Genomic DNA, 257,741 nt, shown 5'->3' on the forward strand with positions numbered 1-257,741 from the left:
ATGGTTGGAAAGCCCCTCTGGAATTCATCCACACTCCTGCTCTCAAAGTAGTGTCATCTAGACCAGGTCACTCAGGTCCATTCCAGGTTGGATTTTGAATATCTCCAACTTCTCTAGTGCAATCTGTTCCAGTGTTTGATCACCCTTAAAGTGAAAAAGCTTTTTCTTTTTTAAGGTGGAAAGTTTGGGCCCATTGCCTCTTGTCCTGTCACTGGGCACTACAGGGAAAAGCCTGCCTCTGTTTTCCTTATATCCTTTTGTCAGATATTTATACACATTGATAAAATCCACTGAGCCTCCTCAGCCCAGCTCAGTCTCTCCTTTTATGACAGGTGTTCTAATTCTTTAATCATCCATCATCCTAGTGGCTTTTTGCTGTACTCACTGTGCTATTTCCATGTGTTGTCTATGCTGAGGATTCCAGTACCTGACCCAGCACTCCAGATGTGTCTCAACAGTGCTGAACAAAAAGGATGGATCAATTTTACCTTCATCCTGCTGGTAATACTCTTCCTAATGCAGTCATGGAGGTTCTTTCCTTCTTTATTTCAAGGATATATTGCAGGCAGATAGTCAGCTTTACTTGCCTAGTTGATAGTCAGTAAAGCTGCAGGTCCTTTTTTTGCAAAGCTACTTTCCAGCTGGTTGGCCCCCAACCTGCAGTGGTGCATAGGGTCATTCCTCCCCAGTTAAAATAGCTTTCATGACACATGGGAGATGCAAGATGATATCTTCTGTTCCTTGAAAAACCAAAACAAACACATCCTAGGATAAGCAGAAGCATACACTCTTTGTTACCTTCCTCTGCAACTGTGCCCTATCTCCCTGGAAGAATGCTGCTTCTTGAAATGTTGTTTTATGCTAGCAAATGTATATACCCAGTAGCAAATGTGTATACCCAAAATACACAGGAAAAACAAAACACCTGTAATGTTCCCTGACTGTCATCAAAATACTACTGCTATCACTGGATTTATCGGGAATAGAATGTGATTCATGCTAACTGTCAAACAAACACATGTCTTACTCAATTCTACCACAATCATAAAATTCTTTCCACAGCTCCGGGCTTCTAGCATTGTTCTGACTATCATGATTAATGCCAGCCACCAGAAAACACTTTTACATGGACTCCTGAATAATGAGATATAAGCAGACCTATGTGGATCACTGGAGATAAGTTGGAGAGCTCTTGGATATCCTGCAGAATGGTTTTGAGCTGTTGGGCACAGTGACAGTATTTTAGTGTCCTGATTTTAAGACTGCCGCTCATGTAAGTAAGGAATATGTTGATGTTAGACCGTTACCTTGCAATTGTCATTAACATAGCAAGGTAAAAGCAAGTAAGAGCATTTATGTAAACCATACAAAATGTGTTGTAAAGGTTTATAAAGGTAGAAGTGTCAAAAGAAGACAGAAAGAGAACCATTTATCCCGAGATCAAATCCTTAAATCTTCCTTCCCCTACCCCCATAAACTGATAAACTGCAGATCCACTCTTAACCCACATGGTTAGGACTCCATCCCTCTGTGCACACCAGCTCTTTAGCTTTGCCTTTGTTTAGGGTTTGTCTGGGGCCAGCTCAGGTTAATGTTTTGCGTTTCTCCCCGTCTTGGTCCTGTTTACAGTCATTACTGATCTCATCTTAACGAACTGGTCTCAAACTTCACCTCCTCAGACTGTAAAGTTTTTGGAAATGCTAATACACGTGCTTGGCCTGTTGTGTCACAAATGTCCCTGAAAAGGTGTAAAATGCCTTTTCGCACCTGACAGGACCAAGTGCAACATTCAGTGAGAAACATTTCCCTACACTTAAATAGACTCGGACTGAGCTGTCATACAACACTAATGACTTACTTCAGGCAATAATACACAGTGGAAAGCTGAGCCACCAAATCTGTGTTTGGTGGGGTATTATTTTCAGGTGTACATCATAAATTTACTGGGGTAAATCAGAGCTAGCTTTATGTACATACATTTAAAGCTTGGTACCTCCTTGTTGACAATTGTAAAGTGATGCCTTGATTCTCCTCCCCTCCACATACCTGCGGTTGTATGGCTCGAAAACATGCAGAACATTTTGCTCACTTGAGTATTTTTTTCCCTTGAGAATAATAGCAATATCAAACACTTAAGTAGCACTTTTCATCCACAAGGTGCCTCACTAGTGTTAATACTAATAGCTAACTTAATTCTCCCTCCTCCTTCCCCTGAAAGTGCATAAAACAGGCAAAAAGATGCCAAAGGAAGTGCTAGAATCACTGGCACCCAGTCTGAATGCCGCTCCCTCTATGAAGCAAGTGATACGAGACACCCCCCACTAAGTTCCATTATTGCAGCTGCAATTTTGTAAGCACCTTTTTATAACAGCTTTTGTTCTTTATCATCCAACGCACTGAGCAAATAGCTTCTGGGAAGGAACACACTCATGTTTACCTTTGCTCTAGGTGCCACCATCAGCGCTATCCGAAACCCAGACAGACATGAAACAGGTGCCAGAGTTGCATATTTGAGTCACCATCAGTAAAGACTGACTCATAATTACAGTGAACACATAGTCTGTTTTCAGGTCTTTGGGTAGAGATGTAAAAACCAAATGTCACATTAAAGAGAGGCTGTCAGCCGTTCAGGTCCCTAAGGAAGCAAGGTTTGGCAGTAAAATGGGTAATGATATTATTTCTGGAACATTCTTGTATTTATTTATTTATTTATTTATTTTGGGGGGGGGGGGTTAAGACTCCTAGACTTTACACAAATCAATTAAGCTTCTCTCTGCACCCCCTACATCTGGAAAAAGCAGATTTACGGAGGTGGTCTCACAGTTGTCTCCAGAAAAATAAATAAATAAATAAAATCCATTTATGCAAGAGGAAGTTAAAGTGGAACAAAGACCAACCATGTCAGACTAGACTGAAGAAAGAGATGATCCAAGGCTATATCAGGCATAGGTGGGTCTTCAGTCCAGGAAAGTTGGTTCACATTCAGGCACTTCAGTGCAGTTCAGTTCATTACAGAGGGTGGTCTCTCTCTTTTCCAGGATACCTGCATGTTTAGAAAGGGCTCTTCCTTCCCTTGGGAACAAGGAGGAAAATGAAGTACAGTGGGCTTCTCGGGAGGCAAATGAGCACAGAGCCCTTTAATTTCTCCAGTGCAGATTCTTCCCCACCTTTGGACTAGCACCACTTCTCCCCACCCCCTTCCCTTCTTCATGCAGCTGGCAGCTGGGACCAGCAGCTGGGCTCCAGCTGCAAAGGTCATTCCCACATGACCCCTGCAGGTCTGCCTTCCTACTCTGCACACCATGAGGATCCCGGACTGGGGAGATCTGACTGCACCCCTGTGAATGACTTGGCCAAAAATGCAGTGGAGTTTATGTCCTGTCACAAGGGAGCACACAAAGTACTTCAAACAGTAATAGCACATTGCCCGAGGACTACTGCTCATTATTTTTGAATAAAGGAAATGCTATTATCCCCATTGTATAGAAATGTAAGGCACAGGAAGCTGTATGTCAATTTCTTAAATGGACATAGAAATCAGTAGCTGAGCTGGAAACAAAATCCAGGTCACCTGCTCTGACCTGCTGTTGCCTCTACAGTCCCTGCTTATCTCTGCTGGGTGTATTACATCAGACATTTCAAAGGTTAGATTTTGTAGAAGTTGCAGGAGAAAGCCCTGATTACTCAAAAGACAGGAGCAAAAATATAGACATGGATGCCATCTTCATTTGTTCATTCCCTCATCAGAAACATAGTTGAAGTGTAATACCTACTCAACACCCAGTTACCTACAAGCTAACTTCCATTCACTTAACCCTTGAATGCTGATCAAAAAGTCCCGCCACTGAGCAGAGCTTCAGCAGAACAATATTGTTTCAGTGAAGCAAGAACCACTTCCATTCACTACAATTATTATACAATCTTATCAAGTGATCGGCTTGATCAAAGAGGTTTCCATTAATGTTCTATATGGTCCTGTCCAGCAAGAATAGGATATTGCCAGCCAACTTCTGGCATGTTTGAAACATTGAGAAATAACAGATTCCAAGAGTAGCAATTCAGAAGAATTTTTGGCAGCTAAGGCACAGATCTTGCAGTCAAAAAGTAAGCAAGTAAACTCCTACACCTACAAGCCATCAGCGACTGAAGATTTGTAGTGACCATAGTTCTAGCCCATGTGTTCTTAGTTGTATGGTGGAGCTGAAGACTGCTCCTCCTAGCCAGGTGCAGGCTAGGAGGAAGCAGAAAGGCTACAGAGGCAGTGCTCACACCATGTACAGGCACTCCAGCTGCATTGCAGTCCCACCTAAGTCTTGTCTGGAAACAGGCCAGCTCTTGGCAGAACAGAAGGCAGATTTCTCATACTTCCTGATAATATCTTCCTCAAGAATGACTCTTCCCTCTTCCTTTTCTTTACTTTCCAAAGTTTTGTGCATTTATCTAATTGTCTCACTGAAACCCCTTGTTGCTAGCTTTCATACAGTCTCCTGCTGCATCTACTGCTTCCAATTCAGAGACTATCCAAAGACCAAATCAGTCTCCTGCTGTATATCAACATCCTCACCTTCATTAGTACTGCACCAAATAACACCATTAGTACTACACCAAATAACAGTATTTCTCCTGTCATGGAATATCACACAGACACAGAATCCAGTATTTCATCACCTAGGTTTAAACTTATTGTCCTGTTTTGTTCTCTATTTTTTGCCATTGATGGTGATGGGCCGACACCATTGATTGCATTAATGCACATTAATCTGAACTCAAAAAAAATGGGGAAGTTTAAATCTAGAACTCCAGCTGAGCTTCTCGCTAACAGGCAACAACAACAGCAAGATCTAGAAAGCAACTAGACTTAATAGACATATCCAACAATGTCAACATCCAAAGAACTGGCAGGAGTTTGTCTCAAAGTCAAGGCTACAAAGCTTACCTATTTCACCATTAGTGTTGTCCAAATCTCTGCAGCTTTAGCAGCTACTTTCTAGGACAGGAGAGTCAATGCAGTACAGAGCATCCACTGCAGCTGCACCAGGCTATCTTGCAAACATCAGCAGCTTCAGGTGCTAACCTCTGAGGACTCGGGCACATCCTGTTGAAGTCTCAGTGAAGAGGCTCAGACTCTCATTCCAAAAGAGGAGGAGGGAGAAAATTTACCTTCTGGCATGTCTTTTAAAAAGCATATGCTTATTTACTTTCTTATCCTATACGTGCAATTACACAGGCAATTACCTATGTAAATTGGGCATCAAATAGAACTTTATGGGAGTAAAAGTCATTCTGCACATCATGTCTATTTACACTGCTAATTGTGAAAGTGCTAAGTCTTTGCTCTGGTCTGCAATTAAAAATGAAGCCAGTATAGTTACAAGAGAGCAGGAGTTCCACTGTATCCACAGTTCCCATGTGGATACATGGGAATAAATCTCCCATTTCTTTCCAGCACAGCTCTCCCAGAAAAGGCACTTTCAGCTACATCGCCAAAAGGAGAGTCTATCAGTTGTTACAAATGACATAATATATGCTCTCAAAAATATTTCTGTGACCACAAATTGGTTCTGCATTAACTGGGAAACCTAGCTGTACAATACATCTATCCTGACAAGCCTCTTTGGACGGGCAAGTGTCTTTATGTTCTGTGTGGCAGTGGAAACACACACGGTACTCAGTTCTAATGACCCTATGATCATTTTGGTGGAGTAATGTGGTGTAAGTCAAGTTCAGTACTCCCTGAATCAATTTTCCATGGTCTACAATATTTGCTGCAAACAGCCTGCTCTGTAACTAAGAAAGCAGAAAGGGTTTTAATGCCATCAGTTTCACCCTTAATACCTTCATGTTAAGCTCAAAGAGGTGAAAGGATTTCATATGATTTGTTCCAGGCTCGTATCAGACTTCATCAAGGCACCTCCCTTTTTGTAGACCAGAACGGTGCCCTCTAATGTTTGTCTCTTCACTGGGCTGGCCCAGTGTTCAGCATAAATTAAAAGAGCAGGAGGATTAAATCCAAAAGAGTAGGCAAACACTCTCCACGTAACCTTTGCCCTGTTCATCTGCTCCATGTTTGGCAGGTTCCCATGTTGGGAGGAAGGCAGAAGGTCTGCAGGCAGCTGGTGACTGCTTTGCTTCTCTCTTGCAACATGGGCCTCCAAAGAAAACCATTTCTACCGTGTGATGTCCCCTTTGAACAGCATTGCAGACATAAAGGGGGTCACAGTGCTGGGGACGGGTGAACTGGTTTCTTTGTTCCTCATTTTTACCCTGGAGTCAAACATTCATTACCTTTTTAGTGATCAAAACTGTAAAAGTCTCCAAAGGCATTTTCCCAATGTTCTCCCCCAAATAAACCACACTCAGGAATGCCACAGGGTGCTAGAAAGACTTTGAAGTCCCTGTGAGAGAACTTTTCTGTGATGCTCTTTCCCTTATCATGTCTAAATTATTCTTTTAAAATTACAACAAAAGTAAGATAGGCCATTACCCTCTATTTATTACTGTCTCCATTTAAAACTGGAACACATGAAAAGCTGCAGATAAGATCTGCAATAAATAAAAGCATAGACTACGCTATCTATATAATGACAAGATAATATGATAAGTAAAAGTATTTAATAAAAGAAAACCATCCCTGCAATAGTCCAAAACCTCAGTGATTCAGTAGGTTTCACCCAACTGAGTTAAAACAGTGGTGTTTTCAGTATCCTAGTAGAACACTCTGAAACAATGACTGCATAAATAACAATAATTAATCAAAAGCTCCTTCTACTGGTATTTCCCAAAGCCAGGGTGGTAATGTGTCCTGGTGCAGGCCATGTCAAAGCATGTTGTATGACCTCCAGTACATCCACACCAAGCAGACACTGACCACTAACAGCCCAGCAGAAGACAGTTGTGCTGAGTGTCAGAGGAGATTTTGTGACAGAATGGGTCCACCATTTTTTCATTTCTGTAGAAATTTGGTTTGGAAGGACGTTTGGAAGAAAGAGACTAAGTAAATGGACACTAAAACTACTGAAAAAGAGTTAGACAACAAAAGATGAAAGGCTGAAGAACAGAGAGAGAAACATTCAAAAACAATCTCACTTTTTGACATTTCATATGGTTTTGCTTTATTTTTTAAGACTGCAGTACCAATGTTTGGATTTCAGAAGTCCTCAAAAGCATTCAGTGTTTGGATCTCAGGTTCTGGTTTGAATTAACTCTTATTTTCAGACTCTGTTTAGGCATAAGTACATTTTTACTTTATAATGTCTCACAACGATTAGTATGCCTTTTTTGATATTTGTATTTATTGTCTGTATGGATATGAAAAAAAAAATCTTTTTCAATTTAGATAAAACAAACTCAAAAAGAAACCTCAGATGGACAGCCTTTTGCTTCCAGAGTCCTAAATCTTGCTATTATGTTATTTCAGTAGTTCCCAAAACAAATAAACAAAAAACAAGTTATTCTTTTTATTGTTTATTATTCATTTAACTTCACAGTTAACTGAAATGGAAAAGAAGGGAAGGGAAGGGAAGGGAAGGGAAGGGAAGGGAAGGGAAGGGAAGGGAAGGGAAGGGAAGGGAAGGGAAGGGAAGGGAAGGGAAGGGAAGGGAAGGGAAGGGAAGGGAAGGGAAGGGAAGGGAAGGGAAGGGAAGGGAAGGGAAGGGAAGGGAAGGGAAGGGAAGGGAAGGGAAGGGAAGGGAAGGGAAGGGAAGGGAAGGGAAGGGAAGGGAAGGGAAGGGAAGGGAAGGGAAAATCTCCACTTATCCTGTGACACAAAGTGAATCAAGAAGACACAACAGAAGTACACAGTGTGCTTTATGCTACAGATGTGCGAGCCTGTGTGCTAATGAACTAGCTGTTAACAGGCATGACTGTACTGATAATGTGGTAGCAGACACATTTTTGGCAACAACTCGCATGCAGCATTCTGTGTTTCACAGAGAATGCCCGGGACCTCGAGCTCACGTCCTGGTACTAAGAAACAAGACTTCTTGTTCATTACAATCTTTTATGTGCAACCTGAAAATAACATTTTGCAATCTTCTAGATGGGCTATTTCAACCAAAACCCTCAATTTGCTTTTGCAAGCTTCTTTCCAAGGCCAAATCACCCTTGTGTGGTAGGCGTTGCCTCCATTTTGCAGCAGGGGAAACTGAGGCACCACAGGTTCAAATCACTTGCCCAAGATGACACAGTAAATCTGCAACAGCGCAGCAATAAAGCCCAAGAGAGTTACGAGATAATGATAGGAACTGTCAGCATATCATTTTCTCATTACTTCATAGTTTGATGAGGGATAACACATTACAGAACAGCAGCTGTCCATGTGAAATTGCTAGCCTTAACTTCTTGTATGTGTGAACTGTTTACTGAAGCAGACAGTAACTGACTTTGCTCAGTCTTGTGCTTTTGTTTCTGTATTTCTTGTCTGCTCATTTGTCATCCAAGTGCCAGCTACAAGGTATTGTTATAGTAGGGGTTGAGTGGAAAATACAAATACTGTAATATATTCAGTCTTTATGGCTTTTTTTTTTTTTTTTTTCAGATTTCTGCAAGCACTTGAGATGCCTGGGTAAAAATATTCAGGCAGTGCACTTCCTCTGCTGTACATTGGCAGAAAATGAATTTCAGATTTGACCGTGCAATAATTCATGCTCAAAGGGTGCACACACAGCCCAGACAGTCAAGTAAAGAGTACCCTATGTATTCAGTCTTGCAAATTAGACACTATTTTAGAAATAACACTTCCTTGCTCTCTAAAAGGTGTTCTTTTTTCTCAGTGTGCCATTCCATGCAGGTAGCTTAATGTGGCTTTTGTCTGCTCTGCAAAAGTACCTTTCCCCTGCCTATTGACAGAAGCTCTCCATACTAATCTAAGGGTTTTTACTGGTGGCATTTTGCTGTCGGTTGTGAGGTTTACTGAGAATACTTGGCCAAATTAATTCCTGGCAAAACTCTGACTTGCTTTGCAATTGAGCAATTACTAAAATAAATAAATAAATAAATAAATAAATAAAAATTAACATTAGTAGCAGTTGTGATACCAGTTTAAGGAATCATGTGTTTGATCATTAATATCCAAAATCAACCCTGTGGCTCCATTTTGGGGTTCTCTGGGAACCACAGGCCACTAATATATTCAGGGCTGTACCAAGGGTGGGGCAGAAAGTCAGCCAGCCCTGGATGTTCCTCCAACAGAGGCACAAAATGGGGAAATGAACAAAACACAGCAGTGCCTTGTGAGTTTGGAGACCAGTAGGAGCCCCAGCAGGCAGCCCCCATGGAGCTGGAGGGAGATGGGGCAGCCGCATTACTTTCCTGCTCCAGAAAGGAGCGTGCCTTGCTGCAGTAGCCTGAAAACAGCAGACTGAAATTTCTTGCTTACCTGATCAATAGGAAAATGACGTTAACCTTATCTGATGAAGCAGGAACCTGACTGCATAACACCACAAGCAAGCTATCAGGCTCAAGCTTCAGAGTTGCTGGTTTCCTCTGAGCAACAGTGATTCACCTTTAAGACATCAAATGAAAACGTGCAGAGGTGGGTCCAATGAAAGCCTCAGATACCTCGTCTTCAGGGGCCTGTTTCCTAGAATGGGCTAACAACTGCAAGCCGGACAGCTGAGCTACCTACCTGGCTGCAAAAAGGGAACACTGGAAAACCTTTGGAGTAGAAACAAACAAGCCATCAAACTCACCAAAACATTTGAGGGCCTTCAAAATAGGAGGAAATGAGGGCTCTTACTCAGAATACCTGGTATGGTGGTGGCATTCCTGGGAAGAGGAGATGTATGGTTTTGAGCCTCCTTTGCTGAGGGGACTTCAGACCTCCTCACGTCTCCTCTCTGCGCAGCACCCTAAACACTGGGTATGACCTCTGTCCTGCAGAGCTGAAGGAGGTGACTGAGCCACGACCCTCTCACCACATGCTGGCTGGGAGCTGAGGTTGCCTCCCAGTGCAGCCCAGGTGCACTCCAGGTGACAGACATTCTTGTGCCATCACCATGCTCAGCTCTGCCCCCCAAGGGGTCACCCCAGGAATCTATCCTCTGGTTCTCACTCTCAGCCCTTAGCGTAACTCCAAGCCTCCAGCACAAAAGCCCATCAGGGTAACTCAGCACCACCCTCTTCATGCAGGGGGTACAAGCAGGGCGTACCTTGACGCCGGAGAAAAAGAATAGCTTTGACCCAGACATCTGATAATGCAGTTTTGTACTAATCTATGAGATTCATCAAGCTGGAGAAATTAAAAACTTCTGCCCTCTTGCAGATAACATGCTTGCAGGTAAATGCTGATGCCACTGGCAAAGGAGTGTAAATTACTGCAGTTTGAAGTGTGGTAACCTACACCCTAACTTACCTAACAGGTTTTATTTAACTGTAAAATAAATGAGTCCTAGCTTTAAAAACATATTAAACAACAACACTGCTGTTCATTTACTTGAGAAAGCTTTTGTTTACTGATGGTGAAAGCACGCACAGAAAACTTATTACAACTGCTGAGTAAATGCCACACCACAATCACAGCAAAAAGCTCTCTCTAAATACCATGACTAGTGCTTGCTGCCTATGCTGATCCATATTCTGCTGCTCCAGTGCATGCTTAGAGGTCCTTCAGCCTTTGAAGTAAAAAAAAAAACTCACCAAAATGTTCACGGGCCTTGAACAGAATCTGTGAGCTTTCCCCAGAGTCACGTTAACATCAGATCCCCAATAAGCTACTTAGTCTTAGAAGGAACAAAGAAGAAAGGACAAACAAAGCTGTTTGTAAATAGCACACGTCAATGGGCCGGAATATGTTTACAAATTTCTCACCAGATTTCATGCAAATTTCATCCCAATAAGTATGATCAACTTTATCAATGTGGGATCTCTCACTAAGGGTGTATAAACCCAGCCGTACCACTAATGCAGGAGAGGGCAGAGAATGAGTGCCTTTGAACCATATGCTTGGTTCTGCTGCAGGTTAACTGGGTAATTTTGGGACAGCTCTCAAAAGTGATCTGTAACTCCAAGGGCTGCAATTTTGGGGAAACCTGTGTGTTATAACAGCTGCTTTCCTTGCTTAGTGCTGAAAAATGTGAACCACTAGCTTGAGGCCACTTTCAGCCAAACTTCTCAGCTTTCCCATCTATAAAACAGGCACAGAACTACCCTGCATTGGGTTTTATCCTGCAGTCCTTTTTTTAGGGGAAGAAATTAAAATATGCCAGGAGAACTATTTTGAGTCTATGCGAAGGAGAAACGGTTTGCAGAACATGGTTGTGAGATTACTGCATAGCACATGCTATAGACAGAGACGCAATGTTGGAGAAAACTAAATATGAGCTCTTTAATCCCAGGACATTATTTACACAAATGTGTTCTATTTCAAAACTGCCTCTAAATTATTTCAAGAAAGCAGAGAATGCTCATTCCCCAAAGTGTTAAATTATGCACAGGAATTGCAATTCAGTTCCAGTAAAATACTTGTTCTGATGCTAGATTTATTTGTCCCCTCTGATTAATTGCATGTGCTGAAAAGACCACAAAGTCCACAGTAACCTGAGGCCATTTTACTGAATGCTGCAGGGGTCATTTAGGAATGCACCATAATGGATAAGCAAGGCATTTCTTGCATTATAACGTGCCACAAGGCCTGGATGACACACCTTCTGTACATTCTGCTGCCTGGGTTTCTTTCCAGAGCAGAGTGTTTTATGAAGGAGCAATTTCAGTCCACAGACTAATAATGCAAGACAAGTTGCCCAGGTTGGAAACATGGGAGGAGTCACTCAGAAGAATGTTGCTCTCAACACACTGGATTAATAATTAACAACACAGAAAGAAGAAAAGTCTGTACAGAGATACACATTTAGGGCTACCTCCAGAAGACCAATATCCATGTTTTCAATGCTCCTTTGGAGTATACTTTATTCAGATTAAAACAAACAAACAACTGTTTGACTTTCCATTGTAAGTGAAAAATACAACCACCTTCCTCAACCACGCCACTGAGTTTATCTTTCCTCTGGGTCCTTTCTCCTTCACTTCCTTTAGCCTGTTGGGCAGATGGCAAGCCAAACTCACAATTCAAAGTCCTTTTTCTGCACTCTGACTCCTTTTCACAAGCTCAAATGCCCTGACCCATGACTGATAGACATGACTCAAGTCGGTGTAAGGACTGAAACACTGGTGCAACTTAAAGGCTGAAAAAAGTACATTAAAGTAGTCCAAGTGCTACCCGAAAGAAGGCTTAAATACTCCTTTTTGTAAGGGTATGATGTATTTTGGATCTAGAGATGATTTTTTTTGGCTGTGAACACACGTCATCTTCTGAGTCTGGCTGTGCTGGTAAAATCTGTTACCACCCCGAGCCCCTCTGCTGGTTGTTGGCCTCATCTAACTGCCTGTGGAGCAGTTCCAGCGAGCGCTCCTCCTTTCACTTCAGACAAGCTCAGGCCAGTTATTGCTACCATGCAGACCAGCCTGCCTGATTTCTGCCTGGCAAGGAATTAGGACGTGCTCCCACAGACTAAGCAGCTCGATGGGAACAGCAGTCTTCCTCCAGGAGACAATTACAAATGTCCAACAAGCTGCATGTGGAATGTGACATCTTTCTACAGCCTTACTGAAATAACTACACTGAGACAGCAAATGCAGCAATTCCAGTAGCAAAAATGTCTTAGCTGCACCATCCCACCTCATCCTGCACCCACCTAGCAGCTCGTGGCCTCCAAAAGAGGCACTGCTTCCACTTCTCCCTCCCTGGGCTGCCCTGCATGGCCCCTTGAGCTCTGTATTGCTCATCGAAACACAAAGGAAATAATTCAGCCCATTCATCTAGCAGAGAACTTGCCACTTTTCTCAATCATTATCACTGGTACTAGTCTTCTGCTGTGTCAGTGAATTGGGCCAGCTTCAAGCAGGAGACAGCAAGAGTCAGGGCCGGAGCAAGGTCCCCCACCATCATGACTGGTAGCAAAGGGCAGCAATGGGTCGGATCCCTCCTGGCGCCAAAAAGCCATTGCAGCCACAGTCCCTGCCACATAGCCACCAACTGCAAAGAGTTGGGTTTATTTTGTGTTGATCTATGAAAGTAACTATGAATAGGAAACACCGGCGTAACAGTAACTGTGCCACAGGCTCCGCACTGCTTTAATCCTGCCAACGAAGCCCAAGACAGACCATTTCCATACTGAGAGAATCCCTAACTCAGGCCTTTGAGAAACATTTGCAAGGAAACAAAACACAAGTAGTTACAAATGCTGTAATTACTTCATTCATGTTCAGTATCTCCATCAAAGAGGTTCATTGGCACAAGTGCCAGTGTGGACACAATTATGGTAACCGGCTGTATTCTGTTCGCAAAGCTCGGGGGCGATTTTGTACCCATGGGGCTGTTGCACGCCTGGTGACAGGACGCTGATAGCCCGAGGCTACATTGATGATACTCAGCTTTCAGGGGTAGTGATAAAAAAAAATTAAAAAAAATCCCCAAAATTGAATCAGAGCTGATAACTAGATTGAGTCTTCAGTATAACAACAGGCAGACAAATAAACACAGGTAAGTAGGCGTAAGAGAGAGGGATTTCAGCACTGCACCCCAGCTCAGGCTGCTCAGTGACAAGCGTGAGCCCCTGACAGCACACGCTGGGGGTTGCTGGATTGAAATGTACGAACCTTCCAGCAAGGCAGGAACTCTTCGCAGGCTACACGGTACAGATGGGGCTTGTTTTCCTCTCCTCTGCCAGCTCACGCCCTGCCTCTCCACCTGATCCTGCCCCTCAGGATGAGCCTTCTGCTCAGTAGCCACAGGGGACTGCTAAGCGCGGCTGTCCCTGCTCCCCAGCCCCATCATGTGAAAGCTTCTGTGCTCACAAAAGCCTCCATCCTCCCACCCACCTCCGGTATCTGATCATTTTAAATCTGGAAGTGGTTTGTTTCTTTGTACGTACAGAGTCGAGGGGTGGGGGCTGAGAATCCTTTGTATTAGTGACCAAGACGTTGACTGCTAGGCAGATGGTGCTTGCCAGTGACACTCCACAAGTTTAACTTTTTGGATCTGGCTGGTTTGCGCTTTCATTTATTGTGAAATGCAATTCAGAGCAGGAAGAAGCCACAGCACTACTGGCTGAGGCAATGTCATACACTGAAACGGTCAAGAAGTTCACTACATAAATTTCTGTAAATTCACTTAAACTGCAGAGTGTATTAAAACCCACAGCTTTAAAACTGAATGTAGACATCACAGTCATTTTCAAGTGGATGCCAACAACAGTGCAAGTAGCAGGGTTAGAATAAACAGAAAAAAGCCACAACCCAAGTGAAACTGCTCTCTTGAAGCACATTCCATCTATGAAATATGTTTCGTCTTCTCTCCCACTGTGGCAGTGATGAGATCCTTAACAAAAAAGGAAATTGGCAGCCTGAGCATTTCAAAAAGCCTTGTAAGACGTACTTACCCACCACAGCATTTTAGCATACAGGTTCTGCAAGGGCCTGATCCAAAGACTGCTAAAATCAGCAAGTCTTTGCGCTGATTGAATGGATTGAATGATTTACTTTTAAGAGCACAAGAATGAGAAATCTGTTGCTCTTTTTACTGATTTACTCACAGCGTCTTTCCCTTTCCCAGATCCACTTATGCTTTATCCTGGAAACTACTGCCATGCGCTGATAAACAGGGGTCAAGTCAATCTGCACACTCACAGTACCATTGAGGTAAATTGTTTGTTGGGAACTAGCAGCACAAATTTCAGGCTATTGGGAGTCCTGCAGTCAGTCAGCTCTACACAGAGGTAGGTTCGGTGTGTGTGTGTGTGCTATTTACTTATTTGTTTTAATGCTTTTTTGTTTGTTTGTTTGTTTTGTTTCCTTCTTCCTTTCCTGGTTGCTAATAAAAGCCAGAGGGAAACCTATCCGCCTGCCTCTGGTGGGAAGTGTGCCTAACCTTAAGAGCTAAAGCATCTCCTCTCAAACCCACTAGCAGTGAGCGTGCTGCCTTGCCAAAAGGCATGTTGCTGAGGCTTTTTTTAAGGCACGAATAGAGACATTTGCAATTCTTATTACAGTCAGTGCTCAACGGCATCGTGAGGCAAGCAGCCATGTGCGGTGGGTCTGCATGAAGACACGCACAGCTACAGAGGGCTGGGTCTCTGAGCAAAGGGGTAAACGCTACTGATTTCAACAGCGCTGGATGCTGTGAATCCAACACTGCACAAGGGGGAAATTGTACTGGAAAGAGCAGCAGCTCGGTGACTCTCAGCAAGCCTGTGCATTCTGACAGGGGACTCCTCGGGTCCCATTTCCTCAGAGAGGACTCGTGTAAGGGCAGGCTTGCGAGACGGGCTCGGAGTCACCGCCGCCTTACCTCACCGCTTATGTCAGCGCGAGGCGGTTACAAAACCCTGCCGCTTCGTTACCGCCTGGAGCAGACGCACGCACCAGCCCCGGGACCTCAGGCACTCCTAAGGCGCCACACCTGGGCGCAAAGTCCCAATAAAACAACAACGAAAAATAGAACGGAAAAGCAACCCGGACCCACAAGCCAGCCCTGAGAGAAGAGACTTTATTTTTTGAACTGAGAGCGCCCGGACTGTTTCAGCCTCGGCACCTCGCGCTGCGGGGCGGCCGGGCGCACCTCAACGGCTGTAACGGCCGTAACGGCTCCAACGGCTCGCGGGCAGCCCCCCCGCCCCCTCCCGATCGCACGTGCCCCGCCGCCACCGCCGCCGCCGCCGCCCAGCGCTGTGCGGCACCTCCCAGGGGCTCTTTAAATAGCGTCTATAAATACAACGGCACCAGCCGCCTCCCCATTGGCCGTCGCCGCCCGGCTGATTTGCATATGCCGGAGGCGGGGCCTCCGGGTCACGTGGGGGCGGGGCGCGAGTTGTGCAAGCGCGCCGTGACCCATTTCCCGCCGGGGCGGCGGCGCCTGGCGCTTGGCTCGCTGCACGGCGCGGCACGGCACGGCACTGCACTGCACTGCACTGCACTGCACTGCACTGCACTGCACTGCACGGCATCACATTGCATTCTATTGTGCTGCACTGCACTGCACTGCACTGCACTGCACTGCCTTGCCGTGCCTTGCTTTGCCCAGCACTGCTCTGTGCAGCTTCATGTTGCATTGTGCTGCCCTGCATGGCTCATTGCATTTTATCACTTTTGCACGTTACCAGCAAATGCTCAAGCTGTGTCAGTGTGTCTGAGGCTGCTTGAGTCCCTGGCTCTGCGTGGGGTGTGCAGCTGGCCGCGAGAGGAGGCCAGAAAGCACCACCCTGCCTCCTCCAGCAAACAGCGTGCAGAGGGTTCAGAGCCGGGCTGAAAGGAGCACGTTTCGCGCTCCCGCTGGCGTATTTCTGGAATTAGGTGGGGTGGGAAAGACAAACAAGGTCCTTGAAACTGTGGACGTCAGTAGTGTGTCATGCTAGGGTCAGTGGCTGACAACAAGGGGAGGGAGCATGGAGCTGGAAGTGCCGGAGGCAGCGGGGCGAGAGGGGGAAGCCCAGGACATCCGTGCAGGATGCTGCCAGCACCCGCTTCCCGCAGCACAGAGCTGCTTCATGTAGCACTGGGTGCTGGGCCTTCACCGGGGCAGCCCCATCACCCCTGACAAAGCAGCCCCACTCTGGAAGCAGTAGCTGTGTGAAAGATCATGAGGGTGCTTTGCAGGAGCAAAATGCGGCCCCTGTGTGAGGAGTGCTGCTCCTGTGAGAAATAATGTAAGAAAACGCTGAGATTCCTTTGCGCAAAGGTCTGGAATCTCGACAACTCCCAGAATTTCCACCGCTGCCCCTGTTTCTCTGCTGGGCACAGGCCCTCCCTCCGTCACCCACTGAAGGAGCACTCCCTGTGCTGCTGAATTCCTCAGGCCAAAGTAGGCGGGGGTGCAGGTGCTTGCCTTTTATTTTCATCTTCTTAGCACTTAGCAAAGTGACTGGGAATTGTCAGAATGTGGGAATTCATCTCAGGGCTCAGATATCCAGTGTTTTCCTCAGACTTATGGCACCTACCTTGTGTGCTTGTAAGAGCATCTTGGCTTTCCCTGAAGGTAAGGGGGACACTTCTGGATCTTGTGTCCAGGCAGGAAGACAAACGAGGGCAGCTAAAAGGGAAGAGGGGCAGGGAGAAAACAATAAAATTCTGGTGCAAAACATGCCAGAACGTTGCTGCACAAACAGTGGAGCTCAGGATTTCTGCACTCTCGGTGTCGACAGCATTGCCGCACCAAAGGAGTCAGCACGCTCCCCACCTGCGTGCTGCACTTCCTGGCAATTTCACTCCAGCTGTGCTGACCCAGATCTGCCTGAGGAGCTGATGTGGTTTTGAGCATGATCTTAAATTCACTTTTAATTTTTGAGCAGCTGTAATTAAACACAGCTTTATTTAAACACATCCAGACGTGCGCAGCACCGTGCAGCAGCTGAGCGGCTGCTGCTGCCACAACCTGGACACACCGCAGCCAAGCTGGATGGGCCATCGGAGGGCTTGTTCAGTGAGAGAAGGAAGGAAGCAGAGTGAAAAGAAAAAGGAAAGAAAAAGAGAATTGACAACTGCAGGCCACAAGTCGGAGTTGTACTGCTGACTGACATGGTATGGCTCTGAAAAAAGGCAGAAAATGGGTGCACCACTGTGTATGTGCAACTTCTGGCAGCAGCTAGCGTCTTCTGCCTGCACTTTTTTCCCTGCCCTGGCTTTGCCATTTCGGCTGGCAGGGAGAGAAGCCCATACACTGTAGTTCTTGTCTGCCAAAGCAAGCCATTGCTGCATCCTAAAGAAGCAGTTTTGATTCGCAAGAGGCCATCAATGACGGAGGTGACGGTGCATGCAGCACTCAGGGAAGGGCTGTAGCTCCCACCTTGCCCTGCTCTGCCAATGTGCGACAGCCCCAGCAAGGCTGCAGTGTGCCACCGGGGCTGTTTGCAGCACTGCAGCATCGGCTTGGTGGTGTGGCGAGGTGTGTTTGCACAAGTAGTGCAGTCATCACATCTCCAGTTTTCCTCCAGAAGGCAAATATAGCTGGAGCCCGACGTTGAGAAAACACAGAACACTAAGGCAAGAAGATTTTGTTGTGATAGTAGATTTAAAGGAATGACAGATAGCATGGCTCTACAGTAATTTATTCTGGTGTAAATTTGCTGCAAATTACTTCTAAATCTGCCTGCTAACACTTAGACCCGTTTTATACTATAATAAATAACTGCACAAGATGCAGATCCATAAAGGTCCAGGCTTGTGATCTGGGAGCAGTCACACCATGAAGCCAGCCAAGTCCTATCAAACCCTATATTACTTCTGGCATTTCTGTACTGCTCTGTGCTCTTGCGGGTGCCAGGTTATCCCGAACTTTATTAAACACCACTTTGCACATTACTTTGAAACAAATCCTGCTGAGACAATAAATAACCAGTCCTACCCAGGTGCACCTCTGGCAAATGAAAACTGCACCAATGCAGAAAACGAGCTGGAGCAGCGGGACGGGCAGACAGGCCAGCCAAACACCGAAGCTGGCAGTGGGAAGGACGGGGCTGCCTAAGCAGGGATGCCTGATGCTATTTTGGGCAGGCGTGTGGATCCCTCTCAGCCCTTCCCTGCCAGTCCAGAAGGGCGTGGGTCTCTCATGGGTTGCGTGTCAGACATGCCTGTCTCGTATGGATGTTTTGGGTATTCTAGGATGGGTAAAGCAGCCATTCAGGGGCTGGGCAGGGTAAACTAAGGTGCTTAAAATAGCACTGCATGACTGCATTTAGGCAAATGAGCATGGCCGTGGCATGTCTGAAACCATGCCCAGTTGTGTCATTTTGATACCTGGCTCACTGCAGAAGGTAGACTTGGATGGCAGAACTACAGATTACTTAAGATGCAGTGCTTAGAAAAAAAATAAGGTCAAAAATTAGTGTTGCTGCCTCTGGAGGTAGGTGGAAACAGAAAGTGTCTTTTCTGGGGGGCCGAGGGTCACAATCTTCAGAGTTCTGGTTCCCTCTCGGTCAAGCCTCAGACAGCTCACACATGAGCAGACCTTGTCCTCAGCCTGACTCCTGCAGCCAAGACTCTGCCTTGTACACTTGGTGCAGACTGAGAGCGCAAACAAGTGCATCAGGCATGCGTGGCTCACTGCTTACTCCGTGGATTGCAAATTGTCTGACTGCATCCTGCAAAGAAAAGGAGAAGTGAGGCTCTTCAGAGGAAGAGCTTGCTGGAGGAACTCGTTGTGAGGCTTCTCCCTGCTCAGAGTGTCCGCAGCAGCCAGGGAGGGGAAAAGAATTGTCTTTGTATACGGTCTTTATGGACACACAGGATACAACAAGCTTGCATCTGACTCACACCTTTCTTTGTCACCCAAGTGAGGCAGCTCTGTGTGGCCTGCATGCCGTCTGGCTGCGCAGCCGGTAGGATGGCACTGGGACGCAGCTCCACAGGAGGAGCCAGATCCAGACACGCCACGCAGCAAAAACCCTTGTGTCAGTGCAAGCTCATCCCTAAACAGCACTGAACTGTAAGGTTGCCACATTTCATGGGCTTGGAGAGCAGAGCCATGGCCTGTTTGCCACTGTGTGGGTGGTGCACAAAGAAACAGCGAGGTTGGCCCCGGGGGACGTGAGCTGGGCTGTGGGTGCTTGGCCTCAGGGCCAGAGAATGGGCCCAGGGCAATGTGTTTGCTCATACATGTGTTAATCACCATCAGTGACCTCTTGGACTGTTTTGCTGGGAAGGACATAAGCGCAAGAATTAATTGTCTGGTGCCACTGTTTTGGCTGCTGATGTGATCTTAGGGGCTGTCACTCAGTTTGGAGGCTTTCTACAGAAAAAAAAAAAAAAAAAGAAAAAAAAAAGAGAAACCTCGACCCCTGCCTTGGCAGATGATGTTTGGTGCGGAAACTTCAGTGGAGTACCACCCTGTCCTTCTGAGGTCCTCCTTGCACTATGCTCGCACATCGGGTTGCTTCTGAGGGCGAGTTACACAGCCAGAAATACCCAGATGATGGAGACAGCTGGTATCCATTGTTTGGCACTGCATGGTCCAGTCCTCTCCTATATCTCACACAACATTTGGGCTCCACTTTTGTCCTCCTCAAGTCCTATTTTAAGGCCCAGGCATGAGTTTCTGTGGGCTGGGAACTTTCCTGCCCCAAACAGTCACCTTTGGAGGTGGGACATGCGGCTCTGACTCCATCTGAGAGGTGTTTACTGCCCCCAGCTGCTCACTGCCAGCGAGCGTCCGTCTGCAGCCCGAGAGCAGGATTCCGCGGCCGCCTGCAACCCGAGCGATCTTGTGTCTCATCCCATTGCAAGCTTGCTTTTTCGCTGGCACTACGGACCTGTGCTTCAGGCCATTTTAAGGCTTTTGGAAGACGCAGACACACAACTACCACGGCTGTGAAAGATCACAGGATACGTTTGCAAAGAGTTACGCTTGCAGCCGTGAAACAAAAGCAGCAGCCTAAACAGCTATTCAGGGCTCAAGAAGCTACTTGGTATTCAGAAGTCTGCTTCTATCAATGTCACCACCTCCTGTGGAGCCTCATGTCGGTGCTCATGTTCTATGTTGTCATTTTTTCTCCAGCGCAACCCCTGCTTATCAGTGGGGATGTCACAAAATGCTTTCTGGAGGCTGGCAAGAAAGCGAAGAAGGGTGGGGAGCCGGGGAAAGTCACCTGTGACATGTCAACAGCCACCTCCCAGAGCCTTATCATGAGCCTCCCGTGCCCTCAAAGGGTTCTCAAAGCGTCCAGGTGAAAATGAACCCAGCCACACACCTGAGGAGCCAGCATGAGATACAGGGCAAGTGGGAGGAGGGTGTCTGGAGGTCTCTGGGACACTGCACAAGTCTCATCTGTTTTCACCAGAATTCAGATCATTTGTAATGTGCTAGCAATTGTTTTGTGCCTCACCTAACAGGTGGTCTATTACAGTCTCTCAGCTGCAGTTGCAGGATTAACAGGCTTTACAAGCACCATTCGTCTTGGCTGGCAAGGTAATTTGTGTGTGTCTTAAATACTTAAAAATTAGAATGTTCCTCACTGGAACAAAACAGACTTCAGTAACACATGAATAATTCAAAGTGTGTTGAGAGGAGAGGAGAGGAGAGGAGAGGAGAGGAGAGGAGAGGAGAGGAGAGGAGAGGAGAGGAGAGGAGAGGAGAGGAGAGGAGAGGAGAGGAGAGGAGAGGAGAGGAGAGGAGAGGAGAGGAGAGGAGAGGAGAGGAGAGGAGAGGAGAGGAGAGGAGAGGAGAGGAGAGGAGAGGAGAGGACAAAAAAGGAGAAGAGAAGAGAAGAGAAGAGAAGAGAAGAGAAGAGAAGAGAAGAGAAGAGAAGAGAAGAGAAGAGAAGAGAAGAGAAGAGAAGAGAAGAGAAGAGAAGAGAAGAGAAGAGAAGAGAAGAGAAGAGAAGAGAAGAGAAGAGAAGAGAAGAGAAGAGAAGAGAAGAGAAGAGAAGAGAAGAGAAGAGAAGAGAAGAGAAGAGAAGAGAAGAGAAGAGAGAAAAAGGAAAAATTGTTTTTCTGCCTCTCCTCACTGTTACTCCGTGTTCCCAGACTGGGAAGTGGGGCCCTGGTCTGCATGCAGGTCGCAGAGCTGCCCCTCCCGGGGAACTGGGAAGTTCAGAGAAAACCAAAGCATTCAGCAGGGAAAGGAGTTCTGTAACATTGGTTTCCCTAATCTGGATGCACTCGCTCGTGCTGCTGCCTCTCCAATAGGTACTCCACCCAGCCCTCAGATAATAATCACAAGCTATTTCGCCGTCTCTGTTTCCTTCCACATTTTTGTTGTTAACTCCATTAGCTGAACCGATAGCATTTGGCTTGGGAGCGTGCGCCTCAGAACAGCTTGGTATTTCACAAAGCAAAAAGCAAACAACAACAACCCTGTGATTTGGGCTCCAGGCTATGAAAATATTGACCCTTGCCTTGCAAAATACACAAGCACATGCTCAACTTTTTTTTCAAGGAGGCTGTGTGTAAGCGTGAAGTTGAGTGCGAGTCTTGAGGAATGAGGGACAAAAATGCACACGGTGCATCGCCAGGGTGAGCCCATCTGACAAATGGATGTGGACATTCGTGGCGTCACATTCTTAGCAAAATCACTGCCGTACCCTACCGTAGTCCAGCCACTCCCTGGGGGAGGAACAGCTTTGCTGTCAGAAGGCCCAGTACTCCTGTTTTCACTCAGACAAAAATTCCACTGAGAGCACGAGCTGATATGGCCGAGTGGAAATTACAAAACTGGATTCAGATTGGCACACAGAAGACAGTCAGAAATACTCAGTGATAAAGCTTTTTTTTTTTTTTTTTTTTAAAGCATATATCAGTTTCTGAAACAGATTTTATTTTTTAGACGTGTTATTTCCTCCCTCAGTTGCTCATAGTTTCCTTCTTACACAGAATTATTTTAGCAGCCCAAAATACATATCTCCCTATGTAAACTTCAGCAGCACATTAAAGAGACGCTGCCCAAAACATTTAAGTCCTCATGAAGTGAAATGCATAGTGCCTGATATGGAAAGTTTGTCTTAGTTTAAGCCTGAATAATTCAATCCTTCTGTCGTGGAGACCTTATAACGTTCCTTTTGCTGGACTGGTTTTCTCTAAGGCTTCCCTTCCTCTGAGTGGGTCCCCAGGATGCCTCTTTGTGGCTTCCCTGCCACATTTGCAGTGTACAAGCAGCATTTGTAGGCAGGACATGGCACTTCCTAGCAAAGCAACCTTCGTAAAACCCATGATGCTTTTCTTCCCCCACCTAGTCATACGATGTGGCTTCAGAACATCATTTCTGGGAGCACCCTGGCACACAACCCTCCTTTTCAGGGACATGTGGAGCTGAAATGAAGAGATGCACTCATTTTTCTAAGGGATAAAAAATTATTCAGCCAGAAAGAAAACAGCTCCAAGAGAATAATAGTGCAGATATACTTGCACAGGCATCTTCCCGCTGTGATGAGGGCTTCTCTCAAAGTCCAGGAATGAGCTTGGTGCCCACCATCACTTGCAATATTTTCTTTGGGGTTGCAGTTGCCCAGGCAGGGCAAAAATGTGCCATGCCCTGGTATAAGTATCCTGCCCAGCTGGCCAACCTGGCTCTGCAGTAGAGACTCTTCCTTTTAAAAGCACCAGTGGCCTTCACTGGCTGGTCCAAATTCTCCATTCATTGATGGCTTTGTCCCTTCCCCAGTGCTCAGTGCTGAGGAAAATAATTCAGCCTGGGCAGCAGACATCTCCTCATCCGAGGGCCCTCCAGCTGGATGGAAAGTCATCCACACTTGAGAGCTTTCCATCGGTGTCCCTGTGCCAAGTGCAGGAATTTTCCCCCTCTTCTCTGGAGAGCTGCAGCTCAATGCGGCAGGGAAGGAGGGATGAGGAGGTGAACCAGCCCTCGAGATGAAGCTGTTGTTCTGCCAGAAGCGTGCTGAGAGAGGCCCCAAGACCAAACTGGCTTCAAGGGGGCAAGCTTGCCTATGCAGCCGAAATCTTCACATCAATACCCAGCAAATTAATGCTCATTATGGGCACGATTCAACTCTTCAAAAGCATGTGCTTAATTCGGCATAATTGGAGCAGCATTTCAATACAGCCTTTATATAGACTCTTTAAACCTACAAACTATATTTTAGTGGCGTAAATGTATTCCAGGTGCAAAGAGGAGGAGGAGGCAGACCCTCAGCAGAGTGCAATCGGGGGTGGCAGAACATCTGCCTGCTTGCATTGCTTGGTTAGTCCAGTGCTTTCCAAAAGCTACCCTCAAGACCAGGGTTTCCCAATGGAAAAACCCTGGTTACAATAAAATCAGCAGCATTTTTGCCATTAGTTTCATGGCAGTAGGATTTGACTAGAGTAAATCTATAGAAGTCAGTGAGCATTGTGATTCCGTGAAGAGCACGCAACTGGAAAAACAAAATAAAACAAAACAACAACAAAAAACTTTACTCAAGAAAAATGTATATAAACAAAGGAAGCTTAAAATGTGAAGCCTGAACTAACAGAGAACAGCCCACGTCTGCCACTCTGATTTGTAGGCATGGAGCTCCAAGACAACTGTTGTCTGGACAAGAACCAGAAGTTTGGTCTTCATTTATGAGCTAGATAATCAATATGGGCTGAGGCCAAAACCCGCAATTTTTATAAGGCTGGGCTATTTCTTGCTTCATATTATTAGGCACAAGAGACAGAGCTGACTTAGATTTACAAAATCTTGGCTTGGATGCAAAAAGCTTCAGCATGACTACTGAGGATGAGTGCATTCTCAGTTTAGGGCCCCTCCAAGAATTGGGACATTTTACTGAGCTTTTAAAGCTCAGCTCCAGTGCAGATGCAGGATTAATTTCTAAGACAGCATCACTTGTGTGTTATGTGAAGCAGTATAATATTACAGACAGGGCATTTCTGGGTTTTAGCCTTTTCCTTTTATTCAAACCTAGAGAACAGTGCAATGCAGACAAATCCTGGAACCACTGGCATGCTTTTTCTCAAGTCAGACTTTCAGTCATTGGGAGTTATGTACACAAGCCATAGCGGCTTTCGTCAGGCACCCAAGTTTCTTTGAAAAGTCTCATTCAAAGTGTTTTTCTCTGTGATACACCACTGAAAAGCAGTTGACTGAAGTGGGACAGCACTGTTGGATGCTGTACAGACACGCTGCAGGGCAATTCTGAGTTTGAAGGAAAGAATAATTTTCCTGGCAAAAACTTCAAGGGTAATTGAGACAGAGATTTTGGTGAGAGCAAGAAGAAACATCCTTTTTAATCTGTGAGGTTTGCCCTGTGAGTTTTTCGATGGCATCAGGAAGTCAGCACAGTTTTCCACCTTATCCAAAAGATGGCACTATTAACATTGCAGACGCGCTGCATCCTGCTGCGACACTCCCGCAGCTCTGAAGGCCTTGCGCTGGAACATCCAGCAAGCTCAGCCCTGCTCAGCTCCTGATGCCTCATCTCCCAGCCCACCCAGGTACGGCAGCAGTCATCAAAGGCAAAAGTGAAGCATCTCAGAAGCTCCACTGAAGTCCAGTTTCAAATGTTCTGGAAGAGTTTTGTGTGTTTGAGAGACAGATAGAGATGCAGGGGTGAGGGGAAGAGGGGATGAGAAGTTGTGATAAGACAAGGAGCAGATGAGGGGGCTGGGGTAGGAAGCAGGACATGCAGCAGTGGGAAAGGAAAGGAAAAAGGAGCGAGAGAAGAGCAAAGAGATTCACGACCCAAGAAGAAGGAGCAGGGCTAAGATGCTAGGATGGAAAATGCTAAACTTGCTTTGCTCACTTTGCTCATATTTCTCCTCACCCATCCTGCCCAGAACATGCAACTACTCTGCAGTCCTGAGGAAATGAGAGAAATTTCTAGCAGTACTTTCGAGCAGTGAGAGTCGTGGCCCAGCTGTAGACACTCATTGTAAATAACAAAATGCCTTATCCTGGGCCTTGTGACCACTCTGTGCTGAGTCCCAGGATGCTTTGTGGACCAGAGCCTGTTGTGGAGGGGTGTCACAGAGTAGCGAGGCTTTGCACAGCTGCGGCATGATGGTGGCTAGCAGGGCCCCCCAGCAGCTTGGTGCAGTCCCATTTGGGAAGCAGGGACAGGACATGGAGTACCCTGGTGTGCTCCATGGGACATTTCCATGAGACAGCTCTGAAACAGAGAGGTCTACCTGCAACCTAGAGCAGGAGAGGGACTCTCACTTGGTGAGTCCAGCCTTGTACTCATTATGTTGAAGCCCAGCTAGAGAATACCTTTGTGGATAGAGATGGAAAATATATCAGTTTTTCAGGGGAGCACGGGAACTTTACACAGGAGTGTAGTATAGGCAGTGAGAAATTCCATGTTAGCTTTAAGTTTAATTATACTTCCATCCCTTTCAATCCAATTTTTACTTTAAAGAAGACCCAGGAGGTTGGCAGTTGAGGTTTAATTGACCTATTTGCAATTGAGCCAGCTCATTCCTATGTCTGGGGACTTATTTTCCTAGATTTCAATTCATTGATTCAAGATTTTAAGGCCAAAAGGGACCATTAGATCATTTAGCCTAGTCTCTTGTGTGAAAGACACTTTTCACCTGGACACTTTTCTCCTGAGCTCCACAACATGTACCTGGAGAAAGGCTGTGTCCCACCAAGGTGCTCAGCTTGAAGCTGGTGCTTCCCAGAGGTGGGCAATGAATGTCCTGTTTCCCTTGATTGCTGGCTGCAGCAGATCATCAGTCATCCAGAGATTAAAATGTAAGCATAATCACGATGGTGGTGATCCTGAATACTGCCTGATCCAAAAACATTTAATGAACAGTGCCTGACAGATAGACTGTTAATTTTTTAGATAAAATGCTTAAAATATAAATTGGATTATAAAGTACTTATGAAATGTTAATTTTGCCAAGGGGGCTGATGAGCTCCAGATACAGATAGAGCAGACAAAACAGTGAGAGTCATCATTTGTTCTCTCAACTTTAACTTACATTTTTGTTAAAACTCAAGCCATTTTGGGCGATGGCTTACGTTTGACAGAACTCAGTTTTTAGTTACCCTTTGGAAGCTATGACCGGGAAATGCCCCCATAAGACATTGCAGATGGCTCTTTCCATGTACTGCTTGGCAGATGTGCAGGAAAATTACACTGGAAAGTTGGCTCTCATGTGGGCTTTGTACTGAGGCGCTAATGCATGTGTTGTAATGCTTTGTAACTACATGATTTTTTGGTGCTTCTTTTTTTTTTTTTTTTTCTTTTTTGAGTTTCTGTGCCAAATTAGAAATCCAGTTGCAAGTGGAAGCGTGAAATCTCACATCTTCACAAGAAGGTAAGCAATGACCTGAATATCTGCAGCCCATCCTGGAGCACCGTACTGCCTGCTGGTGAGGGCCTGGGTGCCAGAGCAATGCTGGAGGCCTCTAGGGACAGGGATGGGGCAGGAACTGGGCACCAGGCTGTCACCTCCCCGCTAGCAGCGCTGCCCAGAGGCCCTCAGCATCACAGGCTCCCTTGCCTTTTCTTTATCAGGTTCTTCCTGTCCATTTAGTTCCTCTCCTGCTTTCTGCCCACTTTGCCCTGCCTCACTCTTTTTCCCACTCCTTTCCTCCTTATTTTGTCACCAGAGCTTTAGTGTTGAACAGGGTCGCCTTGCTGGCTCCTGGCTCTTTCTTTCCTTCTCCCATTGTCCTCTTCCCCAGTCCCTTCATGCTCCCTTTATCCTCATGTCTCTTGGTTGCCTTCCCCTGGCCTCCATTCCCCTCCACCTGTCTCCAGACACCTTTGCCTCTCCTGCATTGCCTTTCTCTGTAGCTCAGTGGGACAGCCCCTTCCCTCCTGTAATACACAATAAATGTTTGTTCATTGTCTTTTGTATTATAAAAACAAGGAGTTCTGTTTGAGGAGCGGGAGTTGCAAAAGCTCCCTGCTGAAGTAAGGAGCTGTATAAAACTTGGCTAGACACTATGAAAATTCTTTTGCTTAATGTAACAAAAAAGAGAACCCCCTCCCCTTCTCTCCTTCTGCATCTCAGTTGCCTCTTTTGTTCAAAGACCCTGCTACAAAGCTCGTGTAACCATCTCCTGATAAGTTGCTAAACTAGTGTATCAACATCCTGCCTTCCTGTCTCACGCTGGGCCAACATGACCAAATAAAAAAAGAAGTTGAACCACAACACTGAGGAAGACTACGGCCTTCATCTTCACGACCACCAGAGGGACAGAGATGACCTCCTAGCAACAGTGCGCGCAGTCGTAGAATATACCAGGATGTGCTGCGTAATCCTGGAATTACCAAGATATAAAAAGGGACCCTGGCAGGGGTGAGGTGCGCGCCGTTGGCGGAGCCGAGACTCCCCGGCCGCCCAGCGCTGTTTTGTTTGCTGTTGCTTACTCAATAAATTCCTTTCTATTATTAATGCAATGCTCTCTGAAAATTAATTAAGGGGGCAATTTATAACACCTCCCACCCACTGGCTGAGGAGATGAGTCTTTTTTTCCTCACTAACGCCAGTCCTGGTACCCAACTGTCTGGGGACTAAATAATGTGAAATAACTTTTGATAAGGAAAAGCACCCACCTGTTGATCAGAGTGATGGTGATAGCTGCAGAGGCTCACCAGGGCCAGACATTGGGCTTCCTTCTTCCCTTTGTGGTCCAATTCCCTGCAACAGTATTGCCACCTTCATGTAAAATGTTCTGAGGGCCCAAAGGTTGCCCTGAGAACTGAGGAACTCTCCCTTTCCCAAAACTGAAGCCTGGAGTGAGGTGCTGCCTGCTTCTGGGTTATAGGTCCTGCAGAACCTGCTGCCATGGATGACACCAAGCTAAAACAGCTCTGCAGGAGTCTGAGGCAACTCTGAAGCCTGTCCTGTCCTGCTTTTGTGCTTGAGGAGGATTATTTCCACCCCAGTCCCATTGCTCAGCCCTATGCACAGTAGTTGGCCAGGAAGCCAGGCATGGGGATGTCAGGACAATGCCTGTGCTTAAGGCCTTCACCTGCAGCCAGCTCAATAAGTTTTGTGTGGTCCCCGCCTCCTCACACCGCATGGGCAGGGTGTAGTGAAGGCCACAGCTGGCCAGGCAAGCCTCTGCTTCGCAGCATATCCTTGGCTCCAGGAGACAAATTTTGAGTTTCTACCTCCCTTGTGTGTCTCACCTGCTCCAGGAGCAGCGCTCCTTGCCCCTGCATCTCCTCGCCCCAGCACCCAGCGGGAATGTCCTGTTCCTGGGGTGGAGATGTGGTACCTGCTCTGTTACCCCCAGAAACATGCTCAAGGGGTACTTGGCAGAGCATTGCAAGGACACGTTGGTGAGAAGCAAGCTTTGTTTTCACTGCAGTTTGTCTGAGCCTCGAAGCCACCATCAACACTTCTCCACAGGCAAGAGGATTCATTTTCATCCTGCTTCTACTCCCCTCCCAGCACTGCAGTGTGCTGCTGCTTTCCAGGGATTTGGGCAATGTGGTGAGCGTTACCTAATGTTTAATGTTATTGATTCTTACTACAGTCGTTTAAAGTACAGGAGTGAGAAACTGGGATCAGAGAAAAATCCGAGGCAAGGCATATCATGCCTGCTGGCAAGAAGACACCAAAATCCTATGAACCCTGATGTGCTGGTCTCAGGGAAATGTAAGGGCTCAACTCTTTGGAGCAGGAATAAGGAACTCCATGACAAAAGCAACTGCAAAGGGAATTTTAAATTAAGTAGGGATTTTAAATTTTAATAGCATTTAAATTTTAAATAGTCTATCTCTCTGTAAAATGAAAGCAATATTTCTGTTCCAATACAAAATGGACCAGATCCTATGCAGCTGTAAGTTGGTGGCCCTCTGTACTGGAATTGAGGGAACTTAATTGATTTGTAGCAGCTGACAATCTGCCAGTTTATGCTCTCTCCTGGAAATACACTCCTCCAATCATCTGTCTGGTAGTGCAGCCTTGATGTTTCATTAATTTGCAAGAAAGCTGCTGCCAGGATTGACACACGCTCTGGCAATGCGGCTGAACAGAAAAAAAAAATTGCTCTAAAACTTGTTATCGTCTGTCATGTTATTGAAGCTAATTTAAAAAGCATTTCCCAGGCTCCCAATCTCAAAGGATCACTTAGGGATGTTGTTTTTCTTTCTGTGTGTATGTTAGGAAACCACTGCTAGCATTGTGTTTTCCAGGCTCTGTTTCTTTTAGAAGAGTGAGGGCAAGGAGTCATCGTGGAGGAATGGGAAAGACCCTTCATGCCCTGCCAACACATGACTATCCTCTACACTCAGAGCTTTGTCTTTCACAGTGTGAAATGACTCATTGATAAAGGTTTTCACTACTTCCTTTGGGAGATCATTAAACAGCCTTTCAGGCTTCAATGTTAGGATGTTTTTCTTGATAGTCAGCCTAGACATTGCTCTGCTGTTTCCTCCCATTGCCCCTAGTTACACTTCGTCCCACCCTAAACAACTCCCTTTCCCTCCTTGTGCTGATATGCATATTCTCAGCATATCAGAAAAGGCTGGGGAACCAACACGGAAATAACACATGAGCTGTCTTGTCTGCAGAAAAAACTTGCACTAGAGGTCCTGCCATGATGCTGTAACCAGGAGAGTGAGGAGAAAGGAAGGTATTTGCTGCTATGTTGGCTGTGCCTAACCCAGTGTGATGCCTATGAAAATTAATGGGTTCAAGGGTCCTTGGGAACTTCACAAAGCTCTCTGTTAGGCAACTGGACCTTACAAAGGTGTGCGCTCATGTCCAGCTCCCTTTCACCAAACAGTGCCCTCAACACAGCCAGTGTTTGAGGTAAGGGGATGCAGCAGGTTTAAACGACAAGGCTACTGTGGAATCCACCATCCTTCGGAAAAAGAATGAGCACAGGATTGTAAAATGGCATCAGGGGCTGTCTTGAGGGAGTTAACTGGATCATCTTCCACCACTAGCTTTCCCACTGGAACCTCACAGATCTTGTTTGTCATAGTGATAATGTGGGTTACTGCAAAAATACCAAGTCCAACAGAAGCAAAAAGATCCCTCTGGATGAATCGCTAATATGAAAAAAACAAACAAACAAACAAACAAATAAACCATAATAATTAATGGCAACATTTTGTCATGATCACAAAATGAAAAGTACTTGAAATTTGTGTTTATTGACTTCTACGCAGCAGTAAACAGCCTAGCAAAACAAAAGGGAAGAAAAGCTGACAAATGTGAGGCTACAAATGCAGTGTAAAGGAGAGCACAGAGCAAACAGGCATGGCTTTAGTGGTCAGAGATGCTCTTTGTCTCCCTGTCTTAGTGGGAATTTTGCAGCTCCCTCTACGCTATTAAGTGCAACAGAAGTCTTTTTGGCTTTGACTGTCTTCCAAATCTGTGCTTTAAATATCTACCTCAGTTTTGGGAAAAAGTTCACTGCTGCCAGATCTTTTCTTTTTCTCAGCTACGCACATATATTAGACGTATGATTTAAAGGCACTTCTCAACATCCAGACAAAAATGTTGACTTTTGTTTTTGTAAATAAACAGCAATGAGATGTTTAGCTCAAAACTGCTGCACTACAATATTAACTGTAGGAAGCCTTGTCTCTGCAGAGCTGGAATTAATAGATGTTTGGCAATGAAGAGGGAGCTCATGTAGTGCCTTGGTGTGATCCACACAAGCAGATTCTGGAGGAAAAACTCCAGTATTTTGTACTCACACTTATTTCTCCACATTATGCCTTAAAGAATCAGAGCAGGACACCTGAACAGCACTGCAGGGGTTAATGTTGCAGAAAGATTCAAATGCAAGTGGCCAACAAAACCCCTTAACTTCAGAGACAGGAAATGGGAATTATTTTGCCTCCTCCTATATGACTTCAGCTGACTTTTTCCTCACCTTTTTGGGGTCATCAGTTGAAAGCTTTGAGCTTCTTTGGCTTTGTTGCTGCTATAAGGGTCATTAACTCGAATGTAAAAATCAGTGAGGTCAACAATATGTCTCTAGGGATGCAGACTGGAAGCCCACAAAAACTGTCTTTGTCCTTCACCAGAAGCACAAGCATTTCTGCGGCTGGCAGGAGAAACACACCTCTGTAGTCTCCTGTGGAGTGTTTGCTCGCTGTCATTCAGGTAAGGGGACAATTTCAAAATCCAGAAAAGATGCTCAAAGCTTAGAGACTAGTTTAATAAAGCCTGTGAAAAAACTTCTGTGAAGATCTGCAGAAAGAACAGGAGGGCACTGTTTTTCTTGCTGACAGCAGGACTGAGGCTGAACTGCAGCTTTCCATGTCTGGAAGACGATTAGGAAATTGAGGCTCAGATTTCATAACCTTCTCATAATGAGGAAAATCAAAAGGGCCTTTGGGATATCAACACTCACAGGTTTAAAGGGAAAATGGGACCTAAAAAAATTGCTTCGAAAGCCAAGCTCTAGACAGGACAAACACATTCCTGGGGACCAATCTGATTAGGAGAGTTCCTTTGAAGGGCAGCCATGATATATAGAGCTTTGTTTGGCTGTTATGACTCAACTAATCTGATCATTGCCTCCTCCTGGCCTCCAGGACACCCCGTCTGACCAGCTCTCTGCCTACCCGTTTGAATATATGAGCAGCTTCCACTCCAGCTGATGGTTTGCCAGTAGCTCATAAGGCTGGAGCAGAAAGCAAACAATGACTGCATAAGAAATAGCACACTGCAAACTCTTTTCAACATCCATTTCTTCTTCAGGCAAGAGAAAGTAAAAACATTTATCTATATAGCATGTTTTCTATGTATATGTTTTCTCTTAAACATTATGTACATGCATGTATACATACGAAGTTTATAAACTATACACAGCATACTATGCATCAGTAAGAACATGGAATTACTGTGAAATGCTAATGATAACGATCTTTAAAGTGAATTTTATGGGACATGCCAGGCTGTACAGATAAAGCTGATGATCTCTGGTGTCACCACAAAGCCAGATCTCATTTCTTGAAGCAACAAGAAGCACAATTTTAAATCCTGCAAAGGATTTAAAAATAAATAAATAAACGATAAAATAAAAGATAAAATAAAAAGCTCGGACAATCTCTTCCTGTTGTTGATGGAATTAGTGATGGATGCTAGAGCAAGTGACGTGTTCGTAGCATATAGCTGTAAGATGGAGTGACAAAGTACTTCTGGAGAGCAGTGCCAGCCAGGGGGAGAGACTCTACATACATCACTCCACCAAAATTAGGCTGCAAGAAAGAAACAAGATTTCTCATAAATACTGGCAGTGCAAATAGCATTATATCAATACTTTTAACGATAACCGTGCTGATTTAGTTTAGCTTTTCTTTTCTCCTAGTAATCTTAATGCTCACGAGTGTTTCTGATTATTCATTCAGCAGGTCGTGTGACAACAGAAATATTTCTCGTGCCAGTACTGCTGCCTCAGCCCTGGCACCAAGGGTCCAACAAATATACACTCTGTGTTGGGATCCAGCTCCTGAGACTCCTATGGGGAGGCTATTTGGTGTCAAGGAAGACCATGGTGTTTTTTCCATTTGCATTCTTTCATTACAAGTTGGACTGCAAATGATTTTATATTTAACCCTTCTCTCAGCTGTACATTGATGGTTATTAGTACATCACATTGAAAAAAAGTCCTGTTGAGACCCCAGTAGTACAAAATCCAAGTCTTTCTCACCTCTCTAGCCTATGTTTGCTGTACCTGGCTCCTTTCTTTTGGAGTAGCAGTAAGGAAAAAAAAAAAAAGAAAAAAAAAAAAGAGGAATTTCATCCAAGAATATCAAGCAAAAGAAAAATTGAGATTTTCAATTTACTGACCATGGACCATGCAGATGGCATTATACTATTTTAACATGGCCTGGTTCTCAGTAAGTGATAAACTTTCACTTTTGGAAAAATCAATGGTTACTCATGGTGATCACCTAAATACCAAAGTATTGCAGATCGCTGATCTCTTTCCAAACAGAAAGGATCTGAATTGTTGAAAACAATGACACTCAGACAATTTTCTGAACCTCATTAGTCTACGTTTCCACTTTGCAGCAGGAAAAAGGTGTGTCCGAAGTTTAGCCACTGCACCAAGAACTTGCTGCTAATCTTTTGCCAATGTGAAAATGTATCATTTATTTCAAATTTTACTTTCTCCATCCCATCGAATCTAATGCTGAGCAGCAATTTAACTGTTGCTTAAGATATTTACAGGTATTGTCAATGTGAGATTAAATAAAAGACACTTTGAATAAGAACTGCCATGTGAAAAGTTGTCCCTGTTTGATGACTCTCATCTTATGTTAATTTTGTCTATTCCCCTTACACTCCTAATGTTAAATTACATTCGTCCTTAAAATGACAATATCAGGGGAAATATAAAGTCAGACTGCTGGTATTTTAGGATTGCTCTGTGGCAATGCCATGTGGTCATCAGAACTGTTCAGATCTTTTCTCTTGTTAAAATATCAGCCTTAAATACATATCCAGGAAGAATAAATGTTCTTTGATGGAAAACAAATTCCATTATGTGCAACAGGGTAAAGCATGATTACCTTTACCTGTTAAGTCAGGAGATCTATTCTAGGAATTAGTCTGCTGGGACCAAAATTTGCAACAGATCAGTCTTATACATACATGAAACCATAATTAAAAAGTGTCTGAAAAAGAAATAAATCTGCTATAGGCTGAGTAAGAGTAAGAGTATAGATTCAAGAGGTTTTGACTATATTGAATCTTTTCCAAATGATCTGAGTAATCATTTCCAAGTGTTGACTTTCCTGGATGAAAGCAGAACTAAACTGATACACACAAGAGGTATGCTCACAAGCTGAAGAAAGAGGGCAGCAAAAGGATACCTCATTCTCATCCACAGCACCAAGTGAATTTCATCTCAGCGTTATCTGTAATCAGCATAGACTTTTATGACGCAAAACCTTTCTGTATGGGATACTGACCAAAATAAATCTGTGCTGACATTGCATTCTGGATAAGAGACTGCTTTTGCCCTGTAGTAAGGGATGCATTTCTAAAGTCCAGGTGCTTCCTTTGGGATAAAGTTACCATTTTCAGAGAATTGCATTTTCTTGGGGAAGAAGTCTGATATGGCTAGTAATTAAAACAAAAATGTAGAAATTCTGACCCAACCTTGCATCCCATCTGTGGGTCCCTATCTCTGAGGGGAAAATGGATCCTAGCCCAGGAGCTGGCAGGCTCATTGAGAGGGCATTAAACTAGGTAAGAAGGGGGATGGGGCTGAAACAAGGCTTGTTGGAGGTGTGCCAGGGGGAACAATGGCAAGGCCGGGGGATAAGGCAATGGCCCAGCTGAAGTGCATCTACACCAATGCACGCAGCATGGGTAACAAACAGGAGGAGCTGGAAGCCATCGTGCAGCAGGCAGGCTACGACTTGGTTGCCATCACGGAGACGTGGTGGGACCAGTCTCACGACTGGAGTGCTGCAATGACTGGCTATAGGCTCTTCATAAAGGACAGGCAGCACAGAAGGGGTGGTGGTATGGCTCTCTATATTAGAGAATCTTTTGATGTGGAACTCGAGGCTGGGAATGATAAGGTTGAGTCCCTGTGGGTTAGGATTGGCGGGAAGGTCAACAAGGCTAGCATCCTGGTCAGAGTCTGTTATAGACCGCTGAACCAGAATGAGGAGACGGATGAGGAGTTCTACACGCAGCTGACAGAAGTTGCAAAATCGTCGGCGCTTGTTCTCGTGGGGGACTTCAACTTCCCAGACATATCCTGGAAGCACAACACAGCCCAGAGAAAGCAATCTAAGAGGTTTCTGGAGAGCGTGGAAGATAGCTTCCTGACACAGCTGGTTAGTGAGCCTACCAGGGGTAGTGCCCCACTAGACCTTCTCTTCACAAACAGAGAAGGACTGGTGGGAGATGTGGTGGTCGGAAGCTGTCTTGGGCAGAGTGACCACGAAATGGTAGAGTTCTCTATTCTTGGCAAGGCCAGGAAGGGGACCAGTAAAACTGCTATATTGGACTTCCGGAGGGCTGACATTGAGCTGCTCAGGACACTGGTCGGCTGAGTCCCTTGGGAGGTGGTTCTGAAGGGCAGAGGAGTCCTGGAAGGCTGGGCACTCTTCAAGAAGGAAATCTTAATGGCACAGGAGCAGTCCGTCCCCACGTGCCCAAAGACAAGCCAGCGTGGAAGAAGACTGGCCTGGCTCAACAGAGAACTGTGGCTTGAGCTTAGGAGAAAAAAGAGGGTTTATAATCTTTGGAAAAAAGGGTGGGCCACTGAGGAGGACTATAAGGATGTTGTGAGGCTGTGCAGGGACAAAATTAAAAAGGCCAAAGCTCATCTGGAGCTCAGTCTGGCTACTGCTGTTAAAGACAACAAAAAATCTTTTTACAAATACATCAACGCAAAACGGAGGACTAAGGAGAATCTCCATCCTTTACTGGATGTGGGGGGAAACCTAGTTACAAAAGATGAGGAAAAGGCCGAGGTGGTTAATGCCTTCTTTGCCTCAGCCTTTAGCGGCAATACCGGTTGTTCTCTGGATACCCAGTACCCTGAGCTGGTGGAAGGGGATGGGAAGCAGAATGTGGCCCTCAGTATCCATGAGGAAATGGTTGGTGACCTGCTACAGCATTTGGATGTGCGTAAGCCGATGGGGCTGGGTGGGATCCGCCCAAGGATACTGAGAGAACTGGCAGAGGAGCTGGCCAAGCCGCTTACCATCATTTATCAGCAGTCCTGACTATTGGGGGAGGTCCCAGTTGACTGGTGGCTAGCAAACGTGACGCCCATCTACAAGAAGGGCTGGAGGGCAGACCCGGGGAACTATAGGCCTGTCAGTTTGACCTCAGTGCCAGGGAAGCTCACAGAGCAGATTATCTTGAGTGTCATCACGTGGCACTTGCAGGGCAAGCAGGCAATCAGGCCCAGTCAGAATGGGTTTATGAAAGGCAGGTCCTGCTTGACGAACCTGATCTCCTTCTATGACAAAGTGACATGCTGGGTGCATGAGGGAAAGGCTGTGGATGTGGTCTACCTTGACTTCTGTAAGGCTTTTGACACTGTTTCCCACAACATTCTCCTCAAGAAACTGGCTGCTTGTGGCTTGGACTGGTGTACGCTTCACTGGGTTAGAAACTGGCTGGATAGCCGGGCACAAAGAGTTGTGGTGAATGGAGTCAAATCCAGTTGGAGGCTGATCACTAGTGGTGTCCCCCAGGGCTCGGTACTGGGGCCAGTCCTCTTTAATATCTTTATCGATGGTCTGGATGAGGGCATCGAGTGCACCCTCAGTAAGTTTGCAGATGACACCAAGTTAGGTGTGTGTGTCGATCTGCTCGAGGGTAGGAAGGCTCTGCAGGAGGATCTGGATAGGCTGCACCGATGGGCTGAGGTCAACTGCATGAAGTTCAACAAGGCCAAGTGCCGGGTCCTGCACCTGGGGCGCAACAACCCCAAGCAGAGCTACAGGCTGGGAGATGAGTGGTTGGAGAGCTGCCCGGCAGAGAAGGACCTGGGAGTGATGGTGGATAGTCGGCTGAATATGAGCCAGCAGTGTGCTCAGGTGGCCAAGAAGGCCAACAGCATCCTGGCTTGTATAAGAAGCAGGGTGGCCAGCAGGGCTAGGGAAGTGATTGTCCCCCTGTACTCAGCTCTGGTGAGGCCACACCTCAAGTACTGTGTTCAGTTTTGGGCTCCTCGCTACCAGAAGGACATGGAGGTGCTCGAGCAAGTCCAGAGAAGGGTGACAACAAAGCTGGTGAGGGGTCTGGAGAACAAGTCTTATGAGGAGTGGCTGACAGAGCTGGGCTTGTTCAGCCTGGAGGAGAGGAGGCTCAGGGGTGACCTTATCGCTCTCTACAGGTACCTTAAAGGAAGCTGTAGTGAGGTGAGGATTGGTCTGTTCTCCCATGTGCCTGGTGACAGGACAAGGGGGAATGGGCTTAAGTTGCTCCAGGGGAGTTTTAGGTTGGGTATTAGGAAGAACTTCTTTACCGAAAGGGTTGTTTAGGCATTGGAACGGGCCACCCAGGGAAGTGGTTGAGTCACCAACCCTTGAGGTCTTTTTAAGACATTTAGATGTAGAGCTTAGTGATATGGTTTAGTGGAGGACTTGTTAGTGTTAGGTCAGAGGTTGGACTCAATGATCTTGAGGTCTCTTCCAACCTAGATGATTCTGTGGTTCTGTGAAAATGCATCAGACTGTCAATACACTGAGCTCTGCCACTGTTACCTACTGACTGTGGGGATGAGTATCTCCTGCACAGTGCTTCACTCCAGCAGCAGCAGCTGCAGCTGACTGTGCTGTTGCAGGCAGGCTCACAGAGCTGCTGAAAAGGAGCTCTGTGAGCAAAACTTTATAAAAAAAAGTATATTTACAACTGAATGTGGAAGACAAAACTTTACAGTTATAATTTGCTTCTTATCTCAGAAGATCCAGTGGGAAACCACATCTTCCAGAGACAAGATCCAAAGTCATGCTACATGGCAGCTCAGATCTCACGAGTACCTTGTGACCAGCACCTTGGGAGCAGAGATGTCCATCCAAGCTAAGGCACTCTTGCTCCCTTCATCCACACATGCATCATCACTCAGCACATGCTTCGTTGTAAGGCCACACCTTTTAGATGGGGTCTTTTATAAGAGAAAGTTGCATGCCACATTGTGGAAAGAAGTGAATACATATAGGTACATTACACAAACTGCATCTAACTGCCCTGAAGAACAGGCTATGAACACTGCACAACTAGATTTTATGCTTGCCTTTCCCATTGCTTATTTTGACCACTCACAATGTAGCTGGTCCCAGGTAGTCTCAGTTCTGCAATTTATAATAGGTGTTTTTTTTTGTTTGTTTGTTTTTTGACACATCACAGAAATCATATAGTTCAGTTTCATTTTTTGTGAAACACACTCATATTTGTCAAAGGAGAGAGAAATTATACTGTAGTTCATACAGATATCTGTCTTTTCAATTATGCTATAACCTCTTTATAGCTCTAGGTGGGTCCGAAGCCATGAGTGTAATACAGAAGCAGCAAAGAAGGACAGTAAGCAAGTGTTTTTCACTTCATTTCCTTTCTCACAGATCCATCGTAAAGGCAGGTATCCTGTCCAAGCTAGTTATGTAGGTTTCCTCTCTAGTCTGTGGATATAGGAAGATACCTCCAGTGGGAAAGTGATCCTGTCAGTCTTAGACACCTATTTTTGGATAGAGTGAATCATCTTCTAGAAGCACGTCTCTAATTGCTGACTACCAATGGAGCCCAGACTGAGACTAGACATCTAATTTTTTGATGTCAAACGTTAAATGAAGGAAGTCCTACTCTAAATCACAGCATCATTATGTTTCAATCCAAACAATTTGTTGCAGTATCTTCATGGTGTAAAGCCGACACTCTGTCACACAAAGACAATTAGAGATAATGATAACGATTCTGAGAATAAAATGTAAAGCACTATTTATTCTAGAAATGCCAATTTTAAAATAGGACTGATCAAGCTTAGGGAGATCTCAGGAAAACTAGGTGGCAATCTTAAACCTTGGCAAAGAAAACCAGATGCTACCAAGTCATGCTGTGCTTTCGCTCTATCCTTGAAAATACAGTAAAAGCTCTGGGTATACTTCATACATTTCTTTGCTATTCCTCGTGCTTGGTGCCCAACACAGTAAATAAAAATTATCTATATATATAAGATTTAAAGCTCTTAACATGCTGCATTTATATAATTTTTTTAGTGCCCCTTCAGTATATTGAGAAGACAAATCAGCCTTAAGAACTGTGTCCCCTCTGAATTGCTTTCTTACGCAAAAAAATATGGTTAACATTGAATTTGAGTGCATCCCAAACGTGTGTACACAGTGAAGTTGACACATGCTGCTTTTATAACAGACCACATCACCAGACAGGAAGCTCTCTGCTTCATGGAAATTAAAGCCAGGAGGACAGATATCATCTGTGTGTATGGGCACAGAGGGTGAGAAAAAAGAAACAGTCTATGAAGATCTAACAGTCTAAGAGTCTAAGAAACTTCCAAAACTGCTACACGCCTCTTGGCAGGAGCCTGCCTTCACATAGCCACTATGCACCTTTTGCCTTGTGGGTGGAGGCTGGTTTTCTGTCTGCAGCATCTGCTGACTCTCCCCACCTCCGCTCCAAAGTGGCTGCTTGAGCTGCCTTAATCTTTGCATCACTTCACAATAATAGTGGTGCCAATGATTAGAAAAACAAAAAACAAAAGCACATTAATGAAACAAAACATTCGTTTTACAGCCTCCTTCCCCTTCTGTCAGCCAGCTAAAGGCAACTTCAGCGCAGAAGTGTTTTCCTTTCCTCTCAGTAAGGTCTTTTCCTGCTGGAGTTCCAGCCAACTCCACCGTTTTTTTCCCCGTCTACCTGAGCTCAAGCTAATTAGAAAACAGTCTTTGCAAATGATCTCTGGGGGATCACCAAACTTGAAGTGAGTTTTCAAGAGAAGGAATACAGTCCCAAAATGTATGACTTATATTCCAGTAGCAAATTCTCATGACTTTGGGTCAGATCCTTTGATGGAGTAGTCTGGCAAGGTTCACTTCTGACAGCAGAGGTACGCTGGTTTATACCAGCTCAAAGTTTCATCTTGCCTTTGTTTACCAAATGAATGCTGAACCTCCAAAAAGCAGTGAGGTTAACAAGTCATGCAGCTGCAGTCTTCCGTTACTGATAGAGAGGCATAAGGGATGTCAATCTCACTTTCTTCCCTTCCCAGCAGTCCCCTGTCCCACTGGCTGTACATAGATGGGGTTCTTTGGAGAGCCTTCTGCTCTCATTAGCTTCTCCACTGCTGGGGAGTCATTAGATTTAAAGCAAAAATGGGTAGATCTTGTTCACTCAGCAATAATTACAGAAAAATAGAGACCGATAAATTCCTGGAAGATAATTGCTATTGCTGGTGGTAACAATTGAAACACGAAGTCTGCTGCTCTGAAAAACCACTGTGTGCAAGCTTGTTTCTAGCTAAGAATTTCTTTTTACCAGGATATTCTTGGAATAGGAAGATTTATGTGCTTCACATCTCTTTGTGCAGCCCTACATAGAGGGAGAGAACCTCAGTGTGTGCACACGTGCCTGTGTGTACATGCAATATCTCAGAGGATGCCTTTTCAGAACAACCAAATATATGCTGCAGTATTAGTATAGAGCATATCTTGTTATTCTCGTCACAAATTACGATGGGGACACAGAGCTACTCCAGCTGGGTGTAGCCATTAGTTTACTACCTACTTGGCAGGAGATATATACAGGACTATCTATATGGCACAAGTGGACTATGCACCACGGTGCTCAATTCAGCCATAAAAGTGCTCTAATTTATTGAAATAGTGCGGTTGGATGACACAAAAACTAATCAGGCTAGTGATTCCACTACTATCTGGAACAAATCACCCCCCTGCTTCACCATATCTCTATCTAGCACATTCCTCCATCATTTAGAAACAATCTCAGTGCTATTGAAATGTGCTAGATAAATGGCATTTGAAACTGAAGTTCTCTGTGCTTCCATGGAAAAGACCTAACTAAAAAGTGTCAATGTATTTTCAACCTTGCAATAAGACTTTGTGTTATTCCTGCCAACAGAAACAACATTACAGTTGACTTTCCCTTTCCTCCATACAGCCTATCTGGCACAGACAGGTCATGCCATCAATCTGGAGAAATCCAAGTGGTTTCTGGTTCATTGCAGAGCACAACCTTCATGAATAAAGCTATGCTGAATGAAGTTATACTGCTTCCTCTAGCAGAAACATATGTGTGCCAAGACCTAGCTGATCTGCTAAATCCCAACAAACCTAAGCTGGCTTCACTCGGTCTCGGTGCTGGTGTGGGTGGCTCTATACCATGCACCTGGCTGAAGAGGACAGGGTGCAGATATTGGCATGACTCAGGAAAAAGTGCACCTGAGACCAGCAGAGCTCATGTGCCAATGCCCAGCATCACTCTGGACAGCCTGAGCTAGCTCCCTGCTGCACCACTCAGACATCTTTCCACAATGCTGCCCACCATAACCTACCGTCTGTGTATAACCTTGATTATTTGATCACTTAGATTTTCCTAGACCTTCACTACCACAGATAATGAAGAACCAACTGTCTTTACAAAGTACTGCAATCTAAAAGATTGTCAGTGTTATTTTATAAGGGTGTTCAAGTGCTAGGAAATTCTGGCCATACCCACTGAAAACATGACTTGAAAGTTCTTTTTCCAGCTGCTTGAGCATATGCAACACCCAAAAGGGATGGAAAAACTGGTCAACGGAAGGCTGTTAGCTCTTGGTGGAGGTGGAGAGGAGTGGAGCAGTGAAGTATCAGCCAGTCTTGCTGTGATCCAATGGCATTCTTCCTCTTGTCTTCCAGAAGAGCCTATAAGAGGGACAGGGTATTTTGATCCCTGGAGCTCTTCAGTCCTATTCCATCCAAATGGTGCCAGCTGTGAGGATGTTTCCTGGCCTTTGCCTCTCCCTGACAACTCATTTCACAGGGTGTTATCTTTATTGCATGCTTCAGCTGTACCAATAAAGGTGGAATAATAGGTAAGGCAACTACTAGGCCTCATTCATTATTAACCACAAGCACATCTAAATCAACTAGCTGGAAGTGCTAGCTGGTTCATGACCTCCACCAAAGCATGTGGCATTTTGGTTTTGGGTACCCAGGAATCCAATGCTACCACTTTGGAGGGCAGGACAGAGTTGCTTAAGTTGCATTTGCAAGGAGGTTTACATTAGACAGAAGCTTTATAGGCATGTGTGTTTAAATGAGTTTGAAAACGAGAGTTTGTAGAAATGTTCTATGGTGTATCCTGTTTAGCATTTCCTTTTGGAGAAACTGGCAGAAAAGCCAAAGGATATGGTTTCGACAAAACCAATGAAATCATGGAAACAATGTCAATTCACTGTGGTTTGTGGTTGTAGTGAGCGATGCCATCATACAATCACAGCAAACCATGGAGCATGTAATTTAGTGAAATGTGGCGTAGTTATATGGCAAAAATATTTGTCACGCAATAGAAATGGTTGAAACAATCAGATGCCTTTTTGTGTGCTGAGGCTTCTTTGCAGCACAGTGCTCTGCTCGCTGAATTAATTAACTCTGTGTCTGCAGGTTCCTGCGGTAAAACCTCGCTTTACAGGATGAACATGACTAGGTGCACCTCAGCCCTGCACATTACTTTTCCATTTGCAGGGTGTTTTTACGGGCCCAGACTTTGCCGAAGACACAGTGTTCTGGCCCCAAAGGACATGTCTTCAAAATACATTTCAAGTGAGACTGCATCTGCTCTTTTGGAGAGACACAAGTCTAATAGGCAATCTGCTTGATTTATGTACCATGAAGTATGATTAGAGTATGGATAAGATCCTCGTTCATTACCTAATTTCTTTGAAATGATGAACCTGGTGTGTTTGTTATGAGATACTAAACCAAGAGTAAAAGGACGTTTTCAAGGCTGGCTCTAAGCCTGTACTTAGCAAATCCTTTCTTGTTTTTGTTCATCGGATCTCTGAGAATGCTGCAGAATGATTTTTCCCCCTTTCTAAACAAATAATATATATATATATATGTTAACATTACATAATCACTTTTGCTTCAGGTACTTTAAAATCATGCATCATTTAAACTTCACAAAGGCATTACATCCTGAATTCAAATGAATTCAAATGAATTCAAACTGAGGTAAATGGGAAGCTAAGCAATTTCCTTGAGAGGCTGAGCTGAATGTACAAGTCCAGAACTTCCATTGTGTTAACTAGGACACTGCAGATCCTTAAGCATTCTCAGTTTTTCTGGAGTGAAAAATCAATGCCATCATCAAAATGCACTATAAGGGAATACAGTATGTTATTGACAAAGATACATTGTCCAGAGACTTCAGTTTTATGAAGTTGCACTGAAGAAAGGAAAAGCAATATTTTAAGAGCACAGAGACATAGCTCTCTGACTGGGGAGAACCTTTATGGAAGAGATCTTTAGGAGCTGATCCAAAATCTACTAAAATTTCACACTGGCTTAAATAAAGCTTGAATCAGGACCCAAACTGCTGTATTATGCAGATATTTCTCAAGTTTAGGAAGTGACAGATCATTCTGTGCATATCTTAAATGAAAGAATAGGAGCAGCAAAGGGAAATAATATCTGTAAAAACAGAGCAAGGAAATGGTGGAAGATCATTCATTTGTCACTTTCTCTTTTAAAAGAAGACAGAGGGGAATGAGAAAACAGTAACTGGGAAATGAGGTGCACTCCAGATCTGAAAAGGCAGTGTCCATAAAAGAAGAGAAGTCTAACAGAATATTCATGGAGAATTAATCTCTCTCCCTCTCTCCCCTTCCAGTTCCTCTCTAGGTATATGTAAATCTTTATCTAACGTTAAATATATGTACCTTTAAGCTATTAGAAATCTTAAAGAAAAGTTTGACGGTTTCCATGTGATTTCTATTTGTGTTACTTAAGCTATTTATTAAAAATCTTTTGAATACACTCTACTAGTCTTTATGCCTACTCCTCCACTAAGGCAAAACAGCATTTATCCCCTGAAATCATACCAACATCACAGATTTACAAGAGGGCAAGACCTCAGGATGTTGGGTGTATAATGACTGCCATTTTGCAGTATTCAGAGGTGCTGTAGAGCACAGCACCAGTGCACCACTGTCTGAAATGGGGAGGGACTGCAGCAACTGGAAAACATCACACAGCAAAGGAAAACAGCGTGCTGTAAATCTGTGTTGCCATTGTGGTAATTGCTTGGGACTAGGAGAAGGTGGTAGCAGACTTTCTTAGCTGCATGAAAATTTTGAGCCTCTGCTGCTAAGTTTTACCTAAACTTTTCCCAAAGTTTCAGTAATAAAGCCTAAGATTTTTTTCTTAGAGGCGGTGTGGTCGATAGAAGCATGCCTCAATAAATGATATTGCACACCATGGGGAGTTCTTGTCTCTCCTTTAGCTGATGCTGTGGTCAAGGTCACTGTTTGGTTAGTTGGAGGTTGTTTTTTATATATATTGAATATAACGTAAAATTCACAGAGGACAGAAGCAGCAGCTTTTTACAGATCTGGGCTGGAGCTGCCAAATTCAGAGCCAGACTCTCAGCTGGCATACAACATACACTGAAGTCAGTCAATTTTCAGCCAAGAAACACAGACTTGGGTTTTTGCATCCTTCAGGAAAGAAGAGGGGAGATGATCCAGGTCTTGTTTTTTTGCTACTACAAACTATTAGTTGTTGAGACTGAATTTAAACTATCCATAGGCTGCATGGTTTTATATGAATTATTAGTGTTAGTTACTCTCTGCTGAGCACTGATACTTACTCAGGGAGACATGGAGGACTATGCTGCCCTAGAAAACAGAATTCCACTCTTTCCCTAGGCTTTGCAGAAAAATCACAGAATTGGTATCAACAGACCTGAGCTCTAGCAAAGGTGATGCCGCACACCTTGTCGGAAGTGTTGCTCCTGCTGTGTTTAACAGAGCATTGCCCATTCACCTCAGAGAGTGTGTGAAGAAATTGTTCGTGAATGTAGAACACGCCTGGGTTTTTGTATATGATGTGATATATCTGCTGCTGGCTGATTAGCTGGCCTGCTGCAGCCAACTTCAAATATGAGAAGCCAGACCTTGACTGAACGAGATTTAAGTTAGATGATTTCTGTTGCCTTGTATTATGGCTTTGCTCTGGGTTTCTCTTTATCCTGTTTTGGCAACTCTATCCTCACACTGCAGATGTGGAGAGGGACTCACCACACGTGAATACCCTCAGAAGTGAGGACTTGGAGGAGGTGTGCTGGAGGTACCCCCTTGAGCTCCTCACCACCCTTCAGACCAGAGCTCAGATCGTACCCACCTCACCACCTCTTTTTCCCCAGTCCCCTGCATCAGTCTACAACTTCCTCGTAAGGGGGTGTCGAGAGGCAGGAGACCTTTTCTCCGTTAACACCAGCAACAGGACCCGCGGGAACGGGGTTAAGCTGAGGCAGGGGAAATTTAGGCTTGACATCAGGAGGGGGTTCTTCACAGAGAGGGTGGTTGCACACTGGAACAGGCTCCCCAGGGAAGTGGTCACTGCACCGAGCCTGTCTGAATTTAAGAAGAGATTGGACTGTGCACTTAGTCACATGGTCTGAACTTTTGGGTAGACCTGTGCGGTGTCAAGAGTTGGACTTGATGATCCTTAAGGGTCCCTTCCAACTCAGGATATTCTATGATTCTATGATTCTATGATTTTATACGGTCACTCCTAGACCGCTGTAACACCTCAATTCAGCACTTCTCAGGGGACTGGAGAGGCCCCAGCCATTATTTACATGGGACTGGGACAAGATGGGGTCAGGGAGCCTGTTTAAATTACCCCAACCTCAAATGGCTGCCCTACAGACTGCAGTATTGTCTAGGCTCCCCAAAGCATAGCGAGCTTCATTGCTGCTCACCACTTTTTATTAAAGGTTCAATCACACCTTGAAACTCATATGAACCATCCGACTCCCTGTAGGATAAAAAATAAAAGGGGAAAGCTCACAGACAATCTATAAATCGTAGCTGGTAATGTACCGGTACATTTGTACCACATGCATTTGTAATATCCTCTTGATAGCATACATTGCAAATTCATCTGTGTAACTGACATATTGGTGAAAATGAGGACTTGTTCTGAAATCACTCAAGGCCAAAGTTTATTGGATAATTCACTCACAACAAATAACTCACTCAGTGTTATGAACATGTGATGTAATGTGCTTATTTGGTGACCTCTGTGAATGATTAGTTGCCCTTAACCCCACTCTTACTGCAGTGTTGTTTACCCTCAATAAAATTACCACACAGCTGGCATTATTTGTTATTGCTTTTGACACTCTCAGTGGAGGCATTTACAAATGAAGTGGTACAGAGACTACAGTATCATGAAGGCTTTTCAGCACTCTAACAAGACAATGAGAGGAAACTTGTCCTGCCATTTCTTGTGCTCCATCTGTTTTGTGGATAAAAGTTATCCACGGCTTGGACCAGCTTGGAAACTCCAAGGAGCCCTGGGTTTTGCACGTACTGAAGCTTAATGAATTTTGCAAACTAGAAAGGAAAATACCACAATTAAAATATTTGATGATGCACCACCAAAATGATGTAGTTCACTCATTTTGAATTGGAAGTTTAGGCTTGTGTATTTGTAATAACACTTCACAGATAGATGGCTATTACATGTTCTGTAGTTGTGCATTGTGAAAACAATGAAGTAAGAGAAGATCTGATGCCTTTCTGGATAGAAATTATTGGGTTTGCAGAATAGCTAGCTGAGAATGATCAAGATTTATTGGGTTTGCAGAATAGCTAACTGAGAACGATCAAGATTTTGCCATGGCCTTTAGCTTTGTTTAGATTGCAAGACTCAGTGTGTGTAAACAATAAAAATAAATAAACAGAGGTTAGAAAATCAAAGAGTATGGAAGAGAAGTGATGACAATAAAAACAAACAAACAACAAAAAAACAAACAAACAAAAAACACATTCTCTTCAAACACAGGTCTCAGGCATGTGCACAGAGCACAATGTATGTCTTTAATGCCTCATGTCGTGAGAGGCTCTCTCCAGTTTGCTGCCTGCACCTCTACCTTTTGTTCCTGCAATTTCACAGACTGAAGAAACAGCTGCTCCCAATTTATTTAATCATCATTAGCCAGCATAATCACCTACCCATGTTCACTGGGCCAGCAATGCAATGTTACGGGCTTATAAAGCACCTTCTGCACCACGTGTCATTTTGAATGTGCACACATGTACTGTTTCCGTACAACTCTGCAAGAACTGGTTCCAAAGCTGAGATAGATGGGACTGACCTTTCCAAAATGTAATTCATAATTAAAGAAAAGAGAGAAGCTACCCTCTGTCTAGTTTCTAGCTTGCAGCTATTTGTTATGCTTATGTTCGACCTACCCTGTGAAATGGTCCAGCACATGGTACAACAGCTGCAAGGAAGGTAAATGACAATAGAGACCCCCTAAAACTAATGTCAGCTAATGAAATAAAGCTATTTACAGAATTTAGTTACCTCCCAGCTGTTTAACAGGCTGCAGTTCAGGTTACTTTGGGATAAATGGAAACCAAAAATAAGGTTATGTTACAATGGAAGAAGACACCAGTGTCATTCTATTGTAAATGACGTCTGCTTGAGTGAGAGAAAAGGCTGTATAAAAAAAACAGGAAAGCACAAGTCCTATGCTTTGAAAGTCAAAAGAGGCATGTAAAATAATACACCTCCTGTTGCTTAAGTCATACTGATCCCTTTGAAGAAAGTATGGAAAATAAACTCACAAAGCTTTCAGTAATTAACTTATCAAATCATTGTATGTATGGAGTGGATCTATGATTTTGGTGGATTTCCATGTCATTATCGCTAGCCAGCAGTGATCTTGCAGCAGCTGCCAGGCTGGCAATTCAATTTGCATCCTCGCTTCTGTGGGACCACAAAGGATTTGCAACATGCACATGGGCAGTGGCCCTGCACAGCTCTGCAAAAACTGTTGTCAAAGCCAATACCAAAGAGAAACGGGATGTAAAGCAAAACATTTTGAAGGTAGAAAACTACAACAAATAGTTGGAAGAGACTGAAATCCACACACTTAAGGAAGAGACAGTAACTGCCTACAGGAGGGTAGATGGATGAAGTAGCTAGATAATGAAGTGGGAAGAAACAAGGAAGGGGAGCTAACGAGGGAATCTAGGACAGGAGCCAGTCAGTAAAGATAGGAAGTGTCTGGTCAGAAATATCTGAAAACATACCTGGAGGACACCGAGCCTTGCTAGCAGAATTGCCATGCAATGCATTGAGAGAACAAGATGGGATGAAGGTAAAGCTGTAATTCCTCAGGGACGTAAACTGAGGTTGCACAGGAGAGTCTAATTCTGGCATTTCCAGACCTCTGTGCACACAGTTCCTTATTTCTCGTCTTAGTTACATTCCACTTAGCACTGACAGAGACACTTCAAAATGGGCCCTCAGCAGATCAGATAAAGTTGGTACAGCAAAGTGATGATATACTGAGTAACAGAATATATGTACAGACTACTATATAGTCATCCTTTAAGTGTTTATGGCTTGAGATTTGAAACCGTAAAGATGTATCCAATGACAAATTTATTTTGGCTTTAAGTTTTGCTATGAAAGTTTTTCTCAGCATGGTGGGGAAGGAAAGATCTGTCAAAAGTATAGTCCTTCTGTAAGGTTCTGGGAATGCTTTTTCTTTTGGCAAGGTTACAAAGTGGGCTTCTGCAGTGTGCCGAGATTCACCAGAACCCTTCCTGTCTTTCTAAGCTCTGTTATATCTACTACATTGCCAATAACTGTGACATAAATAGCATGGGATTTTACTTTGCTTTTAGAGCTCTATCTAAAGGAAATGCGCAGTGATACATGGACTTGTACCAACTCTCTGGGTTTATGCTCAGTAATATCAACCTACAGATTGGGCAATACGTTTTTAAAGTGCTCTCAAGTCTGTGAGGGAGTTCACTGTGTGTTTTAGAGTCTCCTGAATGGAACATGCAGCAAAACTGAGATTCACCAAGTATTTTGTTTAACAGAAAAAGAATCAGACTAAAAGAAAACAGGGCACTCTATCCACAGTGTATTTCCTGTACAGTCCTGTGATTGTGCAGTTATTGCTGAATCGAGTCAGATTTCCACTTCTATTGTTTGGCACTTGCACCTGAATACTCCCACTGTCAGTCATCACTGTGAAGTGTTTAGGGCCTAAACCCATGAGTGAACAGGGTTGGTGCATGTGATGTGAGATTAGATATAAGAACTGGTACCTGGATGCTGGCAAGGCTCCACATGTGTCTTCTGTTCACACACGTTTCCATGCAAGAATACAATATCACTTAATAAGCGTATTTGCTAGAGATTTTTTAATACGCTCATATTTCAAGCTGTGAGGAATGTTTTAACAATTCGTGTCCATAAAGATCAGTCCTGTCTGCCTCTGGGCCCTGCACTGGCAATTTAATTCTTGAACCACAGATGCAGTGTATCCCAGTCTACCCCTCATTCTAGTCAATTTATCAAGTCCTCAGAAAATACTCCTCAAATTTATGAACCTGTTTGCTTTTGTTATTCCGGACTTCTATTTCTAACAGTTACAGCCTTTTTTTTGTCTTCTTCGAGATTAATTTAACACGGCTATAGGTGTGACTGTCCCTGTGAATGGCTGGTGAAGAATGTTTTAATTACTGGTGAAATGTCAATAAGAAAGCTATTTGTGTTTGTATGAAGTCTTTGATGTCTGGGGGTTTCAGAACAACTGATAACAACTAGTGACTGTTATGGGATACTATGCAAGCCTCTGATATCTGGCCAGGTGGCCAAGAGATTAAGAAGAAGAAAAAAAGAAGCTGAAGGACGGCTGGGAGACAAGACCTGCAGGGGATGTTCTATAAACTTGATACGGTGCCAAAGGAGTACAAAGGGGAAGGACGAGAAAAAAACTTGGAGAGGAAGACTACAAGCCTTCAGCATGAAAGACCCCTAGAGACCCCCAGAGGGACCACCAGAGATTGATACGCATGCTCCAGTAGGAGGGACTGGACCCCAAAAGCTAATTATAATAACCTGTTTTTTTTTAGAAGTAGTAATGAATATGTATTAGTCTAGGAGCATAAAAATCAGCTACTTGATGTAACTGGTGTGCGTCCTGGTGGAGCGGAGACTCCTGGTGCACCCAGCGCTGTTTGCTTACCTCTATTCTTTTAATAAATCCTATTTTTTTATTTAATCCTATTCTGAAGAATGAGCCATTTCTAACAATTTGGGGGCTTGTCCGGAATGGCTATGGTTCCTGAATTCTGATTTGATCTAGGAGAGGCGCCCCACCATTTGGTGGCTCCTGTTTGAGTCGGATCGGGACTAATGCCATCCTGAACCTGAATAAAGGTAAGCAAAGAATTTGATTTTTTTTTGAGCTCCCTTGCCGGCTGTTTTTTTTTTTTCCCGTAATTCTGTGCGCAAAGATCCGGACGAAGACGACAGGGTCGTTTGGATACCGTTCGGTTGGATTCCGGTGTCCGGGATCGAACCGGACGAAGACAACAGTTGTTTGTGGATACCGTCCAGTTTGATCCCAGACAAAGACAGCAGAGACGCTTGTGGATACTGTCCGGTTGGATCCTGGACGAAGACGACTGAATCGTAAGTGGATACAGTCCGGTTGGGTAAAGGTGCGGTTGCCAGTGTTTGTGTGTGTGAGAGTGTAACTGAGACTTCTAAAGTCAGCGTGGAGGTCTTTTTGTTTTCTCACCGGTTCTAATCTCCTGTGGGGGGGTTTGGCCGGTGAAGGGAGTGATTCTATAGAAGTGGTTCCTATAGAATTTGGGGATACGTGGGTGGGTGACAGGTCCTAAACCCCCTGCAAGACACTCTCACTGGGGGCAACCAAGGGCTGTGGGAATTGCCACAAGTAAAATTCCCAGATGGATCAGATAAAATTGAAGACCAAGGACCAGGAAGAAGGGAGCAAAAAGTCCATTATGAATAATGATTAGAAATTGGAACAATAGGGGCCCCAGAAAATTAAAGAGTAAATTAAAAATGATCCAGTATTATATGATAGAATGACCAAAAGAACCCTTAAGACCCCATGTATTTTGATCCACGGAGGACGGGGTCTGTCAGGCTTTGAACATTAATAGTGGAATACCTGTGGATCCGGAAAAGAGCAAGCTGAAACATTGGAATTAGAAATTAGAGAGCAATTGATTAAGAATGAATATGTGCTACATTTGTGCCTGTGCTGCACTTATACCTCCAGATAACAGGAGCCTCTCGGACCCCGAGAACCAGATCAAAAACAACCTCATGGTTTGGACTTTAATCAAGGGGTCTGAGATAAGGAGGACTGTTCACAAAGGGACAGGTTATGCATATGTATAGGAATGTTCATGTATATGTAACTCTTTACTAAAGCAAGTTGCCATGTTAGGCGTGCACAACTTTGGTAGGACTACCCGCCCCATGCTGCATGGCGTGCACAACTTTGGTGGGACTACCCGCCCCGTGCTGCATGGAACTGAGTAAACATACCTACTTTACAATCTTACTGATTGTGGAGTTAGCTTTCTGTGAGGCATTTTGGTGAGCCAGGCAGGAGACACTCTGTTAGGCTGCAGGATCGGCTGCAGCGCCGACGCCCCTAGGTGTACCCTGAGTGTTTTGCTCGGAGGGGACTCCACTCTCAGCTGCTCACCGCAGGAGCAAAGATCTCCTGAAACTGCAGACAAATGGTATGTTTTCAGCTGCTGGAGGGATACTAACTGGAGTGTTAATAATTGTATGTGTTTTTATGTATGTATTTTGTGTTGACAGCATTTGTGTAAATGTAAAGGTTTGAAACAAAGTGTTCCAAGTCACTTCACGAAGAACACAGTCAGAGACAATACTTATTTGGTTGGTTATCATTGTAAATTATATTCCTGTAGTATGAATGAAATGTGGTAGAGGCCTCTGTGTGCGATTGTGCTGTGTGAGTGAGATGCAAAGCGAGTGCAGAGTTCCGATCCGTGGGTCTGTACTCTCTGCAAGGGGAGTGGGCAGAGATGAACGAAGTGCGTGACAGACTGAAAAGAAGTGCTGTTTTATCCAAGTTTTGAGTGGTGGTGCCTAATATATGGGCCTGGCGATGTATCTTGTGATTCTATTTTTGCTCTTATATGCTTTGAGTGTGACAAGAAAAAGGCAGGAGCATGAGCTGACTCTACTGGCGCTTTCGGCCGTGCTTCCTGCAACATATGAGACCCGAACAGGCTGAGGCCCGCACAGGCTGAGACCCGGACTCGCTGAGACCTGAATAGGCTGGGAGCCCGGAGCGGCGCCGAGAGATCGAGTAGCTACGGGAGACCAGAGGCGTCAGTGGACACCGGTAGCTGATCCTCACCGTGAGGCGAGTTGGCACAGAACAGAGGGGCGGACATCAGGACCCTGCAGCCTGTCTGATGTGACCATGGAGGCAGCGGCAGCTGTGCTGAGCTGTGCTGCTTCACTCTAGCATTCTTTTTAGAAGAGGTTTATCTTGCAATGCAAAAAAGACTATTAGTCCCCAGATCGGTGTTATAACTATTACTAATGACGACTTAGCTCTATTGCGGGGCAGGAGTGTAGAGACACAGATTACACTGCCAAATGACCACCGGCAGGCTCTTTCACAAACCTCTTCTAAGGTTGCAGCTGGCAATGCCTGCAGCCGTATAGCAGACGTTACACTCTCTTTCCTAACTAGTAATCATGTGTCTCATCCATTTGTGGTGAATGGTCAGTGACAAAAAGAAAAGGGGGAGAGTAAGGGGCGACAAAGACAGAAACGGTACCAGGAGGATGCCACTGACACTAACAGCATGGGTAATAGGAGTAGTATAAGTGACACAAGTGACGGTGTGGGGCGGCGGCGGGCACTGCTGCGCTGCAGGGTGCTCTGCCTGCTGCTCGCCCTCACCTGACTGTGCACTGCTGCCGACGGTGCTAGAGCAAAATGATGAAGACTGCTCAGATGGCAGTGATGAGAGTGCTTGTGTGAAGAAGATGTGTACTGAATCTGACTTTGTGTGCAACAGTGGTCAGTGTGTGCCAAACAGATAGCAGTGTGATGGGGATCCAGACTGTGAAGATGGGTCTGACAAGAGTGCTGAGCTGTGTTATATGAGAACATGTCAGGTAAATGAAATCAGCTGTGGTCCTCAGTCAACCCAGTGTATCCCAGTGTCCTGGAAATGTGATGGTAAAAAAGACTGTGACAGTAGAGAAGATATTGTGGCAATGTGACTTATAGTGCAGCAGAGTTCACATGCAGTAGTGGGCAATGTATTTCCAAAAGCTTTGTCTGCAGTGGTCAAGGTGACTGCTCCGACCACTCAGATGAATCTTTGGAGCAGTGTGGCCGCCAGCCTGCACCTCCGGTGAAGTGTTCTGTGAGTGAGGTGCAGTGCGGCTCAGGTGAATGTATCTACAAGAAGTGGCGATGTGACAGAGATCCTTATTGTAAGGATGGAAGTGATGAAATTAACTGCCCTTCTTGGACCTGCAGGCCAGACCAATTCAGATGTGAAGATGGGAACTGTGTCCATAGGAGTAGGCAGTGCAGTGGTGTGAGAGTCTGTCCGGATGGCACTGATGAAGCAAACTGTAACAATGTTATTCAGTGCTCTGGACCTGGCAAATTTAAGTGCAGAAGTGGAGAATGCATAGATATCAATTAAGTGTGTAACCAGCAGAGAGACTGCAAGGACTGGGGTGATGAGCCCCTGAAGGAATGCAACATAAATGAATGTGACTGTCGAGAAGAGAAACTGTGGAGATATTGATGAATGCCAAAACCCTGTAGTCAAATCTGTATCAACCTGAAAGGTGGCTACAAATGTGAATGTAGCCATGGCTATCAGATGAATCCTGCTACAGGAACCTGGAAAGGGCCATACGGCAAAGCAAATTACATAACCCTTGCTTAACTTGTCAGAAGATAAAAAAGAAAGTGTTTCAACAAGCAGCTACGGGAGGGAAGAATCACTGAACCCCCGATGTGAGGGACTGTACCTTGTTTTACTGACTACTTTTACTGACAGCTGTGAGAACCGCAGAAAGGGACATTTCTAACAAAGCTACTAAAATCCTATAATGAACAACAGCTTTCTCCTGTCCTACGTCTAAACACTCTAATTAGAGCCTGGAATTCACCTTCAGAGGGAATAACTGTATTCTCTTAGCAACTCTTACAAACCATTGAAGAACCACTAGGCTAACCTTCTCCTTATTTCTGTGAAGTCCTGTACACAAGCCAAGGGACCTGTTTACAACTTCTCTGACCTCTCCTGAAGCCAGAGTGCAGTTAGTGCACAAATATCACCTGGGACACCATCAGTTCTGTGCTGCTGTTTCTAACCATCATGTAAGTAGGCTGATGAGTAGCTATGTCATAACTGGTTTGGCTGCACTGCCTATAGATGCAGCTTATACCTAAACATAAGCCTAAGACCAAAATCCAGCCATCCCCGTGCCATCAGCTTGTTTTTCAGAACTACCTTTCTTCTTCTATAACAGTTAAGCTTTTTCTGGAACAGTCTCTTTCATTAAAGAGTACGACAAAATACAGAGTGGTCTTTCCCAACATTACTTAAATAGGATAAAACTGGATAGAGAATTTCCATGCCATGTAAAACAAAGTAAATACGTAGGATCAGAAATAAGGTGCAGACTTAATATCCTGGTTTTGGAACACCTTTATTTATCCTACAGTTGGGATTTATCCTATCCCATCCTGTCCTGTCCTGTCCTATCCTGACCTTTAAAACAAGCCTGAGGAGGGGTGTGAAGAACTGAATTGGATAGCATTACACTAAGCCTGTCCTCAGAGGTCTTTAGAAATGCCTGGTTTTATTTCGGGGTGCTTGACACTCAGTTCATACAAGAAGCATTACTGCTAGCCTTGGAGACAAAAGTTCTTAAATTCATAAATCTACAATGCAAGGTATGTAGTTGAAAAGAGTACTTTTATGCTACCCATCTAAATTTTCTTAACAGTGTCCCATCTGTGTCCCTTCAAGTGCCCATACAATCAATTCTTTGCTCTTGGGATTGCTACTAACACCCCACAAAGTGGTGTGTTCTCTGCTAGGGACTAAACTGAGACCTATGAACAAGTCCCACATGGGTTGCAGTCTGCTCATGATAACTTGATCGTAACAATCCATGCTGCTGACACACAAGTGAGAGAGCCTTGACAATTAAATCCCAGTCATTAGCATCACCATGGCGGTAGCCACTTAGTCTCAGCACTGGGCATGACTGCAAAGGTATTTGCAGTGTAGTGGAAGTAAATAAATAATAAAAAAAAGGTACTGTCTGCTCCATCATCTCTCTAACAGTAATCTGGAGTGTCACTTGTTCCCGAGCTATTCCAGACAACCTGAAATGCACTGAGGAGGATAACAAGAGTAATTCTGCATGAGTGTTGTGATAATGGACTGTGTGCCTGTGCCCAGCTTATTTGGATTGTTTCCATTACATTGCCTCAGAACATAACAATAGGTACTGCAGAAGAACCAAACAGAAAACAGGAGGATTGCTTATGAACCACCTTGCTGACTTGAACTCTAGATTTAAAATATATATGCACCAGTTCACTAGGACTCCTCATGAGAAAGAATTGTGGGGACTGCAACGGTGGAGAAAGGGCTCCTTCTCCCCCACTCCTGCAAGCACACAGGCTTGCAGATAAGCTAGTCCCTTCTCCCGTCCTCTGGTTTCTGGTAGCTGTCATCTCTACTCTGCTTTTTTTTACCCACAAAGCAGACAGCTGCAAAGGGATGGACAGCTACACTTCTCATCTGGCCCCATCAAGTAATCAAAGGTCACTTCTCAAATATGCTAAGTTTTCGCCATACTTATTGAAATGGAAATAATTACTTGTCTGTTCAGAAAAAAGGCACGTCTTGCCTATTTAGTTCCAAGGGTAAATCCTCTTGATTACTGGAATTGGGATTTCCTTACATGCACTACTGTGAAAAGTCCAATTCAAGAGCAGCAGAAATTACTCAGGAAGTGCTTAGCAGCAAAGGTAAAGGAGAAAGGAACAAGTGTTTTTAAGGATTGTAATGAGTACCAAGCAGCAGACTGATTTCATTTCTCTCTCTCTCTCTTTTTTTTTTTTTTTTCTTTTTCTGCTTAGGAAACACCTGAACCAGATTGATGCCTCTGCTCCTGTTTCAAGAAGCTGAATGTTTGAGGTCCAGCAAGGTATTCTTTTTTTGAGCCAACAAAATGCCTTACAAGTTGCTGTATCTCCTTCTCTCTCCTAACAGCTGGTGGCTGGATACCACACCTCAGGAATTCTACTGTTCATTAGGCATGCATTTCCTCCTCCTAGAGAAAAGTAAAAATGTAGCACATATTAAGATGTGAACATCTCTCTGAGATGGGCTGAACTGGGGAGGCAGATGGCATCCTTACAAGTGCAATGTTTTAAGTGAAGTTTTAAAGAGTAGGGTCATTGCAAGCTTCCTCACTCTATCCCAATACAGTACTGCCATCTTGCCTCAAGTGCCTCCTCCTGCAGCCAGAGGGACCAGATAGTAGCCCTTTCCCACTTTGATTCCTTTTTTTTTTTTTTTTTTTCAGGTTGTCTACTATGGTAACAAACCAAGAAAACTCCTTTACTAAGCTGGCAACTATTGTCTATTGAGAACTGGGAGGAGGCTCACAGTTCCCCTCAATATCAGATTTCAGGGGGGAAAACAGGAGTTTCATGTCATTCTTAAGTCTGAGTTCGGTTCACACTCACAGGCATTCCCATATGTTGACTAGATGTCTAAAGACATGTTGTCAATAGGATAGTTTATGAAGGTCTTTATTAAGGTGGTCTGTGTGGAAGAACTTCCTAGTATAGCTGTATGACTGAAGTTATAGTGATTTAGCTACTTCTATAGATATTCACTTCAAAATAAAGATGATTATTTTCTTGTTTAGGTTATGCCATATTGAAAGTGACACAGACAAAAAAAGGACACTCTTGTTGTGAATAAGACTACTCATATAGTAGGCATCCAGTGATTTAATTTTACCTGTTCCCATTTCCAATGTAAAAACTACCTTTTCATGGGATCAAACCTTCTATGTTTCTGAGTCAGTGGTCTCTGGGGTCTTGGAATTTCCTGTCTACTGTATGATTTCATGATTGAGAAGTTAGGACTATATGGGCATTATGATTGTTTCCATAAGAACATAAGACCACAGTAAGTCAAAAGACTTTCCACTCGTATGTCTTAATAATAATTTTTTACAGCACCACAATACATAGTAACATTTGGAAAAAAAAAAAAAGAACAACTGTCTATAACAATCACTAGCAGTACAATATATAAAGTCACTGTTATTCTTTGAGGTAATTAGAACATGGATTTGCATGTGCATGTGAAGCCACACTGCAAAGCTACACTTGAGTCACTGTGTCTTCACAGGTGCTGTATGCACCTCACTTTCAGAAGCACATCCCACAGTCCTGTATGCTGTAGCAAACTTAACTCTTCTGCTATTCTTTCTCCCATGCAAGAGCTTATAGATATGGAGCTTACAGACCTACTTATCTCTATCTCTACTGGTTCAGATAACTCATCCACGCAAAATGGTAAGTGACCAGCCCAAATGAGAGCTTCCCTTGGGGTTTAAGCTAGTGCTTTTGACAGTCTGGCCTGATTGAAAGCATAACTCTATCATGTAAAAAGATTTTGCATGTGGGTGAATAAGTTTTGATAGGGATACCTGAAGGAAAGCTTGACTCAGCCATGAAGCAAGGGCTTCTAACCAGGGTTTGATGAGCTGCTACAAGTCAGCTAAGCTAGTGACAAGCCAAAATTTTAACATACTGTAATCTGAAGTATTCTCTTCAATCTGTTCAGTTTTGTTTGCTGAAACTAAAGCAAGTGTGTCCTTCATCTTATTTTCATTTGCTCTGACAGAACTGTGTGTGCACAGTCAGTCACTGCTGATAATATTACACGTCCCAAGATGTTTTCTGAGCTGTGAAGCTCTTACAGTGCAAATCAACATCAAGCCCATAGTACTAAAGGCTTCCTCCTCATAAAGCTCTAAAATGCCACTTAGTTGTCTTTGGCAATTCTAATATTTCCACTAAACCCTGACTATCATGTAGCAAATGTAGAGATCAGAAAGCAAGTTACTTGGTCATAGTTTTCTTGGGTGGCCAACTCACTTTACTTTAGAGAGTTTCTCAGGAACTGTGTTAGTCTTAATCAAAAAGCATTTAATCTAGTGTCACTGAGAAAAACATTAATTCACTGTACTTCTAAAGTACCTCTCATATCAAGATAGAAAAGCCTTTTCACAAGCACTGCTGACTCACAGTGCCCCTAGGAGATATGTGTTATTGCAGTCATTTTACACTTTATGTATACAGTGAGCAGAGAGGCACAAGCAGTAATCATACAGTTTCTTTTCTTCTTTCTACCCGATGTATATAGGCTGGCTATTCTTACTATTATTAATTATACACCATTCTAAATGTAAATAGCACTTTGGAGAACATTAACCATTTAGAGTAATATCAATACATAAAGTATAAATCAGTTATTATGGCCATAATAATAAGTGCATAGCTTAATGGGGAAAAAAATGCACCAATTATTGCAGCTTAAGTAACAGAACCTGAGAAGTAGAGATAGGTAATGTGAATACTTAACATTTCACGAGACATTTCCAACATCTGCATATTTATGGATATTTTGTACAAATAAAAATCCAGAGATAAAAGCAAAACAGCTGACTTCAGGAGATGAGTCTAGAAATCAAGAAGTTTGAGAGAGAAATTCACAACAACTCAAACTAGAGGGTCTACACATTTACAGGTGAGGGCTTCAGAACAGACACTCCAGGCCTTTAGGTAGGGTAGTGCCTTCTGTTTTCTAGATAGAATAGCGTAACTAAATTACAACTTTAAGCAAAAGTAAGATGCAAACATAAACTTCTCTAGACTTCCATGTGTGTAGCTGTGATCAAGTTATATTACCCAAACCCAGATACTTTGTATTTGTAGTTCTGGTATAGGTCTTACTCACCAAAAGAAAATTAAAATTATTTCCAACAAAATAGATCAACTCTTCTATTCGGAATTATAGTTTGTTTGTTGGTTTAAAAACTCTACAGTTCTTTTCTTGTTGCTGTTTGTTTCTGTTGAAAACTGAGTCGTAGAAACTTTACTCACCCCTGCTGACCAAGTAGGCCTTGTTCTGCATTCCCCCCTCTCACAGCTGGGAACTGAAGGATCTTTCCTCCAGCTACTTCCTGCATACAGAGTGCCTGTAGATGACAACAGTCATTATTTCCACACATTTACTTTAAAAAGAAAGTCAGTTCAGGAAACAAGCATGCTAATAACAAAAACCCTGTTTCCTCTGACTTTATGGAACTTTTTAAATAAAAGCCACTCTGGGAAAAATACACAATAACATGCAAGGTCACTAGCTGTCTCTAAGATACCTTTACTTTAAAGGATCAATCTCTCTCTTGCAGGATTTTCAGTTGAACTGGATTTCAGTAAGCATTGGTTAGCCAAAATCACAGTTGGATTGGCTGTCCATGAACAAAAAGTACTTCGCAAAAGCTTTAACAGCCTCTGAACAGAGATCACGTCATTTTTTCTCCTCACTGTCATTTTCCCTCCAGTTGATGCTCTCAGACTATCTGTCTTATACCATCTCTGCAAGTCTCACTGGAAAAATCGTCATGTCTTTGGCTCCCTGCTGTCGCTGTCTGCAGTTCTCCATAAATTCCTGGCAGGCAGGGAATAAGAATTTTTACTCCTTGACCCTGAGTTTCTGTCAGTTCCTTGAGCTGTGTTCAAACCTAATCTCAGCCCTGGACATACTTTTACCATAGAATCAGCTTTTAAATGGATCCATGTTTCCCCTGTCATGAACACTACCTTTAAGCAAGTTCACTTGGAGATTTCATAAACACTGGGTATTGTTATTATATCAGAGCAATTTCCAGAAGTGGATCTCTGGACTCTATCACTCCCTTGTATGACTTGGTCACAGACCGAATGCTGTAATGGGTGACAAGAAGATAAAGGGCCATCCTTAGTCATGACTTCTTGAAGGTCAGGTTGTTCTGCCAAAATTATCCGGGAGAGAATTGCTTTTTCACAAGCCAACTTGCAAACACAGTTTTCCCATAGTGATCAGCTTGCAATAGAAGCAAAGGACAATAAATGTACCTTTCATTCAGACAGATCTGCTGATATTTCCAGGGGACATGTGTGCTTAGAAGTGCTCACATCTCAAAAGCATTGAAGCTCTCCAGATTTTTCTCTCAGTGGCAGCCAGAGTTTGCAAGTGCCAAATGTGTTAGCACTTCTCAGTGCAGTGACGACATTTGGGCTGCAAAGTGATGCTAATATACATGAAGCAGGTCAGTGTTGCTGACTTTCTGAGGCTGTAGACAGTATACCTGCTACACAACCTATCACCTCTGGACACCTACATCAACAGTGGCAGGGGTATTTTGGTTTCTCACAGTCTTAAGAAAGTCTCTCACCAACCTTTATCTCTCCTCCTTCTCAACAAAACCATGTATAAATCCTTGATTTTCTTTCAGTGTCACTGGAGTACTCATAATGTAGCTCATACTGAAACAGTGAGTTGAAAGAACATTGCTTGCTTATGTTATTCAAAGACATTGTACATAATGTAATTTATTTCATGTTTTCTATATTTGATAACAAAGAATTATTAGTCTCTTTGATTTGCCCAAGTTTTTCCCTCCCACAAAATTTTAAGTCAGAATAACTTTTTTTTTTTTTTTTTTTACCCTGGAGCATCAGAGATACACAAATGCACATTACATCAGTGGTTTTTAAGCAGTAAACAACAAATAGATAAGGAAATAATTCAGACAGACTGGCATTCTGCCTGTCGGGTAGGGAAGCATACTGTCAAGTCATAAGATATCATGGCTGAGAAAGCAGCAAAAAAGAAACCAGAATTCCTACGGTCATGACAAAATGATGGTAGAGCATTTGGTACCTAATAAATGATGTCAGGATACTTTCATAGCTTTCTGCTAACAGAATTGTTTTCTTTACTGGATCATCCTCTTCCATAGCTATACTGACCCTTTGAATTCTAGATTAAGTTTCTAACCCAGTGAGAAATTGAAAAGTTTTTTTAAGGTTTTGAAGGCTACAGAAGAACTTAAGCTGGCAGAGGGCACATAAACACACAGGTGCAGACTAGTGGAGCACATGGCTGTCAGCCAGGGTGAATGACATTGTACTGAGCAAGCTGAGATGCTTTCCTTTATGTCTTAGCAATGATAAGCACAATTCATAAATCCGCACTGGTTAGCTGATCTACTGGAGAAAGTAGCTGACTTAATTTCGTAACATAGGATATTGCTGTAATATTGTTTGACCTCTTGGTACTCAAAAAGTGCATCTGCATGTTTGTACATCATTTACACTGGCCAATGTTATTGCTCGGCCTTGTCTGTAATATGTCAGAATCCTGAGAGAAAACAGAGAAATCTGTAAACGTTTCTCATTGTTTACTGGAAATTACATGGGTGGTCCCACAATGTACAAAAGTCCTTGGGCAAGTAAAGAGAATGAATGCTTCATGATATGAGTGCATCTTGTCTCATTTGACTCTTCTTTTCTGAGCAAAAAGCATGAGAACTGCTGAGGAAAAAAAGAATACTAACAGGCTAGCTCCATTTGCTAGAGAAGAAAGTTGTAGGAATTGGCTCATTTTCACTGAAAAATGTATGCTAAATACTTTTCTTGTCTGCAGGTTCAATTTGCCACTGAAAGCTTAATTAACGTTCCCCAGCAACAGGGAAACATTCAGATTCACAAAATATGTTGGTCTTGGCTGAGGCTTCAAAGTGTTCTCTTTACAATATGCTCCATGGCTATTTTTAAACTCCTTGCAAAGTTCACAGCTGAGCATTTTGATTCAGAGTGAAATTCATCAACAACAACAACAAAAATATCATCACAACAATGTGTTTCTGAGGAAAATGGGATGAACCTGAAATGATGAGCCTGAAATGCAAGAAGCTTGGCTTAAACACTGTGACTTATGGCAGGAGCAACTTTTCCCTTCCTATCAGTCTAAGAAAAAGAGGATAATTGGAAACCAAAGAGATTGTTCAAAGAGTTCGGGAGTGTTTTTTTTTGTTGTTGTCAGCACCAAAGAAAACTGTGCACAGCCTCAGGAGGGACTCAGAAGCCAAAGTGGAGGAACCATAATGTGCCAGCTGAAATTTCATATTGGTGGATAGATGCTGAGAGGAACAGCCACTATATACCCTACCATCGTCTTATCAACTGCAAGGACTCAAAGTAAAGCTACAAGCGTAACTGGGACAGGATAATGCAACTCCTGTTCTGTAGCAGTTAGAAGGACAAATGCTGAGTTGCAAACGGAGAGGCAAGGCAAACTTCTTTAAACACCATCATGTCACCGAATGTACTTTGTTCTGTACAGATTGCAGATTGATGCAATTAACATACAAAAAAGAGGCCAAAAAGATAATGTTTGGGATATGATCGTATACTTCTGGGATATGATCATATACTAAACTGATTTTGAAAAGCATAATTCAGTATCTGAGAGGAAAACGTAAAAATACTTTGAATCACTATTTTGATTCAATAGCATTGACCTAACATTGCTATATTATGGCATTAGGAAAATAAATATCCATACTTAATATTGATTAAAAGTATGTTTGCAGCAGAAAATAAATGTGAAGTTAGCAATACTGATTTCTCTAAGTCTCTGATATTAGAAAGCATTTATGAACAAGTCTGAACAGGGAAGCTTTTGTGAATCAAGAACTAAGCAAGACTGTACTTATGCATACTACTGTGGATTGCAGTTGCTCATAGCATTTATAAGCCTGCTAGTTAAAAGTTTTGAAGCAATGAAAGAAAAATCAAAAGAAAAAATAATAAAAAGTAGTCATATATTCAAAAACATCATTCCATCATATATTTGAAAATCATCATTCTGCCACCATCACTAATAATGTCTAAGTACTCATATAAATCTGCCTGAAGATCTTGTAATTTTTGCTTTGTAATAAAATAAGAATGATGCCTACATCTCTCTATATATTCATTTATGGAAAAATCCTGCAGTAATATGTACTACGCATGAATATTTATCAGAGGAAAATAATGGTTGTACCCATATTTAATTTTTAATCTGATATCTTGGATATTATTAACTTTCCTGACAGTATTAAGAGGAATAATTTCATACTTCAGTAGTGAAAAGAACTGCAAATGAACCATAAGTAAATAGAACTGAATTATCTTTTGCAAAGATCTGGGAAAGAGAGACTAAGGGTATGCAAGTTGCATGAGATTACCTACAGAAAATCAGACACATTTAATGCATGGCAGACCACCATGCCTTGAGTTCTGCCTCCAGAGTTCCCACACTTTGGAGATAGGTCTGTGGGCAGGCCCTGTCTCTATGCCTGCAGACTGGGGACATGATTGCATTACACTCTCAAAGGTGTTTTGCTTTGGTTTCATGTTGCTTGCTTTACTGAGAAAAGTTTTAGCCTTAATGATTGCAAGGAAAAAAATAATCTTGAAAACTGAAACCAAATGTAGCCTGTGGCAAGAGTGCTGGCCTCCATCTGCAGGGATGTGAGAAGAGACAGGAATGCAGCAAAGAAGACTGTGTGCAGTTCACCCCAGCTGTGTCATCAAATTCCCTTTGGCTCCCAGGAGAAGCACTGGGGGACATCCTGTGTGTGCATGTTGTGCTCTGGGTCTGAAGAGGACTGTTCCTTTGCAGTGGAGTTGCCACTCTCCCTGCCCATGGCACTCAGGTTTACATCATGGAGCAGTATTGAGTGCATGAGCTGGATTCCTCTTGAATGAAACCAAGCCACAAGATGTTCTCCAAAGCAGCTGCACCTCAAGCACTCTGGCTGCAAATGGGTGTTCAGATGGAAACTACTTTGAGCAGTCTAGTGGTGAGCATGAGTGGGTGTCGCAGCAGCCTGGGAAATTCCATGCCCAAAAAGGACCTGCACTGTGCAGATGTAGGTGCCCCCTCATGGTCTGTTGGACCAGCCTAGAGCTGGGACAAACTAAATCACCCTTAAAATATGTATAGGGTGAAGGCCAGATCCTCAACACCAGGGGTTTTGCTCTACAGACTGTCTCCTCTTTGTCCACAGCATTTGTGTATTGGAACACAACCTGTGATGCTACCAGCAGCCCCAGTTTACAAGTGCTAACTTCTTCCCAGCTTTTCCCTGTCTGAGAAACAAGCAGAGGAGATATGGGAGACCCAGCTCTGCAGAAGATCAGAGCATCACAGAAAGAGCCAAATCAAGTTTTAAGAAATGGGAAAAATCTTTCAAACAGATGATCCTACCATTACGACAGAGCAGGAAACAAACCATGAACTCACTCCATCAGGTCTTAATCTGCCTTGCCTGGATTTGGCATTTGAGAAGGATGTTCCTGCATGGTTATTATTCAGATAAAGCTAAGCATAAACACTTTCCTAGCTCAAGCTGAAAGGCTTTTCATAGGCTGGCACTCCTAGAAAAGGGGAAAAATTCCTGAGAACTACATGGTCACTTATCCACACCAGTCACAGACTGACCTCGTTAGTACATTCAAAGAATTTGACTGGCCTAGTTCTAAACACTCACTAAATAAAGAACTGTTGCAAAGCTGTCCTCAGGAGCTGGATACCCAGTTCCTTTAAAATTAATTGGAACTGAGCACTTGAAATTTGTAAGTGGTTTAAAATACTAAATGGAGCAATGAGCACAACAGGAAAACCACACTACAGATCATTAAATCTATGTTTTACATACATATGCAACCTAAGCCTCCCTGCTTTTCACTTGTTTCTATTCCCTTCAGCTCTATATCTTGGATTGAAGAGTTTTCCTTCTTGCAGAGGAGATTGGGGTCCCTCTGTATGATGATCACCTTGCTTGTCAAACACACATCTAGGTCTTTTTAATCTTAATGAATCAATCTCCTCAGACACTAATTCACTTTGTCATCCTCCCCTGAACTATTTCCAGTATGTCAACAGCTTTCTGGGTTTGAAGCACCCAAATTAAACACTAGCTTTCTCACCACTGCCTAATTAGCAATTCACTGCCAATGTAAGAGTGTCTTTCTTTTGTTGATTCCTAATATTCTGTCTCACTTTATAAAAGCATTAATATTAGTAGCAATTTCCTCCCTCCATCTTCCCAACATATGCAGTTCTACAGAGCAGTGGTCTTCCAGGGGGTGTGCAAGACAATGCATTGGGGTATGGAAAGAAAATGTTTTTGTACTATTAATAAGTAAAAGAAAATATGTAAAGTATTTAAAATTTTGTTCATCTTTATCTCATCCTTTTTTAATTTCTATTTTTATGTAGTTTTTACAATGTACATATTATTACAGTAGTAAATGTATATAATTTATAAATAAATAAAAATGAATATACTGGGGATGTGTGTTGTATGTTTTTTTACAGGTAGGAGTGTTCAATCAAAACAGTTTGGAGAGCACTGCAGTAGAGTGTGGAGGTACATCCAGGTAGTAAGATATATGCATTTTAAGTACTCAACAGTTCGTGTCAGAAACTCCACCGTATCACCACTGTTCCATCTGCAGCCCATACTGTGTCAGCTCCTGAACTCACCTGGCACAGGGTCAGGCCTTGACGACTGACACCGAGACTGCCTGCACAAGCTGCTGCCGTCATTCCCCAGGGTTAGTGGTCTAACCAGAGAAAAGTGAGGATGGGTGGGAGAGTCTGGACTTTGGCACCAGGCACTCTGATTAGGAAACAGGCATGCAAAGGTCTTTTTTTCCCTGTAAAGAGAAATTCAATTAACTTTACTGTGTATATTTCTCACATTTTGCACATGCATGTATGTGTACAGGATATAAAAAATGCATCCATATTGTATTTATTACTGCATTATTTATTGTATTGCATTATCATATTTATGATTGCATTTTGCATAGATTTACTGTGTTTACTGCACATGTACATCAAATTTATGCTATCTATTTAACAAACAGCACAAATATTTGACATGTTCTGCTTTTACTTGTAGGTGGAATAACTGCAACTTCTATATTGTTTGACATATCACATTATAATTTACCATTTGCCATTGCTTATAATTCTGCCAGACTTGAACTCTTTGCACTGAATTTTTACATAATTTCTCCCTGCCTCTGAGTTAGTTTCTTTGGAGAGATTGAGCAAAAGTGATTTAGCCATTTTTAAGAACACAGCTTGTAAAGAACAGCCAGTCCAATTGATGGTGAAAACTGTTCATCTTTCTGAACATCTACAGAAAGAATCTAAAGAAATGTAGAGAAAAGCAATTACTTCAAACATGAGAAGAGGCACCAACCTTCTTTTTTTTTTTTTTTTTTTTTTTTTTTTTAAATATATCCAGATCGGCTAATCCTTTATTTTTAGACTACATGTATATCAACTCCTTTGCACATGCTTTTCTGTTGTGAACCTGGCTTTAAAGTCCCTGGTACAAACATTTTGGAGGGGACTTATAAAGAAAATAAAATCTAATATTGTGTTCCTTATTTAAAATAGTCAATGACTCTGCTCAGGGGTGCGTGACCTCTGCTCAGGGGTGCGTGACTGAGACTCGGATGCTCAACTACATTGTTAAAAATTTAAGCAGAATTTTACTTGAATTTTACTTTTCACTTAGTCTTGACTGACTCCTATCAGGAATTTGGGGCTGGCTGGATACCTGTTTGGAGATTAAGGTTAATTCTTATTTTCAAAATTCCAAACCTTTTAAAAATTGCTTACCAAGATGCTCTCTTAAAAGCATCCACTTACAACACTAGTCTGGCACAATACTGTAGTTACAAAGTACACTCAATGAATGTCAGACACCTTTTAATGAAGCTTTGTCCTTTTTTTCTTGTTTGTTCTGAGTCAGCCTTCTTCCACTTTCTATCAGTTAATGTAAATGCCTGTTTCTCTTCCCATTCTTCTTTTTGCTTTGCTGTTGAGAAAGTTGGTACAACAATGTTCTCAAAGTCTTCACTTTCCTCTTTCGCCAGCCATCCTTGTTTTCCATTCCAGTAGAGAGGAGAGTACCAAGACACAGCCTGAAAAAACATATCACTTCTTATTTGTATTCTGCATTTTTTCATCAAGTTAAGTGTTTATTGTAGATAAATCAGGAAGGGATAGGCACTCCAATATATTTCTAAAATGTCTATAAATAGTAATGGCAAGCATCAAATTCCAGATTTTTTTCTTTGGTCTTTGAAATCAATTTCTAGTCTTTAAATATATCTAGGGTAGATCCATCATGTAAGAGGCTTGAAATTCCACTGCTCCAATTAAGTGAATCAGACAAAGAAGAAGACAGAAGACATGACACCTTGGCAAGTTTGTCAAAGGCTGATAAGAAATCTCTTCTCCATGGCCACAGTGGATAGGACAGGAATGGACTAAAACCAAGACAGAAGATGTTCGGTTTGGGCTCTAAGAAAGGTTTTCTAACCATATGGAGAGCAAGGCACTAAAACAGATTGTCTATTTACGGAAGGTCTTCCAGAATTACTTCAGCAAACCCCAGCTAGGAACAATCCTGGCAGAGGTGATCATGTTTCCCTTTCAGCCTCTGATTTCCTGGCTGTATGGACAATGTAATAGCAAGTATGGACAAACTGAGCTTAAAGAGAAGTAAATATGAAATGGTGATACTAGAAGTCAACATACACTTCCTAGTTTGTAAGATGTAATTTATGCTGCCTTGGGGAAGCCGTACAACTTACACTGTTTATGAAAACCACAGGTCTTTTCCTTCTGGTCACCTCTTCAAGTTTGTATAGATAAAAATTACCAAAATCATAGTTGCTACTGGATAGCTATCAGGTAAAAAAATGGTCTTGGGCTCTTTCTCATTCCCAAGTAAATAGAAGTTTGGCTAAAAAAATTCAACCTAGTTGACAAGCCAATGACATGGGCAGCCATTGGATGAATAGCCATCGGCACAACTGGATCTTTCATGGCTGAAGTACAGTGGCAGAGGATAGGCTGGCAAATTGCATATTTGTAGCCTTGCCTTTAACTGTTGTAAGGATTTTAGCCCTTCATTCAACAAGTGTGTCATCAATCTACTGCTTTCTTCAGTCCTTCAGATCCTATTATCATCCATACTGAAGAGAAGTTAACAGAAATCACAGCTTTTCTATACTTGGATTGCTTGGACTTGATTCTACCAGGAGTTAAACAAAATCACCCTAAACTTCTGGAAGGAAGTCCAGCAAGAGAGTTGTCTGGATATGGGAACATGGTGGCTTTGCTCGGGGCACTCACTTGACCATTGGGGTCACAGAGAATGGTAGTACAGTTGAGGCTTGTCCCAGATGTCTCCAGGCCATTCCAAAGAAAATCTGAGGGAGGTCTGTGAAGCACTTTAGCATCTGCTGCCCAAACCTGCAAAGATCAAGCAGTCAGCACTTTAAAGTCAAAATGGCTCCTGGATATTTATATAATGCTGGGACTCAGTAAAAACATCAGGTTTTCCTTTTCCTTTTTGATTTCTGTAATGCTGGTCACCATTTGATCTGTGAAATCAAAGCTGAAAGAACTGTATTGCAAGACTTGCAGCTTAGTTATAGCGATTATTTTAAAGTACCTCTCCTGTGGATTAACAGAGATTAGCAAAGGCAGTTTTCAAGGTGTGATAGTAAATCCAGGACTTTCTGGTCTGGCTTGCTGAGGGTAAGATTAAAAATAGGCAGTTTCTTTTATTTGCTAAATTACCAGGGGCATTTGAAGAGATCTGTGATATCAGCTTTAAAATTCCAGTCTCTGCTTGATTCTGGATTCCCTCTGTTCAGGGAGAAGCAGCCTCAGCTGGGGACTAGTTTTTTGTACTTTTATCCTCATACAAAAGGTTTAATAATGCTGTGCTTTATAAATTGAACACAATTATCTGTGACCTTTATCACAAGCACAGCAGCAAAAGGACCTGTTACGAAAATACTTCTCTTATATAAGACAACCACAACATGCTTTTGCAAGTGTTATTCCTAAAGGATTTGTCATTTGCCATCTGTGAGAAAATGGCTCCAATCTCTTCCTGGGAGCCAAAACAATTCTCGTTCAATTTTAAAGGAAAAATACCTTGGGAAAAAAAAAAAAAAAATCTCTTCCAAAAGTGCTCATCATACAGCACTCTGCCAAAGTATATTTGTGGCTTTTTCAGACATACACCAGAAGACAGCAGTGACTGTGGCTCTTCTGAGCTCCTGCCAGCTTGCATTTCCAGCTTTCTTATAGGAGGGCTCATGCAGGGCTGTCCTGAACTTGGTGGTGAACATGGACTTCTCATTGTATTCTGCGAGGCCTTGATTTTCATGTCAAAAAAAGAAAATAAGCACTTGTGGTAAAAGAGGCTTTGGGCTATACTTCAACCATCTACTCTGGCATCTAATTTGAACATTTTGCCTTGGTTCATCTGTTGCTCTCACAGAGAGCTGGGGCCTGGAAGTCCTGCATAGCTGGCTCTCTGACACAGATGCTATTGTAAATGAATTTTAGATGCAAGAGTTGGCAACTTGAATAGAACCCTTTGAAATTAATAAACCAGCAGAAAACTTCTGCTTCCATTTGCTGAAACAACAACTGTGGTGAACCTTCTACCTCAGGCAGTTGTCCACCCAAAAGCCATTTAGTGATGAAGGGAACAGTAACCATGTAAATGACCTTAGTACTGATCACAGCATTTCAGAAAGGACCACTTCTTTTTTGATGGTTGGTGCTTCAAAGCCAGTTAGCTGAAATTTCTGGAGAGCTCTTCAAAGTGTCTGGCAGCCAGACAGGCAGTCAGTTCTAGAAAGACTATGTCTGCTCTGAGTGTGGGTACAGTACTTGGTATTTTCATCCCTGAGGTTACAGGAGGCTGGCTGCAGATACTGGCAGATACTCCTTAGCTACAGCTACAACTGAGTTTTGGTCAGTTCCAAAACCACCTTTGTTTTTATTCATGTCTGACCCTTTTTCATTACCATGGATCACAGAATTATAGAACTGTAGAATCATCTGAATATTTACTGATTTTTTTAACACATCGTTCTGGCTTGACATCAAAGGAAAGTCACACCATTAGCTTCCTTTTAAAGACCATCTGGTTCCAGCCCCCCTGCCATGGGCAGGGACAGCTCCCAACAGACCAGTTTGCCCAAAGCCCCATCCAGCCTGGCCTTGTACACCTCCAGGGATGGGGCATCCACAGCTTCTCTGGGCAGCCTGCTCCAGTGACCCACCACACTCATTGTGAAATATTTCTTCCTTGTATCTAATCTAAATCTACCCTCTTTTAGTTTAAAACAATAACCCCTATCACTAAAGACCCTAGTAAAAAGCCTCTCCCCATCTGTCTTATAGATAATCCCCTTTAAGTATTGAAAGGCTGCAAAACAGTCTCAACAGAGCCTTCTCTCCTCCTGGTTGAACAACCCCAACTATTTGACTCTTGGCATCTTAGGTCCTACCTACCTCTCTATCTCTTATTCAGGCTGACAAAAAGCTACATCTAACTCTCGGAGGAGAAGTCTATTTTGAAAAGCAGCAGCCCATGCACTGAATTTTTAACATATAGCTCTGGCATGACATCAAAGGAAAGAACATCATTTTATAGAGTGGCAAACTAAGGCACAGAGTTTCATTGTTTTGCCTGAAGTCACACAAGGCATAGTCAGGAACAAATGCTTTATGGTTTTCTCTGCTGGAAAACAGCTGTCCTCAGATGGTGGGCACAGACTAAAAAGTAATATCACTTCTTTAAAAATTCTCAGTTGAAATCCTACTACAGCAACATCTCAGAGTATGCACAAAACCATAGTAATAGAAACATTACTGTGTTCCTGGAAACAGGAACTTATCAAACAAGAACTTTTCAGGATAGCTTTCCATTGCTTGGCAATATAAAATGATGGATACATGATGAAAACGCCAGGCTTGTATTGGTGGTGAACACTAACTGTTCCTTCTGAATTCATCATTATTTATGAGTGTTAGCCCTTCTGAAAATACAAATTTTGTATTTGATTGATTTGATTAAAAGTTTGATTCTGTACTGCTAGACTAAGAGTGAACCCTAGTCTGCAAGGCAGAGACTGAAGAATGACACGCAGGTTCCCCCCACTCACTGTCACAGTGGAGTTGGCTTCCATCCTGGTCTCAGGGGGAAAGCAAAACTCAGCCACTGGTTGACCTTGGATGTCCTGCTTTAAGACATAATTCCCAATGTTTTCCTCTTTTTCAGGGGAAGAGTTCAGGATCTTTATAAAATGACCATCTGGATCAACTTCAGAAATTTTCACATTTCCAATAGCACTGAAAGAACAGAAATAGATTTGAAAGTGTAAAAGCCATTGCTTAGTTGAAAAAATACATGTTTCCAACAACTAGGCTAGATGTCAGTAATTAATGGTAAGTAAACATACCACAGGCAGAATACTTACAGTACTGCTATCTTATCTTTTATGTCATGCTTTTCAACTGATTAAAAAAAAAAAAAAAAAGCACTGAAATTAGCAGCATATTCTATTTATCTTTCACTCTTAGGTAGCATCTGTTACCAACACAAACTAAAAGATTCTTTGGGGGGCAAAAAAGTTATCAGTGTACCATTTGGTTTTTTTTTTTTTTTTTTTTTTTTTTTTTTTGGTCTAAATCTATGTAGACTACAAGCTCTAAGGCTGTCTTGTGTACTTAGACTATTACGATTACAGGGAGTTGTGTAGCCCTTTGTAAGTTTAGAAAATTCCTCCTGTTCATCAGTATACCTTACTCCTCCTGCCTCTCATTGTTTTTACCTTCCTGGAGAAAGACAGACCTCCATTATTAACTTGTTATTGTAAACTCAGGGAGGCTCTGTGCTACAAGACTGAGATTCCGTCCACCCGTTGTTTCAGAACTGCGGGATCTGTTTTGCATCTCCAGTAAGACTGGGGACTTCTTGCATGAGCAGGGGAACACTCAATCTCCCTTAAGCACTGGAAAACATATTTATTACTTGACTGTTCCTTTTAGTAGTGCACATGTCAAGAAAGTACATTTAAACACTCAGTCCCAGTCTGTAATACTCATCATAGGTCTCATTAGACAGGTTGTGAATGAAGTCTAAGAATTGTTCAGCTTTTCATGCAGCATCCACTGCAATTAATTTGATTACTTAGCATTGGTGCAGTGTCTTTTCTCTGTCTTCTATGTGTGTAATGCTTTTTCCCTTGCCGTATTTGTCTTCTTCCAGTAAGTTTAAGTCACAGATGTCTGTGTGTAGAGTAAAGGTTGACCCAACACCCCAGACAGCTTATGTGCTTGCTTAACATAGCAAAATCCTCACTGACAGTGTGACAAATTCTGCCCACCCACCCCAAATAATTCAGCTGTGCACTGCAGCATTGAGTCACACTTGCTCATGACAGCCAGGCTGCCTCCAGGTTGCTGCTGGCATTGATAGATTTGATAGTGGAGTCTGATGGGTACCTGCCCCGTCTATGGCTAGAGAGGACACACACAGAGAGCAAAACACTTTGCTGCCTCTTCTCTCCCTGCGAACTTGGGGAACTCCAGAGTGCTCCTCTTCCCACTCAGTCCTCGACTATTAGTGTTTCATGTCAGCAAGGAAAGGCTTGAAGACAGCTTCCCAGAGACACAGAGCCTCAGAGGGGTTTTGGAAGCAAAACCAGGCAGAGGAACTGCTCACATTCAGACCCCACCTGATCCCCCCTCACTTTTATGGCTGCTTGTTTTCATCTGGCCACCAGTTTGGCACACTTCTCCTTTCTCCCTCCTCCTGGAACCACACTCTAAGCTGGATCACTGAAATAACCCAGCATAAAAGGTTTTGGGAGACATTATTTTATTCAGAGACTTTTTGGCAGTCTCTGCAAGCCATCGTGTCAGTGCGGCTAAAGAGATGGCCAGCTGTACTCAATAACATTGCTAACTGCTGGTGCAGAGACTGATCCTTCATGATCTGGTTGTAAGTCATCATTTACACATGCACAAAGCAGATGTAAAATGCTATGACTTAAATCCACAGTTGATCCCTACATCATTATAGTCCTAGAACTCCAACAGTGCCTCAGGACAATGTCTATGATGGGCACAGGATAGGAAGGCACCTTTAGAATTTCATTTTTGCACTCTCTCTGTGTGTACCTGTGGCTCTTAGTCCCATGCAAAAGCCCTATATGTAACAAGAAGGAGAGAGACAGTGAGGAAACTGAGATGTTAAGGATTTCTCTAAGGACTTGTACAGCCAGCTATTCCCTGGATGGTAACAGACTTTTGTTAGTTTTACTGAAGGAATAACATCTCTAAGGAGATGTTCACTGAAGACTTTAAAGCTTTTTTTTTAGCAAGCTAGTTTACCTTTCAAAATACTGGACCAACTCCTTGGGGACTGGAGCTAAAATGCTAAAGTGCATGGAGGAGATGTCAGCGTGCATTGATGCTGTACTTACCTCTGCAGTGTGGTAATGTGGTCTGTTGGAACAGAATCCAAAATTTTCTATAATATACACAATGCTGCACATTGCGAAGGGAAGAAAAAATGTCAGTGCTCTTGGTAGCACAGTGTGCATCAGCCATACACCTGTGACCTGCCATTAGGATGCCAGTTGCACTGGTCCTCTCTTATGTGGTAGAGGCAGCAACAGGACATTTTAAGCCTTGAAATATGCCAAGAATTAAAGTCTTTCTAAGTTCCGAAGTCTTCAAGAAAGTTACAGATTGATGTAATTAGTATGTTGGGAAAAGCTTATCTCCAGAAGTGCAAATACGTTTGTTTGTATGCCAATAGATTTTATACTAGAAGGATATGACTGGAAAAGTCCTGTAAGAAGGCTCAGATCTTTCTTTGCTGCAGGCTGGGAAATGTTGCATACATACTAGCTGTAGGCCTGGAATGCCAGGGCTCAGCTGAGATCCAGAATGCTGTACAGGTGTTCACTGAGCACATCCTCAGTATATAGCACATTCACTTAGTGCAACAGATTGATCATTTTCAATAGCCATGCACAAAATTTCAAGTATCAGCATCCACCTCTATTATTTTCTGCAAAACGGTCAACACCAAAATATACTGGCTTTAACACTGCTCAGGTACGAAGGTCAGGGAGAGGTTAGGGCAACACTGAACAACACACAGTGGCTGTCTCCAAGAATCAGTGCCAAGACCTGTGTGAGAATACTGTCAGTCTCCCTGCACACTGCTGATAGCAGCAAATTTGATGCAGCAAATCCTGATGCAGCTGAAAATCCTGGTTTCTCAGCAACCTTACATTTCTCAGTAAGATATTAGTTAACAATCTAATTAAACATATAATCTTCAAGGTGCTTTCAGCATTTTCAAATAATCTGAAAAGCAAATGAATATAAATTAAACTTGATTGTAAACACTAACACCAAAATATCCTTGTTGGCCCAAACCACATATTTCCACTGAGTTTGTGTATGCTCATACTGTGACGTCATAACAAATCAGATCTAGACATACTATTCATCAACTCTTTATAGAAGTATTACTAAATTATGTATTCACACTGTGTTCATGCTAACAGAAAAGATGTTGCATAATGCAATACCAAATTAAAAGACTGTGTATTGCATGCTACCATGTAATTGTATTTATTGAATGTGTTTTCCAGGAAAAGGTATACTCTAAATACAAAGTGAGCAGAGTTTAAAAAGTGCTAGTGTGCTGGCATGGAGGAATAACGAATCAAATGAGAATTAAAAGAATTGTTTAATTTGTGCATTTAACAAGTTTAACCACACACAAAGTGAACTGTCATTGCTTTTTTACCCTAAACAATTAGCAGAGCTAATGACTTCTCTTGCTTTTTGTATGAGACAAGATGTGATTCAGTCCCCACTGGAAAACAGTTCATGCAATACAAGGAAATGCATAAACAGGAAAGCAATCTCTTTTATCTCTTAATATCTATTTAGAGTTATTCTCCGCAAGCACAGTCAAATAGTATGGTATAACTTGGTATTTGGAAACAGCTTTAGAGCTCTGATCACAACTGTGGCTTTCTTTCTGTCTTTCAAAGGTATCTTTTCATGGCTCTCCCTATGTCTTAAGAATTACACAGATCTCTTTATGGAAACGTGCATGGAGTGGGTTTACAAAGACTAAGTCAATGAGGAAAATGAATACAACGTCCAGAGAATTTCAAAATGGGTGAGAGCAGGGAGAGCAGCAGGCATCAAAGAGCTGGGACTCAGGAAAGCATTCGATAAAGTGTCTCTCAAATATTATCTCCCACTGGTTTAGATATAAATACTGTCACAGGAACCATCTGAAAGACTGCAAACAAGGAATAATAATAGACAAGCGGGTTGTGTCTCATATGTTCCCTATAGGGATGACAGGTAGTTCTCATTTCATGGAGCATCTCCACTTGTGATGTGGAAGGGGGAATAAAACAGCTGGTTAATAAAATATGTAGATAACATTAAGTTGAGAGGAGAGGGTAGGGGAACACAAATGAGGACAAAAGAAATAATACAAAGAGCCCTGGAGGGCTTAGAAATATGGTCAGGAAATAAGTGAGATGCAGCTCTTGGAAAATGGTGAACTAATTCAGCAGAGAGGAAATAACATTCACCAAGACAGAGACGTATGGAGAGCAATAATGCTGAAGAAAGCTACGAGGAAGCCAATGACGCATTTGTAATCTGACAGAAGAAAAAACGCTATTACAATTTGATGGCACTGTCCATGCAGAGTAGGAAGCACAAAATGGAAGATTCGTTTTGTGCAGCTGTGGAGAAGGCAAAGTAGAAATACTGGTCCTTATGTTCACATGCACCAGTGCAGCTTCATTGACTACAAGAAAATTCCTCCTAACTGCTTCTATCTCGTGTCAGGAGTAAATGCAGGTAGACAGAGTTATCCCACTTCTAAGACAGGCAACACAGAGTTCATCCACCCCTCGTGTCTTGGCCTGAGGCACCATATTTGCAAACTCACCAATGATGCTTTGACTCGTTTTTGAGCATTACTGTGCTAGAATCTTTAGATTTAGGCTGGAATAAGACTGAAATAATATGCATTTGGTTCATTTTAGAACTTCTCATGACCAAAAAAATGTTAATTAAGAAGGAATCATAGAACAGTATAATGGTGAGGGATACTGGGGGTAACTTCAGAAAAGAGCTAAAATGCTTGTATGCAACAGATAATCATGGGGTCATGTGATAAGAATGGGTATGGCATATGGGTGGAAAATACCAAAAAGGCAAAGGCTTTATGTGGCTGAACTATCACCTATGAAATAACATTAGAAAAGGAGAAATATGTGTTGACTATTGTGAAAGCAATCTTAGCAATAAGCAAGTGCAGGCCTATCCACTGAACAACGTGGCAGGAAACATTCTGCAGGAGACAGTGTCTAAATAGGAATTAGCCTTAAAACTGGAGTTGTTAGTTATTGCCACTTCTCTCAGGGAGACGGATCTAAGATAATTGAAACCAGCTGAGAATCTGTTTTATAGGTCTTTCCCAACCCGTAGTATATGTGAAGCCAAGTTAGAGATGGCAAATGCCTTTTTGGGGTAACTATCTTCTCTGGAGACAATACTTTATTTTTAGTGTTTTTTCTAGGTTGATGTAAACTATGTACAGCCCAGTTCATTTCTCTGGCTGCCTGTCACTGCCTCATAGAACTCCATGCAGGTGGGACCCTCTAAAAAACCCTGCAATATTGGTTCTACTCTTGGATTCAAAACTGGGTGGGATCAGTTGAAGACAAGGCCAAACCACCTATGAGATACAGTATTTCTGCTCCTTTTCTGGGCTGCATTCACAAGGTGTCTGCAACCCTAGGCAGAATAAATTAGCAAACATTGAAAGGGATATAGTTAACGATGTGTGATTAATCCTTTTCCGAGGATTAAGTCCAATTTGGGGGCAGTTGTGCCTAAAGCAGTAAGCATGATCCTTACAGTTCAAAGCCTCTGAGGTTTGCCAGTACCCTTCTGGATAATAACTCTTGTTAAAGGGTACTCAGCCTCTTGTCGAGGGTTTGCTTGAGTTTCACAGTCATTCTAAATGAGATACTGCACAAAACACCATCTCTTACCTACAGAAATAAACCAAAGGAAAGGCCTCAACTGTGCCTGTACCTGGATGCAGAGTTCTGGTAGTAGTCCTCATAAGCAGAACAGGTCCTTCCATAAGTCTTTATGCATCTGAGGCTCTGGGCAATCTTCCCTGAGTCAATAAGCAAAGGGCTGAAATAATTCTGGTGCTGTCGTGACACTGTCAATGGAAGGCTAAGGTTTCTTGGTGGAGCAGGCTCCCAGTCTGGTATTTCAGTACCATCTCTGAGTTGAGCTGATGAGCAAGCAAAAGACAAAGATACAGTGTTATGCAATATTAACAAAAAGACAAATTATGAGACTGAATTCTTCTCTTTTTTTTTTTTTTTTGGTAACAAGTATGGCACATTTTATTTCCCCTTTGCCTCTAATTGCAAAGTGGTGCTTAGCAAACACTCTTTTCAAATCCTTAAACCTATGGCTATAAAATAGAGCACAGCTGGTAAACTGAGTATTTTGTTACTGACATGTAGATTTATTACCACATTGGAATTACCTTGAGTAACAAAAACAACAACAACAGCAAAAAACACAACTAATTTTGCCATCAGCGATATAATTGTCATCCTTCAATTTCAGTGCTGCAGGATGGCAAAGCATCAGCTGTGAGTGGATAATGAATATTTAGAGGCTCCCTTCAAATTACAAAATGAAAGTGATAACATCCCTTAATCCCCTTTATGTTCCTCTTTTCAAATATAAGTGTCCAAGAGGGACTATGAGGGACTCCCCACCCTGGCAAAGGCAGGGAGAACCAGAGAGGGAGTATGCACAGCAAATCTTTACCAAGAGAATTCCTCTCACATCCCACACCAGTGTCTCCCCAACAAACTAAATGTTTTTCAGTGCCTGTTTCTCTGACTTTGCATTTGAGATTTCTTTCAAGGTTTTATCTTACTGTATCAGAGTCCATCAGGCAACCTAGCTAACAAAATATGGTGGGACAGTGATAGCATTGATTGTTGGGGGAAGAGCAGTCCCTGAGCTCATCTTAGCTCTGAAATGACTGGGGCACAAACCAAGATTGTGGGGCCAAGTGTCTGGGTCAGACAGCATCCCCGCAATGCAGATCAGCTTCACCAGCTCACTGTGAGTGTTGTCTCTAACTACACAGACATCATTACTTTTTCCATATGAGTTTTTCTCTATGTTACAAAAAAACAAGGTGTTCGAAATGCTGTAGTCCCTTCTCCCTCTGCATTTCACCATGGTGTGGCAGTGGCACAGCATCGGACACTCTTCCAGTGCCATTTGTAATCCCTTCCTTTGGGACACTCAGGGGAGCACAGCTCCAGCCCTGGGACAGTGGTGCTGGTTGACCTACCTGTGGCAAATGAGCAGTTAGTGGCAGCCAAGCATAACAGCACTGGAGTAATAAGGAGGTGAAATGCTACAGCATTAGCAGTCTAAAGAGAAAGCTACAGCTCGCATACAGTTTAACAGAGTGTGACTTTGGTTGAGGATGAACCGAACTAGGAAACATTAAAGTATAGCATTTGGGCATGTAGTGGCAGGGAAATAGCACACGGGGCAATGAGCTCTTGAAGCTGGGAACTAGAAATGCTGGGCTTTGTTATTTTGGGCTGCAGTCTTTGCTAAATCAAACATTCAGAGTGGTAGCTGAACTGGCAGCCACAAGGGGAGCAGACTGTGTTGAAGCTGCTTTTCACTGATGTGTCAACAAGCCAGTCTGTTCCTGAGATCAGACTGACAGTTGCTTTTGCTGTTGCTAGGATGTGGCACCCTTAAAAGGGGGCTTTTGGGGAGCTGGGGGCAGGGCTGAAACCTTTGAAATTCAGTAGGATCAGTTGACTAAGTGGCTTATGCTCTTTTGGAGACTTCTGTCTAAACTGTGGTAGCACTCAGCACTCAGCAGTGAAAAACATGCTGTAGTGGAAGGTTCCAGGAGAGCCTCTCTTGGGCAAAGTTTGCTCTCCTGTGGCACCTTGAACTTCAGGAAACCCCAGCTCCATCAGTCTTCGAGCTGCCCAAAGTAGCTCACTCTGGGGCACCACCAGCTCTGCCCTGCAGACTAGTGAAGTCCTGACCTCTTCCTCCCTTCCTCCTCTTTTTTTTTTTTTTTTTTTTTTTTTTTTTGTGCCATTGTGCTGTGTCATGCCTGCATTGCTGAGCAGGGGACATCCATGTCCCAGAATTTGCAATGGAGTGGTTAGAAAGCTCTCCTAAGAGAGAGGAGACACTTAATTCAAACACATTCTATCCAAATCAGGGTAAGGATTTTAACCCCAGTTTTCCACTTAGGGGGTTGAATTAACTTCCTGGCAACAGTGTGGAGGGAGAAGGGGTCTGTCAGCAAACCCCACTGCCTAACATGCATCACTGCTCACTGATACACGAGAATAGGAAGGAAGGATCTGAACCTGGTGGCTAGCTCATGCTGCAAAGGGAGGAACAGCAGAAGCCACCACTTTCCACATACGTACCCTATATTGTCTGTATAAGAGCTTCATCGAGGGGGACCGAGGGGATGCTTGTTTGAAGTAGATCAGGAAGTTAAGATACAGCTGGGAGGACAGACAAATGCTCACACGCAGGCACACATGGATGGAGGTCACATTAGCCTCTATTCCCTAGAAGACCAGGCTAATAAAACATTTTCGCATCTTTTTTTTTTTTTTCTCCTCTTCTCCCCCCCCATACAGCTGCTTATGGCAGGAGACATACACTCCTTTCAGACAGCAGGCAGGACTCAAACTGGGATCTGTCACTGTATGCTAATATTTGGGGTGAAATCCATCATAATTCATCAATACTTTGGAGACAATCAACATTGCACCTTTTGAAAAGGAATGCCACCTTCTCCCAACCACAGGGCTGACAAGTGCAGTCAGAATGAGCTGCAGCTGCTCCCTCCCAGGCTCTTCATTACAGTGTTTCACCAAAGCTAAGTGTTTTGATTTGGTTCAATAGGCAGGAATGAAACATTTCAACTGAAAAATGTCCAAGCATTTTGTTTAGGTCAAATGAAACATCTCGACCTTTCCAAACATGCTGTTCCCTGAGCAGCTGAATTAATGAAGCCTGGTTTCTAATGACTTTTTCTCTTCATTCGCCTTCCCCATCCCCCTGCCCTGGCATCATGTGGGTTCTCTGATGGCTAATAAATGGGAAGGAGAGGACATCTCAACATTTTCTTCAGTCTCATGCCTGACTGTCAATTTTCAGAAAACCTAAGACCTCATCCTTGAGCAGGATTCCCATGCCAACCTGGGAGGGAGAAATTGGTAGCATATATTCCAAAGTTATTAATGTTGTTAGAAAAATGTGTGCATACACACACATACCAGTAACCAGGTATCACAATAATCAAAAATCCTTTTGGTTTTCCTCAAAATGTTTGTTTCTATGTTTATCACTAAAACAAATGCCAAAATATCAGAATTGCCCACTGACTAGAAATGCTAGTCAAAACTGTGTTTAACGAGCTGTGTTACATCCCCCTTTTTGCAGGATGTTGACCAACTCCCCTACTATGACTGGCATCATTGTTCTGGTCTGTGTCAAAGTAACTAGAGAGCATTTTAAAATCTCTGGGGATAAATATGCTCTGCTTTACCACAGACATATGTAACAGAGGTTTTTCCCCCTTCTCTCATGAATGTCCCTTGCACAGAGCAGCACTCACACATATTCCCACCCAGCTGCACAGTTTTTTGTCTGACTTGCCATGACTTTCTATGAGAGCCAAAAAGAGTCTGCGGCCAGATGCAAAGTCAGGGCCTTTGCCCCATCAACAGCACCTTGCTGCAAGACAGCCTGTGTCACTTAGCTCCCCTCTGTCCCACACGTCAGTGTTGCGGGGAAAATGACATGGAGGGGAAGGCAGAGGGCACAGAACCTCTGCTGGCATCAGGGCTGCTCTCAGCCCTGGTTGTGATTTGGAAACAATCACAATCCCTTTAACAGATTAGAGCTGGATGCTCACTGTTCAGTAGCTTATTCTGGGCCAATCACTGCTCCAAGAACATGTACACACATCTTTCCACAAACTTCTAGGCATCAACAAACTGCTTGGAGCACAGTTACAGATTTTTCTGCAGAAGAAAGCTAAGCCTACTGCAATATAAGGTGAAAACATAAGGTTCTTTTTAAATGTGGGGTCCTTATTGAAGCCATAAACATTGTGAAACACAAGCTCAGATAAAACTGGAATACTCTCTACTGCCTGAGTGCCCTCCTCCCACTTGCATATTTGGAAATATGATCAGTCCCAGCTAGAGGGTGGGATATGAAGTAGGATGTTGGCTGCTCTCTTCCATAAACTGAACTATCATCAAAGCCTCCTCTCAAGCTAAAGGGTTATATTTCCATAACTGTGTGCATATAATGGACTCTCTTCGCCTGTACATGGCAGACAAACCTTCCAATGCTTACCTATGGTTCTGCTTTGCAAAGTGTGGGCTAGGCCATGAGATTGTGCTGAACTGGATGACTCTATGGTCCCTGTGACAGAGGCAGAATGAGACCAATCCACAAAGGACATGTCTGAAGAATACGTTGACACATCCACTGTTGAGCATGGAGTGATTGAGCTTGTAACTAATACATCAGAGGACAGTTGGAAGGCTGTTGTCTCAGTTCTGTAAGAAAAAAATGACCCTTTAGTAATCTTTCGAGTATATATTGACTTATTTGTCTATTAAATAAATACATAAATGACAGCATGATCTTATATGGGGACAAGTCATATCATTGCCAGAGCAATAACCTCCCAACCTATTCCTCATTTTAAATTAGATACAGTCCTGGGTGAGCAGTACTACATCACGATAGAGCCAACACAGCTATCTTCATCTCTGAGCAATAGGCTTATGCTGTCTAATGTGTTTGCATGTTGAGTTGTCTACATGTATTTGTCACATCCTGCCACCTGGGCAAATCTCTATCAGTGATGAGATCTTTACATACCTTTAGGCTACCAAAGCTGCCAGGCTGTGGCAGCTTTTGGCTGAAATCTATAATTCTAATTCTTTCCTGTATGTCACCACCGACAGGAACAGACAAGAGCTGAGCATGTAGTGCCTGCTCCTTGGGTCAGATGAACCTAAGCCAGTTCCCACCTGGAAGCAACCTTGCCAAGTCAGCACAGCACCATGTCCTAACCAATAAATTTGCTTATCATAACCACAGCTCTGAAGGTTTGGGATCAAAGTTGGCTTATGATCATCCTGCTGGGAGCACAAACAGAAGGATTTGGATTTGTCTGCACTTTTTTGTTGTTGTTGTTTCAATGTGCTGCCTGTGTGTGCTGTTCCTTTAGAAGGATGACCAGACTGGTTTCAGAGGCTCCTGATAATTTGCCAGCATAGTTAGGCCACAGAGCCACACAGTTTGTAAACATCTTCCATCACAATACAATAGGAATTTCTGAGTTCCCCATATTAAGTCCTTCAGCTGAAAGTCTTTGTGCTTCCCTTTAAGTTAAATAATTATGTGGCTCATTACGTAATTGAGAGGATATGGCAGAACTCCTTACTGTGGCACTGAGAGGTGCTGCTGCAGTCAGAACAGTTCAGGGAAGGGAGGAGATGAAGTGTGTTGTTGTCCCTGATCTAGTCTAGGCTTGTGGGACAGGATGTGGGGACTTTTCCAAGAGCCTAAGAAGGGTGTGAACTGCATGTCTTGTGAGGACAGCATGCTGCCCAAGCAAAAGTTACTCTTCTCTGAAGCATAATTTCATAATTTCAATTGCATGCCTGTAAATGCACAGGCAGCCTCTGCACACACAGCAACTGACACTCTCAAGGCTTCACCAGAAGCTTCAACTATGAAACAAGATACCAGGAAAAATGTCACAGTTCATATGACATTGACACATGTGGGGCTTTTTAAATTAGAAAATTCAAAGCTTAGCAGCATCTGTTGTAAACTTCCAAGGAAGAAAAAGTGTGTGTGTATTCATCCCTGTAAATACTCCCAAAAACACTATTTTTGGTCATGGCAACACAGCTGAGGCTGACCATACAAAAACTTTCTTTCAGGCCACATTGTCAGGAAAAGGGTTTCCTTCCCAAGCATCTGGCTTTCATCTGGGCGGATATGCTTGGTCAGGCCGTTTATTTTATGAACTCCACCTGCATTTACATACATATGCTTCTGTCTGTGAGGGCTGGTAGGGCAGAGAGTTTGCAGTACATTGAAGAATTTCAAAACGAACTTAACTACCCCCTTCTTCCAGCTACGGTGGCACAATTCTAGAGCAACTGCAATAATTTCAGTGAGATGACTCGTAGACTTACACAGGTGTGAGAGCACAGCTGCACACAGATCAAGGCTCTTGTAAGTGCCAGCTCATAGAAAGCATGCACAGAAACTGGCAATCCCTGAGTCTAATAAACCTTTGTTTTGCAATGGGTGCTATCCACAAGCATTAGACATAAAAATATATCATGAAATCTAAAATACAGGTAAATTTGTTGTGCTCTTTGTCCTGGATAGAACAAGAGGATGATAAAATGTCCACCCCACCCTGCTGTTGCTTAGAGTACAAAGCTCAATGCCTGTACTCTGTGTTGCGATTAAACAGAGGAGTGGACTGCAGTCTCCCTGCATTAGAGGAGACAGCTAATGACAGCAGTTGTACTATGGATGACACATCACAATCAAAACCACTTCAATTTGTTTTGCCTGCAATACTCTGCAGTTACCAGTCAGAAAAAGAGATGATAGGCCTGTGTTGATTAAAATGTCAGGGGAGCTCTTAAGTTTATCTGCTAGTCAGTGGTTCCAGCAGACATAAAAGAATAAGCTTTATATACTACATAAATTATATATTTATAATATGTTCTGTTTTATGTTATGTTATGCTATGTATTTTATGAAATTATCAGTGTGCATATACAGATACCTACATATATAATGTTTGTGAAAAAGTGAGTTCTTAGCAAGATTCAGCAGGCCAGGCATTGCTGCCTGAAATCAGCAAGTTATATCAGGATAAAAAGTGTCATTTGTGAGAGGAGGATTGAATCAGTGAGGCAAGCTTGATTTGAAAACTTGTTCCTTGCTCCTCTAGCCTTTCTAACCAAAAGAGTACAGACAGGATATGATTACTGATCTATGTGCAGCCCCAACATTTTCCTTCAAGTAATCTCTTCCTTTTGGCAATGACTGAAACACGACCTTTAATTTTGTGGAGTTTGGCACCACAGCGAACCCCCTCCCCTCCACTCTAGTGTGCAGATCTCATGCATGTGCAGTTTCAAACTACAGGGAGCAGTAAAAAGAGTGCCACACCAGTGAAACTCATGCCTGCTCCAGTTCTGCTACTGACTGTTAGCTGGAACTGGAGTGCAAAGAAGTCTTGTTAAGTGGATACAGTAAGCAGAAAGCAAATTGGCATGGTAATTTCAGTAATTTCTCTCACCACTGCTTTTCCTCTGCATTTTCCAGGCACAGCCCTTCCAGCAGGTGCTTGTGGCCTGTCTTACTTTGCTCTAATAAAAGGAAGCAGTTCTCTTTAACATTAAATGTTCAGAGAACAAAATAAAGTGATGTGGAGCTGGGTTAGGAGGCTGGGTATAAACTTCAGCAGTTTCTGGTGAAGGATTTCTGGTAATTCAGCATGCACAGGAACACAAGCTGGCTTGGAAAACAAAGAGGCTAAAAAGGTCTGGTTTGGGCCTTTTCTCAAAGCCTGAGAAAAATGGGGATCCATTGCAAGCTCTACCATGTAGGCTCATGGGTACTTCTGAAATAAGCATGGACAAAAGATTCAACAGCATGTGAACACAAAGCTGTGCTCTGTGAAGTTAGATGGGGTAGTAACAACAGGTCTCTCCAGAAAGGGAGAACTGGTAGGATCTTGGGAGGCGAAAGTGCATCTTTTGTGGCTTTTCTGTAGCTTTTTGACCAACGTGGCAATGCAACACTCTGTCATCTTATTTAAAAAGAGCCTTTACAAACCTGATATTCTTTTTCCTGAGGTAGAGGACTAATTAGCTGTGAGGGGTGGTGGCAGAGACCTTTCTTTGCCTACTTTAAAACTCAAAAAATCTGGGCCTGACATCTGCATATTCAAACAGTGTTAAAACAGATGTGCAACAAATCAGGAAAAAAGGTGAACAGACACTAATTTTTTTTCAGTTAGCTCTCTCACCTGTTTTCTTCTCCAGGCACGTTTCTGGGTAACTCAATTTCACTTTCCAGGAAGACAGGCTCCTCTTGAGCCTCCTTCTGTGCTTTCTTCTTGGCAAGAGGATCTCGTGCATCCTAAGAAAGCAATCACAAGAAATCAGGGGGAGAAAGGATTTGAAGCTTGTGATTGTGTCACACCATTTATCCGAACACAGATTTCAGATCTGAAAAAAAAGAAAAGTTCGTTCATATTTTGATTATTGATCAAATGTTTTACAAGTTTGGCTACATATAGCACTGAATTTATGAATGAGATAGGAAGGTGGCCCTATGAACTGTAGTCTTTCAGAAGCTGTCCTCCATTCATTAAATCTTAAAAGTCAGCCATTTGCCATCAGTTCCTTAGGTAAGTATGTACCTTTATATGTCATTTAAGTAATGGTGAGATCATTTATAATCAATAGTCACTATAGTTAATCACAGTGCAGGAAAGATAAACAGAGCTAATGTTTCAGTGCATCATTTGATGTAGAGGGAATGGAAGTTCTCTTGTACCTACATACATAAAGGAAGTTCCTAAAATAACCATACAATAGTGTGTACTTTAAGGACAAAACAGTAAAATCCCAAATTTGACCAAACCAAACTAACCTCACAGCTCTCAGCCAGGAAAAAGCTGAGAGAAGCAGTGTTTCCTCATACTCAAGGGTTACACTGGTCTGTTGGGAGATGGTCATCACAGGACAGCATGAGCCAGGTAAGCTATGTCATACACACAACAGAACAATTTGCTCATTGACCATCTTGACCTTCTTTAGTTTCTGTATGAAGGTAGTATTCTTGTACTCTGCAAGTGAATTGAGCTACTTCTTAGCTCAAGTAGGACAGGTCACTGCCCCAGTGATGAGCATCACATTTCCAGTGTCACTATTTTTCTTTTACCAAGAGAAACACCTTCAGAATTTTATCACAGTAGCATCTCAAATAATTTGTGAAATCAGTAACATAAACTATGGTTTCAAAGATTAAGAGATTCCATATTAATTACGTACACACAATACATGGCAGTTTAAACATAACTGGAAAACAAATCTTAAATCAGACTTGTTTGTAACAGCCTCTGGAGGTCTCATCCTCCTCCACAATAAATGAGTAGGTCTGCTGACATCTACATGGTCCGATAACTGCCCAATCAGTGTACAGGAGAAGTGAACTTGTGACTGCTACACTACACTAAAGTTGGTAGCATGAGCTTTACAATGTAAATATTTTGAAAAGAAGAAAACAACCAACTTAATGCTAAAATAATATAACTTGTCATGGTCAAGAAACTAACAAAGGAAACTTTGCAACATAAAACCCAACAGTGCCACAATACGCTTATAAACAGAACTAGTTATTCTGCCTTAAAGGACACATCCTAAATGCCAAACACATCGTTCTTAACATATAAACAAGGACAAGAAATAAACTTAGGAGTCACGATTTCCACCTCAGGAAAAGACGATTTATCTAGCTAATGTAAAGAAAGTTTTGCCTTTACTCTGATTGGAGTGATGCCATTTATGACCTCATTTAAAAATAAATCTAGGCTATTGTTCATACATTTCTGAATCACAGAAACAGACCAAGCGAAGCTAACTGAGGTAGCCTTTAGGAGAGCCAAACCTGAGCACATCTACAGTTTTTCCTTCCCCAGATCTTTTCCTGTTGTTCCTTCCGCAAAATAATGACAGCATGTCTGCAAAGGCCTGCCTGAGCTGCCACTGCCGCCGGCCAAGCTCCTCTCCCTGCTGGCAGAGCAGCTTGAGGCCAGGGCTGGCTGGCTGCTCATGTTCAGATGAGCAAGTCCTGCTGGCGGCCAGCTCTGCTGTGGGGCCCTGGAGGTGCTTCCAGCCCACCTACCCCACTGCCTGCCAACCCTCTGCTTGCACTGCTTACTTGCTTGTTTTACTGCTGATATACATTTCTGTTTTGATATACTCTTCTATTTGGGGTTAAAAGTGCCATAGGGAGGAAGTGTAGGAATTCGTTTAAAAGAGCGTGCACTGCCCCATCCATGTGGCTGCTGTGTATTTTGGGAAAGCAATGGCAGAGCTGGAAATCTGGGTGCCCAGCTCCTGCCCCCAAGTGGTCAAAGAAAATGGCAGGTGATGGGTTATTACAGTGAGGGTCACCCTGGTTTTCACACTTACCATTCAAAACACCTAGGGTATCCAGAGAGAACCCTCAATACCTTTCTCGGGAACGGTGAGATAATGTTGTTGCAGGCTTCTCTTCACAGCATTTATTCTATCAATACAAGAATTAACCTTTTCAGTCTGAATGAAGGGGAAGGTAGGGAACCTGCTGTCTCCATCCTCTGGCTGCAGCTGAATGCCAGAATGGAAATGGAAAGAGACATCTACATTAGCCCAAGCCCCTACCACAGCTTAGCGGAAGGGCTGGCAATATTGCAGCCCCCCCGAGCCATGCCACTCACACAAAAAGCTTCTGAGGATGTCAAGCCAACCACTCCTCCCTCCACAGAGAGATCAGAACCTTTGGCTGTCCCATCACTCCAGTGCCACCACCTGTGCAAGAACTGTCTACAGACTCTGGGGCTGGTGTGGCACCAATGGCTGGGCTGGGGGAGTAGGGAAATCCTGAAGCCCACATACCTTTTCCCTTCTCCTCCACACCTGGGGAGTTCAGGGTGACTGCCGCATTAACAAGAGGCAACCTCAGAATTAAACTCAGAGCTTTTGATTTCTTAGTTCTACATGGCAGACTAGCAAAGGGGACAATAATAATTAACCCTGCCTCCTAAATGTTAATTACAAAGGCATAGGTTTGATATCAGACAGCTCATTTCTAGTGAACTTTAATTAACCTGAAAGTCTAGCCTTATTTTATGCTAAGACTTATTATTAGATAAAAGAAAATATTCTGATGTTTAGATTTGAAACACATGTAATCTATGTTTGCAAGTTGAGGTAGAGGAATTGTTTGTTTGATACAAAAATATTTTGCTTGAATACACAGCTATTTCAGTTTTATTTTGAATTTATGAGTTATTACCATTATTTACTAATTTTGCTAATATTTTAGTACATAGAGCACAGCTTTTGGGAGGCTCATACATGATAAGACTATTGCATATATATTTAAATCTTATGTATATGCCTTCACCTAGGGGCAGCTCAGGTTAATCGAATGCTGATTGAGCGTTCAGTTCACCTGAGCACTTCAGATGGGTCTACATTCATCACTTCCAGGGTGAAAATTCATCTTGCTCTCAGGAGTTGTTTCCTAATCAGCTGACAGTTCAATTCAGTTGGTTGTTCCCTCTGACCGTCCTATGGCTGACTGCATTCTTTGCCTCCCAGTCACACTAATTGACCTCTTAGTCAAAAATATGCCAGGTTTTGGTACTCTGCTCACAGCTAATTGCACCCTCATGGACAATTTTGGCTGAGCATTTTCCAGTATAGGCACTGAGAACAGTGTCTTAGGAGGCATTTTAATTAGAGTATAAGTAGAAATAATCTGTATGAAGGCAGTGCATGTTGTCACACAATCACACACTAGCAAGCTAGACAGGCACAGCAATTAACAAATGGGTCTGTGCAAGATTTTGGGGAGGGGATGCAATTTGCTCCTTATAAATAAACACAGTACTTTAAACACCATCTTATCAACCCATTTTTCTGCTGTCCAGTGCCAAACTAGTACCCCTCCAGAAAAAAATATTGACATATTTAGTCATCTCTGTCAGTTGTCATAGTTAGGTTTTGTTAGAAAAAGCCCACTGTGTTGCCTATGGCTGATGGAGAGAAATTCACTCCAGCACCTCAGCTGTCCACTGCTGCGTGACATTCACATGGGGACACACACTCGTCACAGGTGCCATCCAAAATGAGAGTTATTAGGAACCAGTGAGATCTGGATTAGGCTATGATTTAAAATGAGGGTGTCAAGTAGTTGCCCAGCTGTCATTAAAAATTAAAATAATACTGCATGTCTAATTTGCACAAACAGCAGGGAACAATTTGAATAGCACTCAGAAACTTATCTTTGTCATGAAAAGTGTATGTTGCCAGAAGAGAGGAATTAATTTGGAAAAGTGCATTCTAGTCAAGACGTTGTTTCCATTATGTGTTACTCAGGTAAATTAAATGCTATATAAAATTTATCCAGGATTGTTAAAGGCTTGTTTGCTATCAAGAAATAATTTCTTAAGAATAGACCTGTCTGAAACATTGAGGAAATTCAGCATACAAAAAAAAGCAAGCAGCTTGCTTTCTGAAAATATGTATGGTCCTTTATATTTGGAGATTTATCTAGGTTTTTGTTATAGACCTAGCTTTAAAGGTATATACTTTTGCATATATGATCTTATTCCGGATGACTCTCCAGAAATGTGAAGCACATCAGACAACAAGCTTAGGAAGCACGAAAATTCAAAATCCGAAAAACATTCCTTCTGCCCAGCTTTCCCAAGAGATTTACTTGTACTCATCTGCACCCAGTACAAGCCCTCAAACCCCACCTGCATGCTCACAGGTGGAGCTACCTGAAACCCCTCCTGCAATATAATACCTTTCCTGGGGCAGGCAGCCATGCTGCCAGCCCCGTCCAAGAAGACCCAACACCTGCCTGCAAACCCGGGGGGCCTGAAAAGGATCTGTACTATGCATGCTTTGGCAAGTGCAAAGATTTAGGCCTTAGGATTTGGAAGATAAGCTTGATATAGACTTCAGAGTGACTGTGAGGTTCTTTCATTGGTTACAAACAGGGCTCTGTACTTCCTGACAAGTGGGACTTTAAATCCTCAGCCAGGATCCTTTGTTTCTTGAAATGTAATTTTGCAGTAGCTCGAATTGCATTAAAAAAAATGAATCTTTTGATGATTCCTGTATTAGGGCTGAGGTAGAGCTTGGTGGGGCTGCCAGTTTGAAGGGAGATGTGACAGTAGTACTGCACCAGTGTGCATCATCCAGTGCATGCCCTTCTGGGAACCATTTGCAGAGAAAAGCAGAGTCTGATACCTTCATTCCAATTGAGCTATTAAACATCACAGTTCATCAATGAGATTGTTCACATTCTCTAATATCCAGAAATCAAGGTATAAACACAAAGTTGAGATTTGGTTCAGGCTGATTTCTAAAATAAAATAAAATAAATAAATAAATAAATAAGACTACTACTTTGGTTCAGAATATTTCTTCTTTTTTAAAAAAACTTTCCTATAATTATTAAATTAATATCAGTAATAATAATACCAGTAATATTCTGATAACGTCTTTGCTTTGTAGAGTTTGAAGGGACAGCAGAGGGCATATGTGGTCTTACAACAAGAAAAAACCTATTTGAAAGAGAAAGTTTTTGGAAGTATAAACTTTGGTATCTTTTCCTGAGATATGAAGCACTGGGGGAAAAGGGTTATTCTTGTCCAGTTAATTAAATCTCGGCAACAAGAGTGAGGCTGCCTTTAAAGGTGCCATTAGAAACTGAGCAGACAAAACAGCTTTATAAACCACCTGCCAGCAGGAGAACAGAAGCAGTATGTCACTTTGAAGTCTCATCATTATGAGATAGTGTAAAACCCAGCTAACAGCCCTCAGTGACGCCTTGCCTTGTCTTGCTGGAGGCGCCTGCGCAGGCAGGGGGGCACCGTGCTCTGCCCCTGGACGCAGGGCACCTGCCTTGGGGAGTTGGGTGGCTGACGGCTGGTGAAGATTTTGCCTCCTGCAACAGAATTTGGTTCACAAAATGCCTACGTTTAAAGCTCGCCTCTGTTGCTGGTATGTCAGAGAGAAGCTGCAGCATCCCAACATTCCAGGTGTGCCTTGTCCCATTTCCAGACTACCTCTGTTTGGACCCATGAAGTGCTGTAGACTCAGACGTGTTGCTAAACTCAGGACTTGAGCACAAAGGAAAGGGACTGGCCAGACCTGTGTGGGGAAAAGCTTTTGAGGCTGAACAAACATATGGCATTGCTGCTATCTTTCCCTCAGTCCAATTTTCTCTAAAGTCTCTCATTGGTGAAGTGCTGCTGGAGTATCTTCAGGATCCAGTGTATAGGTGGAAGTGGTGGCAGCTTGGAGAACATGTTTGTCATGCAGTCCTGGCCCATATCCAGCTTTTCTGGGTGGATGTGCAGGTTCTGCTGAGCAGGGTGTTGCTATGACTACTCCCTTAGCACTACCTGAGCCCACTGTATGCAAAAAGCAGCCTGGCAGATGTTTAGGCAAAGCCCAGTCAGCACAACTAATGCAAGGCAGGCCTGCTCCGAGTCATGATCGGATGGACAGTGACTACAAACATACCACATGAAGGTTGTTACTGGGGACCTGCAGTTATACAGACACCACCTGGGAGAAGAAGGCTGCAAGATTCAGCTGGTTTCTCCACCAGTTCTGTTTCAGGTGGCACAAAGAGCCAGCTCCTGGCTGCACGCAGCATACTGTGCTGAGGGAGACAATAATTAATGTACCAGCAGGATCATTAACACTGCCCAGGGGTACTCCTGTTTCCGTGCATATTTTCTGCTCCTCACAGTCTTTTTTTAACTTGTGTTTTATATAGGTGGCTTAGTATCACCATGCACTGCCTGCCTTGTTTTGTTTTCAGCCATTCACAGGCATTCAAAAATTCAATCAAGAGCTTTAGGTCTCAAACCTAAGAAGCTCAAAGACAGACTGGAAACACCCTTTTCAGGTTGTGAAAGCACTGTTTTCAAGACTTGGGTTGGCAGGAAAAATTTGATCACATGCACGTATCTGAGTAGAAGATATTCACTCGAAATATCTTTGCGTGAAAATTTGGTTTTCTGTTTTTGAGTATTCCACAGCATGAAGGCAATACATAAAACTCAGAGGGCAAAGAAGGGACTTTCATCACAGCAGTAAAATGTGCTTCCAAACTTTAAAACCTCTTCCATGCACCGTTTCTGACTCCCTCGAGCAGAATCTCTCACTGCAACATATTGCAAAAATTTTCACGAAAAAGGGGTAAAAATGGGCTGGGCATCTTGGTGCTTACTTCATGATCCAAACCATTTTCATGCGCCATTTTGCCACAGTGGCAAAACTTTGTGTTGCTCCATGGCTATGAGCATACCATAGCCATGGGCAAGCAAGAACAGCCTCAGGACCTGCACCTTGCAGACTGGGACTGAAGCTGTGACAGTTGATTCTGTTCCAGTTTCCTGCCACAGCATCAGCACAAATTGCCTCATGGCTGAGCACACATCTCAAGAAAGACAGGGAAGTTATTTTTCAGAACAGAAAAACAATTTAAAAATATATTGTTGAAAGATGATGTGCAAATAAAGGCCATTATATAAAGTAGCCACATATATATGTATATATATACACACGTACAAATAAATAAATGGGCAAGTTACCAATTGTGTCATGATTCTGAGTTAGGTCACTGGAGATAGACAAGAAACGGCTCAAGCGCCAATTAAAATTAATATTTATTTATTTATTTTCCTTTGGAAACCAACAAGTGAAGAAATATTATCCTGACCAAAACCATTAACTGGAACTCCCAAACTAACCTTCAGAAACATCTGCTTTCTCCCAAGACCAGCAGGAACTCCTCCAGCAGGTATAACCACACGACAAAAACCCCTCCTTTCCAGAACAGAACAAGATGCCCGGCATTCTCCAAGTACATCCCTACCTCCTGTCCCTGCCTGACTCCCACAATAGTTTCCTTGGATGCGTGAAGATTTAAATGGGCTGCCCTCTCCTAAAATAAATTCTTCCGTGTTACGTTGTTTTTTATATTTTATTTGCTATTTCTCTGGTGGAATAAAAATTCAGATTATGGTGTTGTAGAAAGCTATTACAGTGATAACATCCTCATGCTGTGTTTTGTTGCACTGCAGCAAGCATGTTTTAAAAGATGAGAAACTTTCAGAGCATTAATCCTCTGAAGACAGCTGTTATTATTATGTGTTGCATTTATTCCTAGAAGCCCTATTGAGATTTTACTAGGCAGCTTTGAAATCCACAATGAGACTCAGTGGTGCTCAGATGTTTTTCTCATTCTGACACATGGAGCTAACAAAGGCAGAGAGGCAACTTAGGCACAGAGACTCATGCAGCTTGCTCAAGGGTGGCTCCTGTAGGAATAAAAACACATGTCCTGACTCAGGTACAGTCCTCATTCAATAAACTTTGAATCATCTCTGCTTCTACTCTGTAGTTTGAATTACTTCTGATAGCTTGTACTGAGAAAACGTTTATCAGTCCTTTCGGGTTCAATCATACAGGGTACAGATGTGTACCACTGGAATATCACGCTTATGTAGCCTTCAAAGGCTGCAAAAGCTTTCAAAGAGGCTTCAGTTCAGTTGCTAGAGGGGAGATGAAGAGAAATACATGTGCATGAAATGAAGCTGCATGAGGAAGTCTTGTGGGTATTTGCAATTCCATGTGTTTCAGCACTACGTGGTTTGTTCCTCTTTCCAGGTGCAAATGATGTTCTCAGTATTAATGCAAAATGAGGTAGGCAAAGGTTCCCATGCCTGCCAAAAGGCTAGTTTCACAATTTGAACTAAGCCACTTCGGTAATATTCACGATGCAATATTCACCAAAACAGGAAGCTTATTTCAGGAGTAATTTAGGTTCACAGGATCCTAAACTGCTCTGGAAGTCTATGCTCATGATTCAGAGGAACATCAGTTCCTGAGGGACTCTCATGTCCTGTGTCCACATTCCTGCATCTGTAGAAGGACAGTAATGTTTTGTGCATTCCTATAAACCTAACAACCTATAGAAGTATTATCTAAATGCAAGCTCCATGCAGTTTTCAAGCTCACAAGCAGTTTTCAAATGAATGTTTCTATGTCTCTGGTGAGTGTGTGTGCATGTGCACAAGGGCACAAGATGTGTTTCAGCAACCATCTTGGTGCATTCTGATGGGTGGCAAAGGATACTTTCAACTGGCCTTCTATTAAACAGCAAATAATTACATATGTAGGCATTTTTACTTTACTTATAGATATATTTTTCACTTGGTGCATGTGTAAGTTTTATTATTAACCCTGTGGAAACCACTGAGCTGAAAGGAAAGAAAGGTTAGATTGAGAAGTTGATAGGACAGGAAAATGTTTTTCTTCAAAGATTAATCAGATTTTAAATTAGGCGATGAAAGTAAAAAGAGCATGTGGAAAGGATCAGAATTAGTACATTCTTTATCTTCAAAGAACCTCCAAAAAGTAATAAGCAAAGTTCCTGCTCTCCTGGAACTGGAACAAGCTCAAATGTGTATTACAGAAAGAATGGGATTTCCAGAAGTTTTCATGGGTGGCCTAAAGCCTCCTCCACTGAGCACTGACCAGAGCGAGACCAGATGGGGGCTATGTGAACACTGGAAGATCCCACAACAGGCTCTTGTGCTGAGGAGCAGCTGCTAACGGAGGATGGTGAGGGTCCCTGCAGAAGAGTTCCAGCCTAGAAGATCAGGCTGCAAAAATTTACTGCTCCTCAACTCTTTTCCCTGATGGACACATCTCCTTGCACTAGCTCCACAGGTCCTCCCCGCTTTCTGTAGCCAGCGGGGATGGAACAGGTGTACTGCAGAGAGACAGTAATGCCTTTCTGTTTAATATTTATAGCAATCTCTTTCTACTTAATTGTAAGTACAGACCCCAAGAACTATCTTTTCTCAAGTGCCTGCACAGCCAGAACCCTTGGGCAGGAATTTTCTCTGGGAGATGATCTCAACCAAAAATACATAAAAAGACGCAATTTCTTGTGTGCTGAAAGAGGTCATTATTAGTCCTCTTCAGGAACCAGCACAGGAACTGCTTCTCAGGCTTTGTTCCTTACCCAGTGTATCAGTGCCTCTCTCCCCTCTCTGAAGGGCAATGTACACTACAATGACAAGTACTAAGGCTGAGCATACATTCTCACATGTCCATCACTTAGCACCAAGTGAAAAAAAGTGAAAAAGAAGTATTTATTAAAATTACTAGCACATTTGATGAAATATCTGTATCAATTAATTGCTGATAAGTAGTTCAAAGCTGACTCAGAAATGAATTAATAATTTAACACTAATAAATTATTCAATAAATTTAGCCCCATTTGTCTCTTTCTGAAACGACTTCCCAAGAGTTATCATCTTTTTGTGTCCAGGCAAGGATCTTCAAATCTGTCTTTGAAATTACTTCAGATCTTTCCCTCCCTTGAAATGTTATTACAAGACTGATCTAATACAATTTATTACAAGTATTTCATGCTAAAAATTCAAGCACTGTTGAGAATTATGATGGGTGAAATGTATTGCTTTTACCATTCCCTCATTGACTGTCATTCTTTTCACTTTTAAAAATGTTTTAAGAACAACTCTCAAACTGCATTCTTCAGGGACAGACATCAGGGAGGGCAGAGGGAACAGCTAACTGTCAATTGAAATTTGGGTATATATCACAGTTTTTCTTCTTTGGCTGCAAAAAAATGTCTGAAACAGCATCGCACTGGAAAAAACACGTTACTGTGAGATCACTGCATTTGCAAAAAGATACGCATAGCATTTTAGATACCACTTTTTTTTTTTTTCTTTTCCCACTGCAGGAAAATAATGGCACAATCAAAAATACACAGAAATTAATGGAAGCCTTCAAGTCTTTTAGTTGACTTTAGAGGGCTATTTATGATATCTGAGATGCCAACACACAGAATTGTTTGGTAAATATTGACATTTTAAGGACATACTCCATAAATGTTGAGTACTATGTGAACCCAGCTTCACATTGAACAGGGTCACAAAAGAATTCAAAATGTCTTTCCTTCTTAAACTGGTCCTTAGTATTGAACAAGTAGAGCTTGAACAAGTTGAAAAATGGAAGGAGCAAAAGGGGAATTAACCTAAACAGTGATCTTTATGTAGTGTACCCAAAGGACTCCATGACAGATGATCCACGGGCTTTCAGAGAATGAATCTGTGATCCATGTGGTTTCCATCCAGGCTGAAGTCTTAGTGTTAGCAAACACAGCCACAGGCTACAGACACTGCACTTGCTTCCAAATGAGAAGAAAATAAAATTAAGCAGCAGCCATCACTGCTGGTTCTTAATGCCTGTCTTGTATAAATTTCTCCCCCCTGAAAATGGTTGATCAGCACAATACGTTCTCTAGTTTGCTAGAGATTTAGGGTTTGTATAATACTGCTAGCTTGGGATGATAACTGTGCTTTGATGCTCACTTTGTTAATTATTTCAATGCAACTTGAAATAAAATTTTGCTCATTAAATATTTCTAGAGCTGAGCTTGAGGCATGGCATTTGGAGTTGGTTTTCTCTGAAATTCAGGAGACATTGCATCCAAGGCTTTAATGCCACTAGCTAGGATATAGGACTGAAGAGCAACTGCTAGTACTGCTACTGAACTGCAGTGCCTTAAGAAAATCAATTTATCTTTCTGTACTTTGTCCATTTGAAACTAAACTAGTGCTAGTACTAACTTCCCTTGTAATGCAGTTTGCATAGCTTGAGTTTGGCACCTGCAAATTATTAAATGTTTTTCTTTGGATTTGGCCAGTATTAACTTGCTTAGTTTTGAATGATTTACTCACAGTAAATATCCAGCTCTTCAGATATGTAAGATGCCAACCAACACCATCAAACCTACTGATACAGACCTACATGGAGCAACAATTATAAACTTCATACTGTATAAGTAACTAGCATTACTTCACAAGTAAGTAACTCACAAGCAATAGCACAATGCAAAAAAGGATGTTAACTTCTTTGCCTAAGTGTATTTCACTGCCCAGTTAACAAGACATCCAAGAAAAATAAAAGAATTTTTCAAAAATTTAGTAGGCCAGCACTTAATTATCTAGCTGCATACTAGAGTAAGAAGGAATTCCCTAGAGGCTTGCAGGGAGATGGAGTTAACTGCATTGCAGCTCTAGATCTCAAGCACTGCACAGTTCCTAACTGTCAGCGCAGAAAATACAGGCAAGGGAAGAGGCTGGACTCATGGCCAGTCAATTTTACCTGGGCATGCAGGGGGAAATACATCACCTCTTCCGAACTGCAATGACTAACTTCCATTCACCCTTCTATCCAAAGAGAAGTGGTAGCAGAGCAAGAATCTGAGCAGGTCTCCTCTGAGCAGTGCTGCTTTCCCCCAGAGGCTCAGTCAAGCCCAGAACCACTAACAAAATATGATCAGATTATGCTGTGGAGTGATTTATGTTTCTATACATATTGTGGGTGGTTGCAGTCATATAAAAATCTGTTTGATGTCCATTAATCAAAAACACCTGTGATGGATTATAAAACGTACTAGTGATTACAGCAACTCTGAAATGAAAGTTTTCAGCTCTTAAAAATGAGCTGAAGACTCACTGCAGTGAAGCAGCTGACTAATTATTTGTATGTCTTTACATAGGGTTTTTGTCAGCACATAAAGACCCAAATTCCCCAGTAACCACAGACTGACTCCAGTGCAAATTGGGCATCAGAATTTCTCTAACGTACCAGGGAACCTAATCTATACAGACAGCAAGCTGAGAAAGGAGTGAGTCAGTAGGCTTTATTATATTTTAATTCATTAATAAAGGCCTTGAACAACATCCTGGAAGAAGTGGAGGTTTATATGTGCCTGGGTGGAATACTGTGCACTATCCACAAAGCAAAAAAGGAAGGGCTTCTGGATAGGTTCAGAAGCACAAAGTGGCTCAGTGAGGAGGCAAGAATGTGCTCTGCATTGCTTTTGCTTCTGCTCCAGAGGAATCTCTTCCAATGTGGTTTATGAAATGACTGAGTGGGGATGGAGTGCAAAGCGACAGGCGGGAGCCGGTTCCAAAGAACGGTTTGGTCAAAGGACAGTCCTGAGGGCAGCAATTGTGGAAATGCTGCTGTGGTGAAGAGGGTTGGGCATTTCATGAGAGGAAATGGGGAAAAAGAAGACAAAGCAATTGTCTCTCTATTTTCTGGAGCACAAAGGGTTAAAAAAAATAAAAAGAGAATAGATTAACTTTTTGAAAAGTCTAGTGGTTTGGATTCTGCTGAGGGCTTGGATCAATCCACTCCTGATGTGAAAAAACAGGACCATAGTGTCCACTTGGCGCAGCTGCAGACTTTATGGATTTTTATTACCAGCGACTGGAGTTCAAGATGAGTGAATTGTAAATAAGGAGAAATGAAACACAATAAAATAGTCTCCAGAGATTTACCTAGAAAACATCTGGAGTTTTGGCACTAATATATAGAAATCTACACCGATGGGAACACAACATATTACTGTGAAATGTAGTAAGAAATAGCACAGATAAATGAGAAGTTAAGGCTTCCTATATATCACAATAAGATATTTCAGCTCCTTTTGGTTGTGTGAGTTTCTACTGCTGTGAAGTCTTGCCAGATATTTCATTGTTACCTTATTAGATGTTCTTGGTTTACTACCTTTTGCTTTGTAAAGCACTGATTTAGTGTCACTTAATTTAATTTTTAAAAACATAACCAGATGTCCTGTTCATTTAGCATATGAGAAAACAATATCAGAAACATGTGTTTTTATGCATTCCAACACAGACACTAAGATTTCATTCTCTTGCTAAAACAATCTTGCTTCTGAAATAAGTTCCCCTTTTATCTTTGACATCAAATGCCACATTGGCACGCAACAGTATTTTTATCTCTATAAGTCTCTTTTAATGCTTGTATTTAGCCAAAAGACTCTTAATTTGGGGGCCTGTCTCCCAGATTCCCACTGAGCTTTTCATTTCTTTTACAATACTGACACCATTGTTTGCATGTTGGACTGATCTGGCCCACTCAGTTTAATGGGAGAAGGTGGAGGGGGAAGCACTTGAAGCGAGGGGCCCTCCCACTGCTGGAGGTAACTAAGCGTAATGGTATGCTCCACAACCTACCAGCATTGTTTACGTAAAAAGACTTTAAACGCTGGCAGCACAATGACCTGGAGAGCAAAGGTTAAGGAACCTCCCAAATTCAATCTGGGTGGTGCTGGGCTCAGCAGGGACACGCATCTCCTCCCAGTCAGTGCTCATCTGGCTCCATTCCCTTTTTGCCTGGGGTGCAATATCATCCTGTTTAAATTTAATAGTGGTGAATGAGCTATTCAGCACGCAATGCAGAGAAAGTGTAAATAAAATTATCTGCGCACTACTGGGACTTTGAAATCTTTGGCTTCCCAATGTGTTATCAAAGAGGACTAACACACATCTGTGATTAGCAACTATTTGGGAACGGCAATGAGCTCGTAGGGTTACTCTGACTTGGGAGTTGGTTTTGTTTGTGGTTATGATCTTTCCATGGCCAGCTGGGGGATTATTTAGATGGTTCACAGCCCTGCAATTTTATTACTTGCCAAAATAATAATTCTATGTTTGGCTAAACCTGTGAGTTTTCTTTTTTAATAACGTAGCCAAGAATGAGTAAGCCTAGATTGTGTCAGAAACACAGGCATAGATCAGTCTTTACCAAGAAGCATTGTTTTTGTGGATGATTTACAGTTGCCAGAAGCAAGCTGGGCTCACAAGATACCTTGGTCATGGTCAGACTGCCACCATGCCTAATGTTAGCACTGAGGCACCTTTAGGCCCCTCTCTTCTTTTAAAGCAGTGTTTCCCATTGTAGCCAAGGGTGATACTTAGGACAGCTCTCCTCAAACACCCCCCAAGCCTGAGGAAAAACCCAGAACCCCATATGCCCAGCATTCAGAACATGGCTGCTTATCCCACAGCAGGGCTGACTGTTTCTGAGAATCTTGCCCTGACTGAAAACTTGAACGCTTTTGCAAAATTTGTCTGTGGTTGCTACAAAACCAAAAAACCCACCTGAGTCAATAGCCCAGACCTTCCCAGTCCCAGTCTCATGTGGGCAGAAATCCAAATCCAGTCCCCTGTGAGCTCAAGCCCTGCCCTCACAAAAGTGAGCTCAGCTAATTCCAGATGTTACTGAGCCAATCCAGAGAATCTTCTCTGCCTCTCTGGACAGCCCTGGAGCTCCTGGTAGCTTTAATTATCCCTCATAAAGTTATCTTACTTTGCCTCTTCTATCAGAATGTTTCTAGCAGTTCACTTTTATTTACTCCCAAGTTTCTCATAAATCACAGGCTGTTACAAGAAGGGCCACTGTATGTATAAACCTTGAAGTGATAGATTGGCACAGAAGAGTCAGTGAGGTTCAGCCACCTCTTTTGGATCAGCTTCCCATACAGGCTACACTTTAACACACAATGGATGTTGAACCTGAACCAATGTGTAGGATGAGTATTACTAGCATTTCTGAAGGCACAAAATTAGCGGTAACATTAATTATGCTATTGTCCTAATAGGCACAGTGGCAGGGTTAAAACTGCTGGCGATCCACCAAGGCCCAACAAGCTCAGTAAGATCACACAGCTTCTTGGCCACTCCTCTGTCCCTGTGGCCTTCTTCAGCTAAGCCCAGAAGCAGAAACTGGCTTCTGAACTGACTACCCATGCTCAACCTGCCAAAACAATCCTGGACTCCTCAGTTTTGGAATTACTGGACAGAGCCATCACTTTCCACCCATTTTCAAACTACCAATTAACTGGAAAATCTGATATGCATTGTAATAAAAAAAAACCTTTTTCTTTCCAATCATGAAAAAATGAGAGTGTAGACAATGTAATCACATTATAAATGGTGTTAAATTAATAGTTAGCTAAAAATTATTCAAATGATGATTCTGACTGAAAAACTAGCAAATGGGAAGTGGACCAATTAAGCAAATGGGCAGGCTAGCAATTGCAAAGCAACAAAGTGAGTCCAATGACAATTCAATACATTAATAGAAAGCTTCTAGGTGGGCTGACACATAAGGAGTGGAGGAAATGGGGAGGTATGTATAACTGACTTGCAGCAATCAAAATACAGCTCTGTTATAAGACAAAGGAAGGACTTCAGGCGAGCAGAGCCTATGGAAATCAGACATTACCCTTTGACACTCATTGCAGAGCTCTATAGTGACATTTCAATCACTTCACTCTGACCTATGACAGCACCACTCCATCAAGTAGATACCCGCTTTAAATACATACAGAATGCTTTTGCTGTCTGTCATCCTGTTATGCAAAAAATACATATACTGAAACACGAATAAGAATAAAAGCTAGCTATATCAACTGACTGGAGTTAAAACTTTTAAGAGAACTCCTTTTAGACTATATGAGAAAATGATCATTTTGCTTTAAAACAAATGACACAGGATAGCAGGGGACTAACTGCATCGCTGAAACAATGTTGTAGTCTCAGTCACTATGCAGCGCATTTGGTGCAGAAAGACATAAAGGACATTGTGTCCACGAGTGAGTCATAAAATGATGCCAACATGCTCTATCATGCCAACCTACATCAGTCTCGTAAAGGTTCATTCATGAATTCCACACAAGGTTATCACTCCCTATGTCCTCCCACCAAGAACCTTATCTTGGTGTTTGATCCCAGCCAGATTTTCTTTGTCACCTCTTAAGGAAACGATCTGATATTTCACCCCCAGGACAAAGTTATAAGCACATGGAAATGGTTGACTGACAATATTCGTCTTGCCTGAAAAACACTTTTGTTAAGTGAGGCCTTGATCTACAAGGCAAACACATAGGTATTAAGGAACAACAACAATGAAAGTGCATTTGCCACAGGTTAACATCCCCCTCAAACACATTTCATTTTTTCCAGTTGTTCATCTTGACCAGAATTACAGCTGCTCTAATACAATTGCTCACCTAAGTGTTCCCCCTATTTAAAAGCATTATGTTATATGACACAGTAACTAAAAATACGCCTCTTTTGCTGCAATAAGATGACTTGAGCTGTTGGGGCAATCCTGCAGAGGGCTATAATACTCTTCAGGGAGAGTCAGGGGAGAGAGGTGACCTGCTCTGGGCTCCAGTATCAGTAACAGAAAGTTCACAGATGGCAGCACAGAACATTGAAACAAGCAAAAAACTCGCAAAACCAGCAAAACAAGAAAGTCAGTTCCTCATATACAGTGGTTTCTTCAGTCTTGCTATTACCTTGTAATATGAGAAATCCTGTTCATTTTGCTGGAGCAGAACAGGCTTTGCACTAAGTGGTCCTTGCAGTAATACAGAATATTTCAGCATTCTGTGGCTTGGAGAAATGGTTCCTTTACTTACAGATACACAGGTTCCTTACAGATTCACAACTCCCTGTCAGGAATTATCCCCAAACTGCAGTTTTCCAGGGCCATCACGCTACATTAAACATTTAGCCCTGCCTGAGGCATGTTAATATGTAAAAAAAAAAAACAAAAAACAAAAAACAAAAAACAGATATGCCTCAAAAAAAAAAAAAAAAAAAAAAAGGAGATTTTTTGCTTGCTCCCATGAATCCTGATGTCGTAGGTTTTTACAACAGATTTACCTTTTATGCTTCATTTCATTTCTAAGGACATTTTAAAAGGACTTTAAATACTTTGCAGAGGTCATTGCTTACTTAAAGACCACACAATTATTTTTAAGCAATTAGTTACCAATAAAATTCAATCCTACAAAAACTTTACCATTATTTTTTATTTTTAAGACTAATACGCCAGTGACACTCATGAAGATTTGTATTGGCAAGTTAACGACAACATCTGGGAGTCCACAACAGAATTTTAGTGCTGAGCGAGACATTCACCAGCTGCCTTAGGCATTCCAGAAACTCAGAATTTTTCCAGAAAAGCCTCTTACCCAGCAATTTCACCAGGCACAAAGAGTGGATCAGACCTCTGTGGGTACTGTTATGCTAAAAAATTGTCTGCTTCTTCAGCACTGCAGTGCCAAAAGCATAAACTTTGCCTCACTTCCTGCCATTTGCTTCATAACATATGCAATTTAAGGTAGCATCACCATAATTGCTTTTAAAGTTAAATGGATTTTCCAGGAGGGTTACGGTTATGATCTAAGACACAGAAATTCCAGGTCTGAGACAGATTTGTATAGTCCTGGGTTTGTTACCAGGGCTAAATTTTGTCCTCTTTTAAGCTAGGTTCTGAGCACTCAGATGTGAACTGGGGCCCCGCATGAGGAAGGAGATATGATTCAAATGCAAACTACTGCGATGGCAGGACAGGAGAAGTTTCAGGGCTCAGGACCATGACTATAAACCAGTTTCTTTTCCTATTAAAAACCACACAGCCACTTCAAAAAGAGGCCTTCTCACAACAGCTCAGCATCTCCTATTTTTACACACATCTCAAACAAGCAAGTGATAGAGAAATCCCAAACAATGGAAAAAGGCTTAGCAGTGCAGCTCATTTCTAATAATTTCAACTGATAATGCAAAACAAGCCTGCAAAGCATCCTTCTCACTACTCTAGCCAAATGCACCCTACCCATACTTTGAGTATATGTATATGACAATGCAGTGAGTATATGACAATGCAGTTTGCAACACAATCAAGAATGCCACCTACCCACTCAACACAGAAGTTTTTGCTGCCCACTCTGTTGAAAACTACAAAACATGTGTCAGTCCTCAACAAACAGCTTAGAGCTTTGGGTTCAGTTTCCATTTCTGGAAAAAGATCTGGAAGAAATTTGCTTTTAGCCTGAACCACCATGTCCTTCCAAAATCTGCCGCTTCTACAACCCCAGCTTTCTAACTTGGCCTACAGAAGTCACGTCAATTCAGCTCATCTCTGGTAAAAATACACTGCCAGTTCTCATGAATTCAAGACTACATAACCAGTTTTTGTGTAAAAGACCAATGATGTGATCTTGTTCTCAGGTATTACACAGATTCTGACCTTGTTGTGTCAAATCTTTTTCAGATGATCCCCTACCCACTACAGATAACTTCCAGGACAATGGTATGTTGTTCTGCTGCTTTATTCCTTGGGCCCTTCTCTTCCCAAACAGCAGCAGATGTTATGACAATCTCAGCTGTAGTTCCTTACCCTATATAACTGTAAAGTCCAAAGCTTGTTCGCTGCTTCTCAGCTCTGCTTCAATAACAGCCACTTCAGCTTCTTCTCCATAAAATATAACTTTGATTTTACACACTTATATCACATATAAAACATTATAGTCACCTCATTGACAGCAGGATCAGGACAGACCTTAGGCCACGTTTGTGCTGTTATGGACCTGGTTCAAGACTGTGATGAGCAGCTCAAGCCACCTACTTGCTGGTGATGAAAATAAGGTCCAGCTGATGTGAATAGGACCTGAGCACATATGTGACGCTAAGAACAGCACTCATGGGTTTACCCAACTGGAGAAGAACACAGTTTGTGTTGGTGGGGACATCTGTGCAATAGAGGAAGGACAACATGAGAGCCATTCTCCTGGGCACGATGCCCATCTCCCAGACTGTGTGGCAACACACAGTGTCAGCTCTAACTGGGGCATCACACACCCCAGGATGACTGAGGGATGAGCATGCCACCAGGCATGCTTGTACAGGTACTGTGGGAGGCACTGGCAGAAGCTGGGGACCTGGCTAGGTCCATGACTGCCCTGGAGAGCACTTCTGCAAGCTGCTGTAAGGTACCTGACACTGACTATAGCCAGAACAGAACTGAGCCTATGACAAATGCAATCAGAAACAGAAATCTTTCCATAGATGTTCTTCCTGCAGAAAAAATTAAATGCTCTGCTATCCCTCTGCCAAATGGAGAATGTGAAAAAATGAGCAAACTGAAACTGGCTCTTTAATACCATCTTCAGAGGTGCTGCTGGCTATGGCCTTCCATAACAAGGTTTTATATCAGTGCTACTGAACAGCCAGGCCTCCACCTCCACAGAACTTAATAAAATAGAATTCTTGCTTATCTCAAGAAGATATTATTGGAAAAGGAGTGGGAATACCTGGGAGCTATATTCAAATTATAGTTGCCAAAGAACCAAAACAGACCCAAATCCTTATTAAATGCAGATGTTTTATTTAACTTCTTCACAACCTGGTATATAAAAATATGCTTATGATGTGCAAGGCATAAAATGTTCAGAAATGTCTCCTTCATTTTTTCAAACTATATGGGGGAGGGGGAGTTATGTTTCTCAATTTAGGTATTATTTCTCAGTAATCAGAAGATGTGCTTGGAAGTTAGCCATCTGAGCTGAAAACTACCTAAATCTTTCCAAAAACACATTTCTAAATTCTGCTAGATAAAACACACGAAACGTATTTTAAGCCTTCATACCAGGACTGGTATTTGTCCTCTGCAGATCTGGATTTTCTGTATCAGATTTACTGTGGAACATGCAGATTAATTTACCAGCAATACCTGACTAGTGTGAAAACAAATAGATGGACTGGAATGTTTTCAGGAAGAGAAAGTAGCTTTTGTTCTCTCATTTCTGTACTTCATTTAAGGCATTCTTTCTTTCTTATCCTTTGCCCGTGAACAACACTGCCAAGATGATGTGTTTCCATGCTTGATGTCTTGTGCATGATGTGATCTCAAAGTGACATGCTGGAAACAGCAGTAATGGATCTATTGCAGTCCCCAAATTTCCATCAACATTCATTTCCTGAAATCCTACATTTGAGAGCAGAGATCACCCTCAGACATTTGGAAACACCCAGCATATGATGAGGGAATATTATTACTTAAAGTGTTTCTAAAACGTGCTGGACACACATCTTTGTCCAATATTTCTCACTGTATCCGCTTTAAAAAGCAGTTCTGGGAACACCCTTCCTCATGGGCTGCAGAGCACACAGTTTCACCACCATTCTGCAAGCCAAGACCTGAGGAAATTGCAACAGATAGCACCAGGCCCCCACTGCTGCCATGCACCAGTGAAAACATCACTGGACACATGCAACAGAAATAAACAGGCATCAATCTCTTCTGTTACTCTTCCTTTAGGCACTTGTCCCCCTAATCCTGCCTGCGTGGAGCTGCCTGAGCACCAGCAGGGCTCCAAAGGGGTGTGAGAGCCTGCTTGATAGCAGCCTTGATGTGATGACACCCCAGGCTTCCCACCCCATGAGCACACCCCGCCTCGTCACCTTAAAAGCGAATACCAGCAATACTGTCTGCTGGTACGAGTGGTCCTGAGGCCAGGGAGAGGAGGCTAGCCCTTACCAGCCCACCGCGCCAACGCAGCAAAACCTGCAAAAGCCGCTTGTTGCCTTCATATGGGGCTGTGAAAGAAGCATCCACACCATTATGATATGTTGATGCTATGTGTGACAACAGCAACACATATGGCACGTTTTCCACCAGCCCTAACGTAACAGGTCATCATGTTAAAAATAAAACAGCGCAGCGTGGCACCTGATGCCTTTCCAGAAGCTGCTGCGCTCAGGCCATGTCCCAGGCCAGAGTTCAGAATGGCAGTTTCTTTGTCAGTAGCCACAATGCAGACTTGCAGCATTAATTAGCATTTGGGGGAGCCTGTTGCCAGCCGGTTCTGCAACCACAGGCTGTTTTCCACAGGAATACACGTGGGTTGTAAATTGGCTGGCTGCACTCAGGGGACCACTGGAGTCCAGCACTGTAAGTGTTTAATTACTCTCAATGGTTTTAAGGCCTGGGGCAGGCTTGTGGCTAGCCAGGCTGGTGTAGGAGAGTCTGAAAAACTACAGGACACCGCATTTAAATAGAAGGAGCAGTCCTTCCTCTTTTTTTTTTTTTAATTTATTTTATTTTTTATTTTTATTTTTTAATTTTTGAGTGAGTATGTCTAATAAACCTTTTCACACATTTCAGACCACATGTTAATTATGGAGTGGTAACTCGTGTCGAGAAAATGGTTGATATTAATAAAGAAGGGGGAGATGTGGGAGTGTGGCCATGGGGGTCAGAAAGCCCCTTGGTTGATGATAACATCAGACTCTTAATGATGAGGCCATCAGGAATGTAAAAGAGTTTAGAGGGAACAAAGAAGGGTGATTCAGGAGACTCCATGCAGTCTCCAGTTTCTTGTTCTCCAGCCACTGAGGCATGGAAGTTTCTGGGTGTTTGCTGTTGCTGTTATTTGCAAAGTTGTTTGACCAATGAAAAGTTGTTTTGAAAAGAACTGCTGTGGGGAGAAGGGTATAAGAAGGGAGCCTGCCCTCAAGATAAAACAAACAAACAAACAAACAAACAAACAAAAAACAACAAACGATGAAGTTAACGTCATCAATAAAGAAGCAGGAAAAAGGAGTGAAGAGGAACTGGCTGGCAGAACGGAGACCAGGATGGGAACAGGCACTTTGATCGCCTCATGAAGATAGGTTCGGCCAGACTCAGCACACTGCTCAGAGAAGCTCGTACTGAAAGTCGCTGGAAACAGGCGCACTGGAGCTGGAGAGAAGCTCGAGCTGAGAGAAGCGGACCTGAGCACACAACTGCCTCTTGCTGGTAAGCAGTTGCACATTATGGGGAATCATACGTCCTTAGGAACAAAGACTGTCCCGGTAACCTTACAGCTTATTCTCCTTCTTAACAGCTGGACAGTTTATGAGTTTGAAATATGGAACCAAACTGAATTCAAGGTGTGGGATTCTGCAACTAAAAATGACAAGGTTGCAGTGGGATTGCTTGGCACCTGGCGAGCAGTCTCTGAGGCCTTAAAGAGCCATGTGGGGCCACTGTCAGACACGTGTGGTTTGCCAGATAGTGAGGGAGCTGCGGGCTCCTTTACTGATCCGACTGCTACGCCATGGGCCCCTCTGCTGCTACAGCCATCGAAGGCTTTTGCTGTTACGCCCCCTGTTGACCTGAACGTGCCTTTTAACCCAGGCCTATTGGCCTTGAAAAGGAGATGGATATGCTTTTCTTCGATCCAGGGAGAACGGGGTACATAAGGCCTGAAGACCAAGTTGCGTGACAACTTAAAGCGAGACATATTGTTCAAAAGGAATGGAAAATGGAGACTTGTTTGTAATCAAGAAAAGGAATGGAAAGTGGAGACTGTTAAGCCATGGAACTTAAAGGATTGTTTGTTGCCTTTCCTGATTGTACATATGTGTAGGCATACTCGGGTTTAGTATGTCAAGCAATGTTCTGTATATTTAGAATGTTTGATGTTCGTGTGTGTGTGTTGGTGGATCATAGACTCCCTGCACACCCAGTGCTGTTTACTTGCCTTTTATACCTTTTATACCTTTTATAAATATTCTTTTATAAATATTACTAAATTCAGAATGGGTTGAGACCTCATTTATAACACACATATCCAAATAGCCAAACACACCCACGTTCATTGAAGGCTCACTCTGAATTTTTGTCAGGATAAACATCAAGTAGCGTTTTATGAAATTACCAGCCACACAGTAATAGCAAAAAGCACCAAATGTTCTTAACCATTTCCCATAGTTATCGACACATACGTTGCATACACACACACATATATATGCATGTATATGCACATCCCCCCCCTCTTTTTGTACCTCTCAGTAGAAACTTCCCTCTTCTCCTGTCCTCTGAATATGCAATTATATGCAATTAAACCTTTACCTAAATCTAGGAACAAATTTCACTGAGAGTTTCTCAGGAAGTTTAGGATATTATTCCCTAATTCTTCTCTACTGGGACAGTTTGCAAGGCATAAAGAAACAGAGAAACAAAAGAGACTAACTTGGCCAGCCAAGCAACAGACTGCAGCCGCTCTCTTTAACCTTTTCCTTTCCTTCATTAGCATCTCCCTTTCTTTCTGTAGGATCATCACAAGGTAAACTGTGTTGAGTACACACAGGTAAGTGCTTGAGATATAACTGGTTGAAGAAGTCTTCATGGATATCTGTGAAGGTGGTAATGCTGAAGGTAAATTTCTTCCTTTATTTATTTATTAATTGAAATGGGTTGAAATTGCTCAAATAGTAAGTTATGTTTTCTCAGTTGAAAGAGTAGGAACATCTGAAACAGCTTGAACTGTACTGCAAGTACTTGTCTGACTGTGCCTGTAAATAAAGTACAGAATTACTACTGTAATTTTTCTTATGGACATAGACTGTATCACCAGCCAGAGGAGGACGATGGCTCTGAGACGCAACAGGCAATGAAGATCCCCAGTAACCTGGGCCACATCCAAGGCCTTGGAAGAATAGTGGATCGTGGAGTTGGTATTCAAGGGTGAAAAAGCACCAAGAGAGAAGCACTGGAGTGCTGCCTGTGTTCAGACACCTCTGTGCGCAACAGCTTGTGCACTGAACCAGTCTGAAGCTGGCAGAGGCAGAAGCATCTCCTCCCTACCAAAGAGTCTGGACAAGACAGAACAGACCTCAAACATGGTTCCTGCAGCTGCAGCATCTCCTGTCCATCTGTGTGTCTGTCCACCAATGGTGTTTGCATCTTGGGAAAAGGTGTGTAACTTTATGTCAAAACTGTTTGTAGCAGCCTCTCAGCAGCTCCCAGCATGGAGAGGAATGAACCACTCGGCCCAGGTTGGTAGCGCAAAGGGGGTTCTTGCTTGATGACAGCTCTGTCAGATCAAACCCATGTCATGGAATAATGTGTCCTTTTCAAAAGGCAGCCTCTGTCAGCACTGCACAGCTGCCACCGCTGATGTGCAAACTGTGATGTGTTGTTTAAGTCCTTGCTTGCTGATACCATATCTGCAAGAGGCACCCTGGATGAGGACAGTTTTACTTATTTTTCTGTTTAAACAATAGCTTTGAAATCTTCACTGAAATATACCGTATGGTCACAAGCAACTACCCTAGCTCTGCTCGTGCCTCTTTATGTCCCCTTCTCTCCTCACTGCTTCCTTACGCACAGGCCTGGGAAACTGCAATCATCATGGTTTATTTTAAGCAGTATTAGAAACACTCAAATGTCATTAAATATCCTTAAGGAACATGTGGAAGACATGAGCAAAGAAAGGGCTGTGTCTCAATGGCTGCTGAGGAATGCATGTTCACTAAAAGCACAAAGCCACTGCCCCATGACGGGAAGACTGATCCATATGCTAGCTGATGCAGTTAAATTAGCAAGACTATTTCCTTGCCAGGGGATATTTTCTGTCATTTGTGGTCACAAAAAAAAAAAAAAAAAAAAAAAAAAAAAAAAAAAAAGAGGAAAAAAAGAATAACCAGGATCCATAAATCATCTAAATTTATGTATATGCATGCTGCCATCTATACATTCAGACACCAAAACCACATTGCACCTAATATATGCACATACATGGACTGAATTAACTCAATGCAAAAAAAAAAAACACATATCTTCCCAGTAGTCCGTCAATTTCTATAAAAAATTGAGTCCACTATAAATGATGACATTTGAATCCAACAATGGCCAACCTGCATAATTTTCAAGTTGTTTTTGACTGACTCTGTTACACATGTTAATCTCCCATTGTCTATGCTCAACTGTCTTATGCGCCCTGACAGCTCACCATATATTCTCTCAACAAATATTTTGCTTCAGGATGTTTTAAAGAGGAAGGTTTACTTTAACCTCCCTTCTTTTGTTAGAGAAGATGCAACAGTATGAATAATACCTTCCATGTGTGAAGGCTCACACAAAATTTCTTCACATCAGCAGAGCACTGCAGTCTGAACACTGCTGGCCAGATGTTTCCAGAGCAAATGCCATTTTTTCTAGCCATCTCCGTATGAGCAAGAACCAGGGTTCGGGGAAATAAAATAGCTTCCTGGCATAGCTGCAGATCAATACTCACACTGAAACACAATATTTTCTTCCTTTTCTTTTCCTTTTTCAAAGCCACAGTATGTTATAAAGGGCAAAACTAGGGTACTGAGGCATATCATTGAAGAGCTGTGCAAAGCAGTCCAAATGCAGTATTGAAGCTGAGCATCTTGAGTCCATGGTTGGTCTCTCTATTTCTAAGGTGCTGGTGTCCCCAACATGCCTCCCACACAGTGAGAGCAACAGCTTTGCATTACAGGCAAGTCCAGGCGTTTAAGCACCTAAATCTGGATTTGGAGTCTCAGTCCTCTCCTTAAGAATAGACAAGTATTCTCAGTATTTGTAGTAGAAGGAAAAGCAATTAGGATAAGGATAGGGATACGGCTTTCTAGCCAAAGCTCAGCATAAGACTTATAGGATGGGCAGGATGGAGAGAACAGCAGTGCTTGTAAGGTAAAGCAGAGAAAGGAAATTCAAAACATTCAGTGTTTTGTTGTGTTTGTTGTTGTTGTTGTTTGTTTTTATTACAATATTGTAATTTTGAATGGGGACAAATTAAATGACTGCGGCATGTTACACAGGCCTTTCATCTGTGTCAAAAAGCAGCCACCAGCTACCTTGGTTTCTCCGCTTGGTCTCAGAAACACCCCTTCTACCCTTTCTTCCTTACCTCCGGTCTGGCTTGCTCATACCTTAATATTTGGAAGTTGCATGTTTTCCAGCCCATACTTGTCCAAAGAGTCCATATGTATTTGTGCTGCTGGGGAAAGGCATTGATTTGCTGGCCGAGGTGTGATGGCTTCTCTGTTCTCTTCCAGGCCTGAGGTAAAGAACCAAAGGTCTGGGGATGAGCCCAAAGCCAGGAAGATCTGTCCTGTGGAGCAAAACACCACAGGAGAGCCAGCACCCCTACTAGAGGCTCCTTTTGATCTCTGCAGGACACAGAATTTAGGAGCATCAGGTACCTCCAACTGCTTATCATCCAACAAGGGCAGAACAGCTGGAGAGGTTTGTGCATGCATATTTAATAGATGAATAGTGACTTGTTTTATGGTCCTTATTCATAATTTATTGTTTTAGAGCTCCAAAAGTTGCCAGTGTTCTTAATAGTTTTGCATTCAGTATGATTTTACAACATCACAGCAGACAGGAATGGACAAAGAGAGAGGAAAAAAGAAAAGAGGCCACTGATCTTTGGATGGGACAACTGGGGCAGAGGACTGCATCTCTGCTTGGCAAGCTCTGCTTTGGCACTGGACACACACAAGCATAAAGCACACTTCATTTTACAACCATAACTTCTCATTCTTCTTCTCTCTCTCACACTCCCCTCTTCCCTCCTCTCCCCCCCCCCATTTATTTTTTTCCTTAAGATTCTTTCCAAGAATGCTGTAAGGACATGAACTGACTTTTCAATCACTTGTTTTGTGCTCTCCTCATTGAGGGAACAGGCTTGTGGAAAAGGCTGCTGACAAATGTTGCATTGTTGAGTCAAACCTATTTATGCCAAGATAGATTTTTTCTTTTTTTCTTCCCCTCCTTCTTGTCCCAATATTTTTCTCCCAGACTTTTAATAAGGCAGTAAGGGAGAAAAGCAATGATGCAAACAAGCAGAGTCTCAGTGTGACCATATGCACATCACCCCCAATTGCTGGATCCTGTCATGCAGTTGTTAATTTTGTGTGTCATATTTTGTCACACTTATTAGCTTGAAGTGCAGTAATGCACGTTTCCATTCACAAGAGAGCCTATTCTGAATAACAAGGCCATGAATGGATAATAATAAAAGTATATTCCATGTGGCAGGGCCTGCGCTAATTAGGCAACTTGAAAATCTCTGTCAAATACTATAAAATGTTACAGTGCTTATATAAATGTTTAATAATGAAACTGATAGCAAACAGAATGGGGGTGGCTTGGAGAAAACAGTCACTTGAATAGTTTTCTGAGGATGAGGGATGATAAGGTTTCTGCAAAATAAACCATTAGCAAATGTGGCATCAGGTTGACATGTATTTGATGAAATGTGACCTGTAGTCCATCATACTCCAGCAGGTGTGGCAGAAATAGGGCGAGCTTGGTCCCTTCCTTCTGGTTTTAGCCCCCATCACCCAGGAGGCAGTGGCACAGCAGTGCGCCTCTCCCTGTGCAGCAGAGTGGTTAGCAGCCACTGCCAAGCATCTGAGAATCACAGAATCACAGAATCATCTAGGTTGGAAGAGACCTCCAAGATCACTGAGTCCAACCTCTGACCTAACACTAACAAGTCCTCCACTAAACCATATCACTAAGCTCTACATCTAAACCTCTTTTAAAGACCTCAAGGGTTGGTGACTCAACCACTTCCCTGGGCGGCCCGTTCCAATGCCTAACAACCCTTTCGGTAAAGAAGTTCTTCCTAACATCCAACCTAAAACTCCCCTGGAGCAACTTAAGCCCATTCCCCCTTGTCCCGTCACCAGGCACATGGGAGAACAGACCAATCCCCACCTCACTACAGCCTCCTTTAAGGTACCTGTAGAGAGCAATAAGGTCACCCCTGAGCCTCCTCTTCTCCAGGCTGAACAACCCCAGCTCCCTCAGCCGCTCCTCATAAGACTTGTTCTCCAGACCCCTCACCAGCTTCCTTGCCCTTCTCTGGACTCCCTTGAGCACCTCCATGTCCTTCTTGTAGTGAGGGGCCCAAAACTGAACACAGTACTCAAGGTGAGGCCTCACCAGAGCTGAGTACAGGGGGACAATCACTTCCCTAGCCCTGCTGGCCACCCTGCTTCTTATACAAGCCAGGATGCTGTTGGCCTTCTTGGCCACCTGAGCACACTGCTGGCTTATATTCAGCTGACTATCAACCACTACTCCCAGGTCCTTTTCTGCCAGGCAGCTTTCCAACCACTCATCTCCCAGCCTGTAGCTCTGCTTGGGGTTGTTGCGCCCCAGGTGCAGGACCCGGCACTTGGCCTTGTTAAACTTCATGCAGTTGACCTCAGCCCATCGGTGCAGCCTATCCAGATCCTCCTGCAGAGCCTTCCTACCCTCGAGCAGATCGACACACACATCTAACTTGGTGTCGTCTGCAAACTTACTGAGGGTGCACTCGATGCCCTCATCCAGATCATTGATAAAGATATTAAAGAGAACTGGCCCCAGTACTGAGCCCTGAGGGACACCACTAGTGACCAGCCTCCAACTGGATTAAACTCGATTCACCATGACTCTTTGTGCCTGACTAAACAGCCAGTTTCTAACCCAATGAAGCATACACCAGTTCAAGCCACGAGCAGCCAGTTTCTTGAGGAGAATGCTGAGGTGTCAAAAGCCTTACAGAAGTCAAGGTAGACCACATCCACAGCCTTTCCCTCATCCACCCAGCATGTCACTTTGTCGTAAAAGGAGATCAGGTTCGTCAAGTAGGACATGCCTTCCATAAACCCATGCTGACTGGGCCTGATTGCCTGCTTGCCCTGCAAGTGCTGTGTGATGACACTCAATCTGCTCTGTGAGCTTCCCTGGCACTGAGGTCAAATTAACAGGCCTATAGTTCCCCGGGTCAGACCTACAGCCCTTCTTGTAGATGGGCGTCACATTTGCTAGCCGCCAGTCAGCTGGGACCTCCCCTGATAGCCAGGACTGCTGATAAATGATGGTAAGCAGCTTGGCCAGCTCCTCCACCAGTCCTCTCAGTATCCTTGGTGGATCCCATCCGGCCCCAACGACTTGCGTACATCTAAGCTGGCACTTCTTTACGTCATTCCCTGAAGACCTGAATTCAGGCGTTGACATTTATTCCCCGATGCTGTGGGCTAGCTGCCAGCTCTAAGACACCTCTGCAGGGTGAAGTCATGTGACAATTTTCCATACCCTGCACACAGGAAGATTCAGTGCTGCAGCTACATAGCTCCTACATTCAGTCATCAAACTGAATGGGAAAAAAAATATATGCCTCTCACACAGACAATGGCACAGGCAGTCCCCCCTTACCTACAGCCTCAGCCTGCACCAAGCAAGGAGTCAGCAAGCAGCCAAAACTGACTGCAGAGCACATCCCTCCTCCCTGGGCACTGCTCTCAGGGATTAACGGAGAAATGATGAATGAAAATATTTTGATGACTAAAATTAAAACTTCATTCCAGATAAATTAATTGTGCTGCCTGTACATGAGATTAAATCGACAATAAGAATCAGCCATAGGAAACATACTGCTCCCCAGCTCCAAAGATGGTTTTCAGGAACACACAATTGCTTCACATTTTTCAAACAGCGCTTCTGTGGTGACCTCAGTGGCAGAGCTCCACTGACTTCAGTTCTGCTGAGCACCAGGTAGAAGTAATCTAGGCCTAGGCAGGGCTTTTTCATTACTGAAGAATGCTTATAATATTGAACATTTAAAACATTCCAAAATTCTTTTAAAAAACTCTCAAGTAAAAAAAAAAAAAAAAGAAAAAGGTAAAAAAAAGTTAAAAAAGTTTGCACTAAACTAAAAATTATTACATTACTCTTATGTATAATTACATTATTATCACATGTAATGAATTCATAGATCCTTGGGCTGGGGGAGGCATAAGTTCTAAAGATAAATGAAAAACAGAAGGATCCCATCTGATACCAGTTGAGCTTGCAAAGTCCAAGATAATGTTAGCAACATCAGCATGGCAGAGAGCAAAGCACGTTCTAGCACCTGTGTTCTGAAAAACTTGCATACCAAATGTCTGCCTGGCAGTATAGCAGGTTGTCCTAATGTTGCTTTCCTGAAGAGTTAAAGAGCTGCCCCAGCTCAGGGGTGAGCTGGCTGTGAGTTTTACCCTGTGACATGTCCAAACTTCCTCTTAGAGCTGACTCCTTTCCTCACATACAAGTTAAGGGGTAGATTCATGAGAAAACATATGTTCTTAGTTTGCTATTTTAAACACTGAGGCCATGCAGAATTTTCACACAAAATGCAGTTGGATCTGTCCATAGCAGAGTTGAGGCCTGAGAGCCTACCCCATCACCTTGTAGCCCAGGGGACAGACTCAGCACAGGGAACAGCTCAAGTACTGCACACCTTGAAGAGCAATAGGAAATTGTAAGTTACAGAGGCAAATGCCCCACTGCACATCCCAAATCCTGCTCGTTACCAAAATCTGTGAAAACAAGCAAGCTCCATCTTACTGTGGCATGGAAACACTGCTCTCTTGAGGGACACAAGATAAGTCAGGCTGGAGAATTAATGATCAGCCTCACACCCCTTCCCTCCGCTTTTTCACACTTGAATCCTGCACAGGTTTTCCTCAGCTTTGGCACATGGCTTATGAATTGCAACCACTGCAGGAGGTGGTGCGGTAGCTAGCCAACCTGTTCACCTTTTGTTCTTCTGCCAGAAATGGAAATAAAATATAAATAGAAATATTTGAAGGACAGACTTTGGACACCCACCCCCCTAGCCCTCCGAGGGTAGGAAAGTAACATTCAGCTCTCCTGGAGTGCGTATGTATGGGGCTATTAGGATCAGCTGAATCTGTGGACTAATGATATATTATGTCTGAGTTTTCTTGCAAATCAGGCTGCACTTGGAAAATGGCATTCTGAATCCTGACTGTCTCACTGAGATCATTTAAAGTGAGCTCTCTGGTGCAGAACTGATAGGAAACAGGGTATGAGCTGGAAGAAAATAATAGGAAGAACTGTCCTTCAACTTGGCCCCCTTCATGAGAATTGCAGGTTGCTTCATTTTGGTTCTTAGGCCAAATTTATCGTCCTGTTTGTAGCTTTTTATTTAGGCTTGGACGGGCTTAACATCCCTGAGTCATTACAAAGCCAAATGACCATAAATGTTGGTATTTTTCCTCACCATCTAAGATGTTCTGCAGTGTCCATGTCTCTGACTCAGTAGCTGATAATTTCAGCTAATCTGCAGCTTTTGTTCAAACATTTATTGTGAATTATTTGGGGAAAATATTATTTTTCTCTCTAACATAAGAAAAGAAACATTTAAAAATGAACAAATATTACCATAAAGCTCGAATATTTTTTCTTAATTTGGTATTTGCTTCCTTGGGTCATCATTATATAACTTCTGTTAATTTCATTTAATATTTTTCCTTGGTTTTTCTTGCTTTATTTCATGGTACTTTGAGAAAGATACTAACATGATGATTTTCATTCTCCACTTCCTTCCTTGAGCACAAAATTGTTGCATACAGATTTCTCAGCAGTTCAAAAGCATGCTTCACTTATTAATTCCTGGTTTGCACCAAAATAGTTCTTTAGTTTTATCCATAACAACTGTTTATTATTTCTACTGCCTCTGATACCACTGTACAGCGATGAAAAAGGGCTTACTCATTGTAGTAGTAATAAAAAGGGGCTCTTAAAGTGGTCCTGCAGCATAATAATCTCTGTTATGTAAGTTTAATAACTCCTTTTAAAGGCAGATCTAAATTTTAACTTATAAATCACCTGTCAAGTTCTTTATAATATCCTAAGGATAGAGAGAAGATCTGAATGAATAAGCTTTAGGAGTCAGGATCTGTAAATCTGAAGGAGGAGAAGGAAAGAAAAAGATCCATCCTTAGCATTGTGCAGTGAAGATATTCCATAGGGCTATCTAAAACCTGCATCAGAATTAATAATACTACTCATAGATGTACTTAACAAGCATTTTGAAAGTACTTTGAAGTATTCAGAATGCAAATGAACTTAAACGAAAGACAGTAAATGAAGCAAAGCAAAATATTCCAAAAGTCAAACCATATATCATGATGAAAAGAACCAAAGAATAGGAGCCACTAAAAATACTGAGGAAAGTATCACAAAAAACAAATATGGATATGGATCTTTAGTCCAGACACAGTAACTTATACTGTCCAGATGCATTAGATCACAAAACCTCTTAAAAAAAGAGAATCTATTTTTACTTTCCTTCTACTTTCTTTTACCCATGTCTTAAGAACATGCCAGCAAACATAGCTGTGTACTCTGTGTTATCAAGATCTACTCCACTAGCAATTAAATCAGCCTATGCACCCTTCTTAAATGAAATCACTTGCAGGGTTATAGTGTGTGCTGGCAACACGAAGAAGGAGCAGTGCTAAAAGTCCAGTTGGATCCATGTCACCTCAAAGTACTCATTGAATGTGACAGAGCACGAACTGCCAGCTATGGACTTGTCCCAGAAGCGGCCAGGGCCTCCTGGTGGTACTGTAACGCAAATAATTAAATGACAGCAATACTAAAGGCCACATATTTTTCTCAAGTGGGACAGGACCTGCTTCATGGTCTCAGTCTGCTGCCTTTTGTGTTATGATGAACAGCCTGACCAGGCACGGAAATAACCTTCAGCTCCTCTTGTTTTCCCACACCCCCCATAAGGCAGTTTCTCAGATCCTCTTGCAGCTTCTATGGCCTCTGTTGTGCGTGTGGACAATGGACCTTTGAGAGAGCTGGGCGGGCTCAGGCAAGGCTATGGGACTCACATGGTGACAGGGAGCATGGCTCAGTGTAGCCGCAGGCCCACCAAATTGTTCTGGGACATGGGCAGGATGAGAAATGATGTAGACAGAAAACAGCTTCAAAAACCGCTCCCTTTCTTCCCCTAAGGGGAAAGAAATGCCTTGTGTTGACAACAGGCCTGAAGCTTTCATCACGAAGGAGCACTAAATAAGAGGTTTTCTGATGCCAAGCTGTTTGCAGAGGTGATCACAAACCACAAAGCCGAAAGCCAAAAGTTGAAAACCATCTGTCTCCTGAGTCTAAGAGTGCCTGAACCTAGTATTTGCTCACTCCGGTCTCTATTTAAATGTCACAACAGCTTCTTTCTGCATCTTAACATTATTTTGCCATGAGCTGGAAAGAAACGCACTGGAAAGCTGATCATGGAGGCCTAGGGCAAAACTCAGCTTCTCCCTGGGAATGCAGAGGTACCAAGAGACATGTGGAAGATGCAAGAAAAAGGAAGGTCAGGGCAGACCAAGACAGGTCACAAGAAAGAATTCCCACCTTGTTGAAAGAGGACACGTGTTGTGACTGCAAAAGGCCACAACCTTCAAGAAAGAGGCTGTAATTAGCTCAGAAACTGACAACTATCATAGATAAGCATGAAAAGAAACTAGGAACATAAAGCACTTCGCTACTGAGAAAGGCTACACTCATAACTCACGTGGTGTGCAGGTATTTGGGTCCTTGGCCAGAATTCAACCCATGAAGTTAACTTACTGCCAACCTCCCATCAATCTCAATTGTGTCGCTGCCCCTTGAGGGGTGCCAGCTGGAACCTGAAACGTATTTTTGCAGATAATGTTGTTTGGTCGTCACCAAACTCCAGTTGCTATTATATACATTTACTCACTTTATTCAAGGTTAAACCAGTTAATTCTAGGCCAAAGCTTTGCACCAATTGCTTGCTGCATTTCAGACTGATAGCAGATAACTGGATGGATGAAAACGCAATCAGTCTTAATTTTAACATTACACTAGCAGATGACAGCCACAGCTGTTCTGGGCAGGACAGACTGCGCTGTGCACATAATGCAGCCCACTGCAGGAAAAGACAGACCCAAATGAGAGCTTCAGAGACTCTATTTTCTTCTTGCTTCCCTGTTTGGAGGGTGGGAGATCTTCAGTGAAAACCCAGATCTGCACCTGCAATTTGGATCAAGTTCAGTTAGATGGAAACAAATACTTTTAACAATATTTCAGTGTGGAAAGGGCAGGTAACGTCACGAGATCAATTTCTCTCTCAGCATTCTTTTTCTATTTTTAGCTGACCACATGAGTACAAATATATGACGGTTCAGCAATATCATAACTGAATCTACTTCTTAATCCTGTCTCTGTGATGCAGATGAATTTTTAACATTATTTCCCCATCTAAACACCTTATCCAAGAGGCTACCCTCAGAAGCTTCACTCTTTTCTGAAGGCTACACCTACCCTGGGTACAGGTGGGGAACACGAATGGGGACAGAAAAATGGGAAAAAATTCTCATCATTTGAAGTTGGTCAATGAGTTAATTTTCATCTGGTTTATACTACTGAAAATCTGGAGTAGCTCCATTTCAACCAGTGGAAGAGTAACAGAACAAGCAGCAAGAAAGAGTGATCTGATGGAAGTTAAAATCAAGTGTCCTTAATGCAATGTCATCTCTGCTTTTTCTTTTAAGACAAACTCTCACTATTAAAATTCCATTTATTTCTAAATTGCTTAGATATGGGGATAGCAGGAAACCTTGAGCTGTGCTAGTGTGGCATTGGTGATGCACACAGAAATAGTGACTGATTTCTTTTAACAGATGGGAGCTAGTCTAACATGCTTTTCTGGTTGAACACTCCCCTGCTGAAACATCTGTCTAGGACATTGGCAGTCAGAAAGACCCTGCTTGTTGTGTACCTATTTCCTCAAGCTGGAATCACCAAGATTATTTTAAAGAGTTTCCTCACTGAATATGGAGGACCAGTTCGGTTTCCAGTGTTGCAGTGACCTCTCTAACTTGCTTTACATAACTCCTCTTTACTTTGGGAAAATAGTTGGTGAGAACAGCAGCAATATGATGAATAGTGGCCACGACAGACCATGGACTTACTTCAAGAAATAACACATCCATCTTGCTTGATATAGAAAAGCATGAATTGCTGCAGTATTTTCAATCATGAACTGGGAAATTTAATCAGTTTTCTTCCATAACAATTCTTTTTTGCCATGAAACATCACAAATAAGAAAGGGTACAGTGAAGTCAGTGTGCTGGATTAAGAAGGGAGGCCTTTTAGTGTGACAGTTTGGACTGTGGAGCAGCAAACCAAGCTGTCCCACAGCCAACCTTGGTTTAGAATAAACAAATGCTGAAGAACAATTTATTTTTTTTTCTTTAATGTACAACTCAAAGCAAATGTGTGGAAGAGATGGCATTAGGCTAGAAGTGAACGAAGGCTACTGTTTTGTGGGTGAATTACACTGAGAGAAAGTAAAAAGTAAAAAGAGAAAAGACAAGACTCAGGCTAAATTTTTAATAAAGAAGCATTTAGAAGCACCTAGTTTCTTCTGCAAAGCCAGTGAATCTTTAATGCAAAAATTGCTTCGAAAAGGCAATTATCCCCAAAAGAAATTGCTCTGCAGCAGGACAAAATTTAATAATTAAAGTGCACACTGAGAGATTTTACTGCTATTTTAAGTACTTTCTAGTGCAGCCTCATCTGTGAAGATTCAGCTGTTGCCTCTGTTACGTAAGACCAGTGAGCAGTTCAAGCTAAAATGCCAACAAACCAGGCTGTTCTAGAAATGAGGTTGCCTTTAACAATCTCACACAAACACAGATTCTCCAGGAAGACCAGAGGTATTGTTCTGGGGGTGAGTAAAATGCAAAGACAGAACCTAAAAAAAAAAAAATTTAAAAAAATGAAGGCTTGAGCACAATGTACAGTTCAGTTACCCTGCATTTCCTGACTTCTTTTCAGGGCTTGACTTTTCATCTTTCAGGGGGAAGAAGGCCAGGCTACTAACACATCAAGCTTTATCTGTGGTGATGTATTGTAATACTGCAGTATCTGGGAAGGGGCATGAGTTCATTTGCAATCTCCATGAACCAGCAATGAAGCAACCAAGCCTTCTCCACAGTAGAAATACAGAATCATTTAGTTTGGAAAAGACCTGTAAGATCATCAAGTCCAACTGTTAACCTAGCACTTCCCAGTCTACCACTAAACCATGTCCCTAAGCACCACATCCACACATCTTTTAAAGACCTCCAGGGATGGTGTCTCAGCCACTTTCCCAGGCAGCCTGTTCCAATGCCTCATAACCCTTTCGGTGAAGACATTTTTCCTAATATCCAACCTAAACCTCCCTTGGCACAACTTAAGGCCATTTCCTCTTGTCCAAACACTTGTTGCTTGGGAGAAGAGACCAACCAACAACCATCCTCTTTTGAGACAGCTGTAGAGAGTGATAAGGTCTCCCCTGAGCCCCCTTTTCTTCAGGCTGAACAATCCCAGCTCCCTCAGCTGCTCCTCGTAAGTCATGTTCTCTAGACACCTCACCAGCTTTGTAGTCCTTTTCTGCACACGCTCCAGCACCTCAATGACCTTCTTGTAGTGAGAGGCCCAAAACTGGACACAGTGTTAGAGGTGCAGCTTTGCCAGGACCAAGTACAGGGAGATGATCTCTTCCCTAGTCCCACTGGCCATGCTGTTTCTGATACAAGCCAGGATGCTGTTGGCCTTCTTGGCCACCTGAGCACACTGCTGGCTCATATTCAGCCAGCTATCCACCAATACCCCCAGGTCCCTTTCCACCAGGCAGCTTTCCAGCCATTCTTCCTTCAAAGTAATTTATCTTCACCCCAGGTAATTTATTATTTCTTTTATCTCTCTCTCCTGAAGGGGTTAACAGACTATAAACATGCCCATTTTAGATCCCTTTCTTCTTCATTTTGTACAAACTTATTAAATTACCTGAGGTAGGATGCCATGGTAACATGCTAGAAAGGGAACTGACATTCATGCATGACAGAAGGATCCAGCACCAGCTTTCCTCAGCCAGGAGCAGTGTTATGCAGACAGGTGGTGCAAAACAAGCCACAACCAAACAAACGTAAGTCAGAAATCACAGGGCTTTCTCAACATGCCCTAATTTCTACTTGTCCCTCTGTGGAACAGACCAGGTGAAATGCTGCTTCAGCTCTCCATGCTCTGCACTAAGGGATGAAAAAAAAAACACATTGCAGCAAACATTTCTGACAGGTGTGGAAAGCACAGAGTGCATTTCAGATGGGACATTTTAAATGTAGCACGTCTGAAAATAGGAAAAACGAGGGGCACAGAGCACCTATATTCACTACTGCACATTGCTTCCAGGGCAGCAGCAGTTTCCAGGTTGCGCTGGGTAGTATCTGGACCCCCAGGATGTGGGTGAAGGAATTTGGATCCGTATGCTTCTGTACATGTAGACAGGGCCAGAATGACTTTGCAGACGAGGACAGGACAGGTCCTCTAAGGGCATGAGCTCAATAAATAAATAAATAAATAAATAATAATAATAATAAAAACACTGACACAAGGTAAGTAACCTTTATTTTTCCTCCCTGACTTCTGCAAGATACGTTATGCTTCCAAAATTACAGTAAAATTACAGTAGAAATAACTTCAGTTATATGGTCCAAGCCTTGATTTTTAATGAAATAATGGAGAAAGAGGGATCTTACAAATTTATACCCAGCTGACCAAACTGAGAACTACTGCTCACATGCAGGCACCTCTCCTCTCCTTCCTTCCTGTCTTCTCCCTCTCCCTTCCCTTCACTAATGTGCCCTACACAAATATCTATTCACAAATGCATGAAAAATCAGGGAGGTTTTTGACTTGATCAGGAAAGAGAATGTGCTTTTTCATTACTGTGTTCTGAAAGGATGTTTTTGTGGTGATCTATTTTATTTCTGATGTTTGTTTTTTCCATAGCTGTTCAGGAAATTCTTGATCTCTGTGTTTGTCAGTGGCTGACCATTAAAACATTGGTCACCATGCTCAAGAGAGACTTAGCCAGCTGCAGTGATGATCTCTAACGTTTTTTCAAAAAATTTCATAAAGATCATTTGGAGGCTTCAAGCAGAATTCCATTGTTCTCTTTAGACCCCTTTATGAAACTTTGTTATCTTACAACTGTTTGAAACACAAGTCAGTGTTTTCAGAAACCAAGGTAGCTTTTCTATTCTGTAATCTTCTCAGCACAGTTCAGGTTGAGTGGAAAAGGCTGAGGAGGAAGGAAATATATTTATTTTTAGCTTCATGTGACTGAGATGGTACTGCAGCAGAAATCAGAAAGGCACAGCATGCAACAAGCAGAGGAGCATATTAGAAAGTTGTATATCTTACACATGGTGATTAAACCTAAAAAAGCAGGCTTTTTTTCCACAAGAGGAGGTGTGGAAGAAGAAGAAGAAAAAATCAAGAAAGAGTAAGAAGGGGATGGATCAGAGCAATCTGAACAGTGGGAGGAAATTTTAAAACTGCCACTGAAGAATGGGAGGGAAGTAAAAGGAGAGACAGACACCTGCAGCTTCAAAGAGACCACAGACAAAGAGGATGGAGCCTAAACAGAGAGGCTTTGCCCCTAAACATTCAAAGGGCCACAAGAGCATGCAAGCAGCACACACAGCCAGTGGGGTTATCTGCAGGAGTGGAGGCCTGGCAGAGTGGGAGCCCCAGTCAGAAAAGATTGCCTGAGCCTGGCTGGATTCTGAGGAAGAGGAGGGATCAGGGTTAGGATGGCTCCAGAGGAGGATCTGGGGTGATGTAGAGATTGCCAGTGCAAGAGTGACAGGGGAGGATGCTCCTAGGACACACAGCAGTTGCAGCATTGGAGGCACTTTTTTTTCCCTGGCATTTGATTTTCAAATGAAAAGCATATGGTCTTCCATCAAAACTTTGGAAACAAATGCAGAATAGAGTGTTAACAGACAGGGAACTAAAAGCAAACACTGAAGTAAAGCTCTAGTTAGAAGAGGAAAAAATACTGAAGGGTGTAAGAGTTCAAGAGCATTAACAAAAGACAGAAGCTGTTTGCACAGCAATCACATAGTTACATACTATATTCTCACACACATCTCTTCAGGTAAATTGCATTTGGCTTTCCTTTGTTCTGTGTTTTGAATTTATTCCAATCTCCCAAAATATTTACATCTTATTTTTTGAATAAATCCACAACTTCAAACAATGGAGAAACTGAGCAGACCATTGGTTAAAACTCAAGGTGTGTACGTGGGACCAGAAGGTGCCCAAAGGCACAACTCAAGCAGAGGACAGTCTGTAGCAGGAGGCCAGGAAACACTGTGATTCAGTCACTCTGACTCACTGTGCCTCCCTGGCTCCCTCCTGTTCTCTAGAGCGAGGGGCTGGGGGCTGGAACTGGGGTTCAGGCTGTGCTTTTGCCAGTGGAAAATGACTGTCTGCACTGCAAGGAGCAAGCTGATCCATCTGGGCAGGGTAGAGAAAGCTTCTCCTGTCCCCATTCAGTTCCCCTGGAACTCCCATGATGCAGGAAAAGATATTCCCGGAGACAATACCTTCATTTCCACACGACTGAGCACCAACAGTCATCCACGGCATCAGGCACCTTCTTCTTCAGCCTTGCACAGAAACATGGGCTGAGTCACAGTTCAGCCATAAGCTGCCCACAGTTCATACACTGAAAAATCAGTTGGTCTAGGTTTCAGGTAGCATAAGCAGCATGGGCAGCTGAGAAGCAAGCTTAGATTGAAGCTATCTAGGCAAAGCAAGAGCAGAGGTCAGCTGACGTCATTTTGGATAATAGGTATAACACTAAGCGCTTTGAAGACAATGGCTCAACCTCCTGATGTTTACAGCAGGGTCAGGATTTCACAAGTTTTCCTGCCAGGAAGGGTTTGGGAGACACACAGCCATGGAAATAAATGCCTGCTGGTGGAGCTCTGGCAAGACCCACCCCAAACCATAACCCATCAGATGTAACTCAGGTGGTAGAAAAGCCTGGTAGCACTGGCTGAAAAGGATACCCAGCACCCAGATTTGAGTGCTGTCTCCGTCCCTGCTCTCTCCGGAAGCCAGATCAGCTACTGCAAGGCCAGAGGTGGAGTCAGGTGGAGCCGAGCCTTCAGGAGAGCCAAGGCAAGTTGAGGCTGGCCATCACACAGGGCTGACAGGCCCTGGGAGCTTACTTAGGGAGGAGAATGGGCCTGAGGTGGCCTTCAACCATGACAGCCAGGAAGCAGCATCAGGACTTGCCGCTGTTTGTCCTTCCAACCCGCACCTCAGAGCACCCCTGGCATGGGTCCTGCTGCACCTGCTGCACCCACAGCAGCTCCAGGCAGGTGCAGGGAGCCCTGCGGGGCTGGCCCTGGTGCAGGTCCTTCACAGATCCTGCTGGCCCCTGGGGAAGGGGTGGTGCCCCCATCCTCCTGGGGATGAGCCCACAAAGCAGGACTGATAAACGTGAGATGTTAAATTACTCCCAGAGCCAGGACTGTATTTTTTCCCTAGTGCTCTGGATATTGTTTGGCAGCCATGGGATAATTGAGCGCGAAGGCTAAGATAACATAATTAGAGTAACAACTAACAAAGCACATGACAATTATTTCTGAATGTTTTATCTGTCCTCCCCACCTCACACGGTAAATGCGAATGCTTCCCCGTTACAGAAATCGCTAGGCACATAACAGCACACCAGAAGCGTATGCTTTTCATTTTGGATTCTCCTTCCCTCACTTAATGATCTCTTGACACAGCTCCCTTTCCTTCTGCTAGAGCTGATCGCCAGCTGCACCTCCACACAGGGCCCATTTGCTCCTCTCCCACTTCCATTCAGCACCTGCCATATACCAGTCTGTGGGGCTGATATGGCAATTTTGCATAGGAGCTCCCTGCAGGAAAGGGAGAGGAGAAAGATCAAGAAAGGGGAGCTGCCGCTCTCACCTCATCCCCTGAGGGCTGACGGGAAGGGCACAGCTGGCTTGAGGATTTACAGAAGGGTAGAGAGCAACACAATCTGTTGCCCCGAGGATGAGGATGCTCATGGAAGCTCCAATCTCATGCCTTCATTACCAACCCTTCAGCTCCTGGGTTAAATATATCCTTTGTTGAAGCATCTGCACACTTCTGCAAAGATAGCAGTCCCTATCCTGAAAAGAAGCTGTGACTTATAGCTGCCCTCTTGAATTTTTCACCAAATTTAAATTGAGCTCCGTGTGATTAAATCCTTGCCCACAGAGATGTCTCAAAAGTATGCAACAAGATAGCAAGCAAGACATAGGTATTTATTTATAATGGCTTCATATTTTCACCTGCGGATTTCTGGGCTGTCTGGCTAAATGAGAATTTCAATGGCTGGACAAAGGATTATCAGGAAGTTTCGTGTTTACATTTTTCAGTATAGAGACATCTGCCTGTTTTTAGCTGACCTGTTTAAGTCAGTCAAACGGCAGAAGGAAAATTTGAATATGGGAACCACCAGAATAGGACTCTAATCTCCTGCCTGACTAGAGGCAGAACCAGCAGTAGGTCATGTCCAACACCAAGGTAGTGTCGCCTCCACAAATGCTGCTGTAAAACAGGAAGGGAAACCACTGTAGGCAGGGCTGAACTCATCCAAAAAGCTGGGAGACTTTGCAGGTACAATCACAGCAAAGGCACATAGAAGAACAGGTCAGTATATTTTTAAATAGCTTTTTTTTTTTTTTTTTTTTTTTCCTTGGGAAATTGGCCTATGGGCCAATTCAGCAGCACAACAAGTAATTAAATCCAGCTTGCTAAAGGCCCTGAGTAGTCCCTGGGACACACTTTCCCATAGTTTGGTGATGCTGAATTGGTGGAACCCATCTTTCCTCTGAAAGACAATTTTCTGCTACAGGCTTTAAAACCCCTTTACAAGTGTTTCCCCAGAACCAAGAGATAATGTGGTAGGTGGTTATATCTGAAGGCAAAGACTGAGACTAATACATGCTAAAATAAGCAAGCAAGGTTAGGTTCATTTGTTCAGACACACACATGCACACACCCCCACAAACATACCAAAATCAGCTCCACGTCCTCCTCTAGAAATATTTGTATGAATGGAGAGAAAGCTGTGACTGGAAACTGTAAGCACAGCTTGATGCAGAACATTTTTTCGTGTGGACTGCAAAATCAGCACGCCACAAAAACTTTCACATATGGAAAAAGACTTATCTGTAAGATCAATGGAGGTGGCAGTCACACTTGTCCTGAGGAAGGTGACTGGGAAGGTCCTTGGGTAGGTATCAGTTGGTTGAGAGACAGTTTGACCAAAAAAAAAAAATGAATCTGGAAAGCTAGGGATCAGAACAGAAAACTTCTGGTTTACAGAGAGTTTTCAGGTACTACTAGCTTATAGCACGTTGCATAGTAATAAATCATGTCTTCTACATGCAGGTATTGAGTGTGATAAATGCTCTCAAGACCTCTAAAGCACCTGAACACATTGGTCTTGCTGAACTGTGCTGGAACAATCAGGGAAACCTTGTACCCATTACAGACTGACCCATTACCTCTGCAGTACATTTCAAAAACAAGCAAAAAAATGTAGTCCTTAAAAAGCACTGTATCTTAACACATTTACATTTTTTAATGTGAAACAAAATGCACCAATCTACAATTTTAAGACAGCTCAGGCCCTCAGAAGAAGCAATCTTCCTAGGCTTCCATTGCTGGTATTACCAGCATTTCCACCAGTCTTTCTGTCTCTCCACACACCCAGCTTCTGAAGATAAATCCTAGTTACACATGGCGTGCAACGCAGCAAGGATGTACATTTAAGAAGGTTCAAAGGAAAGTGAAAGTGCTCCCAACACCAAAGAGAAAGACTACACAATGGATAATAAATGTATAAAAAGCTGGTGAACTGCATAAGCTGATGAAAATGATAATGAAATGCATAAAAAGCTGATGCATAAAAAGCTGATGAGATCATTGGTTTCATTAAAAGATAAACATTCCTGTCCCGTAAAGACGTTACTGGTGATATTACTCCATCAATACCATCCAGTTTATCATAACCCCCTTATATGAGTGCAGAGTCATGTCCCACTTTCCAAAACAGTGCCTGCTTTACGCCTGCCTGGAAGAAAGATCAAAGGATCTTATTCCTGACCTGAGACTTCAGCCGTCAGCATGGCCTATAAGTGACAGCTGCTCTCAAAGTTATCAGGAAAAAAGAAATGATAACAGGTAGAACAATAGGTATTATTCCCCCAAATGGGTACTTATATAGAACAAGAGAATGAAAAAGCAAAAGTATAAAATACATTCCCCCTCCACCCCCCCCCAGGATGACTACTCAGAAAAGAAAATGTAGAAAACCAGATATTTATTGAATTATTTAACTTACTATGTGGCGTGGAAAATAATAATCAGAAAATGAATATAATTCTTCTCCTTTTCAGAAAAGAGTCCAAGATATGCAGGACAATGGAATATTTTGGGAGAAGACAGTTAGGCTACTATGTCTCTATGCAATTTTGAAGTCACAGAAGAATACTGGCAACATCACGAATTTATCAAATATTTTAAATACCGGTAAAATTTTTGTTGTATTTTCATGCAAGTTATTTTCTCAGCTGTTATAAAGGGAGGATTACAATGATGTAATATGATATTCCCTTTATAACTGTGATTAATACTACTTTTATCATAACTGAAATTTATCTGTAATAAAAACACACTATTTGCTTTAGTGCATTAAGAAAGCTTGTTTGTAATCACAATTTGAATCACGCTCCTCCAGAAGGCAGATTTGTTAAGTGAGCTTAGCCAGCCCCCGAGAGGGAAGCAGAACACACTGCTATATACACCCAGAACAGCTACATCTATACTCCACCGAACTCAAAGCCCTGCAAGAAAAGCAAGACAGCACTAACAGATAGCATTTTGTTCCAAAGGAAACTGACCTTGTTATGATCTTAACTGACAGTCCCAATTGAAAATTCACAGCAAGCTTTCACTGCACCCTAGACTGACAGCTGCTGAGATGATGGGCAGGAGAGCACCAAGTCTTAATTTAAATGATGCAAAACCAGATAAATAAATAGATAATATAGATAAATAACTCATGCTAGAAAGTCAAGATTTGCTGCCATGTTTTGGGATGAATATGTTAGTGCAATGAGAATGTAATAAGAGCATGGCCACATTATCATCAAGTAATAACTTGATCAACACATGAGGTAATCTAAACCCTAACTTAGCTTCAGCCACAGTCTTATGCTGTATATCCTGTCTAAACATTGCAGTGCGTCCCCAGCTTCCGAATGATTATATTAGCACCAGCAATGGCACATTTGCAAAAATACCTTAGTTGATTTTCAGAAGCATCCCACAGCTCTGGTTCTTGCAGCAGTCCAGCACTTTGCTGCAAGATGACAGGAAATCTGGTGCATTCTAAGCCTTGTTTTTGAAATGATCTGGATGTCCTGAGATTTGCACCAGTGCAGTCCTCGTTGACCAAAAGCAGCTCCCCCAGCCCTCGTGGGTCTTTCCTGGCTGCTGCATAATTAAAACAACCCACCTGCTCCAAAGCCACTTCCTCAGCTGTGAGGCGGTACAGGCACAGATGTGATACCCTGCCATTATAGCCCCCTGTTCAGGGATGGCTTGGAGGCTGTCATGCTCACTGCAGTCATTCTGCCCGTAAAGTTCACTGAAAAACATTAGGCACCAAAACACTTCAGTGATTCTCTCCCTCAAGTTACAATAAACTTGTTTCTAATTTGGTGCCCGTCCATTGCTAATGTTACCATTTTACGCATGGTAATGACACACATGCTGGTCACATGAACTTACCCCTTCCCTCTGGGGTCTTATGAATATATATCATGCATAATTAAGGAATGCCTGTTTTGGCATACAAATTCATTAGTGTTTTAATATAAAAATGCACAAAAGGGGAATGAATGTTTCATGACAACTCAAATAACCCTTACTGCTAGAAAAATGTGACCACACTGAAACTATCTATATATGTTTTTGTTTTCTAATGAAGTCAGCATTCAAAAATCTCTGGAGCATACTGCTAAAGACTGGCCGAGTATTTAGAAAATGGTAATGTACAGTTTTTAGCAGATTTCATTCAGATCTCATAATGTTTCCTAATGCTGTTGTATGACTGACATGAGTTTCTCCTATTAGAACAGAATTTCTCCCCCTCCAACAGCTTCCTATCGACATCTGAAATGGAACCTGCACCTTCAGTTTCAATTCCACATCAAACAAGCTGATGACACTATCATTTTTTATTTTTAAGGTATAATTCAAGTGCAGCCTTATATCACTGTAGTAAGGATCTCTTTCCACAGCATCTAAGAAATGAGATGTTGATTTGGGCTTCTCACATTTTTAGGAGGTAAAATAGGAAAGTGAGAAGTCTGGAAAGTTGTTATTTAAAGAGTAGATAGGGTCTATGCTTTTTAACCCTTTAATGCTTACGAGGATCTCTTTATGCTACATTAAAATATAGTACCCCATACTAGAGTATACACATGTCCAACAACAACACTGTTAGCATTCCAGCAACCTAGCACTCAGTAAACTTCATAACCATTTTGGATATGACAAATGCCAAAGCAATGGCTCAGAATGCCCAAAACTCAGCCTGACTCAAGACTGAAAATGAGGAAAATGACAATGATTCACATACTTTCTGTGAAAATCAAGGCTAAAATATATTGCCTGCTTTGTCAGTATATTTTATTTTATTTTATTTTATTTTATTTTATTTTATTTTATTTTATTTTATTTTATTTTATTTTATTTTATTATTTTATTCTATTTTAATTTTTTGTACACTTGGAGTGGAACACCAATCTGCATCTTTTCCAGGCTTGACTTCTAGGTTTTTCACATTTTCATAGAAGCACAGAATTATTCAGACTGGAAAGTACCATGGGAGTCCAGGCTCTGCCCAAAGCATCTTCAACAGTGAATTAAGACCAAGTTGCTCTGTGTCTTCCATTTGGGACTGGGAGATCTTACAACATTCACAACATCTCTGGAAAACCTGTTCTTGTCTTCACAGTGTTTTTCCCCTTATCTTGTGACAGAACCTTCTCTCTTGTCAAGTTATGGTTATTGTTTCCTGTTCTCCTGCTAGACACTTCCATAAGAGCCTGGCTCCATCTTCTCCATAACCTCTCCTTGGGGCCAAGCAGGATGTTCCCTTTTAGTTCCCCCTGAAGCCATCTCTTCTCCAGGCTGAAGCATCCCAGGTCCCTCAGCCTTTCCAAACAGGGCAAGAGCTCCAGCTCCCAACCATCCTCGTGGTCCTCCACTGAACTCGCTCTGGCTTACCGATATCTTTCATTTTATTATTATTTTTTTCCTGCAACCATTAAGAAATAGTTTCTGAAGTATTTGTGGGCTTAAGCTCCTCAGTTCCCAAGAGGACTCTGGGTCAAGTGCTTTCTGAAGGACACCTCCAGATATCTGTCTCACAGGAGATTACTGTTCTCATTGATCCCCTCCTAGGGTGTTACATGATAAAGCAGCAAGCAATTAAAGCAGAATCTGCCCAGTCAGAAGCACAGGAGTTCGGAAAAATGTGAAGACGAAGCTGACTAAGCTGGTAATAATAATAACAACAACAACAACAACAACAACAACAACAACAATAATAATAATAATAATAATAATAATAATAATAATAATAAGGCTGTATATTTCCAGTGCCTTGTTTCTGTACCTTTGCCAGTTCCAATCAGCTATAAGGCTCCATAATGCTTCAGGACACTACTTTTGAAAGCTTAAATTTTTGTTGTTGTTGTTGTTTTTAATATAAGTTTATGAAGACATACACTATTTTAAAAGCTCTCATAATAGTTTATCTCAAAGTCTGAATGCCTTTTCACTCTGCAGTGAGAACATGAAATTTGAGAAGTTGTGTTAAAAGTGTGCAAGATATGTCCTTTGGTACCCCTGTAAAAAATACTACTGACTGCCTTCAAGCCTCACTCAACAAAAGGCTCAGCACCTGTGGGGCCGGCAGCTAGATGTTCCCTTGGCTCCCTGTGCATTGATCGTACTCAGCTCACAGGTGCAGAGACTGAGCAGGACTCACTCTCGTGCCCCCTTGTCTCTTGTGGCAGTGAAGAGAACTGCTAGATACAAGATCATCCCTCCCGTGCTGCTGTGCTATTTGTGTGGTGTAGGGGCTGGAAGAAGCAGGTTTCCTGGGAAGGATGAAAGACAAAACTTTGGAGGACGGAAGAAGTGGCAATAGAGGAAGGAATTTAGGACAGAGCCTAGGAACACTGTGCTTTCAGATGGGGATAAAAGGTATTTGGGTGTGGAGGTTGGAAGTGGGATCAAACAGTGGAAGAAAACAGCAGACAATAGAAACAGTGACTGATGTGTATTGACAGGATAGGAGCCAAGACAGGAATGCAGGACTTTTTTTTTTTTTTCAGCCTTGTCCACATCCTCATGGTTGTTTAGTCTGAAAAGGTGTTTCTGCTCCATGTATTTCCACTTACCCAGACCACAGAACTCCCCAGATCCTGAGAAAGGCTGGGAACAAATGATCATGGATGTGAAGGTTCAGATGGGTAAAAACTGTAACTGGGTCACTATCAGAAAGGAGCTGCACTATCAGAAAAATAGGCTGGTACATGCAGATACTGTAGAGGCTGAGGAGATACAGCTTCCACTGAAGGCTCTTTTGTCTGGAATAGAAACCAGGATCCCAGAGCTGAAAAACGAACTAGCTAGCAGCACCTACCTCTGACACTCAGTGCCAGCCTGTTCCTCCCCCAGCACCTGCTCACAATTTAGATGACAGTCTAATAATGCTGCTTCTTATTTACTTATCCAAGCAGTATAGTCCATACTGTGGATCCAAAGATTCAGCCCTGCTGCTAAGAGAGGTAATGCAATAGCATGCATAGATTTTTCCCCTGCTAATGTTTTTAAGAATGTTAAAAAATAAAAAGGTGAAAAGTTGAAGAATGCATGAAGAATGCATGATGAAGGCATGATGAATGCATGCCTATTTTGATGCAATTAGGGTGTTGAATAGGTGAAGTTATATCACTTTTTTTTTTTTTTTTGGTTGAGAAAGGAGTAAATAAAAAGTACAAAACCTAAATGCATCAGTAGTAATATAAAGGAGTAGGAATTCTCTTAAAGGAGCCACTTTGCGTGACATCTACTTTGCCAAGCATGGATGAAAAGAGACACAGAGTGCTCTAAGCAAATTCATCACACATCTCCCAGTAGGAGAAATCCAGAAAAAACATTAGTGCTTCTGTCAGTAAACTTCTAATATCTGGAAGAAAAATTATGTATGTAACACTGTATGCAGTACACCAAGTTCCTCCCACCTTAACTTTAGTTAACTATACTAAAAGAAGCTGTTCAGATTTCCCTTCACGTGCAATGGAGAAAAATATTGCCTAATCTCAATCCTTCTATTTAATAAATAAATAAATAAAATTATGAAATTAATCAGTCCTTAAATTGGCTCATTAATTGTAAGGGAAATGAGGATGAATAAATAAAATGTAGTGTCTAGACTAGGTGAGAAATATTTTACCACTAAACAGTTCTGGAACCACTCTAAATTTTCAGTTCTTCTGTTTTACTATGTGATTTCTCATCAAGATCACAACATGAAGCTTGAAAATGTACTTTAAAATGATTGCAGCATTTATTGTAAATCATGCATTCACCAGTGACTTGTAAGATAAGCTGTGAGCAGAAGAGATGGTAAGAATCCTGTTGGATATCTGTGAACCACAAAAATTAATTTGAAAAACAGAAACAGCAGGAAGAAGTGGTTCATGCAGCAACATCAAAATGTTCAGAGAAAAATTCTGCAACTCGTAGTAAGAACCAATATTATTTGAAAGTGCATGATGCCATCCCTTCATCAGATGGGCAGAGCATCTGTAAGGTAAAGAGGGGCTGTGAAAATAGAGATGCTCTTGTGAAAGTAAAATCCAGTGACATACATAACAAAACACACCAACCACTCTATGAAATAAATGCAGTAAGTGAAAAAATAATTGTTATACGTCTTTATCAGAGTATTTTACTCCTCTGCAAGTTTTTGAATTTAACTCTGGCCTCTCAACAGGTGCAAAGGAAGACAAAAAGAGCAAGACAGAGTAAGGTATCCAGAGGAAGACAACTTCTAGATTCTTGCAGTCCTAATAATAGGAGTGAAAATCAGCTACCAAATAGGGTTTGTGTCACAGAGGATGTGAATCCAATATCAGAAATGTTTGTCCTTGGAAAGGAAATTGTGTTGATCCTATAAATGCAGAAACTGTTGATGAGCCTGAGCTGACGTTCATATAGCAGCAGAAAGCCACAAATGCCAAAATGAGACCAGGGAAGCTGAATAAAAGAAAAATTCAAGGTCATCCAAGTAGCAAAGCAGAAACAGTGAGGCTAAAACTCCCTGTCCATTGACAATCACAGCCACATTGACAAGCTCAACCACAGGGTTTACTTAACTGATAAACACTTAAAAACTATGATATACACTTTAATGGACTGCCTTGTGAGTTAATGAACCAGCACATTCCTCTAGATAGAATCAGAATAGCTTGGCTGAGATTCCTAAGCCATAATGCTTTTCCTCAACTCTTGTGCCAGATGCCTTTAACTTCCCACCAGGTATTCTTGCTGTTTCTCAACTTTTAAAAGTCCCTGGTCTTATGCACAGTGACAACTTGAAATTTCCAGGAATGGACTTTTTTTTTTTTTTTCTTTCTGATTTCTGATGTGCTCTTATGATAAAAAGTATACTTTCTGCTCTGCTTTGCCTCATTACCTTATGGCCTTGCTCTGCTCAGAGTTTTTTTCTCTAATAAAAATGCATCTTTTATTAAGAACATAGCCCTTGGTGCACTTACGTAGAGTGATATTTTACTGCAGTTTGTCTTTCAGACTGCAGTGCAATGTTTTTACAGGTTTCTCAGAAGGCCTTACCCCTTATGGATTTTAATTCAGCAACAAACTTCTGCTCAGAGTGACTTGACTGAAGAAACAACTTTTGGCGGACACAGATACACTGTGCTCAAATGTTGCTCAGAAGTAGGGCTCATCCTGTGAGCCTTGGGAAATAAAAGTTCCCTAAGTTTCCCAGCCTGTCCTCTGCATCTGGTGGCCTTTTTCACAGTACAGTTCCTAAGAGTCCTAAACGCCAGAATGATGATTATGGCAGCCTCAGCAACCTACCACTACTCTCAAGATTGTTTGGCTTCCTTTCCAACTTCCTCCAGAGTGTCCTGAATTTAAATGGGAATATACAGTCTTGCCCAGAATGCTCCAAGGAGGAGTGACAGCAATGTCCAGGCTGCATCCCCCAGTCACAGATGCAGCTTTGTGGAGACCTTCAGAGGCTCTCCCTATTCACACGAATACACACTTGCTACAGGCAGGAAGGACATCAAACAAATAGTAAAAAGGGGAAAGGCAAATGTCTTTCCATAACCTTAGAGATGTTACCCTTATTGCAACTTCAATGTTCATGCAGGAACACCCAAATGCCAGCTTATTCCTGTACCAGATGTAGAAAGTCTCTCGGGCTTTCTCCTCAATTTGCAAAGAGTGCTAGCACCAGCCAGAAGACAGTGCCAGATGCAGAAAGTTTTAAAGCAAACTAATGGTGTTGGATACTCTCCTGCTCTAATCTCAATTTAAATTAGTAACTAGAGGCAACACACTGGGAGCTTTTCTAGTCTACTTCCTCAAGAAGTAAATCAAATCTCATATAAAATATTCAACATATGTCGGCTGAGCACAGAGTGCTACAAGTCTGAACACAGCCCTTAGTGTGCACTGAGGAAGCACTTTTCCTAAGATGCTAGAAATGCAGGCAGCTCAGTTTGACACTGCATCCAGTTTTATTTGTTTTAGAATATATGTTTCTCTGGAGGCATGCAAAATGATCCAGGGTGCTGTGGGGGATTTCACTGCTACCTCTCTTTGCCCTTGTGCTTCTCTTCTTTTTGATCTATTGCTCCCTACTGCCTAGGGCTTACTTCATATGCTCTGCAAGCCACTATCTGATCCATCCTCACCTTTCCTGTTGGCCACAGCCAGCCCATCCCACTACACCCAAACTGCCAACACATGACAGGCCCTAAATCAACACTTCCATGAGCCAGTAGCTTTTATCAGAAGGAGATAGGAACCCCAGCACTGGCAGCAGTGCCAGCCCTGGCCAACAAAGATGTTTTTAGAATTATATCCTTGGCACCTTGCAGCATCTTTAACAAAGCTGGCAGTGACAACTGAAAAGCTGCCAGGTAGATTTGCCCAGAAGGAAATGGGATGGGGTAGGGTGTGGTGGTGAAGAGAAAAAATTATTTCAGGACATATTTGCAATTTCTCACACATTTTTCTCACCCCTTCTTAACTTTTGAGAAGGGAGGGACATTACAGTGAGGGTCATGCCCCATTCAAACAAACATAGTGGTAATAGACCGGCATTGTAAAAAATATCACTCCCGGTCTGACCTGACAGATTAGTGTAATACACAAATCCTGCCTAAATAAGTACTCTGGTAAGCTCATAGGCAAGATCAAAATGAATAGTGTGCAAATTAAGGTTCAGACATAAGATTTGGGTTTCATATCAAGGTCTTTTATTCACCAGCTGCACAGCTTCTGATACATACTTGTAATGCTTTTGTGCAAGTAAAGCCTGAAGAATGCATACGTATGAAATTAAAGTCCTATTATACCTAAAAAACACACATTCAGCTCTAGTGACCAAAGACCCTCACACTGCAGCTACTTGCTGAAACTCTGAGATGCTCTGATAAAAATACATTTAGTCTTAAGGGGACGTATCCATAAAGCCAACAATTTCAGCTCCTGCTTTCCATAAAGTGTGGAGAACAATTGCTTTTCTCTCCTGAGTACTATGAAGTGTAGTGTTTTAACCTTTGTAAAGTACTTTGTGATCCTTATGCAGGAAGTTCCACAGAAGTCCAAAGGACTGCTTTAGGTGCTGTGTTATACTACCAGTCAAAATAGTAGGCTCTCTCTGACAGTGTGGTTAAACTTCTCAAGGGTAAGTGAAAACAATCATGTAAACTGACAGAGCCTTATTTCAAATGGGAAAACAAATACAACTTCATGAGAAAGATCAAAAACACTTTCTGAAAAAAAAAAAAAAAAAGGCAAACAAAAATTAAAACCCTCTTCCCACTTTAACATCCCCCTGCATTCCCTGGATGCACCTGATAGATTTACTGCAATATAAGACAAAACTGCTATTCCAGTGTTGTTGACTGGACAAGACAATGGGAATAGGGGTGGAATCACAAAACAGCTTTTTTTTTTATATATTCGCCATACCAAGAAGACATTCAAAGAGGTTTTCATCAAGAAAGCCATTCACATTCTTATATTGACATTTACCACCACAGGGAAACTGGAATTGGAATAGTTTTGACTATAGATTTAATTCCTGTAAATCCCATGAAGCCTGTAGAGTCTTGGAGTGCAAAAACAGGCTTCAGTTTTTTACTTTTCTTCCTTGTGTCTAGCGATGCCATCTCTCTTGCAGAAAAAAAAAAAAACAGCCCTGAACCAGTTACAATGTGCTTCTCCCTGACATTGATTCAGCAGAACTTTCTTCAGGTAAGGCAACCAAACATTTTTGAATCGTTTATTTCACACGCATTGGTAAAACTCCTGGGAAGTATCCATGCGTGTCTGGGACAGAAACCACAGAGGGGTGACTGACCTCTTGCCCATCTGCCACATGCTGCCTTCACCTTGCTGGCTCTGGCTGCTGCCTCGCAGGGTACGCACTGTGACTGGCCTCTGTCAAGAGGAGCTGAGCAAGGAAAAAGACTCTGTGAGAGGGAAAATACCCAACAAAAGAGGATGAAATGGAGTAATTAGCATCTTCCTATGTAATTTCCAGCACACTGCCAAACCTTCTTGCTGCAGCACTACAGGCAAACAATTACCTTTTTCAGCTGCAACTTGCTTCTCTGCCCAGGCCAGCAACTGCAGCTATCTCCTAGCTGCCTTTTAGGGACTTGCATGCATGTGCTGATCTATTTGGAGGCCAAGGGAAAAACAGATTTAGCACTTATCAGAAGTACAGATACAAAATACTCATTGCAGTACTGCTGGCGCTCAGCAAATGGTTAGCCTGATTTATTTCTGTTCAAACAGAAGCCAGTGTTTCTTCACGCTGAGTACTGCCATGGTAAAAATAAGGGGAAATCTGTGTCCTGGAGAGCTTAATTCAGCGATAAAGATGACATTTTATCCCTGTCCTTTTCCGTCATTTCTGGATACAAGTATTTAAAAAAAAAGGAAGCCAAAGAACTGTATATTATAACTCACGTTTCATTTCCAAGGAACGAAGTGGTGAGTGTTACTTATGCAGCATTAAAATGAGAGCTGACTTGCAGTAACAGACTGTCCATTTTTGTGTTCACACTGCTCAGGAAAAAAACATTAGAAATGATTTGCCCAGCAGTGAGACATTTCTCCTGCAGGACGGCTGGAACATTATGTTTCTATTCAGTCCACATGCGTGTCTGTATTTCTCACAGTCATTCAGGGGAGCTATGGTTTTCAAATACATGCAGAGGCAGCAAGGGGAAATTACCATAAAATTAACATACCATGCTTCAGATTGTAATTCACATGAGGAGAACAACAAACCCACACTCTCTTTCCAGACCCTCATAGATTCCCCAAGCCCAACTTCTTTAACTGCAAGCAGGAATGCCATGAGAGAAGCAAGCCTGTGATGAGAGCCAAGGCATAGAGCTCCGGCCCCAGCCACAAGACCCAGTCACACTGGCAGTGAGCTGCGATAGCATCAGCTGCCTGTGTACACAGCTCAGGTGAGCAGACCTGCACCATCCCCAGGCCAGGCAATGGGGACGAGGCAGCCTTCTCCCAAGGCAACCTCCATCTTAGGGCTCCATTCCCTTGGGCACCCGCTGCAACAAACCTGCTGCAACAAACCTGCTGCCTCGAGTGGCCGCTGTATTAAAGTGACAGCTTTCACCTGGGTGGAAAGACTGCATGATAATTAATAGGGACATTGTTTGAAGCAGCACTTGCCAAGATATGGGCCAAATGATAAGGCATAGCTGCATGTACCCCTGTAGTTGAAAACCCACAACATTACTCTGCATCCTGCCCCAAAGAGTCGCCACACAATGCAAAACTGTTGTATCATGCCCTTATGGAGATGGAGCTTTCCCAATATATACATGTCAATGCCTGAGACCAATTGGGATGTAAGGTTTTAGAGAAATAGTGGTTATTAATAACAATGGAATGATATGTAAAAGCCAGTGACTCATTCACAGGATGTGTCTCACAACACCAGTTAAGTTACAAAATTTAAATGCAATTACATGCTAGCTGAATATATTTGCCTTATTTTGCAATGTAGTTTATATTAAACCTTCCCTTTCATGTTTGCATAATAAATTTGAATAGAGCTTTTTATTGCATTCACACTTGGATGATGGCTTTTAGTTATTTTATAGCACATGCTTTGTAGAGGAGGAGGGAGGAAATTTAAGCTTTTATTACAAAATTGTAAAACAAAATTTAATGACAATACTTGCCTGCTGTAGAAAGGTGATTAATGTACTTCATGTTAACTCACAGGTGGCACTTTTTATCACTGCCCTGTAACTGCTGATATTATTATTATTACTACTATTATTGTGTATTTTAGTACCAAAACATGAAACAAAGTAGGTATCCACAGTTTCATGCTTCTGGAGGTGCATAAGCTATAGGGCTGCAGTCAGCCACCAGTGTCCCCCATGACAAGTCAAGAGAATTTGCGAAAGGAGATACTGAGGGTGAAGCTCTCCCATTGACAGAAGGACATCACGGAGCCTGAGCAGCACATCAGCCTCTCAGCAGTTTTACAGGAGAACATCACTGGAACTTACATGGACTTAATTGTGGTGGCGGCTTGCAGGAGGGTTGAATTCCCACCTTCTTATTTCTATTCCCAGATTTCATAAGCTTTGAGATACAGTTCCAGATACAGCTGACTCAGCTGCCAAAATGCCACACAAACAGTGAACAAGAAAACTAAACCTGTCTTTGCGTTACCAAAGGCTTAATTTCTTCAGAAAGCCTTGAAACTACAGGTAGCTGAAAGCAAGGAATTTGTAACCAGGGAGGTAAATCTTTGTAATACACTCTGGGTTTATATTGTTTTTCTAATTAACTACCTCTGAAACCGGGCTGGAGGGGTCCTTGGTCCTTGGCCTTTCCCAGCACTCCCAGATTTACATGGGAATAAGACTGTCTTTAGTAAAGCACATATAAAAGAAGCATCACAGAGCTCATTATGAAATGAGCTAGTGGATTATAGCTAGGTCTTGGCATCTATTGTCCACATTCCAATTTCCATGCACATATAAATATTAGAGTACCAAGACAATTCACTTTGAATCTGTAAAATGTAGGCTCATCGCCATTCAGAAATGTACCTTTTGTTAGTTAGATACTATGTTATCTGACAAACATCATTTATTTGCTCATCAGCCCATTATGATTTATGCAAACCCAGTAGAAACTATCATGCCATTGTTTCCAAAATGGCCCTAATCTCAGTATGCAGTTCTTGGTTTTATACAGATGCTAATTATTATAACTGCAGGGCAAATCAGCACAACACGACCAAAGAAATAAATGTTGCTAGGTACATAAAAACCCCACACCCTGGTTGTTTTTCCAGAATCACAGTTGCACAACGTTAATACTGTACTCATGATCTTAATAGAAAATAATCCCTTGAAAATTAATTGCCACTAGACATTAATAAGCACTTTGTTAATTAAGCCAGTAAGCCAATTAGGCCCAAGGTGAACTTGAGGGCAATCAACTCCAAAAACAGTGCAAGCTAAATCTTAGAAGTACACTTTAAATTTCAAAAAGCCTGGTTTTGGAGACTGGATGGCTTGTGGGATTGTTCATTACAGAACAAAGCAACAGCCCAAATTGAGCCCAGGTCAGCAGCAGCCAAGAGCCATTATCAGCAGGCAGTTTATCTGTGTCTGCGGAGCAGCTGGTCAAGACCTCATTTGAGACCTTACCAACTTGTAATTAATAGCTAGCTTCTCTAAGTAAACTAAATCAGAAAAGCCAGCAAAAAGTAATTCAAAACTGCCTCCCAGCAAAGAGCCTTCTTAAGCTATAAACCAGAGCATGGTGTAGAAAAAGCAATTTACAGCTGACGCCCTTTTACTCCGGGTAAGCATCAGGCAGCTCACTATGCACCTTCCACCAGTCTTTTGCAGACCACAGGCAGAACTTGCAGGAGCAAACAGAAATGGCGCAAGCCTTTCTGATGAGATACAAGTGATCAGCAGCTCTTTCATCTCCAAAGTCCATTGTGGTAGCCTTCCTTATTCACTAACCACAAATGGAGATGGCCAAAGTAGACATGCAGATATGCCAGAAACCACCATTTCTGCCTTTCCTTTGGGGCTGAAAGGAACAGAATCACAGAATTGTATGGGTTGGAAGGGACCTCAAGAGATCATCAAGTCCAACCCCCCTGCCAAAGCAAATTCCCTACAGCAGGTTGCCCAGGTAGGCATCCAGATGGGCCTTGAATATCTCCAGAGAAGGAGACTCAACAACCAACCTGGGCATCCTGTTCAGTGCTCTGTCACCTTCACCATGAAGAAGTTCTTTCACATGTTGGTGTGGAACTTCCTGTGCTCCATTTTGTAGCCATTGCCCCTTATCCTGTCCCCACAAACCACTGAAGAGAGGTTGGTCAAATCCCTCTATCTCCCACACTTCAGGTATTTGTAAACATTAATAAGATCTTCTCTGTCTTCTTTTCTCCAGGCTGAACAGACCCAGGTCTGTTCTTCATAGAGAAGATGCTCCAGGCCCCGTATCATCTTTGTGGCCCTCCGCTGGACTTTTTCCAGGAGATCCCCATCTTTCTTGTACTGGGGAGCCCAGAACTGGACACAGTACTCCAGGTGAGGCCTGACCGGGGCAGAGTAGAGGGGGAGGATCACCTCCCTTGACCTGCTGGCCACACTTCTTTTAATGCATGCCAGGATCCCGTTGGCCTTCTTGACCATCAGGGGACACTGCTGGCTCATGGTCAACCTGTTGTCCACCATGACCCCCAGGTCCTTCTCCTCAGAGCTCTTCTCCAGCAGGTCATCCCCCAGCCTGTACTGATACATGAGGTTGTTCCTTCCCAGGTGCAGGACTCTACACTTGCTCTTGTTAAACCTCATTTGGTTTCTTCCTACCCAGCTCTCCAGCCTGTCCAGGTCTCGCTGAATGGCAGCACAGCCTTCTAGTGTGTTGTCCACTCCTTCCAGCTTTGTATCATTGGTGTACTTGCTGAGGGTGGACACTATTCCCTCATCAAGGTCATTGATGAAGATGTTGAACAAGACCAGACCCAGCAGTGACCCCTGGGGAATACCACTAGTCACAGGTCTCCAGCCGGACTCTGCGCCGCCCATCACCACCCTCTGAGTTCAGCCAGTCAGCCGAGTTCTCAACCCACCTTCCTGTCCACTCCTCTATCCCACACTTTCTCAGCTTTGCTAGCAGGATTTTGTGGGAGACAGTATCGAAAGCCTTGCTAAAGTCAAGGTAGATGACATCCACTGCTCTCCCCCCACCTACCCTGCTGGTGATGCCATCATAAAAGGCAACGAGGTTGGTCAAGCATGGTGAATCCATGCTGACTTCTCATAACCTTCCTCTCTTCTAGTTGCTTGGAGATGGCATCCAGAACAAGCTGTTCCAACACCTTTCCAGGGACAGAGGTGAGACTGACTGGCCTGTAGTTTCCCAAATCCTCCTTCTTACCCTTCTTGAAGACCGGAGTGACATTGGCTATCCTCCAGTCTTCAGGCACCTCTCCTGTTCTTCAGGACCTTTCAAAAATGAAAGAGTGCAGTTCGGCAAACACCTCTGCTAACTCCCTCAGCACACGTGCATGCATCTCATCAGGACACGTAGATTTGTGCACATTGATCCCAACCAGATATTCCTGAGCCACTCCCTCCTCAACCAGAGGGGAGACTTTAATTTCCCAGACTCTTTCTCCTCCCTCCAGGGTCCAGGAGTCCACGGGGAGGGGGGAGAGAGGGAGGGGAGTCTCTGAAGCAAAGAAGGCACTAGTACCTCCTTCTCAGTGTCTCCCATTACAAGGACACCCCCCTCATTCAGCAGGGGACCCACATTATTTCTAGTCTTCCTTTTACTGTATACATATTAAAATAACAAAACAAAACAAAAACCTTCTTATTATCCTTTATCTTCTTTGCAAGCTTCATCTCCAGGTGCGCTTTAGCCTTCCTCATCGGGTCCCTGCAGGCCCTGAAAAAACTCCTATACTCCTCCAAAGGGAACAGGCCCTTTTTCCATATTTCATAGACCTTCCTCTTCCTTTTGATCTTGTTGATGAGCTCCTTGCTCATCCACACAGGTCTCCTGCCCCCTTTCCCCGATTTCCTACTCTTAGGGATGCACCGATCCTGAGCTTTGAAGAAGTGCTGTTTAAATGTTGCTCTCACAAGCACCCTTTCCTTCTAGCAGCCAAGCCCATGAGATACCCCTAAGTAGGTCCCAGAAGAGGTCAAAGTTAGCTCTCTGAAAGTCCAGGGTAGCAATTCTACTTACTTCCACCAAGTTCTATCTCGAACTCCACCATCTCATGATTGCTGCATCCCAAGCTGCCCCCAACCTTCATATCCCTAACAAGCCCGTCCCTGTTGGTAAGAACAAGGTCCAGAAGCACCCCCTGCCTCGTCAGGTCCTCCACCACCTGTGTCAGAAAGTTGTCTTCAACTCGTAGGAACCATTTGGACTGCGCTTGCCTGGTTGAGTTGCTTACCCAACAGATGTCTGGATAACTAGAGCCCCCCATGAGAACCAGCACCCGGGATTGCGAGGCTACTTCCAGCTGCTTGTAGAAGGCCTCATTGACCTCCTCCTCCTGATTTGGTGACCTGTAGTATAACCCCACAACGTCACCCATACCAGCCTGCCCCTTAATTCTCACTTCTCACCCACAAGCTCTCCACTACTTCTTCACCCTCCCCATGGTGGAGTTGGGTATGTTTATATGCTCTCACAAAGAGGGCAACTCCTCCCCCTCACTTCCCCAGCCTGTCTTTCCTAAAGAGGACAGAGCCCTCCATGACAGCATTTCAGTAATGCAACCTGTCCCACCACATCTCTGATCCATTCCTGGGTTTCCATCCTAGTGGGACACATTCTTTTCGAGAAACCTGGTCTTCACACATAGCAAACAGGAAGGAGATGCAGAGCACCTGGCTAAAATGGCTCCTCTGTGGGCATGGCCGAACATTTTACTCCCCCCCAAACTTCTCATATTGTGGTTTTATTTTATGGCTCTTGGCAGGTCTCAGCAAGCTCAAATACTTCAAGCCAAAAGCATCAAACTTTCCCTTTTTCTGAGCTGAGATGAAGGGGTTTTGTCCCTGCAGTTAATTTGGAATGGGTTTTCTGTAAATTTCTCCAACAGCATTTGAAAAGTACACAATTAATACTTGCAAGTTTGCTGACTGATAAATCGGACCAACGTTTTGAATGTGTGTCATGACTTACAGGCTGCAAACACTCAGCTTCACCACCACATACTTTTTTGTTTCTTCCATCAGCGGTATGTTTCTGAGTTTGAATTATCACAGCACTCCTGACAGCAATGGGGTGATCCATTGGCTGTGTTTGGGTCCCTTTTACATTCGAATCAAAATGAAGAGGACTAGAGTTGTGGCTGTAGGATGCACAGTTTCACACATGGATGTTTCCAGGGGATTGGGTGCAGAATTTGGGAAGAACAATGAACTCCTTAAGTAGTTTATGTATGCCAGAGGAAAGGTCCCATGTCTTATGCTTTTCCTGGGGCTAACCACACCAGCATTACTGCACCTTTCCCATCAGAAGCATAAACCACAAAACAACGCATAAAAGAAAGTAATACCTATGTAGTTAAAAGACCTTGAACTTCACAGGATGTAAATGAACAGCCAATTATTCTGTGAATAATGATTAGCTGCTAAGTTGGAACATGTTCAGGGATGTGTGTAAGTCTCTCTAATCGTTTTTATTAATTTTGAAGAATGCCGGATCATCTTGTCTAAAGCCAAAAATGTTAATACTGACATTAATTAGTGTTCATAATACAGTATGTCTTTTGAGTTTTACTGCAGTCACTTGAATCTGTGCTTACAATGACTTTTGAAAAAAAAGATCACATTGATGAAGGTGTTTTAGGCTTGTTTTCAGCCTGGTGAAAAATATTTTTCTAGAAGTGTCATCTAATTTTGTCTTTTTTTTTTTTTGGTCTTTCTTTTCTGAGTGTGTTTCTTTTTCTCTGTCTGCCTTAGCAGAAAATGGGAATAATGATGTAGGCTTGACTATGCATATAAATTGAATAATTTGCAATAATGCTCTAAAATGCCACTGGGATGGAATTCAAAGGGCTGTTTGCAAAAACAATTGCTTAAAAAAAAATCTGAAAAATAAATGCAGAAAGTGGCTAGGTGGCTTAGGGGACTGAAAATGGCAGAGAGACTTTCATCTCCCGGTCACTGCTTCAGATCATATTTAGGTTGAAGAGCAACTGGAAACTATTACTGTGAGAATGATATTTTGGATCTCTGCAAGTTTTAACATAATAATCTGTGATGAGGTTATGAATAAGGCTGGAGTTCACTGAGAAGAGTAACAAAGGTTCAATTTTACTACATGTTTTGGAAGGCTTTTTTTTTTCCATTCCACTGATGAAATATAAATCTTTCTATCTTTGTTTTTAAATAGCAATCATTTAATCATGGGCACTGTGAAGCAAAACTGCATTCATATCCTTAACTGTAACAGCAGCTGACTACCCTTTCTCAGACCTATGTACATTTTTGCTGGTGTTACCAGTGCTGCTGATGTACTTGCATGAAAGTAATCGCATGTAGATCAATCTGGTCCTGTAATAGGAGAAGGTAAAAGACATTTAAGCCACTTCAGAGTCACTTCAAAGCCACTTCAATTCAGAGTAGATGAAAAAGAAATTATGTTTTCAGGATGGATTCAATGATATTAAGAATTCAGTCAGTTTAAGATAAATGCACAATTAATGAACACTCATCTATTTGTAAAAAGATGTCAACACCCTTTCCCTACATAAGATTGTAATAATTGCAATATTTTGATACCTATTTCTGTCTGCTGATTTTTAGTTGTTGTGGTTTACGCCTGAGTTTGACAACAGAACCCTGTGCTGATTTCCAAAGCTTCCTTTGAACAAAAACATTTACAGAAGCATGCACAAACCTCACTAGGGTGCACAGTAAACAGCTTAAGAATGTGCTAATTCATTTCTGGTAATATCTACAACATCTTAAGAGATTTCCAAACAAAAAAGGAGAAACAAATTGCAACCTCAGCAACAGACTGAAGGCTTAAAGGATATGATGCTTGAGTGTTTAAGAGCAGCCAACAGCAGCTTTCTAGGAATGAAGACATGGTGAGTGGCTACTGTAATGCTGACACAGAAGATGGTCGTGTTGGTAATTTTGTTTTATGCTTGGATTTACCTGCTCTAAAATATCCTTCAAACTGTGAATATCTACTCATTTCATACAGAGATGACCCTGCAGAGATGTATCTTCAGGGCAGCAATGAGAAGGTAGCAGGATCACACACAAAGGGAGCATGAATGTCATCAACATGAAAACACAGGAAATGGGCTGGCTTCCTAGAAAGAGCTGAGATGGTTGGGTTGACCTTGAATTAAATGAGATCCAGATCTGAGCAGAGCCAGCATATTCCCAGACTTTGCTCTGCAGTTGCTGCTGGGGGAAAGAAGAGGAAGGGGAAAGCTGTTGTCACCTCTTTATAGGGAGAACGTGAGGCTCTGCTACTTCTGAAGAGGTGAGAGTCCTTTACATGAGTTTAATGAATGACTTGGAAAGCAAGCTCCTGAACCATGACTCCTGGCTGCTGAGGACAACAGCTACTTCAGCTCTCACTGGAGCTGATCTTTTTCTGTGAGAACAGCAACAAGACATGAAGTGCTTCTGCATGGCCATGACTACTCTCTGACCTCCCCTGGGTAGAGCGATGCTCTCCTACAAAGGTGATGCAGCAAGCACAGAGGGAAACATAACCACTCAGACAGGTAGGAACAAAAAGCTCAGTTAACTTTCCTGAATGCCCTTCAAGATCAGGCAGTGAGACTGGCACTGCATGTTTAACCATGTTGAAGGATAATCAAGATCAGAGAACCAGGGAGGCAGCTCAACTAACTCCAGGCATGCTCTGTTAAATGCTATATGATGTAAAAATGGTTTATAGCCCATGCAGCATACTTGGATAAGGACCATCACACACTGAAATTAAAAGTAATTAGTATCTCTTAAGGGTTTAGAGAGAATTGTTTTTATAAAGCATTTCCTTTAATCTTTATGTTTAGCCAAAAAAATACAAAGGCATTTTTATGCAGAGTAGCATTTGTTTACATTTAGCACCTTAAGAGATTAGATTTGACTTTCAGAGCAGTTGTTAGAGCTACAAAAAAGTTGCTGTTAAACTCCCTAAATGATATTGGTGGTATTGATAGATCCACAATGCGTGAATGCAAAACACACTGCAGTCTGCTGGGCCCAGAGAGGTTTCAAATCAGAGGCTGGGGCTTGCACCAGAGACTCAACCTCTGCACCCACACAGTGAGCACACATAACCTTCCCCTCAGCAGCCCAATGCCATTCAGGCATGGGAGACAGCACAGCTGGATGACTGTGGGTTACGGCCTGCCTGTCCAGATCAGCAAGTGGGAAACATGGTGCCTACCCTGGTAGTTACCAGTGGCTGGAAAAACACAAGCCAAGCCTTCATGCAACATGGAAGTGCTGCAGCCCTTGAGAGACATGAACCTTGGAGGAGGAAGGGAATACCCAATGGGATGTACCTGAGGGGTGGAAGGTGATGCTTTACACAAGCAAGAGCTGCCCCTTATTGCCCTCCTTCCACCTCTCCTTATCAGAGGCTGGAGCAGATGGAGGATTTCCCATACTTGCCCTCCAGGGATGGTGGAATTGCAGGGGAATTTCCAACCCCTTTCTCAAGATTACTCCAAATCACAGAAAGAAAAAAGCAAATATTAATGTCACCAACAATTTGAAGTGAGTTAAATTTCACTGCAGTTTCAAACCACTACACTACGTCCATATGTGCAGTGTTGTTGTGTTGTTTTGTTTTGTTTTTTAAATTGAAGCACTCAGGAATTTCATGTTGACTATTAATGAATTCTTTCCCCCAAAGAATTTGATTCAGCCACCTGAAACCAGTATTTCATCCCATGCTTTATCTGGTGACTAATCAGTAGAAATGATTTCTACACTACTGTTTACATGAGCAGCTTGATGCTGAGAGCACAATGGCCTACATTTTGCAAGTCAAAGAATGGTTGCTGTGCTTTATTTATGAGCTGTTAGTTTAGCCACTTATAAAAATATCCATCAAAAGCCAGAGGTTAACAACATTAAGAAATGAAGTGCAACTTAATAAAAACAAAAGCATTGATAGATTCCCACCCATCATTAAACCTCACATCACCCCTATAAACTGTGTCTTCAGAAAAAGATGAAGAGTTTGAAAAGGTACTGGAACTTCTTTGCCCTCTTTTGATGCTTTATTAGTTTAGATTCTACCACAAATTACAAGATTTAGAAACAAAGTCTCCAGTGCTTTCTAATAGCGTGATGTTTTCCAATGCTTCACTCTCAGAGAAACAATTTTCTCATTGCCATGCAGTATATACTGCAACAGTGCTATGATGAATTGAGCTGGACCTCATCTTGCAAGGCTTTCCTACAATTGCAATAGCATTTATTGACCTTTAAAATCACTCAACACCCAAGATCTTCTCCAAGGTCAAACCCAAGGAGCTAGCCATTGAATAATAGGAGTTAGTGTTTCTATAAAAGGCATTAGATTTGCCAGCGTGGGAAATCATACCTAATCAGAAAATATCTCAAGGGCAACAGCAATGACGTTTGCTTCACAGTATTGCATAAACGTGCTTCAACTTCATCTGATAATTCAGCTTGCAAGCCTATTTGCTCCTTGAGCCTGCTATTGAGAAAGGCCGTATAGCTGCCAAATTTGATGAGGTTTTTGAAGAAAGAGACATGCAGCCATAACACTGGAAAGGAGTTTACATCCCTTGCCATTGCTCTCCAGGACATGACCAGCTGCACCTGAGCCGCTATCTCTGTGCCTGCCACATTGCCCCTTAACATGCACCCACAGTAGAGACTGTGGGTGCACGTTAAGTATCTCCCCTTGAACATCTGCTTAACAATGCATAACCATCATTACCGTTTCAAATCTTTTCATCCAATGCCTAACTTTAATCTTCCTTTCTGCAATTTTAGTCTATTACCTCTTTGTCTTACCAACAGTCCACGTGGAGAAATAAATGGGGGTGTGTTTCTTTAGAATTACCTTTGGGCAGAAAGAGCAATCTCAGGGCTTTGAGAGTATAATAATATTTTACCTTCCAAACACTCTTACACTTCCCTCATGTTGTTATGATGAAGGAGAGCCCATTAGCTGACCGTCCACATATGCATGCACACAGGGAGAAGGAAGAATTATATGCATGATGCTCAACAGCATATGGTAAACCCATTTATGTCTGTCTTTCCATGGCAGGTCAGGCACTGAATAGGACTCATTTCCCAGAGTCATTCTTGGCAGTAAAGAGCCTTCATTGGTGGATAGCAGCTGAAATAGCAAGTGCTGTGTGACTAATTGCATATTTGATATTCATGAGATAAATTAATTAGCTGCTTATTCCCAGTGAATAGCCTGGATTCAAATAAAGCTGTCAGATGTGAGGTATGGTAGATGTACACATGTTAAAAATAGTTCCTAAGGTATATATATCAGACTGCTACTACTAAATTTAATTTAGCTTTGTCCTCAGCCAGGAGTTGCTTGGAGACTGGCTAAAGCAAATGAACTCAAGATATTTTTTTCTTAATTCCTTTTCTTTTTTTTTGAATAGGTATATATTATCCCCTCAGACACAATACAAAATAACTATAAAAGCTGTTTGGCATGGCCTTCACTTATGCAAAACCTAACCTAAATAATGGATGGCCAAAAAAAAAAAAAAAAAAGTAATGCTGAGGCTATTACTTAAACTAGGAACAGGTTTAGTCCCACACTAAGTCCCACTGATGGGATTCAGGACAGGGACCAACACCCAGGTTGCTTTTTGCAGCAGTGTCCATCTGAAGCAGCTTCAACTGTCCAAGGCTCCAGGAATCCAGGCAGCTGCCCTCAGCCTGTCAAAAGCTTCTTCCTCTTATGCGGGTTAGTCACTGCCCCCATGGCAGGGGCAAGCTGCCACGCATAGCTCCCCAGCCAGGGGAAAGGCATGAGCACATTTGGTTTGCTGGGGTTTGCCTGTCAATCTGAAGCCCCACAGAGAAACAAGGTTTGTCCAGTCTCTCTCCCTGCAGGCTCGATCCCTTGTCCAGCAACTTTTAAGGCTTTTGCTCAGTTCCAGTGAAATCCGACAGAAAAGTCTCAAAGGTAGAATTAGGTTCCTACCATTTTCCCAAAAATAAGTGGCAAGGCAAAAGGTAGTAATCTTATTAATATTCTCACTCGTGGGAAAAAAAAAAAAAAAAAAAAAAAAAAAAAAGTTGCATTAGCTTGTTCCTATATGGGAAAATACACATGGGAGATAGGTGGGTCAGTCCCTGACAACTGTACTGGGTCTGTCTGGGATGGACTTAACTTTCCCTGCAGCAGCCCATGCTGTGCTGTGCTCTGCACATGTAGCTAGAACAGCAGTGGTATCACACCAGTGCTGTGTCAGCTGCTGAATGGTGCTGGCACAGCATCAGGACTCCCTCTAACAACCCCAGAGTCAGCAGGCTGGGGGTGGGCAAAAAGTGATGAAGGAACATCACCACGGCAGCGGACCTAAACCAATCAAAGGGATATTCCGTACCATGTGGTGTCACACTCAGCAATAAAAGGTGGGGAAGGGGAAGGAGAGGAAAGGGGTGGGCTCTCATTGCGAAAAAGTCTGTCCTCCCAAACACTGGCTACATGCATTGAGGCCCTTCTTCCAGGACATGGTCAAGTATTGCTCATTTGTGGGAAGAGCTGCAATTCTCCCGGGCTGAAGCATACACAGGGGTACATCGCCGTACACTTGCCCCATTCCACTTCAGGCCATGTTTTCTGTCCAATTAACAAGAAAAGTACCCCATCCACACAGTTCCTGGCCAACGAGGTTTAGATGTTTCTAATCTCATTGATGTTGTGCATGATGCAGCCAGTCTGGAAAAGGCCAAAAAAAAATAAACTTCCGTCTTACTGTCGAGCATAATCAATGCATCAGTCTTGGCCATGTTGCCATCAAGTAGCATCAGAACAGCCTGCTCAGTCCAATGTTTGTTAGCCTTGGAATCAAAAAACATACTGCTGTTCTGCCTCCTTCACAGCCGGCGGCAAGAGGAAACAGGCTAATAGCGTGGAGACCAAGCTTGCTCCTGGGTATGCAAACAATTTCCACAGGGTCTGGAGCCTCTTGAAAAGAGGATGCCTGCTCTTCTCAGGGCTGTGGATGCTTCCCAGGACGGATGCTTGGTTAGAAGACCCTTCAGTCAAGCCCAGCACAGCCACTCATGCTATCTGTCTGCAAAGACAGCTTTCAGTTACAGCATCACCACTCGAGGACATTGCCACCCGCGACCACTCGGCATTACGCCACACAGCTCCCCACACCTACAGCCACGCCATCCCCACCCTTCTGAGGATCCCAACAAGAGCAGAGCTGAGCTACCATCACGTCCAGCTGAGAGTAATTTCTTTCCTGTCCACTTCCACACAGCCTTTGCTTTTTTTGTGTGTGTGTGTGTGTTTTCCTCCCTTTTCCCCTTTCCCCCTTTAGTTAAATTGTTTAATTAATATTTTTTCCTTAATAGGATAATTTAATTAAAGAAAAAGTAATTATCTCAACCAGTGAATCGTTTCTTTCCTTTTCTTCTTCCCCTCCTCTTCTGAGGAGGGGAAGCAAGAGAGCGTCATGTCATCCTTATTTCTGTTACAGGATCTGGAGTTCATGCCCAAGCCCAAGACCTCAGGGTTTGAGACTAGAGGTAGATGAGGATGGATACTGCACCCAGGAAGTTTTTGAGATGTTAAATACCAGAGTTTGTTTCAATTGAAGAGGGAAAAATCTGTAATTCAAGAAAAAAAAGTCACTCAGTGAATCAAAGCTTGAAGATTATAGAACAAAATTGTTTCAAAACATTTTACTTGAGAGCATATTGAAGATATGAGTAGAATACATGAGCAGAGGATGAGTATGAGATTTTTCCTCTATAACAGCATTTCTGCACTGTTGGCAGCATTTCACAAAACATTTAAAGTTCAACTACCCTTCTTTTTCCAACCAGAAGTGTTTCTGGAATGTTTTTCCCACACCCCTGCCTGCCTGTGTAGCTGATGTGCTCTGTAGTTCCTCAGGGGGCTTCACTTGGCTCCTGCAAAGAAGAAAAGTCCTGAATGGGGCAGCACACCTGGATTTTAGCTATGTTTCTTTGTGCTCAGCCATGAAGATCTGAAAACAGATGGAAGTGGTCACAATACTTAAAAATACCTCAGAATCCCAGTGGTTTCTGGAATCTTTGGAATTCTGGAGACAGAAAAAAAAAAAAAAAAAAGAAAAAAAAAAACACAAGCTGCCAGTCTCCATTTCCCTGTCACCAACACTTTACGTCAGTCTTTCCAAATCTAGTTTGCTGCAAATCCAGCAAACTTCTGCATGCATGCCAGAACAAATGCTACCGTAACACACAGCAATGGGATGTGCTCAGACCAGGTGACACAGGAAGAACAGAAACTGCTGCCAGGACCCCCACACTGTATGTGGGTGGCAAGACCTCCTGCAGCTGCACCCTGAAGAAGTCTCCATTCAGCTGGGGAAGCTGAGAAGTAGGTAGGTGTTGCAACAAACTAAAGTACAGCATCACAAAATAATGTCTTCACTAAATGCTATTACCAGTCATTAAGGACTACAGTGAACATAATTAAGTGAAATAAAGATCATTGCCACCACTGAGAATGGAAATCCTCAATTTTATATTCCACTTGGAAGCTAACCTCCAGGACATAAGGATATGATACGACTCATATCAAAGCAAAACCAATCATATAGCTGTTCTTAGAATAATACAATCGTTTCAGTTAGAAAAAGCTCTCTAAGATCATCTAGTCCAACCTTTAACCTGGTACTGACAAGTCCACCACTAAACCATGCTACGAAGTTCTATATCTACATGTTTCTTGAAGATCTCCAGGGATACTGACTCAACCACTTCCCTGGGCAGCCTGTCCAATGCTGCACAACCCTTTCAGTAAAGAAATTTCTCCTAACATCCAACCTCTTCTGAGAATAATCAAAACATAAGAAGAGGAGGAATGCAAACCCCAACCAGGTGCTTTCAACTATGAGAGAGGAACTGTAACAGGCTTTGGAGTTGTTCTTTTTTTTGCTAAGTTTCGTTTATTTAAAAAAAAAAAAAAAAAAAAAAACACTAATGAGCTTAACTAAATTCTAAATTACATAGATTAATTATTTTCTAAGGTAAGCTCAAAATTATAAACAAATAGCTTTTTGATTATGCTTTTATCTGGTTATAACTGCAGTAATTACATACCTTGCACTTCAGAAAATAGTTCCCCTTAAGCTGATTATATCTTAAACAGCTTTATCTGTGAAATTCACAGCTGCATATACATTCACCTGCAGCATTTTCCAGGTGCAGCCAAAGAAAAGAAGGAAGTATTGGCTTCTCCCAGTTCACCATTATAAAAAAAAAATAAAATAAAAAAATCTGTAAACAAAAATCAACTTAATCTTCAAAGGAAAGAAAAAACTAACCCAAACCCAAGGCTTTACTTCCTAATTGTCTAATCTACCAGTTGCTAAAAATCAAAGTATTCTTCTGTGCTGAGATATATTCATTATTACCTTCACCTTTTAATTTACTTTATTTTATTGATCACTTACTTTTATTGATCAGAATCAAGATGCATAATATCCTTGTATATCCAGTGAGTTTATAAAACAATAAAAAAGCCATAAAACCTTGCTCAGAACATTAAGCAAAACAATAGCAGAAAATGCTATAGTTAAATTTGTGCTCATATTTCACCTGTGACTTCTTCAGTGCAAGGTATAGGATAATGTTATAATCTGATTTGGCACATAAGGACTGCTCAGTGCCCAGTTTTAGTACTTTACAAATGAGATATTTAAACTCTGCTTGTGGATACCTAATAGGAAAAGGTTTTGTGTGTGTGTGTGTTTTTGTTTGTTTGTTTGTTTTAATGTCCTGGTCCTCACAAACATAACTGCATGCTATTCTTCAAAACACAGGTGTTCACCTCATAAATCTGGCAGGCAGCTGATTACATTGAGGTCATTTCGTGTAGTATTTTTATACTGTTTCCAAGCAAAGTACCATTTCAGTTGCTTTCTCTCCTAGCACAAGGCCTATAAATGCCTCCATACACAGCAGATGTTCTGTACACGGGGAGAGTCCAACCCTGAAATACACATGGACCAGGTCAGCAGTGACACAAGGGCTGGCAGGTCTCCATGGAGATGCCTGGGCCAGGAAGTCTTACAAAATTCTGTTTTATGAGCACCAAACTTGCAGAAAGAACAAAAGTAAAGCCAACTCACCTCCAGGGACCTGAAATGTGTGATAAATGGTCGACTTGGAGCTTTGCATTTCCTTAAAAAGCTAATAATGATATCAGAAAGTTTTAAGAAGTATTTGAGAGATTTGACAGAGGTTTCTTAGAAAAGAAGTTGCCTTTCCCTCCAAGGATAATACACTATTCCTGTGGTATGTACTTGTGGAACCTAAAGCCAAAAAAGGACTTCAGTGTCTTCTACAAAATAATCTTCCATTGACAGAATTTCTGTTGCTGGTACTTGCTCTTTCAGATGCTTTCTATGAATCAAAACAGATGAAACATCCCAGCTCAGTAGAGTCCCAAGAATGGACTTGAGGTTTTCATTATGCAGCTACAGTTTGGGCAGCAAGGTCCGTGAGGGAGAGTGGGTCACACAAGGCTTTACAGAGACCCTGGAACATCATATTCTGTTCCAGGTCCACCAAATTTCCTGTGCAGCCACACTTGTACCATTGTCTACTGCCTTCATCTTTATGAATAAACTCATTATGTTACACTATTGCTTACATACTTTTCCTGACTGACAGCAAATCAGTAGGATTGTGGGGGAATGGTTTTGTACCCAACATCTCCGATGGATGCTGACCCAAGAGAAGAGCAAATGCAGAGCCCAGATTAGAGGATTTTTTTTCTCCCACAAGCTTTTTCTGAAACAGCTCTGCTGAAGCCATACCTCATTATTTGCTGCCTGCAGCTGAACTAAATTCAGAGATAGCATCAGTGCGAATTACATCTGAGAACTACAGGATGTATACAAAATCAACTGTCGTACAGGATGTTTTTACAATGCTGTTCTCTTTTCATATCACAAACATAAAGTTCTTTTCTATTGAACTTAAATTTATCAATCCGTACTATTATTTGAACTATTGCTAAAATGAGGAGATCCTTGAGGCACAGACCAGACTTGATTTTGATGTTGTCCAGCTTCAGATGTCAGCTATAGAGTCAGCTTCCAAGATAGTCTCACAATACAAGCATACAAGTCATAGTATTTTCTCCTTTTTTTCATGCAGAAAACAGTTTTGCAAGCAACCGAAATCATTATTCCACTGAACCAAGTATGCAGTAATGCAGAAGGAAGAATAATCGATGGCCCAACCAATGAGTAGTTTAGTTATATGGTGGATTTACTGCTCAGCCTATTCTTTCCAATGATGTGAAGGAAAGCACATTTTCCCTAAGGGATAGTCAGGTATTTTACACACATTGTGTATTTAGATTCACATATATGCACAAAAATAAAGCTTATAGATAAAACGCCTGTTGGGTTTAACAAAGAAGCTGACAATTGCCACAGACTTTCTGCTTCTCCTCCTGTTTCTCTCCGTGTAGGAGCACCCAGGGGTGCACCCTGGGTGCTCCTACACAGACAGAAACAATGCTCGGCACAACTGGGACAATGCTGTCCCTGTTGTCAATAGTACCATGGAGCAAAACTCTAACCCTGGTATGAAAAATGTGTCAGAGACGAAATATGCTGCAACCAATGCAACCTCCATTGAATTCCATTGGACTTCAGATGGAACCAGATGGTGTTCATGCTGAATCTTTTCTACAGTACTTTAATGCTAATTAATTACTAACTCAACAAAATCTGATCCAGTTTATATGCCCAGCTCAAGTACGTGTTTCAAAACATAGGATTCTTTTATAACTCCCTCCCACAATATCCTGAGAAGAGGCAGAAGAGAAAGTCCAGCAACACAGAAGCTGGGATGTGAGCATCCTACCTGTCTATGAACAACTGTACAAAATCCTGAAGAAACTTTTGTAGGAAGATGTGGGGTATATTACAGATCTTTTCCTGAGGCCTCACTTTAAAAGTGTTGCACATAAATTCAACCCACTTTCATAGCCTCACTGGGACCTACTCAACTGAGTATGAGTCATTTATTTCCAGAAATGCTTTGCAGTGTATCAGCACGAACAGGCTTAAAAAACTGAGTCATGACTGACTAATGGCTTACAACAGGTCAGGGAAATGGCTTGACATGGCAAGGAACCTTCCCAGAAAGCAATTATTAACAAGCAGCCAGTCACACTTTTTATCTGAGCAACTATATCAGAAAAAAAATAGGGGCTAGTTTAATGAAATTTGTGTGTAACTAAAGAAGGGTTAAAGGTGCATGTAAGGGGACACTAATATGCACTACCCTAAACCTGATCACACAGCCTACCTAGGCTTTGTCACTCTAATCAGACTACTTCACAAGAAGTAATCTGCAGTACCTAGACTGCCAGCTTTGATGCCTCATCTACCTGTGTTGTCACCTCCCGCCAAACCCATATAAACTGGCGAAATGCCTATGTTAAATAACAGCCTATACACTGTTACTGCCTAGATGCAATTTTATGAGTGTGCCTGAACTACTTTCTAGTCTTTGATGACATTTTAAAAACATCAGTACATGAGTCCACACTAGAAATACAAAATCTAGCACTCAAGCATAAAAACCTGGCCCAGGAGCCTGACAGACCCCATATATCTGTTGCTGAAATTGCTACGTAGCAATGCTTACTGTTACAGAAGACAGCTTTTCTCTTCATCCCGTCACCACAGAGCTACATCCTGGATAACCCAGCCTTTTTCCTGTCCCTTACAACAAGAAAACAACTAACAAACTGGGAAAACCCATCTTTGTAAGCAACTGCACAAACAGTACCCTCTGTCAATGCATTAAGTGTCCCTTCTACTTACAGGTTCATTGATGCAAGCAGCTGTAAGTTAAACACAAATTCAGCTTGAAGAAGCCAGCATTTCAAATGGGACCAACCGTTCCACACAAACCTATTTTTCTTGGCCCTATGTGTGCCATTAAATATTAGTAACCAAGTACACAGCACGGAAAAAGTCTAATAAAATAAAATTAATCGTTAATTTCACTAATTTAGGACATCAATCAACCCATGCTAGTCCACTTATATTCTGCTCTTTTTGTTAATTACCTTTTCCTTTTTCAGTCAATCTAAAGTTTTTTGTTTGTTTGTTTTTTGTTGTGTTTTATTTTTTTTCCCCTGATAGGGGAAAAAACATCAATCCGATCGAAACAACAAAAAATTGGAGATTTTTTCCAGGAGCTTGACTGATCTAACCTGATTGATGGCTCTGATAAAGTGCTACATGCAACAAGCAGTGCATGCTAAGATGTTAGCTTCTATTAGTTTCACCTGAGTTCTTGTTTTGTTTTTTAAATTTTTAAATAGTTTCTTATCCTTTATCAGTATTTTTTTCTATATAGAATCTCTGCAAGGTTTTAAACCTTGAGCTATCCACACAAAATTGAAAGACAGAAGACAATATGGAACAGTATGTGGAAAATACCAGTGCTGCTGTCCTTGGGGTAAAAAGAAAAGAGCAGCAGTAAAACTCCCTCCTTTGGAAGCTCAATGGAAAACCAAAAGAATTGCCTCTATGTACATATACGTATACACCCACCCCCCCACACCCCATATAAATTTCTAATCACTGCACCTCACTTTAAAGGACATTAAATGAATGAAAAATGCTGTTATCTTCCTAGCACAGCAAACTGAAAAACTGGAAAAAAAAAAAAAAGAAAAAAAAAACACAAAATTATCACCCAGATGACCAGCTAGAAATGTTGCCTGAATAGCAACAAGTAAATTTGCCAATAGCTGTAATTTTTCTTTTTACTTGAATGAATGTAATCATAAATTTTAATGTTTTGATCTGAAATTATTTATCCATTTTTAGTTCTCATATGTATCAGACTATGCATAGTTTTAAACAGTATGCTATGAGAGTTGTTTTGCAGAACTAGGATGGTGCTATTTGTGGTGCAATTGTTTAAACTGTCAGATACGTTGACTTTTGTTCCTTAACTGGAAAACATCAGAACATTTGGAGAACACAAAAGGTAACGGTCAGAAATGCATAAGTGAAAGTAATTCATTTTTTTGCCAATGTATGTGAAGACTGCACAGATTCTGCTTTTAAATTTGTTTTATGTAATCACACCCATTGGCAAAAGTTGATAAAAGTGTGAGAGGAGAGTGAAAGCATAAAACTGTCAGCAGCACATGCTGTTGGGGACTTGAGTTCAGCACTGCTGGAACCTGGATCAGACTCCTAAATGTGCATGCAGGTCCCTCTGTCAACTTCAGTAAGTCTGAGGTGGGATCCTTCTGGAATACAGGCAGAGATTAGCCAATTAAATACAAATAATCTTCCTCTGGGCAGCTCCACAAGTCTGTTATTTACATAATATGGTAAAGGCTGAGCTAGCATGCTTATCTATATCAGCAGATTGTCCTTTCCTCCTTATGGAGAGTTTGGCTGATGCACCATCATGCTAAATAAAAGCCAGTCAAACCCATTTATGTTTTCAAGAAGATAACTAGCTCAGGAACAGTAGAAGCTGAAGAAACACTCCCCAAAAGCTAGAATTAGTTGGGAAAGTAACTGTACACTTATGAGAAGTCTGGTTAAATCCACCTGGCCGCTTGCATCAGCATTTGGAGACTCAAGAGTTCTGCTGGCCTCTGCCTTTCTGATTACCGTGCATTAAAACTGGAACACTGGATACACAAATTAAAGAAATCTAATATTAAAAAATAAATCTAATGTATAAAGGTAAATTAAATATATGTTGTGCCAACCCACTCTGGCCTCTAACATAATTCCATTCAATGGAAGTTTAGGAGACATGCACCTAGGGCTCTTGAAAAAGCAAAGATATGCAGACTTCCTATGTGCGCTTCCTGCACAGCCTCTGTTACAAAGGCATATTGGTCTACTACCAAGACAAGGTGTTAGCACAATACAAATTATTATCCTTACTACAGCTAATTCTACTTCAAAAATATAATATAAACTACAATAACAAATAGAAAGGACACCTTTCAGCTTTTAAGTGCCTCTGAAAATAAAAACCATTCACAGCAACTTCCTAGAGTGGTTCAGCCTGCAGCCTCATCCTACAGATTCCTGTGCAATTTCCTGATGTTGTGACTTGCATTGGAAGGAGATGTGTTCAGTAGTGTCTGTTGTGATAATAGATGACAATATAATCAACATGGCTCTTCTCCATTAGACAGCTATCATTGCTAGGTCAGTTGTTGGCCATCATTTCCCTGGGCCAGGGAATTGCACACTACGACAATCTACATACAAATCTTTGGGTGATAAGTTTTTTTTGGATTAAGACAACATTTGACACCACATTAACTCCCTCAAATACAGCAGCTTGGAACTTCATTCTTTCTGAGTAACATGCACACCAATGTATTGCACAACCCATGCAATTCATTAAAAAATTAAATATTATCCAGACTAGCACATTAAAAGCACAGTAGGGATGCAGTTTGATAGTAAGCAAAAAAAGTTACTGTAAATGCAAACTTGCACAAAACCTCTCCATGAGGGTAAAGGGAAAGAGGGAAAGCAGGCAAATCAGCCCAACCACAGAGCTAGTTGTCAAAATCCAACTACTTGTTCTTCCACAGGAACATGTATTTGAGTGGAGGTAGCATAAATTTATACTTTCCAGCCCAGGAGGTATTTTGCAATCCAGCCAGACACAGAATCAGAGGTGCCTGATCAGTGCAGGACACAGTAGCACTACCAAGAGTTGTGAAGGAGAGTCTTTGGGTATTGGCTTCAGCTCTGAGGCTGAAAGCAGATACCTCAACCTGACTAACCACAGGAAAAATCTTCTTGCCCCCTCCCCCCCCCCCCCCGCTTTTTTTTCTTTTTTTTTTTCTTTTTTTTAAAAAAAAAAAAAAAGTGCTTATGCCCCAGACAGCTTTTAGTTAGATTTCCTCACACCTGCTTTCTTAAGACAGATCTTAAAAAGGCAAATTAGTGTCACTTCTCCTACTATTGTGGGTTTTATTGTATTTACATTAAAAAATAAAGTAGAGTCTTAGCCAAATGCCCTGGCTAGTTTCTTGTGGCACTGCATTTTCTAGACTAGTTTCGATTGTGTGAACCAAATATTGATAAAAACAGACATCCACCTGAAATGAAAACATACAGGTAAACATACACACATGCACCAACATGTACTGCATACAAGTGACTGAGCAGGTTTGGTTTCATGATGGTGATTGCAGGTAAGCAGTAGTGGTGCACAGGCTGGATAGTTCAGCAGTGGTACATCAACACATAGGAATCCTGTAACCTAGACTGTTACATACTTCTGTTAAGGACAGTCTACAGGAACACCTAGACCAGAACCCACTGTAAAAATAAGCCTATGAATTAACTTACAACCTCTCCTATGTTGGAAAGCATGGTACAAAGGTCTTTGAGGACAGCTTAGGTTGAGAAGAGGTTGGGCTAAAACCAAACAGAAGTACAAAAATGACTGAAATATAAGTGTAGCCTGGGATGCAAAGAGACAGCTGTAGGGACTGAAAACTATTAAAATCTCCTTTCAGGTTGCACTAGTCCTCAAACACGGATTTATTTTGCCTGGAAACTTTAAAGTGTATGCAACTGGTTATATGATCAAGGCCTTTGATAAACAAGACAAAAGAACTGATCTAACTCCTGATGTAGTGAGTAACGACTATAGTGCCATCATGTTGGTGCATTGTGTTATGTTATTGTTCAATGAATCAGATCCTAACTTCACATATAATCATATTTGATCAGTGAGAGAGTTTAAGTTGAAAACAAGTAATTACATCTTCTGCTATCAGTCAACTCATAAATTACCACAGTTATTGGATTAAGTTTGTCCATGGCTCTGAGCCCCTAGAAATATTTTTTTACTTCCTACAGGAAGTAGGAAGAGGATGAACAAGTGGAAAAGAAGAAAAAGGAGTTATTAAACCCTACTCGAGTCACAGATCAGTGACTATGAGCAGACCTATGGATATCTGGATATGATTTGACTCACTCTGGAAATAGAATGCAGCCTGAAAAGGCTAGGACATGCAGGCAGCCCTCCTTCTGCCATTTCATATATTATCTGGAGTGCTTGACATTGGAAACCTTTAATGCTCACTTTGAGGTCCTTGAGGTATAGTAGACATTTTTTAAAATTGCCAACAGAAGTGAAAAATACAGAATTGAGTGAGGCCATTTTGCTTTAAATGCTTTCAAAACCTACAGCATTGTAATAGTATTAACACTTACTGACTACTGACTTAAGGCATGCTGCAATGACCAAAGCTAGCTAGGCACAGAAATTTGTAGTGGGGGTAGGGTACAATTGGGTAGGGAATGCTCTCCCTGCACTGACTGAGCACGTGTGCACCTCAGCACATAGCCAACCGTCAGGCTTAGAAATATCTTATGCTTCACCTGCCCACTGCATCACTTCACAGCATGTAAATGCACAGTCTTACACTGAGAGAAGACAAATCACGAAATAATTATATGCAGTAAAAAGGCTTTAATGAATCATTGAGATCCAGTCATAAAGAAGTTATTATAACATAGGTATAAAAGCAGCTGAATTAACTAAAAAAGTAGGGAATGGCAGTTTTGAACATTTAACCTGATAAATTGGATGTTCTCTTAGAGCCTATATGTAGCACAAAGCATTTCAGCTTCTAAATAACAGTGGTTAAGTTACACAACTCAGCAGAGCTACCTTTCTGGAACAAACAGAAGGTGAATTTTGTGCATATATTTGGGGGAAGAAATATAGCAGTGCTAGCCCATTGCTAAGCTCTTTAGAAAAGCCAAGTCAAGAAGCAATACAGGATTCATTTAGCATGACATTTAGCACAAGGCTAAGCTACGGATCCAGTCAAGGATCATCTAAAGGCCCATCTATAGGACTATTTTAAACAGTCCAGTTGCCCTGATACTCTGAATAGCTTTTTCAAGAGGTTAATTGCTCTCTAGTTTTGGTAAACCATGTGTAAGATTATAGACTTCCTGGCATATCTGAAGATCAGGCCCAGTAGAATAGATATTACTCCAAAAAAAAGAGAGCTTATTTAATTAGAAACATAAACAAAGATGTGGGCAATCACTGAGTTTATGTAAAGAGAGAATAAAAGGAGAAAGTTCCTGGCAATAGGAACTATGATAGCTTAACTAGCAAACTGTATGCTCTGAGAGATTAGCATGAACAGAAAAAAAAAATCAGGAACTGCTTATAATGGATGCTTTGCATGCCTAGTCATACCTCTAGTACATGAGCATACATCTACACATATTAAAGATGCAAACAGGATCAAGTAGGGATGCCAAAAGCTGAGGGGGGTTGTTAGAAGCAACTCTTGCAGGCTTTTCTGGCTCATGGTGTTTGTTACATGCTCCGGCCAAATGAAAGTTCTCTGGGAAGAAATGGTGAGGCCTGGATGATATATGTCAATATCTAATTAGGATATCCTCATAAACATATTTGTAGTGAAAGCCTTAGTTGCAGAAAAATGTCCCGGTCCAGGTCGGGTCATAATACCTACTTCCCAAAGCTTTACTTTTTCCCTCTGAGTTGATGAAAAAAAGAAAGTGAGACCATTGGAGACTTCATGTCCCAAGTAAATGCACTTGCTAGTGGAACAAAGATTTATATCTGTTCAAAAAAAAAAAAAGCCCCATGCCCCCAGCTTACAAGACATCTAGTAGTTTTCCACAAGAGATTTAGTAACCTCCTGCTTTGAAGTAGGTAATAACAGTGAGACCATTGCCAACCATGCAGTGCTAGGGCACGCTGGCCTGGGTGAAAGGCAGCCACATGCTCTGGCAGGTTCAAGGTCTGAGGCTGGACTCAGAGGAAGAATTCAACACAGAAACTGACTGTTAGCCCAATACTTTATTCACGTAAGTCAGTTCTTACTGAGAAGAACACTGAGGGGGCAAAGCTGCATGAGCTGCATGAACTGCATTACGTGCAAGGCCAGGCCAGTGAGGATGTACAAGACACCAGCTGTCCCCATGCATGATAGCCACCAGCAAGTTTTTTCCTTAAGCACCAAGTGGGCACCCTTTTAGTCCCCAACCAGTAGGGATGCTCCTGCTAGAAGTTTCCTTGGAGCTCTGTAGGACTATGCACAAAAAGGGTAACTATTTATGGACAACAGTAACAGATTAAGCTGTATTTTAAAGGATAGTTAGTATAACAAGAGATATAGAGTATGAATTTCACAGTTTCAACAATGCAGAGACTGACAAAGGAGAGAAAATGTATGGAAAAAACTTCTGATTTTATCAGACAGTAAATATATTAGTGCTTCTAATTATAATTTCATATAAAACAAATGTCTCTGGGGAAAAGTCCATTACTTTCACTGCTTTTCTATCTGCACAGGAAGAGATCAATCTCAGGACTGCAGGGAGGACATAGCATTGCCTTCTTGGGCTGGGCAGCACAGGACTCCACAGGAAGGTGCTGCTTCCCACCAAGCTGCCAAGTGAAGATGAATGAGGCCGGCAGTGCTGGGGAAGACCCCAGGACAGGGCTGGAAAGCCAAAGTCACGCCAGTCTCTCAGTATTCATTACAATGTCCCAGTATTAATTAAAATTTACTGCAAAGGCACACAGGAAGAAAGGATGAGACCTCTCAATATCAGCTTTAGGGGAACAGAGTAAGAACCGTCCTTTACCTTACTCCTCCTAAGGGGAAAACAGTGCAGAGAACACATGCTTATCAATGCAGGTCTTTTTCTCGTGATTTGTTTGTGAAATAAGGCATAAAGAAGGAGTTTAAGGAAACAGGAGGAACATGGAAACAGCTTTTGCTTGAAAGAAGTGGAAAAGAATGGAAGGGGAAAAGGAGTCAAGACAGCTGCAGGTAGCAAGTAACAATAGCAGGAGAAAGCAGAAAACAAGGAAGCTACAGCAAAGACATGGTTTAAATTGCAGCACCATGGAGTCTAGCACCAGCATACTGCATGGAAATGCAGGTGTTTCATATGCACATCAGGGAGTATGGCTGTGCAGAGGTGATGTAGACTAGACTGTCTAGCCTCCAGAGGGAGGGGGAGGCAGAGAGATTCAGGGGGTTCTGAGGTTTGATGGAAGCTGCAGAGCCGGATCTGCTTTCAGATTGCATGGCCTGGCTTGGCTGTTTGGATGCACTGATGTTTTAAATAGTACATGCTTCGCCAGAGGCATGTTATAGTTAAATATTCTCCTTTTCTTCTCCTCCCTTCTTGCACAAAACCTCCCCTCCTGACTTTGAAGCAGGAGGGAGGAGAGGATAAAGAAAGTGAGCCCCCTCAACTGAGGTAACCACAGCAGAGTTTAAGATTTCACATGAAATAGACTTTTTGACTTTTTAATAATTGTAGCTGTAACACATTCACACATTCTCCACTTTAGTAAAGTCTAAACAACAGCTTGATGCAGCTCAGGAGAGCAGAGAAAGGGACATACTTCAGAGCCATTCGGTGAGCATTTGCTTTGCCTTGTCATAATTATACAGAGACATAAGTTGTTTTCTGCACACCTGACTTTTCTTTAAATGCAAAGTCCAACAATCTTCTTTCTTTCTAACCAATTCAACACATACACAAATAGCCTATTGAAACTTGAAGGGAAGGTAATGTCATATTTGCTACAGTACAATGATTTTCTGTATACTTTTTCTGGGCAATGATAATAAACTCAGTTTAAAAACAAGGAAACCATGGTTGACAGCTGAAGGTGCTACTAAGAGCATTAGTCCAAATCCCTCTCTTTAACCTCTTCTCGGCTCAGTCTTCACATTAGTAGAGTAATGCAGGTCTTTCTCTTTACAGTTCTTTGCAAACTATACTGGGTAAACACTTTTTTAAAAGTTCATTATTTTGCTTCCTTGTTATTGAATACAGATATATATCTAAGGCTGTATACAGTTATGAGACATTTTGTACTGTTATGAATCATTTTTGAGCCAGTCATTTGAGCCAGTCCAAGACATTTCTTGCATTTGGTCTATCACTTGTATTACTATGGACAGAATGAAAAAACTGGGGAGTAAAATGCTACCATTTCTATTCACTTTAACTGAGATGCAAGAGACATCACATGTTCTAATATGTCAAGGGAATAGTCTTCAACTCAAATTTAAGATAAATTTAGTAGGCTGTTTTTTTTTTTTTTTTTTTTTTTTTTTTTTTAAAAAAGCTACAATATTATAGTTATGTCATCCCTGAGGGAATGCGAAAATGGTACTACAATTTTAATTTAGCATCTCAGTTTCAGTCTTAATCTTCAGAGGGCCTTTAAAGTCAGGATTATGGTTCTACTCTATCGGTAGAAATGCAAACTTTCATTAAACATATTCTTGAAATATAGCAGATAAGCTATAAACCAAACCCACTCAGGAAACACCAATGCAGGCCTACAGCCCTGCACAGCCACCTCTTGTAGCTAGGGAAATAAGTGCCTGTTTTCTGGAGGACCTCCTGCAACTCTTGCCCATTATGCCTGTGAAGATGAGGACAAGGCCAGAACAGCACAAAAGGGGGGAAGCTAATCTGAAAGTGCAGCTCCCTCCTTTCTGGGACCTGCCCAGCCATGTGCCTTTTGCAAATGGTTCTGCTCAATCACCATTATTTTTCTAAAGCTGCCACCTTTGCGGGGTGTGCAGTCCTTTGTCCTCCCAGCTGGGCAGCAGCCTTTCCAAACACAGCCCTATTATTTCATGGGGTAGGTGGAATAACTCATCTTATTTTCCAACAGGGATGAAAATTAAAGGCTGCCGCTTATGTGCCACACTTACTAGACCTTACAAAACTGACAAAGACTGCCCTGGCTCTGGCTGAAAGGAAGCTGGGAGACATCATCTGGATAGCAGGAATTACCTATTATAAATAAACCACATGCATGCACACAAAGAGCAATTTTCACCAGACTAAACACTTTACTCCAAGCGAGGTGTCTGTGTTGTGATCCATGAACAGGAAAAATCACATGTCCTGCATTCTAGATAGAAGTGCTCTGCAGTAAAGGAGACAGGATAATCACTTACTCCAACTACCACAGTGAAAGCCTTGAAAATTAGCCCAATGGCTATATTCATCTGTATTTCTGGGGGGTCTAATGCCTGCACACTTACAAACAGGATGGCATTTTGTAAAGCACCTTTTATACTGCCTGTGCTTAATTTTAAAAAGCTCATTCACTATGAATTACCTCACCACCGTTCTGGAAATTGTTGCACATCGGTTTCTGCTGTCATCACTTCCCTCCCTCCAAGGAGGCGAGGGCCTCATCCAGCAGCCATCTGCACATGTACCCCACCACACACCAACAAGTGAGCGCTCCTCCCCAGTGAGCTACAGTGTTCCTGAGCCGTGACCCCCTGACCATTTGTCTGTACATGAACTGCACATGGGATTAAACTCTCCATTCAGTGTAACTGCTTACGATTTTACTGATACAGCACTGTTTTGACACAAGCATTAGCAAGTATGAAACACAGCCGTCAATACAAGTTTGTACTTGCCCACACCACAACTGTGACACCAGGCTTCAGTAATTTACTCCCTCCACAAGGGTTTCCTACAAGTTCAGCTTCTGATGCTAGCAAAACATGTAATAATTCCCACATCAGAAAGTGGTGCTTTTCTGAGCAGATCAGGCATAGTAGCATTATTCCCAATTCCCCAAACCAATTCACTTCTCTAGCACTTGCTCTCTTCGTGACCTTGGGCACATAACCTTGGCTGTATCTGAACAGCAGAATGACAGCCTAGGTCATTCCCTGCATACTCCAACTCCCCAGCATAACTGTAGTAGTGACAGCAGCTGGTACGGACTGAACTACACAGCTGGCATGGCTGCCAACACACACCATCCTCCCAGGGTCCACACAGGACCTGTGCACTGCTTGCCAGCAACAGCTATTCTTACCCTCATTATCATGATGCAATTGACACCGCAGCACATCACATCTTCATTCCACAGCACAGCCAGGTCTCAACCTCATCTATAAAGTAAGAGCAACTGTACTTCCTGCTCCAGAGGGACACTGTGGTGATAAGCATTCAGAGCTGTGCAGGGCTCAGATAATATGGTAACATGGATCACTGGGCTACCTAAAGAGGCCGGACACTCTGGGAACAATCTACTTCATGAACACACAGAACTACTGTATAAGAGCAACTACAAAACAGTCTGGCAATGGCCATGTTGCTGCTATTTAAACTGAGTGTTATTAAATAAAGTAATGTCTTTAAGAAAGAACTGCTGACTGCTACAAAATGTGCTTCTGGTGTAGTTCCATGAATTCCACCAGCATTTCAATTTTTGTAGCTCAAGGAATGGATTGTATTAGAGATAATGGCCTTAAATAGGAGTCCATAGGAGAACTCACTGTATGAGGACAAGGAGTTACCAGTACACACACTACATCTGCCATGAGCCTTCATCTCCTCTGGGCACTTCTAAGCAAGACTTGCAAGCACAGAGAAGAAAAACTAACTTCTCCTCGTGACTGCATCAACCCATGAAAAATGAGGACTTTCTTTGCCAATGTTATCATCTATACAAACATTTCCCAGAAATTGGCCACAACAGCAGTATCACTGGAACTGTAATGCCAGGCCTGTGCTGAGCAATGCTGAAGTCAATGCCAGTTCTTCTTTTAGTCAGGAGCCTTCTGCAGTGATGCCTCCAGGGAGGAAAGCTCTAAGGCAGGCGAAGGTAGGTGAAGAGACACCTTAAATAAACTCAGACACTTTAACTATGCTTAAGCTAACTCAGGCACAATACTGAGTTTTACCATGGTTGCTACTGCTCTAGCTTTGCTAACAAAATACACGTTACACTGTTACTAAGAGCATGAGTGATTATCACTACAGTTTTGTCTCTGTATTTCTTAAAAAACCCATAGCAAAAAGAACAACCACCCAAGGAGGAAGAATATAAAAACACATTCCCCAGGCAACAGATGCCTCTTACATGGAAAGTAAAATCAAATCTCCTAGGTTTAATCTATCACATCCCCTGAAACACTGCCTTTTGGCAAGTGGCAAGGAGAACACTGCTTCTCTCTCAAGATAAACATTACCATTGAGGATTTTGCTCTCTGCATATCCTTGGAGTGTTGTTCTTTTGAGATCTCTATAATCTGTCTTTTTTTTTTTTTTTCTTGGGGGGTGGGGGGGGAAGGAGGGGACGGGGTAGGTAAGACAAGCAGCCTAGATGCAGCTCCTCATTGACGTTTAACTTGCTATTCAAGCCAGTTGCATGGACCAGAGCAACTGGAATGCACTGGCTGGTCTGCATCATCTAAATGGTGTAAAACAGATAAAAGCGTATAAATGAGTCTGTCCTACTGAGTTACAATGAGCATCAAGAAATAATCCCAGTCAGCTTTATGGCCACCTTGCATCAAGGGAGAAGCTAATTTAGAGTAGAGATATGCAAAGGAAAGGATACAAGGAAAGAGTGGCTCAATGGCAGAATTGAACAGGAAGCCTATCATAGATTGAAGATATTTTCAGTCCAAAACCCAAAGTCGCATATAACTTGTATTCTCCAAATGATTTTGCCCAAATTTGTACAAAGTGTGGGTAGTTAGGGTCCGGCGGCCGGAAGATGTCGCGATGTACGGAAAGGTGGAGCCCCTCCCTTGATGGACAGTAGCGTGTGGCCTGTGCTGTAAGCAAGCGGAAGTGACGCTATGGGCCTCGGGTATATAAGCCCATGTGACTCGACAATAAACGCCATTTGCCATCCACCACATTGGTGTCTGTGAGCCGATGGACCGAGCGGCCCGGGGTTGGCCGCCGTGCCGTTCCTGAACCAGGTCGCCACTGCCCCCTGAAGGCAACAAGTGGTGCCGAAACCCGGGAAAACTCCTGGATTCGGGTGAACGGCGGCCGGAGCGGCGGGACCAGCCCGGCGGGGAGGAAGCTCACGGACCAACAAGGAAGATGGAAACCCTTGTGAAGGTCGTATCAAAGTTGTGGAAGCTGTGGGGTGGCTCGGCTGAGGAAGCCAGGGATGCCGGTGGGGAACCAGAGCCTGGGGAAATCTGGGAGAGACCACGGCCATGTGCGCCCCAGTACGGTGCTGAACTAGGAGACGAAGAGTCGGGTGAAGAAGCCTCCGTCGGGAACGGGGATGAAGCGTTAGGTTTTACTAACACGTGGAAATGCGAGAAAGAGAACGGTTGCGGGGACGACCGGGGAGGAGGTAGAAGCGTGAGAGAGGGGCAGAGAGCCGATCGGAACGGCCATCCGAAAATACGCTCCTGTGGCACAAACGCCTCGCTGAGAAGGCGGCGGGGCGAGCCACGAGGCAGAGAGCGGCCCGCCCGCAGGGGTGGGGGGCGGGGCCGGAACTCGATGGGAGGGTACCGGAACGTGGAGGTGAGCAGTCAGCCGAGCTCTGACTCCGGATCAGATACCGATTCAAATTCGGAGGAGGAAGTGGGGACAGATAGCAGAAATATCCCCATCCGAAATAAAGCTGCACCGCGAGGCAGAGAAATTCCTCTCACAGATTGGAGGAAAATTAAGATTGCGTGCACCATCTTGGCTTTATCGGGCATGCTAGCGTTGCCGGTCTGGGTGACAGACAGGGGGCAGAGGGTTCACTCACCAATAAACCCTAAGGATGTGCAAGCGATAGTTAAAGCCATTGTGGATAAAGGGCTTCATTCTGCAATGGTCTCCACCCTCATAGATGGTGTTTTCAGGGGAGACGACATGCTCCCGTTTGATATAAAACAAACTTGTAGACTGATCTTTGACGGGGGTGGGATGATTATTTTTAAACGAGAATGGGGGGACAACTGTATGAGACAGCTGGCCCAAGTAACTGGGACGGATCACACACTGTATGGCTCTAGCCTGCAGCGGCTAATGGGTACGGACCCAACAGTGATCACCCCCCAGGCGCAAGTCCAGGGCCTGAGGGCCCATGAAGGTATGGCAACTCGTGCGGCCAGAGAAGCTCCAAACAGCCGACGCCCCAATTTCAGAACAAAACTAATGAAAACTGAGTTTCTGTTCACAGGAACGGATCATCGGGCACCCCCGTAATCTGTATACCCCAGCGACATGAGAAGACAATAAGTCAGCAAGCGTCCTGTCTAAGCCTGAGAGTTCCACACTGGCAGAATCCAGACACCAGCGAAGCGGCCTCCGTGGGTGGGGGGCTGCAATGCGTTTGTGTGATCTTATCTTTGGACCTTGTATACGAAATATGCTTGTGTTGTTTGTTAAAAGTTGGTTAGAGAAAGTTAACATTATGTTGGTAGAACACCAACAACTACTTTAAGAGTGTATTTACTCAGGGTTACCGGTTACCTCTTAGTTTTCTCCTGGTTATTGTGCCTTATGTTTTTTAGTTAAGTTATGATGTCTACGTCTTAAGATTGTTATATTTTAGCTAATTTGGTTGTGCATAGGGAGGGGGGAAATGTGGGTAGTTAGGGTCTGGCGGCCGGAAGATGTCGCGATGTACGGAAAGGTGGAGCCCCTCCCTTGATGGACAGTAGCGTGTGGCCTGTGCTGTAAGCAAGCGGAAGTGACGCTATGGGCCTCGGCTATATAAGCCCCTGTGACTCGACAATAAACGCCATTTGCCATCCACCACATTGGTGTCTGTGAGCCGATGGACCGAGCGGCCTGGGGTTGGTCGCCGTGCCGTTCCTGAACCAGGTCGCCACTGCCCCCTGAAGGCAACACAAAGACAGTCTGTATGCGAATAGAAAGTTCCAAAAACTTCTAAATAAAACATTTTGGCTTTTTAAACAATTTTTCCCTCTCAGCCTAGAAAGCTTAGGTCTTCATACTACTCACAGCCTAGGACCTAATAACAGTATTTACGGAGTAACAATGCAACAGCCCATTGCAAATAGTTAACCCTCCCATGGAAAACACCACATAAGATATCAATCATGGATTTGAATTTTAGAACTAGAAGATCATAGATCATGAAATCTCTTTGCATTTTTCAAAACTCCTGTCCTCTGAAAGAAAAACACTGGGGCATACACCCAGAAATCAGAGATCTTCCCACCTTCCCAATGGTACCTCAGAAGTGTTGTGGCAGCAAAGCTTTTGCTGCAACATAAGCAAAATTTTCTCCCTATTCCCAGCTTCATATTCAGGCTGCTCTCCTGGTACAACTGAAGTGCTGTTTCATTACCTGGTGGCTGTAGTGGACTAGAAGATCAAGAGGAGCCCACAAGAATAACCCATGCTGAGCACAGGGCCCTTGCTTGGCCATGCTGCACAACACTGGCCCCAGCGTGCCACTGCTTGCAGGGGCTGTCCAGCCCCAAAACAATGCACACACCAAATGGGAATCTCTCACCTTGCTGCTGCCCCTTCCCCAAGGGGGGTATTTGCCCCAGAAAGCTAGTGAGAACCCACCTGCACTAATTCCTCCAAACTTAAGGAAGTGTACCCCTTCCTCTACAAGGCAGTGCCAGCCAGCACCACCACTCCTCCGGGGGGCTTCAGAAACTGGTCACAGCTGGTCCAGACTTCACATGTATCTCTACTACAAGGCCAATCTTCCTGCATGTGTATGGAGCACAATACAGGATTTAGCCTAGGGTGACATTCATAAGCCAAACATCTCCATTGGTTCATCAGCTAAACTAAAACCCACTACTACTACAGAACAAACTGGAAGAATATCAGTTGCACTGGACTCCAGTGATGTTATGCTCACTCACGCACCAGAGTACAGTTCACAGTTCAGAACCAAAACTACCAGTAAGGAAAGAAGATTAAGTATTTGAATTAAATGCAAATAGTCCATGTAATACAGATAATTCAGATAATTCCTTGGCTGCTATTTGATACAATTCAGCTATATTTTCTAATGCTAATATTATTTTATTAATTTTCTTTTTCTAAAGCAATATGTTCCCATTTAACAAATTGTCAGATACTTTTCTGTCCACCATGTGAAGAAATTACATTTAAGACTTCCTTATCAGATTGGCAATATCTGAGGAGATATGATGCCCCTGGCAGTATAAAATATTCAACATTGTTAATAAAGTTCTTGATAAAAGAGCAGCAGAAAGTAGCATTTTATTAAAGTAGTACATTTAAAGCACACATAAATTATTTAATTAAAAATTAAATTGCATTTGAATCATTTGATTACTGTTTAATAACAATGCATAATTTATATCTAAAGTGACTGCTGTAAAAATCTGATTTCACTATGCCAGTAAAAAAGGTCATGAATTAGAAATTTTCTCCTTAAACCTGTCAATCTTAACACTGTCTCCTCATTCTGGAAAGCTCCTCCTTGGGATAATATATTTAAAAAAATAAAAAAAAAAAAAAAAAAAAAAAGGAATTTTGCAGCTCCAAAAGGAAGTCATAAATGGCCTTGTGACTGACCTTCTGCCATGTAGAGCTCAGCTTTGCATCCACACTGGGTGATGCTCTTCTGTGGTCTGTGACCAGCACTGGTGGATCTGCAGCTGTGATGGGCACTGGGAGAGTCCCAGCTTCGTTCTGTCAAAGAACGATGGGGAACACACCAACACCTCTGGTGTTTTGCAGCTGTCAGATAATACGCACACAGGACCACGCTGCATTTTGTGGCTGTTGGAGAGAACAGACACTTTCCAAGAACAAGCATCTTTCATGTTAAAAAGTCTTCCTTACCTGAGCTGCAGGAGCCTGAGATTTTACGTCTAGGACAGAAGCCCACCTGCCAGTCTCGTGCAGGGTGGGAGTTAGATGTCCCAAGCAGAAGAGGACATTGATGTCTGCACTGATACATCATCACAAATAATCTTAGCTTAATTGCTCCAAATTTCAACAAGGAGCAAGAGAGCCCTGGGTAGCCAGAAAGAACCCGAAAAATAAAAATGCACTATAAGAATGACATCCTTTCTTTTAAAGTAAACCACGCTCATCTGAGAGTGACATATGAGAGATTAACCTATACTGAAATTACTCCTTATTTTCTTCATCATGTGACAAATAGAAGAGACCTGGGGCTCAAACAAGGAAAGAAATTCCTCGCTTGGCATTTATTTCACAGAGGCTGTAAACTGTGAGTTGCTTTACAAAAGCCACCATAAGATTTCTGTTACAAATTTTCAAAGTACCATTTTTATTAATAGAGAATATTTAAAACCAAAGCAAAGAACTGCATGAAAAATTATTCATAAAATTTCATATAAAGCCTTGAAATATTAACAACTCAAAACAGAAAAAGCAACTGTTTTTGTTCTTTCTCCCCCTACCTTACAAAATTATTTTCCTCCATTGCCAAAAAAAAATGTAGTGGAGAAAAACTTGAGAAAATAGTAAACTTAGATGTGTGGAAGGAAGAAGAAACTGAATTTTTGAATGGTCGATCTGCCTGCTAATGAAAAGGAATATAAAAGAAATCTGAAAGTACTTTCACTGGGCTGGGGGCGTGGGGGGTGGGGTGGAGGAAGACAATGATTTAATCCTAGAATACAGGCTATTTGGGGGTAAATTAGACTGTTTCCTTCCTGACAAATATCAGCATCTTAATCTTGCTGCTCTCCAGTTTAAACCATAGTAATCTGTTTGAGGCATGCTGCTCTAGAATATACCTTCATGGCTTTTCTTTCTCCCCTCTCCAAAGGAAACAACAACTCCAAGTCACATAATGCAGAAACAGCCATGCCTCCAGGCACTCTGCAGTAAGTAAGCATTGTTAAATATTAGCCAGCCAGGGTTACATAAAACTTCATTCTTTCCCACCCCCAACCAAACCATATGTAATTCTGTAACTGGAAGTACAACTTCTCCTTCAGATTAACTAAAAGCATTGATCTATAATCAGACCAGCTGTCTCACAATTTAATCTGTCCAAAAAAAGTCAGTGTATAAACCTGTGGGGAAAAAGCTGTCCCACAAAATAAAAACACATGCAAAGAGCATTACTCAGCAGACTGCCAAGCAACAGCACATGCTTGGGAAGGATTTTAGTTTAATCCACTTCTCATAAATATGCAGGCAATGAAAGCATTGTAAACTCAAAGTATGGTGTTTCAAGTGAACCTTTGAGCGAAGGAGCTTCTGACCACTGAGGCTATTTGAAGACCAAGGCCATTCACTCTGGTTAGCTTTTGGAGTTAGCTGGTCCAGCAAATCCCATGTGTTTTACAGTCACATCTTTCATAGAAGCTCAGAAACGCTAAATGGGGATATTGACTATATATTACAGATCCTGTTTTTCCCCTGCATGGAAGACAATGCCTTGCTTTCAGTACATGTGGGCTGATTTTTGCCAATAAGGACCCAAGCTCTTTCTGCTGTGTTTTCTTTACATTCTTTACTTGAAGTGTTTTTGGTTTGTTTTTAAATAAAGCACCACATTGCATTGCTCCCTGATTTTAATTCTACTGTTTAAGTATCAGATAATCTCATAAAACCATACTATCTATAAGAGGATTCTCTTCTTCCTTAGTTTTTCATGCTCAAAAAGTGCAGTTTTCAAAGCAACCAATTAAAATAAATAAATAAATAAATAAATAAATACTATGAATGCCCTTTCAGAACAACTTAAGTTGCTTTTAGTTTAGCTTAAGACAGCGAGGGGGGGAAACTATTTTTTAAGCTGGAAATCAAGGAGTTACAAAACTGAAAGTAGATACCATAGCAGAATAGCAGACATTGTTCTGCTTGTTTAGAGCTGGGAGAAAGAGTTGCCAAGACATGACATTTACATTACAAAGCAAACTAAAAGATTACTGAGAATGCAATAAGCAAAGGCAGGCGTAGATGCATAGGAGCCACATGAAGAATCAGGTAGAACAGTGATAAGCTACTATTTTGATATTTTTGTTATTTCCTCAGGCAAGCACAAACCAAGCAGCACGATGAAGGAGTTCTTTGAAGGTCCACTAAGAATGGGCTATGTAGAAGAATATTGTACCCACTTGAATTTCTGCAAATTAGTCCTGGTAATCAAAGGTAATTGCAAGAGGTCGAAACACGACTAGATCTGGCTTTATAAAGACTTTTAAAAGTCTTAGTTATGACCACCGCTCAGCTCATTTGTTATTATATCCTAATTCAAAAACAAAATAAAAGTTTGCAGCAGCTGGAAAGTTTTTCTTGGTTGCAATACAGAACTGTGGCCAAGTCAAGCACTTTTAAGTTTGGTATGTGGTTCACAAACTTTCTTTGACCTTCAGTTTACTGAAATGCAATTTAGAGAAACTGATACCCAACAGGTATCAGAGCTTTGGCTGAGGTTTATACTAATGAGATACAAACAAATCTTATTTTGCATTACATGGTTACAGATGTTAGTAGCAAGCATTAAGTTATCCTTCTCTAATTAAGCAATTATTTTAATTGTGGTATAAATGTCAATTCTTGGTGTTCATTAATATTTACTCATAAATAAGCATCATTAATGAAAAACAGGATTCAGTGGGGGCACAGAAGTCATTAAAAGCATTTTCTAAATATAGGCACAACAGTCACTTAAGCAGCCAAATTCTTGCATTAGTTTCATCAGCATGATCCAGTACAGACCTGAAAGCCAAGTAGAGAATCTATGAAAACCACAGGACAGGAATGAGAAAGCTTCAACATAAGGGGAAAAGCAACACAGCTACCTTTGAAGTGTTCAGCTCTTTCGTATTTCATTGAATTTCAGTAGTGTGTCAGGGAGGAGAACATATGTGCAATGCAATCTTAAAAGCCACATACTCAAGGAAGCCATACTATCACAATACACACACATATATAATGCACACACAAACAAGCAGAATATCACTTCATTTTTTGTTCCTCTCAAAGCCAAAGAACGATACATAAAATCCACAGAAAGTGACCAGACATACAACCATACAGGGGAGGCTCTTCTCCACTAGCATTTCCAGTATCATTGGACTTGGAACCAGGTCAGCTACCTGGTAGTTCAGGTTCATTACAGTGGAGCGAGTAGTTTAACTGGCAATGACTGTTAGTAACGGGAGCTACAGAAGCCTAGGAGAGTGGTATTTCACCATCATTCTCTCCTACCCATCCTCAACTGCAGCAGACAGGTTTTTTCCCTTCAACATGAGGTTTCTGCTATGGCAGGGTTGCATTAATGTAAGTCCAGAAGGATTTCAAAAGCCTGTGCATCAAGTCTTAATAGAAACAGAATAGTTCCACATGTGTGATCACAAACAGCCTTGTCTCAAAGAGCTGGCACATATCTGAAGTGGAATAATCAATCCCCACATAACTTTTACTCATTCATCCAATGAATAAAGAACCATCTTAACTGAAGTTGCACTGATACATGCAGTGGTGTAGTCAGACTCTTGTTTCAGGGAAGCTGAGGAGATCACATTCATCGCAGTTGTGTTCAGGAGTCCATTCATGGCTCATTATTCTCCAGGTAATGTCCAGGTAATAGTACTAGGAGACAGATGTTTGACTGACTTGCTTTAAATTATTATTTATATCTGATAATTTTAGATCTTATTTGTTCATCTGATTAATTTTTACTAACAACTTTTTAATTAAATATTCTTCCTTTAGCTTCCAGCAGATCTCCTCTCTTCTCCCAGCATGCAACATCCCAGGTGATAAAATGGGTGTACATTTAACAGCAAGGTGCCAACACACTAGACTGAAAAGGAAGACGAGTCTCCTTTGATTCATGCCTTCTACACCTGGCCCAATGTGCCAGATAGAGTTGGTGAGGATAAAGATCAAGCAAAGCCATTGCACAGGGTAGATATGGCTTACAGAGGGGGCAAACAGCTCCACAAGTGTACTGGGCACAGGCCCACCTTTGACGGAGCACAATGCAAGAGCCAACAGCATAGGTCCACTTCAATACCTTCCCAAAAGGTCAGGGTTTTGCAGATAAGCACAGTTTTCTGTTATGCTCTCCTAGCAAGACTCAGTATGAACACTACAGAAACAGGGACAGAGATCTAGAAGCAGAACTAGAAGCAGCAGGTAAAAAAACAAAAACTCATGACTTCAGAGCCCCTGAGCTGCTCTGTGCTCAACAGACACCTCCATCGTGCTATACAAACACAAAACTATGCAGAAAGTAGTGTGGCTATTAATAACAGCAGTCCTGTAGTAGCAACAAAATATCACTGGCATTAGCATAACAAATCACAGCAAAAAAAGCAAGCTCATTTTCCTATCAGACTGGTGCTGCTATTTTGGATAACATCTGACAATAGCAGTTTCAGAAAACAACAGGGGATGACCACTTTTGGTGTAATGTTGACTTACTTCCTCAGCCTAGCATCTGGCCACAGCAAAAGAAGTCAGCAAGTTCAGGCATGCAATCTGCTTTGTTACCAATGCTTTTTGTGCATATTATCCAGTCAGACCAACTTAATGAGCTCTACAGGCTCAAAGAGAAACCTTCCAAAACAGCCATTAAGTTTTTTGCACTCTCCTTGGCAGCTGTGCAATAACTTTCATCTTCCTTTGAGCCAAGGTGTCAATCACCTCATTGACCTCATTGACTAGATAACTTGATAGTTACCACCTCCTCTGTCTAGGAGCTTCCTAACCCTCAATTAAGGACATACCTGTAATACTAAACATGCATCCAGGTGTCAACTTGTCTGTAGGAAAAAGCCAGAGCGTTTGCATTAGTAGTTCAGTTGGTATCTAACCAAACTTCAAGCAACATCTAACACTATTTTCCTGTTATGAAGCACTTCTTATCTGTATGTGCCAAAGGGCACAAAAAGGAGACTCTTCCTTCCCATTTAATGAACTCCCAGAACCAGTTGCTGAGCCACAGTGAGGCACAGGCCAGTAGAACTGATATTTTACCTCAGATATTCCACTCCTCTTCCAACAGCTGGCCATCACTGTCCTCTTCCCCTCTCACTTCGAAAAAGTAGGCTCAGACATGTATTTATTGGTATTGATAGAGGCTCTGCCACATGAAAAAAAAAAAAGAGGTACTTTCTTGGTGGCTCTGTATTTTACCAAAATATGTCTCTTTTTAACCTCTGATCTAAAGATGCTCAGGAAAGTCAGGAAAAAAAAGCTCACATAAGAGCTGCCTCCTAATTCATCCTTAACTGTTGAGGCACATGACAGACTTGCAGTCTGTAAAGGAAACTGTGCTGAGGAAGTGGGGCTTTTGTCCACGGAAGGGGAAAACTACTCTGAATTTTAATTACAGGTTCAGCATCTGCTTTATGGGACAGGAAGAGTTTTTGTTGTTGTTGTTTTGTTTTGAGTGTTACTATTATCCCTGGAGGTATTCAAAAGACATGCAGATGTAGTGCTTAGGAACATGATTTAGAGGTAGAGTTGACAGTCTTAGGTTAATAGTTGGACTTGATCTTAGGGGTCTTTTCCACCCTAAGTGATTCTATGACTCTACCCTCAAGTAGATGAAGCTTTTATCACTTGCTCCTATAACATTGGCTTTTGTATTCCCTTTAGGGGCCTTTAAAACAGGCAAACCAATTTAGATATATTAAACTATAGAAGTAGAAAGAGCAAAAGTAAACCAAACATATGAAGGACAACTTCCAAAACTCCCTGCTGCTGGAACTATAGATTCTTTCTGTAGGATGAGAAATCTGCCTGCATGTTTTCCTGCAGTGGTTATGCCAGTTCTCTAGCTTACAGGAGTCAGTACAGTGTATAAAAGGGAATACTGAAATAAAGCCAAAAATGCCCCAGTCTATTGGTACCCTAGTTTTTGTTTGCAGGCAAAACAACTTGCAGGCAGTGCTAGAAGGCAGCAGGCTTGGACTGACATAGCACTCCCATACTGCTTATCAGGATACTGAATATTAGTAACATGCTCATTGCATCACTCCAGGGTTGTGAGCAGTTTAGGAGCAATGGGATGCCCCAGCACAATATTCCTTGGATTTAAAGCACCTCCAGGAATCTAGTTCTGTGCTATGTGAACAGACTTCTATTGCTTCCTCTAGCATTTAAGTGCTGAAACAATCTTTAGCAAATGTCTGTTTTCTGACTCCATAAGTAGTAGGAAGAAAGAAAAAGGTTAGACTTTCCTGGGGAAAAAGGTCATGTCTCAACAAATTTTATCCCTTAATAGCATGCCTGGTACCCTCAGGGAAATGTCTAATTTTTCCTTGATAATTTCATTCTTTTGCCTGACTAACATTGCTGAGCATTTATGCCATAGTTTTAGTTAGCTACTTCAGAAAATAGTTACTCCCTTAGTTTGCTATGAACTAATGCAGAGAGTAATCCAACTATAAACAGACACCTAACGTGTAAGATTTACCATTGAAATTACCTTTGCATGAAGTACTGTAGGTAGTATAGATACAGCGATATGCTATAACATATGATGCATCTCAGCGTGGGGAAAGGTACAGGTGATATTAGCTAACAAAACCCATCATGTTTCTCCACAAAGACTATTTTTCTCGAAGTGTCATAACCAGTCCATTTCATTTATTGGGCCTCATGCTCCATAATTTATCTGCTCCCTTACACATCACCATCTGCATTCATCTGCTCTACTAACCCTAGTTCTCACGTGGCTTTCTGCAGCCAGAGACAAGAAAGAGATGCTTACTCATTAGCTGAATACCACTGGCTAGTGCACCCTTCTGCTCTTTCTTTCTAGAACAGAAGAATTTGGGCATATTACACTCCATCTGCTGGGATATGCAAAGTCTTACCTCAATAAAAAGCCCAGTACTCACTATAACATGATAAGCATTTGCCTGATTCCACAAGCAGCCACTCAACTATGTGTTCTGGTTCAATGCAACACCATAGGTTGTGTTAAACAGTAAGATGACTCAAGCAGCTGGGTGAACTCTATGAATAAGTGTCTACAGGACATCACCTGAGATCATGGGCAAAGTATATTTAGTATTTCACAGGCACTATGTCATGGAAATGTCTTTAACATTAGGAAAAGATTTGTTTAGAAACTTAGACACCATTAAGTTCAGAACTACCAAGGGAAGATAATACTTTAATTTTACCACAATGAGGCTCACATAGCCAGTTATCACAAAGGATTAATTTAAAAGAAAGACACATAAACCACAAGATAGTTGGTTCATTTTTACCTAGTGTTCATTTTTAGTTATAGGACAGCCTAAAGACTAACCATGTAATCCATTCCTCAGTGTTATAGGTGGAATAGTCATATGGTTCTGCCTCTCCAGCAGTGTGGACTGGATGCCACCTTGAACACCTCTTTGCTACACACACTTTGCATGCACATTTCATTGCTGTGGCTAACAGAGCTATAAATACAATGAGCATATAAAGGATAAGGTGCATGCCTGCTGAACTTTTGTGCATTTCTCTGCCAAGAGAAGGACAGCAGGCTGGACACGGCTATCACATGGCTTGCATCTGCAGAAATACAACTATGCTTGATCTTTAGGAAAGCTCGCCAGGCTGAACAGATCCTGCCCAGCTCCCATTTGGCCTGTAAGAGATTAAGTAGTCCATCTAAAGCCAGAGCCAGGGCTGCAACCAGCATCTGCATCAACCAGCTCCCCAGTACCTAAGCTCATACTTCAAGAAGTTATCCTTGCAATTGAAAGATTTTACATTTATACTGAACATATCCTTGACTATAACTATATCCATAACCGTAAACATTTTCTAATAGGGAAATTTTATTTTCATCCATCTGGCTGATTTGGCTTTTTTTCAATTCAGCACCCTCCTGTCTTCAGCCCTTTTGCCCTGAAAGCCCACTCTATCTGTGCATAGAAAAATGTATACATTAGAAGTAGTTTAAATGTCAGTGCTTATCTTTTGCAAGGACTTTCAGGCAAGTCTATGATTAAAACTGGATATTCAAGCAGAATATATATGTCCTCAGGCTCCTTAAGTCATGATCCATATTTATAATGTAAGACTAAGGCCTCTGTTGAATAATTATATCTTTTGCCTGACTCTTCTCCCCCACACCCATACATATACACATCCTTTAAAGTGAGCAGTTCACCCCAAAGACAGAACAGCTTCTGTAAGTATATGCATGTTGGAGAGAATTTAGTTCTGTAATTATCATGCAAGTCTTGCAGTAGCCAATTTAGCTCAGACTGAGACACATTCCTTACACAGTAAGGAAAAAAAAAAGGGGGGGGGGGGGGGGGGGGGGGAAGCATGTTCCAGGTGGGCTAGAGCACTCAGGAGTTAAAGCCAAGCCCTACGGAAAGGAATTTGGTAGCCAGCTTCATTCTGAATCCAGGTGAATGCTTTCCTTCCAAAATGTCATCTCTGATTGAAAAAGTGAGGTCCTACTTTGTCTGCACTTCAGAGAAAGTGCTTCTTCATGAATGAAAGCTACTTTTAAATATTTGGAAGCTACTGAATTCAAAAGTCATACTAAAATACAACAGGATCTCAAGCATTACTTTTCAACTAACCTCATCTACTCTCAATGAATCTCATCTTTCTCAGTAGTAATCAGTGCCACTGGGTGCCAAAGTCACACTGCAAAAATCAATTTACCTTTCAAGTCATACTTCTGATTAGAAGTAACATTGACCAGGATCCTACAAGCTTAAACCTGTAGTTCTTCATGCACCCTGCTCAGAGATACAGATTTCTTTACAGAAGAACCAGTATCACTATGAAGGATTTCACGCAATGAAAAAAAGGATAGATAAGCACTGCATTCCTTACATCTGGTTGGCAAGTGCAAGTTTCATGCACACATACATGCATGTACACACTTCCAGTTCATCGGAAAGTTTTTTAAGTTAAAAGTTCTCCGCCTTTAGTAATCCTGTCCTGGAAGTAGGAATGCTGTCAGCTACAGCAAAATAATATGCTGTGAATAAAAATATTTCTTGACAGAACCTTGTGTTTTGCCAAAAATCTTTATTAAAAAATTCCTAGCAGCTCTCATCACTCTTTTCACCTTTCCTAAAGTTTGCCTTACAATATGCAAAGTGAAAAGAAAGCACTGTGAGCCTGCATATTCTCTCATGCTCTCCGGTTACCCAAGAGTGACTGACTTCTGCAGCAAGTTGGTCACTGTAGACCTGGTCTCAGAAAACCAAATGGTCAACACAACATTTGTGGCTGAGATGCCTCTGAAAAGATTTTAAAATCCAAATCCCTTTGGCAGGCAGAAATATAAATCAGTGTCACTGATCCACTCAAAAAGTCACAGCTGCAACAATAGCTGCGGATGTCAGAGCCAGAAAGGACCATCCATGGAACAGTCATTCATCTGAGAATTAAGCCCTCCAGTACCAAGCAGGTCACTGAGACACTGCTTAGAGAGTGGAAACATAGGAAATGCATGTGGTATTGTGTTGAAAGAAGGGGACAGCATCATGGAAGAAGCTACTGTCTTCTCACTTTACTCCTATGATTGCTTAAAAAGACATGTGAAGACTCTTGGCTTCTCCCTATTTTCTGACTTGTATCAAAGTGATTTGTCTTTTCATGTTTTTAGCATTCACCTCCCACGTTACTTATCGTTGTAACGGGCTAGCCTGGAATTTTACTGTACATCCTGATCAAAGGGCAGGATGTAACCAAGCTACCACTAAGCTGTTCTCCCATCTTTCCTGTCAATAGAAAGAATAACAAAGGTGCTCCTCAGTCCTAACCGGCAACAAGTTACCTCAGCTCAGTGCTGTAGCAGATAAAGGAAGTCAAGGCTACATCTACAGCCTGTACCAGGAGAAAGGGGAGTTAAAGAAAAAGTATTCCTGTGACTTGCAGTCTGATTTCTCCATGCAAGAGCTTGTTAATTCAAGGAAGCTCTGATTTTTCTATCCAAGTATTTGTCTGCCAATAGGGCTTACAAGCCACAGAGAGGGTGTGCTGTTGTTTTTTCACTGAGTAAATTTTCAATGAGTCAAGTCAGGCCCCTAGAATATTTAGTTCCTCACCAGACGGATCTATATATAGATAAGATGGATGCATTGTCTTCCACTGAGATCCAAACAATAGTGTGAGGTCTACCCTGCACCACATAGCACTCTGCAGTATTTCACTGTATGTATTTTGTATTTCCACCACTCACTGTGATTGCAGACAGGAATTCATTTTTCTAACAACAACTTATACAAATATAATTTTAGTAATGAGTAGACACTTCTAACTGAGATGCGGTACAAATAAGAATTTAGGCTAGATTCCTGGAATATTCTAATACATTCCGCTACTGGAAAAAAAATCCTCAACAAAATGCAGTCACTGCATTTCTGTGACATGCATCTTCTTTAGTTCTAAAGATGATTGTGTTTGTCATCTCATGACACATAGGACGAGCTATGCATTTCACTTGCTCTGCCTCCTTAATTTTACGTTGCAGGTTTCCTCCCTGCTGCATGTGTCTAGTTCTTAAAGACTAGGTTTAAATGATGCTCTATCTGGTGTGGCAGGAACAGAATACAATCCAGCTAAGATAAAGGAGAGCATCTGCATCAGAGTTGTTTCTGGTTTGTCATTATGAATATATAATACCACAGTCCTGGAAAGTAAGAAAGCAGTAGTTCATAAGTGTTTCAAAGGACAGAAAAATCTTAAGATTAATTTTAACACGAAGAAGGTGATATATTTACAACATACTAGTATTAATTTTTTGAGAGTTTAGGATTCACAGAAGTCAGACAACACAGGGTAGAAGTTCACCTTGCCAAGCCAAGAAGCTCAAACTGGTGACAGCTCTATTAGTGTACTAAATTGAACACAACATTTGCAAATCACCTCTTATTTAATTGCATCTAAGCTAACATCACAAAGAAACACTTGCCAGAACTGCAGTCTCATTGCCAGATGGCTGGTCTATACATTACACCAAGTCTCACTGCTCGCAAACCAACCTCATGTTGACTTAACCAGTCAGGAGCAGCTTGACTGACTGAGGTCTCCAGGTATGTCCTCAAAGCAGAAAGGGATTTATTCAGCCATTCAGTTCTCTCCCTTGAGAAAACCTCGAGTTCCCTTAGAAAGTAGCTTCTTAAGGAGTGTTACTGCTTTTGTTATCTACTGCCTTGAACCCCATTAATGCCAAGGACCAGGCCTTGCTCCTGCAGCCTCCTCCTTGTACTATCAGGTCTATTCACCTGAAGTGCAACCCTGGGGGCTGAATGTGCCATAGGCAGAGCCTCTCAGGGGCTGGGAAGAATTGCAGAACCAGTCTGTTGCCTCACAAAACAGGCATATGCTTTACAAGAACATACAAATACATACCCAGAAACATATGCTACAGAAGAACAGTAGAAGGAAAGCTTGCAAAGATAATGCACGTCATTACTGAATATTCATATGTATGTAAGGAGCTACTGTTTGATAAAGCTGTGTCAGAGCACGAAATGTTTGTGGCTGTTTTACCTCCCACTAAATTTAGCCCTAACTGAGGAACACGGAGACACGTTCATCTCTTCACACACCTACACCAGGCGTAATAGATAACATTAAAACTGCAGTGAAAAAAAATCCACCAAGCTTCACTATCTCAAAAGAAAGTTTATGATGGTCTTAGGGGCTCTTCAGCTTCAGACCTCAAAACATAAGTTTAAATGCAAATAAGTCTTTAAATACCTCAAATACACACGTTTTCAACAGCAGTACCTATACTAGATTAGCCTTTAGTAAAGGTAAAATAGCTCAATCACAACAGAAACAAAGCTCCACTCCAAAACCAACTTGGATTTAAACCTTTAAAAAGAGGGAAGGGAGTTGAACTCACTTGACCCAAATTGTCCATCCTGCTCTGGCTGAGCACAGAAACAGAATACTCTGAGAAAGACTGTATGTGTTTCCTGGACTTCAGCAAGACAAAATCTTACAAGGAGTCTTACTGAAGTTTCATGCTCATTCCCTAAATGAGGGAAAGGAACTTCAGAAAAGTCTTCATCTACAACATGCTGGTGATTATTTCAATACTTAAACCTATGCAGACTGTATGCAGCTTTAGAAAATCTTACGCTTTTGCCAGGATTGTATAAAGTTCTTACCATATCAATTTTTCCAGAGGCACCACTTTGAGGAAGGGACAAATCCAGCTGAAGACTTAAAGGGTTCTCTTGCCATAAGTCAATGTGTATGCAGTAACTGATTTTCTGTGATGTCTACACAATGTTTTCAGCAGAAAACTGTCCCAAGTGATGTAGCATACTGTGACATCACATTCACTGACATCAGAACACACCAACACCTTTGCCAATACAAGTTATTTTGCCATGCACTGCACAGTGTCCTAACCTAGTACAGTCTTTCACCTGCATGAGAATATTCTTCAAAGCTCAAAGTAATTTAACTTCTGATGTGTGGACTTAAAGTGTACTTCCCTTTGATTTAACACATTGCTAGGTTGTTTGGGTAATGCTGCTTTAAATACTTCCTTAAAGTGAAATATATTTAACTGAGTCAGTAAATTTAATAAAATAAACTCACATATATTTTAGTCATCTTTTACTTTTCAATTTAAAACATTTTAAAATACTCTGAACCACAGTGTTAGACTATACACTGACTTACATGTTAAGATGCAATCAAAAGAATAATAATATTTAACCTTTGAGAGTACCTGTACAAATCCTACATTCATCTTTTATGAGTTAATTCTTCACAACACTATTTCACTAAAGCCCCTCTATCAGAAAACTTCTTAAGAGTTTATCAAACTTGCTACAACTCTAATTTATTTTGCTTCAGACATTATCATCTGAGTCAGCACCCCTGAAGCTCTTCTCCACACAAACTGTGGAGACCTTCTTACAGCTGTTTGCAAACACTCATGTTTCAGCATTCATAAACATACACCAGGGAGCTGTTCCTTGTGGTTATAAACCAGAACTCATTAATCCCCATAGGGGCAGGATCAAGGCCAAGATGGATTTCTCAGTACCTGACTCCTCACCTTGCTGCTTATTTCCCAGGAAAGAGAGATTTGCAGACTTGCACGGCAAGAACAGGGTTCTCCAATTTCTCTGAAGAGGTAAAAGGAAGGTTGCCACTCTCTTACAATAAACCTTCAGTTGGAAGAGATGTTTTTGTTAATACCACATTTACTGTGGAATTTCTTATAAGGGCTAAAGTTTGAGATCTTTGACAAGGAGGTCTTATTTTCCTTCTGCATACAACTGCTTCTGCATCTATTCTATGTAGGCATTGCACAGCCTGGCAAAAGACTTGTTCCACAGTAGTGCAAACATTGCTTAAGACAGCTGCACCTAAGCCACAGACTTATCGTCACAGGCTATGGCAAGATAAAAAGGTTCTGTGTCTGGTACATTGCATTTCAGCAACCAAAGCTGGAAAGGAAGGACAGTTTACATACTTCAGTGTGAGCAACATATACAGGCAGCTTCAGCACAGGGGAATAGCTCTCCCTCTTGCCTCAGGCTGCCTGTGCAGGTCTGGGTTCTGTGACACAGAGGCTAGGGACAGACCTCACAGAAGAGGTGAGGAGTACATCAGTACACAGCAAGCAAAAGATTGTCCTTCTGCATCAAGCATTGACCAGGTCCCAAATTGAGTACCGTTCAACCTACAGGAGAAATGTGTGGGAGAAGGGATTCTGTAGCAGAGAATGAGCAAAGCTATCTTAAAACCTTAAAACGTACTATGAACATTAATTTGCAAGTGCTCCTGACAGTGGTTCCTTTAATAGTTGATTCCTTTAAAGCAGGCACTACAGAGAAAACTAGTAGAAGTTACTACTTTTCCTTCATGTTTTTTCCAATAGCCTCTGCATCAACCTTTGATAAGCAAATCAATTTTTTCAAAAACTACTATGTTGCCTCAGCAGAGCAGCCCAGATATCTGTCTTCCATTGCTTGCAATTGCCACCAGAAACTCAGGAAGGACACAAATGCCTCAGCAGCGTCCTGGAGGGAGCTCAGCTTGTTCTCCTGCACTCTGGTCTCCCCTGCCTGGAACATCTAAATATTTTATCAGCAAAAGCCAAACATAATATAAGAAGTCTCACTTCTTGGCTGTGCAACAAGCATAGAACAGTAGACTTGATGGACATCTGGACACAGCTTCTAACAAACCATGAGCACAAGCTGGAGGTGCAGTTGCTGACAATGCTGCATGACCATACTTGGAAACAAATAGATTACAAAACAATTCATTTAGCAAACTTCATATTTAGGCCCAGAATATCACTTTTTTTCAAAGCAGTGCTAGAAATACTTAAAATATTTCAAGAGAGAGTTTTTATTTATTAACAAATAGTTGCAAAATGTTTGGCAAAAGGACTTCTGGAATCTTCTCATTTATAGGATTACATTGTTAAAGTTTTCCAGATGTAGCTTGGTTTAAAATAGACACATTTAAAGAATACCTTTTTGTTGTTGTTGTTGTTTCTACTTAACCTACAGAAATCCAGTGTGTGCAGCATGGCAATATTCATCTTGGATTCAATACCTTGAGTATAACTTTACAAATAGCAAAGGGAGAAAGCTTCAGTACAATAAAATCAAAAGCTTCCAGTTGCATTATTACTTCTAAAGAGACAAACAGCACTTCACTTGTTTCACAGACACTAATGTAATTTCAGTATGTCTTTGATCTTGTCCAGACCAAGATAAAAGGCATCTTTAAAGTATTTTAATCCACTGTTAAGCAAAAAGGCATTTTTGTGCAACCTAGCTTTAAGTATCCAAGATAGCTGGCTAAGTAGGAGGAAAAGATCCTTCACTACCACCTCTGGAAGCTATCCTTACTGGGCTCAGAAGACAAAATATTTGTCTCCTCACTTAACTTGAACCCCCTCACTCCAACCCAGTCATAAAAGTATCCTGTGCAGTTAGGAGGGAAGTCCATTCAGAGAATGATTCCTCTTGTATTATGGATAGTACCCTTGAAATGATTTGCCATATCTACCCTTCAAATGACTAGTGAGGGGACAGAGCTCTAGGCAGCTTAAAGTAGGAGAGATTAATCCCACTGCATTGATTACACAGCAAGGATGAACAACCACCTAAAAAAAATACTTGGTTCTTAACTTTTTGGCAAGCAAATTCAATTCAGAATTAAGCACCAGCCTTCAGTTAGATGCCTGACCAAAGTTGACTCCCCTCTAGCAGTTAACACTTGGCCAACAGGCATTTCAGGAGTTAGGCATTATGCCATGCCTTAGACAAGAAAACACAAGAGAAAAAGTAGCAGTAGTAGTAGCAGAGTCCAGTGTTCCAGTTCCTGGTAGAAGAATGCAGCTTTGAAAGAGCTATGGCGTAACCAAGTTCAGCTGTACTTCATCATGTGCAGTCAGATTTCCTAGTGGCACCTACACCTTCCATCACAACATGCAAGCATAACTTCTGAAAAGCCTTGAGAATACAGCCATTTGTTTTTGGAGTTAACAGGCATTTGACTCAAGCCAAACAAGCTGCAGGAGTTTCAAGAGTCTAGATCACCAAGCAGATGAAGAACAGCCTTCATCTATTCCACTATACACAAAAAAATAAAAGCACTGTCCAGAGACAAAGCAAAACAGAATCCGAAATCTCTTGCTCTGTGTCCTCACCCAGAAAAATCTGGGCACCTGCATTTTAAGCAAATAGCATAGAACAGCTCATCCCAAAAGGCCCAACAGCAGTTTGGCACACTCTTGGGAATGGGAGTTAATATTCCTCCACCAAGAGGTAAGGTGACTTCATCCAAACATGCTAGGTGAATGCTGCAGATCTCTTGGATAAAAGAGGGAATGACACTGCTTCCTCCTCTACTCCCCATTTCATAAGCCTAACCTTAGAGCTGTATTTCTTTTCCAGGATGACATTTCATCCTTATTACTATTCTATTGTTAAAGGAATTCATTCTGAAAATACTCTACCCATGCAGTAACCTGACTGAGAACAGTCACATCTTCTGGAGATGGAAGAGGAAGAACTGCTGTCCCTTAATGCAACATAATCAGATCATTTTGTAGTTCATATTTATGTCAAGAGATAAGAAAAGTTATTCTCACCCAAAAGCACTTACTGAAAATTTAGCTACACATAGGCTTATGTGGTACCAAACAAATGTAATACAAAGTTCCTATGTCAAATCTGCCAGAATGCAGTTTATCACAATAGTCATAAATAGCAGAAGCTATCTTATTGCCTACAGCAAAAGCCTTTCCTCTCTTCCAGCCATGAAAACATCAAGTGCCTCCCCCTATTTTAAACTGTGTAAAAATCTCTCTCCTCAAGGATGAAGCCATATCAGGCTTCAACATCTTTTACGAGGGTTTAGGAGGGAAAAACCCACTCCACATTACATTTCCAACTTTCCTCTGAATTATTCTAGGTATAGCACTACATGACAGTTATGGCAATATTGCATTTGGAAGCTTTCCAGAAATATGTACGAATACCAGGCTCTTTTCATAATGCATTCAAGTAAATAACATTATGTTAGTCACACAATGAATTATGTTCTGAAGCATGCAGAAGAAAACATGCCCATACAACACCTCAACTGTATAAAATCAAACGGTGCTTTAACCTGCTTCCAAGCCTCAAAAATTCAGACAGCCTATTATTCTTATATTGATCTCACCATTTTCCGCACTGCCATAAACGCAGCTGTGAGACTAGTAATTTGCTGATTCAGGCACTGGTTCTCCCATTGTACTTGTTCCAGCATGACTTGGTCAGCATGTAATCTCATTTGTAGCTTCTGAAACTGCAATAAATAACAAACATATATACATATGTGAGGGACTTGTCAAGCAATGTAAGCTGTATAATTATCAAAGTGGAAATAAAACACCATCATTGATTATATGATGAACTACACCTCAGCTGGCAAATTCCAAACACACAGCATGATGGGAGAGAAGTAGCAGTTCCAAATTTCTCTGTATTAGCAATGACTGTGGGAGACAAAATACTCATTAAGAACAAGCCTGGGAAGCATTTAGGGAGTAATACATGAGCATGCATATTTGTTTGGATTTACCTTAACACTGTAGAGCATTTAACCAGAAATGCGTTCTTCCACCAATTTGATTCTCCTAAAAGATCTTTTAACCACACAGCATTAATACTATTCCATTTATAATAAGTAAGGCTTTTACCCATGTAACATTTATTTTCATTTCATTTCTTTCAATGTTTTCCCATAAACACAAGATTTAAACTGATTAGTGAGCTGTACAATTAGTAAAGCAACAATGAGTATCAATTATGATGGGTTTCATTTTCCTCTGTATACAAAGAGTAACTACATCTGCAAGTCTCAAGGAGTTATTCTCATCAGCTATTTTTGCTTCCATTTTCTTTGATGTTGTCCTTAAAATAGAATAAAATAAGCAAGATATGAAACAAATCCCTGAGCTGATATGGAGCATAAGTACAAAAGCCATCCAAGGAATGGATGCAGAGGTCGACTGAAAAAGTAAGTGCCAGGTGAAAGAGAAACAGTCCACAACAAATCCTTCAGAGGTAAATGGGAACCCAAGCAGAATTCAATTTTCAGTTCAAGTCAGCAGTACTGCTGGGGAATGGCCTGGGATAGTTGTCTGCTACCCATATTTGAGACTGTAAGGATTAATTGTAAGGCTTTTTTTCCAGCTATAAGTGTATGGCTACATAAACAATTTGGAAAAAGCACGAATAGGACTAACCAAAACCATGATAGCCAATACACCACTCTATACATTAAAAAATTTGCTCAATTCAGTATTGCTAACTTATGTAGGTATATAAGAAAAATGATATTTCAGTAATATGCTGCTTTAATGTATTTTAGTTTTTTTGTTTGTTTTAAATCAGTCATCATTACACAATTTGAATAAAGTCTATTTTGGACTTAAGAACAGTATACTAAGGAAGCACAGTAGGCCAGCCTTTACCTATTGCTCTTAATTGGTTAGGCATTACACCCCAGAAACCTTGAAGTCTGAACAAACGTCTATGCTACTTTTAGATTTATAAAACATCCAGACCTTAAAAACCTGAGTTTAGCTCACAGCTCAGAAGCTGAGATACTGTACTGGACCTCTCCCCTGCCTTGAATTTCAAACCTTGTTTGCATTTCTGCTAGCATGCTCAACTATTATGTTGAGTGTCTTATATCTCGGGTAATGAATGAGCCTAAAGTGACAGGAACACAACTGATTGGGAGGTCTTGAAGCTCTACCTGAAAGGAAGCAGGACCTGCAAAGCCCTTCCTTGATCAGTGATGTGCAGGATATCATCCTGTTGGCACAAGGTGCAGGCACTCAAGATGGATTCAAGAATTCAGAGAACACATTCAAAAAGTTTTAGCAATTTCAGCTGCCCCACTGTCAAACTTTATCCAGAATAAAAACTTTCTTGTTAAGTCTCTAGTTTCCCTAACCCTCCTCAGTTCATTTTACAATATTCCATAGTTTGATTAGGTTTTGAAATCATTTCAGCAGGAGAGAAATAAGATGAACACTATCCATTAGCTTGTTTTATGACAACATAGCTGCCTGGCTATAGCAGTTTTGTCACCGTGTTGCTTACTCTAGTTGGACACTGTCCCAAGAAATAGTGGACTGAGTGTTAGTGTTGTCAATAAAAGTACAAGTGTTGGTTTTGTCTTCATATGAAAACATTTGACTTCAAAAATCAAAGCATCAGCTGACAAAGCCAGGCGGCAGTAAACTTCAGGTGTTTAATTCTTCAAATTTAAGTTCTCAGATCTGAAGTTTCAGACAATCGGAAGTGCCATTGTGAACTCCAAAAACTTAGGTTTTGCTCCAATCTGTAGGAGAAAAAACATTGTATGGAAAATAGGGTATGGAAAACAGGTGTGCCACCACAGTGCTAGAGCCACAGCACCTTTTAAATGCTTGAGGAACATCAGTCCAACAGCTCCAAAAGCATTCAGGATCAAATTATGTCCAGCTTCTCTCTAGAAGAAGGTACCTCTTCTGGAGGTATGGATAATACCAGGCCCAATTCTCAACTAATCTATAATCCCAACAAAATTTTTTGCTCCTTTCTACCCACAAGAAAACAGATGATGTGGAAAAAGGGTGCCAAGGGGACAAGCAGAGCACTATAGCTCAATATATAACATAGTGATTTACTTCCAAAGACCCACAGGCACAGAAGGAAGAGTAATCAGCTTTGAAAGTACTCTTTGATATGCTACAAACCATCCAGGATCATGACTGTCTCCAGATACAGGGAGAAAAGTCAGCTTGACACCACATTTTGTCCTCTCAGCTCTCACTTCCCATTTTGTGACAGGAAATAAATAACTGAAATTAGGACCAGAGCCTCCAGAAGGACAAAAAATATGCAGTCTTCATATGAACAGCAAGTACACTGGAAATGTCCACTACCAATGAGCTGTTGATCCCAGTAAGACCTAGACTTGTATTAAAACAATACACAAGCACTTAATGAATTAAAGAATAGTAAGGGATTTAGGATCTAGTCAGAGCAGCATTTGTCAGGACCCTAAAGTGTGCACACAAAAAATATCAACAGGGCTGACTTCAAATCAAATGCAGTATACTTTAGAGGGAGCATAAGAGGCCTGGAGATTACAGCAGTGAGTGAACAGCCTGACTTGAAGCCCTCACACCCACTGTCCTTGTCAGTTCAAGCCACTCCAGGCTGCATGTGCCAGCAGCACCATAGGATCACTAGAGCATGCAATAGGCTATGCCTTGGTTTAGCCATTTGAACAGCAGGAACATTGTTAACTCTCTCGGAGAGGTTGGCCACGGCAACTACAGTGCTTGCACACCACCTTCATCCTTTGATTCAAAAATACAGGGAAAAGTATGACTATTCTTCAGTGTTGCATCCAATCAAGTATTGCAAAGCTTAAAGTTAAGATATTTTAAAAAAAGGCATCTACAGAACAATTTTCTCTCCATGAAAAATAAAATATCATTTCTCACTGATTTTAATTTACTAAAGTCTTTTCAAGTCATGCATCCTGGTCAAAATTTAAGATTCTTTCTGTCTAAAAGACGTCATTTACTGAACTTTATATGAGCAGAAGAATGCTGTTACTGACTGATTCAGAAGACTGTTTATTAGTGTCTAAAATGTTAGTATCCTGAATTTATTGTGGTATTTTTTGCCATCTAGGACAAAAATGCTAATTTATAACAACAGGACAGTCTTACACTACTGCTTAAAAAAAATATATTATTCCTCCAGTGGGGGAATCGTTTACAAGATGCACAGTGCCATTGATGTTAGACTCTAGTCCCCCTACATTTTAACTGCCTCAGCCATGCCATGACCTGTTATTGTGTTACCTTTGGCTGCACTGTGTGATGTAAACCCTTTGTATGTGAGGAACGTCACTAACAGTAACAAAACAATCCACTAAAAAAAAATATATAGCTAAAAGCAGAAGTTTAAAAACAGAGCAAAAGCAAGCTAGAATGCATCGGGTTTTTGTTGTTGTTGTTCTTGTTGTTTGTTTGTTTTCATATATTACTGACTTTTCTCAATCCTGCAAGTCAAATTTAATCCTATTCACCAGAGTTGCACTCAGACTTAGCACACATTATCAAACTTAATATATACACACAACTTGAGGACTGAGAAGGCTAATTCTTTCAAACCCGAGGTGATCCCCAGTTGTTACTTATTATAATTTAAAATGGGATCCCACAGATTCCACTTGAGAAAATGTCCCAATTCTTTATATCAGCCAAGGAACATTCAATAGAAGACCAATCAAGACATGAGCTCTATTTATGTAAGGCTTTCGATTACAGAATCTAGCTGAGCTCTATTTTGGTCCCCATTAGTAGTTAGGGCAACTGACAGGCCCCAAACATCCCTGAAGGTGCTAAAAAACCCAAGAAGCAGATGCTAATGCTACAGCTTTCACTGGGTGCATCCCTGATGACAGTCTAAAAAAGTGAATGGTATGAGAGTTACAATAGTACCCTTACCAGAATAAAGATCTTCCAATTCTAGGAGATACCCTCTAGTGATTACTTGTACCTCTGTAAAGCTATTTTGAACTTCCAGAGTGCTTAAGAACAGCTTTAATATACTGGTGAATCAGACCAAGAAGCTATTTAGCTGCAGGGACTACTGGAAAGCACATATAAATGATCTTTTCCCAGGGAAACACACTCTCAGATTCTCCATTTTCCCCACACACAGGGGGATGTTTTCAATAGTCTCTTGGTGGTTATTACATGAAAAGCTCCTGAGCACTGTCAGGCACTGTTTGAAACAAGCATAAAGGAAGTAAGACAGATTGCTATACAAAGTACTAATCTGTAGTAAGACCTGTGGCTGAGCTACAAGCTATAGCCAAGACCACTATACTATGTTTCAATCCAGTCCCATTACAGCATAGGAGCTGGAAAGAAATGGCAGAGCTGCTGACCCAGTCTTGGGTTAGAGACACCACAGTTGTTCCTACTCCACTTGTTCCTAAAGCAAAGCCAATTTCATGTTGACAACATTAGCTTGCTGCTATGGAAGCAACACAACTCCACAACTGACGATATGCAGAGAACATCAAGCACTTCGAAGAGTGACCCTTACTAAGGGTTTATAGACTGAAGAGCTCACACCCTGGGAACCTTCCCCATGTCCCCAAAAATACTCAGCCATCCTTAACTCATGGTAAGTTACTTGAAGGGCTGGTTAACTGATTTCAGGAATACTGTGGTACTTGGCACCACAGTAGAGAGGGGCTCAGTGGAATGGGGAGCAATACATGTACTGTAGAGGCATTCACAGCATCCCCAGAAGTGAAGCTGGGCCTGACAGCTCTGAATCCTTGACAAAGCCTAAATCAGAGGAAAAACGGTTTGACTTTCAACACCCATGGAGAATCTATGGAGTCAGCAGTTAGGGAAAAACATCCCTGCTGGTACGTAGAACAATTCTGTTCTGAAAGTCCCTTAAAGTCAATAAACACAGCATCCTAATATGCTATTTTCTGAAGAGCTTCTCTTCAGGGAAGAAGGGAAGTGACTCATGAGCTCTGAACAAGGGGCCAAGCACAAAGAGAGGTTTCAGAGAGAGCAGGCACCAGCAGCTAACCAGCCTGTCGCTCGCATGTTCTCATTAGGAACACAGCTTTTAACAGCTGAGGTCTCAGTGCTGTATCTTTCTTCATGTTATTAACATTACTCATGCTGACTGCATGTTAGCTATGCTGCAGGAATTTGTGTGACTCTGCTATTCACCTAACAGTTCCTTTATATCAGATCTGTTTCATATAACTCTGTATTTGGACCTCAAGTCCAGGAACCACTGGTACAGAAACACTCGGTAAAGGCAGGGAACTAAGCATAACAGATCACATATGGGGTGTGTTAGGACAGTGTGACCAGGGTCAGAAACAGAGCAATCTCCCCTTAGATCTGGTCAAAAAAGTAGTTTAAAAACAATAAAACACCTTTTCTTGTACACGAGATTATATATCACATAAGCAACTATTTTCTATCTAGCTGCAGGAGACCCACAACTAAATATACAGTTCTGCTTACACAGTATTTTTGACCCCCTGCCAGCATAAAGAAAATATTCCCCATGAGGATCAGCCCCATATAGGCACACATACGCTGTGTAATGCAGTAGTGGGCAGAGGGCCCTAAGCCACTCTAAGATATCTGGTTCTACCTTGCTACCCACAGTGCTAACATGCAGAACATCTCACCTGGAAGTGGTTATGGCTTTCATGGTTATATAGGGGGAACACACCATGGACTTAGCCAGCACAGCCAGAGCACCTGGGGACACAGCTCACAAGCTTCTGGTGTCTAAGCTGCATTGCTCAGCCCTAGCTCAAATGCCTCTGCCCCAGAGAAGCCCACAAGGCAAGGCAGAGCAAAAATTCAGAGGTCCTAAGCATTAAATTAAGTGTACACACATTGGCAAGGGGGATTTTTTCTCCAAAAGAAAATGACTCATCAACAACCTTCCCTAAGCCCCATTCCTACTAGTATAAAATCAAGGCAAAAACTTTTCAGTGTGAGCAGCCGGCAGTCTGTTCTTCCTTAGTCTATGCATTGTTTGCCATTCAAGGGCTTCCCCACTCCTCCCCACCCCAGCCTCAAATATCTATTTCTTAGTATACTTCTTGGACATAGATGGGCTCCAGTAACTTATTAACTAGATACAAGATATGCCGTGTACATAAAGAGTCACTTTGCCTGGGGCCCAGGGTACCATTGTAAAAGGTAGGGAGAGCCTGGAGAAAAGTTCAGAGGCATAGGATCAGAAGTATAGGATCAGAATAAGATCACAGAATGTAGGGTAGCAAGAAAAGGGAGTTGCTGAGCTGCAGTAAGAAACCCATTAGAATGCAAAACAGACTCTCAGAGGAAGTCATAGGTAGTTGATGAGAGGTAGGAATATTTTTTCCCCCTTACACATCACTGAAAATTGATTTGGACAAAGTGAAGAGAAAGACAAGGCCAGATTCTCCCCCATGCAATACTTCTAAAGAAATGCATTGAGGAGTCCTGGACAGAGCTGAGTCAAAGATACAGCTGCTGGAGGTAAGTACTTGAAACGTTTAAGAACATGAAGTCTAAGCAAGATTCAGCTTATACATCTGGGAACACACAAGCGCAAGTACACAGCATTAAGTGCTTTTCTTGAAGACATCCCTTTGGGTAGCACTTGAGGTAGCATGTTGCTACAAACATATCCCTCACTCACTTCAGATTTGGTGGATAAAAACAATACAGTGCCTCTGACTCAGCAAATTAAGTATATCCCAAATGCTGAGCATGCAGGTAACTTTGTTAAAGGCATCTGGGATTATCCTCTAGCTCTAAGTAGTATAGGGCTTCAGTCCAAATCAGCATTATTTCTATAGAATCATTAAAATGGGTTATTAAACATATTCTCATATTTAAGAAAGTTTGAACAAGCTGAGAAAGGATCAGTGCATCAATGGCTATTGAACAGTGACCCAGATACAACAACCTCTGCCCTAGAAAGCCCTGAAGCAACAGCTTGCTAGGAAGAAGGAAGGTAATACAAGGGAAAGAATGGCACTCTCTTGCTTTAGCCTTTGCTAAGCAGCTGCTACTCAGCAACACCAGAAGAAGGTTCTGCACACAATTTCATCTAAATCATTAAGTACTCCTCTAGCACCTGTAAAGAAATGTATAGTCTATGTATTCTCCCTCTCTCTCCTGATGAGGGAAATCCTTACAAAGACACCACTAAACAAAGAATATGTTTCAGCAAACAGGTATTTTTCCCAACAAAAATACCTGCTGCATGTATGCTTACCTGTTCTGGCAGAGAACAAGAATTACATCTCATTTTACCTTAGTCACCCCAAGCTGCCAGTGGCAGGTGCCTCACAATGAATGGCAGAGGCAAACAATAATAATCAGCAGGTAAAGACAAGCAACAGCTGCATTTTTAAATTCTTGTGACTAACAGGCACAAAGGGTGGTGAGCTGCTGTCAAAATTCAGTCTTCAGCCACGTGCCTGGATGACAGAATGAGAACGTGACTTTGCTACTTTCTTCATTATTGCCTAGAGATAGTGGAAGCATAGCAGGTAGAAGACTCAAAAGAAAACACGCAGTTTCTTTCTTTAATGCCCATGCGTTGATTCCAAGCTCTAACAAATAATTACTTAGTTCTGTCTTGGCTTCAGGGCAAAAATAAAAAAATAAAAAAATCTCACTTATTATTCCTTGGTGAAGTGCTTTTCAATTATTTCTACACTTCTTTCTTTACTTGACCTCTGTTAAATGATGTGGATGCAAAGAAAGAATATTGTTTAATACAGAGTAAATTGACTACAGAAAAGAGAACTGCTTGAGCATTAAAGTCTTTTCATCTTGCACCTAAGACCTCCATAAAAGTATTATGACAGTCAAAGTCAAACTTAATTTCTTCTCTCCCCCCACCATCCCTCAAACCCTTTAGACTTACTCCATTCAAAGTTCCAGTTATTTTATTCCAAATTTCTGCTCTCTCACCATCTCTGATGGACATCTAAAATCTGCATACCTTTCCCTTCAGACAGCAGCAAGCCTGACTGACCCCTACACTATCAGAGCAGAGTGCAGGTCTCAAACCCAACAGCCACATCCAGTGAAAAAAATCCAAAATATTTTTATGCTTAAAGCAGGTCTGGTGTTTACAGGTACTAGCACAGGATTCAGAAATCTGTGGGTTTCAGGAACTGTATCACTTTTGAAAGCAGTGCTGTGCATTATTTGTTGCTGCCAAGAATGCTACTAGGACGGAAAACAAATCCAATCCAGACTGAAAGCCACTTGGGGAAAAATCCCAGAAAATTAGTGCTGCTGGACTAATGAGTATTTCATTGTCCTAGAAGAAGGAAAGGAAGAGAGCCGCAATGCCGTTTAAAACAATTTTAAGGATTGACTTCTTCAACCTCAGTCTGTTTCATATTTTAGTACTCCGACATTCCCCTCCCCCTCTCCCCTTCCTAGTTCAAATGCTTTCCTTACTTCAGACACCTAGCTGAAACACTTCACATGCATATCTCCCACCAACTCTTCTCTGGCATTGCTGCCCCTACATCTTTCAAGTCTTGAGAGAGAGCCTGAAGACAGCTTCAAAGCTGCATCAGCTGTGGATATGTAGTAGAGCTTCTCTTCTCAGTTAGAGTCTCTTCAGAGAGCTGCAAAGAACTCAGTTTCCTCTTGCATTTTTGCTTCAATTACTTGGTTCTCTTGCTGTGGACCAACTTTCAGGGGGTTGGCAGTGAGAACTTCCACTATGAAGCACGGACACAGCTCAGCAGCAACAGCAGATCCTTCTCACCACTAGCTGCACTGGAGCTGGTAGTCAGACTAGTTGATAACATATCAGGGTGAGCCTTTACAAGTGGTACTGATTAGTGGACTTGCTACTAGCCCCAGCAAGGCCAAGGATTCAGTGAGAATCTGCAGCAGCCTGGCCCCACAGGAGGCCACCACCCCACAGGTGAGAAATGAGCTGGACCTGCAAGGAGGCCTCTGATACTTGCATCCGCCTGTACATTTAGCAGATCTCCAAAGCTGTCAGCAGACTACCTTTCACCAGCACTGAAATCACATATATGCCAGTTTACTGCAGCAATTGGGAGTATGAAATGAAGAGGTCAATAAGGACTCTAAGGGGAATTCCTGACCAACAGTATTTCTTGTGTGGGCTAAAAACTGATCTGAAAATCTTTGTCACAAGGAAAAACAGCCTCAGGGCTGCTTTAAGTTGCATAAACTACCACACCAGCAAACAGTACGAGTGCGGTGGTGTTTGGATTCACCTTCTCCTGTCACTCCTTTCACTCAGACCTATTTTGGGAGATTTCCATAGAGGTGAGTTAAAATGCATGAGTGGAAGGAGATTCTCAAAGCAGGCCTCAGTGGCCATATGGTATTTACTATTTAATCACAGACGAGACTGTTTGCCAGCCTGTAGCTTTCAAAATGCATTACAAGTGTGCCAGAAAATGTTTCTGCAGCAAGGCAAAGCATCACGTTGCTTTGATAGCTCTCCTTTCCACTTTACTGAAGGGTTAGTCAAGGGTTGCACCTCCATGCCACCGATATAAAATAGGATTAGCTACTCTGAAGTCTTTACTGTAAATATACAACCCAGTATACACCACCCCAAAAATTCTATAGACCTAGATCTATAGCCTGGTTACCTTCACATTAATAAAGGTAATTTGTAAGGAAATGAAGTAGCCTCCATATAAAGTAATTGCAGAGAGGAGTAGAATCATCTTTTCCTTTCGCTCTATAGTATTGGTTTTAGAAACATACCTTTTAGGGTATTAACTATTCTTAACCACTGAATTAACCAATTTATAGAAATATGAATATCTATTAAAAAGTCTAACGGGTCAGTAGTTCGTCTACTGGTAACATCCTTCAAAAAAACCTGCATTGCATAATAATCTTTTAAAGACCTTAACACACAGCATGCCTGCACTACTTTACACATGTAATTACTACATTACCAAGTTCTTAGAAAGCTCCCCCTTTTCTCTGGAGAGAGATTTAATCATTCGGTGATTTCCTTTCACTCAAACACACAAGTATCCTGGGAAGCATTCTTATCTTCTTACACTACTTGATATGGTTTATAATTTCCCACTTTATCTAGCTGAGTAATCTTTCCATGAGCTATTAGTTTCTCATTAAGTCTGTTTCCAAAAAACAAGAGCCTGTTCCCACCTGCTGGATCAAGCAAGCAAGGATTGTTGCCCATCATTTCTCAGGCTTTTAGACACAGCAGCCCACCTGGGCCTCAGCAACTCTCACCCTCCCCTGTCTGGGCAGCAGTCCAGCCTCTGGGTGGGATGGGGAGAGGAGACCTAGTCAAAAACGTTGAAAGCAGACACTGACCCTCACTCCCCAACCCCATAGGTGCTGGGATCCTACCAACAATAAGGATGGTGTTTTCCCCTTCTTCTACCCCACAAACACACACTGTTCCAGCTACTTACCCATATGCTATTTACCACTTCCATAATGGTGACAAATAACCCACAAAGTCTGGGCCAAAAATAAGCCCAAAACTCTTTAAATCCCTACAGTATCACAACCTGTTGCAATCTAGGAAAAAAAAAAAAAGTTAGTAACTTGTCACATAGGGACAGAACACTCCAAACCCACTACAGCTGGTGCTGTACCTGCACCCACACACCCTGGGACATTTCTGAATCATTACAGGACACAGCAGAGGTCAAGACCCCCCAGTTGGGATGTGCTAGCTTGGCTCTAACAGCCGTTGAGGTCACCCTCCTTCCTTGCCCCCTCTCCTCCCAGTCACACACTTATCAATGCACCCAAGGTCCAGACAAGTTTATGTTTGACCTGTGCGTATCTGCATGAAGGGTCAAAGCCTACTGGTTGCATAATACCCCACGATCAAACCAAACAGCACACTGCAGTGTTCTGGGAAGCTCAAAACACCCCAGCAACTGCTCACTGAATGCTTCTGCATTTCCAAGATGCATGGACACATGCATTTTAACTGGTGCACTTAGGCAGCAGATATCAGTTGGTGGCTTTCCATCTCCACAGTTGCTCATGACATGCATTCAGTAAGCACACTCCCTGTTCCTGTAGGAATATACAAATTTGCTGCTAGCCTGAAACTTGGTGAAACACCATTTGCTTGCAATTAATCCCCACTGCAGTATTAAAATAGCTGATTGCTGCTATGGGGGAGCTGCTATTTACTTGGGAGCTTAATTCACGCTACAGTGAGGTCACAGGGAAAATTTTTATCAGTTTAAATTGGCTTTGGATCAGGCCACTTGCTCTCTACTGTAAGGGCACTCATTTCCATAGTGAGCTCTTGTTACCACCACAAAGACACCCATGTCATTAACTAGGCTTGAGAGTCAAACTGTATCTGCTGAACTTCAAAGACACAGGAATTTGGATGTTACAAAACTTATGGTCAATAGCCCTGGCAGAGTTGCTATTGCAACTTGGCTTCATCAATGATGTCACTCTCAGCGCAAAGATAATAACACAGAAAGGATATTTCAAATTTTTCCTCCCAAGCAGATGAGCAGACAGCTGCAGAAAGCACTGAGAAGTCTTTCCTTGTTATCCCTGAGGCATGAGAGAGAACAGTCAAAGTAGAATATCCTTCACTGCCACGAGGAGACAACTGTGCTCCAACAGACCTCATGCTTGTTTTAAGACTTCGGGCTGCAATTCAGTCTTACAACAGAGCATTTAAAGCTCAGACCTCCTTTGGTTACTAGAAACAGACTATCCTCTTTGAAGAATTTGGGGAAAGGGGGAAGAGCGGCACATGTATTCACCACAGTTGATCAATTTTAGGTTTTAGGAAAGTGATCACATCATAAAAGTATCAGTAAATATTTAAATAAGGGTTTCTTTACACTGAAAAAAAAACCTTTTTTTTTTTTTTTTTAAGCTACAGAGTAATGTTTGAAGTGTTCTGATCTTACCAGGGAAACTGTTGACTTTGGGAGTTAATAGCCAATATAATATTAAGTACACATTTACAGCTCATCAGGAGGAGCACACCTGCTGATCAGAAATATGATGTAAAAGAAGAGTTGTTCATGAATTGTGGTCATTTGCCTCCTCAAATTTCCCTATTGACGCACAAGATCAGAGTCCCTGCAAAGAGAGCCAAGCCTACTTTCCCTGAATCAAACAGCAAAGTCGGTTTTATTTGAGAAAGCCAACCAGTTTGGGAGCATAAGTCTTGCAAATTATCTTCCCCAGCATGGAATTCATTTTACCCCTGCCAGAGCTGCTTACCCCAGACTCCCCCAGCATAGTTAAGTGAGAATTAAGTCTATAGCATGCAGTTCATCTCACCTGAATGTACATGACAACTGATCAAATTAACTTCATGTTTGACCATTTCAAAGGTGTCACAAGGACCAATCAAATGGTAACAAATAATGGGAAGAGAAACTGGACTAAAGCTTGTTGAGAAAACTATGTTTGGTACTATCCAGTCCATTGAATTTTACATAGCTGCAGTGGCTAGAAGTAAAACACAGTCTTTGGCCATGTTCTGTACTTAGGGCACACCTATAAATAGCAAGTCAATGGACCACAGCAATAATTAACTGATGCAGGCATGTCTCAAATATACAGAGCGTGTAGAGCTGGCCTGAGGACAGCTTTTAAGGTTTTGCTATCTATTGTGGTTGCATGTTGGAAACCAAGCAAGAGCTTTAGATAAACTATTTCAATAAAAGCATTTCAAATAGCCATTAATGACGGATGGGTTGATTCTTTACCATTCAGGTCATTCACATAAGTGATGAGTACATCTTCTGTAACTCAAGAGCCTAGAAGCAGTAGAAGTTTGCCTCTTTAGTGGAAATAAGCATTATAGAAGCTATCATCTCATCCATAACGCATTACTAGAAAAGGTAGAAGCATTGATCTTGCTCTTGGAAAAGCTAATTATTGAGAGAAAATCTTCTCTCAAGCTATTTATAAACACACTAAATATATCTTTCACCTACATATGCATTCATACATGAATAAGCAAAAAAGTTTAGGTGATCCCAATTCTACTGGCAAAAAAAATACACAATTATAGCAAGTTTCCAAACAACATTAGTCTGCATGATGGTAAATTTGGACATTATATCAGAGCCTGTAATGAGACCAGGTTAATATAGTCATTGCAGTTCTCAGTCTTGCATTGCACTGAGATATTAGGATAATCCGTTGTCAAAAAGAAACATCTGACTAGATGAAAGCTTAGAGCAGGCACACAAATCATGAGCTGACATGGCATATAACAGGTCCAGTGCTATTGACAAAAGATTCTGATCTATTCCCTCCCATCCATCCTATAATAAGCAATCCTTCATATCACAAGGATTTATTTGTCTATGAAAAGGCCATATACCATTATGCATTTATGGCATGTCATTTACTAATAGATGGCAATCTGGGAGGCAAGCATCATAGACTGCTTAATTTATCATTCACTATCTCCTACTGTTTCAAGAAAGTTTTGGTTTTATTTCTCGAGTTGTTAGCTTTGTTTCCTAAGGAAATAAAACTTAAGCTACTTATTAACAGATGCACACATGTATGGATAGATATGCACGCATATAGCCCCCCCCTCACCTCCAGTAGTTTTTGAACTTACTAATTCCAAACAAGTTTTTACAGAACAGCAGAATTATTAAACTCAGTGCTCATACAGAAGCATTGAAAAAAGCAAAACTAGTGCCTGAGGGAAGGGCTACAATTATTAGTCACCACAGAATCAGCTCAGGCTGCGTGACAAAGCAAGACTAAGTTCTACTGCTGTTTCCCATATTTAAGTTACAACTGAGAAGATAAACTTGAGACATGATGAGTTCCTAAAAATAACTCTGGGATTGCTTATAGAGAAATCACTTGAGTTTGTTTTTTTTTTGTTTTTTTTTTTTCTACTTGCAGATTCTTGTATTCTTTTTCAGGGGAAGCGTAAATCTGTTTAGGGCATTTAAGTGTGTTGATGATCATCTTTTATGGCCTCTCAGATAAAGCTCATGGATCCACTAAGACTGATGTACTGCGACTTGTAAAATAACTTACCTCATGCAGACTTCTTCTATCTGCAGTGTGAGGCTAGAAGTTTCAGGAAGGAAAGAAAGGAGAGTTGCACTATTTCCTACAATGGTTGAATTAGAAATATGACTGAGCAACCTCTTCAGTAGTGTTTCAGCATTTCTTGTTGTTAATTTTATTGTTTCAGTTGTGATCAGAAGCAACCTTAGCTTTGATTCATACCCTCTTTTTAACAAGTATTTTTAATAACCGCCCTTTCATATCTTGACCAGATATCTCTAATGTTTTGTTGTGGAATAGGTTACAGAAAGGGCTTTGATCATAGCAACCTCTTCCCCTCCTCCCTACCCCAAAAAGGTCTGGTAAGCCTGGCCTCAAGACTAAGTTGTTGTCCAATTCCAGGCAGCAGTACACTGCTTCATAAACAGAGCACCCTAATCAGGTTTGCTCCCTTAAAAGCAATTTAAGTAGGATTGTTACCTTTTATTTTTGCTATGTTAGAACAGATAGATTCTTCTTGGCAACATTTCAAAAAACCATTATTTGTCAGATACTTTCAAATAAGTTTCCTTACTGATGTTCTATTGAAGAGAAATAACCTTTCAAATGGACATCTATTAACTTTCAGAGACATTATTTATCTGATAACAGAATTGATGCTTTGCTAATTGACTGCTAGCATAATGGATTCAAGAGAAACCCATTGGAGCATCACAAGAACAAAGGACACATGGCTTCATAATAATAAAACATCATTCTTGGACCTTTTCAGACTTACCCAAACTTGTATATTCCAGAATAGCAAGACATTTAAAACTTGTTAGCAAGATTCACTGGGCCACAAGACTTCTCATAAGTTTTCATGAGGAACATTTTGTCCTCCTATAAAAAGAGGAGCCAAAAACTTATTGGCCTTCTGTTTGGCCTTTTTCCCCTACATAACAATGAAATGTGAATGGTAATTTTCAACACTTTGTTTAATACTTCTGTGTCAGTTTTCAAAAAAACAGGTTGTTGATTTGGAAAAACTAATTCTATTCTCTTAAAAACAGGGAGCTACAAAGTACTCTTTTCACACCTTTTTTTTTTTTTTTTTTGGAAAGGCAGCCCCACAAGTCTGCCAGGTATTAATGTGACTGTGTTAGGGTCTTCAGGGCACCTGTGGCCTTCATGGCCCTTGCTGGCCTCACCTGGACCCCGCATACTCACTCACTGTCTGTGGGGCCCCATCCATGGCAGCTCAGCCCTGGAGCTTCAGTCCTCGCTGAAGCTGTGGTGCCAGCACAACTGTGCCCAGCCCCATTCCAATATACTGACTGGGCTTACCCCCCCACCCCCCCAAAAAAAAAAAAAAAACAAAAAAAAAAACAGACCTACATGGTAGCCTTATTTCCAATCTCACTTCTGACCCTGTTGGCCCGATAATCTTTGTACCTCCATTTTAAGTAGCCCCAGCTCCAGCCTGCTGTTCCTGACAAGACTCTCCTTGGACAGCCCCCACACCTGACTCATCAGCTCCCCTTGTTTGGGACCATTAGTGTCACTAAACTTGGGACTAGCCTACTATTGTCACCATTCTCCAGAGCACAGTCCTGCATTACGAGGCTCTTGTACGGCCTGTGCCAAAGTCACCCTCAGTCTCAGCCCACCTTCCCTGCATGGAGTAGCCTGTCAGGCTGCTCTGTGACATCAAGTTGAGACTAAAATACAGGAATTTGTATTCTGACCTGAACAAGATCATATTAAACATCCAGAGAGAAACACCTTTCCCCTTGGATTTACTCCCATGCTGCAGACAGCCCACCTGCCTGGCCACAGCTAGTCAGTGTTGTAGCAAGACTTGCTTTAGAGCAATTAAATGCTGCTTTTGAAGGCCTAAAGTCAGTAAACACTGCATGCAGAGAGGCAGAAAGTACACAGGCTTTGGAAGTTCAGACCAGCATTGCACCCACTGTCTGATATCACTACTTATGAATAAATGAACTGGACAACTTGAGAGACACAGGAAGCCTACTTGAAAGTACTTGGGACTAAGGAAACAGCAAGGTATAAGAATGGAAGCAAAAAGAGCTGATTTCTCAAAATATCATGAGTCAATTATTTATATGCGTTAATGGAGAGGGCAAACAGCAATATTTCCATTTCAGCATCAGCACACACTTGAGGTGCTGTGAAAAACCACCAGAGGTGTGAAACAGCTGTCAGACGTGTTGTGAAAGACCAGGATTAAATACCCTTCTCCACCAACAGCCTTAGACCGAGCATAACAATCATCAATCAGTCATGCAAAACCCACAGACAGTTTATTCCAGGAAAGAGTCCTTAAAGATGCCAGGATTGCTTGGCAATGCATACAAACAAAATCACATGGATGATCTGCCCGCAAAGGAATATTAATGTTATAAATGAGGTCTCAACTCAATCTGAATTTTGTAATATTTATAAAAGAAATATTTCTAAAAGGTATAAAAGGCAAGTAAACAGCGCTGGGTGTGCGGGGAGTCTACGCTCCACCAACACGCACACACAAACATCAAACATTCTAAATATACAGAACATTGCTTGACATACTAAACCCGAGTATGCCTATACATATGTACAATCAGGAAAGGCAACAAACAATCCTTTAAGTTCCATGGCTTAACAGTCTCCATTTTTCATTCCTTTTCTTGATTACTAACAAGTCTCCATTTTCCATTCCTTTTGAACAATATGTCTCGCTTTAAGTTGTCACGCAACTTGGTCTTCAGGCCTTATGTATCCCGTTCTTCCCGGATCGAAGAAAAGCATATCCATCTCCTTTTCAAGGCCAATAGGCCTGAGTCAAAAGGCACGTTCAGGTCACCCGGGGGCAGAACAGCAAAAGCCTTCGATGGCTGTAGCAGCAGAGGGGCCCATGGCGTAGCAATCGGATCAGCAAAGGAGCCCGCAGCTCCCTCACTATCTGGCAAACCACACGTGTCTGACTGTGGCCCCACATGGCTCTTTAAGGCCTCAGAGACTGCTCGCCAGGTGCCAAGCAATCCCACTGCAACCTTGTCGTTTTTAGTTGCAGAGTCCCACACCTGGGGCCAGTCCTCTTCAACATCTTCATCAGTGATCTGGATGAGGGCATTGAGTGCACCCTCGGTAAGTTTGCAGATGACACCAAGTTAGGTGCGTGTGTCGATCTGCTCGAGGGTAGGAAGGCTCTGCAGGAGGATCTGGATAGGCTGCACCGATGGGCTGAGGTCAACTGCATGAAGTTTAACAAGGCCAAGTGCCGGGTCCTGCACCTGGGGCGCAATAACCCCAAGCAGAGCTACAGGCTGGGAGATGAGTGGTTGGAGAGCTGCCAGGCAGAGAAGGACCTGGGAGTGATGGTGGACAGTCGGCTGAATATGAGCCAGCAGTGTGCTCAGGTGGCCAAGAAGGCCAACGGCATCCTGGCTTGTATCAGAAACAGTGTGACCAGCAGGGCTAGGGAGGTGATCGTCCCCCTGTACTCGGCTCTGGTGAGGCCGCACCTCGAGTACTGTGTTCAGTTTTGGGCCCCTCGCTACAAGAAGGACATCGAGGTGCTTGAGCGGGTCCAAAGAAGGGCGACGAAGCTGGTGAGGGGCCTGGAGAACAAGTCCTACGAGGAGCGGCTGAGGGAGCTGGGCTTGTTCAGCCTGGAGAAGAGGAGGCTCAGGGGCGACCTTATCGCTCTCTACAGATACCTTAAAGGAGGCTGTAGAGAGGTGGGGGTTGGCCTGTTCTCCCACGTGCCTGGTGACAGGACGAGGGGGAACGGGCTAAAGTTGCGCCAGGGGAGTTTTAGGTTAGATGTTAGGAAGAACTTCTTTACTGAAAGGGTTGTGAGGCACTGGAACAGGCTGCCCAGGGAAGTGGTGGAGTCACCATCCCTGGAAGTCTTCAAAAGACGTTTAGATGTAGAGCTTAGGGATATGGTTTAGTGGGGACTGTTGGTGTTAGGTTAGAGGTTGGACTCGATGATCTTGAGGTCTCTTCCAACCTAGAAATTCTGTGATTCTGTGAATTCAGTTTGGTTCCATATTTCAAACTCATAAACTGTCCAACTGTTAATAAGGAGAATAAGCTGTAAGGTTACCAGGACAGTCTTTGTTCCTAAGGACGTATGATTCCCCATAATGTGCAACTGCTTACCAGCGAGAGGCAGTTGTGTGCTCAGGTCCGCTTCTCTCAGCTCGAGCTTCTCTCCAGCTCCAGTGCGCCTGTTTCCAGCGACTTTCAGTACGAGCTTCTCTGAGCAGTTTGCTGAGTTTGGCCGAAGCTATCTTCATGAGGCGATCAAAGTGCCTGTTCCCGTCCTGGTCTCCGTTCTGCCAGCCAGTTCCTCTTCACTTCTTTTTCCTGCTTCTTTATTGATACGTAACTTCATCGTGTTGCCTTTTTTTCTTTTTTCTTTTTCTTCCGAGGGCAGTTCCCGCTCTTATACCCTTCTCTCCACAGCAGTTCTTTTCAAAACAGCTTTTCATTGGCCAAACAACTTTGAATGTAACAACAGCAGCAAACTCCCAGAAACATCCATGCCTTAACGGCTGGAGAACAAGAGAACCATCTGGAGAACAAGAAACCGGAGACTGCATGGGGTCTCCTGAATCACCCTTCTTTGTTCCCTCTAAACTCTTTTATATTCCTGATGGCCTCGTCGTTAAGAGTCTAATTTTATCTCAACCATGGGGCTTTCCAACCCCCATGGCCACATTCCCAAATCTCCCCCTTCTTTATTAATATCAACCATTTTCTCCACATGAATTACCACTCCATATATAACAGTGGCTTCTGCAAGAAATCAAGCTCTTGGAAAGCCACACAGGTCTGAATCCTTGCCTTTGTATGCTGTTTTTTAAACACTGCTGACATGTCCAGAACTGCTATGCCTCTATGGCTGTGCTGTACTCTTGTACCTACATGTCTGGCTGCTAGTCTGTGCCAGGCAGATAAGCTGTGAATGCTTGTGTCCTCTACTTAATATGTTCCCTGTCTGAAAGTGAGATACTCCCTGCCTTAGGTGCTTGTTGGCTAAACATCATAAGGTGCTTGAATTCTCTGCTAATGTCTGCTAGTGAAGGCAAGGAGTAGCACCTGCTAATTTTAATGCCTTGAGGAAATACCAGTGGTACTAAGGGTTCATAGAAGGAAGAAGCCAACAGAAGACTGCTGGGGTCTTCCTGTGGACAGTACTGTGGTTTGTATGTAACTTTGAATAGCCCTGCGTACTTCATGGGGAAATCAGTGCTCATATAAATGCAGTATGTGTTCCTTCTTTCATATCCTCTATGGCAAAAATCAGTGCTCCTCAATAACTGTTTTGATTCCAGCTATAATCAGGAGTAAACATAGCAACATGGCTGTGACTTCAGTCTGTGTGCAAAGAAATGTAGATGTCTAAAAGTAGTTGATTCTTAACTAATGATCCATGTTGTGAGTCAACAGATCAAATGTGACTAGTTCCTAGCAGTTCTCCATGTCTGTCTGCTTCCAGAGGGAAGTGGGATGTTGAAAAGTGTTGTTTGATGTATTTTGGTTTGTCCCCTCTCCTTCTTTTGTGTGATGAGAGAGCTTCCTGCATCACTAGAATAGGCCTGTTACCACATGATGTTCTGTCTGTGCTCATTTCATCTTCTTCTCTCTCCTGGTTATAGTTTCTATAGTACAACACAAGCAGAAGCGAAACTTGTTTCCCTGGAGCCTCTGTGTCTAGAGAGGTTTAGTTATCAATGGACAAGGTTTATTACTTAGGCCCAGTTCAGGTGTTTTGGTATTTCCAAGAGGATGTATTCAAGGCTGTGCACTGCCTGAGGGAGAAACAAAACTTTCTCAGTGAAAGAAACAAAATCACTTGAGGGATGTATTCATGGATAAACTACAACTTTGCTGCCCCTTCTGTGATGTTTAGGGCATCATGTGGATTGCATGGGCTCACGGGTGTGAGGGAAGTATGTGGAAAGCTTGTTGTCACCTCCACCAGCAGTTGGGGCAGAGGGACAGCCTGGCTGTCCTCCTGTACTGCCCACCTAGCCTCCTGATCATCTCTGTTGCAGTCCTGGTGCAAGAGGTTTCTATTTCTGCTGCTTGTATAGTACTTGTTAGCAGCAAGCCCAGTGGACCCTAAGCAAAGCAAATAGCAGGGCATGGCTTTTCTAACCATCCACAGTGTTCTGCTGCCCAAGGCAAAGTCCAGCTTTCCCTCTGCCTAGGGGCAGCCTAGGGGAGGAGCAAAAACCCTGGGTGTCTGCTAGTGGGAAGTTTTGGCACCTGCACCAGGTTGACACAAAGTCCTGGCCAGTATGCAGCTGGCCAAAGGATATGTTTTGTAGGGGGTTACTAAGGCAGGGTGCAATTTGCTTATTTTGTCTTTTTATTAGTTGGTTTTCTTGGCTGTTCCTATGCATATGTAAACACTTCCTCCCTGTGTTCCCGTGCCTCTGTTGTTTCCCCAGTGAACTGAAGTTGCTGTTACTAAATTCCTTTTTCCCATCTTCATTTTCAAGCATGAAGGGAGGTGATTAATGTGTGGGAAGAGGAGTTGAGTGGCAGAGAAGTGCTGAAGGCAAGAAGTGTTTCCTGTGGCATGAAGGGAAAGGTTTCTGCTGATCTTGCTGAAGTTCTATACTGCTGGTTGGGACTGTCCTTGTACTGAGGAAGAATGGACCCAGACCAAAGCATGTCTGGCTTCTAATGTAATGGAGATGGTCAGATGAGAAGGTGGATTTTTTTCTCCCTTGTTGGCCCGTTGTTCTGTAATGGCAGTAGCTGAGGCTCTAGATGTTGGTGCTGGGAGTAAGTGTTTTGCACCTAGATCAGACCTCTTTGGCTGCAGCACTGAGATCACTCTGAGGAATCTGCTTGTTCCACCACCTCTTTTCCCCCACACTGATGCATTAAGCAGACTGCTCAAACTAGAATGTGTGTGATGTAACTACCCAACACATGTGTTAAAGAGCTCTGAATCTCATCAGATAGGAAGTCTGAGCATGCCCCCTTTCTAATGCTGACTGCTGTTTCTACATTGTTCCTTCCTCGCAGAGATGGGATTAGTTTATGACACTGGACAGAGCACTCAGGCTCTCTGAGTCTCTGCTAGTACTTCTTACTCCAGAAGAGTGATTCCACCTGAAGCATAAACTATTATCTACAGTTTAGCCCAACTAAAGCTTTGAGGCAGTTAGAGCAATAATTCACTTGAACCATCTACTCAATATAATTCAGGTTGTATGTTGTGCGAAATAGTAATTGCTTTTCAGTGGAGTAGAATTTCAACTGTTCAGCAACAATAAACATTGTGTAGAGTTTTTCATGTCAAGCAAATAGGTTGTTCTTAAAAAAATAACTTTTGGAGCAGTAATATTTGGTATCATTGCATAAAAGAAGCTTTTATGTGAATTGAAAGTAATCTAGGAACTTGCAATGTTTTTCATTTTTCAATTCAGTCCCAATCTCTTTTTTTGTAGTACCTTTCCCCTTACTCCCTTCCCTCCCTCCCCACTCTGTTATCACAATGTATTGTGGAAAGACCACCATGGACTTTCCCTGTAACTTGCAGCTCATCTTCAAGATGGTGTGATATGAAATACCTTTCTATTTTCAGAACATTAAGTTATCAAAGCTAATATGGCCTGGCATGTGTGGTGACAAGCCATTCTGTACTCTGAAAAGTAAGGGATACTGTGCAGGACAAGGCTGTTGGGAAGCTGGCCACAATGTCAGAAGCATTTTTAAGGTATGTCTTCATCTGATGTATTTAAAACCTACTGTTGATTCCTATAGGTGATTAGCTGAAGTATATGGTTTGAACAGATTTGTTTCTTTTACGTAATTATTTAGTCCTTGGGAGGTAGTAGTTTGCAGTTGAGATTTTTCTTCAGTTAACTTCTTTTTTTTTTTTTTTTTTTTAAAAAAAAAAAAAAAAAAAAAGCACAGCCTTTAATATACTTGCTGCTGGATTTCTTTTTCCTTCTGCTTTCTGCCACAGCAGTATATAATTGAGTCTGACAAGGAGTATAGGCTTGTTATAGGTTACTCCCTTAAAACTATGCTTGGCAATCAGCTAACTGGCTTCTTTCAGCAGATGCATAGCTATGGAAACTAAATGAGGTTTTTGTTTGTTTGTTTGGTTGGTTGGTTTTACAACCTGTCCCTTAATACAGTCTCAATTTATCTCTCATCTCATAAAATAGTAGTGTTTGTAGCAGATGAGAGCAGGGCTTGTGTGGTCAGCTTTCTTCCTCCAGCTAGAAGACCTTCAGAAACTGAGTGATATGGACCCACGTTTTCTGTCTAACGTTCAGAAGTCTTGCGAAGCCAATGAAGCAGGAGTGAAATGAATTCAAATGTAGACTGCAGCAGCAAAATTTTGGCCTGTAATATATAACATGTGTTTGTTCTTTCATTTGTCTACCTTACAAGAGTTAATGTGCAGTATTTTCAGGGTTCATAAGGGGGCTTTTCTCCCTCTAGGCTATTAGCTACAGTAACGGCTTATTAAGAGTCAGGTTTTCTTCCAGCTAGGGGAAAAGTGGCCCTAAAGGAGAGGGGGAAGAAGATGTTTAAACAAAATGTTCAGTTTTCTCAACTTAACAATACAATGCCAGAGGAAATGAATCAGATGAGTGATTTCTGTGAGTGTATGTTTTGCTTTAAGAAAACAAAAATTTAAATCTTGGCCTCCCAAGATTTAACTTAGAAAGGCAATGTGGGTTCTTGGTTCAGTTGCTAGGGGTGGAGGAAGGTTATTTCCAGAAGAATAAATGTTAGTTAGGTTCCTATGTTGCATAAAAAACTCAGAGATACTTTCCAGGATTACATTCTGGAGAAGAAAAAAAATAACCTCCTTCTTCCTTACCTCACCCCTGGGGAAGAAAAAAAAATTAAACTATAATGCCCTTTCCTACAGAAATGGAGATCATCTGCACCTGATGCAGTGTTGTGACATCTTCTTGCTGGGACATGGCACAGCTTCCCAATTTCTGCCTGCTGTGGGGTCAGACCTGCTCTGAGAAGCCTGCTCAGACTTGAGAAGACTGTAAATAAACAGTCTATTTTATTTTATTTTATTTATTTTTTTTTTTTGGACTTGCCTGTTGTGATAAGCTATAGGGAGGTTTCCTTCTTCTTCATTTCCTTCATTAGTGAAACCCTCAGTTCTTCATTTGGAGAAGGTGTAACAGGCAGATGTGATCCTGTCACTCACCCAGTGTGGCTTAGAGCAGTCTGTTTGTATATGTGTAGTCTGTAGATTATTAATGTCATATATGGAGTGGTAATTCATGTGGAGAAAATGGTTGATATTAATAAAGAAGGGGGAGATTTGGGAATGTGGCCATGGGGGTTGGAAAGCCCCATGGTTGAGATAAAATTAGACTCTTAACGACGAGGCCATCAGGAATATAAAAGAGTTTAGAGGGAACAAAGAAGGGTGATTCAGGAGACCCCATGCAGTCTCCGGTTTCTTGTTCTCCAGATGGTTCTCTTGTTCTCCAGCCGTTAAGGCATGGATGTTTCTGGGAGTTTGCTGCTGTTGTTACATTCAAAGTTGTTTGGCCAATGAAAAGCTGTTTTGAAAAGAACTGCTGTGGAGAGAAGGGTATAAGAGCGGGAACTGCCCTCGGAAGAAAAAGAAAAAAGAAAAAAAGGCAACACGATGAAGTTACGTATCAATAAAGAAGCAGGAAAAAGAAGTGAAGAGGAACTGGCTGGCAGAACGGAGACCAGGACGGGAACAGGCACTTTGATCGCCTCATGAAGATAGCTTCGGCCAAACTCAGCAAACTGCTCAGAGAAGCTCGTACTGAAAGTCGCTGGAAACAGGCGCACTGGAGCTGGAGAGAAGCTCGAGCTGAGAGAAGCGGACCTGAGCACACAACTGCCTCTCGCTGGTAAGCAGTTGCACATTATGGGGAATCATACGTCCTTAGGAACAAAGACTGTCCTGGTAACCTTACAGCTTATTCTCCTTATTAACAGTTGGACAGTTTATGAGTTTGAAATATGGAACCAAACTGAATTCACAGAATCACAGAATTTCTAGGTTGGAAGAGACCTCAAGATCATCGAGTCCAACCTCTAACCTAACACCAACAGTCCCCACTAAACCATATCCCTAAGCTCTACATCTAAACGTCTTTTGAAGACTTCCAGGGATGGTGACTCCACCACTTCCCTGGGCAGCCTGTTCCAGTGCCTCACAACCCTTTCAGTAAAGAAGTTCTTCCTAACATCTAACCTAAAACTCCCCTGGCGCAACTTTAGCCCGTTCCCCCTCGTCCTGTCACCAGGCACGTGGGAGAACAGGCCAACCCCCACCTCTCTACAGCCTCCTTTAAGGTATCTGTAGAGAGCGATAAGGTCGCCCCTGAGCCTCCTCTTCTCCAGGCTGAACAAGCCCAGCTCCCTCAGCCGCTCCTCGTAGGACTTGTTCTCCAGGCCCCTCACCAGCTTCGTCGCCCTTCTTTGGACCCGCTCAAGCACCTCGATGTCCTTCTTGTAGCGAGGGGCCCAAAACTGAACACAGTACTCGAGGTGCGGCCTCACCAGAGCCGAGTACAGGGGGACGATCACCTCCCTAGCCCTGCTGGTCACACTGTTTCTGATACAAGCCAGGATGCCGTTGGCCTTCTTGGCCACCTGAGCACACTGCTGGCTCATATTCAGCCGACTGTCCACCATCACTCCCAGGTCCTTCTCTGCCTGGCAGCTCTCCAACCACTCATCTCCCAGCCTGTAGCTCTGCTTGGGGTTATTGCGCCCCAGGTGCAGGACCCGGCACTTGGCCTTGTTAAACTTCATGCAGTTGACCTCAGCCCATCGGTGCAGCCTATCCAGATCCTCCTGCAGAGCCTTCCTACCCTCGAGCAGATCGACACACGCACCTAACTTGGTGTCATCTGCAAACTTACCGAGGGTGCACTCAATGCCCTCATCCAGATCACTGATGAAGATGTTGAAGAGGACTGGCCCCAGGTGTGGGACTCTGCAACTAAAAACGACAAGGTTGCAGTGGGATTGCTTGGCACCTGGCGAGCAGTCTCTGAGGCCTTAAAGAGCCATGTGGGGCCACAGTCAGACACGTGTGGTTTGCCAGATAGTGAGGGAGCTGCGGGCTCCTTTGCTGATCCGATTGCTACGCCATGGGCCCCTCTGCTGCTACAGCCATCGAAGGCTTTTGCTGTTCTGCCCCCGGGTGACCTGAACGTGCCTTTTGACTCAGGCCTATTGGCCTTGAAAAGGAGATGGATATGCTTTTCTTCGATCCGGGAAGAACGGGATACATAAGGCCTGAAGACCAAGTTGCGTGACAACTTAAAGCGAGACATATTGTTCAAAAGGAATGGAAAATGGAGACTTGTTAGTAATCAAGAAAAGGAATGAAAAATGGAGACTGTTAAGCCATGGAACTTAAAGGATTGTTTGTTGCCTTTCCTGATTGTACATATGTATAGGCATACTCGGGTTTAGTATGTCAAGCAATGTTCTGTATATTTAGAATGTTTGATGTTTGTGTGTGCGTGTTGGTGGAGCGTAGACTCCCCGCACACCCAGCGCTGTTTACTTGCCTTTTATACCTTTTAGAAATATTTCTTTTATAAATATTACAAAATTCAGATTGAGTTGAGACCTCATTTATAACATTAATATTCCTTTGCGGGCAGATCATCCATGTGATTTTGTTTGTATGCATTGCCAAGCAATCCTGGCATCTTTAAGGACTCTTTCCTGGAATAAACTGTCTGTGGGTTTTGCATGACTGATTGATGATTGTTATGCTCGGTCTAAGGCTGTTGGTGGAGAAGGGTATTTAATCCTGGTCTTTCACAACACGTCTGACAGCTGTTTCACACCTCTGGTGGTTTTTCACAGCACCTCAAGTGTGTGCTGATGCTGAAATGGAAATATTGCTGTTTGCCCTCTCCATTAACGCATATAAATAATTGACTCATGATATTTTGAGAAATCAGCTCTTTTTGCTTCCATTCTTATACCTTGCTGTTTCCTTAGTCCCAAGTACTTTCAAGTAGGCTTCCTGTGTCTCTCAAGTTGTCCAGTTCATTTATTCATAAGTAGTGATATCAGACAGTGGGTGCAATGCTGGTCTGAACTTCCAAAGCCTGTGTACTTTCTGCCTCTCTGCATGCAGTGTTTACTGACTTTAGGCCTTCAAAAGCAGCATTTAATTGCTCTAAAGCAAGTCTTGCTACAACACTGACTAGCTGTGGCCAGGCAGGTGGGCTGTCTGCAGCATGGGAGTAAATCCAAGGGGAAAGGTGTTTCTCTCTGGATGTTTAATATGATCTTGTTCAGGTCAGAATACAAATTCCTGTATTTTAGTCTCAACTTGATGTCACAGAGCAGCCTGACAGGCTACTCCATGCAGGGAAGGTGGGCTGAGACTGAGGGTGACTTTGGCACAGGCCGTACAAGAGCCTCGTAATGCAGGACTGTGCTCTGGAGAATGGTGACAATAGTAGGCTAGTCCCAAGTTTAGTGACACTAATGGTCCCAAACAAGGGGAGCTGATGAGTCAGGTGTGGGGGCTGTCCAAGGAGAGTCTTGTCAGGAACAGCAGGCTGGAGCTGGGGCTACTTAAAATGGAGGTACAAAGATTATCGGGCCAACAGGGTCAGAAGTGAGATTGGAAATAAGGCTACCATGTAGGTCTGTTTTTTTTTTTGTTTTTTTTTTTTTTTTGGGGGGGTGGGGGGGTAAGCCCAGTCAGTATATTGGAATGGGGCTGGGCACAGTTGTGCTGGCACCACAGCTTCAGCGAGGACTGAAGCTCCAGGGCTGAGCTGCCATGGATGGGGCCCCACAGACAGTGAGTGAGTATGCGGGGTCCAGGTGAGGCCAGCAAGGGCCATGAAGGCCACAGGTGCCCTGAAGACCCTAACACAGTCACATTAATACCTGGCAGACTTGTGGGGCTGCCTTTCCAAAAAAAAAAAAAAAAAAGGTGTGAAAAGAGTACTTTGTAGCTCCCTGTTTTTAAGAGAGCTACAAAGCCACACAAAGAGCTTTGTCTTGTGACTTTGACTCCATTTTCCGAAGTACCTCTTCAACACAAATGCTAATTAATGCTTTGCTTGTTCTTTTTAAAGTTCACTTACAGGAAAAATTTCTATTGTCAAACTGTTATTTTAATAGTTTAACCAGAAAACAAATGTAGGTCAAACAGGAAAATTAACCTTGTTTCAGGAAGAAACCCTGAAAGCCTGAAGGTGACAATACCAATTACAATTAATCTAATTTATAGAAAGATTTTTTTAAACACACTATCTGCAGCTTGAGTTACTGACATTCAGGGATCTTTTTCATTTCCTTTTGACCTCAGGTTTTCTTCTCTGGGTATATTTTCTTTAAAAACAAAAAACAATCCTAAGTGATCTCAACTCTTTTCTACCCTCTTCCATTGTGTGTCCCCCATCAGCTTTTTCACTTTAGCTGTAGTAAATTAACAAACCACAACGAAAATCATCATCTCAGCAGGGAAAAAGATATGCTTGTTTATATGAGTGATAGAGGCAACTCCAGGACTAACAAGAACTTAAACACTCCTCAGTCTTGGTGGGGTGGGAAGCCATCATTCCAGATGGAAATATTCCCAAGATGCTCAATAAGAAATAAGATTTAAAACAGATTTTAATAATCTAAGTGCTGACAGATCCTTTAATGAAACAGCTCTAGTACTCAGTTTATAGCAGGGTAGTTTGAAGTTAAATAATAATCTAGTCCTAAAGTTTACAGCATAAGGTCATTAGCAATCTCTACATCCTTCAACTTCTTCACAGTTTTAAAACACTTAGCAAACAATGAATTAAGCATCACATCACCTTTCAAATGAAATGAAAGAAATCACCATGATAATGTACTGGATCTTCCTGCCTGCCTTTCAGGCTGCTCAAACAATCCACTTTCTCATCATCCTCCCAGATACAATACCCCCCTCCTCCCTTATCAACCACTCCCATTGAACCCACTGTAGACACAGAGGCATGCAGACATTTCAAATCAATGAGTTTTAAAAAAGGGATTTTTTTCACATTCTAAGCACCCTGCCATTGCAGAGTCTGGCATTATTTTCCTCACCATCAGCAGTTGTGCTCCAGGGAAGTAACACTTCCTGCTGACCATAAAGGGGGATCAATATCAGATGTTATTAGAACAGGAGCCATGCTCCAAAAACCATCTTTTCCATTACTCCCACTCACTGTGCTTTGGTTCATAACACAGAGAGGCTGATAGCCCACAGAGCAGACTTCTTTCAAATAAAGCTTAACAGAGTGATCAGCTCCATTTGCTAATGGACACTCAGCTTGCTGAATGAGGTTAGGAGTAACCCCAAAATATATGTACGCTGTAGATAGCAGGAGCTAAGCAATAGTTACTCCTTTCTACAGGCCAGTTCTTATGGAGCTACACTATTTTTTAATACAGACTTAGCCACAAAGGATGTGCTCCAGAGATGTGGTGATGCTCTTTAACTTAGCATGTTAGCAGAGCAGAAAAGCTAAAGCACCGGAATGAAGGTTTCAGTTTATTCCTTTTACATAGTACTTCTTAGAGTAAAAACAAAAACAAAACAAACAAAGTTTGTTTGTTTTGGGATGCAGGTGTTCCTGTGAAAGGAGCACCTGCACCCCAAGTGAACTTGAATCCTACATACAATGCTAAGAAATCTTGAGCACTCTCTACTCAGAAGAGATACTATTCCTCCTGTAGAAAACATATGTCAAGTAACCCACAAACAAAAATAAGAAATGAAGTGATGTTGAGCTGGCACATGACTACACAATGCTCAGCAATGTGCAGCTAGGCGATGCCCAGCATCTGTTTACCAGACAGACACACCTCTGCGGGTGACTACATGAAGTACCAAGTAAGAACAACTTCACAGTCAGACAGAAATCTTCCTGGGCCTTATACCACAAGAGTCACTTAAAACATATAACTTACTTAATACCAAGAAGACCTCAAAAGAGGTAAACTAGTATCACAGCACTTGCGGTTCCTAGCAGACTACAAGACCAAATGCAGAACCTCAGCTTTCTAGCCCTTCTAAATAGACAATGCCTCCTAACTATGGAGGAGGGGAAAACATACCTACCAAAGGCATCAAGAGCTGTGATTGATAAGGCAATGATGCACAAGGGCTTAAGTAGGGCCAATTAGCACCAAAGGTAGGTTATAGAGTTCTAGTAATCCATCTGATAAAAAATTATAAAAAAGCTTAGAGCTTGAGAAAGATTCTGCCCTTTTGTGAGGTTTTTGGATTTCAGCATTACAATAAAGAGCAGGGCTGTTTAAAGCTCTCCAGTATCACTGCCGCAGTTCAGCTGCAATATAGGCCAGTCTGTGCTAATCTGCTTTTGAAGGAAAGGCAGCTCTGCTGGAATAACAACATAATTATGAAGCACTGAAGATGCATGTCGTATCAAGACCAAGGTTATTTTTCTTACCTGTAAGCAATTTTGTCTTTGAACTTCCAGCTGGAGTTGGAGTTGCAGTACCTGGTCCAGTAATTTCAGCTGCAGGGAAGACTCTTCTTTTTCTTGTGCCTAATGTTTTGGGGGATAAGGAAAAATAAACTGTTTTGTTTGATTGATTTTGTTTTTACAATGAATCAAACCCTTTTAGTACTGTTTTGAAACACAAGTCACCAGCATTGGGAGGTGAGGATAGAGAAGGAATTGAAATTTTGTCTGACCAGTGTTGCTTGGTCTTTCAGATACCTCAGTTTGGGTGTGTTGATTAGTAGCCAGTCATGGCAAAGGGGCAGACTCATCAGGGCAAACACTTTGTCTGGTAAACCTTCCTGCACCCCTGCCTCTCCTAGTGCCTTTTACAGTATATGACACTGAGCCTCGTCTCAGCAAGGCTTCCAGGAGAGGTTTCTTTGAGCCTTTAGGGGGTCAGCATACGTAGTGAAAGTCTGCTAGCCTGGAGGTTGGTTTTGATGATTTATAGACGTGACAGAAAAAGAAGCAATTTTCGGTGTTCTTTTTAAAATGTGGTGACTTCATTAGTATTGTTGGAAGCTTTTTGACCATGCAAAGAGACAAAGAAAAAACAAGCAGGTGCACAGAGACTTACTTAGATCCTCCCTTCTTCGTTTCGTAACAAGTCTGTTGGAAATGCTCACTTGGCTAAGAGGAAAATAATTATTTAAGTTTGGACCCTCTTAGTCACCACTTCTGTCTGAATAGATCATGAGCCATCGTTTTCTTCCTCTCTGATACTTGTGCTGGGGGCAAGTTTTCCTAAAGTTACTGACTAGAACAGGCTTTTGATTTTCTGGCTCAGCTTTTGGCAAGGAAATGACTTGCTGCAGGATAGCTGCCCAAGGTAGATACCAGTGTAAACTTCATGTAGATAAGAAATGTAGTTACACTCAACACTAATTCAGCAAGAGCTTACAGAGTCTTACTAGGTTCAAGATCTTCTTTCTGGGAGTAGAATAGAGACAGTCAGAGGGTAAACAAGTCATACATCGTCACTGAAGAAGATTAAAAACTGCTGTTTGTTTATTTTTAATTTTAATGTGTGGAAACATTAAAAAAATAAATTAAAAAAAAAAAAAAAAAAAAAAGCTATGTTAAACATTAGCCTGGGGATCACAGAACTTGGCACAAGATCTTTCCCAGTTTCACTGGCATGTTTAAATACACACTACAAAAAGACAACTGTGTCATATAATGTAGCCCCATTACTATATATCATACCTAAGCAACGGAGTAGTTAAGATGCTCAAAGCACTGCAGAGGCAACTAAAGTTCATTAGGTAGAACTTGTTCACGTCCTTACTATGCTTCTTTTTGAAGGAAAATAAGTGTTTTCAAATAAGGAAATATTTTTCTCAGAAAGTATCTGGTTTCCTCAGATGTGTTTGGAAAAAAAATCTCTGCTTGGTAATAATAATTATTTTTCCACTGAGCTATGTTATCAGAGAACTTATTTCTAGCCTTGTTCTTGAATTGGTGTTTGAATTGACCTTGGACAGGGCTTGTTAACTTTGCTTTTTTCTGAGGTTCACTGGACTGTGGATGGGACCTGTTGCTACCACTACCCCTGCTCTGCTCACCCAGCTCAAATCCTGTGGGTCTGTGGGACCCTGCCAAACCCTTCCTGGGTTGCTCCCTGATGTTGTTCAGCTTACTGCCTTGCTCTCTTCTGGGACAAGGAGTTTTCATGCTATTGCTTGTTTATTTTATGACAAAGATGTTCTGCAGGAGATTTTCCACTGACGATGTTAAGGAGTAATACTTAGCAGAGGGATGGTCATCTCCAGATATTAGAGCAAAGAATTCATAGTTCTTGATTTCTGTTATTCACAACACTGTATTTCTATCAAGCTATTTATTTTATTTTTTTTTTCATTTTCTTGGTACCTTGTTCTCACTGTCTTTTGGTAGAAGTAACACTGCTGATCTACTAGTTGACTTGTCACATATGTTAAATAGATTTTACATTCTTTCAAGGTTTTCAGATGAAATTTAGCATTGACATTCTGAAAATAATTATTTAAACTTGCCACAGTGCCCTCACACAGTCAAACTGCTGTTACTATACACAAACACCAGGATGTATTCACTCCTGCTGTCTACAGAGAGTGGAAGATGTGTAGAAATGCCTGGGGTTATGCTGACACTCTGGATAGTTCAACACCCTGCTCAACATTCTCAAAGTCCCAGGACATTCAGCATTGCAGTGATACCTGGAGGCAACTCTTAATGGTTTGCTGGCAAGGAAGTTTATGAGCTTTTGTTCTTTTTTTTTTTTTTTTAAATAAGTACGGAAGAAACAAAAAGCCAAGCTGAAAGAATTTTATGTTTACCTAGAAACGTACAATAGCAACAAGGCAACTCCAACCCAAGACTGCTGCTGCCCCGATCAGTTGATGGCCAGTCTTGGATGGGTAGCATTCTCTACCACACTAGTGCTGTTGACTGAACAGGAGCTAAGGAGTCTTAAAGTCAAATACTAAATTCTTAAATCCTAAACTCAGGCTAAGTTCCTAAGTTCCCCTTGGCTCCTGAGCAAAACTTGCTTTATCAAGACCTGAAGGATGCAGACCTGAAGTATACAGTTCACCTCTACTGCCAATTAATTGAGAATATCATCCACATCACTGAATGGAAACCATTTCCACTTTATCATTATTAACCTTTACAGTTTTTGCCAGTGTCCAGAAGGCTTAAATGAGTTTGAAGAAACAATTTGCTAGGCACACTCTCAGTAAAGAAGAGACACCATCTGTCTCCAGGAGTCAAAGGGCAACACCTCTAGGAACAGGGCATTTTGTTGTAGGCCCTATCCATCAGAAGTCTTTATTCTCCACCTAAGGCAAATGAAAAAAACAATCTGACTGGCTTTTCCGCCCTCTGCTAAATGTGGTAACTACTAAGGTCATGAAGTCCAGCCTGCTACAATCACAGAATATACTTTCTAGTTAAGCCAGTTGTACAACAAATGCAATATGCAAAAATGCATCTCAGCATTCCAGCATGAAAAAGGCAAAACATCACAAATAGAAGAAGTAAAGTGTAGTAACTTGCTACATTTCTAAAACTTAATTTTTAAGTTTTTGCTTCCTGCCCTGGAGAGCTGCCAGGCTGCTTTACAATGCAGTGTTTTCCTCAGTGTTTTGTTTCCCTGTTACCAGGTGCTAAACTGGCTAGGCTTCATGCTTGCCTCTCACACAACAGTTTTGGATCTTTGAAGTAATAATACATGCATTCAGATGTTGCACAAATAACCATGTCATGTTTGCCAATTTTACTGTGCTTGTCTGTGGTTAACAAACCATGCAATTTCTAGTTTCCTGCAATAAATTCTAGCATAATTATCTTGTAATCTTACAGGTATAAATATAATTAAACCAGGGAAACATAATAATAATTACCAGGTAGATAACAAAGACACTATGTTGGTCCTAAGTGCTTGTGTGTGAGGATAATCACGTCACATGGTATTTGTATTTCTTTGATACTTTCCTTAATATCATTGAGAACAACCATGTGAAACTGATTATCTTGTACATTATTAACTGGAGCCTTCAATTTAAATTGACTTTCCAGCTTGCAAGGCAATCACAGATTTTACACAGGACAGAGATGTGACAATTTTGTTCTTTGATAAAATGCAAATATGAGACTAAACTATGAATAACAATTGTAGCAACCTACAGCAAAGTAGCTACATGGTAAATTGCATTGATTGTTGAGTTTTTAAGAGACAGCAGAAATTCCTATGCCCTGCATCAGCTTCCTGACAGGAAATGTCATCTACCAAACTTCCTGCCTGCCACAGCAGGGAAGGAGAAGGCAATAAACTTTCTTTACCATGGCCATGGTCACAGGACATCAGGGGAACTGCTCCCAGCTGGGCAGGAAGAACAGTGAACAAACAGGGACAAGGGACGAGAAGAAGCAAGTACAGCATGGAGGACAAGTACAAAACACATGGGATGTCTGAAAATAATTCACTTGGACGCCCTTTCATTTTCTAACGTAGTATGAGGCTTAGACCCGGATGTCTTTGTGGATATCCCTGTCAGAACGCTTAAACAAATAATATTTTTTAAAGCCCACAGAAGTACTCATGTTTTACATGGAAAAATACAGACTTCTCGAGCATATCCTAAGGTAGAGTAGTAAAATGTCTTTGTAATAGTCAAAGCTGAAAGGTCAGAATTGGTCACGTGCATCTTTTTATAGAGGAAGGACAGAAAGTGAATACCCACTGCGTCAAAAAGTTGTTGCTCATGCAAATGCAGGCATAAAAGTAGAAGTTTTGCCTAACTGTTAACAGAAGCTATGCTGGCTTTTCATCTCCCTGGGGCTCATTCCCACATCAACTGCTAATATAGCAAGTGATATTGAATTGATTCTCGTCAAAGTTTGCTGATCAGGATCCAGACTTTCAAGCTGGCAGCAAGCCTTGAGTATGGATTTGTCATAATCATGAGCAAGGCTGGGGTATTTTGAATAAACATGGGCTCCCTTGGTGCAGTGCCAATTTGTCATCTGAATGTGAGAAGTATATTTATGAGTAGTAAATGCCAAAACACTAAAAGCTTGGAGACTCTGGAGAACCCCATCATGAGTCAGCTCCCCTATCTTGTGTGCCTAAGGAAAGCAAAACAGTGAAAAGCCCAAGCCTGTATTTGCGTTTCAAAAGCATTTACATTTAATTTTATAATATTTGTAGTACATTCGGTGAATAAGCTTCAGTGTATTTCAACAAAATCTTTAATACCTAAGCAAGCCTGAACTAAAGGACTGCTGACATGAGTTAAAGGCCCCAGCAAAGCAGATACTAACATGCAGTAGCAGACTGCTGGGTGCAACACCACAATTATGCTGACTACCACCTGCAACACCAGGCTGGTGTGGGCCGCAGCCCCCAGTGAAAGAGGGCTCCAAGTGTATAAGGTAGCTGTAACTGCTGTCTGGGAACAGTATAAGAATTCCCTCTTCAAGGGAAACAGACATCCTCTCAAGCTCACAAGGAGAGAAGGAAAAGCAAGCCCAGCTTTCAGAGACTTTGCATCCCCAACGCTCCATCCCCCTCGGCAGCTTTGTTAATCCCTCTCCCACAGTGTGGCCTCTCACCAGTGGGGCATCAGAAGTCACTTTTACATGTTTTGCTGGAGCTGACTCTTTTCCTTAGGAAAAGTAACTTCTCCTCTGTCAAATAGGATGAGGTCTCTGTGAAGGTCAAATGCTCTCACATCAACACAGGTGCTGTTTGCACAGCAATGCAAATAAGATTGCCACTATATAGCCAGTGAGGAGTGCAGTAGGCTAAGGCTGGGGTTGCTCTGGGCCTCTGTTGGCAGTCAGCCAGTCAGAAAGGTGATTTTAACAGCAAGAAATGCCGTGGCAGTGGGGCTGACACAGGGGCAAGGACAGAAGTGGGGCTCTGTGTTTCTTCTCCCCTTTTGGTGCTAATGAGCCAGTGTCTCAGAATCACATTCTGTTTCTCCCGCAGGCACCAGCTGCGGAAAAATATCTCTGTGTGCCCATAGGAACAACTCTCACCCACAGCCAGGGATGTGGCTGGGCACTGACCAACCTCCCAGCCCAAGGGGGGCAAGCCAAAAGGCTTCATGCCAAAGGCTGTATCAGACCTGCGATGCGCTAAGCACACACAGGAGGAAGCTGTACATCCAGCACTTCATGGCATGTTGCTCATTAGCACAAGATCAGAGGTGACAGCTTTTTGTAAACACCCTAGAAATAGTCAGATGTGAGAAAACTCTGTACTGTTCCCTGAAAACACAGTTTTGCTCCTTACCTTCCCTGGGACATCATGATGTGTGTCTTTAGCTGCGTAATATCATTCCTGGCAAGATGCAGCTGCATGCATACAAGTGATACAGGTGCTTTGCTACTTCGTTCCTTCCTTGCCACAGTCACAGCACTCCTCTGCTCTGTGTATACACCAAACAAACAAACAAACAAACAAAAAAAAACCCTCTGAAAGCTGCATTTTACCTGGCACACTCAACCCAGGGCTGACTGAAGCCATCTTGTAGCCACATCGCACTGCATTAAGACTACAGCAGGACCCAAGCCTAGTGTCTTTGCTCCACAAATGGACCCGTCTTATCCTGCTGTGCCCCGGGCTGCCCTTTGCCTCAAGGGCCATGAGCCTGGAATGGGCTCATCCCCCAGCCCAGCTCCAGGCAAAACCAGGGCTGCCTACAGCAAGGAAAGTTTCTTCTGGCAGATCAGTGCTTCTTGGAGTGTGTCACATCTGTATGTTCCCTTGAGACAGCCTCCAAAATGAATCAGGTATTGAACGAGACCATTCCTGAACCCTGAACTCATGAACCTGGGCCAGAGAAGCATGAAGCACCTCTCAGCTTGGCTGCCAGCACAGCCCCACAGAGTTTCTGTCCCCACCTTTGTGTGTGTCAACCATGCATGTCAGGAGGAGCGTTGCCCTAATGGCTCAGCACAGCTGCAGTTGAGGAAGAAAAAGATAGGATTTGAGGACTACATGTCCTTACAAAGCCTACCTTGCTCCTGTTGCTTTCAGGGGAGGAGGATCTATTTCATATTTCATGTCTGTCAGGTACACACTATTGTTCTACTTAGCTAAGAAAAGTGACTGTTCGGGGGTGTGGAGATGGAGGGGGGAAGAGGAGGAGGAGGAGGAAATGTGGCTTTCCTTAGGAAAAGTGACTTTTCCTCTGTCAAAGGCAGCAGAGAAAGAACCTTTTGTGGTATGTGATTTCTTCTGGGGTTTTTCTGTTGCTGCTAACAGCTCTTCTTGTCTTGCTGCTGCTGCCCTTCTCCAGCAGTTCCTGAGGTGCAGGTAGCTACCTTTTGTCAGGAATGGCAACTGTCTGATTTTCTAACTGGTGAGCACTGGATGAAGGATTCATCTATCAGGAGAAAGTTAGGATATGTGACCATTCATCCACCCTAGGGGATAACCTCATGAAGCTCAGCTGCAGAGCTGTCAGCTGTGGCTTTCCCAGTCTGTCAGGCCTGGCCCTGCAATAGCCAAAGTTTTATCTTCCCTTGCATCACATTGCTGCAGCTTTCATATGGTTGGCCCAAAATATGCCACTTGATATAAGACTTCAGACTGGTTTGAGGCACTGGGCCTGTTCAGCCTGGAGAAGAGGAGGCTGAGGGGAGACCTCATCGCAGTCTACAACTTCCTCGTAAGGGGGTGTCGAGAGGCAGGAGACCTTTTCTCCATTAACACCAGCGACAGGACCCGCGGGAACGGGGTTAAGCTGAGGCAGGGGAAATTTAGGCTTGACATCAGGAGGGGGTTCTTCACAGAGAGGGTGGTTGCACACTGGAACAGGCTCCCCAGGGAAGTGGTCACTGCACCGAGCCTGTCTGAATTTAAGAAGAGATTGGACTGTGCACTTAGTCACATGGTCTGAACTTTTGGGTAGACCTGTGCGGTGTCAAGAGTTGGACTTGATGATCCTTAAGGGTCCCTTCCAACTCAGGATATTCTATGATTCTATGATTCTATGATTTGTTGCCCAGATTCAGGACAATAGACTGCTTAACCGAGTGCACAGACACTTTCATAGCACCACTGAAACGAGCTGCTCTTGCTCTTTCTTCACATGTGGGGAAAGGTGCACTCTCTCCAGCACTTCAAAACCTCATTTTTAACCTCATTCATCAAGCTCATTGAATAAGCACAGCACAAAGCCGGCAATATGAACTTTCACTAACATAGTGCAATCGTTTCTAGCAGTAATTAGCCATACCTAAAGCACATCATGTTCCCCCCAATCATCAAGCAAGTACAGCTCTCTGCTGCGGGGTAGAATCTTGTTTCACTTTGAACAAAATCCTACTTCACTTCTAATATGAGACTCTCTAGAGGAGAGTAGGCAGAACTTGATGTAGAACAGCTGCTTCAGTTCACTGATTCATGTGGGACACACAGAAATCTACACAATGGTGCTTTGTTAAAGATGCTGTAACACTGACTGTTAAAAGCAGTCACAACACTATGTTAGCACCCTAAAGCTTCTACCAGGAACCATAGCAGTGTATTAAGCAGCCTGGTAAAACACAGCTCTTCCCTGAATGAATGACAAACTGATCATGCGAGGCAGACAATAAATATGTGGAGTTGTTTTGGTGTTTTACTGGAGGACAACTGAGGTAGAGTGAAAAAGCATTTTCCACAGGAATACGCATAATGAGTTTTGTTGCACATACCTGGGTCTTTCATTAATATACACTCATGCAGCTGTTGTGAATTTGATGCAAAATGGAAGCCTACTTTTACCTGAAAAAAAAGGAAAAAAAAAAAGAAAAGAAAAGCCATACCCTGTATCTTCAAGCAATGTGAATGTGACTGAGTGTTGCTTCCCCTAATTCAGCTCTACAGCAAGCATGTGAGATGCACAGAGAATTGATGTTGCTGCCTCATATATATGCAAAGAGAGTGAAATTCACCCATAATCAGAATGTCTGGGTATTGCATCTCACTTAAGCCTTCAAAAGAGACTGTGAATGATATATAGACATCACGAAGGGATTGCACCCATAGACAATGGTGTATCAGTAACAAAATCTTGATCTTATTTCCTTTCTTCAAAGGAACCCAAAACCTAGGAAGTCAAGAGGCAGCTCTTATTCTTGGCTAGGGGTATCTATAAGCATTAGAACATGATGACAAATCTAAATCCTGATGAAAAATTGCCAGAGACCCATAAAGCTGCCAAAGTACAGTAGGCACGTTTTCACATAATTGCAACTCGTTCTTTCTCAAATGCTCAACCTGATTGACCAATTAAAGTGTTTAATTCTCTGAGAAAGAGTCTATCATTAACTGTAATTTGTTCTAGTCTCACCGGTTCTTTCATGGCTGCCTCTGGTGAAAGGACCATTATATATAACCCTCTCAATCTCCATATTACAGTGTGAAATTTTTGATAGTTTGCTATAAATAGGAATTGATTCATAAGGAGAATAATGAATTCATTGCCAGTCCTTTACCCACTACTTAATGACTGTCAAGATACATTAAACATCCTTAGCTCTACAATGAGGCCTGAGCTTATTCTTGGCTAACATATCGGTCTGTATTAAGAAGCCTGCACTCAGTGCATTAATTCTAAGTAAAAAACAGTCTAAGTGACTATGAACAAATTTTAGAGTGTTTTATTTCCTCATAAATATTGACACTGATCATTATAAATGCCTTCCAAAAGAGGTGATTGGATTGACTAGATAATCTATCATCATTAAATATAAAAAGAAGAAAAAGAGAGAAAAAACAACAACAACAAAAAAACACACAGTAGTCCAACATATCCTCACCAAGCTCTCCTTGTTATTCTCACCTAAAAGAGGTTGTCACCATGGTTAAAGGCAGCTTTGAAGCTGTATTTTATTTGGGTGAGCTGTTTAGTGAGATAGTATAAAGCCATTTATATCTCTACTTTTCTCAAATCTCATTTTCATGCTGTTTCCATGTGTCAGTGTAATTACCAAAGTGTGTTGACCACCACACCTAACTTCAGAACCAGCAAGTCTTGCTCAAGTATGGTAGAGCATATGCCCTGCTCTTGCCCAGCCTCTCCTTGCAGAACCTGCTGCAAAGATTGAGCCTGGATGCTCAGTACTAAGAGGATGCACAGGATCCTGTGATATTCTGTGCTATCCAGGAGCTCCTTTATGATAGGCTCATGGGTCCTCAGGGATGCAGAGATGTCCAAACAAAGCCTAAGATCAAGCCCATGGGACAGAGAGAGCCTAGGGGACAGGAAAAATGTTGTTGAAGCTTGTAAGTCGCTTACACCGGTGTTTATTGCCAGCCCTTGCATTTACAAGGCCCAAGGAGGAGTATCTGTTATGCTACAAGAACATAAATCCATAGCATGTATTTTTAAAGAAAACTGACTAGATCTAGGCAATATGGTCTATGTATGGTCTATGGGGAAGATTTGTGATGTACAGTTACACTACACAACTTTAGACAGCGTAATGTGTATCAGTACTGGAAACAACCTGGAGGCATCTCTGTGATTGGTTATGAATTCAGCATGAGACTTCATTATTTGTTATATGCACTGTGTACGTTGAATGTGTTAATTCAGTAGCATATTGCCAGGGAGCACATGGAAAATGGATGACTACAGTCTAGGTTACAGTATCTCAATACACCTCCAGTCTTACTGGGTTGCTGCTTGTCCTTCTTCCTATCTCCAAACACTTTAAACAGGCTTAGAAAGCACAGAAAGGCGATGAAGCTTTGGGATCCCTTCAAAGGCATTTTCTAAGAGAAAAATGAACAAACAGACTTTTGAGTCCAGACCAAATGGAAAGTTAGAGCTAGCTACAGAAGACATCCTTCAAAAGCAGACAACAGCAACAATTTTCTGAAGGAGCTAATGGACTTAGACACATGTTCCTGACAACAGCTTGGTCTGGTCTGGTAGAACTGACTGCTGTAGCTAGCAAATTGCTCCAGGAAAATTTGCTTGTACCATTTCCATCTTATCCTGCAATGCCAGATCCACGAGGCCTGCCTACTACCTGCCCGTGCTCAGACAGGGCATCCTGAACCCACCTCTGACTTGAGTCATCTTTGCTGGGAGCCAACCAGTTGCCTGTCTTGTGACAGCACACGGTGGAACCCGATTCCTCAGATTTCTTCAGAGGTCCCAGCTCATCAGGTAACAACAGCATCAGACCCACACAAAGAAAAACATTTGTTTGTGATTTCCATATACTCATGCTAACACTTGCAATACGTTTTCTGCTTTTGTACTAGTCTCCCACTGATCTGATCGATCTCAAATTAAACTCATCCTTGCAATTGTTAATTAAATTCATCCGTGACATTTGAACATGGTGCAAACACTTAAAGCTTTACTTAGCTTAGCTCTTAAATAAATCATAAAGAAAAGGAAATGACAAGACTTGTAGCCTGGGGAAAATATATATACTGATTTTCAGTCAAAGAGAAAGGAAAGTGTTTAGTAAATATTCCTGAAGCAAATACATTAAAAATATATATTACCTACTTGTATTGTATATGATAAGGAGCTGACACAGCTTGTTGACAAGGAACACTGAAAACATATACGTTAAGAACTGCCATCTCAGTTTATACAAGCATTTACCTTTCCTGGGATGCATTCACTCATCATTGACAGTCCAAGAAATACAGTCATAGTTAATTAGCATTATAAGCTAAATTGGAGAGTATCACATTCAAAATATATTATTTTCTGGCTATAACAGGTCCCACATCCTATAAAAGCTTCTTGAACATAACAGGAGTACAAATGGGAAGAAAACACTGGAAAACCAATTATCTAAAACCAAATTTGAATGAGGCTGAGGAAGCCACAGTAATAAATCTTCTCAAAGAACAAAAACCAATTTTATGGAAAACCTAGAGTAGTATGTAAAAAAGCAGCAGGTAGTGTGAAAAAGTACCCTTCCTGTTGCCCTCAAAGCAGAAACATATACAATAGACAGATAAGGTCTAGTATTTACATAGGTACCAAAGAATCATGTATTCAAATTAAGCCCAACCACTGCTTAAAATGTCCTGTGACTGTTAATGAAGCAAAGACTCTGATTGCTAATTGCCATTTTATCTGACAGGGGATATGTTGGCTTCCGTGCCGTCATTTACATTTTTTTTCTCCTTTGTATCCTTTGTTAAAGGAAGTGCTCAGTAGACAGTAGCAGAAGAAAGATATATGATGCTAAATAATATTCCTTACAGTTGCAAGTGCCTCTGTCTGCAGCAGAATCTTTCCAGCAGATGTTTAAATCCACATAATGTCAGCATTTATCAGCAGATATACTGTTATCAGGCCAGTTCTCTATTCTGAGAACAAAGACGGTTTGCAGTATTACAGTTGTTCTGGGAGCACTTACCAAAGTCTTTCTTCTTGCAGGGTGGTATGAATGGAGAACAGGCTCTGGCATAAGAGTGGATGCCACAGAAACATGACTCTTCTGGGCTCTGCCACCAGCCTACTGGGGCACCTAGGGCAAATTGCTTCATTTGTCAGTCTCTCGGGTGCCTTAACTATATGTCAGGGTTACGGACGAGAGCTAACTGAAAGTTTATGAAGCCAAAAAGAAGCCTTGAGTAGAACAGATACTGTTTGCAAGACAATTTCTATTTTTGTATAAATGCTTTGGCTGTTAGTAATAAAAAATCATGCAAGTCAGTTTCTTTGTTTTGTTTTGTTCTATTTTTCATTTTTGGCAACAAAAATACAAAGCTTTTCCATGAAGTCCAAGGGGGAAAAAATCTTTTATTTTTTTTCCATAAAACCTTATTTTAGTTCTGTGAAAAAATGATAATCGTAATCAAGTAAATCTTTGGCTAGCTCTAATGAATCTTACTCATCATAGAAAACAAAACAAAACAAAACAAAACAAAACACTCTTTGGCTGAAAGACTTTACAAAAGAGCCAAATACTGTTAAAAAACAACTCTCTCTTGATAGTAGAGTTATGCTCAAGTTGTATTTCAACTGCTCAAGCTGACAGCATCCTGACTTTCACAGGTCAGGCTGGTCACACAGGTGGAGACAAGGTCAAGTTGTGTTGAAAGCACATTAAAGCACATTTAAGTCCCATGCTGAACCACTTTGCTCCCATTTACAGAGACAAAATTAAACTGATCCATACCAAGGTTAAATCACTATTTTGTCTGAGCCAGTGACTCAGACATTAAATAAAATTGAGTGTTGATGGGACCTAAAACCTCTCGTCCATGATGGTCAAAGAAACCATGCTAGACCCCTGCTTATTAAACCCTTGTTTAAACACAGTCACTCTGTTTTCTATGTTTCCAGCATAGAAAAGTAGCCTTACTGAAGAAAACTTCATAGCAAAGGCTATGACTACACAATGTTAAGAACATACAGAGTTTACATGCTTGGACACCCAGAAGCACTGAAAACCTATTTACAGCATTGGGAAGTCTCCTTCCCAAAGAGATCATCAGAACACTAACACTTTTATTTCATAGCACTTTACCAAAATAGTTTTAGAGGATGTGGAGGTTAGATATTCTTTCCTCCAGGGATTTCATTTGGATTGCCCAGGGTAAATGATTCTGATAATGTTGCCTCTGCTTTCTGCTGTCTGTAATAGGGCTATTATTTCCAAATGGACTTTCAAAATAACAGTGGAGATGAGAGCCCATCAAACAACCATCTGCTGCAAGCCTTGGGATGCTAACTGGAAAGAGTATCACAGGCGTTGTTTGAATAGACAGTCAAGAAAACACCAATTTTGATGAATGTATACAAGCATCAGTCTCAATCATCATTTCCTACCAAAACAAAGACACTGGAAATAAAGCACTCGAACCCAGCTGTGTACACTGTTTTGGATGTATTCATAATATCTCTTTCAAAACTGATCTTGTTGGGCTACTTTCCTTGACCTGCCAGAAAAATAGACAATAATCTGAAATATCCTAAGTACAGCTAATTGCTCTAAACTGTGTCTAGGCACATAACAGAAATAAAAGGTATTTTTCTTTCCCAGTAGAAATCAGCTACAGGGATTATTCATGGGAGGAGGGGAAAGAGTGTTGGTCATTTAACATAAATCAGTTCCCTTTGATGCTTGCAGAACACAGCAAGATCATAACATTTGAGCAGACTGAAATTACAGCTGAATAAATGTATAGACTTGTTTTCATTCATTTTTAAATGAGGTTGTAATATTTAAAAGCAATCAACCGATGGTTTTGGTCTACTTTTGTCTAATCACTGATTCAACTGATGCATCTCCTTAAAATACTTGAAATTGAAACTATCAGATGTTAACAATATCTCTACTTCTGCCATTAGATAATATCCAATCAATGATTATGGACAGCAATGATGCTTCTTAATTCAATGATTATGTACCACCTATCTTTCCCATTTTGCGGACTGAAGTTCCAGCTGTTTCTGGTTCATGTCAATGCACTTCAAACATTGGCAAGTATAGCTAGAAAACCAAAAATAGGAACATTCTGGATCCCACATCAGTCACCGTTTTGTAGTACAAGAATTTCAGAGAGTTCTTGAATAGGACTGAAAGGCAGAATGAGATTTATTTCTAATAAGCGGTAGACATTCCCACTGGAAATCACTGTTGCAAATTTTCTCCAAGTAACAAAAAATGGCACTCCATTTGTGGATGAGTTCCCTCTTGGGCATAGAATCATCTTATACAGAGGACAACCTTTTATCTTACTGCATCAGTCTTCAAGCCAATGCCTGCCTGCAAAGTGGCTTAGGATTTTAGCCATGGAGATGAACAGTCAAGCTGTTTCTCATTCCTCTGTATCATGAGGCTATATTCACTGTAAAAGTTTAAGCTAATAAAGTACATGGGAAACTCCAGTCAGAGACAGTAGTTTCACTTTGATTGATACTGGGACTTGTGCCTGTCTTGATGTGAAAGGTGGTGGCATTTAGGCCACATAAAAGCTCAGGCAGTCAATTCTGTAACCAAGGAATGTTCCCACTCTGCAAGTCTCACTGGTGGGACTGGATAAAGATGAGTTAGTAAATGGAGGTGTCAAAATGACTGTACAACAAAATCAACTTGCAATTAAGTAGGCCTGCTTTGAGGATAAAGCATGTTATTAACTTTAAAATGTTCTAAAGAAGTTTCTGAGCACTGACTTCCAAGAGCTGAGAGCTGTTTTAACCATGGCGTGTGCATGACAACTCAGGACACCATGTTAACTCAAGGCGGTTTGTTTTACTCACTGCTATTTTTAGGTGTCTGCAAATAGCAACACTTGAAGCAGTGACCATGACTACTTTATGCATTTATTCAGGGTTTATGCACAATGCTGAGCTCAATTACCATGCCTGCTCCTAAATCACTGATGCTTGTCCACGAATATCCACCATAGAATCTCTGTGCTGGTACATAATTTCACCTACAATGAACACAAACCTGAAGGCCTACTGAAATCAATTCCTGCCAGCACCTTAGGGGTACCACCAGCCCTGGTTGTCCCTGCTCAACCTCCCCTGGTGCTCTCTCCACAGTGCCACAGCCCAGAACCCATTTCAGGTCAATCCCCTGATGGGCTGTGTTGATGCTGATCAAGGGAGGACAAAACATAAGTTGGGCAGTGCTCTACACCATGCTCCTCAAACTAGGAACCACTGGTGCAGTGTGGGAGAGGGCAAGGGTAGTATTGACCACCTTTTCCACTCTTCAAAGTAGAGCTGCTCCTGCAGATCTGTCCATGCATCCAAGAAGCTGCTGTGATTTCTGGCACATCCATCTGGCTGCTGTCTGCTTTTCTGGGGTACAGGCTTCCAGTCTGTTGTGTGCCCAGGTCATTCTCTCTCATTCCCAGCCCTCCCATGCTGCAGATGGGATGAGGAAGTAGTGTGGAAAGCCTGTGATATGCTTTCTGGTGGGGAACATTCCCCCATGACCTCCCAGCCTCCTTTCTGCTATGAACAGAGACCAGAGGGCTGCAGTCTAGCCTAAGGTATTTTATCTGACTCGTCTCTAATAAATACCACAGTCCAAGGAACAAATGCTTGCAGAAAACTATGGTCATTTCACAGCCTGAAGAACAAATTTCATTAAAAAATTAAAATACTTCTGAATTACAAAGCTGAAGAAATTGTGTTCTGCTTTCAGAGAGACCACAGGAAAAAAAAAAAAAAACAAAAAACGTGGGATGTGGGCTGCCTTCATTGCATGGCCTTTACTTGCAAAGTCTTGCAAGGAGGGAAAAGCAAGAGCAACACCAGTATTGCCCCTAGAGATCTGCTATGGGATCTGGCAGGGCAGCGGAGGCCATAGGGACCCTGAGCCTGCCCAGGAGCATCAAGCTTCCCAGAAGTTGCTTCTGCCTAGGCTGGCTTCAATCACTTCTCTGACTGTTCTCTGTCTCTTGTGGCTGGTTTTCGTTCTTGCATCCCTGCTGGGTGTGGATTTATGACTACCATCCGCAAAAGCACTGAGCTAGGAATGGAGCCAAGCATTTTATTGTGTTGTGTATGTCTGTGCACACAGATGCATGTCAGCCTGATCCCCTTTTATTTTCATCAGTGTCCCACCATGGGAACTCAGGATATGATTTGAGTGGAGCTACCAAATATATACTTGCATTTCCTGGATGTGGCCAGATTTTCTAGACAGAAATTTTACCTTGGAGGTTAAAAGGGGAATTCAGACATATTCCTAGGATCTCTTTACATCTCTGGCAACTGAGTCAGAACAGCATTTCTGTCCAGACAGTTTAACATTTGACAATGTTGCATAGATAGTCACTATGCACATATAGATGCTACATACAACTTATCCCGAGTGGGTCCCACACATCTTGATTGTATCAGAAGTACTGCACACATAAGCCCTCTGTACAATAACAGAGTGCATTCAGCATCTCCACAACATGCTGGACCCTCTACAAGTGTGTAGTCCAGCACAAAAGCTTATTAATGCATACTTACTTAGAAAATAACACAAAATAAGCCTCAAAATAAAGGAAAAATATTTCAAAATATAGCTAAACCTAGCTGAATGCAAGATGCAGGTGAGTTTAAGTTTTCACTTTTAAGTTTAACTTTTTTTTTGGTACATTTGTGTAGCACATTGGTACTCAGGGCTAATAGAACCTGCTTAGGAGTCTCTAACCTGTGACATGCAGAAATATGGGATAAACCAACACAGAAACTGGGCTGTCCAAAACACAGCAGCTTCAATTCACAGAGATTTGTGGGCCCTCTTCCCTTTTGGCTCAAATATATGGCAAGAACAGAGCTGAGACAACCAAATTTCCCTAGTTTCCATGGTATGTCCAGAGCTCTATCCCTATGGATAGGTTATATTGCAGGGAGGAGGTTTTCCCACATGAAGTAAAGGCGTATTTAATTCTGATGGAAACAGAGTTCTCAGTAGTAGGGGAACCAAATGTGAATTTTGTATTTCCAGAATTGGATAGAAGGGTTAGAGATCCTTTAGTTCTGCTTGCTTCCTTGCACACCTTTTGCCTCAACAGAGTCCCTCAATCCAAGCCTGTCAGTCTTTCCCTGGGGTCACAACACCCATCAATCCAAGTCTACCTGCTAGATGTATGACATAGATCTACTAGACACAAATGATTTTCTCCATTCCAGCTGTATTTGAAGCTTTTACCTGGAACCATATGAAACCTTATGTGCTCATACTTCATGCCTTTGCTCAAATGAGATCTTCCTCAATTATTGAATGTGCTTCCCTTTTCCCCTCCCTCTTTGACTCTTTACAATCCTTACACTCGAGGGAGATTTTCGGAGATCTTGTGTGGGGATTACAAAGGAAATAAGCAGATTATGGAAAAGTAGCTTTTCGATGTACCCAGCATAATACAAATTAGGATTGTTTATATCTTCATACCCTTATCTGTTATTACTGCATGTATGCTGAGGTCTTTAAATAAAGTAAGAGGGGTGAAAGTGACTGAGTTATTTTAATTGGCACATTGAGGAATACACTTGCCAAAGAACAGATCGTGTGTACAATACTGCTAGTAAGCTAGTTTGCCCTGTTATTAAAAGAATCTCTGGAAAAAAAAAAAAAAAAAAAAAAAAAAAAAGGCAATCTTGTTGAGAAGGACACAGAGCATCTTCAGGTCTATTTTCTCTGTAAAAAGAGGACTGTTCCTAATTTTGACAATTCCCTGGTCTCTTCAGATTTTAAGCTCTTCAAGGCAGGGAATGCCTTCTCACCTAGATCAGCACAGGGAGATATTCTGATCTTGATGGAGACCTCAAAATGTTCACCTAGTTTTAATTATTAATAACAATATTATTTAATATCATAAGGATAAGGGGTGTTTAAGGAAAGGTTGGATGTGGTACCTGGGGACATGATTTAGTGGGTAATATTGGTGGTAGGGAGACAGTTGGACCAGATTATCTTGGAGGTCTTTTCCAGTCTGAAAGATTCTATGATTATTTAACATTTCTCCCTTTATCTTCTGGAAAATCTACTGTATGGTCTTTTTTAGGCTTTTCTGCTTCCACTTTTGTCTCTGCAGCACCTCCTAGGTTCAGGAAAGATGCTGGTGCCCTACCAAAAGGTAAGACAGATCCTCATATAACAGGATCTACTCAGTTCCTCTGGCCTCAGTCATTCCTGTATCTTTCAGAAATGTATGAAAGGAGAAAAAAAAAAAAAAAAGCTAAAAATTAATTGCTCTGTCAATTGAATGAATATATCCTCTGGTATTTTACTGCCTGGCAGAAGCGGTCAGGCAGCTATTCTGCAGCAGTGCTTATATTGCTAAGAATGTCAATAACAAGGTGCAGTGTACTGCAATGTGTTTTCGCTAATGAATTGACGAGAGAATTATTTTTAGATTGTGAATAAGTGTGAGAGAGTGAGCTCTAAACTCTTCAGGGGAAAAAAATCCACTGTTTTCACATTTACCAGCAGTGAATGCCATTCTCCTATTTCCTGATAAAAACAAGTGTAAATGTCAACCCAAGCCAGTTATGACCTCTGACATCTTTGAAAATGCCATGATTCTTTCAAAAGAGCACTTGAAGAACAGGCTGAATGACTAACTGGCAGGCTGTACCCTCTGGAAAATCCCAAAGACAATGTTGAAATTGCTGAACTTCCCCAAAGGCAGGATGACTTGTCCTGAACAGAGATGCTGGTCTCAGTGTAACAACAGCTCTGCCTCCTTCCACCACACCCCACATCTGATGCTCGGGGGAGGAAAGGAATGAGGACAAATCATCCTCTTAGGCTTCTTGCCCCTTGAAACCTGAACTGACTTTGAAGTGTATCCCCATGTTTTCCCTTCTTTTCCCCTCTGCCTCCCACTCCCAAAGACATAGGTGGGCAGCTGCTGAGACCCACACTGAACTGACCTAGGAAAACATTCTGTGTTGGGAGGGTCAGAATCCATAATCCCTCTACTGACAGTCAGCCTCAGAGACTGCTGCACTCTTTTTAGACTCTCTCTATGGGAGGTAGCTACTGGTCCACAGATAAAGGCTTGTGAATGAATGTAATTCTGTGAGCATTCCTGGGCTTCATAGCCTTGTAGCTGTGCTGTCTCATTTTACTGCAGTGTGAAGGGGCAAAAAGTGTTCCTGCATATGACTGGAGACAGTACTGCATGCACATGAAGGACTACCTGGTACAGCAGGTCAGATAGTTTCTCAATACATATATACATATGTCTAACACACACATGTATATATGTATCATATAAATATACACATGTATTATATAGCCTTGTCAGCATATTTAAGGTTTTATATAACAGGTCAGCAATAACAATAGGTAAATGCATTAAAATATGACAATTAATTCAGGCTATTAAAAAGGCGGACTGACATTTCCACTCCTGCAGATATTCAACTAAAGAGACCTTGCCACAGACTGCAAAAGAAGCTGAACATTTTTAGCATGCCTTTCCCCCTTCAACTGAGAGAAACACCTCAAATGAGGAACCCCCTGGGCACCATTTTCCAGACTGGCTTAGGGTCTCTTCCTGGTGGAAACAGCACTGCAACCACACCGGTGGAGCTTTCTATCATACCCTGGCAGTGGCTATTCGCTCTTAGTTACCCTACAGACATAATTTATAACTTACTTACTCTCTGGAAGTTCCTGCAGGTTGGATGTTCCTGATGCCAGGAATTCTCAACTGAACATGAATGTTAAAATAACCACATACTCTAAATCCCTGTGGCCAACGTGGGCAGATTTGTTGTTGGTTGCTAAAGGCAACTAGTTCTGATTGATGGTTTCCATGAACTTTCCACCAGCAGGGTGGGGTCTGGGCTATCCTGTTTCCAGGGCTCTGCAGACCAGGAGAGGCAGCAAGAGAAAAATAGACAAACTGGAACACTATGGAGGTACCTGCCTCCTAATAAAACAAAACAACAAAAGTTTGTAATGTTCTCTCTAATGGAGGAATATAAAACCCCTACTCTTTTCACTTTTCACTTTCTCATACTAATGTCATCCTGGTAAGACAATCTCTTTTAAAATATTTATCAGAGGAAAAGCAAAACATTATGAAAGAGATTTGCACAGAACTTGTTATCAGTCCTGGGTGTGTGAGTCTGTCTATCTATCACCCTTTCCCGTGACTTTCGGTGTAGTTTTCTCTGTCTAGTTCATGCATTTCAGATGGTATGAAAAGATTTCAATGTTCACTTCGAACATTTTTCTTCAGATTTATTCAACCAGCATTTTTCTTTAACATGTTTATTTGTCTCTTTTAAGGTCTGCTTTACATTAAATAGTCTCTTTGTATTCTGCAGAGATGAAAAGCATATGCGTTTCCACTCCTCCCTCATTATAATGCTACTTTTTGAAGAAAAGCATCTTGGGTGCTCTAAAAAAATGTTATTATTACAAAGTTTTCAAAAACCTGTTGATGACTCATTGGGAAAGAGTGAACAACATCATTTTCCCAGCTTTGCCTTTCTTTCTTCCTAATGGGTGCAAACCACTTCTAGTAGGTGGGGCTGGCAGCTCTATTGTTAAGATCCTTTAAGAACATTTACCAAACGTTAGGTATTTTAGCCAAAATTTCCATGTTGAATATCTACCTAAACCTGAATCACGTGAGAAACTCTTAGTCAGAATTTTCTCTTCTAAGACCATAACCAGGGTAATATTTTGCCTTGTCAAAATATCCTGGTAATCTCTCTCAGAGAGGCTTTAATGCCCTTGCCCTTTGAAAAAGGAACTCGAAATTTGCCTTTGTGAGAGCCTACCACAATTTGACCACATTACGAGGCTTGGAAAAAGTGCAAGCAGCACCATCTGACAAGAACTGTGGACCACAGCTCTCTAACAGCTGAGTTTGTCTATGGTCTCTGGGCAAACAGAAGAGGGGGGAACAACCTGCTCTGCTCCCTCTCTTAGCCAGGTTGCCTCAGCACCCTCAATGTGTCATTTCTAATGTTCATCAGGCCCCTCCATGGGCTCCCCTAATTCAGCTCACTAATCCTACAGAAGGTGACTGGATTAGCTTTTTGACAATGATCAGTTGTACATATGCCTGCACTGACTATATGGTGGGGAAAGATGGCTGGCTGACTGAGGAGGACAGGAATGCATGTATATATGTAACACACATACTCTTTCTATTGCCTTCCTGCAGATATACCAGGCCTACCTTAAATCTAGGGGCTAAGTGTAGCTGGGGACCCTGGGAATCCAACATGGGTTGCAAAACTCACCTGATTGGTGTGTGAGTACATAGTTAGCACCTTGCTGAGTAGCATCCTAAGAATGGCAAGGAAAGTCAGAAAGGACCGTGCTTCAAAGAGACAGGCAGAAGACTGTGCCTACTAAAGCGCATCACTGTCTGGAGCCTGTAGAGAAGATTGGGAATCCTGCACTTCACTTTTTTTCTGCTGTCAGTAAATGCCTGCAAATCCCATCCCCAAAGAGTGTATCATGCCTCCCCAGTGGCAAGTTTATAGTCAAGTCTTGGCATTCCTTAAGCCCAAGTAGCAGAAATGCTCAAGCAAAAGAAAAGGTCCCTGTCCTGCTGCTGAATGCTTTGGACAGCCACATGATGCTCTATTAACAAGGTTCAGAGGGGCAGGGGAAATACTAATACAGTGTAAAAATTGGTACTTGAAACTCAGAAAGCTCCTGTTCTCTCTATATAATCTTATTGTATATTCTTTATGTATCTTGTGATATTCAGTAATCTTTTTTTTTTTTTTTCTTTTCTTTTTCTGTCCTTGTGACCCTTATTACACAGAGAATAGGTGCACAATAGGGACTGGTTCAAACAGGTTTGTATAGTGGAAACATTGCTTTTGTACAGAAAAAAGGATGAGGTTATGGAAGTAAAGATGTGTTCAGAGTGGCTGTGAACGAGAGACCAGATAAAGGTTTCAGTGACCACGTAACTGTGGCCTTTCCTAGAACTCAAGCTGCTCTTTCAGAGCAGAACCAATCTTTTAATGGTTTGTTTAATGTGTGTGTTCACACAAGTCACATTGTTACACCACACTGCCATACAACTAATCCCCAAATGTTTAAAAGCAAATGTGACCCCAAAACTGCCATGTTGGCTTAAAGTTCATAAGATCTCCCTTAACTTACCGACCATGAAATGCTATTTGAACTAAGCCATGGGACTAACCACTGAAACAAATGAACAGATGAAACAAATGCTCATATGACCAGCAGTTCTGCTTATATTGTCACATTTCAGCTATGAATGTCTCATTGCTATGGACTAGATTAATTCAACTACTGACCAAATTGGTGAAAATCCAAGGGCAGATATGATCTGGGGATGCTAAATCAACTGCATGTAGGTTAACAAGCACTTTCCAAGTAAAAACTTGTTGATTATTTCTCATTTGATGTTAAGTTTAATCTGTGATTCAGAATTGAAAGTCTATGTTTTGTAATATTAACAGCCTCAGATATTTATCCTTGGAGAAATCTGTTTTTACAGACTGCAACAATTAACGATTTCTTTCCAACATCAAAATATACGTAGGATGGTCTTTCTGCCCACCAAATCTTGATAAGGATTATTGCAGCCACTCTAATGAATAATGGCTTTATTTAGAGGAACCAAACCAAAAGGAACAGAGTAAGCCAAACCGTTAGACAAACAGCCAGGTCAGGCTCTTCAGATCAGGCATTACCACTCTTTGATGAGTTTGGTACTGAGCGAGAAAGCTGTTGCAGTACACCGAAGAACCCTCAGTTCTTTTGAGTACTCCCTCCAGGCTGGACATAGTTCAAATCAAACACGTAAATCATGCCCTCTGAGCCCTGAAGTGCCATCCTGTTTCAGAGAGGGCCCTGTTGCTTTCCCAAATCCCTGAAATTATGTTGCTGTCTAGATATGCTGTGTTACTACAGTCTGTAGGGATGGTGACAGTAGCCCTGTTGTGGTCATACTGTCTGCAGTGGAGAGACAATTGTTGTGATTTTCAGTTCCAGCTGTGGGATATATTGCAATATTGAAGATATTTTTGTGTTGTTCTGTCTCTTTGCATCAGTCAGGTTGTGATCACTTTCATCTGCTGCTCTTTATGGCCCAACAAATTATTTCTCTTACAACAATATTGAGCACCGATTTCTACCTTTCACCATTCCCTGACAGGCCTGACATCCAAGGCCCCTCAGCCATTGACTGCGGTACCTCTCAGGCCTCACTGAGGCCTATGCCTTCAGCCTTTGCCCTGGACTGCATCCCTTCATTGAATATCTCACCAAATACTTCCTTCCTGTTTTTCTGAGCAGCTTGTTGACTGCTCACTGTGCCGTCCAAAGCCTTTTCCGTGTTGTGTTTTATTGGCTAATATATCATGCTGTAGCTATAATATGCAGAGTAGCATTTCACTGCATAATTTCAAGACTGGCTGCATTCATCTCTCTCCAGTTATAGGCCAGAAAGCTCCTCAGAATGGTTGATTAGTGAGTCAAGTAGTTTATTATAAGACAAACAACATACCAAGGTAAAAACTATAAACACAAAGCAAATTGCTTATTGCCATTTTTTTTCCCTGGTACCAAGAGTAATACAACCTTTAAAACTGTGTTTGATGGACATATCCTGCCTCTCTCTTGTTCTCCTCACCTTGTCATTCTTGCAGGTTTTAACAGAGAGGAGAGAGAAAATCAAATTTGATAGAACAGAGTATATCCCAGAAGCAATCTGCATCTGAAGTTTGCATGTTTCATTGTTTAGTTTTATAATATTTTGATGGTCCTGGACATACTGCTTCCTCAGGATTTCTAAGGTACCCAGCAGGAAGCCAGGTGGGGGGAAAATCAAATGAATTGTCAGTGTGATAAGATATTTTTTAATATGTGGTTTATAATGCATAGATGACCAATATAAGGTGTATGTTATCAGCAAAAAAAGTCAGGAATGCATTATTACCAAAATCAAATGTTTGAAAATTATAAGCTAGAGTTTAACAATCTTGAAATTGACTTTCAAATACAGTTTTTAAATACTAAACATTTAAAGCTTATGTTTTCAGCTTTTTTCTGAAAACTCTAGAGAAACCAATAAATATCGTAAGCTACATTAAAGTTACATTTTCTAATCTGCAATATGTATGTACAGAGTCTGTTTAAGGAGTCTGTAGAGGGTAACTAAGAAAAGCAAACCTATTTTCTGTAGTATTGAATCACTATACAGGAACTGACACTTCCACTGGAAAAAGTTTTAAGGTGCTGCAAATTGTAAAAGGTTGAAAAACGCGTTTCTGGAGGTTCTGAGTTGAACTTTCAATTATTTAAGTGATGTGAGGGCCCCAGTTCTGTTGAGGTTAACTGGGATTTTGTTTAAGTCCCACGGGTACTTTGGAAAGTTCAAACCAAAATTTCTGGATGAGTGGTTCCAACTGCATACAATGTGCAGGGCTCTTTTTTTTTATTTTTTATTTTATTTTTTATTCTAGTGAAGGTGTAAATCCCTGCATGTAGAATTTAAGCCTATGCACAGCAAGATAGTATTTTTTGATTACCTTCTGCAGACCCCTGACTAATATTCCATGAGCCTTGGCACTTGTAATTATAGAGGCTTCCTGAGCCTTTAGTGACTTGCTCTTGTCCTTCAGCTAATATTTCTGAAAGGGATTTTAGTGATCTTTTTGGCTTGGGAGTAGTTAGTTAAACTGTCAAGTAAATGATGAATGTAATCTGCACCCATGTGTTACCACAAAGATGCCTTGCAGACATTTCCTCAGATTTTAAGGCATCTGGAGAGAACTTTCTTACGTCATGAAATACAAAAGAAGAATAGTAATGACTAGCAGTTGTATAACAGTATACTTCTTCAAGGCCTTTTTGCTTGGATGTTTTTAAACCTCTGCTGGAAGAAAAACAGTAATTCACAGATGGGAAAACTAGGGAATAGGTGAAGTTGAAGTTGCTTGTTTAAGCCACAAATTCATCTCAAGTCAGAGCCTGATTCAAATTCTATGCTAAAATCAAAACTTCACAATGAAGATTTTTTTTTAAATAGGAAAGATATTTGAGCCTCAAAATCCCCAAGGTTTTTTCACAATAACACTGAAAAACTTTCGGTTCCTCTGAAAATTATCTTACAAGTCAGAAACTATGAGCATTAACTTTCTCCTGCATCTTTCTCACATTAAACATTGCTAAATACCAGATGGGCACGTAAAAAAAAATTAGGCTCATACTTTAAATATATATATGTGTGTGTGTGTATGTAAATATATATATGTATATATATATATATAGTGCAAAAAGAAAACAAGTAATTCCCAAATACAAATGATTATGATTTCTTGATTTTCCTCTTCATCTTCTGTGCTTAAGGCCAAGTCAGTCCTTTCAAGGAAACATCCACAGGAAGGACAATGTTGCTCAAGCTCTGAGTCAAGATGTGTCCCTGGATTGCTGCTGGCTAACTGCCCAAATCCTGTCTCCCTGCTCCAAGGCTGTGTTGCAAAGTCTGTTGTTACTCATGGTATGGGCTGATGGAGCCTAGAGTTTATCTTGCAGAAGAATACCTTTGCTCTTGGCCCCTGGGATGTGCCTTTCCCATTCTGTGGCAATTTGTGCATTGTGATACCTCCTTATGAGTTCAGGAGAAGCAGGTAGCATTGGAGCTTCACAGACCATCTCAGGGGGCTAGGAAAAGAGAAGGTTTGCGGAAAAGGTTTGTGCTGGTGTTGCCTGTTAGAAGCTAAAGATCTGGAAATGATATGTGGTCTCAAAAGAGTGGGCATCAGGTTATTAGTGTTTAACTTCACGGGTGTTATTTTAAAATGCTTAGAAGTAGCTCAAAACTGCAGTAAGTATCTAAATAATTTCAGCCTAAAGCATGTTTTCTTCATACGGCTTATATCAGCCCTTTCTCTTTAGCATACTTTGACATTCACACAAAAGACATTGTACAGATTATCTATCTGTAAGGAAAACGAGCCTTTACCGTGATGCCATCCCAGCCTGCCACCAGCACGCAGCCCCAGTGCCAGCAGGAGAGGCTGGCAGGAACATCCCTGCTCACACAGCCTAGCTGGCACAGCTGCCAAGAGCAAGCCCCAGCCAAATTCCAGAGCCTATCACGCTGCCGCCTGATATCACCAGCCTTTGCTCTTTCCTCCTCACTCTTAGCCATAGATTTTCTGTCATTGTTTTCTCTAACCAGGTCCTTCACATCTTGCTGCAGCAACCTCTGCAATTCTGCATTGATTCGAACACAGATTTTTTTTTTTTTTTCTCCTTTGCAGCAGTGGAGCTGAGGCCATCTTTCGTGTCTGGTTTTCCCACCCAGAGTTTCTCAGCTGAAGCTGTAGACCTGCAGGGATGACCCCAGTACACTGTACCAAGTTGAGGGAGCAGCTCTCCTCCAGTTCGCCCCTGGCACCCTGCTGCTTTGCTGACATGGCTGCTTTCTGGTGTGTTGTTCTTCCAGGGCTTATTACACTGAAGCGGCTCACTCCCCAGCCAAGTTATTAGCCTCAGTGACTCTCCCCCTTGCTGGTGGAGTTCTTGTAGCCTTCACGTTTGACTGCTGAAATTGCTGGTTGCGTGTTTTCTATGCTGATGTCATGTGGAGCAGGGACACTGCCACGCTCCCTCCACCTCAGGGACAATCTCTGAGTTACTGTGATCTAGGCAAGCTAGTATTCCCACAGGGTCATTCTAACTGCAAAGATCTATCAAGAGATAACTTAGGAAAGAGTTATTTGCACTGCAAGCCTTCCTTAAATCTCTAGACTGGTATTTACCTGATGGGGCATCCACACTGCTTTTTGCACCTTGTGATTGTGAAAGCTCTTCTGTATGGGAGCTTCTTATTTGCACATGGCTGGACAATATTTGTCACATGCTTAGTGAATTTTACATGCGCCTCTGTGATGTGTTGCAAATCTAATCAGTAAATAAGGTTTTATGTGTTTCATTTTTATGAGTAGATTCCACGGCTGCATCTTTCCACGCTGCTTTCCCAAATGATTATTGCCGCCGCATGGCACCCCTGTTCTTGGTGAACAGGCAGCTCTGTTAATGCAGCTGTCTTACTGTATACCTTTATCAGCTTGACTCATCACAGCAAGACCTGGAATTTCTAAAGCCTCCCTGGAATTTCTGGCAGATATTGTCTCTTCTTAGATATAATACATTACCTGTTAATAAATCAGTATGTGCCTAACCTTAATGACCCAGGAAAATGTAGTGTTTAAATTGATGGTATCCTTTTTAAAGAATTTAACCCAAGATATGTCTTATGTAAATCACAGAGTGTATTATAGTAATATCCTTCTTGAAATGACTGAATGCACTGCCCTCAGCTTATAGGAGACTTACCTCTTGTAAAGGTGCAGTATACAAAACAAGAGTTCCAACTTTCCCCTTTCATTGCTTCATACATAAGAAAGGGTGTTAGAGTTCACAGCCCCTCTCTGGGCTGTTTTGCTGCTATGCAGTTTAAAAAAAAATGCAATTTTGGGATTATGCACTGTAAACTCACTTAGCTATTCCTACTGCTACACAAACAGGGCTGCCTGTTGAAGGGCCATAAAACTGCCCTCGGTCGCAGCATGGGACTTACGTGAGGCCTGTTTCTGGCAGAATTTGGCCATGAGTGTGTTATGGGTTGCAGGAAACTCATAACAGATTCCATTACATGTATCAATGTAAATTTGTCAACCAGTAACTGGTACTGGTATAATGACGTTTGAGGGACATACTGTTCATTTGTTAGGAGATCTGTTTGATTTAGTGGAGTCTATGAAGGAGTTTAATTTTTCATACGCTTCATTAAAAGGGACCACAGGGAGGAGAAATCATGAGTAAGCAGAGCCATGAATATACTACAGATGTGTAGAGGTTTCTTTGGGGACTGTAGTCAGAAATCATTTGCCCAGAGCTGTCTGACACTGTGTTGTATTTCTTTCAGCTTCCTGTGTTGTATTTATTTCACAGAGGGATTTCTCTAAGTTACGTGGAAGTAAGGTTGCAGAAGGTGCACACACAAGGCAGATATAAAGTGTACCCGATGATACCAGCAGACTCTGCCACTATCAGAAGAAAACATGCACTTTCTCAGTAAGGCTTTGGAAACTAATGCTGGTCTGGGGAGGTGTGGGGGTATAGTTCTATGTCTACATGAATTAGAAAGATGCAAACATATACATTTACTCAGCAGAAAACACAGGGGTTTTCTCACACTGTAGAAGTTTTCATGACACTGAGTGAAAAACCTCTCCTTGACATCACAGATAATGCCCTATATTAGCCTGCCATCTAACAAAACATACCATTGCACACTGAAGCTATAGTCAAACCCTGAAGAAAAAGTAGCGAAGGTGAAATTTGCCCCTTCATTTCCTGAAGGCCAACATAATAAGCATGCACTGTCTTAGCCCTCAGGTAAAGATGACTATCGAATCTCCTATGCTCACATGGGATTCACAGGACTGGCCACTACTTGAAGTCCCTTGGCTCGGCTCGGCTCCCATACACTTACACCATAGCTCCTTGGCCTCTCTCATGCTTTGAGACCCCCCCAGGCCACGCCAGGCAAAGTTGTTCATCCTGAAGTATAATCTCAGTATAGGCTGGCTGCAGCAGGTCCAAGGGACCATGAATCAAAGGAAAGCCTTGGGCAGTGAAGAGCAGGGCACCTACTAAGGCTTCATAGGGTCACCTACCCTGCTCTAAGACATGCTTGTTGGTTGTAGCTGGTCTGTACAGGCCTCTCCCAGGGGACAACCAATAGCAGCACACTGTCACCCACTTGGAAAGAAAATACTGACTGTGAGAAAACAAATTAAAAGGAATACTTGGGCAAATATGCAACCTGCCCTCTTTGTCAGTGGAGGCATGTAGTGAAGTGAGGCTCTTCTGAGAACTCTTTACAGCCACTTTTTCATGGAAGAGATGCCAGGCCAGTCCTGAGGACACTGGGGCTTTTGAGTATCTACAAATTACTTGTGCAGGAAAAAAAAAAAAAAAATAGGGAGGGAAAAATATCACCAATGTTTCACTGTGAGATTTCCAAAATAAAGCATTGATTTTTTGAAGCAATGTTTTGTAAATTCTTTCAAGGTTATTACTACTTAGAAGTTCACAAGCACTGAACACTGGAGGAGAGAAAACCACCTGTCTTTTGTCCCAAAATTATTTAGATCCTTATTGTTTTCATGGTGAATCTCTTTGGCACTGCTTGAGAAAGATGAAATATTCACATGACGCTAGACATAAATAGGTGTATGACTTTGCCAAACTTTCCCAAAACGTTTGGTGTGAAACAGGCTTGGGAACATTGTTTTAGGAAGATTTCTTTTGGATGGAAAAAAAAAATAAAACAATAAAAAAAATACTTTCACAGCAGAGTATAACTAACAAATAATGAACAAGATCTTCTTCGTAACCCTCTCAATACTAAGAAACTAAACTGCATCTAAACCAACTTTCTTTATAGGCAGCTCATCCCTCTATATGTGTGGGAAGTAACAAGGCCCTATTATTCTTGTTTCCTTTTATAACCTACAGAAACTATTCCTGCTTGCCCAAAGTGCCTCTAATTTCAATGTCAGCCTGTGGAAGGGAAACTGAGATGGAGCAGATCTCCAGCTCCTGTAATGAGAGACAGCCAAGAAGGTATTGAATGACAGGAAACACTGGGGTGGGGGTGGAGGGGTGGGGGTTGTTGTCAGAAAATATCTATTAGTGAATCTAAAAATGTGCATGCTTTGACACAACTTCTGTTAGCATTGCTCCTCTGGTGTGGCATATTTAGAATCAGAGAACTCCAAAGAGTGAGATGCTGGTGGGGATTTAGAAGACTGTCCTCAAGCGTTAGGAACTTAAAGGAGCATCGGTTCCTTGCTCACCACATGTGTCCCACTCAGCGAGGTGGGCCAGCCAGCTTGGCAGGGACATGAAGGGAGAGGACATGAAGGCTGAGGGGAGAGGGAATTAACTGCACCCCTGCAGAGGACAGGCAGAAGCAAAAACGCACAGGCTGACATCTTTGCTCTGAAACAAGGGGATTTGTATTTCTCTCACCCTTTCCTGAGGATCGGGGATGCACACTCTACTATTCAAATGTTATATGTTTCACTAGACTGTATAAGACATTTGTTGACATTTCTCAAATATTCACTGGACCATCTGGAAAACAATTTCCCACCTGAATCTGTGTAAGAACCTCTTTTGAATCTCAGGAGATCCGTATTGCATCTGAGAGAGATGCTTGCATGAACCGTGAAGTGCAAAGGGTTTATCATTACTTTACAAGCAGTGTTTGTACAGCACAGATAAACAGAACGATTATCTTACAACAGATTGACTCTTCGTTTCTTTCTTTGGTTGAAAGGACAGCTAATTAGTTGAGAAACCCTTTTCTGCTACAATACCTAAAAATAAGTCAGTCTTATTCAAGACCTTCTATTTTTCATCTTTCCTTAGAATTAGAATCCTTATAACTCTACTGCCTGTAAGTGCAGCTTGTAGAAAACAAATTAAAAGTGACCAAGCACAAAAGATCATTCCATCTTTTTATTTAAGCATTACACAAACTGAGTGACATGAAAAAGCAAACAAACAGCAGAAGAAGTCAGGGATGGGTCAGAAAAACAGAGAGCTTAGAGGTTACTTGCTATTCCTTGAAAGAATAAAAATCAGCCTAAATCAATTTAATGTGTGTTTACTGTCTTCCTGCCTGACACACAGTTTGCCTTTACTTACTGACCAGATATTTGAAAGCAGCTTTGAGCTGTGATTTTACAGAAAAGAAGAATACATGCACTATTATTCTAGTTAATGTCACAGGGCTGACTACTTACACCTCCCGTGCTTATATTTAATTACAACATTTCAGTGCACAAATGATATGATGTCTTTGTGCTAGAAATTTCTACACAGGATTTCTACCACGTCACATAACAGATTGCTTTTACAGCCGAGTTATTTAGAAAAACAACAATAACAACTATTATTCCTTTTTTTGACCTCCTATACTTAATACTAATTTTCTTTCTTCTATTTAGCATTATGACTCTTTTTCTGCTTTTACATCCCTTTCATTCTTTCTTGAACTACACTGGTGAGCTGTCTGATATAAAAGATAAAATAAAAGAAGGTACATCAATTAGCAGATTTCAATGAAATTCAGTTAGATAGCAGACTGCCAGGCTAATGTAAGTACTTAAAAAACAAACAGAGCCATTATCTCTGAAGCTATTACTTTTTCTCTTCCTCTGCTTTCTCTAATAAGAAATTAAAATCTGTCATGTTCAGGACATTGGAATATTCATCATTCTGTCTACTGGAGGGTTGCACTTAAGGCTATAAGGAACTCTGGAGGAAAAGCAAAATCAGAAGCAGTGCTCAATTTTACTCAGTATAGAAAATTAAAAATGGAATCCTCATTTGATATAAATAGCTACAGGTCTTTCTGGAGCAATGCTGATTTGTACCTGCTAAGAATTATGGTCATGGACCCAAAATTAAAATTACCCTTCTCCAGGAGTTACAGTTATATGTATGAACATGATCATCAAAGTGTTTGTAATTACATTTTCATAAAGGAGCATGATATTTTCTCTTGGGGAAAAACAATGTAGATCTGAGCTCTCTTGCAGTTTTATAGCCAGGAGATGACATGTATCTTCATGTTAAATCACCAGCAGACTGTTTCAGGACAGAGACTTCTCCTTCAAGGACTCCATTCTTCCTTACCTTAGGACATTCCCCAGATCTGCACAGTCTGTAAGACAGAGTCCTAACTCTGGGTACACAGCTCTTACTGCAGAGGGACTCCAGGTGGGCATTTTAGATGACCACCACCATGACAGAATACAAGTAGCAACAACCCCCTTTGTAATATCCCTGTGCAGCTCACATATCCTTCACAGTTACAAAATAATGTGGCTTTGTGGAGCCACAAAAGGGGAACTGGCTAGACCAGAATGGGCTTGCTATTCAGAAACAGAGCTTCAGTTTTAAATAACTACTTTGAAATACTTCCCTAGTACAGAAGGAAGTACGTTGTGTTCAGCTTATTTCTCAGAAAGGTGAATTTGCTTGCCCTGATCTCAGGCAAGACCTGACCTGACAACGCCACCGTTAACTGTGACAGCTTTTATGTAATGGCTTGAGTAGCTCCCGACTTCACTTCAGTCCCTTGGGTGAGCACAGCATAGTTGTACCCTAACCTTTCACTAGCCCAGGGGAGGCTTTCATCCTAGTTTCAGGATGCCAGAAGATGTAGCATTCTCATGCTCCCACGAGTGCTGGCTGTAGAGAAAACAGCCTGTGGGAAGAGGTGTCCAACTGCTTCTTGAGAGGTACCTCTTTGCAGTAGAGCACAGCTTCATCTGGCATTAGCCTTGGGCTGTGTCTAGACCTGGAGCTTTGGTTGTAGAGTTACTCTGATTATTTAGCAGTCTAGTGCTGTCCAGCAGTGAGAGCATGCAACTTCAGAGCCTGAAGCTTGGCTTCCCAACTCTTCCCAACTCTGCCACTGATGAGCTAAGCAATTTTTAACCAGTCCAAGGATGTTTTCAAACACTTGCTCCTAGAGAAATCTGGATCTGTGCCCTTTTCTTAAAACTGGCCTAACAGTTTTAAGAAAGCTCCTGGGTATAGTTCTCACCCATCCATAAAACTATTATGAACCTCAAAGCAGTTTGAAGGCTTTATTTCATCTATAGTCTCCAAGATCATCAGATTTACTCAAGTGAATGTTGTTAAAACTATTTAGGCTTCTTTATCCTCAATAGTCCTTTTGATAGCTATCAACAGATCTTTCTACTCTTTCCTGTGCCGGGAAACTTGAGCCCTGACATGGGTTATGTACAAGGTACAAGGAGGTGGCTGGGTCAGGACACCCAGTCAGCCTCTGCAAGGGAGGCTCCCATTGGGACACCTCCACATGGAGCCCCCCAGAGACCCTGCAGGGCAGCACCCAGACCCAGCACAGCCTCTCCTAAGTTGGGGATCCACTGGCTACTGAGCTGTTCAGACTCATCTCTGCTCCCAGCATACAGTGCCCCAAGGAGGATGAGGAATTATGGTGCTGCACTACAAGTCTGAGATTCATGAGCTGGAAAACACAAGGCATGAACTAGTGGGAAGTTTTATTAAATGGGTGTTAAATGTAACACCAGTAAAGTAGGTACTTCCAATAAATGTAAGAAGCCAATATACGTGTCCTTAAAAGTTTAACACAAAAAACCCTAATCCAGTGAGGATGCACACAGGTCTGTATATACATGCCGGCTTGTAGATGGAGCCTCACACAGGCATACAACTCTTTTGAAGATTTTGGACTTAAAAAGATGCCATGCCATATAAAAGGAAGAGGAGAAGGGATAAGAAAAGCACAGGAAGGCAACTTTCATCCCAATAACAACCAGTTTATAATGTACATGTTTGAAACCTTCTCAGAAAACTGCTTTTTTTATTCTCTTTGCTCTTCTTCAGCTGGAACTGAAATAGACCAAAAAAAAAAAAAAAAAAAAAGTCTCAAAAACAAAGTGCTCAATTAAGAGGCAACTACAGGAAAGCCAGGAAAGTGCTTTACACAGCTCTGATTTCCAATAACTTTTAAGGCAACAAGCTACCCAATTATCCTAAAATAGTAATCCAGTTTCTTTATTTGTGGGGAAGCTTGGTGTGATCAGGTCACAAGGATCAGGAAATCAGTTCTTTGCTGAAAGCAGGTATCTTACCCTCTCATGTTTCCCAGCTGGGGGGCCACAAAAGTAAGAAATGAAGCTGAGAAAAACTTTAGAAAACAACAGGAGAACTGTTTTCAACAAAGGAATTACCCTGCTGAATTCATGTTAAATACAGACTTTGCAAAGCAAAGTGACAGATTTGCTAGAATGACCTAAAATATCTATTCTGAGTGTCTGTTGTATACTGATTGCTGATGTTTTAGTGTTGATTTCCAAGCTTTTCCAAAAATCCATGAGAAGTAAAAAATTCTTTTTTTCTTTTCCCCATTCAAAATTCTTAATGTGGAAACCACAATGGCAATACTTTTTTTTTTTTTTTTCCCCTCTCCATTTTGATGTGTGCTTTTGAAAGCCTTCTAGGCATCTATTTGCATTTTCCAAAAGCTTTGGAAATCTGGCCCTAACTTACTTATGAAAATGGGGCTTAAGCTTTGGAATTACTCAAGGGTTTTTGAAATGTTATACTCTTTATATTTTAAAGTATATTAGACTTAATTCTGGTGCTTCAGGGGACAGGTAATTCCCACCACCATTTTCAATGGAGATGAGGTACTGTACACTAAGAAAAAGTGGGTTCCTGGAACTTACTGACAAGGGAGAACTATGAAAGGGATTTAGTATTTGTTTTCATACGCATGATAGAAATTTCTGTATAATAAAAAAAAGTAGGTATGTATTTTGGTATACTTTTGCCAGTTTACAGAATAACAAAACTGATTTATAAACTGAAAGTGAATATATATATAAACAGATTTAAATATATTCAAATATACTGTTCAAAAGCAATATATTACTTTGGAAATTATAATAATAATAAATCATAAGCATCAGCACCATGATAGGCCCTTCAAATATCACTGGTATATGGGCTTCAAGGAGGGGCATCGTAATAGGTTAAAAGTTTTGTATCACACCTTGAAAGAGAGGAGATTCTGCTCTGCTAAAAAGAATAGCACTATTTTACAGAAAAAAAAAAAAAAAAAAAAAAGAAAAGTGTTAAACCAGCATTGGAATCACAAAGAATTTGCGACCTTCTTGTGTATTATAAAATAATATTCTTGTCTGAATCTTCTTGATAAGAGAAGGGCAGAGAGTTCCAGCCATCAAGCAAATGAGCTCTTACATTAAATAGCACACCCATTTCAAGTGTACATTTCCAGGTTTCCAAATTAAAATCTTTTTGTTATCATTCACTCCCAGTTAAAATCAACATTTTTCATCCTTGTCATCAGATTGCATTTTTAAGGTGTGATTTTTTTTCTTTCCTAAATCATATCTTCAACAGAAGGCTCATTTTAGCTAGTTTGATCTTCAGGTTTTTCCTCAATCCTTTGAGTAGTGGCACTGCCACCATTTAGCTTCACTAGGGAAGACTAATGTGAGTTCCCACAGGGGTATTTATTTGCTTTAGTTGATATCTGCCCGTGCTTTATAAGAGCTACAGTAATTCATTTTCTGCCTTCCAAATTTCTTGAGATTTATATTGACACTTTTTGCCAAGATTTAGCAAAGAGATGATTCAAAGTAAAACTTAGTAGTCAAAGCATTTCATTGTGATTCAAAGTCAAATGAAATATCTGAAGGCTAATATTGGTGACTTCCCTCCTAAATCATATGATATTTAGATATTTATTTAATGCTCTTATTTGCATTTTGGTTTTGGAACTGTCAAGGTTCATACCTTTCTTGCTTTTCTTTGTAACCATAACAACTATGAACCTACTTTTTTTTTTTTTTTCCTAAAGATGGAACTAAAATACTTTACAAATTATGGTTTGCAGCTGACCACACCAGATAGTTATTAATTTAAATAGGCCAGTGATAAATAGGTCCACAAGCAATGTTTCACTCCTCTGACACACATGCATCAATTACAACATATTCCTCTAACGTGATTGAACTGAGCTTCACAAGCCCTCTCTGAAAGAAGATGACTTTTTATTAATCAAGGAAAAAAGAGAGATAAAGAGCCATTTATTGATTAACAGATAGAATAAGGACTACGTGATTCCTTTTCCTGTGCATTAATCAGAATAATGAATACCTTGCCTGATGGACCTGTAACTCTTGGAGGTAGAGAAATGACGCCCTTGCACTTCTTAAGAGGAGACACCAATTGCAAATGCAGTGTGAATGCAGGGAAGTTGGAAGTAATTGCACGAAGGTTTAATTTGGCTTTCCCAGGTTGGAAGAAGCAGGAGGCATATGAGCTTATGATGGAAGTTGAACATTTTCACTGCTGTTCCAAATCCTTACCTTTAATGTCTTTCCTGTGTGAATCCTTCCCCTTGATTAGGCCTCTCCTCTTTTAAAGCCCACCTTTAAATAGTTGTTTATATATCTCTAGATAGGATGTCATTGATTGTCATTCACTCCTAACCAATTAATTTGAGTTAACATACATGGCAAGGTCAGGAAAGAGGAGTCTGGTCTGGATTTCCTTTTTTGTTTGAATTAATTTGGATTTATTATGCGGAACTAAGTCTCAAAACCTACAAGTCTCTGGGAGCACATAAGATCTGCTGTGTGAACTGAAAATTGAACCTATTTTACATCTTGGAAAATCAGTCTTTTGTATTTCAAATATTTTAAGACAGAGATTGCATTGCCCTTTATATCTGATGCAGCATGTTACTCAATAAACAGCAAATAACAAGATCTAGAAAATCTGGAGGAGAAACAAGGAATTATTTCTCTTTGTACTCCAAGAAATAAACACTAACTAAACAGAACAACAAAACTAAGAAAAAAGAGCTTGAAGAATGCCCTTAACTTAAATTCTAATTTGAAGTCTGTTTGCTTCCCCTGAATTTCAGACTGCATATTCATAAAAAAAAAAAAAAAAAAAAAAAAAAAAAAAAAAAAAAAAAAAAAAAAAAATCAGCCTCTTGAAATGTTAATTTTAAAGTAAAGCAAATAAGACTACAGAACATAAATTTACCCTGTTCCCCCAAATTAGCTTGTTTTTCTGCTTGTTGAGTATCAGGTCAGATTTATTTGCTATGGATCCAATTCAAGAAAGTACTTAAGCACATGAATAACTTTGAACATGCAAGTAGTCCCAGTGAGAGTATTCACATCCTTAAATATATGGACATAGTTAAATAATTTGCTGAATCCAGACCTACTTTATTTCTTCTCAAGAAAGCATTTGCAGAGACAGAGTTGCTTTATTCTGACCATGAAGAGTTTACTGCAAATACATGACACTGAAAGCTGTGCTGATTACTCATAGCTGTTTCTGTTCTGAATGAGGCTGATTTTATAGTGTGGATTACATTTAAAGAGTCCACTGAGACACTGTATTTCTCCAAGGTGAAATGACAGTGGGAAGGGCAGTGGTAGCTGAAGATCAGATCAAGCAGAGGAGGAAATTAAGGAACCTCAGAAACATTCTCTTCCCAGTTTTGGTCTAAAAGGCATAATTCTTGGAAAGCTTACATAACCAAAAAGCATGTGGGCCTATTTTCTCCTTTTTATCATCATTAAGAACATATGTGCAAGACTCTGTGCGTGTGTGCCTGTGTGGTGGAAGGAGTTCTGTGTGTGATGCTCAGTGCCAGCATCAAGGGTGCCTTTACTCCCTGCGTAGGGTACTTTAATTACCTCTTTTGTAAACAGGTAGCAGGATTCCTATGAGAAATCTATCTCCAAATACATCAATCAGTGATCCAGATCATTAAAAGACGGAACAGAACAAAACAAAACAAACAGAAAACAGTCTCTGGTTAGGTTCTCAGGATTTCCATGTAAATGTAAGGATGTGCTTGACTGCTTTACTAAATTAGAGTCCATATCCTTCTCTAGCAATGTACAAAGCAAGGAGTGA

General features: G+C 42.0%; 1 protein-coding gene and 2 long non-coding RNA genes across 11 annotated transcripts; 2 read left to right on the forward strand and 1 right to left on the reverse strand.

Moving 5' to 3' along the window:
- The first annotated feature begins 14,542 nt into the window (after positions 1-14,542).
- On the forward strand, positions 14,543-27,836 carry LOC137842189 (uncharacterized). The gene is made up of 2 exons (XR_011088947.1): positions 14,543-14,771; positions 26,681-27,836. It is a non-coding gene; the product is annotated as an uncharacterized lncRNA (long non-coding RNA).
- Positions 27,837-30,529: 2,693 nt separating this feature from the next.
- Positions 30,530-239,950, reverse strand: LMNTD1 (lamin tail domain containing 1). Of its 6 annotated transcripts, XM_068655845.1 has the most exons (12): positions 239,840-239,950; positions 220,194-220,292; positions 190,314-190,439; positions 85,230-85,342; positions 81,506-81,711; positions 77,135-77,345; positions 71,140-71,326; positions 68,300-68,419; positions 66,863-67,080; positions 65,624-65,796; positions 59,143-59,237; positions 30,530-32,609 (listed from the first exon to the last, which is right to left on the reverse strand). In XM_068655845.1, the coding sequence occupies exons 3-12, from the start codon at positions 190,422-190,424 to the stop codon at positions 32,493-32,495; spliced, it is 1,551 nt and encodes a 516-aa protein (XP_068511946.1). In that variant the 5' UTR covers positions 190,425-190,439; positions 220,194-220,292; positions 239,840-239,950; the 3' UTR covers positions 30,530-32,492. The 6 variants fall into 6 exon arrangements, with proteins under 6 accessions (XP_068511946.1, XP_068511994.1, XP_068511957.1 ...); XM_068655893.1 differs by lacking the exon at positions 68,300-68,419; XM_068655856.1 differs by lacking the exons at positions 220,194-220,292; positions 239,840-239,950 and adding an exon at positions 199,177-199,609.
- LOC137842174 (uncharacterized) lies at positions 49,498-63,683 on the forward strand. Of its 4 annotated transcripts, XR_011088945.1 has the most exons (5): positions 49,502-50,573; positions 52,101-54,315; positions 56,095-56,162; positions 57,475-57,549; positions 61,730-63,683. It is a non-coding gene; the product is annotated as an uncharacterized lncRNA (long non-coding RNA). The 4 variants fall into 4 exon arrangements; XR_011088943.1 differs by having other exon boundaries at positions 49,498-54,315; positions 59,451-63,683; XR_011088934.1 differs by having other exon boundaries at positions 49,503-54,315.
- Positions 239,951-257,741: the final 17,791 nt, after the last annotated feature.

Source organism: Anas acuta, chromosome 1 (assembly GCF_963932015.1).
Source record: "Anas acuta chromosome 1, bAnaAcu1.1, whole genome shotgun sequence".
In the NCBI taxonomy this organism is placed as follows: Eukaryota; Metazoa; Chordata; class Aves; order Anseriformes; family Anatidae; genus Anas; species Anas acuta.

Coding starts and splice junctions, on each gene's coding strand:
- LMNTD1 (XM_068655845.1), bottom strand. CDS start 190,424: ATGAGATTACATGCTGACCAAGTCATGCTGGAACAAGTACAATGGGAG. Junction 71,327..77,134: donor TACCAGAACTCTGCATCCAG/GTACAGGCACAG, acceptor CTGTTCTTTCAG/TGCTATTGGAAATGTGAAAA. Junction 68,420..71,139: donor AAGCCAACTCCACTGTGACA/GTGAGTGGGGGG, acceptor TGATCTTTGCAG/GTTTGGGCAGCAGATGCTAA.